Raw genomic sequence first — 288,358 nt, 5'->3', positions numbered from 1 at the left:
CTGCCAATGTCCCGGAAGAGTGACAGCAGCCAGAGGTGGACAGACTTTCTGGCCTCGAACAGAAAGCATTTTTGGCAAAACCATAATACCTATCATTGATCCGACTTCACTTTGAGCGTCCTGAGTTCTTCCTCAACGTCTACATATGTTTTTTTTTTCCAGAAAAATGAAAAAATAGCTTTGTTAGAGCGATCTACATCGCAGTTACATCTCCCTTCTTCAGAAATCTTCCTGCGTTTTTAATATGGGAGCCAATGAGGCTGTTGGTGCGTGTTGGTGGTGCATTTGTGCGTCCTACGCCCAAACTATAACTCTGACAGCTTTATCAGAGGATTGTGAGTGAGAAGACAAATTTTCCTACGTTTCTATGTATAAATTATTTCTGTAGAATGGAATTTGCGGCCTGGAGCGCAGTTTTCAAATTTATTTTTTGACAATTTTTTCTCTCCCTCTACACTCTGAGCGATGACATCACACATTGTGACACGAACATTCCGTGCAATACACACCCATTATAATCTCAGAATTTCTCCAAAAATTATCATAGTCATTGAACAGGGATTGATAAAAAACTATATGACCTATCGAAACGTGGATTAATACACCAATACACAAGACTTGTGTCTACTGTTTAAAGTTGAAATGGAGTCTCTAGGTGAAATTATGCCGGAGAAGTAGACGTTTAAAAATCTCCAATTATTGTTCTTTTTCGCTCATTTTTTTTCGGCCATCCCATTCATTTCAATGCAAAATTTTGGGCAGTTTTTCGCGACTTACATCACGAAAAATTCATATTTTGTAGAGAAAAGTCATAGCACACCGATCCCGATCAAACCGCACGTTTTGATATATAATGTGTCCTGCAACAAGTTGTAGGACTAGTAGCGGGACGAAATTGCGTCCGGAAGAGGAAGAAGAAAAAATCCACAGTATAACAATAGTGCCCTACAGCTATTGCTGTATGGGACCAGTGCTCGGGAGAAGCCCCTGGCTGCAGCCCGCAGTTCGGGGTGGAGCTCAACGGACGTTGAGCTGGGTGGAGTCAAACGTTGAGCTGGGTGGAGTCAAATGTAGAGCTGGAGGAGTATGTTAGATTTACTCAACGGCACCTCTTATTGATGACAGCCGCGAAGCACCGTTCGGTTGTTATTGTTGGCCGCATATAAACAAATAAGGAGCATATATATATATTTATATTTTTGTTTGTAATGACCCAAGTAAAGAAATGAGGACTATTAGTTTTATATGGAATCAGGGCCGGCTCTTGGCATAGGCGATATAGGCGGTCGCCTAGAGCGCCATCTGCTGGAGGGGCGCCGCCAGCATCCCTTGGCCTCGAGGGAATTTTTTTTTTTTTTTTTAAACAATAAAAATTTAGATAATTTTCTATGCCCAGTCGCCCTCCTTTGTGTGTTCTCTCTTGAAAATGATAAATATTAACAAATGAATAAACAATGATGTTCCTAAAATGTGCTGCTACTGCCTGAATCACATGACGGGTGCGCAGTGCGCGCCTAAGGTTCAAAGGGATCAGAGGTCAGGTCACAGACAGGTGGTGGTTTCGTTACCTATTTAACGTTACGTGATGAAAAGGCTGTCCAAGCCCTCGGGTGCGCAGAACAGAAAGAGAAGAAAGGAGGAAGAGAAGAGGAATTTGCAATATAAAGGTAACATTAGCTTGTACCATTTTTTTAAATTCTGCCGTTTTGTGTGTAGACGTTTTATTTATGCTAGCTCGCTAGCACATATTTCTGCTTGCTAGCTATATCGTGTTTAATGTGAAATGCGCGGTGCATCGGCGCTGTTTATGTTTGTGATGAGTTTTCATTAGTTTTCTACACAGTTATCATCTCTGCCTGTATGTCCCGTCTGATTTGGTATTTTATTTCAGTTTCATCACGTCATCATTATGTTTGGTCGAGTAGTAGCCTAAATTAATTTGACTGACACAGTTGCTGCTGCTGGTGCTTAGTTCTCCTACTGTCTTATCACGTTTGATATTGTGCTGAAATTCAGTAGCCAGGTGATGAAAATGCAAGCTGCAGGTTATTATTATTTTATTAAAGTATTATTTTTTTTTTATTTTTCTTCTTATTACTTGTTTTTGCTTGTAATGTAATACATTTACTCTGTCTGTCTAGATGCACTCAGAAAATATTTACAGTCACCTCAAACAGCTTCTGGAGAGGGGCTTTCAGATCACACATCCACAGAAACACCATTTCTGAAGCATGTAAGTTTATCCAATTGTTTGTGGTCTCTGACACACTACTATGTTATTGTTGTTACTGAATGGTACAACCTTGTTAGTAATGCCAGTAAATGTAATTTTTAGTCAATTAAAATTAAGTGATTTATTAAGTGAAATAGATTGACACAACAAACTTAATGCAGTGGTGTGACAGTATGGATGTACTCTGTTTAAATACAGCTACAAGTCAGGCATCATGCAGCAGCAGCGTCACGTCAACCACACCACCAACCTCTGCAAGTCAGCATGAAGCAGGTGAGTTCTGTAATTAAATGTTGCAGTCACATTACTGAACAATACAACTGTTATTCCTAATTTATACTTCAGATGTATTTATTGCCTGATGTCCTGTAATTTGTAAATCATTGTGTGACTTTACTAATACTGAAGGATTAATATCTATATTTGCATGTGTGTTTGATTTTCTTGCAGGTGAAGGGACAAGCACAGCGTGTACTGTTCCACAGCCTGAGGACACCCCAGGCCCGTCAACACATCCTGAAGTCCATGAAAAATCTCTCAGGGCAGCACCATTAGACCCTGCTGACTGGCCTTCCCTGTCTGATAAGGTGAGGGTAGAGTTAGTACACAGAGGGCCATATCAGCTAAAATCTGACTTTGAATTCCCGAAAAAAGAAGATGGGAGAAGTTGCCATCGCCACTACTTCCATAGACAGTTAATCAATGGAGAAAAGATCAAGAGAAGTTGGATGGTATATTCCATTAAAAACAACAGTTTATACTGCTTCTGTTGCAAGCTCTTCTCACAGAAAACATATAAACTAATCAGTGATGGACTAAACGACTGGAAAAATTGCAGTGATGTACTAAAAACTCATGAGAACAGTCCAGAACATTGGAAACACATGACCTCATGGAAGGAGCTTGAAACTCGTCTTGACAAGGACCAAACAATAGACAGAGTTGAGTTGGCACTAATAGAAGCTGAAAGGAGGCAGTGGCGTGAAGTCCTGACCAGGTTGGTGGCCATCATACAATCACTGGCAGAGCGAAATATTGCTCTCAGGGGAACCACAGAAAGACTTCATGAACCAGATAACGGAAACTTCCTGAAAGAAGTAGAGCTCATGGCCAAGTTTGACACAGTACTGAAGCAGCATGTTGCTGACGTGGAAACTAAATTTAGCCATACATCCTACTTAGGGAAAAATATTCAAAATGGCTCATCAGTTGCATTGGTGGAAAGATTGTTGAGGCAATGGTCAAAGAAATTCGACAGAACAAATACTTTTCAATAATTTTGGATTGCACCCCTGATTTGAGCCATAAAGAGCAACTATCTGTCATCATTCGTTATGTTGCAGTTGAGGACACCCCACACATAAAAGAGCATTTTATGGGGTTCCTTGAGGCAGACGAGTCCACAGGAGAAAGCCTTTCAACCCTCATTCTCAAGAGACTTGAAGAGCTCAGCATCCCATTTGAAGACTGTAGAGGGCAGTCTTATGATAATGGAGCAAATATGAAAGGGAAGAAGAAAGGAGTCCAGGCCAGGCTTCTTGAAAAAAACCCAAGGGCTCTATTTGTGCCATGTGGAGCACACACAGTGAATCTGGTGGTGGCTGATGCAGCAAAAAGCTCTGCAGATGCCACTTGCTACTTTGGCTACCTGCAGAAGCTGTTCACACTTTTTTCTGCCTCCACACAGAGATGGTCCATTTTAAAAAAACATGTGACCACAACCCTGAAATCCTGGTCAGATACCAGATGGGAGAGTCGAATCAACAGTGTAGAGGCTGTGAGATACCAGGCTGCAGAAGTCAGAGATGCACTCATAGAGGTGAGGGACAACACCACAGACCCAACTATGAAAATCGAGGCACAATCACTAGCTGAAGAGGTTGGATCTTACAGATTCTCAATCTGTACTGTGGTCTGGCATGACATCCTGACAAACATTCAACATGTCAGCAAATTATTGCAGTCAGAAACAATGCAAATGGATGTTGCAGTTGATCTTCTAAGGAAAACTGAAGCTTTCCTTGTGGGCTACAGAGACAGTGGATTTGCTTCAGCTCAAGCGTGTGCCAAGGAGATGTGTGACAAGATGAACGTAGAGGCTGTCCTTAAGCAGAAGAGAATACGAAAAACTAAGAGACAGTTCTCCTATGAGGTTCCTGACCAGGAAATGACAGACGCACTAAAGAAAATGGAAGTTTCCTTTTTCAATGTGGTGGTGGATGTCTCCATTGTCTCACTGCAGGAACGATTTCAGGCACTGGGTGAAGTTGAGAAGACATTTGGTGTTCTTGTCAACTTCCCTGACCTGCCCAATGAGGAACTAAGAAGACATTGTGAAACACTGAGCAACACCCTAACCTGTAATGGACAGTCAGACCTGGACTGGAAGGAACTGGCACAGGAGTTGCAGAGTTTCCCAGACATGGAAAAAGGAAAAATGACAACGTTTGAACTTCTCAGCTTCCTACAGGAGAAGAAACTGAAGGAATTTTACCCTAACATGTGGGTGGCACTGAGAATTGCTGTCACCATTCCTGTGACAGTGGCTGCTGCAGAGAGGAGCTTCTCCAAATTGAAGCTAATCAAAACCTACCTGAGATCCGCCATGTCTCAAGATCGGTTAAATGGACTTGCACTGATAAGCATCAACCGTGAAGTGTCTAGGCAGGTGTCATTTGATGATACCATAGATGCTTTTGCTGCAAGGAAGTCCAGACGTGTACAATTTTAGTTGAAGTGAAAGACACGCTGGAAAGAGTTACCTGAAAGTTTGCTGCTGTCAAATTAAACTGTTCTGTTTGGGTTTTTTTGGCTGCTGTCATTCAGTACTTCGGGGGGGCGCCGGAGAGTAATCTCGCCTAGGGCACTAAATTAGGTAGAGCCGGCCCTGTATGGAATGACTATTCAGCATTCACAAGTATAGTTAATTTTGACTGACATGACATAAGCAATGATATTATAAAACAGCAGAGTTGTATGAAAGCAATTAATGCATGTCCAAAAGCATTTATAATTTGTTGTAAGGAGAAACTGCTACTATGATGAGCACAAATGACTAAATGTTGAGGAGGTTGAACTAACTATTGTGCAAATGTTAATATTGATGTGAGAAATGCACCAAATGACAAATAAGGGAGTTTGAAGCGGCATTAAAACTTTAAAAAGCTGTTGTCATTCCCATTTTCATCATGACAAAATAGTTTGCATCCTTTTGAAGTCTAATGTCGAGTTTTTTTTGCCTTTAGTGAATTCTAGTAAAATATGGGTCATTGTTTATTTTGATAAATGTTAAAACTTTATCTATCCTAATTTATAATGCTATTATGATGTGTCATTTGTAACATTTTACTTGTACTAGAAAAATGCTGTCAGACACACTGACAAGGTGAATGTGCTTTGTACATCAGGTTATACCACTTACGTAAGAGATCAAAGACTGAGGTGAATTTAACATCATCTTTATTGAACTGAACACAATTAAAAATCAAAGATAACATATTTAAAAAATAACACAATTAAACAACATAACACACCAATAAATTCAAAAATCAAAGCAATACACAACACAGTACTGGCCTAGAAGCCCATGTAGATAAGTATCCAAAACATATGGAATACAATAATGATAAAGTATGAAAAAATATACTGTACATGTGATGTAATACAGAATATATGATGGGTATTTAAATATAATAATACTTTAAAAATATTAATATAAAGAATATTTATAAAATATTAAATATCGAGCCACATGCACACATTTACTTACAGTTACTTACAAGTGCATATCCATACAATTAAAAATATATATACAGACATTGGCCCTTTTAATATAATAATACAGAATATATTTTATATTATTTCATATTTGTTCATTATTATTTCATAATTAAACTGTCACATGCATCAAGGAAGTAGGCAGTCCTCTGGTGTTGCTGCTTCTCACACTGCATCCTCTGACAGAGTCGTATGGAGCTTCACAGGATTGACCAAATGTTTTCATCTACAAAATAAGATAGCATAAATGAAAAATCCAGTCATCACAAACCTTTTGGGCTGGCTAAATCATATTGAATCATTGTTGAATGAGGCCTGATCATTTCTGTATTATTGCTTCAATATGATCAGTGTATTCACTGATAGACAGCACAGGAATTAATACAGCCCCATATTCAGAAACATAACATATTCACCAGACAGTTTATGATTCACCATATCAGATCTTTTTAACAATATTTTTACTACACTTTTACCATACTTTAGACTGTTTATTTTGTTATAGCCTAAAGATCTCCTCATCTTTGTGTCTCACAGCAAACCTGTCTCCTACAAATTATGTTTGTCTATTAGTGTTTAATAATTAGCCTCAGTTGTGTGGTGATAAGGTAATCACTGCCTGGATTATGTTCAGAAACAACACTTTTTTGAGTGAATGAAACACTGATTTTCCTCATTATGTTAATAAATGTAATTTATAGGAGACAGTAGACACCTGAGACACACCCACACCTGGGCTAACGTTACACACACTATAGTTATCACACAGCATGATTAGCTGCTTTCTTAGCCTGCTCTAGTGATTTTATTAGCCCTTACTAACAGAGAAAAAGAGGATTGTGTAGATAAGCACACAAAGTATAAGCACTTACCATCAGTCATCTCTTTAACTAGGTCGCGTCTTTTCACGTCTCCTCCGGTGAACAGCAGCTAGCAGGCGCCGCCGTTGTGAAGTTTGCGCTCCACTTGTACTCCCGAGCTATCGCAGTCTCTTTAACATTGTCCTCGTTTAGATAACTACAGTCAGAGACATTGTATGCTACCATCGGCTCATCCATTAGCACAATATCTTCCTCCTCATCTTCCTCCAACTCACTCTCTCCGTCATTATCTTGGCTAACGTTAGCTGGACCGTCCGCGTCCTAGTCGGAGGTCCCGCTGTGTCTCTCTCTCTCTCTCTCTCATCACCTACCGGTGCGGTGAAATAGTCCATAATTAACTCTGTCCATTTGTCAACACATGTAGCACCTCTATCTCTGATTAAATTGAAAAGTTTTGCAATGTTCTCCTCACATTAATCCACCGGAGTTAAACGACTGAAGTACCACTGCTTTTGACTCCACCCAGCTCAACGTTTGACTCCACCCAGCTCAACGTCCGCTGAGCTCCGCCCCGAACTGCAGGCTGCAGCCGGGGTTACTTGGTGCTCGGTGCGATTGCCCCCTGGCCCTAATTACAGAAATATGCAGCGAATTTTTATGAAATAAAAGTACCTAAAGTTATAAACTCAAACAAGTTCAGTGAATATTTTACATTTGGAGCACGGACTTAGAAGTTTTTACAGCTTTTTGGTTGAAGGAGGTAAAAAAAATTTTAAAGTAAGTTTTAATTCCAAAAGAAGAGGAATTTCTCAGAGTCAGAAAGTGAAACGCTGACGTCCAACAGTTGCAACACAACAAACTGGTTTTGTTTGGCAGCAAAAAAAGTGAAAAAGAAGGAAATCAGTGGTGCTGTCCACAAAGTAGCGGATCATTAAACTCCCGGCGAGGTTTGAGTAATTACATTGTGATATATAAAGCCTAATATTGCTATTATTATGATGGAGATATATTATTCACCTCTTTACATTTACTAATAATGATGTCCTAGTCAGAGGAGTGTGTGGCAGCGCTGATTGGAAATGTTTCTATTCGGGCAGAACCGCTGGTGGAGGAGACGCTGACGCTCCGGTGTCTGAGCTGGATAACAGTAAACAGCAGAAGACAACAACATTAAATATCCTCGGCTGGTATTCTGTTTAAAGAATTTCACGATTGCAGGATGTATTTATTTTTGGATTATGTTTTAATGATAAATTATGTAGTCTAAACATGTTTTGCTTTGTCACTATTAAGAATCAAAACACCACAGAGTTTGATCAGCTCCAGGCATTGATACTATAGTCTAACCGTGTGTTCAGACCGGACGCGTAGCGAATTTTCGTGTCGCGTTACTCGCGCGAGTAGTTGAATTTACTCGCGTCACTCGCTCGAGTAAATAACTCGCGAATTTTCGCCCAAGTTGAATTTATTGAACTCACGCGAATTCGCGTTGTTTCATTCACGCCGCGACATTCGCGGCATTCACGTCGCACGAAACCCGCGATTCGCGCCGCCGGCAAAAATTTGCGTCTATTCGCGTGTTTGCATTGACTTTGTATGTAATCTTGTCGCGCGAAATATTCGCTACGCGTCCGGTCTGAACGCACCGTAAGATCAATTCTCCGACTCAGACGTTTGGACTTCACACTGACTCAAATTTGCGTACACGAGCTGAGAGCAGACGTGAGATCTGATCGTACCCTCCGCTCACGCCCAAATTGATAAATGCCAAGGCTTGCGTAGAAATCATTTTACGCCCACTTTACGCTCACTTTCTGACGTACGCTCGTTTGATAAATGAGGGCCAGTGTCTGTCAAGGATCATAATCCACAAGGAGCGCAAATCAGAATCACTCCTGCTGGGTGCACACCTGCCCAGGTGTCGCAACGCATCATCGGACGGCAATTTTTTTGGGCTACGCCATTGCTATAGTCAAGCCTGTGTGTTATCCCACCAAAAACATAATTATAGGTCGTGAGTACAGGCAGCGAAAAACAAGTGATATTGCCGAATTTCACCCACCACTGCAATGTGTCCGCCGCCATCTTGCTGACATAGTAGCGAATGTCGTGGCAATTCTGTGGATTGCACTAAGTTAATGGGTGAGCTGGCCAAACACGAAGCCCTCAAAACTCTGTTCATAAGCATATTATTGGATTATCATTACTGATTCATTAAAAGGCTGCAGGGGGGGCGAACGGGGTGAAAGCACACCTGATACAACAAATAAACTGAGTTCATCTGATTGAATGAGTGGAGAAACGTGTGCTTCTGCTTGTCTGCTTCTCTACTTTTAGGCTAATTCTAGCAACAATCAATCAGGTCACATGTTTTTAAAAGATTATGCAATTTGTTTTCATAATTGCATTTTGTCCCAGTGCAGACATTCACTGTGCACACTGAACCACTTGATTTAAGAGTTTGTAAATTGTATTAAAATGGACATAATCAACTTATAGAACAACTTTACTGGGTTGCAAAGTTGCATGTACATTGCATTATATTTCTCTGCTGACTGTTGGCTTAATTGGCTGGCTATGGTATAAATAGTAAAACATTTCTTGAATGCATAACTCCATGAGGGTCTACTATCTCAGCCATCTCAGCACTCCCAGTAAAGTGCATACTGTTAGGAGCCCATGTCCATTGTGGATATACAGGAAACCACACCCTGCTAATGAGCCAATGCTCTCATTCATTCAAGGACAAACAAACACACAATCAGCAGGGAATGCAGCTCACTGAAGTGTGCTGTGCATCCAGGTGTATCCATTGATCCCTGCTGAGTGTTTCAGAGAGAGAATTTCTCAGAACAGATGTTCTTTTAGTGTTCACGAGTCGAACAAAACGCATAGATTTAAATGTGCACCTTGCTCTCTTCTCGTATTGTTTCAGGGAAGGTTGAAGCTGAAGCTACACAAGACTTTCATGAAATACTGCATTCTTTCTTTCAAAGGAAAATTCAGGGGATTCTTGAGCTACACTATTTAATGGCTGAGCTGTTTTCTATTCTCTCATCTTGTCTCAAATGGAAAAAGCAAAGTGGCCTATTCATTTCCCTCCTATTCTAATCGGCTCTCATTGTTCCTTTCATTTCATGTTTAAGCAACAACCCCATCTAACTCCTTTGACCTCTGTACTGGATCTTAGCTGGTATTTATCACAGTGAATTCATTACACCTCTTGTATGCTGTATATTTGATGTAATATATTGGCTGTAATACATTTATTAGTACTGAGACCTGAATGTCAAAGATTAGGCTGTGAAAAAACAACAACTTCTCCAACATAAACGCCACAGTAAGTCGCGTGTCAGTACTACAAATTACGGCACATAGGTACATATCGCGGCTCGGGGTACAACGGCGTGTTCTAAAAATAGCACACACAGACGGTCTGCGGTTGTAAAAAGGCTGCAGTTACTGTGGATTTATGTTGTAAAACCACTGCCCCAGTACGCCCCAGTAAGGCGTTAAAAAAAGACGGTTTAAACTGTAAATAAATGTACATAAATGCAGGAAGTGATGTAATTACAAGGGTCACGTGACTACCGCAAGTTACGTTTAAAATCTCGATTGACATAACTCACACAAACAATGTAACTTAAGTTAAAAACGGTTTACTTTTTTTCCCACGTGGGATGCGAACCCCACTCTCCTGGGAGAAAGTACGCCATTTGTTCGACCTGTCCACACACCCTCCACGTGCCATTTTAAATTTGCTTTGCCTTTAATCGCTACTACGTTAGCAAGATGGCGGCAGAGACATTGCAGCAGTCGGTGAAATACGTCAACATGGCTTGTTTTTGCTGCCTGTACACACGACCTATATTGATGTTTTTGACGAGAGAAAAGACTGGAAAAAAAGTTTGCCTCCAGGCTTTACTTTATAGTGTTTTACTGTAATTGAATATTCTCTTATGAAATAATCTATGTTAAGAGGACATAGATCAGCTGGTGCAGGTGAGGATCAGATGATTCTCCCAGGATTGGTGTGTGGATTTCTCTTTAAATTTACGCTGCAGTTTGAATCCAAGTTATGATGACGCTCCGCCACACTCTAACACATTTTCGTGGGAGTTGAAGATTCTTCTGTTGAAAACCAATTAAAAAACACACTGTGGCCATACATATGAACTTGAGTGACACTTTGCCTCACTGCATAGCATAGCTTTTTCATGAAAAACAGTATTATCGATCTAAGGATAGCAGCCCAGTGTGTCAGTCTGTCAGATGTGTCTGTCTCTTCTTGGTTTAACAAGCCGGGAGGAATAAACTAAAATAGATCTGCTCATGATGAAAGACTATATCACCAAAGTTGAAAGTATGCCTCTTTTATGCACACTTAATTGGTGGAGTTCTACAGGAGAGTATCACATTTTTCTCAAGCTGGAGCTACAGAGTGTTTGTTAAATGGACAAAAACAATATAGTTTCAGTCTCTTCGTCGGATTTGTTGAAAGTGATAAAAAAATAAATTGTCAAGTTTATTCTTTTAGGGAAGATTGTTTTTTTATGCATCAGTCAAATTTTGAGACTTTGTGCTGCTTCCATAAGTCTTCATACTTGTGGAAAGAAAGCATCCAAATTGCAAATTGAGGTGTTTTATCACAATTTTTTTATTTGCGTCTGTGGAATTCTCCTAAATACACCAAAAGCTAGCATTGGATAATTCCTTATTGTCATATTTAAACATAACATTTCAGAAAACTTGTAAATGTGACACAAAGGGCTCCTGACCAAGTATCTATATGTCACCAGTTGGTAATGAGAATGGTCAGGAAGAGCATGTTAAAGCAGCTTAAGAGCTCTCACAACCCAACACTGTTTGGTTAGTCTGTTTGGTTTATTGGATCATATATAAAGTTAATGTAATAGTGTCTCTTACCAAGTGATTCAGATAGCAGAAGATATCTACCACAATAAAGCTAATCACTTCGCGTTTCCATGGTCAAATCAGTTTGTATAATTTAAAAATATTTCCATACATTGCTTTGTGAGCAATGTTTCTACACATACTGACATGCTAAATACATTTCAGGCCATTTTGTTGGATAAATTCATCCAGGCTTTTATGAGATATGGACAACAATGTGATCTGATACTGTTTAATTTCTAAATGTAGCATTTTTGTCAAGTAGCGATTGACAGCCAAGCGAAGTTTAAAAGGGCAGATTCCAACATGCGGTCGGAGGTAGGGTTGGTGGATGTGTCAAACAAGCGGCAAACTTTCACCCAGGAAATTGAGTTTGCGTCCCGTGTGAAAACAAAAGTAAACCATTTTAAACTGAAGTTACGCAAATCACATTTTTTAATGTAACTTAAGTTTTTTACATAACTTGCCGCAGTCACGTTACCCTTGTAACTACTTCACTTCAGACATTTACATCACATTTATTTATTGTTTAAACTGTCTTTTATAATGCCTAACCATTTTTTTTGCCCTAAACTTAGATCAGTGATTGATCCGTTGATATTTTGTTTGTTTTTATTTAGATCCCCATTAGCTTTTGCCAAGCAGCAACTATTCTTCCTGGGGTCTATCATATTTCAGTGTGACAAATACAATGTAGAATACACAGAATGATAACAGACATGACATACATTATATGAATACATAACATAAAACAAAAAAAACACACAGACAATACGTAATTACATTTCACATTGACATCACAAAACAAATACAAAACAAAACAACACAAAAGGACAACTGCATCAATTAAAGTTGATATTTGGATAATGACTTTTAAGTTGTTGTTTTTTAAAGCTATATAGATTTAATTGAGTAATATGATAAGGGAGTGCGTTCCACTGTTGCATTGCCCTATGTATAACTGTACATTGAATCATAGCATGCCTTGTTCTTCCCAATTATGTGCCCCTGAACTGAAAGACAAATTTCTATAAATAATAAGAGGTGATTTTGTTATTATGACATTCTTAATAAAAACCATCAGTGATGACAAAAATCTAGTTTTTACATCTAACCAACCGAATGATTTGTGCATTTTAATAACATTAGTTCTCCATCCACAAGAAAGAGCTACTCTTGCTGCTTTATTACCAACTACAACTTCCTTATATTACTCAATGAAGTAGTGGACCAGACAATAGAGCAGTAGTCTAAATTAGACAAAACCAAAGCCTGTATCACTTGCCTAACAAGTTGGTGCGTTAAATATTTAGCACGTCTTTCGATTATTGATATGGTGTTTCCCGTTTTAGTCACAACCTTTTTTATATGTTTATCCCATGATAATTTATTGTCAGTGATGACTCCTAGAAGTTTTACTTCGTCTAGTTGCTTTATCGCAGTTTTATTTATTGTGAGAATAAGCTTTGGTTCTGAACTTAAAAAATGATTTGTACCGATTATTATACAATTTGTTTTAGACACATTCAATATCAGTTTATTGTTATTGATCCAGTCCACCACCTTAGTCATCTAAATCATCAACTGTTGCTGCTTCTAAATATATAGTGGAGTTATCGGCATACATTGAGATATGAGCTTTGCTTAATACAAGAGGGAGGTCATTAGTAAATATGGAAAAAAAGAGTGGCCTGAGGCCCTCCATGCTTCTCATTTATGATATCAGAATAGCTTCCATTGAAGTACACAATTTGTTTTCCATTACTTAAATAGCTGTTGATCCAGAACAAAGCAGACTGAGTGAAACCATAACATTTCAGTTTTTTTAATATTAATTTTGTGTGCTTGCTTGCAAAAGCACACTAACTACTATTCACCGGGTCTATTTCTTATTTTGTGTGCTTGCTTGCAAAAGCACACTAATTGTTATTCCGTGGGCTTATTTTGTGTGCTTGCTTGCAAAAGCACACTAACTACTATTCACCGGGCTTATGTCTTTTTATTTTGTGTGCTTGCTTGCAAAAGCACACTAACTACTATTCACCGGGCTTATTCTTATTTTGTGTGCTTGCTTGCAAAAGCACACTAACTACTATTCACCGGGCTTATTTTGTGTGCTTGCTTGCAAAAGCACACTAACTACTCTTCACCGGGCTTATTTTTATTTTGTGTGCTTGCAAAAGCACACTAACTACTCTTCACCGGGCTTATTTTGTGTGCTTGCTTGCAAAAGCACACTAACTACTATTCACCGGGACTATTTTTATTATTTTGTGTGCTTGCTTGCAAAAGCACACTAACTACTATTCACCGGGCTTAATTTTATTTTGTGTGCTTGCTTGCAAAAGCACACTAACTACTATTCACCGGGCTTATTTTGTGTGCTTGCTTGCAAAAGCACACTAATTGTTATTCCGTGGGCTTATTTTGTGTGCTTGCTTGCAAAAGCACACTAACTACTATTCACCGGGCTTATTCTTCTTCCGTTTCTTCCGTGTCATTTTTCCGTCGACTACTCCTCCCAGAGTTTTGGTCGCACATACACAAAAAAGGTATCAAATCGACCGGCTCACCCATGACCAGTGTGCTATGACTTTTATAAGGGTTTCGACAAACGGTTTTCAAATTATTGGGAAAAAACACGTCAAAAAATCCCCCCAATGTAACCCTATGGAGGCTCTAGAGCGGTGATGTCATCAAACAGAGTGTAGAGGGAGAGAACGAATTGTCAAAAAATAAATTTGAAAACTGCGCTCCAGGCCGCAAATTTCACTCTACAGAAATAATTTATACATAGAAACGTAGGAAAATTTGTCCTCTCACTCACAATCCTCTGGTAAAGCTGTCAGAGTTATAGTTTTGGCGCAGGACGCACAGATGCTCAAACAAAATGCACCAACTGCCGCATCGGCTCCCATATTAAAAATGAAGGAAGATTTCTCAAAAAAAAAATTTAACCGTTTTTTAAAATCGCTCTAACAAAGCTATTTTTTCATTTTTCTTAAAAAAAAATATATGTAGATGTTCAGGAAGAACTCAGGACGCTCAAAGTGAAGTCGGATCAATCGGTTTGTATTATGGTTTTGCCGAAAATGCTTTCTGTTCGAGGCCAGAATTTCAAGTTTGTCCACCTCTGTCTGCGGAACTGTCTCCATCGTCAGTTAATTTCAGTTGATTGCTCTGCTCTGATTGGTCGACTCCACCTGGCCACGTGGTTGCTTAGCTACCAAAGCCCCCCCCCCCTCCTCCAACACAGATATTCTAACTGATAACTGTCAGTTTACTCTAAGTAAACAGACATGGCTTTCTTCATAAAACACGAGACCTTATAACTTGACCATACATTGTCCAATCTGCCTCAAACTTGTCATGCATGATGATGGTTCATCACTTTTCAGTTCTACATAACAATAATTCATAAATTCCTGCCCTTTTTATTAGCCACGCCCCCTTTTACTAACTAATGAACCGTTTGTCCTAGAAACTTGTATAAGATGTCCGATTACTCAGCATAGAGTCCCTGTTTAACTGGTGATTGATAACCCCGCCCCTTTTGATAAGACACGCCCATTTTACTAACTAGTGAACCGTTTGTCCTAGAGACTTGTATGAGGTGTGAGTGTACTCAGCAGAAAGTCCCTGTTTAATCCCTGCCCCTTTTGATAAGCCACGAGAGTCACGGTCCAGAGGCAAGCACACAATCAAAATTTCTTTAGGAATTTTCTAGTTTTGTGTGCTTGCTTGCAAAAGCACACTAACTACTATTCACCGGGACTATTTTTATTTTGTGTGCTTGCAAAAGCACACTAACTACTCTTCACCGGGCTTATTTTGTGTGCTTGCTTGCAAAAGCACACTAATTGTTATTCCGTGGGCTTATGTCTCTTTATTATTTTGTGTGCTTGCTTGCAAAAGCACACTAACTACTATTCACCGAGTTTATTCTTCTTTTTATTTTGTGTGCTTGCTTGCAAAAGCACACCAATTGTTATTCCGTGGGCTTATTTTGTGTGCTTGCTTGCAAAAGCACACTAACTACTATTCACCGGGACTATTTTTATTTTGTGTGCTTGCTTGCAAAAGCACACTAACTACTATTCACCGGGCTTATTAGTGCCACGGCTGAGCAGCGAGGCACTCATCCTCACTGCAAGCAGTGAGGATGAGTGCCTCGAGCGAAGCTCGAGGCATCTCTTATTATTGCTCATGTTTATTATTTATAGATTATTCTTCCGTAAAAACTTTGGCGCGTAACTAGTCTCGCAGCTTTGAGAAATCGCGAAAAGTAAAAACGTCAAAAGTTGCGCCCTAATCGGGAATCGTGTGGAATGACTTTTTTTAGCGATCGGCGCGTACGTTTTCGCACAACATGCACAAACGTGCACTTTTTGGCCCATCCGGAACGCATTGCGCCAACTTTGGGGCCTCACCATTTGCAAACCGTTGCTCGTAAAATTCCGAAGCGATTTAGAAAGTTGTAGGGCCTGAATTTAACTCTAGTCCTGTGAAATTTCAAAGCGATTGCACGTATAGTTTTCGCACGAAGTGCGAAAACATTTCCATTTTTCCAAACTAATGGGGAGGGAGATTTTCCCGTGTGTGTATTGCGCGGAATGTTCAGACTCTAGACTGGTGATGTCATCAAGCAGAGTGTAGAGGGAGAGAAGGAATTGTCAAAAAATAAATTTGAAAACTGCGCTCAAGGCCGCAAATTTCACTCTACAGTAATAATTTGTACATAGAAACGTAGGAAAATTTGTGGTCTCACTCACAATCCTCTGGTAAAGCTGTCAGAGTTATAGTTTGGGCGCAGGACACAGAGAAGTGCCACCAAAACGCATCAACTGCCCCATTGAGTCCCATATTAAAAACACACGAGGATTTTTGAAATAATCAGATTTTACCATTTTTTTAGATCGCTCTAACAAAGCTATTTTTTTCATTTTTCTTAAAAAAAAATATATGTAGACGTTCAGGAAGAACTCAGGACGCTCAAAGTGAAGTCGGATCAGTGATAGGTATTATGGTTTTGCCGAAAATGCTTTCTGTTCGAGGCCAGAATTTTCAGTTTGTCCACCTCTGGCTGCTCAGTGTGGCAGGACTGTCTCCACCTTCAGTTAATTTCAGTTGATTGCTCTGCTCTGATTGGTCGACTCCACCTGGCCACGTGGTTGCTTAGCTACCAAAGCCTCCCCCAACCTCCTGCCCCCCCCCCCCCCCCCCCTCCAACACAGACATTCTCACTGAACAGACATGGCGTTCTTTCATTAAACACGAGACCTTATAACTTGACCGTACATTGTCCAATCTGCTTCAAACTTGTCATGCATGATGATGGCTCATCACTGACCAGTTGTACATAACAATATTTCATAAATTCCCGCCGTTTTTGATTAGCCACGCCCCCTTTCTTAACTAATGAACCGTTTGTCCTAGAAACTTGTATGAGGTGTCAGATTACTCAGCATAGCGTCCCTGTCTAACTGTTGATTGACAACCCCGCCCCTTTTGATTAGCCACGCCCCTTTTACTAACTAATGAACCGTTTGTCCTAGAAACTTGTATGAGGTGTCTGCTAACTCAGGACAGAGCCCCTGTTTTACTGGTGATTGAAGCCACACCCCCTTTGAGTAGCCACGCCCCTTTTTACTAACTAGTGAACTGTTTGTCCTAAAACCTTGTATGAGGTGTCTGTGGACTCAGGACAGAGTCCCTGTTTGACTGGTGATTGAAGCCACGCCGCCTTTGAGTAGCCACGCCCCTTTTACTAACTAGTGAACCGTTTGTCCTACAGACTTGTATGAGGTGTCTGTGAACTCAAGACAGGGTCCCTGTTTAACTGCTGATTTAAACCACGAGAATCATCCGGCAGTAGTCCCGTGGCACTCCAAAATTTCCCTGGAATTTTGTTTCTAGTTAGTGCCACGGCTGAGCAGCGAGGCACTCATCTTCACTGCAAGCAGTGAGGATGAGTGCCTCGTGCGAAGCACGAGGCATCTCTTATTATTGCTCATGTTTAATATTAGTGCCACGGCTGAGCAACGAGGCACTCATCTTCACTGCAAGCAGTGAGGATGAGTGCCTCGTGCGAAGCACGAGGCATCTCTTATTATTGCTCATGTTTATTATTCTTTATAGATTATTCTTCCGTAAAAACTTTGGCGCGTAACTAGTCCCACAGCTTTGAGAAATCGCGAAAAGTAAAAACGTCAAAAGTTGCGCCCTAATCGGGAATCGTGTGGAATGACTTTTATTAGCGATCGGCGTGCACGTTTTCGCACAACGTGCACAAACGTGCACTTTTCGGCCCATCCGGAACGCATTGCGCAAAATTTGGGGCCTCACCATTCGCAAACCGTTGATCGTAAAATTCCGAACCGATTTAGAAAGTTGTAGGGCCTGAATTTAACTCTAGTCCTGTGAAATTTCAAAGTGATTGCACGTATAGTTTTCGCACGAAGTGCGAAAACATTTCCATTTTTCCAAACTAATGGGGATGGCGATTTTCCCATGTGTGTGTATTGCGCGGAATGTTCAGAGTCCAGAATGGTGATGTCATCAAGCAGAGTGTAGAGGGAGAGAAGGAATTGTCAAAAAATACATTTGAAAACTGCGCTCCAGGCCGCAAATTTCACTCTACAGTAATAATTTGTACATAGAAACGTAGGAAAATTTGTGGTCTCACTCACAATCCTCTGGTAAAGCTGTCAGAGTTTTAGTTTGGGCGCAGGACACAGAGAAGTGCCACCAAAACGCACCAACTGCCCCATTGTGTCTCATATTAAAAACACACGAGGATTTTTGAAATAATCAGATTTTACCGTTTTTTTTAGATCGCTCTAACTAAGCTATTTTTTCATTTTTCTTAAAAAAAAATATATGTAGACGCTCAGGAAGAACTCAGGACGCTCAAAGTGAAGTCGGATAAGTGATAGGTATTATGGTTTTGCCGAAAATGCTTTCTGTTCGAGGCCAGAATTTTCAGTTTGTCCACCTCTGGCTGTTCACTTTAGCAAAGCATTGTCAGTGACAGTTAGTTTCTGTTGATTGCTCTGCTCTGATTGGTCGACTCCACCTGGCCACGTGGTTGCTTAGCTACCAAAGCTCTCCCCCCCTCCCTATCCCCTCCTCCAACACAGACATTTTAACTGAAAACAGTTAACTCTTTTAACTTGACCATACATTGTCCAATCTGCCTCAAACTTGTCATACATGATGATGGCTCATCACTGATTGTCTACATAACAATATTTCATAAATTCCCGCCCTTTTTGACTAGCCACGCCCCCTTTTACTAACTAATGAACCGTTTGTCCTAGAGACTTGTATGAGGTGTCTGTGAACTCAGGACAGAGTACCTGTTTGACTGGTGATTGAAGCCACGCCCTCTTTGAGTAGCCACGCCCCTTTTTACTAACTAGTGAACCGTTTGTCCTACAGACTTGTATGAGGTGTCTATGTACTCAGGACAGACTCCCTGTTTAACTGGTGGTTGATTACCCCGCCCCTTTTGGGTAGCCACGCCCCTTTTAATAGCCACGCCCCTTTTTAATAACTACTGAACCGTTTGTCCTACAGACTTGTATGAGGTGTCTGTGTACTCAGGACAGAGTCCCTGTTTAACTGGTGGTTTATTACCCTGCCCCTTTTGAGTAGCCACGCCCCTTTTAGTAGCCACGCCCCTTTTTACTAACTAGTGAACCGTTTGTCCTACAGACTTGTATGAGGTATCTGTGTACTCAGGACAGAGTCCCTGTTTAACTGGTGGTTTATTACCCTGCCCCTTTTGAGTAGCCACGCCCCTTTTAGTAGCCACGCCCCTTTTTACTAACTAGTGAACCGTTTGTCCTACAGACTTGTATGAGGTGTTTGTGAACTCAGGACAGAGTCCCTGTTTAACTGCTGATTTAAGCAACAAGAATCATCCGGCAGTAGTCCCGTGGCACTCCAAAATTTCCCTGGAATTTTGTTTCTAGTTATTAGTGCCACGGCTGAGCAGCGAGGCACTCATCTTCACTGCAAGCAGTGAGGATGAGTGCCTCGTGCGAAGCACGAGGCATCTCTTATTATTGCTCATGTTTATTAGTGCCACGGCTGAGCAGCGAGGCACTCATCTTCACTGCAAGCAGTGAGGATGAGTGCCTCGTGCGAAGCACGAGGCATCTCTTATTATTGCTCATGTTTATTATTATTATTATTATTATTATTATTAGTGCCACGGCTGAGCAGCGAGGCACTCATCTTCACTGCAAGCAGTGAGGATGAGTGCCTCGTGCAAAGCACGAGGCATCTCTTATTATTGCTCATGTTTATTTTGTGTGCTTGCTTGCAAAAGCACACTAACTACTATTCACCGGGCTTATTTCTACTTCTTTTTATTATTATTCTTCCGTTTCTTCCGTGTCATTTTTCGGTCGACTACTCCTCCCAGAGTTTTGGTCGCACATACACAAAAAAGGTATCAAATCGACCGGCTCGCCCATGACAAGTGTGCTATGACTTTTATAAGGGTTTCGACAAACGGTTTTCAAATTATTGGGAAAAAACATGTCAAAAAATCCCCCCAATGTAACCCTATGGAGAGTCTAGAGTGGAGAAGTCATCAAACAGAGTGTAGAGGGAGAGAAAGAATTGTCAAAAAATAAATTTGAAAACTGCGCTGCAGGCCGCAAATTTCACTCTACAGAAATAATTTATACATAGAAACGTAGGAAAATTTGTCCTCTCACTCACAATCCTCTGGTAAAGCTGTCAGAGTTATAGTTTGGAAGCAGGACGCACAGATGCTCAAACAAAATGCACCAACTGCCGCATCGGCTCCCATATTAAAAATGAAGGAAGATTTCTCAAAAAAAAAAATTAACAGTTTTTTTAAATCGCTCTAACAAAGCTATTTTTTCATTTTTCTTAAAAAAAAACATATGGAGATCTTCAGGAAGAACTCAGGACGCTCAAAGTAAAGTCGGATCAATGATAGGTATTATGGTTTTGCCGAAAATGCTTTCTGTTCGAGGCCAGAATTTCAAGTTTGTCCACCTCTGTCTGCTCACTTTGATGGAACTGTCTCCATCGTCAGTTAATTTCAGTTGATTGCTCTGCTCTGATTGGTCGACTCCACCTGGCCACGTGGTTGCTTAGCTACCAAAGCCCCCCCCCCCTCCTCCAACACAGACATTCTAACTGATAACTGTCAGTTTACTCTAAGTAAACAGACATGGCTTTCTTCATAAAACACGAGACCTTATAACTTGACCATACATTGTCCAATCTGCCTCAAACTTGTCATGCATGATGATGGTTCATCACTGACCACTTATACATAACAATGTTTCATAAATTCCCGCCCTTTTTGATTAGCCACGCCCCCTTTCATAACTAATGAACCGTTTGTCCTAGAAACTTGTATAAGGTGTCAGATTACTCGGCATGAAGTCCCTGTTTAACTGGTGATTGATAACCCCGCCCCTTTTGATTAGCCACGCCCCCTTTCATAACTAATGAACCGTTTGTCCTAGAGACTTGTATGAGGTGTCTGTGAACTCAGGACAGAGTCCCTGTTTAACTGCTGATTCAAGCCACGCCCCCTTTGAGTGACCACGCCCCCTTTTACTAACTTGTGAACCGTTTGTCCTACAGACTTGTATGAGGTATCTGTGAACTCAGGACAGAGTCCCTGTTTGACTGTTGATTTGAGCCACGAGAATGATGGTCCAGAGGCAAGCACACAATCAAAATTTCTTTAGGAATTTTCTAGTTATTATTATTATAGATTATTCTTCCGTAAAAACTTTGGCGCGTAACTAGTCTCGCAGCTTTGAGAAATCGCGAAAAGTAAAAACGTCAAAAGTTGCGCCCTAATGGGGAATCGTGTGGAATGACTTTTATTAGCGATCGGCGCGCACGTTTTCGCACAGCGTGCACAAACGTGCACTTTTTGGCCCATCCGGAACGCATTGCGCAAACTTTGGGGCCTCACCATTCACAAACCGTTGCTCGTAAAATTCCGAACCGATTTAGAAAGTTGTAGGGCCTGAATTTAACTCTAGTCCTGTGAAATTTCAGAGCGATTGCACATATAGTTTTCGCACGAAGTGCGAAAACATTTCCATTTTTCCAAACTAATGGGGATGGCGATTTTCCCATGTGTGTGTATTGCACGGAATGTTCAGAGTCCAGAGCGGTGATGTCATCAAGCAGAGTGTAGAGGGAGAGAAGGAATTGTCAGAAAATAAATTTGAAAACTGCGCTCCAGGCCGCAAAATCCACCCTACAGAAATAATTTATACATAGAAACGTAGGAAAATTTGTTTTCTCACTCACAATCCTCTGGTAAAGCTGTCAGAGTTTTAGTTTGGGCGCAGGACACAGAGAAGTGCCACCAAAACGCAACAACAGCCCCATTGAGTCCCATATTAAAAACACACGAGGATTTTTGAAATAATCAGATTTTACCGTTTTTTTAGATCGCTCTAACAAAGCTATTTTTTCATTTTTCTTAAAAAAAAATATATGTAGATGTTCAGGAAGAACTCAGGACGCTCAAAGTGAAGTCATATCAGTGATAGGTATTATGGTTTTGCCGAAAATGCTTTCTGTTCGAGGCCAGAATTTTCAGTTGGTCCACCTCTGGCTGCTCACTTTAGCAAAGCATTGTCAGTGACAGTTAGTTTCTGTTGATTGCTCTGCTCTGATTGGTCGACTCCACCTGGCCACGTGGTTGCTTAGCTACCAAAGCCCCCCCCCCCCCCTCCCTCTCCCCTCCTCCAACACAGACATTTTAACTGAAAACAGTTAACTCTTTTAACTTGACCATACATTGTCCAATCTGCCTCAAACTTGTCATACATGATGATGGCTCATCACTGATTGTCTACATAACAATATTTCATAAATTCCCGCCCTTTTTGATTAGCCACGCCCCCTTTCTTAACTAATGAACCGTTTGTCCTAGAAATTTGTATGAGGTGTCAGATTACTCAGCATGGCGTCCCTGTTTAACTGGTGATTGATAACCCCGCCCCTTTTGGTAAGCCACGCCCCTTTTACTAACTAGTGAACCGTTTGTCCTACAGACTTGTATGAGGTGTCTGTGAACTCAGGACAGAGTCCCTGTTTGACTGGTGATTGAAGCCACGCCCCCTTTGAGTAGCCACGCCCCTTTTTAACTAACTAGTGAACCGTTTGTCCTACAGACTTGTATGAGGTGTCTGTGGACTCAGGACAGAGTCCCTGTTTAACTGCTGATTTAAACCACGAGAATCTTCCGGCAGTAGTCCCGTGGCACTCCAAAATTTCCCTGGAATTTTGTTTCTAGTTTTTATTCTTCCGTTTCTTCCGTGTCATTTTTCGGTCGACTACTCCTCCCACAGTTTTGGTCGCACATACACAAAAAAGGTATCAAATCGACCGGCTCGCCCATGACAAGTGTGCTATGACTTTTATAAGGATTTCGACAAACGGTTTTCAAATTATTGGGCAAAAACACGTCAAAAAATCCCCCCAATGTAACCCTATGGAGAGTCTAGAGCGGTGATGTCATCAAACAGAGTGTAGAGGGAGAGAACGAATTGTCAAAAAATAAATTTGAAAACTGCGCTCCAGACTGCAAATTTCACTCTACAGAAATAATTTATACATAGAAATGTAGGAAAATTAGTCTTCTCACTCACAATCCTCTGGTAAAGCTGTCAGAGTTATAGTTTTGGCGCAGGACGCACAGATGCACAAACAAAACACATCAACTGCCTCATTGGCTCCCATATTAAAAATGCAGGAAGATTTCTCCCCAAAATTTTTTTTACAGTTTTTTAAAATCGCTCTAACAAAGCTATTTTTTCATCTTTCTTAAAAAAAAACATATGTAGATGTTCAGGAAGAACTCAGGACGCTCAAAGTGAAGTCGGATCAATGATAGGTATTATGGTTTTGCCGAAAATGCTTTCTGTTCGAGGCCAGAATTTCAAGTTTGTCGACCTCTGTCTGCTCACTTTGATGGAACTGTCTCCATCGTCAGTTAATTTCAGTTGATTGCTCTGCTCTGATTGGTCGACTCCACCTGGCCACGTGGTTGCTTAGCTACCAAAGCCCCCCCCCTCCTCCAACACAGACATTCTAACTGATAACTGTCAGTTTACTCTAAGTAAACAGACATGGCTTTCTTCATAAAACACGAGACCTTATAACTTGACCATACATTGTCCAATCTGCCTCAAACTTGTCATGCATGATGATGGTTCATCACTTTTCAGTTCTACATAACAATAATTCATAAATTCCCGCCCTTTTTATTAGCCACGCCCCCTTTTACTAACTAATGAACCGTTTGTCCTAGAAACTTGTATAAGATGTCAGATTACTCAGCATAGAGTCCCTGTTTAACTGGTGATTGATAACCCCGCCCCTTTTGATAAGCCACGCCCATTTTACTAACTAGTGAACCGTTTGTCCTAGAGACTTGTATGAGGTGTGAGTGTACTCAGCAGAAAGTCCCTGTTTAATCCGTGCCCCTTTTGATAAGCCACGAGAGTCACGGTCCAGAGGCAAGCACACAATCAAAATTTCTTTAGGAATTTTCTAGTTTTGTGTGCTTGCTTGCAAAAGCACACTAATTGTTATTCCGTGGGCTTATGTCTCTTTAGTGCCACGGCTGAGCAGCGAGGCACTCATCTTCACTGCAAGCAGTGAGGATGAGTGCCTCGTGCGAAGCACGAGGCATCTCTTATTATTGCTCATGTTTATTAGTGCCACGGCTGAGCAGCGAGGCACTCATCTTCACTGCAAGCAGTGAGGATGAGTGCCTCGTGCGAAGCACGAGGCATCTCTTATTATTGCTCATGTTTATTAGTGCCACGGCTGAGCAGCGAGGCACTCATCTTCACTGCAAGCAGTGAGGATGAGTGCCTCGTGCGAAGCACGAGGCATCTCTTATTATTGCTCATGTTTATTTTGTGTGCTTGCTTGCAAAAGCACACTAATTGTTATTCCTCGGGCTTATTATTCTTCCGTTTCTTCCGTGTCATTTTTCGGTCGACTACTCCTCCCAGAGTTTTGGTCACACATACACAAAAAAGGTATCAAATCGACCGGCTCGCCCATGACAAGTGTGCTATGACTTTTATAAGGGTTTCGACAAACGGTTTTCAAATTATTGGGAAAAAACACGTCAAAAAATCCCCCCAATGTAACCCTATGGAGAGTCTAGAGTGGGGATGTCATCAAACAGAGTGTAGAGGGAGAGAACGAATTGTCCAAAAATAAATTTGAAAACTGCGCTCCAGGCCGCAAATTTCACTCTAAAGAAATAATTTATACATAGAAACGTAGGAAAATTTGTCCTCTCACTCACAATCCTCTGGTAAAGCTGTCAGAGTTATAGTTTAGGCGTGAGATGCAGAGATGCACCACCAAAACCCCAAAACAGCCTCATTGGCTCCCATATTAAAAACGCAGGATGATATCTCAAAAAAGGAGATGTAAGAGTTTTTTAAATTCGCTCTAACAAAGCTATTTTTTCATTTTTCTTAAAAAAAAATATATGTAGACATTGATGAAGAACTCAGGACGCTCAAAGTGAAGTCGGATCAATGATAGGTATTATGGTTTTGCCAAAAATGCTTTCTGTTCGAGGCCAGAATTTTCAGTTTGTCCACCTCTGTCTGCGGAACTCTCTCCAACAGCAGTTAATTTCAGTTGATTGCTCTGCTCTTATTGGTCGACTCCACCTGGCCACGTGGTTGCTTAGCTACCAAAGCCTCCCCCCTCCCCCCTCCTCCAACACAGACATTCTAACTGATAACTGTCAGTTTACTCTAAGTAAACAGACATGTTGTTCTTCATAAAACATGAGACCTTATAACTTGACCATACATTGTCCAATCTTCCTCAAACTTGTCAAGCATGATGATGGTTCATCACTGACCACTTATACATAACAATATTTCATAAATTCCCGCCCTTTTTGATTAGCCACGCCCCCTTTCATAACCAATTAACCGTTTGTCCTAGAAACTTGTATAAGGTGTCAGATTACTCGGCATAGAGTCCCTGTTTAACTGGTGATTGATAACCCCGCCCCTTTTTATTAGCCACGCCCCCTTTTACTAACTAGTGAACCGTTTGTCCTAGAAACTTGTACGAGGTGTCAGTGCACTCAGCAGAAAGTCCCTGTTTAATCCGTGCCCCTTTTGATAAGCCACGAGAGTCACGGTCCAGAGGCAAGCACACAATCAAAATTTCTTTAGAAATTTTCTAGTTATTATTATTATTATAGATTATTCTTCCGTAAAAACTTTGGCGCGTAACTAGTCTCGCAGCTTTGAGAAATCGCGAAAAGTAAAAACGTCAAAAGTTGCGCCCTAATCGGGAATCGTGTGGAATGACTTTTATTAGCGATCGGAGCGCACGTTTTCGCACAACGTGCACAAACGTGCACTTTTTGGCCCATCCGGAACGCATTGCGCCAACTTTGGGGCCTCACCATTCGCAAACCGTTGCTCGTAAAATTCCGAACCGATTTAGAAAGTTGTAGGGCCTGAATTTAACTCTAGTCCTGTGAAATTTCAAAGCGATTACACGTATAGTTTTCGCACGAAGTGCGAAAACATTTCCATTTTTCCAAACTAATGGGGAGGGCGATTTTCCCATGTGTGTGTATTGCGCGGAATGTTCAGAGTCTAGACTGGTGATGTCATCAAGCAGAGTGGAGAGGGAGAGAAGGAATTGTCAAAAAATAAATTTGAAAACTGCGCTCCAGGCCGCAAATTTCACTCTATAGAAATAATTTATACATAGAAACGGAGGAAAATTTGTCTTCTCCCTCACAATCCTCTGGTAAAGCTGTCAGAGTTATAGTTTGGGCGCAGGACACAGAGAAGTGCCACCAAAACGCATCAACTGCCCCATTGAGTCCCATATTAAAAACACACGAGGAATTAAAAAAAAATCTGATTTAACAGTTTTTTTAGATCGCTCTAACAAAGCTATTTTTTCATTTTTCTTAAAAAAAAATATATGTAGATGTTCAGGAAGAACTCAGGACGCTCAAAGTGAAGTCGGATAAGTGATAGGTATTATGGTTTTGCCAAAAATGCTTTCTGTTCGAGGCCAGAATTTTCAGTTTGTCCAACTCTGGCTGCTCACTTTAGCAAAGCATTGTCAGTGACAGTTAGTTTCTGTTGATTGCTCTGCTCTGATTGGTCGACTCCACCTGGCCACGTGGTTGCTAAGCTACCAAAGCCCCCCCCCCCCTCCTCCAACACAGACATTTTAACTGAAAACAGTTAACTCTTTTAACTTGACCATACATTGTCCAATCTGCCTCAAACTTGTCATACATGATGATAGCTCATCACTGATTGGCTACATAACAATATTTCATAAATTCCCGCCCCTTTTGATTAGCCACGCCCCCTTTTACTAACTAATGAACCGTTTGTCCTACAGACTTGTATGAGGTGTCTGTGAACTCAGGACAGAGTCCCTGATTAATTGCTGATTGAAGCCACGCCCCCATTGAGTAGCCACGCCCCCTTTTACTAACTTGTGAACTGTTTGTCCTACAGACTTGTATGAGGTGTATGTGAACTCAGGACAGAATCCCTGTTTAACTGGTGGTTTATTTCCCCGCCCCTTTTGAGTAGCCACGCCCCTTTTAGTAGCCACGCCCCCTTTTACTAACTAGTGAACCGTTTGTCCTACAGACTTGTATGAGGTGTCTGTAAACTCAGGACACAGTCCCTGTTTAACTGCTGATTTAAGCCACGAGAATCATCCGGCAATAGTCCCGTGGCACTCCAAAATTTCCCTGGAATTTTGTTTCTAGTTATAGATTATTCTTCCGTAAAAACTTTGGCGCGTAACTAGTCTCGCAGCTTTGAGAAATCGCGAAAAGTAAAAACGTCAAAAGTTGCGCCCTAATCGGGAATCGTGTGGAATGACTTTTATTAGCGATCGGCGCGCACGTTTTCGCACAACGTGCACAAACGTGCACTTTTCGGCCCATCCGGAACGCATTGCGCAAACTTTGGGGCCTCACCATTCGCAAACCGTTGCTCGTAAAATTCCGAACCGATTTAGAAAGTTGTAGGGCCTGAATTTAACTCTAGTCCTGTGAAATTTCAAAGCGATTGCACGTATAGTTTTCGCACGAAGTGCGAAAACATTTCCATTTTTCCAAACTAATGGGGAGGGCGATTTTCCCATGTGTGTGTATTGCGCGGAATGTTCAGAATCTAGACTGGTGATGTCATCAAGCAGAGTGGAGAGGGAGAGAAGGAACTGTCAAAAAATACATTTGAAAACTGCGCTCCAGGCCGCAAATTCCACTCTACAGAAATAATTTATACATAGAAACGGAGGAAAATTTGTCTTCTCACTCACAATCCTCTTGTAAACCTGTCAGAGTTATAGTTTGGGCGCAGGACACAGAGAAGTGCCACCAAAACGCATCAACTGCCCCATTGAGTCTCATATTAAAAACACGTGAGGATTTTTGAAAAAATCAGATGTAAGAGTTTTTTTAAATCGCTCTAACAAAGCTATTTTTTCATTTTTCTTAAAAAAAAATATATGTAGACGTTCAGGAAGAACTCAGGACGCTCAAAGTGAAGTCAGATTAGTGATAGGTGTTATGGTTTTGCCAAAAATGCTTTCTGTTCGAGGCCAGAATTTTCAGTTTGTCCACCTCTGGCTGCTCACTTTAGCAAAGCATTGTCAGTGACAGTTAGTTTCTGTTGATTGCTCTGCTCTTATTGGTCGACTCCACCTGGCCACGTGGTTGCTTAGCTACCAAAGCCCCCCCCCCCCCTCCCTCTCCCCTCCTCCAACACAGACATTTTAACTGAAAACAGTTAACTCTTTTAACTTGACCATACATTGTCCAATCTGCCTCAAACTTGTCATACATGATGATGGCTCATCACTGATTGTCTACATAACAATATTTCATAAATTCCCGCCCTTTTTGACTAGCCACGCCCCCTTTTACTAACTAATGAACCGTTTGTCCTAGAGACTTGTATGAGGTGTCTGTGAACTCAGGACAGAGTACCTGTTTGACTGGTGATTGAAGCCACGCCCTCTTTGAGTAGCCACGCCCCTTTTTACTAACTAGTGAACCGTTTGTCCTACAGACTTGTATGAGGTGTCTATGTACTCAGGACAGACTCCCTGTTTAACTGGTGGTTGATTAACCCGCCCCTTTTGGGTAGCCACGCCCCTTTTAATAGCCACGCCCCTTTTTAATAACTACGAAACCGTTTGTCCTACAGACTTGTATGAGGTGTCTGTGTACTCAGGACAGAGTCCCTGTTTAACTGGTGGTTTATTACCCTGCCCCTTTTGAGTAGCCACGCCCCTTTTAGTAGCCACGCCCCTTTTTACTAACTAGTGAACCGTTTGTCCTACAGACTTGTATGAGGTATCTGTGTACTCAGGACAGAGTCCCTGTTTAACTGGTGGTTTATTACCCTGCCCCTTTTGAGTAGCCACGCCCCTTTTAGTAGCCACGCCCCTTTTTACTTACTAGTGAACCGTTTGTCCTACAGACTTGTATGAGGTGTTTGTGAACTCAGGACAGAGTCCCTGTTTAACTGCTGATTTAAGCAACAAGAATCATCCGGCAGTAGTCCCGTGGCACTCCAAAATTTCCCTGGAATTTTGTTTCTAGTTAGTGCCACGGCTGAGCAGCGAGGCACTCATCTTCACTGCAAGCAGTGAGGATGAGTGCCTCGTGCGAAGCACGAGGCATCTCTTATTATTGCTCATGTTTATTATTATTATTATATATAGATTATTCTTCCGTAAAAACTTTGGCGCGTAACTAGTCCCACAGCTTTGAGAAATCGCAAAAAGTAAAAACGTCAAAAGTTGCGCCCTAATCGGGAATCGTGTGGAATGACTTTTATTAGCGATCGGCGTGCACGTTTTCGCACAACGTGCACAAACGTGCACTTTTCGGCCCATCCGGAACGCATTGCGCAAACTTTGGGGCCTCACCATTCGCAAACCGTTGCTCGTAAAATTCCGAACCGATCTAGAAAGTTGTAGGGCCTGAATTTAACTCTAGTCCTGTGAAATTTCAGAGCGATTGCACGTATAGTTTTCGCACGAAGTGCGAAAACATTTCCATTTTTCCAAACTAATGGGGAGGGCGATTTTCCCATGTGTGTGTATTGCGCGGAATGTTCAGAATCTAGACTGGTGATGTCATCAAGCAGAGTGTAGAGGCAGAGAAGGAGTTGTCACAAAATAAATTTGAAAACTGCACTCCAGGCCGCAAATTTCACTCTACAGAAATAATTTATACATAGAAACGGAGGAAAATTTGTGGTCTCACTCACAATCCTCTTGTAAACCTGTCAGAGTTATAGTTTGGGCGCAGGACACAGAGAAGTGCCACCAAAACACATCAACTGCCCCATTGAGTCCCATATTAAAAACACGTGAGGATTTTTGAAAAAATCAGATGTAAGAGGTTTTTTAAATCGCTCTAACAAAGCTATTTTTTCATTTTTCTTAAAAAAAAAATATATGTAGACGTTCAGGAAGAACTCAGGACGCTCAAAGTGAAGTCAGATTAGTGATAGGTGTTATGGTTTTGCCAAAAATGCTTTCTGTTCGAGGCCAGAATTTTCAGTTTGTCCACCTCTGGCTGCTCACTTTAGCAAAGCATTGTCAGTGACAGTTAGTTTCTGTTGATTGCTCTGCTCTGATTGGTCGACTCCACCTGGCCACGTGGTTGCTTAGCTACCAAAGCTCCCCCCCCCCCCCCCTCCCTCTCCCCTCCTCCAACACAGACATTTTAACTGAAAACAGTTAACTCTTTTAACTTGACCATACATTGTCCAATCTGCCTCAAACTTGTCATACATGATGATGGCTCATCACTGATTGTCTACATAACAATATTTCATAAATTCCCGCCCTTTTTGATTAGCCACGCCCCCTTTCATAACTAATGAACCGTTTGTCCTAGAAACTTGTATAAGGTGTCAGATTACTCAGCATAGAGTCCCTGTTTAACTGGTGATTGATAACCCCGCCCCTTTTGACTAGCCACGCCCCCTTTTACTAACTAATGAACCGTTTGTCCTAGAGACCTGTATGAGGTGTCTGTGAACTCAGGACAGAGTACCTGTTTGACTGGCGATTGAAGCCACGCCCTCTTTGAGTAGCCACGCCCCTTTTTACTAACTAGTGAACCGTTTGTCCTACAGACTTGTATGAGGTGTCTATGTACTCAGGACAGACTCCCTGTTTGACTGGTGATTGAAGCCACGCCCCCTTTGAGTAGCCACGCCCCTTTTTACTAACTAGTGAACCGTTTGTCCTACAGACTTGTATGAGGTGTCTGTGAACTCAGGACAGAGTCCCGGTTTAACTGCTGATTTAATCCACGAGAATCACCCGGCAGTAGTCCCGTGGCACTCCAAAATTTCCCTGGAATTTTGTTTCTAGTTATTCTTTATTATAGATTATTCTTCCGTAAAAACTTTGGCGCGTAACTAGTCTCACAGCTTTGAGAAATCGCGAAAAGTAAAAACGTCAAAAGTTGCGCCCTCATTGGGAATTGTGTGGAATGACTTTTATTAGCGATCGGCGCGCACGTTTTCGCACAACGTGCACAAACGTGCACTTTTTGGCCCATCCGGAACGCATTGCGCAAACTTTGAGGGCTCACCATTCGCAAACCGTTGCCCGTAAAATTCCGAACCGATTTAGAAAGTTGTAGGGCCTGAATTTAACTCTAGTCCTCTGAAATTTCAGAGCGATTGCACGTATAGTTTTCGCACGAAGTGCGAAAACATTTCCATTTTTCCAAACTAATGGGGACGGCGATTTTCCCATGTGTGTGTATTGCGCGGAATGTTCAGAATCTAGACTGGTGATGTCATCAAGCAGAGTGTAGAGGGAGAGAAGGAATTGTCAAAAAATAAATTTGAAAACTGCGCTCCAAGCCGCAAATTTCACTCTACAGAAATAATTTGTACATAGAAACGTAGGAAAATTTGTGGTCTCACTCACAATCCTCTGGTAAAGCTGTCAGAGTTTTAGTTTGGGCGCAGGACACAGAGAAGTGCCACCAAAACGCAACAACTGCCCCATTGAGTCCCATATTAAAAACACACGAGGATTTTTGAAATAATCAGATTTTACCGTTTTTTTAGATCGCTCTAACAAAGCTATTTTTTCATTTTTCTTAAAAAAAAATATATGTAGACGTTCAGGAAGAACTCAGGACGCTCAAAGTGAAGTCGGATCAGTGATAGGTATTATGGTTTTGCCGAAAATGCTTTCTGTTCGAGGCCAGAATTTTCAGTTTGTCCACCTCTGGCTGCTCACTTTAGCAAAGCATTGTCAGTGACAGTTAGTTTCTGTTGATTGCTCTGCTCTGATTGGTCCACTCCACCTGGCCACGTGGTTGCTTAGCTACCAAAGCTCCCCCCCCCTCCCTCTCCCCTCCTCCAACACAGACATTTTAACTGAAAACAGTTAACTCTTTTAACTTGACCATACATTGTCCAATCTGCCTCAAACTTGTCATACATGATGATGGCTCATCACTGATTGTCTACATAACAATATTTCATAAATTCCCGCCCCTTTTGATTAGCCACGCCCCCTTTCTTAACTAATGAACCGTTTGTCCTACAGATTTGTATGAGGTGTCTGTGAACTCAGGACAGAGTCCCTGTTTAACTGGTGATTGAAGCCACGCCCCCTTTGAGTAGCCACGCCCCTTTTTACTAACTAGTGACCCGTTTGTCCTACAGACTTGTATGAGGTGTCTGTGAACTCAGGACAGAGTCCCTGTTTAACTGGTGATTGAAGCCACGCCCCCTTTGAGTAGCCACGCCCCTTTTTACTAACTAGTGAACCGTTTGTTCTACAGACTTGTATGAGGTGTCTGTGAACTCAGGACAGAGTCCCTGTTTAACTGGTGATTGAAGCCACGAGAATCATCCGGCAGTAGTCCCGTGGCACTCCAAAATTTCCCTGGAATTTTGTTTCTAGTTAGTGCCACGGCTGAGCAGCGAGGCACTCATCTTCACTGCAAGCAGTGAGGATGAGTGCCTCGTGCGAGGCACGAGGCATCTCTTATTATTGCTCATGTTTATTATTATTATTATATATAGATTATTCTTCCGTAAAAACTTTGGCGCGTAACTAGTCTCGCAGCTTTGAGAAATCGCGAAAAGTAAAAACGTCAAAAGTTGCGCCCTAATTGGGAATCGTGTGGAATGACTTTTATTAGCGATCGGCGCGCACGTTTTCGCACAACGTGCACAAACGTGCACTTTTCGGCCCATCCGGAACGCATTGCGCCAACTTTGGGGCCTCACCATTCGCAAACCGTTGCTCGTAAAATTCCGAACCGATTTAGAAAGTTGTAGGGCCTGAATTTAACTCTAGTCCTGTGAAATTTCAAAGCGATTGCACGTATAGTTTTCGCACGAAGTGCGAAAACATTTCCATTTTTCCAAACTAATGGGGAGGGCGATTTTCCCATGTGTGTGTATTGCGCGGAATGTTCAGACTCTAGAGCGGTGATGTCATCAAGCAGAGTGGAGAGGGAGAGAAGGAATTGTCAAAAAATAAATTTGAAAACTGCGCTCCAGGCCGCAAATTCCACTCTACAGAAATAATTTATACATAGAAACGGAGGAAAATTTGTCTTCTCACTCACAATCCTCTGGTAAAGCTGTCAGAGTTTTAGTTTGGGCGCAGGACACAGAGAAGTGCCACCAAAACGCATCAACTGCCCCATTGAGTCCCATATTAAAAACACGTGAGGATTTTTGAAAAAATCAGATGTAAGAGTTTTTTTAAATCGCTCTAACAAAGCTATTTTTTCATTTTTCTTAAAAAAAAATACATGTAGACGTTCAGGAAGAACTCAGGACGCTCAAAGTGAAGTCAGATTAGTGATAGGTGTTATGGTTTTGCCAAAAATGCTTTCTGTTCGAGGCCAGAATTTTCAGTTAGTCCACCTCTGGCTGCTCACTTTAGCAAAGCATTGTCAGTGACAGTTAGTTTCTGTTGATTGCTCTGCTCTGATTGGTCGACTCCATCTGGCCACGTGGTTGCTTAGCTACCAAAGCCCCCCCCCCCCCTCCCTCTCCCCTCCTCCAACACAGACATTTTAACTGAAAACAGTTAACTCTTTTAACTTGACCATACATTGTCCAATCTGCCTCAAACTTGTCATACATGATGATGGCTCATCACTGATTGTCTACATAACAATATTTCATAAATTCCCGCCCTTTTTGATTAGCCACGCCCCCTTTCTTAACTAATGAACCGTTTGTCCTAGAAATTTGTATGAGGTGTCAGATTACTCAGCATGGCGTCCCTGTCTGTTGATTGATAACCCTGCCCCTTTTGATAAGCCACGCCCCTTTTACTAACTAGTGAACCGTTTGTCCTACAGACTTGTATGAGGTGTCTGTGGACTCAGGACAGAGTCCCTGTTTGACTGGTGATTGAAGCAACGCCCCCTTTGAGTAGCCACGCCCCTTTTTACGAACTAGTGAACCGTTTGTCCTACAGACTTGTATGAGGTGTCTGTGGACTCAGGACAGAGTCCCTGTTTGACTGGTGATTGAAGCCACGCCCCCTTTGAGTAGCCACGCCCCTTTTTACGAACTAGTGAACCGTTTGTCCTACAGACTTGTATGAGGTGTCTGTGGACTCAGGACAGAGTCCCTGTTTGACTGGTGATTGAAGCCACGCCCCCTTTGAGTAGCCACGCCCCTTTTTACTAACTAGTGAACCGTTTGTCCTACAGACTTGTATGAGGTGTCTGTGGACTCAGGACAGAGTCCCTGTTTGACTGGTGATTGAAGCCACGCCCCCTTTGAGTTGCCACGCCCCTTTTTACTAACTAGTGAACCGTTTGTCCTACAGACTTATATGAGGTGACTGTGAACTCAGGACAGAGTCCCTGTTTAACTGCTGATTTAAACCACGAGAATCATCCGGCAGTAGTCCCGTGGCACTCCAAAATTTCCCTGGAATTTTGTTTCTAGTTATTCTTTATTATAGATTATTCTTCCGTAAAAACTTTGGCGCGTAACTAGTCTCACAGCTTTGAGAAATCGCGAAAAGTAAAAACGTCAAAAGTTGCGCCCTCATTGGGAATCGTGTGGAATGACTTTTATTAGCGATCGGCGCGCACGTTTTCGCACAACGTGCACAAACGTGCACTTTTTGGCCCATCCGGAACGCATTGCGCAAACTTTGGGGGCTCACCATTCGCAAACCGTTGCCCGTAAAATTCCGAACCGATTTAGAAAGTTGTAGGGCCTGAATTTAACTCTAGTCCTCTGAAATTTCAGAGCGATTGCACGTATAGTTTTCGCACGAAGTGCGAAAACATTTCCATTTTTCCAAACTAATGGGGACGGCGATTTTCCCATGTGTGTGTATTGCGCGGAATGTTCAGAATCTAGACTGGTGATGTCATCAAGCAGAGTGTAGAGGGAGAGAAGGAATTGTCAAAAAATAAATTTGAAAACTGCGCTCCAGGCCGCAAATTTCACTCTACAGAAATAATTTGTACATAGAAACGTAGGAAAATTTGTGGTCTCACTCACAATCCTCTGGTAAAGCTGTCAGAGTTTTAGTTTGGGCGCAGGACACAGAGAAGTGCCACCAAAACGCAACAACTGCCCCATTGAGTCCCATATTAAAAACACACGAGGATTTTTGAAATAATCAGATTTTACCGTTTTTTTAGATCGCTCTAACAAAGCTATTTTTTCATTTTTCTTAAAAAAAAATATATGTAGACGTTCAGGAAGAACTCAGGACGCTCAAAGTGAAGTCGGATCAGTGATAGGTATTATGGTTTTGCCGAAAATGCTTTCTGTTCGAGGCCAGAATTTTCAGTTTGTCCACCTCTGGCTGCTCACTTTAGCAAAGCATTGTCAGTGACAGTTAGTTTCTGTTGATTGCTCTGCTCTGATTGGTCGACTCCACCTGGCCACGTGGTTGCTTAGCTACCAAAGCCCCCCCCCCCCTCCCTCTCCCCTCCTCCAACACAGACATTTTAACTGAAAACAGTTAACTCTTTTAACTTGACCATACATTGTCCAATCTGCCTCAAACTTGTAATACATGATGATGGCTCATCACTGATTGTCTACATAACAATATTTCATAAATTCCCGCCCCTTTTGATTAGCCACGCCCCCTTTCTTAACTAATGAACCGTTTGTCCTACAGACTTGTATAAGGTGTCAGATTACTCAGCATAGAGTCCCTGTTTAACTGGTGATTGATAACCCCGCCCCTTTTGACTAGCCACGCCCCCTTTTACTAACTAATGAACCGTTTGTCGTAGAGACCCCTATGAGGTGTCTGTGAACTCAGGACAGAGTACCTGTTTGACTGGTGATTGGAGCCACGCCCTCTTTGAGTAGCCACGCCCCTTTTTACTAACTAGTGAACCGTTTGTCCTACAGACTTGTATGAGGTGTCTATGTACTCAGGACAGACTCCCTGTTTAACTGGTGGTTGATTACCCCGCCCCTTTTGGGTAGCCACGCCCTTTTTAATAGCCACGCCCCTTTTTACTAACTACTGAACCGTTTGTCCTACAGACTTGTATGAGGTGTCTGTGTACTCAGGACAGAGTCCCTGTTTAACTGGTGGTTTATTACCCTGCCCCTTTTGAGTAGCCACGCCCCTTTTAGTAGCCACGCCCCTTTTTACTAACTAGTGAACCGTTTGTCCTACAGACTTGTATGAGGTATCTGTGTACTCAGGACAGAGTCCCTGTTTAACTGGTGGTTGATTACCCCGCCCCTTTTGGGTAGCCACGCCCCTTTTATTAGCCACGCCCCTTTTTACTAACTAGTGAACCGTTTGTCCTACAGACTTGTATGAGGTGTCTGTGTACTCAGGACAGAGTCCCTGTTTAACTGGTGGTTTATTACCCTGCCCCTTTTGAGTAGCCACGCCCCTTTTAGTAGCCACGCCCCTTTTTACTAACTAGTGAACCGTTTGTCCTACAGACTTATATGAGGTGTTTGTGAACTCAGGACAGAGTCCCTGTTTAACTGCTGATTTAAACCACGAGAATCATCCGGCAGTAGTCCCGTGGCACTCCAAAATTTCCCTGGAATTTTGTTTCTAGTTATTATTATTCTTTATTTATAGATTATTCTTCCGTAAAAACTTTGGCGCGTAACTAGTCCCACAGCTTTGAGAAATCGCGAAAAGTAAAAACGTCAAAAGTTGCGCCCTAATCGGGAATCGTGTGGAATGACTTTTATTAGCGATCGGCGCGCACGTTTTCGCACAACGTGCACAAACGTGCACTTTTCGGCCCATCCGGAACGCATTGCGCCAACTTTGGGGCCTCACCATTTGCAAACCGTTGCTCGTAAAATTCCGAACCGATTTAGAAAGTTGTAGGGCCTGAATTTAACTCTAGTCCTGTGAAATTTCAAAGTGATTGCACGTATAGTTTTCGCACGAAGTGCGAAAACATTTCATTTTTTCCAAACTAATGGGGAGGGAGATTTTCCCATGTGTGTGTATTGCGCGGAATGTTCAGACTCTAGAGCGGTGATGTCATCAAGCAGAGTGGAGAGGGAGAGAAGGAATTGTCAAAAAATACATTTGAAAACTGCGCTCCAGGCCGCAAATTCCACTCTACAGAAATAATTTATACATAGAAACGGAGGAAAATTTGTCTTCTCACTCACAATCCTCTGGTAAAGCTGTCAGAGTTATAGTTTGGGCGCAGGACACAGAGAAGTGCCACCAAAACGCATCAACTGCCCCATTGAGTCCCATATTAAAAACACGTGAGGATTTTTGAAAAAATCAGATGTAAGAGTTTTTTTAAATCGCTCTAACAAAGCTATTTTTTCATTTTTCTTAAAAAAAAATATATGTAGACGTTCAGGAAGAACTCAGGACGCTCAAAGTGAAGTCAGATTAGTGATAGGTGTTATGGTTTTGCCAAAAATGCTTTCTGTTCGAGGCCAGAATTTTCAGTTTGGCCACCTCTGGCTGCTCACTTTAGCAAAGCATTGTCAGTGACAGTTAGTTTCTGTTGATTGCTCTGCTCTGATTGGTCGACTCCACCTGGCCACGTGGTTGCTTAGCTACCAAAGCCCCCCCCCCCCTCCCTCTCCCCTCCTCCAACACAGACATTTTAACTGAAAACAGTTAACTCTTTTAACTTGACCATACATTGTCCAATCTGCCTCAAACTTGTCATACATGATGATGGCTCATCACTGATTGTCTACATAACAATATTTCATAAATTCCCGCCCTTTTTGATTAGCCACGCCCCCTTTCTTAACTAATGAACCGTTTGTCCTAGAAATTTGTGTGAGGTGTCAGATTACTCAGCATGGCGTCCCTGTCTAACTGTTGATTGACAACCCCGCCCCTTTCGATAAGCCACGCCCCTTTTACTAACTAGTGAACCGTTTGTCCTACAGACTTGTATGAGGTGTCTGTGAACTCAGGACAGAGTCCCTGTTTGACTGGTGATTGAAGCCACGCCCCCTTTGAGTAGCCACGCCCCTTTTTACTAACTAGTGAACCGTTTGTCCTACAGACTTGTATGAGGTGTCTGTGGACTCAGGACAGAGTCCCTGTTTGACTGGTGATTGAAGCCACGCCCCCTTTGAGTAGCCACGCCCCTTTTTACTAACTAGTGAACCGTTTGTCCTACAGACTTGTATGAGGTGTCTGTGGACTCAGGACAGAGTCCTTGTTTGACTGGTGATTGAAGCCACGCCCCCTTTGAGTAGCCAAGCCCCTTTTTACTAACTATTGAACCGTTTGTCCTACAGACTTGTATGAGGTGTCTGTGAACTCAGGACAGAGTCCCTGTTTAACTGCTGATTTAAACCACGAGAATCATCCGGCAGTAGTCCCGTGGCACTCCAAAATTTCCCTGGAATTTTGTTTCTAGTTCTTATTTTGTGTGCTTGCAAAAGCACACTAACTATTATTCACCGGGCTTATTTTGTGTGCTTGCTTGCAAAAGCACACTAACTACTATTCACCGTAACTATTTTTATTATTTTGTGTGCTTGCTTGCAAAAGCACACTAACTACTATTCACCGGGTCTATTCTTATTTTTATTCTTCCGTTTCTTCCGTGTTTTTTTCGGTCGACTACTCCTCCCAGAGTTTTGCTCGCACATACACAAAAAAGGTATCAAATCGACCGGCTCGCCCATGACAGGTGTGCTATGACTTTTATAAGGGTTTCGACAAACGGTTTTCAAATTATTGGGCAAAAACACGTCAAAAAATCCCCCCAATGTAACCCTATGGAGAGTCTAGAGCGGTGATGTCATCAAACAGAGTGTAGAGGGAGAGAAGGAATTGTCAAAAAATTAATTTGAAAACTGTGCTCCAGGCCGCAAATTTCACTCTACAGAAATAATTTATACATAGAAACATAGGAAAATTTGTCCTCTCACTCACAATCCTCTGGTAAAGCTGTCAGAGTTATAGTTTAGGCGTGAGATGCAGAGATGCACCACCAAAACCCAAAAACAGCCTCATTGGCTCCCATATTAAAAACGCAGGATGATATCTCAAAAAAGGAGATGTAAGAGTTTTTTGAATTCGCTCTAACAAAGCTATTTTTTCATTTTTCTTAAAAAAAAAAAGATGTAGACGTTGACGAAGAACTCAGGACGCTCAAAGTGAAGTCAGATCAATGATAGGTATTATGGTTTTGCCAAAAATGCTTTCTGTTCGAGGCCAGAATTTTCAGTTTGTCCACCTCTGTCTGTGGAATCTCTCCAACAGCAGTTAATTTCAGTTGATTGCTCTGCTCTTATTGGTCGACTCCACCTGGCCACGTGGTTGCTTAGCTACCAAAGCCCCCCCCCCCTCCCTCCTCCAACACAGACATTCTAACTGATAACTGTCAGTTTACTCTAAGTAAACAGACCTTATAACTTGACCATACATTGTCCAATCTTCCTCAATCTTGCCAAGCATGATGATGGTTCATCACTGACCACTTATACATAACAATGTTTCATAAATTCCCGCCCTTTTTGATTAGCCACGCCCCTTTCATAACTAATGAACCGTTTCTCCTAGATACTTGTATGAGGTGTCTGTGAACTCAGGACAGAGTCCCTGTTTAACTGCTGATTCAAGCCACGCCCCCTTTGAGTGACCACGCCCCCTTTTACTAACTTGTGAACCGTTTGTCCTACAGACTTGTATGAGGTGTCTGTGAACTCAGGACAGAGTCCCAGTTTGACTGTTGATTTAAGCCACGAGAATGACGGTCCAGAGGCAAGCACACAATCAAAATTTCTTTAGAAATTTTCTAGTTATTTTTAATCTTCCGTTTCTTCCGTGTCATTTTTCGGTCGACTACTCCTCCCAGAGTTTTTGCCGCACATACACAAAAAAGGTATCAAACCGACCGGCTCGCCCATGACAAGTGTGCTATGACTTTTCTAAGGGTTTCGACATACGGTTTTCAAATTATTGGGCAAAAACACGTCAAAAAATCCCCCCAATGTAACCCTATGGAGAGTCTAGAGTGGGGAAGTCATCAAACAGAGTGTAGAGGGAGAGAAAGAATTGTCAAAAAATAAATTTGAAAACTGCGCTCCAGGCCGCAAATTTCACTCTACAGAAATAATTTATACATAGAAACGTAGGAAAATTTGTCCTCTCACTCACAATCCTCTGGTAAAGCTGTCAGAGTTATAGTTTGGGCGCAGGACGCACAGATGCTCAAACAAAATGCACCAACTGCCGCATCGGCTCCCATATTAAAAATGAAGGAAGATTTCTCAAAAAAAAAATTTAACAGTTTTTTAAAATCGCTCTAACAAAGCTATTTTTTCATTTTTCTTAAAAAAAAACATATGGAGATGTTCAGGAAGAACTCAGGACGCTCAAAGTGAAGTCGGATCAATGATAGCTATTATGGTTTTGCCGAAAATGCTTTCTGTTCGAGGCCAGAATTTCAAGTTTGTCCACCTCTGTCTGCTCACTTTGATGGAACTGTCTCCATCGTCAGTTAATTTCAGTTGATTGCTCTGCTCTGATTGGTCGACTCCACCTGGCCACGTGGTTGCTTAGCTACCAAAGCCTCCCCCCTCCCCCCTCCCCTCCTCCAACACAGACATTCTAACTGATAACTGTCAGTTTACTCTAAGTAAACAGACATAGCTTTCTTCATAAAACACGAGACCTTATAACTTGACCATACATTGTCCAATCTGCCTCAAACTTGTCATGCATGATGATGGTTCATCACTTTTCAGTTCTACATAACAATAATTCATAAATTCCCGCCCTTTTTATTAGCCACGCCCCCTTTTACTAACTAATGAACCGTTTCTCCTAGAAACTTGTATAAGATGTCAGATTACTCAGCATAGAGTCCCTGTTTAACTGGTGATTGATAACCCCGCCCCTTTTGATAAGCCACGCCCATTTTACTAACTAGTGAACCGTTTGTCCTAGAGACTTGTACGAGGTGTCAGTGCACTCAGCAGAAAGTCCCTGTTTAATCCGTGCCCCTTTTGATAAGCCACGAGAGTCACGGTCCAGAGGCAAGCACACAATCAAAATTTCTTTAGGAATTTTCTAGTTCTTCTTCCGTTTCTTCCGTGTCATTTTTCGGTCGACTACTCCTCCCAGAGTTTTGGCCACACATACACAAAAAAGGTATCAAATCGACCGGCTCACCCATGACAAGGGTGCTATGACTTTTATAAGGGTTTCGACAAACGGTTTTCAAATTATTGGGCAAAAACACGTCAAAAAATCCCCCCAATGTAACCCTATGGAGAGCCCAGAGTGGTGATGTCACCAAACAGAGTGTAGAGGGAGAGAACGAATTGTCCAAAAATAAATTTGAAAACTGCGCTCCAGGCCGCAAATTTCACTCTACAGAAATAATTTATACATAGAAACGTAGGAAAATTTGTCCTCTCACTCACAATCCTCTGGTAAAGCTGTCAGAGTTATAGTTTAGGCGTGAGATGCAGAGATGCACCACCAAAACCCAAAAACAGCCTCATTGGCTCCCATATTAAAAACGCAGGATGATATCTCAAAAAAGGAGATGTAAGAGTTTTTTTAATTCGCTCTAACAAAGCTATTTTTTCATTTTTCTTTAAAAAAAATATATGTAGACGTTGAGGAAGAACTCAGGACGCTCAAAGTGAAGTCGGATCAATGATAGGTATTATGGTTTTGCCAAAAATGCTTTCTGTTCAAGGCCAGAATTTTCAGTTTGTCCACCTCTGTCTGCGGAACTTTCTCCAACAGCAGTTAATTTCAGTTGATTGCTCTGCTCTTATTGGTCGACTCCACCTGGCCACGTGGTTGCTTAGCTACCAAAGCCTCCCCCCTCCCCCCTCCAACACAGACATTCTAACTGATAACTGTTAGTTTACTCTAAGTAAACAGACCTAATAACTTGACCATACATTGTCCAACCTTCCTCAATCTTGCCAAGCATAATGATGGTTCATCACTGACCACTTATACATAACAATGTTTCATAAATTCCCGCCCTTTTTGATTAGCCACGCCCCCTTTCATAACTAATGAACCGTTTCTCCTAGATACTTGTATGAGGTGTCTGTGAACTCAGGACAGAGTCCCTGTTTAACTGCTGATTCAAGCCACGCCCCCTTTGAGTGACCACGCCCCCTTTTACTAACTTGTGAACCGTTTGTCCTACAGACTTGTATGAGGTGTCTGTGAACTCAGGACAGAGTCCCAGTTTGACTGTTGATTTGAGTCACGAGAATGATGGTCCAGAGGCAAGCACACAATCAAAATTTCTTTAGAAATTTTCTAGTTTTTAATCTTCCGTTTCTTCCGTGGTGTTTTTTCGGTCGACTACTCCTCCCAGAGTTTTGGTCACACATACACAAAAAAGGTATCAAATCGACCGGCTCGCCCATGACAAGTGTGCTATGACTTTTATAAGGGTTTCGACAAACGGTTTTCAAATTATTGGGAAAAAACACGTCAAAAAATCCCCCCAATGTAACCCTATGGAGAGTCTAGAGTGGTGATGTAATCAAACAGAGTGTAGAGGGAGAGAACGAATTGTCAAAAAATAAATTTGAAAACTGCGCTCCAGGTCGCAAATTTCACTCTACAGAAATAATTTATACATAGAAACGTAGGAAAATTTGTCCTCTCACTCACAATCCTCTGGTAAAGCTGTCAGAGTTATAGTTTTGGCGCAGGACGCACAGATGCACAAACAAAACGCACCAACTGCCTCATTGGTTCCCATGTTAAAAATGCAGGAAGATTTCTCCCCAAAAAAAATGTAACAGTTTTTTTTAAATCGCTCTAACAAAGCTATTTTTTCATCTTTCTTAAAAAAAAACATATGTAGATGTTCAGGAAGAACTCAGGACGCTCAAAGTGAAGTCGGATCAATGATAGGTATTATGGTTTTGCCAAAAATGCTTTCTGTTCGAGGCCAGAATTTTCAGTTTGTCCACCTCTGTCTGCGGAACTGTCTCCAACAGCCGTTAATTTCAGTTGATTGCTCTGCTCTTATTGGTCGACTCCACCGCCACGTGGTTGCTTAGCTACCAAAGCCCCCTCCCCCCCTCCAACACAGACATTCTAACTGATAACTGTCAGTTTACTCTAAGTGAACAGACTTCATAAAACACGAGACCTTATAACTTGACCATACATTGTCCAATCTGCCTCAAACTTGTCATGCATGATGATGGTTCATCACTTTTCAGTTCTACATAACAATAATTCATAAATTCCCGCCCTTTTTATTAGCCACACCCCCTTTTACTAACTAATGAACCGTTTGTCCTACAAACTTGTATAAGGTGTCAGATTACTCAGCATAGAGTCCCTGTTTAACTGGTGATTGATAACCCCGCCCCTTTTGATAAGCCACGCCCCTTTTACTAACTAGTGAACCGTTTGTCCTAGAGACTTGTATGAGGTGTCAGTGTACTCAGCAGAAAGTCCCTGTTTAATCCCCGCCCCTTTTGATAAGCCACGAGAGAGACGGTCCAGAGGCAAGCACACAATCAAAATTTCTTTAGAAATTTTCTAGTTATTCTTCCGTTTCTTCCGTGTCATTTTTCGGTCGACTACTCCTCCCAGAGTTTTGGTCGCACTTACACAAAAAAGGTATCAAATCGACCGGCTCGCCCATGACAAGTGTGCTATGACTTTTATAAGGGTTTCGACAAACGGTTTTCAAATTATTGGGAAAAAACACGTCAAAAAATCCCCCCAATGTAACCCTATGGAGAGTCTAGAGTGGGGAAGTCATCAAACAGAGTGTAGAGGGAGAGAAAGAATTGTCAAAAAATAAATTTGAAAACTGCGCTCCAGGCCGCAAATTTCACTCTACAGAAATAATTTATACATAGAAACGTAGGAAAATTTGTCCTCTCACTCACAATCCTCTGGTAAAGCTGTCAGAGTTATAGTTTGGGCGCAGGACGCACAGATGCTCAAACAAAATGCACCAACTGCCGCATCGGCTCCCATATTAAAAATGAAGGAAGATTTCTCAAAAAAAAAATTTAACAGTTTTTTAAAATCGCTCTAACAAAGCTATTTTTTCATTTTTCTTAAAAAAAACATATGGAGATGTTCAGGAAGAACTCAGGACGCTCAAAGTGAAGTCGGATCAATGATAGGTATTATGGTTTTGCCGAAAATGCTTTCTGTTCGAGGCCAGAATTTCAAGTTTGTCGACCTCTGTCTGCTCACTTTGATGGAACTGTCTCCATCGTCAGTTAATTTCAGTTGATTGCTCTGCTCTGATTGGTCGACTCCACCTGGCCACGTGGTTGCTTAGCTAACAAAGCCCCCCCCCTCCTCCAACACAGACATTCTAACTGATAACTGTCAGTTTACTCTAAGTAAACAGACATGGCTTTCTTCATAAAACACGAGACCTTATAACTTGACCATACATTGTCCAATCTGCCTCAAACTTGTCATGCATGATGATGGTTCATCACTTTTCAGTTCTACATAACAATAATTCATAAATTCCCGCCCTTTTTATTAGCCACGCCCCCTTTTACTAACTAATGAACCGTTTGTCCTAGAAACTTGTATAAGATGTCAGATTACTCAGCATAGAGTCCGTTTAACTGGTGATTGATAACCCCGCCCCTTTTGATAAGCCACGCCCATTTTACTAACTAGTGAACCGTTTGTCCTAGAGACTTGTATGAGGTGTGAGTGTACTCAGCAGAAAGTCCCTGTTTAATCCGTGCCCCTTTTGATAAGCCACGAGAGTCACGGTCCAGAGGCAAGCACACAATCAAAATTTCTTTAGGAATTTTCTAGTTTTGTGTGCTTGCTTGCAAAAGCACACTAACTACTATTCACCGGGTCTATTCTTATTTTTATTCTTCCGTTTCTTCCGTGTTTTTTTCGGTCGACTACTCCTCCCAGAGTTTTGCTCGCACATACACAAAAAAGGTATCAAATCGACCGGCTCGCCCATGACAGGTGTGCTATGACTTTTATAAGGGTTTCGACATACGGTTTTCAAATTATTGGGCAAAAACACGTCAAAAAATCCCCCCAATGTAACCCTATGGAGAGTCTAGAGTGGGGAAGTCATCAAACAGAGTGTAGAGGGAGAGAAAGAATTGTCAAAAAATAAATTTGAAAACTGCGCTCCAGGCCGCAAATTTCACTCTACAGAAATAATTTATACATAGAAACGTAGGAAAATTTGTCCTCTCACTCACAATCCTCTGGTAAAGCTGTCAGAGTTATAGTTTGGGCGCAGGACGCACAGATGCTCAAACAAAATGCACCAACTGCCGCATCGGCTCCCATATTAAAAATGAAGTAAGATTTCTCAAAAAAAAAATTTAACAGTTTTTTAAAATCGCTCTAACAAAGCTATTTTTTCATTTTTCTTAAAAAAAAACATATGGAGATGTTCAGGAAGAACTCAGGACGCTCAAAGTAAAGTCGGATCAATGATAGGTATTATGGTTTTGCCGAAAATGCTTTCTGTTCGAGGCCAGAATTTTCAGTTTGTCCACCTCTGGCTGCTCACTTTAGCAAAGCATTGTCAGTGACAGTTAGTTTCAGTTGATTGCTCTGCTCTGATTGGTCGACTCCACCTGGCCACGTGGTTGCTTAGCTACCAAAGCCCCCCCCTCCTCCAACACAGACATTCTAACTGATAACTGTCAGTTTACTCTAAGTAAACAGACATGGCTTTCTTCATAAAACACGAGACCTTATAACTTGACCATACATTGTCCAATCTGCCTCAAACTTGTCATGCATGATGATGGTTCATCACTTTTCAGTTCTACATAACAATAATTCATAAATTCCCGCCCTTTTTATTAGCCACGCCCCCTTTTACTAACTAATGAACCGTTTGTCCTAGAAACTTGTATAAGATGTCACATTACTCAGCATAGAGTCCCTGTTTAACTGGTGATTGATAACCCCGCCCCTTTTGATAAGCCACGCCCATTTTACTAACTAGTGAACCGTTTGTCCTAGAGACTTGTATGAGGTGTCAGTGCACTCAGCAGAAAGTCCCTGTTTAATCCGTGCCCCTTTTGATAAGCCACGAGAGTCACGGTCCAGAGGCAAGCACACAATCAAAATTTCTTTAGGAATTTTCTAGTTTTGTGTGCTTGCTTGCAAAAGCACACTAACTACTATTCACCGGGCTTATGTCTTATTATTATTCTTCCGTTTCTTCCGTGGTGTTTTTTCGGTCGACTACTCCTCCCAGAGTTTTGCTCGCACATACACAAAAAAGGTATCAAATCGACCGGCTCGCCCATGACAAGTGTGCTATGACTTTTATAAGGGTTCCGACAAACGGTTTTCAAATTATTGGGCAAAAACACGTCAAAAAATCCCCCCAATGTAACCCTATGGAGAGTCTAGAGTGGTGATGTCATCAAACAGAGTGTAGAGGGAGAGAACGAATTGTCAAAAAATAAATTTGAAAACTGCGCTCCAGGCCGCAAATTTCACTCTACAGAAATAATTTATACATAGAAACGTAGGAAAATTTGTCCTCTCACTCACAATCCTCTGGTAAAGCTGTCAGAGTTATAGTTTGGGCGCAGGACGTACAGATGCACAAACAAAACACATCAACTGCCTCATTGGCTCCCATATTAAAAATGCAGGAAGATTTCTCCCCAAATTTTTTTTTACAGTTTTTTAAAATCGCTCTAACAAAGCTATTTTTTCATCTTTCTTTAAAAAAAATATATGTAGACGTTCAGGAAGAACTCAGGACGCTCAAAGTGCAGTCGGATCAATGATGGTATTATGGTTTTGTCAAAAATGCTTTCTGTCCGAGGCCAGAAATTTCAGTTTTTCCACCTCTGGCCACTCTTCCGGAACATTCCGTTGATTGCTCTGCTCTGATTGGTCGACCCCACCTGGCCATCGGGTTGCTTAGCTACCAAAGCCTCCCCCAGCCCCCCCCCCCCCCCTCCTCCAACACAGACATTTTAACTGAAAACAGTTAACTCTAACTGTCACAGACATGGCATTTTTGAGACCTTATAACTTGACCATACATTGTCCAATCTGCCTCAAACTTGTTATGCATGATGATGGTTCATCACTGACCATTTCTACATAACAATATTTCATAAAGTCCCGCCCTTTTGATTAGCCACGCCCCCTTTCATAACCAATGAACCGTTTGTCCTAGAGACTTGTATGAGGTGTCTGTGAACTCAGGACAGAGTCCCTGTTCAACTGCTGATTGAAGCCACGCCCCCTTGAGTAGCCACGCCCCCTTTTACTAACTTTTGAACCGTTTGGCCTACAGACTTGGATGAGGTGTCTGTGAACTCAGGACAGAGCCCCTGTTTTACTGGTGATTTAAGCAATGGGAGTCACGGTGCAGAGGCAAGCACACAATCAAAATTTCTTTAGAAATTTTCTAGTTATTCTTCCGTTTCTTCCGTGGTGTTTTTTCGGTCGACTACTCCTCCCAGAGTTTTGGTCACACATATACAAAAAAGGTATCAAATCGACCGGCTCGCCCATGACAAGTGTGCTATGACTTTTATAAGGGTTTCGACAAACGGTTTTCAAATTATTGGGCAAAAACACGTCAAAAAATCCCCCCAATGTAACCCTATGGAGACTCTAGAGTGGTGATGTAATCAAACAGAGTGGAGAGGGAGAGAACGAATTGTCAAAAAATAAATTTGAAAACTGCGCTCCAGGCCGCAAATTTCACTCTACAGAAATAATTTATACATAGAAACGTAGGAAAATTTGTCCTCTCACTCACAATCCTCTGGTAAAGCTGTCAGAGTTATAGTTTTGGCGCAGGACGCACAGATGCACAAACAAAACGCACCAACTGCCTCATTGGCTCCCATATTAAAAACGCAGGAAAATTTCATAAAAAAGTAGATGTAAGTGTTTTTTTAAATCGCTCTAACAAAGCTATTTTTTCATTTTTCTTAAAAAAAAATATATGTAGACGTTGAGGAAGAACTCAGGACGCTCAAAGTGAAGTCAGATCAATGATAGGTATTATGGTTTTGCCAAAAATGCTTTCTGTTCGAGGCCAGAATTTTCAGTTTGTCCACCTCTGTCTGCCCCGGTGGCGGAACTGTCAGTTAATTTCAGTTGATTGCTCTGCTCTTATTGGTCGACTCCTCGGGCACCTGGTTGCTTAGCTACCAGAGCCCCCCCCCCTCCTACTCCAACACAGACATTCTAACTGATAACTGTCAGTTTACTCTAAGTGAACAAACATGGCGTTTTCTTCATAAAACATGAGACCTTATAACTTGACCATACATTGTCCAATCTGCCTCAAACTTGTCATGCATGATGATGGTTCATCACTTATCAGTTCTACGCAACAATAATTAATAAATTCCCGCCCTTTTTGATTAGCCACGCCCCCTTTTACTAACTAGTGAACCGTTTGTCCTAGAGACTTGTATGAGATGTCAGTGTACTCAGCAGAAAGTCCCTGTTTAATCCGTGCCCCTTTTGATAAGCCACGAGAGTCACAGTCCAGAGGCAAGCACACAATCAAAATTTCTTTAGAAATGTTCTAGTTTTTATTCTTCCGTTTCTTCCGTGGTGTTTTTTCGGTCGACTACTCCTCCCACAGTTTTGGCCGCACATACACAAAAAAGGTATCAAATCGACCGGCTCGCCCATGACAAGTGTGCTATGACTTTTATAAGGATTTCGACAAACGGTTTTCAAATTATTGGGCAAAAACACGTCAAAAAATCCCCCCAATGTAACCCTATGGAGAGTCTAGAGCGGTGATGTCATCAAACAGAGTGTAGAGGGAGAGAACGAATGGTCAAAAAATAAATTTGAAAACTGCGCTCCAGACTGCAAATTTCACTCTACAGAAATAATTTATACATAGAAATGTAGGAAAATTAGTCTTCTCACTCACAATCCTCTGGTAAAGCTGTCAGAGTTAGTATAGTTTTGGCGCAGGACGCACAGATGCACAAACAAAACACATCAACTGCCTCATTGGCTCCCATATTAAAAATGCAGGAAGATTTCTCCCCAAAATTTTTTTTACAGTTTTTTAAAATCGCTCTAACAAAGCTATTTTTTCATCTTTCTTAAAAAAAAATATATGTAGACGTTGAGGAAGAACTCAGGACGCTCAAAGTGAAGTCGGATCAATGATAGGTATTATGGTTTTGCCAAAAATGCTTTCTGTTCGAGGCCAGAATTTTCAGTTTGTCCACCTCTGTCTGCGGAACTCTCTCCAACAGCAGTTAATTTCAGTTGATTGCTCTGCTCTTATTGGTCGACTCCACCTGGCCACGTGGTTGCTTAGCTACCAAAGCCTCCCCCCTCCCCCCTCCCTCCTCCAACACAGACATTCTAACTGATAACTGTCAGTTTACTCTAAGTAAACAGACTTCATAAAACATGAGACCTTATAACTTGACCATACATTGTCCAATCTTCCTCAAACTTGTCAAGCATAATGATGGTTCATCACTGACCACTTATACATAACAATATTTCATAAATTCCCGCCCTTTTTGATTAGCCACGCCCCCTTTCATAACCAATTAACCGTTTGTCCTAGAAACTTGTATAAGGTGTCAGATTACTCGGCATAGAGTCCCTGTTTAACTGGTGATTGATAACCCCGCCCCTTTTTATTAGCCACGCCCCCTTTTACTAACTAGTGAACCGTTTGTCCTAGAGACTTGTACGAGGTGTCAGTGCACTCAGCAGAAAGTCCCTGTTTAATCCCTGCCCCTTTTGATAAGCCACGAGAGTCACGGTCCAGAGGCAAGCACACAATCAAAATTTCTTTAGAAATTTTCTAGTTAGTGCCACGGCTGAGCAGCGAGGCACTCATCTTCACTGCAAGCAGTGAGGATGAGTGCCTCGTGCGAAGCACGAGGCATCTCTTATTATTGCTCATGTTTATTATTTATTTATTTATTATAGATTATTCTTCCGTAAAAACTTTGGCGCGTAACTAGTCTCGCAGCTTTGAGAAATCGCGAAAAGTAAAAACGTCAAAAGTTGTGCCCTAATCGGGAATCGTGTGGAATGACTTTTATTAGCGATCGGAGCGCACGTTTTCGCACAACGTGCACAAACGTGCACTTTTTGGCCCATCCGGAACGCATTGCGCCAACTTTGGGGCCTCACCATTCGCAAACCGTTGCTCGTAAAATTCCGAACCGATTAGAAAGTTGTAGGGCCTGAATTTAACTCTAGTCCTGTGAAATTTCAAAGCGATTGCACGTATAGTTTTCGCACGAAGTGCGAAAACATTTCCATTTTTCCAAACTAATGGGGAGGGCGATTTTCCCATGTGTGTGTATTGCGCGGAATGTTCAGACTCTAGAGCGGTGATGTCATCAAGCAGAGTGTAGAGGGAGAGAAGGAATTGTCAAAAAATACATTTGAAAACTGCGCTCCAGGCCGCAAATTCCACTCTACAGAAATAATTTATACATAGAAACGGAGGAAAATTTGTCTTCTCACTCACAATCCTCTGGTAAAGCTGTCAGAGTTATAGTTTGGGCGCAGGACACAGAGAAGTGCCACCAAAACGCATCAACTGCCCCATTGAGTCCCATATTAAAAACACGTGAGGATTTTTGAAAAAATCAGATGTAAGAGTTTTTTTAAATCGCTCTAACAAAGCTATTTTTTCATTTTTCTTAAAAAAAAATATATGTAGACGTTCAGGAAGAACTCAGGACGCTCAAAGTGAACTCAGATTAGTGATAGGTGTTATGGTTTTGCCAAAAATGCTTTCTGTTCGAGGCCAGAATTTTCAGTTTGTCCACCTCTGGCTGCTCACTTTAGCAAAGCATTGTCAGTGACAGTTAGTTTCTGTTGATTGCTCTGCTCTGATTGGTCGACTCCACCTGGCCACGTGGTTGCTTAGCTACCAAAGCCGCCCCCCTCCTCCCACTCCCCCCCCCCCACTTCTCCAACACAGACATTCTCACTGAACAGAAATGACGTTCTTTCATTAAACACGAGACCTAATAACTTGACCATACATTGTCCAATATGCCTCAAACTTGTCATACATGATGATGGCTCATCACTGACAATTTCTACATATCAATATTTCATAAATTCCCGCCCTTTTTGATTAGCCACGCCCCCTTTCATAACTAATGAACCGTTTGTCCTAGAAACTTGTATAAGGTGTCAGATTACTCAGCATAGAGTCCCTGTTTAACTGGTGATTAATAACCCCGCCCCTTTTGATTAACCACGCCCCCTTTTACTAAATCGTGAACCGTTTGTCCTAGAGACTTGTATGAGGTGTCTGTGAATTCAGGACAGAGTCCCTGTTTAACTGCTGATTTAAAGCCACGCCCCTTTGGGTAGCCACGCCCCCTTTTACTAACTTGTGAACCGTTTGTCCTAGAGACTTGTATGAGGTGTCTGTGAACTCAGGACAGAGTCCCTGTTTAACTGCTGATTTAAACCACGAGAATCATCCGGCAGTAGTCCCGTGGCACTCCAAAATTTCCCTGGAATTTTGTTTCTAGTTATTCTTCCGTTTCTTCCGTGGTGTTTTTTCGGTCGACTACTCCTCCCAGAGTTTTGGTCACACATATACAAAAAAGGTATCAAATCGACCGGCTCGCCCATGACAAGTGTGCTATGACTTTTATAAGGGTTTCGACAAACGGTTTTCAAATTATTGGGCAAAAACACGTCAAAAAATCCCCCCAATGTAACCCTATGGAGACTCTAGAGTGGTGATGTAATCAAACAGAGTGGAGAGGGAGAGAACGAATTGTCAAAAAATAAATTTGAAAACTGCGCTCCAGGCCGCAAATTTCACTCTACAGAAATAATTTATACATAGAAACATAGGAAAATTTGTCCTCTCACTCACAATCCTCTGGTAAAGCTGTCAGAGTTATAGTTTTGGCGCAGGACACACAGATGCACAAACAAAACGCACCAACTGCCTCATTGGCTCCCATATTAAAAACGCAGGAAAATTTCATAAAAAAGTAGATGTAAGTGTTTTTTTAAATCGCTCTAACAAAGCTATTTTTTCATTTTTCTTAAAAAAAAATATATGTAGACGTTGAGGAAGAACTCAGGACGCTCAAAGTGAAGTCAGATCAATGATAGGTATTATGGTTTTGCCAAAAATGCTTTCTGTTCGAGGCCAGAATTTTCAGTTTGTCGACCATCTGTCTGCTAACTGTGACGGAATTGTCAGTTAATTTCAGTTTGATTGCTCTGCTCTTATTGGTCGACTCCACCTGGCCACCTGGTTGCTTAGCTACAAAAGCTTCCCCCCTCCCTCCTCCAACACAGACATTTTAACTGATAACTGTCAGTTTACTCTAAGTGAACAGACCTAATAACTTGACCATACATTGTCCAATCTTCCTCAAACTTGCCAAGCATGATGATGGTTCATCACTGACCACTTATACATAATAATGTTTCATAAATTCCCGCCCTTTTTGATTAGCCACGCCCCCTTTCATAACTAATGAACTGTTTGTCCTAGAAACTTGTATAAGGTGTCTGATTACTCGGCATGAAGTCCCTGTTTAACTGGTGATTGATAACCCCGCCCCTTTTGATTAGCCACGCCCCCTTTCATAACTTATGAACCGTTTGTCCTAGAGACTTGTATGAGGTGTCTGTGAACTCAGGACAGAGTCCCTGTTTAACTGCTGATTCAAGCCACGCCCCCTTTGAGTGACCACGCCCCCTTTTACTAACTAGTGAACCGTTTGTCCTAGAGACTTGTACGAGGTGTCAGTGCACTCAGCAGAAAGTCCCTGTTTAATCCCTGCCCCTTTTGATAAGCCATGAGAGTCACGGTCCAGAGGCAAGCACACAATCAAAATTTTTTTTGGAAATTTTCTAGTTTTTATTCTTCCGTTTCTTCCGTGTTTTTTTCGGTCGACTACTCCTCCCAGAGTTTTGGCCACACATACACAAAAGTGGTATCAAATCGACCGGCTCACCCATGACAAGTGTGCTATGACTTTTATAAGGGTTTCGACAAACGGTTTTCAAATTATTGGGCAAAGACAAGTGAAAAAATCCCCCCAATGTAACCCTATGGAGAGTCTAGAGCGGTGATGTCATCAAACAGAGTGAAGAGGGAGAGAACGATTTGTCAAAAAATACATTTGAAAACTGCGCTCCAGGCCGCAAATTTCACTCTACAGAAATAATTTATACATAGAAACGTAGGAAAATTTGTCCTCTCACTCACAATCCTCTGGTAAAGCTGTCAGAGTTATAGTTTAGGCGCAGGGCGCACAGATGCACAAACAAAACGCACCAACTGCCTCATTGGCTCCCATATTAAAAATGCAGGAAGATTTCTCCCCCAAAAAAATTTAACAGTTTTTTAAAATCGCTCTAACAAAGCTATTTTTTCATCTTTCTTAAAAAAAAACATATGTAGATGTTCAGGAAGAACCCAGGACGCTCAAAGTGAAGTCGGATCAATGATAGGTATTATGGTTTTGCCAAAAATGCTTTCTGTTCGAGGCCAGAATTTTCAGTTTGTCGACCTCTGTCTGCTCACTGTGACGGAACTGTCTCCAACAGCAGTTAATTTCAGTTGATTGCTCTGCTCTTATTGGTCGACTCCACCTGGCCACGTGGTTGCTTAGCTACCAAAGCCTCCCCCCTCCCTCCTCCAACACAGACATTCTAACTGATAACTGTCAGTTTACTCTAAGTGAACAGACCTAATAACTTGACCATACATTGTCCAATCTTCCTCAAACTTGCCAAGCATGATGATGGTTCATCACTGACCACTTATACATAACAATGTTTAATAAATTCCCGCCCTTTCTGATTAGCCACGCCCCCTTTCATAACTGATGAACCGTTTGTCCTAGAAACTTGTATAAAGTGTCAGATTACTCAGCATAGAGTCCCTGTTTAACTGGTGATTGATAACCCCGCCCCTTTTGATTAGCCACGCCCCCTTTCATAACTAATGAACCGTTTGTCCTATAGACTTGTATGAGGTGTCTGTGAACTCAGCAGAGTCCCTTTTTAACTGCTGATTCAAGCCACGCCCCTTTTGAGTGACCACGCCCCCTTTTACTAACTTTTGAACCGTTTGTCCTACAGACTTGTATGAGGTGTCTGTGAACTCAGGACAGAGTCCCTGTTTGACTGTTGATTTGAGCCACGAGAATGATGGTCCAGAGGCAAGCACACAATCAAAATTTCTTTAGAAATTTTCTAGTTTTTATTCTTCCGTTTCTTCCGTGTTTTTTTCGGTCGACTACTCCTCCCAGAGTTTTGGCCGCACATACACAAAAAAGGTATCAAATCGACCGGCTCGCCCATGACAGGTGTGCTATGACTTTTCTAAGGGTTTCGACAAACGGTTTTCAAATTATTGGGCAAAAACAAGTCAAAAAATCCCCCCAATGTAACCCTATGGAGAGTCTAGAGTGGTGATGTCATCAAACAGAGTGTAGAGGGAGGGAACGAATTGTCAAAAAATAAATTTGAAAACTGCGCTCCAGGCCGCAAATTTCACTCTACAGAAATAATTTATACATAGAAACGTAGGAAAAGTTGTCCTCTCACTCACAATCCTCTGGTAAAGCTGTCAGAGTTATAGTTTCGGCGCAGGACGCACAGATGCACAAACAAAACGCACCAACAGCCTCATTGGCTCCCATATTAAAAACGCAGGAAGATTTCATAAAAAAGTAGATGTAAGTGTTTTTTTAAATCGCTCTAACAAAGCTATTTTTTTCATTTTTCTTAAAAAAAATATATGTAGACGTTGAGGAAGAACTCAGGACGCTCAAAGTGAAGTCGGATCAATGATAGGTATTATGGTTTTGCCAAAAATGCTTTCTGTGCAAGGCCAGAATTTTCAGTTTGTCCACCTCTGTCTGCGGAACCGTCTCCAACAGCAGTTAATTTCAGTTGATTGCTCTGCTCTTATTGGTCGACTCCACCTGGCCATGTAGTTGCTTAGCTACCAAAGCCTCCCCCCTCTCCCCTCCCTCCTCCAACACAGACATTCTAACTGATAACTGTCAGTTTACTCTAAGTAAACAGACATGGTGTTTCTTCATAAAAAAATGAGACCTTATAACTTGACCATACATTGTCCAATCTTCCTCAAACTTGCCAAGCATGATGATGGTTCATCACTGACCACTTATACATAACAATGTTTCATAAATTCCCGCCCTTTTTGATTAGCCACGCCCCCTTTCATAAATAATGAACCGTTTCTCCTAGATACTTGTATGAGGTGTCTGTGAACTCTGCTGGTGTCTACTGGCTTAGTGAGAAAACCTCCCTTAGTACCAAGGTAAGATGGTGTAGGCTTAGTGTTTCCTTTTAATAAATTGTTCAAGGTTTTCCAGAAGTGTTTGCTATCATGTTTGATTTCATTAATTCTTTCTTCATAATACAATTTCTTTTTCTTCTTGTTAGTTTTGGTTACAAAGTTTCTTAGTTTACAATAAACTTGCCAGTCAGATTTAAGACCTGATGACATTTCTGACAATTTTGCTTGATCCCTTTCATTCATATATCCTTTTAGTTCTTCGTCCAACATTTCTAAGCCTAAACTTTCTTACTGGTGCATGATGGTTCACCACTGCCTACAGTATTCTATTGAAAGCTAAAAGTGCTTCCTCTGGATCTTGCATTGAGAACACCTCTGACCATTCAGCATTGTTCATATCTTTCTTATATTTGTCTGGATTGAAATGATTGAAAGATCTTTTCACCAGGCTTGGGAACTTTTGTTTTCCTTACGATAGCTACAACGTTATGGTCACTACAGCCTATGGGGACAGATATGGAGGCAGAACGAACCTCAGGTACATTAACATATATGTGATCAATACAAGTAGCAGCTCTGGTGCCATCACCCTTCAAACTTATTGTGGTGGGATTCTTTACAACCTGCAAGAAACTACAAGCAGCACATGTATCCATAAGTTTCATTTTCATTGGACAACAAGAGGAATTCCAGTCTACATTCATATCACCCAAAAAGTACACTTGATGATTAGTACTACTCACATGATCTAGCATATCACAAATTCTGTCTAAATAGCAGCTATTAGCATTAGGGGGCCTGTAACAGCATCCTAGTAATATTGGTTTAAGATGCGTCAGATGAATTTGTAACCAGAGTACTTCAGTATCAGATGTCATCAGGTCATCCCTAACTCGAGCAGGTATATGACTTTGAATATAACAAGCAACCCCTCCACCATGTGAATTCCTGTCTTTTCTAAAAATATTATATCCATTTATCATCAGTGATGAATCCTCAAATCTACCATCTAAATTAGTTTCTGACACTGCCAATATGTGTAAAGTATTTACAAACAGTACATCAGCAACTTCAGTCAATTTATTCCTGATACTGCATATGTTCAGGTGGACAATTCTAAGCCCTTACATAGGCAGCTTATCTTATTATATTGGAGAACTTGTTGGGTTTAGACACAACACTGGTAACACTCCCTGCAAGCATTTCCACAATCGTAAAGTGTCATGCCCAACGTTGATCAAATGACACATTTCAGAGATGGTAGGAATTGCATACAAAGCCAACAGCCCTTTTTTATGGGTGACATTTTGACATGTCCCAGCAGGACACAGTCTACTGGAAACCAGAAATCAGCTAACATGAACACAGGTGTCCGGTTAAATGAATAAGGGGCACAAAAAGTCAGTTTGTGTGATTTTTATACAGTAGTCTGTACTGAGTGTCCACATTTGCTGCTAATGTGTATAAAGCAGAAACTATGTCAAGACCATATTCTGATTATGTTCATGCAAATAAGCTCTTAAGATAGCATAAGCATAATGGAATGATCTGAATTTATTTAGGTTGTGTAAAACAGACATTAAAGAGGTCCTGAGAGAAATTTATGAATAGCTGTTATCGTTGTTATTTTCAGACAGAAAGCAGTGTTTCCCACACATCTCCGTGAATACTCGTAATTATTATGTGACATGATTATTATGAAATATGTTAATCAGTCATTCTTATGGCAATATTTTAGAGGGTCTGTAAATGGAGGATATTCCTGGTGTCTTCATCATGCATTGAGTATAATTTTATTATCCATATAATAATGATAAAAGTAAGGCCCATTCAAGAGATGTTGGCCTTAAAGATAAGGAAGGAAGTATGGTAAAGGAGTGAAATTTGTTAAAAACCTGACATTTTTAAATAGTGAATTTGAAATGATTTCTAATTGCCTCAATAAACCTTAAAGTGAGCAAGGCAAAGGCATAATAATGACTATTTTCCAGATAACACAAGGAGTTCTTTGTTCATACTGTGTAGATGCTGAAGAAAAGCCCTAAAATTGTTGCGTGCATGCAAACTCTGTAGAATGTTTAAACATTTAAATGATTTAAAAGCACTTGACTTGCCAGTCGCACTTAAGAGCTATATCATTAGTGGCAGGAAATATACTGAAGGCTAAACAATGAAATATACATGTTAAGGAAGACAAGAAGCAGTCCACACACCCAGTTTAGTAACTCAGAGTAAATGTGAGGAGCAAAAGGATCTATTCCTTCAGGATGAGAGAAAAGAGCAGAAACCAAAGACATTGTCGCCATTCATGTAGATCTTCACTCAACACAATTTGTTCCAGTAAATATTAATGTCATTAATAGACACTTTTTCTGTTGGTTAACATTTTCTTGTTGGTGGAGTTTAGATGGAAGCAGAATAATTCTCTGAACACAACCGATGTTGGCTTGACTTGTTTTTGTAACAATGGCTGAAGAAATAAGAAAGAATTCTCTGAATATGTACAGTAACTCGTGCTGCTAGTTATTCATTCATTCATTCTCCTTAACCGCTTATCTTAACCGAGAGGCGGGGTACACCCTGGACAGGTCATCATACTATCGCAGAGCAGACACGTAGAGACAGACAACCACGCTCTCTACAGGCAATTTAGAGTCACCAATTAAACCTAAGTGCATTTTTATGGACTGTGGGAGGAAGCCGGAGTACCCGGTGAGAACCCACGCTGACACGGGGAGAACATGCAAACTCCACAGAGAAGAGCTGCAGGCCGTAGTCGAACTGGCGGCGCCTACAAGAATGCTAACCACCAGTGTTTTTCAAACTTCTCATGTCAAAGGCATACCAAAGTGCGCCAAAATCTCAAGGCACACCTGTATTCATATCCGTGCAAAATAGCCTCCATAACGTGTATTATTACACTTCACTTGCCATGTCTCTACACTGTCAATCAATATGTGCTGTGTGTGAGTCTGAGTGTGTGAGTCTGAGTGTGTGCTTGTGTGCATGCGTGTCTATGTGCATGTGTGTGTACATACAGATGTGTATGTGGGGGAGGCAGGGGTGGGTTTTGTCGTTTTTGTTGTCTGTTTTTATCCTTATTTTTTGTAAAGCACTTTGTGTTACATTTCTATGTATGAAAAGCGCTATATAAATAAAGTTTGATTGATTTTGATTCACTTCACACACTTCACACATCACTGTGAATGGCCTCTTGCACATTCTAATGGCACTATTACATCATATACATTGATCCTTATCGTTGTATATTTTAATGAGTTTGCCTACATGATTGTAAACATGTATGTAATTATTAAGGAGAATAAGGCTTCTTGTATGTTTTTATATAAGGCATCATATTTTTACTTGTCTTAAATTATGTGGTGGATTCTGTTTGCACTTCAATGTGCTCTTATTTTGAAAGCTACATGTGTTTGGCGACAGGAAGTATGCTTCTTGTTAACAGTGATGTTCATAAACTTGTCTCGGGCACTCGTCAGAAATAAAGACAATAAACTCTTGCTATTGATATCTGTCGCATGAATCCAACATGATGAATTCAACATTAATTTAACCCATAAAGATGAACTTTATATTGTATGTTTTCACTTTCACTCACTCCCAGCCAGTCGGATGCGCTATTTCAGTGGCAGCAGCAGTTGTTTTCTTTCTTTCTGATACTGACAGATAGGCTCGTTTCTCTATCCCCATGCTGCTATTGATTTTAAGGGAAGAGGGGTATAACATATACAGGCTGTAGTGAATCGCAACTTGTAAATCACAACTATTTAATTCAAATTTAAAATAATATAGCAGCCGGTTGCATGGCCTTCAACTGGCGCACATGGAAAACTGAATAATATGTGCCCCACAGCAGCTACGCATACGGCGAAACTACTGGGGCTCCCTTTGAGCTTGAGTTTTAAAAATAGTTATTTTGAGGGTAGTATAGAATGTGTCTTTGTATGGGGAAATTAGTGCACACAAAGTAATAATGCAGGTGTTTGTATTGTTGTATACTGCATTAATAGTGTGTGGTTGTCACCAAATCCCAAGGCACGCCATTTGGCGTGCCTTGGGATTTGGTGCACTACACCACGCTGCACTACACCACCATGTAGTTAGTGGACCCCTACGCACTCTTACCCAAAAGACAAGTTATTTTTAACGAATCCTTTAGATCACTACCTGTAGACCTGCTTATTGATATAGATGGTTTTGCTGTAGTTGCCAAGTGTTGGCGATATCTGCCATGGAGTTGTCTGCCTTCTGTCGAATATAAGGGAAAAAGAAGGCACACCAAATCAGGATTGGTTTTGAATCCTTTCAAATTCCACAATTCTCTGACAAAAAAGTTTGAGTTGTGTTTTTGTCCATGCTCAATGACCATCCCTTTTAGCTTTTTTTTGTTTTGTTTTTCTTCTTCAGTCAATTCTTTTCTTTTTCTGTTGGCTGATCCTGCCCGAGTATCTGCCATAACTACAAAATACAACGTCAAAAATTGAAATTATCTTGAGAAAAATCTCCTCCTGCTTCTTTTTAACTAATTAACATACTTCTCATTGCCAAACTTTGCCTGGGAAAATCTAAACGGAGTCTCTTTGAGCCATGTGCCGTAGGTTGTTTCTGCTGATTTCGTGGGGAAATCAGACCTGGGGACAGGGATTAAGAATAACTTTAAACAAATAGCCAGTCATCTTGCTGATGGTCTCGTTTGCTTATCTAGGTCATATAGAAGCTTCAATATTAAACTGAGACTTTTTTAAACCAGTGAAAAAGCTCCTTGTAACTGCTTTATAATGAGCAAAGTACATTGTAAAGAGCATGTGAAGAGATATACAGACAGCAGGAGGAGGAGTGGAAGATCATGACAGAGAGCTGTGCTTAAGAGAAAGACAGGACAGGAAGACATCGGCTGAACAGACTCTGAGATAATTCTATTGTATTAGGCGAGATTCAAAGCAGATGTCTTGGTTCAGTCAGGGCCTGGCTAATAGGAAAATCTAATTCAAATCCTCCCTAGATTACATTATAAATTTACTCCAGGCCATAAAAAAGAACCTTTCAATTCGCAGGATGTGTTAGACAGTGGAGATAATGTCCGGATGAACCAAACCTTTTCCCAGAAATGCTAAAATAAAAAGCATGCCAGTTTATTGTAATGAATGCTCTAATATTGGTTTACTGGATTTAATTATATGTGAAAATGAAATTATTGTATTGCATAACCACACTACATTACACAAGGCTTGTTAAAAATGTTTTTCAGAATGACCAGTGCATTGACAGTATCACACAGACAAAAATCTGCACAAACAAGACGGAAGCAAAGAGTTAGTTCAATAACTATTGAATGGATATGTCCTGGCTATTGTTCAAACCAGTCTGCAGGCTGTGGGGATAAAAGGAAGCATTGATGGTGTTTGATCGCACTGAAGGTCATCTCATGTGGTCAGGATGTATCTGCCTCTTGCAAGACTCTGAAAGATCTCTAAGGACACTTTCACAACTCAAGTCTGTTTGTTTAGCCAGTGCAGAAATGTAAGCGGCCCAAATTAAAAAAAAAAAGCTTTGAAGAGGGGCGTGTACGAAGGTGGAGTGCTGGAAATCTACTCACAGTATAATTTCTTGTTGGTTGAAAAGTTGGCAGTGTAAAATGTAAACAAAGTAACATGGAACCGAGCGCAAACCGAGTACCTTTAATTATACCGGCCGTAATCTACTCTGGTGTTCCCACCAAACCAATTTGTAGAGAAACGCTCCACACACCAGTGCCTGTTGGGGCTCCGGGTTCCCATTGATTTTGAGACATTATTTCCGATGTGCTCTGACATGATCAGACACCTGTATAATCAGAGAAGGTGAGCCTTGATGCTCCTACCATGATCTGCTTCTACCACGAAGGTACATGTTAAGTTATTTCGAGCACATCTCGTTGTAGAGGTAGCCCACAATCCACTGCGTTTTGGTTCATGTCTTTCTTTAATTGGGTCAGATTCTGGTCGGATTTAGTTCTCAGTGGAATCCGACTGCACTAGGGACCGGTTGTTTTGGTCCGCACCAGGGTATGAATGGAGCTTTTACAAGCAACCGAAGAAACCATATCAAGGATTTAACTGCACCAGAGTTCGATTAAAATGGACTCAATTTTGGGTTGTGAAAGCGCCTTAAGACTTCCAGCTACTTTTTTGAAGTGATTTTTTTCTGGTTAAAGTAGTAACAAAAAAATAGTCTGGTTGTTTTTTAGTCTCTTCCAAAGCATCTTCTTCTTCTTCAACTTCTGTGTGGAGTTTGCATGTTCTCCCCGTGTCAGCGTGGGTTCTCACCGGGTACTCCAGCTTCCTCCCACAGTCCAAAAACATGCACTTAGGTTTAATTGGTGACTCTAAATTCCCCGTAGGATTTAATGAGAGCGTGATTGTCCATCTCAATGTGTCCCCAGCCTCTCGCCCAGTGTCAGCTGGACCCGATCGTGGATAAGTGGTTAACGATTATGAATGAATGAATGAATGAATGAATGAAAAAGTATTGGGTTTAGATTTGTCAGGTGGCCAAAAAGCATGACTTCAAATTACTGTGTACAGACAACAATTTGAGAACATGTAGTTTCTTTTTTTGCTAAATCTGGACATATTTTATTGTATGTTTTTTGTATTTCATTATATAAAAATCAGTTAGTACAGTATACTCTTGAAACCTGTGTAATCTATCACAGTGAACATCTAATCTCCAGACATTTTAATTAGGTTCGTATAATTATGTAAAGTAATGCAGACGTTTTGTATTTTACCAATCTAAAGTAATACTGAGAAATATTTATGTAGATGCATTGGTCACTGGGTTGGATTTACACAGGCGGTGTAGTGAAAGCAGCACTTTGGCATGGCAGCCTGGAAAATGCAACCACAAATTTGTAGCCAAGCCTTTGCTTAACTCAAGCATATTTTACTGATTTTTACATCGTGCCGAAGCGAATTAAAAGCCAATGGCTCAAAAACAAATGAAACCGTATAACAACCTGAAAACATCTGATCCTCTAATTGCATTTTGTTCTTAACTTCTAAGGAAGAAAGGGCCAAGTAAAGATGTTCCCAAATGGGCAAGAATCATCTTGAGGCATATGGTGATGCTTGTACTTGGTTTTTTGAAGTGAATGAGTTGAACAAAATCTCTGCCAGGGGTCAAAAAAGACTATTTGACCATGTGCTCATCTTTTCAAAGTCCCCTTAAGGCTTGAATTGATTTAATACAGCTCTCCTGACTCTACTTATTTTATTGACTTCTGAGGAGGTATCTGTAGAGTGTTTTCTGTCTTTGCAGATTATTTCCACTTTGCAATTTTTGTGTTGCATCTCTGGCTAAACCATACCTGGAAGTTAGTGATGTCACAGCAGGAGTAAGGAATATTGAAATCGTAATTACATTATGATATTATGATATGGAAAAAGGTTACTGTATTCTGTTACTATTGCAGAATAAAACAAGAGGTAAGTTTTTAGCAACATATTCAATAAAAATGAGGATTAACAGCTATTTTAAAATAGGTGGTGATGCTGGTGACCACGATGGTGTGTGGGTAAAAACCAGTGGTGGAAGAAGTATTCAGATCCTTTACTAAAGTAAAAGTACTAATACCACACAGTGAAATGACTCCACTACAAGTAAAAGTCCTGCATTCAAAACTTACTGATGTAAAAGTATCATCATTAAATTGTACTTAAAGTGTCAAAAGTAAAAGTACTTTTATGCAAAGTGGACCCATTCAGATTGTTTTAAATATTCAAAATATATAATTGGATTATTATTATTGATGCATTTATGTAAGCAGCGTTTTAAGTTTGTAAAGATAGGGTTCATTTGAACTCCTGAATATTCTGTTTGAGGTTTTTCCTTTTTTTCAATGTTAGATCACTTAGATCGTGTTTTTTATGTTAAATCTTGACCCGAAAAGTAACTAAAGCTGGCAGCTAAATGTATTGGAGTAAAAAGTCCAATATTTGCCTCAAAATGTAGTGGAGTAGAAGCATAATGGAAATACTCAGATAAAGTACAAGTATCTCAAAACTGTACTTAAGTACATTACTTATTTACATTCCACCATTGGTAAAAACACACCCTCCAATGCGCTTGTGGCAATTTTATTTTTGTACCCAGGTGAACATTCTGTAGTTTAGGTTAAGCCGGGTTTAACAATGTGTGTGTGAAAAGGGACTGAGTTATCCATGGGTCCCAAGGCTAAGATTATGCGAAAAGCCCTCATAGAAATCATGTATGGAAATGAGAATAAAACCCCACTACAGTGCAACAGGTTACTCCCATTTGTCAATTGCAGTTGATTTGCCCTTTAATAATTGAACGCATCATTGCTGTCCAAGAGCAGTAATGTGGTATACATCACTTTACAGTAATACTAACCAGTAACTGAAATGAAGGATGGCACATAACGTCAGTGTATATACAGTATATATGGTCTATGTATTGTATTGTCCTTATCAGGATGGAGAGACCACATGCTCAATGGCTTCTGTTCTAAGAAACTGAAACAAGCAGCTCAAGTGTCCACTTTATTCATCTTATTCTTGAAAGGCCTTTAATTTGCTAAGTACTCAGACAATTTACACTGCCAACTGCAATCAGCCACAGATTAAGGAAATTGCCCCTTGATGTTTAGATGGTTGTCTGGATACAGGTCCAACACACAGATGACACAGTTCAAATCTTTAAGGGCCAAAGAAGTTGCCTCCTTTCAACCAACCAACCAACCAATCACTTTATTTGTACAGCACTTTTCATACAACTATGTAACACAAAGTGCTTCACCAGCCTGTTCTCCTGTCAAAACGTCAATATAGGTTGCGTGTACATGCAGCAAAAAACGAGCTATGTCTCTGTATTTCAACGTCTGCTGTAGCGAGGGATGAAATGGCTAACGCTAACGTTAGTGATGTAGAACTTTGTCTTGTTATGTGACGTGTAAGCTAGCATTTGTCGCTGAACATTAACTGAAATAAACTATCCTAGTAGTCAATAATTCCAAATGCAAACCAGGTGGAGGTGTTGACAAACTAATTTTGCTATTGCAAGCTACTAGCTGACATTATTTAGCAAACATTAGACAGCAAATAAAAGTGCAAATCCACCCTCGGTTTACAATGTCTCAGCAAGCTCCTTATTCCTAATGTTAACTGTTATGCTAGCAGTCTCAGTGTGGGCTATGTTAGTCTGCTGGTAACATCCAATGAGTTGACTTTGTTTAAAATTGTCATTGTTGTTTTTGTTATGCAAGATATTGAAATGCACGAGAAGAGGATTCACTCCTTTTTTAGGCCACCCAGTTGTCATGTAAGTAACTGGTGAGGGGCCACAGCAGGCTATCTGACCTCTTTGTCCAACAAGGTGGACAGTCCGCACAAGTGCCATACGTGTTGTGCTGAACCTATATGAGCATGTATTGTGTTCTTTGAGTGAGATTGCCACAGGTAACTCAAATGCAGCAGGCAGGGCAGGGCTTGTAAATTTCAGCAGGGAAATGTTGTTCTTGGTCTTTTTCTTTCCTTAGAGATAACAGTCGAGTTGGTGATTCTCAATGTTTCCCTCCAGTGCAGGACACAGACTTAGGATGGCTTGCTTTCTGCTGTTGCCTGTATGAAAGACACAATCTGTTCACACCACAGCATCACAGATGTGTGAAATGTTAGGTCTAACTCGAATTAAATCTCCACATGTCCATAACCCACCTACATGCAGAGTTCTATAAAGTCTTGATATTTAGAGAACAATTTGAGCACAAAGGAATGAAAATGATCAGAACCCTGGAGCTCCTCTGGAAGTCCTCTGAACTGGAGAGGTACACTATGTTGTGCAAAAGTATCCAGAGCACAATCCAGAATACCTGAAGACAAAACTAGCAATGTTTCGAACCAAGTATTATTTCCAGTCCAGCAATGAGGTTGTTGGTATCCTTCAGGGCATGTGTCCGGAGGTCTGAGGCCTCTTTGATCAACTTGAAGACTTGTGAGATTGCTTATAGTTGTCCCAGTGTCATCAGCTGAAACTAAGAAAGGGATCAGTTGGTTCAAGAGGCTGAAGACATGGTGTTTAAGTAATGAAATACAGAGGGCAGTGTTTGAGATTTATTGTACCTACTCACAGCAGAAGAGAACTGCTTTATGCTGATTCCTACAGAGGAACAGTACAATCTAATACTAGAACTGGTTGTAATAACAATGCCAATTTGTTTAGTTAATTTATGATTATGATAACATTATCCTTGGGCAGGGATATGAAGGTAGATTGTTAGAATACGACTATTGCCTGGTAAATGGATTTAACCAAAGCAGGGTTATGGAAATGCATTCAGCAAATTTGTCAGGCCTCAAGCATATACCCACAATGCATTGTGGCAAGAAACACTTAATGTAAACATAACTTTTGTTTGTTTGCAAGGTAACTCCACTGGGCACCTTTAACAGCTAAATAGCCAGATATTTCCCTCAGGTGTTGGTGGAGAGCAAATATGTGTATGGGTAATTCAAAGTGTTCATAATTATGTCCATGGCATTGCTCGTAATGTGCCATTATCGCACATTATGACTGCTTATGTCTCGTAAATCAGACAGTTGGGATGATTGCAAGCCACAGGGAGACAGCAATCCACAGAAAGAGAGAGATTAAACGCAAAGAGCAGAACAGAGCTGAAATGGAGGCTGGAACCACCTCAGCACCCCAAGCCTCTATACTTTTCATTTCTCAACATGAGGTAGATGATTTGTAAAGTTTGACGGCCACAGGAAGATAAGATCTCCTATGGTGTTTGTGGTGGTTACAGTCTGCTACTGTGGGTGACCAATGCAAGCGTTAAAAGCCTATTCTTTCTTTTAAAATCCTACATATCGGCTCTTACAGTTGAGCAAAGCGTTCTAAAATTAGCCCTGATCCAAAGCTGTGCAGTTGCTATGAAGATCAAACTACACTTTTTAAATAACTGAACACATTTTTTTAAATCTGATATACACATAAAAGGAAGAAGTGGAAAGAGGATCATTGAAATATTTAATCTGCTCTATTCCTGTATGTCTGTTTTTATGCTTGCGTCAAGGTGCATAACAACACTACTAGTGCTAGAACTTCTTTAGGCCCTTAAGTTGTTACAGTTGACAAGCAAGCACTCCCTAGATGAAAAAAAAACATCAAGCAGCTTTCTCTTCGTCTCTAATCGGTTCATACGAGTTCCTGTGAGAAGCTGCCCTGTCAAGTTATGTTTAATAGACGACAACACAGCCTGCCTGTTGGACACGAGCACACAACTGTCTCTTTAATGCAGCCTTTCAAAGTTTCAACAATGCTGATGCTATCGTGACGAATTGCAAACATGCTAAAGTCTCGCTGTGACTCATCAAACTTCTATAGCTCTCCAACAAACTGCTGTGACTTATGTAGTGGCTTTTATTTCTCCATCCTCCAATATTTAAACTACAATAAGATCAAAATGCATTTAGAATAAGCTGTCTGTATATGAATTGAATCTGCCAATTCTCAGAGTGGCTATTGTTCCTGCTAATGCTAGCTACCCAGTTTGTTCCACCTATATGGATTTTTACCATTTACAGCAATAAAAAAAATCTAGCGAGAGCTTCCAATTACCAACAGCAGTCTCTCAAACAGTTTTTGGAACTCCTTCACCCTTTTCTGTTACCTGAAGAAAATATACGCTTTAATATTGAATCCAGTCTGTTTTCCAAAACACATTAATGATAGCTATTCTTGTTTCAGTCTTGTGTCATCCAAGCTTGCACTACAACCATTTGACAAACCAACAAACAGACCGGCCACAACACTTAAGAAATCATGGTGGCCAGAAACGTCTCTCAAGATGGGCATTGGGGCCATCCAAATAGGGATCCATCACCTGATCAAACACAAGAAAATGTCAGAAAATTATAAACAGAATTGTGCAACAACTAAATAAAAGTTATACCTATAAGGTCAGCCCACATAATCATACCCATGATTGAAGTCTTTGCCAGTACAGCTGTCTGTCTCCTGCATCATCCCCTCTTCTTCCTCTCTCCTGTTCAACAGAGATACAGAATGTCCCCAGTCTTGCAGGGTCATCCAAATTTTGGGACAGCTAAGTCATGTGTGAGCTAGGTTGATGGCCACCAGAATCGTTTATGCCCTTTATTAAGTCCTGGGTGACAGGGGCCTGGGAAAATAAGCACATAGACTAATGTGAAAATACTTTTTGTGGTGCCTATGTTTGTGCAAAATAACCAGGGTAAAACATAGCAGTTGAACTGAGTTATTTAAGTTACCTGCTCTTTGATTGCCAGGAACATGAAATCCTCCTTTTGGAAGAGCTTAGAGGGCGTGCCAAGCGAGGGAGCACATCAGCCTGCAGTTGAAGGGCGGCAATGAAACGATAGGTGGCATGGAATGAATACAGTTCCTTAGCAGTAGGACATTTGCAGGTCTCTACTTCATCTGCCAAGGCACGCAGTACAGCAATTATGTTCCTACTGTGGTTTTTTATTGCTTTATGTTGGGAGAGCCATTGTGTAGCATCCCTGGCTGAATGACAGTCGACTCTTATACTGCAGGTTCACAAGATTCAATTAAAAAAACGCAGCTCCATGAAAATAAAAATAATACATTCCTTGACCACCTTGTGAATTCACCGTAAGAGCTACAAGATGGGAAAACAATAGCAAACATTAGCAAATAAACACTTTTAGAATAGGTAAGACAACAAAATTAGCCACTAATGTATATAACAGCAGAGAATAAACTCCAACAAACTATGTGCCCCTGTCAGCCATTTTACCGTTCCACTATTTCGTGTCACTACCTTTTAAAATAAAAACACCCATTTCACACTGGATGGCACCATTTCAATATCAAATGTAATAAAATGAAAATACATACATTGAGCTTGTCAAAATAGGTGCAGCCCAAAAGATTAGCCAGTTGCAGCAATGCTGGATAGTTTTTGTGGTGGGCTATTTCATGGTTTATGAGCCAATACAAGCACTTGAATGCCCCCTCATGCTCCAGGACAACTGTGGGCTCAAACAATGCTAGGACAGTGTTGCATGAAATGACACGCATCATCAGCATTAAAGAGCCAAACATGTTATTGATCAAATCATTATAAATTACCATTTTTACCTGCTGTCAAACTTGACTGGCGCTGACAGGCTATTCTGTGATGCTCAGAAGCCGTGTATTTGTCAAGTTTGTCCTTTCTGTAGGACTGGCAGGGATACTCTATAAATCCCTGATTCATTCTCTATGTAATATCAATCTTTCTTCTATCTATCTATCTATCTATCTATCTATCTATCTAGTTTGGGTAATGCAACAAAGATTTCTCTACAACAGTGCTAACTTAGAAAATACTGTATTTCCAGCCATTGTGCTAAATTGCCATGGTTGACCTGATGATTCATATTGTTAATAGAAAAGTGTTTAAATGACCATGACTTCATGAGAAAAATAAACTTTTTTATTTTATTTCATGCTGGGAAAATGTTGTTTGTTGATGATTGCGCTTACAAAAGCTACAGACTGATGGATGGTTGGAAAATGTCCTCTCAGACCACTCTATCTCCATTGTAAAAACCAAATTAACTTTTTCACTCACATCTTTCTCTCTTCCATCTAACATCCTGCTGTCAAATGCCAAGGCCTTCAAAGACTGGCTTGTTTGTTCACTGAGCACCATCACTGTTGCTTGCCTCTACATACTACCTCACTGTTCTCCTCTTCAATACTTTCTCCGCTCTCCTTTGCCCAGCATTGCCCTCTATTCCTGTTTTCTCCTCTCCATCTGACCTGCATTCAAATTTTTCCATGCCATCCTTGATAGTGAAAATTAAGAAAATCAGCAAGCAAATGCAGAGAGAAATCACAAGAAAATCCAATGATTTTTGAATGAATGAATGAATGAATTTTGTTGAGGTAGCTCTGGCATTGTTTAAGACTCTGCAATGTCCTTTAAAAGATCTGACTGAGAGGCGTTTAATAAAGGATCTGACTACACGGTGTTTGTGTCAAGGCCGGGTTTGGTGGACTCAGGAGCAGGGAAGGAGGCAGAGGCAGAGGTCAGGTAACAAGAGTGTTTATTATAAATGGTGGTAGGGCAGGGAGACTGGCGTAGGCAGATGCAGGTGGGTAGGCAGTCAGGCAGGGAATGGGATCAGGCTGGAGGTGCAGGCTGGCGTCCGGGTGGAGGATGTTGCTGAGTGCAAAAAGGGAAAAACAGCCAGATCTCAAAAAGGCAGGACAAAAACTGGAATACAGGTCAGGTAATGTTTTAGAGAGCCAGAGACTAACTATGAGTAGAGTCTATAATCCAGCGCTGACTGATTGTTGCCCAGGATCTTAAATAGTGTTGCTGATGATCAGATGAGCAGCAGCTGAGAGGCCCCAGCTCCAGCACAGCAGACTCCCATCTGCAATCAGGCTTGCACCCACAGACTAGGGAGCAGGGGGAGGAGGCATGACAGTACCCCCCCCCTTACGGGCGCCCCACGGAACCGGTCAGGATGGAGACGACGGAAGTCACTGATGAGGGGAACCCTACATAGAGAGGCCGGGAGCTTCAGCCGGACAGCACAGGGGTTGACAACAGTCTCTATTTCATATGGCCCAACATACCGGGGAGCGAGCTTCCTAGACTCCACTTGGAGAGGCAGATCCTTGGAGAGGAGCCACACTCTCTGTCCTGGGATGTAGCTAGGAGCTGGGACACGGCGACGGTTTGCCTGGGCCTGTGTCCTGGACGAAGCATGGAGAAGCGCAGAATGGGCACGCTTCCAAGTGGCCCGGCAGCGACGCATATGGGTCTGGACAGATGGGACAGCAATCTCCTCCTCCTGGTCTGGGAACAGAGGGGGTTCATAACCAAGAGAACAGAGGAATGGAGACATACCAGAGGACGCGTTGGGCAACGTGTTATGGGCGTACTCCACCCAGGGCAGCCGAGTGCTCCAGGAGAGTGGCTCTGCTGAGGTGATGCAGCGGAGAGCAGCCTCCATCTCCTGATTGGCCCGCTCCGTCTGGCCATTGGACTGCGGATGGTATCCAGAAGACAGGCTGGCAGTCGCTCCCATGGCTGTACAGAAGGCTTTCCAAACCTGGGAAGTAAACTGCGGACCTCTATCGGAAACAATACCAGAGGGCAGACCATGGATGCGGAAGACATGCTGTACCACCAAGTCTGCAGTTTCACGTGCAGAGGGGAGTTTGGGCAGGGCAATGAAGTGTGCAGCTTTAGAGAAACGATCAATGATTGTGAGGACAACCGTATTACCTCCAGAAGTTTGGAGGTTCAGGTTCGGCAGGGACTTCTTCGGTTGAGAACTGGCGGGACAGGGCATTCGGCTTCACATTCCTGGAACCTGGACGGTAAGTGATAGTGAAGTTGAATCTACCCAAAAACAGGGCCCACCTGGCTTGACGAGCGTTCAGGCGTTTAGCCGTCTGGATGTATGAGAGGTTTTTATGGTCGGTCCACACTATGAACGGATGCTCTGCGCCCTCCAGCCAGTCCCGCCATTCCTCCAACGCCAAAACCACGGCCAGCAGCTCCCGATTTCCCACATCATAGTTCCTCTGTGGGGAGTCAAGTTTATGGGAGAAAAAGGCACATGGATGCAGCTTGTTATCCTTGGGTGAGCGTTGGGAAAGGACTGCACCTACCCCAGTGTCGGAAGCATCCACCTCAACCACGAACTGCAGTGACCGGTCAGGATGGATGAGGGTGGGAGAGGAGATGAACTGGCGCTTGAGCTCAGAGAAGGCTGCCTCGGCTTCTGGAGTCCAACGGAATGGAACTGTTGGAGAGGTGAGTGCAGATAGGGGGTCAGCTATGCTGCTGTAATTCTTCACGAACCTTCTGTAGAAGTTGGCGAAACCATTGAAGCGCTGAAGCTGCTTACGGGTGTTGGGAGTTGGCCAGTCAGCGACAGCAGAGAATTTTGATGGGTCCATACGGAGCTCACCTTCCGAAACGATGAAACCGAGAAAGGAGGTAGAGGTGGCATGAAACTCACATTTCTCGGCTTTGACGAACAACTTGTTCTCCAGCAGGCGCTGCAGCACAGTGCGGACATGGATCTGGTGTTCCTGGAGAGAGCGAGAGTAAATCAGGATATCATCCAGGTAAACAAACACAAACCGGCCAAGCATGTCACGAAGCACGTCATTAACTAAGGCCTGGAAGACTGCTGGGGCGTTGGTCAGGCCAAAAGGCATAACTAAATACTCAAAATGACCTAATGGGGTGTTGAAAGCAGTCTTCCATTCATCACCCTCTCTTATGCCCAGCAGATGGTAAGCATTGCGCAGGTCCAGGGTGGTGAAGACGGTGGCGCCTTGGAGAGGTACAAAAGCAGAGTCAATGAGAGGCAGGGGATATTTGTTCTTGACTGTGATGTTGTTAAGTCCTCTAAAGTCAATACATGGTCTCAGTGTGCCATCTTTCTTCCCCACAAAAAAAAATCCTGCACCTACCGGGGAGGACGACGGGCGGATGATCCCGGCCGCCAGAGACTCCTGTATGTAACTCTCCATTACTTGCTGTTCTGGACGGGAGAGGTTATACAGTTTGCTACTGGGAAGAGGAGCTCCAGGCAGAAGCTCAATAGCAGAGTCATACGGCCGGTGGGGGGGGGAGAGAAAGAGCCTGTTCCTTGCTGAAGACTGGGGCCAGGTCATGATAGGCTTCGGGGACAGATGACAGATCTACAGGTTCAATTACAGGGGGGTCAGATGTGGAGGTTAAAGCAGAGCGAAGACAGTGAGAGTGACAGTAAGGGCTCCAAGAGCGCGCTTTACCTGTGGCCCAATCAAATTGAGGATTATGGAGCCTTAACCAGGGGAACCCCAAGATCAGGGGAACATGAGGAGAGTCAATAACAAAAAAACTGATCATCTCCTGGTGATTACCAGATAGCTGCACAGACACAGGAGCTGTCTTGTGGTTGATAGTGGACAGCAGCATACCATTAAGGGCTTTGGTTTCCAGTGGAACATCAAGGGGCTCTGTCTTGATGCCCAACTGCTGGCAAATGGCACTGTCAATAAGGCTTACATCAGCCCCTGAGTCAAGTAGCGCGGTGAGGGGAAGGGACTGACCTCGCCACAGGAGGGCAGCATCGAGCAGGGGCCAGTCTGGGGGAGAAGGGCTGACTACACGGCTCGACAGTTTGAGCCTACATTGCTGTTCAAATCAATTAGTATGCACATTTTACAGACAGTATTGTGCCCTCAGACATGCTTTTTTGTTTTTCTTTATGGGAGGTGATATAAAGAAAAAACACACACACACACACACACACAGAGCTGAAGAAAAGCTGACACTGTCAACATTTTCCGTCTATGTCAAGGTAAAATTTCCATGGTCACACACACATCTCATTAACTGGTCAATGATGGGAAATAGAGTCCATATGTTGACACTGCCATCCTAAAAAGGATTTGAAACACTGATGGCTCTACATAACGGAGGAACAATGAATAATTAGACAGACAGTCTTGAGTTCATCTGATTGGCATGCTTCAGCTGCGCCAGAGCAAGCTGCAGTTTCTTTATTTGTAATTTGCGGCACCTGTTTGCAATTCCTACCATTTTAGCAATCAGGCAAGTCAATGTAAGAACAAACAAAACTCAACACCATACTCTGCAGTCAGCCTCGTCAGAAGTGGAACTTTAGGCTTATTTCGATCTTGCCGACATTACTGTCTTAAACAGGCTGTAGTGCGTGCTGTTAAGCTACAGATAAGATGCTAGAGCCCCTTTCATAGTGCGGTCCAGCAAATGTCCTGCTATATTGCCGGAAAGATCTATGCCGGCTTTTCGCCTTTGCGTTCATAGTGATCCCGCGAAGGTGAGATATTCGTGGCCTTGTCAGTGTAGTCTGACGATAGTGACGTGCAACAGAGCAGCAGCAGTGCTGCACAGTAGCACAGTGCTATAAGCTGCACAGTTAGTTCTGTAGCAGTACAGTGTGTATGTGCTGCAGCAGTATGTTCAGTTAGCGACCTCCGTTTGTTGACAACAAGCACCGCACTGTGCACAGTTAGCGATGCCAGTTTATTTAAAATCAGCGGCGGATACTTTGTGTACAGTTAGAATGCCGGTTTGTTAACAATAAGCGGTGGATGCTGTGCACAGTTAGCGACGGCAGACGCAGTGAACAGTGATTTGATGACTTCGCCCCGATGGCCCATTCATAGTGGTCCTGCTTCCAACAGTCCCACCAATTTTCCTCCTTTGTGACTACCTCTGGTGGCGGAAAATTGGTGGGATTGGTTCGCCTCTGGCGTAGTCATAGTGCAGCTGAGACATTACAGAGCCGTAAATGTCCTGGCATGAAATGGCACTATGAAAGGGGCTTAGGCGTGATTCCGTTAAAGTCATATCAAATTTTGAAGCGAAATTTTCGAATTAGCATGAAAGAAAATACGTATAAGGGTAGTTTCCATCAACTGGTTTAAATTGAATAAACATACTTTGGTCAGAAGATGGCAGTGTAATGTATTGCTGTTGGCTAATCCGTCTGTAAACAGTAGTAGAAGAAGAGATTTTGCAAGTAAGAAAACAGTAGAAGAAGAAGAGATTGAGCAAGAGAGAAAAAATAATAATAAAGCGGTTCGGAAACTTATAATTGTTCTTCCATATCAGTTTGTCTTGACCAGCAGAGCAGAAACAGCGGATCAGTCATGTGGGTTAAATATGTAAATATATACGTTTTTTTTTATTTTGGTGTTTCCTCAAGCTTTTCTCATGCAAATCTTCAAAATGCGCATTGAAATTTGTTGATGGAAACATGTAACTTTAGTGTTGCATGAGATGGCATGAGATGATTTGATTTGACTTCCAATGGGTGCTATCAGCGGGTGCCGACCAAAATGTCCCTTAGTTGTCTTACAACCCATCAGAGCAACAAAATGTGACCACCAACCAACTGGAGCAACGAAACGTGAAGCAGAACAACCGAGCCGGGTCTCCAACTTTTTCAAATTATGGGTACAACAGTTAGTAAAATGGGATAACAGAACATAATAGAATCTGAATTTATATTGGATCAGTGCTGCCTAGTTTGAAAATGTGATCTGAATTTCATAAGTTGTGATGGGTGTCAGTCATACTATCTAACCCGCTGATTGGCCCGACCAATCACAGCCGTTGGAAATCAGTCTGAATGAGAGAGTGACCAGACAGACTCATCTGCCAAAGCAAATACAAAGGAGCTTTACAGACTCATCTGGTTTACAGCAGGCATCTGTTTTAAGTGGCCATGCTCAGATAAGCTAATTTTACACTCCTAGCCCAGCACCAAACAACAGGCTAACACAGTTAGTGACCAGCTGGTGAACATAATGGAGCATTCAGGAGTCAAAAAACTAGATATTTCACCTAGGAGCTGGTGAAGATTAAAGCTACATGTATTGCTACTCTACTACTCTACTCTTTGAAAAGTAATTTTTCACCATTTGGAGCATCATACATTTCTATCCAATCCCATTAGTGTTGTAACTGTCTCAACAGGGGTCCTAATGCCAAGGTTAATCACAGCAAATCCCATTTCATGTCTTTTATTTATTCTATCAAAGGGATGACCTCATTTTAATTTAGAAAGGTGTGTCAGAACACACACTTACATTCTTAATGGTAATGTAGGTACAGTTTGTCACACAAGGGTACCACAAAGGTGGGAGAGACAAATAAAGTCTATATGGTCCACTTTGTTGGATTTTCTGGCAATAGGAACTGACATGAGTAAAGCCATATCAAGAAAACATGCAGATGTGAATAATTCCAAAAATTAAAGAGGAAATACATGTATCTTGATATATATCTACTTCTGGATCACATAGTCACAGAAAAGATATCTATTCATATCCATTTTAAAGGATACTGAAACATTTTACATTAGTTACGTTCAAAATACACATTATTTTTCTCAAACTGTCTGACTGAATTTATACCTGTATTCATAACCTGTCTCTTAAAACCCACCTCCTGAAAAAGGAGTTTGATTTGTTTAGCCAATGTCTCTGGGTCTTCCAAATCTGCGCTCTCTGCATCTCTACACCATCACTGGAACTGGGAAATAACAGTTACACCAATGTAGCCACACTTTCTCTCTCTCTATGTATACAGGCCCCCCAGAATTGCATAGTAAAAAATCTGAAAATCCACGGTGGATTTTTAGACTAGTTTATTTGCAAAAACGTTAAGCTTCCCTCCCTCATTGGTCCCCCACCATGCTTAGAAGCAGTGGGTGGCACATTTCTGCACCCGGGGAGCAATGGGGGACTTAGGTGCCTTGCTCAAGGACAGGTTTAGTCCGTGACCTGTCAGTCCTGACATTTTGAGCCGGCAACGCCCCGTTTACAGCCCGGATAACCTAACCTCTAGGCCATGGTCTGCCCCGATTTATTTGCAGGTATAACTAGACTGCTAACTTAGCTAGCTAGCTAACTTTGATAGCAGCCCACATGAATGTAGCCTGTCATCTAACTCAACTCAACTGAACTTAACTGAACTGAACTTTATTTGTAAAGCACTTTAAAAACAACCGACAGAAATTGGAGGAAGCATTGAGCATGAACATGACTGATGTTTACATAGCCAGACGAGCCCATCTCTACTTTGGGACTAAAATGCTCAATTCTGCTTCTGCAACGTTTTTCTGCAGCATGTTCTGGCTCTGGCTGCTCTGTAGTTTCAGCTCACAGTCTACCGGCAGTGTTGGTGTGTGTGTGTGTGTGTGTCTGTGAGAGAGTGTTGCTTGCTGCTTTGCTTCTCCAGCTCTCGCTTTCTGCAAGATTATTTATTTTTACGCCTTATTCCCCCCTCATGTCATTCAGCCACACACATCCACTGATTTTATGGGCAATAGACAAGCTGCTGCGGGTCTCTCGCCGGCTCCGCTGTCCCCCGGCTCGTAGCGAGATCACCGGCGTTACAGCAGCGAGCAGTAGCGAAGCTAGTTAGTAGATCAGGCTTTTGCCAAATCCTGTCGGAAGCTAGGCAAAAACGTCCTTTTTGGTGGTGATAACGTGTAAAGTCAAACATTGTCCTTCTTTTAAAATAAACTTTGGCTCTAAACTATCTAGAACACTGCCTACAGCTAGATCGAAAGAGAGCTTCGCGTCTGCTGCAGCCATGTTGGATCTGTAAGAAAACTACAAAACTACAAGCTTCCATCTGTCCAATAGTACACGTCATTGTCTTGCCGTCCCTCCCCGTTCTGTGATTGGATCCCTAAAACAGGGCTAAGAAACGGCCATAGAAACCAGACTGTCTTGCAGATCGAAATGAAAGTGAGCACGCAAGGCATTATAGGTATACCCAGGCTACTGTAATACTGTACTGTAAAGATGGTTTTCGACTAGGGGCTGGTGCCCGGCCGGTTCGGTTAGTGCTGGCCCGCAAGCCCGCCAGCGATAGCCCGCTAGCCTATATCCATCACATTGCAGTTAAACAAATCAAATAAATGAATGATACACGTTTTAGTTGGTCTTTCTGAAAGGCACCGAGTGGTCTTAGTCTTGCTAGCCTGCTAATGCTAGCACGTTATTGATCGCCGACTAATGCTGGCACGCTATTATCGCCCGCCAAAGTTAGCACGCTGGTGCTAGCCTATATCAATCACATTGCAGTTAAACAAATCAAATAAATGAATGATACATATTTTAGCGTTAGGGTTAGTCTGCAGTTTTATGGCTGAACAAGCAGGTAAACAGGCTATCAGTCAACTAAAGCACCAGGAGATAGTCCGATGGTTGCAGCAGAGCAAGGCAGCCCCCAAGAAGTCCTGATGGCTTGTTAAGAATACAGGCTGTGTGCAAAAAGTGTGTGGATACACATAATGATACTTTCTCAGTAGCTACACTTGCTTTTTGTTAAAGATGCTCTAAAGAGACATTTAACCCCAAAATCAATACTCAAAACCAATAAATAGGCCTACATATTTTTCCTGTTACCTGCAGTGCTATTCATCAATCTTCATTTTTTTGGTACGTTTTGGAGACGTCTGCCTACTATCCAATAAAATGGGATTATCTGGTACTTCACTTGTGGTGTTCAAAGTATTGAGGAAAGCCATGATGTGTACATGGTCATGTAGGAGTTACACTAAAAAGAAAATAGTTCCTGCATGAGTCTGCTCACAACCAGGTCTGTTGAATATCTTGAGTCACCGGGTCATGATTTCTGGAAAGAGACATTGCTGCTGGGTATTTTTTTTTTGGCACTTTGAACACCACAAACAGAGTGCTATCTTGTCCTATTTTATTCAACAAAAGGCAGAACTTCTCCATGTCCGATATCTCCAACACTCTGCAACTAATAGTATAACTAAAAGTAATATGTGAATCCCACTGGCCTCAGTAACCGGTCACAGCAACCTCAGTGTTAGAGTTTTAGTTATTGGAAGCTTTTTGTTCAAAGCACTGCCTTGGATTTAGGCACTGAAAGCCAGATATCTCCAGCAGTTGTAAAGAATCACTGAAGTCAGGGGAATTTAAAAAAGCAAAAACAGCACAGCATATATTAAGATCACCATTTTGAGTGACTGCAAATCAGAGCGATGAGCCCTTTAACCTCAGTTTGGGTTTTATATGTGAATACTGCTTTCTGAGAAGCCTTTAAGAACAGAGCGACCAGTGTGGAGGCTGAACAGATGCCCTCTGTTCCTCTGAGGCAGCTGGGCTGGCTCCGAGCCTGGCTGAATCCTCCCAAATAATGCTTAATCAAACTCACCCACATCCAAAAGACACACATATGCACCTCAGGTTGACACACACACACACACACACACAGACATACCGATGTGTCCATGTTCACACATAAATGCACAGGCTGACAGTCACACAAATAAACGAACAACAAACAAACATGCATGCATGTGTAGCAAGATGCGGAAACAGGGAAAAATGCGCCCACACACACTCCCACACAGACAGACACACACACACACACACACACACATCAAACTGCTGAACAGCACATGGTCTTAAACCAAAAGACAAAAGACTTGTATCATCATGCACTGCTTTTTCATGATGCACTGATATTTTAGACCTGCTGACCACCAAAGCTGACAGGATTACATAATCTGGCTCATAAGCAGATAACATCTTGGGAATCACTTCTGGGAAAGAGCAGTTTCATTGCACATAATTGGCCCAATCCTGTGTGTCAGTGTGGTGTATGTGTGTGTGTGTGTTGTCTTTCTGCTGATGTATTTAGTATTGAGAAAGCTCCCCATGACCCCTATTTGTTTGCAAAACATCAAAGGTTGATGGGTGTCACGGGGGAGCTGTCAATTGATCACTGAAAATAATACTTGAAACAGTGAAAAAATGAAGCGATTAAATTTAATCACCAAGACCTCCTCAGTTGACGAGCTTCATTCAGCGCTGCAGATGAATCATATCTCCTGTGATGACTCTTTTGTGGATTTGCTAAAGAGAGGTGGTGAATGCTAAATTCACATTTCACTGAAGCTATAATTACCAGACTGGAGGTTGTGGGACTTTTTTCATCCCTGACTAGTCTGCAGTCTTCTTCACAAACTGCAGGCAGCCCCAACAACCTCCACCAATAGGTTAACACATCCTCACCCCAACTCATATACCATTGTTTTTCCACATGTCATTGTTGTGACGGCCCAAGCCAATTTCCCATTGGACTGAAACCCTATTTGTCAGATAGCCCAATACGCCGACTGCAGCTGATGGAGTCCAGTGATTGCCAGCCAGTGGTGGAAGAAGTATTCAGATCCCTCACTTACAAGTACTAACTCCACATTGTGAAATTACTCCACTACAAGTAAAAGTCCTGCATTCAAACTTAATTAAGTAAAATACAAAAGTATCAGCATCAAAACGTACTTAAAGTATACATTGTTATCCAGAATGTCCTCACTCATATATATATATATATATATATATATATATTTAATAGATATATTTAAATTGAATACACATTGAATACACATAATATATTTAGACTCTCTCTCTCTCTCTCTCTCTCTCTCTCTATATATATATATATATATATATATATATATAGAGAGAGAGAGAGAGAGAGAGAGAGTCTAAATATATTATGTGTATTCAATGTGTATTCAATTTAAATTGATCATGTTTGTTTTTTAATGTTGAGTCTCGACCTGAAAAGTAACTAAAGCTGTCAGCTAAATGAAGCACATGAGAAAAGTACAATATTTGCCTCAAAATGTAATGGAGTAGAACTATGAAGTAACATAAAATGGAAATACTCAGGTAAAGTACAAGTACCTCAAAATTAGATTAAAGAGATTAAAAATATATTATTCAAGAGAGACCTGGCCAAGAAAGCAGCATAAAAAAGAGACAAGTTACAACATTACACGCAGTTATCACAAACATTAAATACAAATACAGCATCACAACAATACTGAGTGAATATCAGTAGCCAACTTATAAGGAGCAGTCAAACTGACTAAGGGAAGCCATTTCTTTGTCCTTGAAAATCAATTTTGTGATTGTGATCAGCTCAGACACTTTCAAGTCCTTTTGCAAATTATTCCATGATAAAGGGGCAGCGTAACTAAAAGCTTTCTTACCTAACTCAGTTCTTGCTCTTGGCACCAGCACCTGTACAACATGTTGAGAGCATATACCATATTGAATTTGGTTTTGACACATGTATGTACACAGGTATGAGGGGAGCAACCCAAGAATAGAGTTGTAGATAAAAACTAACCAATGAGAGAGCCTGCAAACATACAAAGACGAGATTTGAGACGTGGCATGCAGAGTACAAGTAATATGAGTAAATGTATTTAGTTACATTCCACCACTAATGCCAGCCTTACCACACTGAAGACTCCATTAGCATATTGCTCATTTTTAAAAATCTGGTTTTCTTGTTACACAGATGATGAGACCTTGCATGTCTCCTAAAGAAAGACTGTTCTTCTGTGAACTAAGTTAAAGAAACTGAAGAAAGATGTGCAGTAAACATGTTACTGTTTGACATCCTAAAACACTGCCAGTTAGCAGAATCGATTCTTCTTTGTGAAACATGAATTAATCAGAAGAATTGAGTGAATAGTGAAATGTGTTGGACAAGTTGTCCAAGGCTGAGTGATGGCTTGATGCATGACACTGCTGGTGTAGGGACTACTGGTCCGGGTCCCTGTGTGACACCTGTCAAAAAGTGCTTTTGCTCGACTGAACTGATAAAAAAATAAGAATTAATTAAGTTGTCATGGTTACATGGAGAGGTACAGAACTCGCCTTGGACCCTTGTCTGACCTTTACTAGTCTGAGATGAGTATTACATCAGTGAATTTATCTGCCAGTGTCAGCTAGACCCAGCAGTATTTGACCTCTGTACTCTTGATATCACATCATTTGAGTGAGCTAGAAAATTTCCCTGCAGCCACAATGAGGTATGTCATGAAAAATAAATCACTTCAATGGTTTGAAGTTGTCTACACAAAGTCAGAGACGTGACTGCTTTGCTTTTTTAAAGGATAGTGAAACAAGGCCTAAGAAATCCATTTGTGCCAACCATGTTATAATATTTTGTCAGGAAGGGGTTAAATAACCCTCCAAAGTTAGACAAAAAAAATTTCAAGGACAAAACTGGCATGGCCATTTGCAAAGGGTCATATGGCACAAAAGGGATAGAAGAAGAAATATATCACAGCTCAGTTGGTATAGTGGTCAATCCCTGACCATGGTAGCCTACATGTCAAAGTATCCTTGAGCAAGATACTGAACGCCAAATTGCTGCCGATACTGCGTTCATCGGTGTGTGAATGAATTCCCAATGGTGGCAGGTGGCACCAGTGTATGAATGTGTGTGTGAATGGGTGAATGAGCGTAGTCTGTAGTGTAAATCGCTTTGGATACAAGTGCACTCCATTTACCATATATATAGGGGGAGTGCAATTAATTATTGCAATTCCTCAAAAAAATTCTTGCTATGGCCCTTTAGGGGGTCTGGAGCTTTACATGGCTTAATTAGTTTTATTTCATGCTTGGCCTAGATGTGATATTAGTATCATCTGAGTGTTAAGTGTTGTGTCAGTTGTGTGATACACTTGACATGTTACTATGTCAGATATTGACTCTGCATGTGATTAATGCCGACTAACTCGTGCCACATTATTGTTCTGGTCATGTCCCAAGTTGCATGGATTCTGAAAATCAATTTTTGAGACCTTGTCCAAAGTGTGTGGGAAAGCAATTGAACCTTCTCCACTAATTGCATTGTTTGGTGTAGCTCCAGTAGAGGCACATCTAACTGGATGTGATATGATTATGGTGGCATTTAGTTTAGCTTGCTTGCCAGAAGACTCATTCTGTGTAAATGGAAGGAGGGCTCGCTCCCCCCAACACATGGACAATGGATTACAGAGGTTATGTATCATAATCATTTAGAAAAAATTCTATTCACCATCAGGGGCGCCACCAAAAATCGTTGTGACTGAGGTGACTATTTGAAATCTGTGTATGTATCTCACTTTTTAAACCTATAACATGTTTATGAGAAAGTGTTAAAAGATCTTTGTGTGGAAATGTCTGGCTGTATGTAAATCCATTGGAGGTCCAGGGGTGGGAGGAGGGGTGTGGGTACTGTTTAATGTTTAATATGTGTTTAATGTTATGGTAGCTTTTTCGGTTACTAAAATCTAAAATAAAAAGACATTGATCAAAAAAACATCATGTTATTATGTCATATTTTGTCATAACAGGATGTTTCTTGATGTTATTTAATGATATCTGTATGAAAAAAACAGACATGCCCACTTTATGCAAATTTTATACAGTTTGTGGCAGGAATCATGCAGTTTTTCTCAAGCGGTACAAATGTGCTATTTTCGGCTATTGTTTGAACACTTCTGCATACTGGGGTCCCTAAACAGTCACTGGAATGCAGACTCCCTCAGCAGCCTGTTCTCCCCTAAAAACGTCAGTAGAGGTCGTTTGTACAGGCAGCGAAAATCAAGCTATATCTCGTAAGCTACATAAAAAGTTGTTTACGTTTGTTTACACATGGGATATGAACCCTGTTCTCCTGGGTGATAATCCGCCTTTTGCTTTTGTTTTATTTTTCAGGGAAAATGTCATTATAAAAGAAAAAAAAATGTTCAGCTAATTTCACAACAATAAATTGCTCTCATTATGACAAATAACTAAGCAAATACTTAATGCCAATATGCTGTAAGTGGTAACCAATGCATCACCATTTATTTAATATATGAAATACAATAGACACAACTGATGATAAAGTAGAGTGGCAAAGAGCATGAAATCTAAACAAACTGAAGTTAAGCAACATTAATGCCAGATGTTACAAAAATGACATTTAACAGCTGGTTTACATCCTGGAGAAAAACATGAACATATGTGAATTGTGAGTATTACACATTGTTATTATTACACTATATACTTGCAGGTTTTGGGAGTAAATCTGATGCTCTGATTCCTTTTCTGGGACATTTTGACTCTGCATCCCTATTTCTCCCCTGCATTGTAAACTATAATCTGTATTTTATTTTATCAAAAAAGAGCAGTATTGATAGCTTTCTGGGTCAGTATCTGACGAAACACTCCTCCGCATGACTGTATATCGCTTATTCAAGGCCTTTATATTGTGTGGTTGTGCGTTTACTTTCTCTTTATACAGTATATATAAAAAAAAAAAATGTGTGTGTGTGTGTATAAAAGTCACTGTTTGAGCAGCATCTGAGTAGCAGTACAATATGTAACTGAAGAAGATATATTACCATATATTTACCTTTGCATTGTTTACAGTGGCGGAAAAAATATTCAGATCCCTTACTTAAGTAAAAGTACTAATACCACGCTGTCAAATTACTCCACTTCAAGTAAAAGTCCTGGATTCAAAACTTTTTTTTTTTCATTCATTACCATTAACCGCTTATCCGCAATCGGGTCGCGGGGATTCAAAACTTACTGAAGTAAAAGTACAAAAGTATCAGCATCAAAATGTACTTAAAGTATCAGAAGTAAAAGTACTCGTTATGCAGAATGGACCCACTGAGATTGTTTAATATGTTCTAAATATATTATTACATTATTTGTATTGATGCATTTATGTAAGCATTTTAATTTTGTCAGGGCTCATTTTAAGTACCTAATATACTGTTATGAGATATCATTTAAAAACAAATGTATAATCTAAGCTAAATGTAGTGGGTTAAAGTAAAAAGTACAATATTTGCCTCAAAATGTAGTGGAGTAGAAGTATAAAGTTACATAAAAGTACCTCAAAGTTGTCCTTAAGTACAGTACTTGAGTAAATGTACGTAGTTACATTCCACCACTGATTGTTTGTAACTCCTTTTTCGTTCAAGGTGAAAAGTTAACAGAAACCTTTGTGGGAAAAAGAACATCTTGAATGAAATACAATGAAATTCCATCTGTTGGAAAGCACCACAGAAAGTGGAATGGCATTTCTGGGCAAATACAACTGTTTCTTCAGTCTTTACTCAAAGATATTGGTTCTGTTTGCACACAAGAGACGTTTGAAGCTCTCTGCATTCATTCATTTGCCCAGTCACCAAAAGAAAAATGCTGCACCTTATCTTTTGAGTTCATTGTCAGTGAAATTTTTATCGTAAGTATTCCCAGTGTATTTTCTAGTAAGTATTTAACCATGTTTTCTTGTGTTTTTTCTAGTTTCTGGTTGTCTTTTCGTCCTGTCAGCCTGGCTGGTTTGTTCCAAGCCTCGAGCCCTCCCATTATGCTCCTCTGTGTTTGTGCTGCCTCTCTTGTGCCTTTGTGACAGTTTTTGCATTAAACCTCATCTGTGTTTTCTGTCTCTGCTTTGGGGTCTAAACCTTATCTGGCACGTAACAATTGCTAACCTTAACCATGTAGTTTTGTTGCGTTTACATAACCAATTGGTTTTGGGATAAATTTTTGGTAATTTTGTTTTCAGACACAGTTCTCTGTTAATTGTGGTTTCATATTCATTGTGATATATTTGGAAGGGATTGAATACTAAAGTTTCACTAAGTCACATTGTCACAATCATTTAATGGAAAGAGGTCAAAAGTATTTTTTATTTTTTAACTTTTTATCTGCAACATTAACCATGTGTTAAACTGCATCCCAGTGTATTGGTATATACACATACACATGAGAAAAAGAAAAAAATAACAGTTCTTACCAACTGCTTTTTTCCAGGCGGCAACCTTCGGGTCTGAACAGTGAGGCAAACCAGGAAGTGCCTTAAGCTGCATTACCAAAAAATCCAGCAGAGGATGCTGACGGTGGCTGCAAAAGTATGTCGGCCCATCCATTTCAATACAAAATGAGAAAAATTCTCACTTGATTTATTACCTCATAATTTTTTTAAGGACAACACTATGGTCTCATAGCTTGGCTTATGCCAGACTAGATCTATATATTCATTTTCATTTTTCCATAGAGGAGGCGTGGTTTATGATGATGTCCAGAGCCGTTTATTGGGCACTACAAATGTCAATCATAAGCGTCTGTACGTAGCTCTGAGCCAATTGTATCAATTATTAGACCACAACAAAAGGGGTCTTGCTAAACCCCATTAGCTTAGCCACGAACGGGGCTAGTTGGTAGATCAGGCTTTTTCCAAATCCTGTTGGAAGCAAGGCTAAAACATCCTTTTTGGTTGTGATAAAGGAGTGTAAAGCCAAACGTTGTTCTTCTATTAAAATAAACTTTAGCTCTAAACTATCTAGAACACTGTCTACAGCTAGAACGAAAGAGAGCTTCGCGTCTGCTGCAGCCATGTTGGATCTGTGTGCAAACTACAAGCTTCCGTCAAGCGTCCGTCTGCATCATCGTCTTGCCGTCCCTCCCTGTTCTGTAATTGAATACCAAAAGCAGGGCTAAGAATCGGTCATGGACACCATGCCGCCATGCAGTTCAAAACGAAATCCAGCATGCAAGGCAGCATGGGTATACCAAGGTTAGTGGTCTCAATCTCTAGTAAAAAATATTCTTCAAGACAATTTCATGTTAGTAGTGTACATAATGGCCCCATTCAGAAGAAAATAGAAGATAAAGAATTGAATGTTTTGGGGCGTGGCTAACTTTGATTGACAGGTCACTAACAAGGCGAGCCGTCATCAAGAGAGAAGCAGAGCAATGCGTATCCATGGCACTGTGTCAATAAAGTTATATATAATGTTATATAGACATAAAAAAGGACGTTTAGCAGCTAACTTTGACCCTTTCACATTGTATTTTCACTTAATGACAATTTATTTGAACGTTTTTTTTCATTAAAAATGTCTTGTTAAGCTTTTGGTTGGACTAACAGACACTCCAAGGAGTCGCTGTTCATTTTTGAGGTAAGTAACATACATTTTGTTTTTGTAGCCAAAATGAACATCCCAATTAATGCTCAAATTAATGCTACCATAAATTAAAAACCATAAACCTGCTCCCCGTATCGGAGGCAAGAGGGCGACACAAGATGGCGACGAGTGTAACGCTGAACTTGATGCTTCGTACGGGCAGTCCACAAACAAACTTTAATGAAATAATTATATTAGTCATTTGATTAATTGTTTATATTGAGGCAATGATCAGTGTGACTTTAAATAATGCTTTTAGGGGGAAAAGGTGCTTACAAAGTACCATACTCTCCTCATTGGTTCTTGGGTCCAGAAGTGTGAAGTGTGCAGATGTGAGATCCACTGTAGGATCCTCTTTCAGTTGCTTGACATGACTTTGATAATCACCTATTATCCACATATAAGGTATAATCTAATAAATACAAATGAAACATTGCATCACTGTCAAGATTTTTTTGTGTGCTTGGAGCTATTTGATACACTCAAAGGTCCTCTCCGAATACATCACAAGCACAGAAAGAGACAGAGAGATGGAAGCAGGGAGGCCTTTATTAGCTCCATCACCAGGGCTTTAATGTGACATTTATCTGCCGCTTTTGCCCTTCATTACCACCGTCAGTAAAGGTCAGCCTTTTGCATGTGGCCCTCTCAGGTGTTTGGGCCCCATATACTGTTTAAACATGTGCTTCCCAGGAGCACATGGGGATATGACTTCATTACTTGTGTCTACCTGGTGAGAGGAGTCGTCTTTGACTTTACTCATTAGGCAAAGGACAAAAAAAGGACTGAGGGTTTCATGACATTTAAGCACAGAGAGGTCTCTACTGGCTTCTACTCAGAAGACTTCTCAGTGAGGTGGGGGGGGGGGGGGGGGGGGGTTGGTAGAGGCAGAACTTCCTGTCTGTCTCTCTGCATCTCAGTGCATTGAGAAATAATTGAGCGCAGTGAGAGCCGAGCATTCATTCAAGGACCTTGACTGGCGCTGCTGAAGCCTGGAGGCTGAGTAGTGATTCAGCAGCACCGCGGACAGGAGATAGACGGAAAAAAGTAAGACAGAAAGAAAGGAGAGAAGAGAAGGAAGGGGAGAGAGGAGAGCGTGACTTGCGCGCAGGACTGAAGCCGTTGTTTCATTGCTGAACAACAAAAACATGCGATGGATGATATTTTTGACCGATGAAAACTTCTCTTCCCTCAGCTAAGACCTTCTACTTTTACTCAAAATTCACCTAAACTCCAGTAAATTCGGATTTCACCGGATGCGTCGGACATATCCAGGGGTGTAGCCGCGGTGCTTCTGGTGCGTCTTTGCGCTCGTAGAGGCTGTGAGCGAGCGTGTGTGCGTGTGTGAGAGAGAGGTGGTGGTGGTGGAGGATCAGCCGGAGTGGCCGACCAGTCAGGAGGATGCTGGAGGGCAATGCCTGCAGAAAGAGAGGATGAGATTTGTCGAAAGGCGCTGGAACTGCTCTCCGACTTGTGCTCCAAGGGAGAGGTGCAGGACGACCACTGCCTGGATTTCATTTACTACTTCAGGGACCTGGCCAGACCACGTTACACGGACTCAGGTTAGGCTCCACGATCTTGTCTCTGAGAGTTTCAAGTAGAGTTTTATTATGAGAAAAGTATAAGAAATATGCGGTTTTATGGTCAAATTCACACTGTAACAAATTGCTGTAAGAAAACAGCCAAATTGTGACAGTAACATACTGTTTTCCATTAAAAAGTTATTATACTGTAGAAAACAATGCATTCTGGGCAATATTTATAGGTAGCTTGCCGGTTCCCATAAAATATATGATATATGATATTTTCTAAGTCTCTTCTTGTACACATTTTTAATGGCTGTATTTTATTTAACTAATTCATTCAGTATATGGTTTATTAAAATTACTGGGGTTACAGTGAAGACAGCGCTTAATTCATAGTAATTGGCTTTCAGACAGTAATATGCTCTATTTACAAAAAATGACTGCTTTGTATACTGCAACGATATTGCAACTAGCTTCAGCACTATACTGTGTTTTAGTCTACTGTAAAAATCAATGAAATGCAGTATTTTACTGTAATTCAGTATGTGGTTTTATCACAGTACCATAGTGTAAAGTAGATAACAGTAAGGGAACTGTAAAATTAACAGTAGAATGCTGGCAACCCTGCTGCCAGTATTTTACTGTTAATTTACAAGACAATTGTTTACAGTGCATGGTTTGATTTCATCATGAGCTCCAGGGGGCTGATCAAAATTATTTTCTATTTTTAGCAGACTTTAATCTCAAATAGACAAGTTCTATTTCATGTACTGCTTCTCTCCAAACTGGCATTAAAGAGAAGATAAAGAAAAGAGAGATATAAGAAAATGGGAAATATTTTCTTAAATCACATATTCTGTCTTCAAATGCAGCGTATCTTCTTACTTTGTAATCTGAGTCCTTAATTTGTAGATTTAATGGGTGTGTGCACTCATGTTTGTGCCTGGTAGTATAGTAACCTGCCAATATAAAGTAGACACACACCGCACTGTCTTTCACTATATTTCCAAGAGTGTGATCTGTGAACTTGTTGCTTGCATCCATTAACACCAGCAGGATCTACACAGGATTTCACACCTAAACAGTACATGTGCATTTGTTTGTACAGCATCCATCCTCCTCCTCAAACGGACTTAACTGTGTGAGCGTTGCTTTGGTTTCTTTTTTACTCTGGTGGGATGGAGCGATGGAGATGGGAGTGAGAGAGAGAGCGAGAGAGAGAGAGAGAGAGAGAGAGAGAGAGAGAAGAAAGCCCCACCCGATATTCCCCATAGCTCCCAGCACTTTGCAGACATGCGTCTAGCAAACAACGAGGTCCAGTGATCTAATCCAGTTATTTTAGACTCCCAGGATGGAGCACTTGGCTGGAATTTATTCATATCAGTATTGGCATTACAAACAACATTCTGATCAGTTAGGAGGAGACCAACACATTCTGGCACACTTTGAAACTTTAAAAAGGCTCAATTTGTGTTATAAATAATTGCATTACATTTACACTGCAAAAATCCTCCAAACTGTGGGTATATTTTTGAGATATCACTTAGGGATCGTCCCTAAATAGCAGAACATTTTTGTTTCATTCTTGAGGGAGGATCCCACAAATCCAGTTATCTCTACTCTATTGTAATAAAATGTTCACTACAGTGCATGTGCATATGTGTGTGTGTGTGTGTGTGTGTGTGTGTGTGTGTGTGTGTGCGAGTGAGAGAGGGAGCGAGAGAGAGAGAGAGAGACAGAAAGAGAGAGAGTGTATGTGTGTGTGTGTGCGCGCGTGTGTGTATGTGTGTGTGTGTGTGTGTGTGTGTGTGTGTGTGTGTGTGTGTGAGTGTGTTTTAGGGTGCATGTACATATCAGAGCATGTTGGTCTGATTATATTTCATATGCATATGTGTATACTATAAGTCTATGTATGCTAAAGTAGGCATGTTTTTCATTAATTTCGTATGTGTGTTTACATGTATGTTACTTTTTGTTAATAACAGCTGTGGTGAGGCCGCTGCCTTTAAACATGCTACAATTCATCATTAAACATGTATGATGAAGAGGAAGTTCAAGCTACCAGAGTGGTTCCCCTGAGGAGCTATGACCCACTTCCTCTTGTATTAGCCTGTTCAAACTGCACACACACACACACACACACACACACACACAGACATACCGATGTGTCCATGTTCACACATAAATGCACAGGCTGACAGTCACACAAATAAATGAACAACAAACAAACATGCATGCATGTGTAGCAAGATGCGGAAACAGATTTGATCCACAACAAACAACTATCCCTCTCAATGGAGAGCAGGGGACTGGAGCCCAGCTACTGTAATACTGGAAGTTTAAGGAGGGTATTTTTTGCAACAGTTTCAAAAAGGCTCCATCCAAACAAGTGGTTTCAAGCTCAGAAAACATAACCACATGAGGCATCAGTTTTTCTACTTCACATCAGGCACATAATGGCACTGCATGAGACCAAGATGTGACCAAAAATGTATTAATCAGTGTGCGGCCATTTAAAGTGCAAATGCAAATACATCCTGCATTAAATTTATAGAAGTTGTATTTTGGCATGTAGTAAGTGCTATAGTTATTTGCTTCTGTTTCTTATTTTAATGATCAGATGCAAAAGAAAAATGGGTTTATTTGGGGTGGACACAAGGGATATATGTATGGCCCACTGAATATTTAGGACGCATGCTTTGTCTCACACAATAAAAACATGGAAGTAGCAAATAACCGGTGGAATATGATTCGTTTGCTGCAACAGTGCCTCCGGTAAAGTAGGGCGCAGTATGAAACCTCAAAGGCAATGGTTCTATTCAGCCAATAAACGGAAAAAAGAAGCGATTGAGGCGCAAAGTGCAAAGTGAGCTGGCTGCTGCTGATACAGTGTTGAAGCTAAAGCTCTGCCCAGACTTGAAACTAGCAAATTTGCAACCAGTGCAAATCAGCCCCTGCTGGCTTACTCCACTGGTGGGGCACCCAAGAGGGAAATTTTGTCAGACTGGTCTTCCCTCAAAAACAATCCCATAGCAAAATACAACCCAAATTTAAGTATGAGACTGCCCTCCCCCGCCCTCTAGCGGCCGTAGAATTTCTAAATGATGGTGAGGCAGTGTATAAAGATGTCACGACCGAACTATGGACCCAAACCCAAATGCACAACTCTTCAGACCAAAGTTTCAAAATAAAGTTTTATGAAAGAAAACAAAAATCACTCTTTACAGAGGCTAAACTAGGAATAAGGAAACTAACAGAAAATCACTCTTGCAAGGCTGTACTAGGAAAACAAACAGAAAAGCACTCTAGAAAACAACGTAACAAAGCAACAAGACCTGACAATGACATGGAGTAAGCGCTGGTTCTCTCATATGGGACAAGAAGAACTGGCACAGAACAAAGGGAGACATGGACTTGTAACCAATCTCAGCTGCTACTATCAGTGGTGTAGCGGCACTCTGTTTGGTCTTCCTTCTTAACTGCGCCAGTTCTATAGTCAGTCGATAAAAACACTCTTTTTCCACGCGAGCGACGAGACATCGCAACTTCTTTGTCTTTTAAAATGTTTACTTAAAAACAACAAAGTAAATTACAGGTCTGACGCACGGTCAAAAGACTGTGTTGCTTCCACCATGTTCTGACTAAAAACGAAACTTAAGATACACAGTCAGTTACCATAGTTACCACTATATAGTGACATCACAATGTAAAATTTAAAGGCATAGAAACATTTTGCATTGAGTGTAAGAGTAAAGAATAAACACAACCAACAGGGTAAGGTTTTACGTAGTATTCTTTTGTATTGAATACAAATTTTTTTAAAGGTAGAAAAATATTAAATGAATAAAAATGGATGAGTATCAATAAACACTTCAGGTGTCAACAACAATTCACAAAAATTGAATCCCAAAATCACAAAGTTAATGACAAAGTTACAGTTCTGTTTTGTTTTTGTTTGGATGGCTCGCCACCTCAACTAAGTTCCCTTCCACCTTACAGTATAAGAAGAATCTCAGTAGAGGAAATTTCCACACAGAAAAAGACCCGGCCAGAGGTTCAACCACGACACACACACAATCTCCAGCAAAACACAGGTTCACAGGGCAATACAGCTTCACAGGACTCTCATCAATCCAGGCTACAGCTCTCTCTCTTCTTGATAAAAAGGGGGAATCTCGCTCTCCACGGCAGAGAAAAATATTAACAAAGAAGTCTGAATATCCTGCTCTCTTGGTCAAAAACATTAACACATGCAGGAAAAAGGTAGCATGCAGCCGCCTTCGCGTCGGTCCGGCAGAGAGAAAGAGGAAAAACCAAAACACAGCAGCACATAGGCCCTGACAGCGCCTGATTGGCTACACTACATTATGTGAACTCCTCATGTCACTGGATCTTGTACACGTTCAGAAAGGCATATTCACCACACTTGAAATGAAATAAAAATACTCTTTCAAACAGAGAGAAATAAACATGTATATTATATATAAGTAATATTATTTATCTATTTATTGACATATTTAAGATTTTAATCCTAAATCCTATTTATTCCTTCTGCCACATAAAAATATTAATTAATTAATTTATTTACTTATTTCACTAATAGACTGATGAACTGGTTTAATGCCTAGTAACCTGGGTTACAGACTGTATATACACACAAGGTAAGAGCACAGGTAGAAACAATCAGGGCGGAGACAGGTAATCATAAAGGCTGTAAAAAAGACAAAGAGAGAAAGTAAAACAAATGGAAAAATGGACACAGACAGGAAGTGGAACCAAAATAAAAAAGGAAATCACAAGACAACATAGACATGAGACGGAACTGAATGAATTAACACATTTTTCTGGACAAGACAAAAGAACAGAACTCACATTGTTGGCGGGGGCGAACGGACGGTTTTCGTGTCCCATGTAAAAACAAAAGTAAACAATGTGATTTAAACATCACTGAACTTCCTTGCGTCATGTTTTTTTTAGTCTACTTCTGGCATTTACATGCATTTATTTACTGTTTAAAATGTGTTTTATAATGCCTAACCACAAAGTTATTTGCCCTAAACCTAGATCAGTGCTTTTGTAGCCTAAATTCAACAGAACTGCAGCCTTTTTACAACCGCGTACCATACGTGTATGTATAATGACGTGTGCGCTGTTTTTAGAATGCCCTGCTCTGAACCACAAAGGTCTTTATGAGTGGTATTGACAAACAACCTTTTCTTTCATTCAAGTTGGAGATGTTCATGCTTTTGTAGACGTATTTATTTGTTTTCAAAAAGCACTAAGACTTAACTCTGAATGCTACATATGAACTTGTTTAAGTTGTGAATATAGACTGTAAGCATTTCTCCACTGATTAAGCATTTTGATACTTTCACAGTATTCATATAGCACCGATACCTGCTTTATAATCAGGAAATGGAAATCTCACTTTTTACAAATTGTGACCTCTAGGGAACCACCGCAAAATCTATTAATAATCACGGTGTGAGAACTCTTGTACAGATACTGTTAGTGTTTGGTGAGCTATTAACCATAAAAAACATAAAAATAACTTTAATAGTACTAGTTTTCCTGAAATACAGTCCAAAACAGCAACAGACCGAACGTTGTTCAAATCAGAGAGTGGAAGCTCTAATTTGTACCCTAAACTATCAGAAACTACAGTGTAACTTTGTCTCAAATCACCTATGCGCTCTGGAGAACCCATTCTGTGCCCGTTATAGTGCCTTTGTGAAAAATGTGTTCCTCAGAATAAAAATGTTCTCCTGTATCTCCATTTTTAGTGCACAGCCTGCTCCTCAGTTGACTTCCATGATGGCAGCAGCTGTGGGTGCTAGATTGGTGATGCAATTGCAAAGCCTTTTTTTGGCCTCATTTGTAATCTCAACCTTCTACATGTGAGACAAACAGGCTTTCAGAGGATTCTTTAATATGAAATGCATAAATGCGTTAAAATATGTGTTTTCATACATGTCCATTTCCAAAGTTAGGTTGATTTTTTTTCAAGAGCTGCTAAACATCCCCTAGTTTATGCTGCTGGAATGCAAATTTATTGCAAACCTTTCTCTATTTGCACCAGTGTGTTTATCCAGGTGTTTTCTAACTATGCCTCCTCAGTGCTTTCTGACAAAACCATTTTTACTCTATTTCAGTGCTATGTCAAACTAACTGTTTCTGAATATGGCTTACAGTGCTCTTACTGTGTTACTCGCTTTTATAATTCAGAGACACTTGATTATCTCTGGGATTCCTGAGTCTTTCACAGAACAGAAAAGAGGTGACGATTGGAGGACTCTTAGGGTGCTTTTACAACCCCACAACCCGTTTGATTAGTCAAGATCAGAGTGAAATTGATACATTTGGTTTTGTATTTAGTCTGGTTTGCTTTCACAGTACAGAAATGTAAGCGGACAAAATAAAATAAAAAGATTTGAATAGGGGCGTGTAGGAAGGTGGAGGGCTGGAAATCTACTCACACTATTATTTCTTATTGGTTGAAAAGTTGGCAGTGAAAAATGTAAACAAAGAAACATGGAACCAAGCGCAAACCGAGTACCTTTAATTATACCGGCTGTAATCTGCTCTGGTGTTCCGACCAAACTAATTTGGAGAGAAACGCTCAGAACGAGTGACTTATGAGGCTCTGGGTTGTCAATAATGTTGATCCAACGTTTCCAACGTGCTGCGATCAGACAGCTGTATAATCGGAGAAGGCGAGCCTTGATGCTTCTACCATGGTCTGCTTCTACGACGGAGGTAAATATTAAGTTATCTCAAGGAATATGTTGATGATTCTGCAATGACAAATTGCTTTAGCTCAGTGATTGCTGGAGTACGACTGTACCGTTCACAAGCAACCAAACAAACCCTAACAAGGATTTAACCGCACCAGAGTTTGATTAAAATGACCCTTTGTAGGCCCACCATGTGCCTACCAATTTTAAGCATTTTAGCTAGTTTATTTGGCAGGATTGGGCTGCAGCCGTAGGCTGTATAAAAGAAGTGGACACATGCATCCTGCCATACTCACTGGTGTGTGGACTACCAATGTGAAGCCTCTAGGTTTTCATTTTTGCCATTGCCTTTATGTTTTTTGGTGCCTGAGGTAATCGTATTTGGATCAGAGGGTTAGGGTTAGGGTTAGCAGGTAGCATTTTTTAGGCGACCAAAATGTTACAATTAACTATCATTAAAATTAAAACACACTGTGAAAGGGTCAAAGTTTGGTGAGGAGAACATGCACAACACCCAAACCCAACAACACCATTTACTATTAATTGGACGATAATTTACGAAATAGACATAATTCTCTATTGAAAAAAATTTGAAATTAGCAAGTAATACCATAAACTCAAGGAAAACTAGGAAAATGAGTAAGTGAGTGAGGTAATGCATCAAATTAGAAGTAGGCTAATTTTCTCATAGAATTGTATACGGTCATAAATCCTTTTGCAAGTTTCCCCCTGCTGGCCATTTAAAAGAATTAAGGAGGGCAACCTCTAAATTTGTGTGTCTCTTCCAACTTTTCATATCTACTAGCTAGTGATTCACTTAATTGTCTTGCACCAATAAAACTTAGAGAGTTTTTCAGCAAGTAAAACTATAATTGTGTGAACAAATCGCTATATCTAATCAAAAGCAACAGGAAGTCAATCACAAAGTGTAACATAACTCACACCAATTACCTATTCTGTGTCATATATTAGCAAGCGAACATTAGTTTTGTTTGCTCATTTAACTGCGCAACAGTCAGGGTGTAATTATTCAGTAACAACTAATTTTTAAATAAGTAGTTAGGTAGTCATTTTAAGATGCATAAAACTCCACGAGGTAAGCAGACACTCTCAATTTACTGTAACAAGGCTAAGTTTCAATCTAAGAAGAGCTGATGCAGATGGGATTTTACGATATCATAAGATCATGTAGAGAATTACATAACCACATGATTGCAAATTGATCTTGTCGGGCTTCAAGTCATGCATTTGTGTCCACACAGCCAGTTGTTTGATGGTTCATGCAATCACATGCCAAGTATAAAGTTAGGTGCATCTCTTAGTTTTTTCCCCCATATCACAGAAGAAAATTACATTTCCACCTCTTTGTCCACCTGTCATGTTCAGACCTGTAGCTGACAGCATGCAGCCGCATATTGTGGCATGTTGTTTGGAACCAGACAACAACGTCTATTTCTGAATGGCAATAATGTTATAAGTTAAAATGCAGAAATTACTTTCGTTTCTTGGTCTCCAAGATGAGAGACTGATTAAATGTTGGGGGAGATAGGTTAGGTTTCATTACACCCTTGATTGCATTTTTCAGGTATTGTTGCCAGGCAACATAACGTTATTGGATATTTGGATTAGAAATCTTTGAGCCTCTGGTGATATTCTTGAATGAGCTCAATAAAGTTAATGGTTCTTGTCTTCTCTTCTCTCCTCTTAATATGAAATATACCTACCCACAGCCCTCATTTGAATCCCCTACTTACAACTTCATACCTCCTGGTGCTATCCATGCCCAACTATCCAAGTTTGGCACTGTAAAAGTCGTTTCCAGGGCATTATCCCCATGCTTCCTCTTAAAACCACACTCCCATGCCCTTTCACCTCAGCTATTGTCTCATATTGACCCACTGCTGACTTGGCCGTTGTATTGAACTGTACTCAGTGCTTTTCTCCCACGAGGATATACATCAAAGGTTAATGAGATGGCTATAGGCAGAGGCCTTATCTAGTTGCAGGCATCGGAGAACAACATTGGTCATAATCATAGCTTTTCTTTACTTAATCTGCTCCTAATCATTGTATTAACCTAAAGGTTATATCATTTTGTAGATATGAAAATAGATTATTTCCAGGAATGTGGTGTCAAAATGTTTTTTTTCCCTATGATATATGTGTTGTTTTAGCTAAGTGGTGTTTTATATTGGACCAAGCAGCACTTTCATTTTTTTCTTCTGGGTATATGATCACAGCTCATCATAACACTACAACCTTACTATGATTATTAAAACCTTTTTGTGGCTTTTTCTGCGGTTAGGTCTTGTGACCAGCTGATGTCAGTAAACGTTCACGATATATCATAGAGGGTGGGTCTGTTATATTAACGTAACTAGGGTCTAAGCATTTATTTTCCTTATTTATAGTCAATGGTAAGTGGCAACACGATTGTACAATGTTGGCACTGGTAGTTGTTTTCTTTTAGCATGGCAGAATAACAGCATGGGTTTACAGCAATACTAGCTGCTCCCTTTCTTTGAGCTGAATGCTAACATGCTAACAACGAAATAGCTTAGCTTGTAATGCTAATGCTAACATGCTAATATTAGCTAATTAGTACCAAACACAAAGTAGGCTACAGCTGAGGCTAACTGGAATGTCGGATTGGTATTTAATTAAACTATTGGACAAATTAAAAAGTTGACTTTTCGTCAGTGCTACAGTAGATGAGTGCTACAGTGGATGAAGAGTTAAGGGATTACCAAATGGCAATCCATTCAGCAGCTGTTAATTCAGTTTGGACCACAATTGTAGATTGACCGATTTACAACTTCAATCCCTAGAACCACGAAAATCAATAAAAGCTGCCTTTTCATGTCTTTGTGAATGATGTTCTCAGTCATTTGTGGAAGAAGTTTGTGGAAAAATGAGAAATCAGAATGAATCAGCCATTCAACTATGATGTTTACACCAATACAGTTAATTGAGGGTTATTATCTGTGTAGGTGTGTTGGATTGTAAACAGGAAATAACTGCCATCATTGTGAGTATCTTGCGTATGTGAACTGAACAGAGGGTGTGCTGGATGGGCCTATAATGAACCTACCTCAAAGGCACAGGGACCTCTATAACCACTTATCACCACTAATGCTTGCCACCACCGAGATGATACTGTACTGAAATAACAAAATAAAAGCGACAATAACAAAGGCTGACGAGTATGTCTGCTAAATGCCTGAAGTCAGTAGTTATAGTGTTTATTATGACATATAGAGTTTATAAAAGAGAAACAGAGAGGCTTTGTGTGGCAGTTTGTGTTTACACAGCACAGTATCCTAAAGAAGTCATCAGAATGATGGAAATGAGAATAAAGTTGTTCCACCTTCAAGGTCAATCCATCTTTAGAAATAGATTTTAAAAAATCACTGATGCTTATCTGCAGGATTTCAATGTAGGTGTGACTGGCATGCTTGCAATACATTGGTTGGACAAGTGCAGTGCCCATTCTAAATGTAACTGTCATCTACTCACCCAAATAACTTCAAACTAGTTGCATCCCCGAGCAGTGCAAGAGTATGCCAGTCATTTGCTAAGAGCTACCCATTTGAGACCACTGTATTTCTTGGACCGAAAATGTTTATTCTTAAAATTACGTTGCTGATGCTTGAAATGTTTGACTGCCACAATGCAAAATCTCTGGTCCCTCTGGTCTGTCTTACCTCATCTGTTCTTGAATGTACTATAGCAAGCGACAAAAAAATGAGCCCTACCACCCAGCACGCCATTGGGCACTGTAACAGTTAATAGGAGTCCCCTGTCAATTCACTACACAGTGTGTACATAACGCACTGCTCAGAAATATGTCCAACCAGAGTGAAGAGTGAAGTAGATAAGACAGAGACTCTTCCGATTTTGGTTGGATAATCAGTCTCTGCTTCTATGCAGGTATGAGGTTGTTCAGGTGTGTTCAAAGATATTCATACCTCTCTCCTGTAGTAAAATTAATCTTGTGTGGTAAACACATTTCTGTTAATGCCAATTACGCATGAAAGTTCAGAATAATGACTCTGAATAACTTATTCGTCTTGTTGTCTATTAACAGTACTCATTAATACTCCACATGAGCCATTGCAGTGGTGATATCATTTGCTGTTATGGCATTTACCTCTCAATGCATCACTTTCAAACCTTCGCTGAGCTCTGGATAGATGGTTCAGAAGTCTTTCTGTAGTTCAATGGAAAGTCTTCCTTTAGATCAACGCATCAAATTCAAATCTCTAATGCTGGCCTACAAAGTTGTCTCCGGTAGTGCTCCTACCTACCTGAACGCCCTGATTCAGACATATGCTACCTCACGCCCGTTGCGCTCTTCCAATGAACGGCGCCTGGCTCTACCCCCCGTTGGTCCAAGGCAATCCGGACTCTTTGCACTTCTTGTTCCCCGCTGGTGGAACACACTACCAGTTCCTACCAGAGCAGGGGCGTCCCTCTCTACCTTTAAAAAACTCCTGAAGACCCATCTCTTCAGAGAACATCTTCTCTCCTAGCTCCACACGATAATTTTACTCCTCAAAGAATTGCCACTAGCACTTATGATGCACTAATAGCTCTTATTGCACTATACCTTGATTGTTTGCTTTTACTCTTCCTGTAAGTCGCTTTGGATAAAAGCGTCTGCTAAATGACTAAATGTAAATGTAAATGTAAATCAACTGGCAACTTGGCATCACATTGGCTGTAGCCCTTTGGTATCATCATAGTGACTTTATTAGTGACTGAGCTGGGATTGACTCATTATGGCCCAGGAATTACCCTGAATTTTTACCTCTTTGACCTTTATGACCTGTTTATACTCTTAAGGCAGTCTTCCACAGAGCCAGTTGGACTGTGAGCAGTAGTGCGGCATCTGTCAGCTTGCAGACCAACAGGATGCTCCCCATCATTGCGTAGATTGCTGCTTATTGCTTCCATTTACAGTAATTAAAGTTGCCATGTGTATCTTGATGAGACATTGGAAAGCTGAGAGAAAGATACAGTCAATAATCGCTTTCTTGCTTAATGTCTAGTTTAGTGTGTGAAGAAGATTTCACAACTAATTAATTTTGTACAGTTAAAAAAAAAACAACTCAGGTTCTTTGCCTGGTAAATACAGTTCAGTTGACCCTGGTGTGAACCAAACCAAGACCATGAGAAAAGCTGGGTCTTGGTGTGAAGGCAAACAAACAAACCACATGATTTAATGATAGCAGATTTTCAACTTTATCATGGATTTATAGCATATTCATTCAAAATAAATCCATCTGCTGATCATGAAATCTGTTCAGGAAACGATCCTATAGACCTAATTGATCTGTACATGCCCATGCATTGAGCCTATTTATGCAAATTATTTGGTAACCATGGTAACACCTCAGCATGGGGCTTTTCCTTGAATAATAGGTCAAAAGCTGTTAAAACTGCTGTGCTTGTATATGATTCCCCAAATCATTACTGAACCAAATTCCTCCTTTTTGTCCTATCGGTACCTGTTAGTCATGCTGCATAACATAGTCAATTTGAAGCCTAATTACACAAATAATCCTTATAATCCCTTATTTCTTTGTGAGCTCTTTTTGACACCAGAGAACACACCTGAAGTGATGCATTTACTTCTGTCAGTTACTGCAGTTTGATCGCCCAACATGGAGGAGGACAATCATCGTTGTGAAGATGTCACTTCATGTTTACTCGTCTTGGTTTGTTGGTCCGTTTCAACCATTCTTGACTGGCGACATGAAGTTTTGAATTGACTGTTTTTTATATGTATGTTGGAATACAGCATTTCTTAAAGTCTTTGCATTTCCACTCCTGATGATAAATGAAGGAGGCTACATGGTCGTGTCGTGGTTAGCTGTGTTTGCATGTTCTCCCCGTGTCATCGTGGGTTCTCTCCGGGTCCGACGGCTTCTTCCCACAGTCCAGAAACATGCAGCTTAGGTTTAATTGTTGACTCCAGACTAACTCATTTTACAGGAGTACTGCCTGGAGTACTACTAACTTGAAATTCTTATTGGCACAAGCAGAAAATTTAGGGGCACACCTTAAATCGACCTGCTACGCAATTATTCACATTTACTATATAAGGCCTACCAATGAATGCTTCAGTAATGAATAAACAGCTACTTTCAGAAAATTAAATACAAATAAATTAAATTAAATTACATTTTACATTCAGGATGGTTTTAGAAAAGGACAAATAAAATGTTAACAAAAGGGATGTGTGACCTTCCTGTCATCATTACAAAAAATACATAACAAATACATAAACTCTTTAACATGAGCTAAGTTTTTATACGTAGGGTTCATCTTCACGCTGTGAAACATCTTCACGCTGTGAAACTGCACATGACTCCTACAACTGGTCTGTACTTGTAAATTGTGTTTGTGAGAAGAGAACATTCAGGGTACAAGAAAATTGGAGAAATTACCCACTTTAGAAAAAAATCTCAGTTTCCAGATCTCCACACCCACCCACTTGCAATGAAATTGTTATGAAATTGAAGCTGCACTAGTCTGACTCACTGGACGTAGAATGTTGGGATAAGCATGCCAATGGCGGTCTATTTCTCCTGTCTCACAGTGGAACCATTGCTGTATCCCATGCAGCTGATGAAAGGATGTAAATAATACCAAAGACGGTCCAATCAAACTCTCTCTGCAATTAATTTAGGTTGTGGCTAACACATCAACATCAGGTTACATCTGCTCTTTATAAGGGTAGTGTGCCTGGGGTAACACCACCTGTTGTTCACAAGAAGAGCAACCCCCCTTATTTCTTCTTACCCCTCCTCCCAAAGTCCCAAGAAACAACTAAGAGATCCATCAACAAGTTCTCCAACCTAAAAGTGGTCGTGTGTCAGCAAAAATAATAAAAAAGGGCACCTGGTGTATGTGGTGGGGCACCAGCACCACTGAACCCTGGAGGAGACTTTGTCACATTTTATCTAAGTTTTTATACGTAGGGTTCATCTTCACGCTGTTCTTCCTTAAGAGTTCAATATGCCCCTTAAATTTCTGAAAGGAAGTTCTTCCCTAGCAATAAAATATGCAGTATTAAATTTTGCTATTATTTCTGCCTCATCTGCAGACTGAATCATTGCTTTCTTGCCGGCATTACATTACATTTAGTCATTTAGCAGACGCTTTTATCCAAAGCGACTTATGGGAAGAATAAAAGCAAACAATCAAGGTAGAGTGCAATAAGAGTTATTAGTGCATCAATAATTGCTAGTGACAATTATTTAAGGAGTAGAATTATTGTGTGGTGCTAGGAAAGAAGATGCTCTCTGAAGAGCTGGGTCTTCAGGAGTCTTTTAAAGGTAGAGAGGGACGCCCCTGCTCTGGTAGGAATTGGTAGTGCGTTCCACCTACGGGGAACAAGAAATGCAAAGAGTCTGGATTGCCTTGTACCAACGGGGGGTAGAGCCAGGCGCCGTTCATTGGAAGAGCGCAGCGGTCATGAGGTAGCATATGTCTGAATCAGGGTGTTCAGGTAGGTAGGAGCAGTACCGGAGACAACTTTGTAGGCAGCATTAGAGATTTGAATTTGATGCAGGCTGCAACAGGTAGCCAGTGGAGCTCAATGAGCAGTGGTGTGACATGTGACCTTTTTGGCTGGTTGTAGACCAGGCGCGCCGCCGCGTTCTGGATCATCTGAAGCGGTTTTATTGTGCAGGCTGGCTGGCCTGTCAGGAGGACGAAGGCTGTGGGAAGGGGCGATATGCTTTCGTTGGTGTAACGATCTCAGCATATTTTGTGTTTTAAACTGGTGTTGTGTTTAATCAGTGTATTGTGTTTGAATTGTGCAGTACTTGTTGCCTCGGCAAACGTAGTGTTGCCGGCATGTTTTGGCCCATATTCGACAACAAAAGATGCAGTTCATGTGTTATTTATTTTGCAATACCGAAGCCGGTTTAATTCCTTCAGCCATTCCTCTCGAAAACAGGCTTTTTCCGCCACAACTCTTTTCCTTATCTGCTTCACTGTCGTCAACCTCGGCAGGTGGCTGCGTTAGGGGCTCTGGCCTTGCTACAGGAGCAGCCGTATTTTGAAAAAAATCATATATTGTTCTTTTCGGCATCATGAAAAGAAAAGAAAAACCTTGGCAAATTTCCTGGTCTTGCTAGTGTCCTTAGTAAAAAATGACTCGCACTGTCTCAAAAACTGGTCGCAGTCTGGTGCCCTGCTGTAGGTGTGAAGGGTTGTCTGTCTCTATGTGTCAGCCCTGTGATAGTCTGGCGACCTGTCCAGTGTGTACCCAGCCTCTCTCCCAATGTCAGCTGGGCTCAGCTCCAGCCAACTGCGACCCGAGTTTGGATAATCGGTTAAGGATTTCCAAAGTTGGGAAGGCGTATTCTATTTCATAGTATTTGTATTTTATTGCTCAAAGCATTTAAAATTCTTGTTGATAGCTGTTTCCAGTGTTATATGGTATGGTATGAAGAGCAGAAATATGATAGGAAAACTCATGCCGTTTCAAGAATTAGCATGACAACAATGAGCAAAGGAAACTGATAATGTCAGCCATTGTAAACTAATTTGATGATTTTCATGATTGCAGCATAAATGCCCTATTCTGCAGTGTTGCTAGAAATTAAGTTGTGTATCTGCCCTGTAATTCGTATCCATTCTTACAATGCCAGAAGCCAGAAAGTTTCTGTAATCCTGCTGACAAACAGACAAAATGCACCGGAAATATATAACTTATTTCCAGCAGAATGTGTTTGACTGCTTGGTTAAACAATTCTAAACCTGTAGACACTTTGAATACAGAATAAAGATTGCGCACAGATGGACACACACACACACACACACACACACACACACACACACACACACACACACACACACACATCCTTGCTCCTGACAGGAGACAAATGTGATGGAGTGCATTTCACAAAAACACACATGCTAAATTACCCATGCAGAACTGGCATGAACATTGAAGCTTCATAGTGCTGTTGGGTCTGTTTCTGCTTCATTTGCTACCTATTCTGAAGTTACAATACAAAGCAGCCCTTCCACAGCATTGCTGGTTAATCGGCCATCCTAGAGCATGGTCTTGATTCACACAATGCCTCATCAAAGGGAGATTTAGTCCAAATCAATAAAAGCAGCCATCTGTGTATCTGTTCACTTTGGGGTTTAAGCTTGATTCAATTCAAAGGCAGGAGAACGCCTCTGCCAAATCTTCCATCAGGAAAATCCATTCACAGTGTAAAAATCTAACTCTAACTCTTTTCCACTGGTGTGACATTTTCTCTTCCTGGCAAAGTGGCTTCGACCTTAAATGTGTCACTTTTATCCCGTATTTCCTTTGCAACAATTGATTGTTGGGGACATTTGGGAGAATGTGTCTAATTGGTGTTAAAAGCGAGATGCTGCAATGGTGTTGTCATACCTGACCTTATTTTAGTCAAACTTGAAACCTGTTATCAATGCAGAATAGATACTTTTCTTATAGGCTGCTCCCCTGAGTTACTAGTGCTGTGCCTGTTAAGCTTTCCATCAGCGTTGTCAGGTGATCGTATCATAGAAATTATCGTATGCAAGACCTAACCACAAGAACAAATAGATATGATATAAAAGTGAATGAGAGAGAGATATCTGCCGTTTTTATAAAAAGTGTGGGGCTAGTGCTTGCTCCGGTGTTTCCTCTAGGATTTTTTTCAGCAGCGGGGCTAAAGGGTTATTAAATATCAATCAGCAATTTAGAAAGTATAAAAAATGACACTTGACTGCAAACCAAGCTTTAGAACCAGTGTTTCCCCTGATTTTCTGAGACTATGACGGGCGGACCTGAACAAAGTAGGGGGGTCCGAGGACATTTTTTTTGCCCTAAAAGCCTAAATTTGGTGCCTCTCACACATTGTAATGGCACTACTGTCAATGACCACATAAAGTTTACCTGGGGACTTCAAGTCAAATGTAATCATTGTAATAATATAAATCCTGTCTGTTTGTCAAGTAGAAATTCCAGAGCACATAACCTACCATACTTTACCAAACACAGAGGTCATGTCTTAATGTTAGTCCCATGTGAATTGGCATTCGACTTTGATGTAAGCCAATACCTCTGTAAGTATTTATACTGGCACCAGTTATTCCTTTATGCATATTCACATAAACCCAAGCAACCCCACCACAGACAATTACACTAATCAAACCCTCTCTAACCTTTTTTAATTATAATTGTCGACTTCCTTTAGCTTATTGATTATTGGAGCTCCTGAATCCAATTAACTGCCACCAGCTGCACAGGGTTTAGGCCTTGGCGCCTTGATTGCACCCTGGGACTTGAAAAGCAGAGACACCCTGTGGCTTTAGAAAAGGCTCTTACAAAAGGTAATTGAATGAAGCCACAGGCTGTTTGTTTGATTTAATTTGAAAAGCCAAACTTATCAATGTAGGAGAAACAGTGTTTACAATATATGTGTGTGTGTATATATATGTATTGCCTCAAATATTTCAAAAGGAAGGCAGTTTGAATGGAAAGTGCTACGTTTCATTTAGATACAGAGAAGCTGAATTCTGCGTGTGAATTATTCCTATTTTTCATGTACCAAATGCATTAAGTATTTGGCACATTAAAGAGCACAGTTAAAACAAGTTGCATGCTCTCTATCTGTGTCAGTTGAGAACACAAGCCCTCCACTGTGTTGGGACACATACTGTATATCATCACTCTACTGCTTTCAATTTATCCCAGCTGGTGCCCAGTGCATATAGCTGCACAAAGCGGGTTGGCTGTGTTCTGCCTGCCTCATTTCACAAATCATAGCGCTGACTGTGCTCTAATAGCACAGAGTTTTGCAAACATATTCAGAGTATATTACAGTGTAACAAAACTTAACAACATATGTTATATATAATATCATTTATTGCCAGAAAAATTCAAGTAAATAAAAGCAAGTGTGCATTAAATGCTTTGACCAACAAGATCTGCAACTTATACGACAGAACAGACCATTTGTCAGTTCCACCCATAACGACACTTATGAGCGTTTGGGGGCTCACGGCACTGCTTGAGTTCTAAAAATAGCACACAAATCATTAAAAATACATGTTATGGTTCGCATTTGTAAAAAGGCTGCAATCTGATCTAGGTTTATGGCAAAAAACTTCCTGGGAAAGCGTTATAAAAGACAGTTTAAACATAAATCTACGGAAATGCCAGAAGTGAAGTAGTTACAAAGTTGACGTGAGCCACGGAAGTTACGTAAAAAGTAATTTCCTTTTAATTTCACATGGGAAACAAACCCTGTTCACCTGGGTGAAGGTCTGCTGGTTGTTCGACCCATCCTCCTGCCCGATTGTGATATCCACTGTTTAAACCCTGCAATGCCATTAATCACTACTACTACATCAGCAAGATGGCAGCGGAGGACAGTCTAAAATGTAAAAGTGAGTCGTATTGTTGTGCTTTTAGAAACACCTTATATTGATGTTTTTGAAGGGGGACCAGTCTGCTTTGACTGCATTGATTACCTCTGAATGTTGAAAAGTCATTAGGCCTCATGCAAGAACATTTAGGTATTTTGTGACTCAGAATCACTTCAAAGTAATGAACTATACAATCCATTAGTGAAAACTGCACATGACTCCTACAACTGGTCTGTACTTGTAAATTGTGTTTGTGAGAAGAGAACATTCAGGGTACAAGAAAATTGGAGAAATTACCCACTTTAGAAAAAAATCTCAGTTTCCAGATCTCCACACCCACCCACTTGCAATGAAATTGTTATGAAATTGAAGCTGCACTATTCTGACTCACTGGACGTAGAATGTTGGGATAAGCATGCCAATGGCGGTCTATTTCTCCTGTCTCACAGTGGAACCATTGCTGTATCCCATGCAGCTGATGAAAGGATGTAAATAATACCAAAGACGGTCCAATCAAACTCTCTCTGCAATTAATTTAGGTTGTGGCTAACACATCAACATCAGGTTACATCTGCTCTTTATAAGGGTAGTGTGCCTGGGGTAACACCACCTGTTGTTCACAAGAAGAGCAACCCCCCTTATTTCTTCTTACCCCTCCTCCCAAAGTCCCAAGAAACAACTAAGAGATCCATCAACAAGTTCTCCAACCTAAACGACAAAAGTGGTCGTGTGTCAGCAAAAATAATAAAAAAGGGCACCTGGTGTATGTGGTGGGGCACCAGCACCACTGAACCCTGGAGGAGACTTTGTCACATTTTATCTAACACAGGGGCATCTAAGGGAGCCTTTTCATCACATTTTTTTGGAATCCCAAAGTCCACCAGTGCAGACTGAGAGTTTAAATATACATTGAATCACAGCGCAGGACTGTTGCTGTCTGTGGCTTTAGATGTTCAGCTGCACTCTATTCATTGATGTCACAACAGGTCTTCTGGCTCTGACAGCTGATCGAAGCTGTGACATGAAATCACAGTGGCCAAAGGTGCAACAGGAATGAAAACATCAATTAAAGTGACATAAAATAGATCCTGAGAACCTTGCGCCCATGTTCACAGCCACCTGCTTTGTTGGACAAGCCATGGATATGTGTTTCTATGGAGACCAATCAGCACTGTAATCACAACATCTTGTGCAAATTAAATATATGTTCTGTACTTGACTTGATGTAGGTGCACATCTGTGGCTTATCTAACATTGGTTGCATTGGCACCATTTATGTTTCTACAGGTGGTTGTCATGTCACCCAAACACCGAAGGAATCAGCCCCTATGATTGGTTGAATAGCATAAATATGAGCAGGGAGCTGAAATAATATACAGTGGCTTTAGAAAGTATTCAGACCCCTTTACATTCTGCACACTTTCTTGAGCTATGGAATTTTAAATGTATTTATATTTTTTTTGCAAAAAGGGTAGAATATATTGAATTCAAATTTTTGGCAATAAAGTCTGCTTTTTTAAAATGTGCAAAAATAAATTATTAACAAATACATTTTTTTTTATGTACAATGTAAAGCCATAAACTAAGTTCAAAAATCAAAAACTGACGGGGTCTGCAATATGTGTAATTAGGAGCTTCTTACTGTGATTACTTGATTGATTGCTGTTCTAACGCAACAATTTCTTTATGCAGGGCAACTATATAAAATCCAGGTTTTACTTATTCAGTTGTGAAAAGGGAGCCTTCTACTTTTATAGGACAAATAACTGATCACACACATGAGCAGGAAATCCTGTTTGCACTACCTTTTGTTTAATGGACATCTGACACTGAGAAGGTTATTATAAAAGTCTCCAAAAGTTACTTCAAAAATAAATAATAGAAATTAAGTTAATTTAATAATTAAGTGTAAAAAAAAAAAAAGGTTCTATATCTAGGTAAATTCCTTTCTGATTTAATTTTTAACACTATCTGGGGTCAAGGTAACTTTTATTATTTATCATTAAAACTGCTCTATGGTTTTTGTATGATGGTAAAAATTGCTGCCATATTTTTTTATTTTAATTGATATTTTATGACTTTACAGAATTATCTCTATTATAAAATCCCACCACTGGAAGCTCCACATATGGGTACATTTCTATTTAAGTCAAGTGGGCTGCTGCTTCTGTCTGGAGAATCACATGAAATTGGGCTAGAATGGGTTATGTAATATGAATTGTTGATCAATACTTGATGGAAGAATTGTATTAAATTAATATCATTAAATTAGGGGTGTGCCATATCGTATCGTTCACGATAATACCGGTATATTTTTTTTATGGGTAAAAAAATGCATATCACGATATTGGCAACATGCCCTACTTCTTGACAAAGTGGCGTAAGGATTTCCTATTAATTACCTAGACCTTGGCGGCCCGCCAGAGTCTCTTGTGCTGCTCTAACGTCACATTTCAAGCTACTGAAAGTATATCTACACTATTCATAACATAAAGTTATTTTGCGTTGTGTCTCTGCTCAGCAGAGTGTCTGTCACCCGTCAGTCAGTCAAAACCCCGACCCTCCTCTCTGTCCTCCTCCGAGACATGCGCACGCATTCACACACGCGCACTGAATATACGGAGCTGCCCTCCCACTGCGCTTCAAAACAAGCACCTACCTATCTGTAATGTATCAGTCCCGTCACCTCTCTCTCTCTCTCTCTCTGTGCGTCTGCGGGTGCGTGAGCCGATCTAAGTACTATCAACCTGTCCTGTCAGAGGTCCAAACGGTCCAAACACACTGTTGCATTGTGCCGTTCGTTAGCCGCGAGCTAACATTAGCTAACAATTAAAGTTGTTTTAATCACAAAAAGCTACTATTACTTCCTGTCGCTTCACAAATGCAGCTTTCAAAATAAGAGCACAGAATCCACCACAGAAATTACAAGAAGACTGTCAAAATAAGATGCCTTAAATAAAACATAGAAGAACCTTTATTCTCCTTTACAATAATTAATTAAAATAGGCAATGATGTGTTTGTGAGGTGTTTGCTCACATTTAGCTCTCAAAGTGGACGAGATTGATCACATTGTACTATAAAATGTACAAAATTTTCTCCCAGGGGGCCCCGGACTACGGAGCCCCCCAGGGGACACGGGAAAAAAAAAAAGATGGGTGAAAAAAAAAAAAAATGATGGGTGAAAAAAAAAAAAGGACGGACTTTTGCGAGATCCCGAGTTACTTTTGCGAGATCCCGAGATAGTTTTGCGAGATCCCGAGTTAGTTTTGCGAGATCCCGAGATACTTTTGCGAGATCCCGAGATACTTTTGCGAGATCCCGAGATACTGATGAAAGAAGAGGAGCAATGGAGGAGCGATATTCGCCTATTTTCCGGCCTTCTAACTGGAATAGCGTCACGAAAACCGCACCAATTTGCCCCAGGATGGTTTTATTTTGTACAGAAAACTAAGACTGACATTTCACAGGCTTGATCAACTCCCCAAAATCAGCGAGTCTGGCGAAAGATTAAAGTAACCGGGCCGAATATATGTCCTAGTGCCCAACGGCAGCCAGAGTGCTTAGGGACCGTCGCAAAAGTGCAACGTCTTTCTTTTCTATTTTTAATAACTCACTGGAAATTCATCTAATAAACATCAAACGACTTCTGATGTGTTCATGAACTCACTGTGGACTTCCCACACCCTTTATTTTCAATACACACCTTTTCAATTCCTTTTATTCAGTGTGTACAATATTTAAGCCTTTTATTTTGTAATAGCTCTCTTGTTTTTATAGATAGCCTATCAACACCAAACCACTTCTGATGTGTTCATGAATTCATTGTGGATTCCCCACATCCTTTATTGTCGTAAAACAAACACTTTAAATTTCAGATACCATTCCTTCCAGTGTGTCACCAATCATAAGACATCTGTAAGACAATGAATAAAAATGTAATTTACGTATTTAATTACTGTGCAGCCCAATTTATATATGACTATGTTCAACAAAAGACAAAGACTGCTCTTAGTATTTTAACTCCTCACTATTGCTTGCTATAGTTGTTCTCGATTTTCTGTTTTGGAAAGCATCACGAGCTGATGGTCAAGTACAGATGCATACTTGTGGCTGTAGTAATCATATTTTTGCTTATTCACTTTGCTTTAACAGCTTGCAATTAATGCTAAACTACCTGAAAGGTTGTATGTGTCATGCTTGAATGACAATTTGCATGCTTGACCTGAATTAACAGCAGCAATTTTGAAGAAAAAGAACAGTGAAGTCAAAATAAAAAATGAGAAATGTAAAGAAATGAATGATGTCTAAGAATCTTGTAAGGGTTTTAAAGGAAAGCAAGAAGCTGTGGAAGCTTCATAGTGAGTTCATGAACACATCAGAAGTGTTTTGAAGTCGATATGTAGAAAAACAAGTGAGTTATTAAAAAATAAAAGCCTTAAGTATGAATAGAATATACACGCTTATTGCTCCTTATATCTAAACAACTTGTAAAGGTTTTGCTTGAAACTAAAGGGTTGTGACTGATTCAAACAGCTATCAAATAAGAAAGGCCTTATATATGAAAGAACTATACACACATATTACTTGTGCCTTTAAAAAAGGGGGTTTATTGAAAATAAAGGGTTGTGGGAAATCCACAATGAGTTCATGAACACATCAGAAGTGGTTTAGTGTTGATATCTATAAAATCAAGTGAGCTATTACAAAAGAAAAGCCTAAGATGTGAAATAATTATATATACTGATTACTTATGCCTTTTAAAAAAATTGAAAGAGTTTTTAATGACAATAAAGGATGTGGGGAATCCACAATGAATTCATGAACACATCAGAAGTGGTTTGGTGTTGATAGGCTATCTATAAAAACAAGAGAGCTATTACAAAATAAAAGGCTTAAATATTGTACACACTGAATAAAAGGAATTGAAAAGGTGTGTATTGAAAATAAAGGGTGTGGGAACTCCACAGTGAGTTCATGAACACATCAGAAGTCGTTTGGTGTTTATTAGATGAATTTCCAGTGAGTTATTAAAAATAGAAAAGAAAGACGTTGCACTTTTGCGACGGTCCCTAAGCACTCTGGCTGCCGTTGGGCACTAGGACATATATTCGGCCCGGTTACTTTAATCTTTCGCCAGACTCGCTGATTTTGGGGAGTTGATCAAGCCTGTGAAATGTCAGTCTTAGTTTTCTGTACAAAATAAAACCATCCTGGGGCAAATTGGTGCGGTTTTCGTGACGCTATTCCAGTTAGAAGGCCGGAAAATAGGCGAATATCGCTCCTCCATTGCTCCTCTTCTTTCGTCAGTATCTCGGGATCTCGCAAAAGTATCTCGGGATCTCGCAAAAGTATCTCGGGATCTCGCAAAACTAACTCGGGATCTCGCAAAACTATCTCGGGATCTCGCAAAAGTAACTCGGGATCTCGCAAAAGTCCGTCCTTTTTTTTTTTTTTCACCCATCATTTTTTTTTTTTTTTCACCCATCTTTTTTTTCCCCCCGTGTCCCCTGGGGGGCTCCGTACCGGACCCCCTAGAAGGTTATTTTTTATTATTATTCGCTAATACTCGAGTAAGTAATTTTTTTTGTATTTGGCAACTGTTGGGATTTGCAATTTACACTACATTTAGATTTATGATTGATTTTGATTTTGTTGTACAATTTTTATTTATTTATATGGACTAAAAAATAATTTTCTATATATTTTTCAGTATTTTTGATATCGTCAAGAATATCGTTATCGCGATAATACTCTGAAATATCGTGATAATCTTTTAGGGCCATATCGCCCACCCCTACATTAAATAAATTTAAGTAGAATGTTTAGACATTTTCATGAAAGGTAATAAAAACTATCAGGTTTTTTTTTTTAGATAGTATGCAATATGGAGGGTTAATGCATATAAGTGAGTCTAGTTGGTGAGAAAACAAAACCCAGAGATAGTATAAAAAGAATACAGAAGTTATAATAAATATGCATAATTCTCTTCATTCAGTTTCTAAGTGAATCTGGGTCCTCTGTAGTTTTATAATAGGGACTGGAAAATGATTTTCCTTTGAACTCAAGGACTGGACTCTAATTGCATCCATAAATGAACTCATACACATCTCTCTGCTGTCCCATTGAGAGATGCTCTCAGCTCTCTCAGCAGGAGAGACAAATAATCAAGGAAAACACTTCCAAAAAAAAAAAAAAAAAGACACCTAACAGCTGTTAAAACTTGGAGGATATTTGTGAGCCACCTTGGACATTGCTCAAAGTATCCCTGATATTGTCAGTGTATCATGGAGTCTGCATCATAGCAAACAAGGACACTCAGTCCAATGGCTTAAAAAAGCTTCAGACATGCTTTCTCTCTGTTGAGTCTGATTCAGGATGACTAGCAACAAAGAAAAAGAGAACTGGAAGAAAGCGGCGGTTGAGAAAGATACAGCGAGCAGAATCCTCTCTCTCTGTAACTCTTTTACTCTCAGGGATTAAGAATAGGAAAGGCATCTTCCTGCATAGCTAGCTAGCTACCTAGCTTTTAAAAAAAGTACAATATAGAGAGCAAACAACGTCACATATTTTTGTAGGCCAACCTGGCCTAGCATCTCGATGGGGTCTATTGAGAATTCCCCTATGGGATTTTTGCATTGGATTTTGGATCACTGCAGAAAATAAGCTCTGGGACAAACAAGTTTCCGTTGCTGACGCATTTATGCAGCTGACTGAAGTAAAAAGCCGATGATATATACTTGAATGTCACTACCATTATGTTTCAGATGGTCTCCGACAAGCTGGCAAATTCGTAGCCTAATACATTTTTTTTAACATAATTAACAATCTAGAAGAGTTTGCATGAGCACTGAAAAACAGGACTAGAGGCTGTGAGGCGGACTAGTGAGAGAGTTCCCGTCCGTGTCCGTTGTGATGACGTTAGATGTCCCCGACATCTACTGTAGTCTCATTTAGCCACTTGTTAGCGAATGCCTTTTAAGGACACGTAAAAACTCCAAAATTCACAAGTGAGGGTGTTTACTAACATATTTTTTGACGTACAACAAAACAAAAGTGAACATCTCTTCAGCTTGTGTTAACCACATACCTTATTTCAGGCATCTAACCAAAAAAACAATTCAAAATCTGCATTGAGTTTGAGAGGTTAGACCCCATGGCGCTGAAATGCTAACTTACTTCCGGGTTCAAGAACTGATTGCTGTGGTACGTATAGTAAAAATACTTTCGTCCTGACTGGAACTCCACCTTGTGTGTTTAAAATAACTTTTAGACTTTCTTTAGAGAGGGCACGTTCTGTATGCAGGAAGAGCAATGTGAAAGCAGACTGGATGAGGCAGTGACAGCACAATGAATTTCATGTAGAGAATTGTTTCCGGTTTTAATGATTTGAATTTGATCGTATGCACTTTATAACATCCTGGGTCACATGCATCCAATGAATCTTTTGAAATTTACTTTTGTTTTTTTCTTGAACTTTAGCCTATATTGAGAAAATGTGATAGTTTTTCCTTCTCATTTAGCATTCTGAATAAACACAGTCTGTCCTCCCTGGGGAGCCAGGTTTGTCTGTGCCAGCGTTTTTCACAGGCAAAGCTGTGTTCACTGTTCACTGAGTCTGAGTCCTTCTCTCTCTCTCTCTCTCTCTTCCATCTCTAGATGTATCGGTGAGCCTGTTGTCCCTGCTGGTGACCACCTGTGGTTTGGCTCTCTTCAGTGTCTCCCTCTTTGTTTCATGGAAGTTATGCTGGGTGCCACTGAGTGGTCGCTTCCTCCCAGATGTTCTCAAGGGGGCGCACTTCCTGGGAGGAGACCAACAGCCCGTCCTCACAGAGGTAAGGAGGAGAAGCTCAGATTCAATCAACATCTTTAATTTCCTAATGTAAACTGAGCAAAGATAAAAGTATAATCCATACTATTTAAAATTGTTATATGTTTTCTTTCCGAATGGGGACCGTCACAAACTAATTCAACAACAGCTTCCACCTGATACCACCTCCATCTCTTTTGTACGAATCATAATTTTTAACACCCAGTTTGAGAGCTATCGCATGGCTATCATATGGATTACAAGGGTCCTGCTCTAGTAGGTTCAGGAGGCTACTGTCAGCTTATGAAATGGGCTGCTATATTAACAACCACAGTGTACCCATTTCAGCTCCACTCATTAAGTCCAGCAGATTGCCAGTCCAAAAGGCACAATCAATATCTAAATGGCATGGTGAGCTAGACTATAGGTCGTAGAGGCCACTTTTTATAGCCATTATTGCGAAGTGAAAAGTGAAGCCAATGCAGAAGTGCCTTTGACATGTATTTTTTCTAATGGCCAGCAGGAGGTGAAAGTCCAATTGCAAAATTACCTATTTATCGTTTAATTTATTATCTCAGTAAACATTCTCCAAATTAGTTTTTGATCTCAATCACAAGTTTGAACTCTTTTTCAACACAGCATGATGGTTATTTTGTAAATGATGGTCCCATGTAGTGTAAAATTAGATGATAAAGCAAGGTATGCTTTAGGGTGGGGCTACCTTGACAGGTTGACACGTTGCTACCCCAGTACACTGTGTCTATTGGTCTTCGAACTTTTACCCTTTCAGAGTGTCTTTGACTTGATCAAATGTAACTGGAACATTCTGGTCACTTAAAAATGTCTTGTTCAGTGTTTGGTTGGACTGAAAGACACTCTATTGAGATGGCTGTTTGTTCGCCCCTAGCTAACCAAGCGAGCTAACTAGAAATGGCGTTAGCTGATGAAAGTGTCGTCTCGGCTCCCAATCTGTGCTGCGCATGCGTTGGTTACAAAAACACAATATGTCCACAAACCAGTTGCTGACATCACAGTGACTTTGTCCATCATATTTACACAGTATGTGACTATTGCATAAATATGCAATAGTCACATACTGTGTAAATATGATGCATTGCTGTAACTTTCACAGAAGCTGAGCGCCTTATAGCATTAGCCAGAAAAGCAGAATATAGCAACCCTGTCAAAATTATATTTGACTTTTTTTTGTTATGTTGTTAGTTTTTTTCAACTCCTCAAGACACCCAACCCAGTTTCCCATCCTAAATTAGAATTTTTTTAAGGATGTAACTGTAAACTGAGGTGTCACTGTAAACACTGTCTGCTTTATAGGTGGACGGGGAGGAAAGGGAGTACAGCGAGGATGGCTGTGTGAAGGAGCCTTCAGGACCCCTCTCGGCTGTGATTGTCCCAGAGTCAGGCCTAAAGATAAGCCACACGTCACCCGACATCCCACTGGAGGCCCAGACCAAGGTGGAGAAAAACCAGGTCCACACTCTGGCAAGGGACAGGGTCCAGAGACAGATTACTGAGCCTACCTCATCTGTACGGTAGGTACACGTTCATCCACAAAGCAACTGTTCAACTTTTCCTTTTTGTCAGATTAAACACAAACTCACACAGTTACACAGCCACAGAGACCTAGATCTCTGAGTTCAGAGAATCCTTTTCACAAAGCTGACAGCATATAAAACATCAGGCTTAAGGAAACACAACACGCTTCAGCTGTTGCCTCACAGCAACAAAGACTCAACAAAGAAGTATAGTCAGTCAAAATGGTTTGAATGTTAATATGGGTCTAACTCCACTTTGTTACAGGCACAACTCCATCCGTCGTCAGATGAACTTGTCCAATCCAGATTTCAACCCTGCTCAGTTCCAGCGCCAAGAGTCACTGTCTGGTTTGGGCCGAATCAAACCAGAACTCTACAAGCAGCGATCGCTGGACGCTGAAGATGGTCGTCGCACCGACAGCTGTGGGCGTCTCCTGTTCGTCCTGAAGTTTGACTTTGACCTGGAGCAGCTGATCGTGAAGATCCACAAGGCCCAGGACCTTCCCGCCAAGGACTTCTCAGGGACCTCTGATCCTTACGTCAAGATCTACCTGCTGCCTGACCGCAAAACCAAGCACCAGACCAAGGTGCATCGCAAGACACTCAAACCAGTGTTTGATGAGGTGTTTCTGTTTCCTGTGGCGTACACCGAGCTGACGAGCCGTAAACTGCACTTCAGCGTCTACGACTTTGACAGGTTCTCTCGCCATGACTTGATTGGTCAAGTGGTGGTGGACAACTTCCTGGATCTTGCCGACTTTCCCCGGGAGACAAAACTGTGCCGGGAAATACAATATGTAACCTCGGTGAGATACCAACTTTTATCCATTTCCTTAAATTTTATCACTGTATCTTCTTTTACTCCTTTGCATCATTGATCCTACATTTCTAAGTAAATATTTCCATTTGTTACCTAGGTACCATGGTAGGTTTTCAAAAAGTAAGCAACTGACTAAAATGTTGCAGCATGTTTGCAGTTGCATACATGTGTAGTTCTATTAGACCAGCAGTATCAATGCCAGTTTAAATCCCATGTCCTTTCTTCAGTTTGGCCAGAATCTGCTGAAACAATAAAAAAAAACACTGTAAAATGCTGTCTTAACAGGGGGAAGGGGATATATCAATCAACTTGTATCTAATTTCCCCTCCAAGTGGAACTCATCTGTGGTTTCAAGAGGCAGAGACATAGAAATATACTTAGACACTGTTAATGTTTAATGAAAGCAGTAGGAAACACTTGGGGGTAGTGACCCAGATCTACACTGACATACGACTGGGGTTGGTTTGACAGAGATACAGCGACACTGTCTATACTCCATTATTCACTTGGATAAATCTACATCATTGTTGCACTGAGTAACTCAGTAAGAAAGTTAGATCCTCCTGTGAGGGAATTCCTCATAGTTCTTCAGTCTTATAGAGTCAGGATGTGAGTGAGTCTGGTGTGTTTGGGATCTTCTTTTCCGGTTTTCGGAAAGGGTCAGTGGACACTATGATGAGTTTATAAGCATGGTCTGTAACGAGTATTGTGTGAACCCAAATGCAGTACAAACAAGGCCCAGAAACGAAGGTCAGTTAATGGTTTTATTAACTGCAATCCGGCAAACACACAGTTCAATGGCTTGGCAGGTGGCTTGGTCAGGACGGGCAAAAGTTCATAAACCAGAAGGCAGGCAGTCCAGGCAAACAATCCGAAGGGGGGCAGGCAGAACTCGTAGTCAGGAACAAAGGGTAGAGGTAATTTACCAGGCGGCAGGCAGAACAGGCAGGTCGAAGTCAGGCAGGGTCTGAACCGGGAAGACAGGCAGATGAACGCTGGAAAGTCTCGCATGGCAAAGAACAATCTGGCACTGAGTGAGTGTGAGGCTGGAGAATATATACTGAGCAGGCAGGAGGGGCTGATTGGTGAGTGAGGGCAGGTGTGTGATTAGTGAGTGTGAGCAGGTGTGTGTGATCAGTGAGTGGAAGCAGGTGTGTGATCAGTGACTGAGAGTGGGTGTGGTAATCAGTCAATGGGTGTGGTGAGAGTAGAGCAGTGGAAAATTACTGAGTCCATGGGGAAAGGCTGGAGCAGACTATGACATGGTCACAATAATCAGCTTATAGAATGACAAAATAATTAGAATTCATGTAAAAATTGTATAGTTGACGGGTGCTATGAGCAAGATTTCCTTCTCAATATTCAACTGATAACATTTTCATCAAGTGTAGCTAATGAGATACCACTCAACAGGGATAAAAATCCACCTAAGATGAACTCAGACTATTCTGTTTATTCGGACAAGATAGTTAACATTGTAACTATTTTGTCAACCGTACACAGTAACAGTCTTTTATAAAGCTGGCACACACTGAAAAAGAGTGTAATGGAAATTGGTTAAAGGAGGGGGCTTGGTAGCAGCAGTATATATGCTTCCTGAATGCAGGTTAAGGCTCTATATGCTTCTCTGAACAGGGGGATTAACCTACCTAAAAATAGGTCCAGATTTAAATTAAAGATGGAAATCAGGAACAACTTTACTGATCCAAATCACTTCAGTCCCTTTTTCATCAAGCTATCATGTGTCTGTTCACGACAAGTTTAAAAGCTCAGTCACCTACTATTTAAAAATTGTCAGATTATGATTGTGTATGTGGCTCTTGCTGTCTTTTAAGGAAGTAATGTATAAACTTTTGAGAGGAGCTCAGCTGCTAAAAACTACTGATTCAGTCAGTGCCAATGGTTTAGTTAGAAGATTAGTAGAAGGTTTATTCATACACGAACAGTTCTGAGTAAAAACTGTGTCAATCTCTTATGTTACAATTTTTATGTAATTTTCTGCGCTTAGGGGTTCTCTGACTTTAGCCTATAATGCAGTGCCCTGTTATGGGCAACTAAAGTACTGTTACGGTTTGGTTCATAACTAGCGCAGGACGCAGAGAAATCTGATGCAAGCAAAAGAAAATTTATTTACAACAAGAAACAAGAATACTCAAAGCCGCCACAAAGGCGGACAACAAAAGCGAGCCTGGGACAACAGGAGGTCCTGAACGGGTGAGAAAAACTGATGGTTAGAGTTACGCATCAAAACAACTGACAAACTTGTCACAGAGAGTGGCTGCAGCACAATTTACGGATCACGACATGGAATGGTCTGGCACTGGAGCACTGGAACCACAGGGTTTAAGTATGGCAGGTAATGAATGATGAGTGGAGACAGCTAAGTGCCTGGCTCAGGTGCCCTGATGAGCGAAGGCGGGGAATAACTTGGAGGAGTCAAACGCGCACACACACACACACACACACACACACACCCACACACACACACACACACACACACACACAAACACACACACAGGCACACCCACAGACAGAAAGACATAAGGGAAATTACTGGACAGACTGGGATCCTAACAAGTACAGTCCTAAGTAAGGATGTGAATAATGAATCGATGATCGATAAGAACTTGGTCCATCATGTGGAATTTTGAATCGATCTGTGTATTTTTTAGTTTTAATTTGATCTATTACTGTGTATCAGTACTCACTGAACTGAAACACGGTCGGGCGTTCAGTTCTGCGGCAGTACGTGAATAAGCCAGTGAGCTGAGAATTAAGTTGGATAAAGCTACAGTTTGCAAACTGAAAGTTGCAATAACAATTATAAAACACACAGAAATACAAGAGTATTAATTTGAGCAAAACTAGCTTACTGTATCAAACCTTGCTAGCATGAATACTGTTTAATTTGATCCAAAACTTATTTAAACACAAAACACACTTAAATATGCAAGATTACTGTGAAAATAAACCTCATGCCTCTTCAGGGGCAAAACATAAAACATTGAACTCCTTGATGTTATCGTTACAGTATCACCTCACTTGCGTTAGTTTGACGCTCGACAGGATCAAGTCTCTTTTTGTCCTTTTAAAATAAAAGCATAGATTATGAAACAGGCTTTGGCATAGTACTGTATATATATCTTTTATTTCACCCATGTACACATGTTTTTTACATACTGGAGTATGTATAAAAACATAGTGATCAATCGATTAATTGATCGTTACTGTTATAGATAATCAAGTTGGTAGGTTACTTCCTAGCCTTAAGTCCTAAGTATTTCAACTCAGGTCACAGATACGCTTCTATTTCAAATAATATAGCCTTCTACCCAGGCCAGGTACTGGCTCACCTTACGCTTTATATACAGAACCACATCTTGAATGTGGATTCTGACACTGCCAAAACATGTATTATGTACCTTAATACTGTGCCAAAAACATAGGGAAAAGCATGATGAGATGGGCATTATTTGCGTTATGTTTTAACCATTACCACTCACACCCCTTTTACCTTAACAGCTGCTAAGGTCCGTAACCTGCCAGCTAACCTGTTAGCTGATTTTTAGTGTTTTGGTATATTCATCTACTCAGACACCTCTACCACATCCAAGCATTAGTCCATTGTGTACAGATCAAGGTTAATAACCTCTACAAGGATACTTAACTTTGACTAGACTCAGCAGAAATCATTGCAGTTGTTCACAAAAACATGCAACCTTGTCCATAAACAACTCTGTATGCAGCTATTTAAATAACAGCAAAGAGCTGACAACACATTTTCCAATACAAAATAAAAACATGAGTGTTTGAGTGTATCACTTAAAGTCAATAGGGGGGTTCTTATTCAGTTATGTGTCTCTAAAGCATCATCATGAAGATTTACTTCCTCACAGGAACCATCTCCACCTTTGGTTGTGTGTTTATGTGTTATTTTGTACTAATAGTATAGTAGATTTAACACTTTGCTGTGTTCTTTTGCATTTATTATTCAGCCTTGGAAGAGACTAATTCCCTTGTGTCTAACCGAGATTTTCAGCTTGGTTTGTTTGTCAGCAGAATTATGGAATAACTACTGGCCTGATTTTCCTGAAACTGAAGGGTGTAGGCTAAACTCAGGAAGAACCTAACAAGTGTTGGAGGAGATACAAATCACGGGGCAAAATATTTTTCATTTATGTAAACATTGACAGATAGGGTATGTCCGTGGCCTTTCTAGTCAAAACATAACCCTTAATATAATAAAAAAGAAAGGATGCTCAAGTGAGTCAAGAATAAAGATACATGGTTCAGCTAAATATTGAGGCTGTAAACTATTTACATAAAGAATAAGGTCAGCTCTCTCGAATGCTAATTTAATGAATGTTCCTCGTGCTTTCTCTTTGTTGAATTGCTTTGACGGAGGAATGAAAATAACAGTCCTTGTCCTTGCTAAAAGAGCTTCTGTCCCAGTGAGGGCAGTACATTTTTCATTTCAACCACAGTAACTGTTGTTGCTGGGGTGGTGTTATTTCCCAGTGGGCCTACTAAGATGTACATTTGGTATATACAGTCTAAAATGTGATGATTGGTTCTGTGCTCCTTCTACCTAAATGGTCACCAAGAAGCTCCTAATGGTATCAATAATAAATTAGCTTTAATATATGTCCTTTGTACCTTCACAATTTCAAAATAAAGCTGTAGTTCATTTTATTACCTCCCCCTAATCATTACAACGTGAAGATACTGCTTTCAATAGATAGGCATTTCTTAATTTATATTTATAGATATTTACAAAACTATAAGCACATCTTTGAATATCTTCCTGTCACTTCTTTTGCAAAGAAACCCATGATAATTGTTAAAAGGACTAGAATATCACTGAATGGGACAGGGCATTATGCAGGGTTTAAGAAATACAGAGGCCCCAACACCCACCCCTGTTCAAAATCGATTTCCCTGCATTGTAAGATGTTTGGGGCAAAAAATGTTTGTGTGTGTGTGTGTGTGTGTGTGTGTGTGTGTGTGTGTGTGTGTGTAGGAGATCAGCCCTGAAACAAAGAGCAGAGGAGGCTGCAGTGTGAAATAAACAACACCAAAACGAAGAAAAGTTCAATTTAAAAAAACCTGTTAATGTCAGAGCTTGTCAATAATACAATAATAATTTTGACAATTTTAATAATTTTGACATGTTGAATACAGAGTACCAAGTAGTTTAAAACCATCATACAAATGTATTGCAGTAAAAATAATGCCTTTCTGTCCACCCCTGTCAAAGAACTATCTGTCGACAAGATCATTCACTTCAACACTCACTTAAACCCACACAAGCAAAGATGGCGATCAGAAAAGAAAGTCAGTAATCTTCAAATCTACATATCAGAAAAAAAAATACCAAATTCCAGCTTGATGGCATCATTGGTGGGGACAACCATTCAAGCGTTTCAGGAACCTACCCCTTGTGCCTGAAGTGTGACCATGAATCAGCCTGGATTTTGGGATAGACTTTCAAACTTAAATTGACAACACAGCTGCTCCTCATCATGTAATTAAGTTCAAAGCCAGAAAATGATTGTTAGTTAGGTCAACACTCCAGCAGCTCTGACCCTTGTGGGATAATACTTCCAACTCTCAACACACACACACACACACACATGCGCGCGCGGTTTAACAAATATTGTTTTAACACTTTCCAGCATTCTCAGCTAAATAAGGTCAGTATAAATGGGTTAGAACCTCCTCTGAGGCATCCAACTTGTGAACTATAGCTGTCCTGTCTCCTGTGTTCAAGGAGTCCACTTCTAAATATAATACCTTATTAATCATCCATTTACCCAACACCCTGCAATCAGTATCAGTAAGCTCGCCTCCGACGAATTGCTGCATCCAAAATGTGATAGAGGTAATTACAGATCCTTCTCTGTATCTCTACATATCCTGTACATTTGGTGGAAAGACTCCTGTAAGTTTATTAGAGCTGTCAGGGCAGCTTGAAGGTCCGACGCATGGAAATAACGCCGGGATTCCACTGGATGCGTAACGACTCCGACAGGGGTCTGTCCGCAACGGCTGCGTATCTACGCAGTCCGTCAACACCAACCGGATCCGTCTGTGTCGGAGCTGTTGCGGACAGCAGAGTCCCGAGGACGCACGAGATCTCGCAAATTCACGCCTAATCAATTGATATAACTGGAAGATAATCAACATCTCCTCGTTAATGACTGGAGACAAATCCAGCGACTCCGTCTTAACGAGCGCTAACGAGGTCGGCCGGCTTGTTAACGAGCCGGCCGACCTCGTTAGCGAACCCGAGGTATTTTATTTTGAAAATATACCGGTGTTTTATTTTGTGTCTGTGCAAGATTTCCTGTCCCGAACGATCTGTTCTGTGCTGAATTTATGCGTCGTGCTCCGTCGTCCGACAAAAATAGAAGCTCTGCGCAAGTGTTGCGAGGGCTGTCGGATGGCCATGCGTCGTCGGACTCATTACGCAGTGGATCTGCAGTCGGTGGAATCTCACACATTGATTATAATGGGTGCGTAACGGCTCCGACGACGGATCTGCAGCCGTTACGCATCCAGTGGAATCCAGGCGTCATCCCACGTTTGTTTATTTCCCTGTACTGGAGCATGTATGTGACGTAAACACATACGTGACGTGAGCAGATCTGAGCAGAGTTTTGCGTCTTGTCAGTGTAGGCGGACACGCTACGGCGGAGCGTATTTAACTTTTCCACTTTGGAAGGTGGTTTCAGATTTTTGCGTCTGCCGTAGCCCCCAAAACGCCGTCACCGTTTAAACGAAAGGCACTTCCGATAAAATATTTTGTCGTTTTTACCCGCAAGCGTCTTCGTGTAAACGGGGCCATAGTTAACCTAAAAAATGATAAGGAATTTGAACTAATTGAAATACATACACATATACTTTTTTCTGTTCCAATTGTATGTACTTTTAAAGGGACTTACTCTTATCAACATAGGAGTGGACAAATCAATATTAATGCAAATGTATGTAGATTTGTTGTTGGAAATCAATTAACACCACAGTAGTTCGAAGGCAACATATGTATTCACAGAACTGGAGTTATAGTCAGTAACTATTACTTTGAACTGCTGGTGGTCTAACTAATGTTCCGCCGCCCCAAGGCAACTGTGATTGTGTTCGTGTGAAGTTTACCTTTGATATAATAGTGGTTACTTCATGCAAACCCTCATTCCCGACAATGTCAATTATCTTGCCACAAGCTAGTTGTTTCAGGCCTGTCTACATTTGCTATGTGCTTGGCTAGAATAGGGTATTTAAGACTAGATTTACCACGGTGCAGTGGTGGAATGTAACTCAAGTACTGTACTTAAGTACAAGTTTGAGGTACTTGTACTTTACCTGAGTATTTCCACATTCAAATATTGTATTTTTTACTCCACTACATTTAGCTGACAGCTTAACATAAAAACATGATCAATTTAAAGTGATTACACATGTTTATAAATTAAACCACATAATAGTATAAAGTAAGCATTTATGTAAGCAGTAAAACGCTGCTTACATAAATGCACCAGAAATAATAATCTAGTAATTTATATAGAACATATAAAACAATCTGAGTGGGCCCATTCTGCATAACGAGTACTTTTACTTTTGAAACTGTAAGAACATCTTGATGCTGATACTTACATACTTTTACTTAAGTAAGTTTTGAATGCCGGACTTCTACTTTTAGTGGAGTCATTTCACAGTGTGGTACTAATACTTTTACTGAAGTAAAGGATTTGAATACTTCTTCCACCACTGGCTAGAATAGGTTATCAAAGTAGTTGTTTTTGTTGTCAGACCCACCATTCCAACAATACTAAAATATATTTTACAAATCTGCTGGCAAATTTGGGCGTTCCAAGGGTTAATAAGTCAAAACATTTAGAGACATCAAAACAAATTTCCCATAACCACATAATTATTGTGTTAACTTTGGTAGCCTTAAAAATATGTAGTTTGACATAGTGAGTTACATGATGTGATGATTAGATCATGCTAATACTAGTTGGCTTTGGTGTCTATTGAATTTAAGTAAAGCTGCCTCTTACAGTCAGAAAAAGTTGTTTCTCTGATTTTGTTTCTCTCTGTGAAATTTAATGCAAAACACCAAAACCAGTCTATGCATTTACATGCACAGATACATCAAATGACTGACCAAAGCTCTAGATGTGCTACTTAAATTATGATCACATGGATATAGACCACAACTTGGCTACGATATCAGACTAAGTTATTTACAGTATGTGATTACAGTTTGTGTTGCTTTGATCTGATTTGTGCTTGCACCTGTGTGTGAGTGTCTGTGGTTTTGCATCTGTAAGGGAGATCTAAAGAAATATGATGTTTCAAATCTCTCTCTCTCTCTCTCTCTCTCTCCCTCTCACTGTCCCCACCAGAACTAGGCTACCTCCCTTGGGATAACAAGGAGGGACCCTACGCTGGTCCAGTCTGCGTGCATTAATCATGGCTCCTGGCACAGAGAGAGTCTCTAGCCGTTCCTCGCCATATGCACTGGACATATATTTCTGAGCTGAATGCTCATAGAAATTAAATTAGAATTATATTTATAGAAAAATAAATTGTTCCTGTGTCGGTCACTCCAGCACTGACACAGTCTTCTTGTGGATTACTTTTAGATATTTTGATTAGTGTTTACAGTTTTGAAATCCCTTTTGTGAGTTTTTAAAAAACTCCTACCTTAAGCTACCCATGTCTAGACTCTTCTTCCGTGTGGACTTATGTTGAAACCACACCTTACACACACCATTACTTACTGAAACAGTAGTCCGGATCACCAGATGTAGACTGTTGGCATAAGCCTGCCAATGGCCACCTCTCCTCCCCTTCCACTATCTCCGCTATCTATTTTGGAGGAGTACCAGTGTTGCACCCTCAGCTTGACACCTCCTAAGACAGTTGTTGGTGTAAAAAAAACGTGCTAAAAAAACTGCTAGCAGTGGTGGAATATAACTTAGGTACTTGTACTTTACTTGAGTATTTCCATTTTATGTAACTTTATACTTCTACTTCACTACATTTTAGGAAAATATTGTACTTTTTACTCGAGTACATTTAGCTGCCAGCTTTAGTAAATTTTCAGGTCGAGATTTAACATAAAAAACATGATCAAGTGATTTGACATTTTTTAAATGAAACCTCATAGCAATATATTAAGTAATTAAAATGAGCCTTACCTTGAGTGAATTCAAACACTGCTTACATAAATGCATCACTAATAATAATCCAATAATATATTTGGAATATATAAAACAATCTGAGTGGCTCCATTCTGCAAAACAAGTACTTTTACTTTTGATACTTTAATTACATTTTGATGCTGATACTTTTGCACTTTTACTTCAGTAAGTTTTGAATGCAGGACTTTTACTTGTAGTGGAGTAATTTCACGGTGTGGTATAATTACTTATTATTATTTTTTACAAAAGTAAGGGATCTGAATACTTCTTCCTTCACCGCCTGCTAGAGACCTTTTTCTCGTACTGACAAAGTGCTCTTGAGATAAGTCTGGCTATACAAGATGACAAAAACATTAAATACTTGCCTGGAAACAACATGTCCCTTTGCCGGCTCAGGAACCAAACCTAACTTAAAACCTTGCTTAAAAAGACCCATGATGCTTCTGTGGCATTTAAAAGACAGGACAAATGATTACGTTATATAAATGGGATCATAGTTCTTATTTTCATAGACAAAGGCCTTATAGAGTAGGTCTGTCTAAGTTCCCTTAGAAGCTCCACAAAAAGGCCTATTCACATGAGCAATTCAAACAGCTATATTTTCAGGCAAAATTAATTCACTTTAATGAAATTGCCACAATTATTGGATTTAATTTTTCATTTTTTATGTTAAATATTTCCACTATTGACCAATAAGAAAGTGTTTGACAGAGTGCTTGTGGGAAAAGTTCAACATGTAGGAAGCTATCGTACCTATTATAACTGTAACTGTCTTCCATCGGACACCGTTCAATGTTTTTATCCCTGATCGGACACATCTGCAATTACATGTCTAATTACAATATGAAAGTAACTCACTTGGGCTACACTCAGCTTTCGTGTTGGTAACGATGATTGTTTTTTATGTGGCTTACCCAGAAACAACCAATTTCCCCTAAAAAAAATCATCAGCCCCCATTGTTGTACAGTGAAGAGATCCAGGTGTCCAATTTGGGATTCAGATAGCACACAGCTGATTCGCCAGCGTTAGCGTCCTTTTGCTGACTCTGGTAAACCCAAGGCTAATGTACATGGTTATAAGGGTATACAGTTTCAAAAGATAAGAAGTAAGCCTCTAGTTTCACACCACTTAATTAATTGGAAACATAACATGATCATTTATAATCGTAATTAATGTGAATTTTGATAGAATGTTAGCCAAAAGTTGTCCGATGTAGGATACAGTGATGCTAGTTGAGTATTCATTTTTAATTATCCCTCCACTGTAGGAGTATAAACTGCTCTGCAAAAGAACAATATTAAACAGACAGGAATGAGAATAACACAAATATGTGTTTTTAATAAGCTGTGTGAGCTTATTGTCCTGGAGCAACAAATTTGATAAGCTGGCAAATGACAGTTAGCAGCTAGCAAGCTTGTTAGCTCAGGGAGCTTTTTGTTGAATAAAACTACTAAATATACAATCCAAAACACAAAGCACAAAGACAAAGGCCAGAAAATAATGTTATTGATAAGCACTATCTTGGCTTGCTTAGCAGTTAGCTTCGAGTGGCTACAGTAGTTTAACTAGCCTTGCGAGTAGTTACTGTAGCACATCACCAAGAGTACAGGATAACATATTTTACATGGAAACATGGATGAACATCAAGATGTCAATTAGCTTTTACACTAACTTTGCAGCTAAGGTGTATTTTAAAGTCGATTTTATTTGTATTTCCGGGTTTAACCACTATTTTGAAGCATTTTTATTTCATGTCTTCTACAGATAGTGGGAAGTTGGCTTTATGAGTCCTTGGAGAGTTAGTGGTTGTTTGTATTTTTGAACTCATAGTGAAAATAAAGCAGCATAATCAGAGGAAACTCCCCAGACTCACTGCTGAAATGCCCAGTCCTTGTTATGAACCTCCCAGTAATCCATGCCTAAATGTGCAATCGATCAACAGACCACTTAAATGCATCGTGTCCTGAGATGTTAACATTTGTATATATTGAATATATGCCAATGGATGGTTCCCTCGTGTATTGCTCTATCGGTGTAGTATTTAGTGATTCTGGAGCGTCAAGAGTCTTCCTCACTTTTCTGCTGGGTAGGTTCAATTAGCTATTGGACATCTATCACATTATTACATGCATACTGTATGTCTTCTTTCTCCTCCGCTGTGTATTATTCAGAGACAAAGAAGACATTGAAGAGCTCAGAGACACTGTAGCTCCTACAGTCCCAGTCGATACTATTGACTGCAGTCTGGGTGGCCTGTAATTAGGGCCTTGATAAATGGGGTCAGTATGTGAATATACAGTGTGTGTGTATGCGTGTGGTTAATTCAGTAAAGGAGGTTCCTATTTCGCAACAATGACAAATGGTACCATATAACAAGCACTTCCCATGTGCCCGTAGGGATTAAGTGAGAAATATGATTCCCTAGATGCTTATGGTCAACTGAGTCAGTAAACTACTGGAAATATTACAGAGGCAACCATTAAACACACAGCATTTTCTTTAGTCTTTGGTATGATAAGCCTCAGTTTCTCTGCCATTACTCCATCATGTTTCTATTTTCTATGCACTTTATAACTTTATTTTTATTTCACTTTCTTGCCAAGAGTCATGCCTATGTTCTAAGTAGGCCACTGTGTGAGCTAGAGCCAGGAGGCGATTTGCTTAACATAAATACTGGAAGCAAGGAAAAAGGGGTAAACTCACCTCCAACTCTCACTTTCATTTTTGATCTTTAAAAATAACCAAGCCAGGTGTTTACATCTTCCCCCAGTCTTTATTCTCACCTAACTGCCTTCTGGCTTCATATTTAGTGCACATGCATGAGAGTGGTGTCTTCTAGTCTAAGGGAAAAACTGCTGCTTGTGATGGAGACAGTTCAAAACAAATGTGCTCGGGGGGAAACCCTTCAAGCACATTATCAAGTGGATAGCCAACGTTAGATGTTATTTACCAGTCTTAAAGCAGTTTGAGTGAGTTGAGCATCAAATCTCCTCTCTTTATACGCCAAGAGCTGTCTCCAGTGGTGGAAAGTCACACCAATGTTTACTCTTTTTCTGCTTCTTTTATTTTTTTTGCTTTCTTGTCTTTGCCACCTAATGTGTTTTCTCACCGGGAGCAGGTGATTGACATGACAAGTCCTCAGGGCAGCTTTACTTCTTGGTCCTCTCATGTTGGACTGACTATAGGCCCTTTTCACAGCGGCCATTTTAACAGGTAAACACAGGTGTAATTAATAATAATTGTTAATGCTGGCTGTGACACACTGAATCACACTTGTGTTTACCTTGCTATGACAGACTAGACAGGCATGTGATACATGGTTAGCATGCTAATTTCAGCCTGTTCTCCCGCCAAAAACATCAATACAGGTCATGTGTACAGGCAGCAAAAAAACAGCGATATTGACGTATTTCACCGACCGCTGCAATGCGTCCGTCGCCATCTTGCTGATGTAGTAGCAATTGACGGCGAAGCGAATTTAAAAGGACAGATTTCCATCTATGGTTGGAGGTTGGGGTGGTGAATGGGTTGAACAAAACAAAAGCAAGCCATTTCTGACCAAAGTTACGTTGTTTACAGAAGTTACGTGAATCTTGTTTATGAACATAACTTACTTTTTTTGCGTAATTTGTGGCTGTCACGTGACCCTTGTAAGTACTTCACTTCTGGCATTTACGTACATTTATTTACTGTTTAAACTGTTTAAACACCTTACCAGGAAGATTTTTGCTCTCGGCCTAGGTCACTGGTTTTACAACATAAATCCAGCCTTTTTTACAATGTACATATGTGCTGTGAAACGCAAGCAGCAATATGTACCTGCATGTCGTAATGAGTGGTGCTGACAGATGACTTCTTCTGCCGTTTAGGTTGGAGAACTTGTTGCTTATTTCAGTAGATATCTCAGCAGCACAATACATTGATGTCTTTGACATAATGTAAAAGCTATTATCTCTTTACATTCTGTTCATAATGTTTATTTTTTCAAATGTTTTAAACTGAATTGTCTTTAAAAGTCAACATGACTTTTCCATCTACCTTACCTATCTCCCACCATACAGCACTGTGCAAAACCTTGAAATTTTCATTTTTTTCATTTCAAGTTGTCTATGACATTCCCAATTGACTTTCAATCATGGGGTTAGGGTTTATCATTGTGTCAGAGCATTAGGGTAATTATGTTTCTGACTTAATGAAGTGCTCTATGCAGGATCAGTGAGAACTTGTTGGAAGACAACTTTTGACATACAACCCAATCCTTTCTTGGCTACTTTGGTACCAGTTGTGGAATGTAATTAATTACATTTACTGAAGTACTGTACTTCAGTAAAATGTTTAGGTACTTGTACTTTACTTGAGTATTTCCATTTTATGTAACTTTATACTTCTACTCCACAACATTTTGAGGTAAATTTAAATAAATATTTAACATAAAAAACATGATCAATTTAAAGTGGTTCGACATTTTTGTTGAAATTCAAGCCCATAACAGTATTTTAAGAAGATAACATGAATTATTATTGTAGTTTTTACTCAACTACATTTAGCTGCCAGCTTTAGTTACTTTTCAGATCAAAATTTAACATAAAAAACATGATCACATTAAAGCGAAGGGACATTTTTTTATTTAACCTCATAGCAGTATATTTAGTGGTTAAAATAAGCCCTATCTTGACAAAATTCAAGTGCTGCTTAAATAAATGCATCAAAAATAATAATTCAATAATATATTTGGAATATATAAAACAATCTGAGTGGGTCCATTCTGCATAAAGAGTACTCTTACTTTTGATGTACATTTTGATGCTGATACTTGTAGTTTTACTTCAGTAAGTTTTGAATGCAGGACTTTTACTTGCAGTGGAGTAATTTCACAGTGTGGTATTGATACTTTTACTTTAGTAAGGGATCTGAATACTTTTTTCACCACTGTGTGCATGTTTGTATATAATATATAAAACAATAGATGCACAGTTAGTTAATTGATGAGACTTTGAATTTTTCTTTGAAAGCAGCAACAAATTCAGTCTCACGTCTTTTTGTAGCACACACAGTTTTGTGTGTAATTGTCTCACTATTCTTTACTGCGAGTTATGAAGGATCATTAAGCCTAACCTGATTCTGCCAGTGGGTATTCATCTATACAGCTAAAGTTCAGCCTGGGCAGTGATTTATTTACTTCCACCATGTTCAGCCAGGCAGATATATTATGATGTTGATTGGCCCTCGTGTAACAGAATCTCCGATGTTTAAGTGAGCTGAACAAACTCTCATGCCTGTCCTTACACTCTAGTACTGACTGTGTTCATTTGGGTACTTCTGTTATTCAAACTCCATTATTAAAATAGTTGTTTCATAATATTACAGCATTTCTCTAACAACTAAGTACAGTTTTATTTAGAACATAGACCCCACTGTACATTGCATAGATCTGCAGACGTTATGCACACGTTACATTACAGCAAAGGGTGTGTGCATGTGTATATATATATGTAATAACATGAGACAACTTACATCTAATTTATCCTCTTGTCCAATCACCAACAGTATCAAGCTTTCTGCTCTCAGCATATCCACCATTACTCTCTCTCTCTCTCTGTTGCTGTTCAACGTAATATTTTGAACAGCTTAGCATGCTAATTTTACACACAGTGTCATCAACACGTTTGTTTGACTAGTTATGTACTAGTAGTGATAATACTAGTTGACAGGAACCTGTTAAATCTGGTTTGGGTCTCATCTAACATAGCTAGACAATCCTTAGTTAGCTCATGTTTGCTAGCTAGCGGCTTACCTCGGAGCAGACAATTGTCAGAAAAATGTGTGTCTTTCGATCTTCAAGATAGGAAGTTGGGAGTTGGGTCTCCCACACTGTTTAATACACAGCCAGCAACGCTCCTCTTGTTTTTTAAATTTGGGAAAAGGGAAAAAAACCCAACTCATCCTGCTAAACTCTTAGGATACCTGGTGTCAGACCGTTTCACTATTTTGCTCAGAGCAGGAGCAATCGGGGGAGGAGTTTTGCAAACGGTCAATTTTCTTCCACTGTTCTCTTACTGGAGCTGCACCCTGCTGGCCATTGAAAAGAATGCAGGTATAAGGCACTTCTGCATTGGCTTCACTTTTCAGGCCTGGAAGTGGCTGCTTGGAAAGACACTTTCCCAAACTGTCTGCCATGGTCTAATTTGTTAAAGGTATCACTTAATTTCATAGTTACGCATGTTAAAGATAAGACATTCTTCATAAGCCACAGGAATACACATACACATACAAAAAAGAAAGAGGAGGAACGATTGAGAAAGAGAGGAGAGAGATTATTAAAGACACAGCAAGAGAGAGGCTTGTAGATAAAGCCTCGCTGCTCCTGAGGGTGGAAGGTGCTAGTATTATAATTGGAGAAGATGGACTGTCCACACTCTCTCTGTTCTTTATTGGAGTGCTTTAAAGCACCATTCTAATTTCATTGAGCGAGCACAAGTGACCATAATCCTGACCGCAGGCTTGATTTGAGGGCTCAGAAGAGAAGTGAGCGGCACTCAACAGTCTGAAACCTTAAGTGTGTGATGGGAGGAGGATATCACATTATCTGCCAAGAGCTGAAGGCTTTGCCACCGTTTGTGGGAGTGCCTGCTTGTTTGTGAATGTCAGTGTGTGGTTTCTTGTACTTGTGCCAAAAACATATTTATGTTACACCTTGAAGGGCCTCATAAGCCGTACATCATTAACCCTTAAGGCTCAAAGTCCCGCTGATGATGCAGTGTCAGAGGTGGATTCTGCCTCAACAGCTCCTGTGATGAATCAGCTCATCACACAGTTAGTATGTCACCAATCCCCTGAATAACTCTGTGTGTGTATGTGAATGTGTGTATGCAAATGTGTGTTTGTGCTGTGTTTGTGTTTGTGTGCATATGTTTGAGCATATGTGTGTTTTCCCGCTTGCAGATGTTGACATCGAGATGAATTAACTCATTTTGTTAAATTTAATTTTCAGTGAGCAAAAGACCCAGAGCAGTACCACCCTAGTGTGTGTGTGTGTGAGTGTGTGTGTGTGTGTGTGTGAGTGTGGCTTCCCAAACTCCAATAAGTCTTAATCAGCATCAGAAGCAACACATATTGATCTCTAAGTAATACAATGATTTTCCAGTATAACCAGTGCATTTGACCTTTACCTCTGCTTTCTATCTAATTGGTCGCGTCTGACAAAGACAAAGTGGAAAATCACTAATATCTTGTGTATTAATCAATGACTGGTCCGAATGCATTAAGACACGTTCGATAGTTGTGTTTTCTTACTTGGCCACTGTGTCGGTTTCAGCATAAAGCAGCTGAAGAGTAGACAGAAAGAGTTTTTGTTATACTAGAAGAGCTATAATTTAATTTAATGACCTGTATTCACAGAGCTGTAACTGTTGAAACCAGCTCGCATTTAAAATGCCTTGTGTTGTGATTAAGTATCCAAAATTTAGTTAAAATTTTCCCTTTTCACTGTGTATTTTTGATTGTCTAACAGGGAGCTCTTTGTCCGCGCAATGTGTGTGAGAAAGCGTAAAACTAGAAATGAGAGTTTCCCACGTAAGCAACCTTGTGAGAGCTTGTGTCTCATAAACGCACCACTCACTTTCACACCATCACACGTTATTTTCAGATGTGTTAATTGGGAATAGAGCTTGGCATGTGCATGACTGTGGATAAGTTGTGAAAACAGGGATGTTCTCACAGGAAGACAAGAGTAGTTCAACCTGACGGCAGAGCCCACAAATTAAAATGATTGAGCAATGCAACAAATACAATTTAAATGCTCAACACATGACATTCCTGTAATACAAAACATGGTGATTAATGATGCGTCATCCCGTTGCTGATTTAACTTAAAAGCATAGCATGTTTTTTTTCTCCAGGATGTGTCACTGGCATGATCCTTATCTGAGGTGTAAAGACTTGGGTAACATATTATAATGTGCCTTCTGTTGAATCTACCCATTGAACAATTCATGTTGAAAGAATTTGACTTAATCATTACTACAACGCAACTAAAGCTTATGTGATTTAAGCACTTAACCTTAATCCTTAGCCAAGTTATCAAGCTTGAAATTGCAAATCCATGTATTATCCTTCTTGATAACTGGCAAGCTAAGGGCTTGATTCTTAATGTGAGTCTGTCTGTTTGGATTTTCTCGAGCTGTGTTGCCAACATCTGTTTTAGCTTGTGTAGTAGGCTAGTTAATATTTTTCATAGCGTCCCTTCCTGACATTTCATCGGGATCCAATATGTAAATCCTTTCAGCCAGTTTTTCAATTGAAAACTGTACAAAGACTACATATTATATGTTCAAACCCATAAACTTTTGTTTTTACTTTTGTTTTTTACGTTTTACTTTGTCCGAATCTGTGTTGTTCTTGTTCTGTAACATTATCTCCAACATTATCACCGTCTTTCTCAGAGACTGACATCTGGTGGTGCATGCCAGCACTACAATACATCACCATCAGTTTAATGATAATGAAAACATTCTCATTTTAAAATACCTTGGTATAGATAAGATAAAATTAGATTACATTAGATTAGATTTTCCTTTATTAGTCCCACAATGGGGAAATTTTCAGTGTAACAGCAGCAAAAAGTTTACAGCAAAAATATAAAAAAGTATAAATAAAATAACAAGAAATAGAAACAAGCAATATTTACAAGAAATATAAAAGTATTGACAATTAAGACAATAAGAAATAGAAAAAGTATTTATATTACTATTAACACTCAATAATATACAATCGGGAAAAATGTAGACAGCTGAAAATTGCAGTATTACAGAAGAACATTTTTTGTGTTGCACAGTGTACAGTGTACATGATTGATGTATTGAAGGTGTTGATATTGCACAGTTTATGTACATTAAAGTGCAGTTATTGTTTTGGTGTGTGTGGTCTACTGGGAGCAGTGCTGGTTGTACAGTCTGACTGCTGCAGGAAGGAATGAACTGATATATCCCATAATACAGTGATACGTTTGAACCTATTGTGTAGTGGTATAAAGTTAATGAGTTTAATTTGTCATTCTGACCACAAGTAGTGTAATGGAGCAATGTTTTTGCAAGCGGGTCCATGAGCTTTTGGTATCTCACACACACATGCAAGTATGCTCATTTATGTGCACAAAAGCGCAGCCATGCAATGCCGTTACAGGGTATTCCACTGATCTACAGCTTTTGGGCTAGGGTTATGTGCCAAGAATTGTAGTAGTGCTGTCACTCATTATTTCTGCACCGCTGGCCACCTATGCTGCAACTGCAGAATCCCATGCAGCCCAAACACTTTCACCATCGACCACCATGCAAAAACAGCATAATTTCTTGTCTTTTACATTTTTATAATAATGAAATGGATAACAATACTAATATAAAAATGTAATATCTTTCTTTGCAGGACAATGTGGACCTAGGAGAGCTGATGTTCTCATTGTGCTATCTCCCCACGGCTGGCAGGCTCACCATCACCATGATCAAAGCCAGAAATCTCAAAGCCATGGACATCACTGGAGCATCAGGTGGGTGCTGACTGCCAAAGCAATGTTTCTACTGAAAGGTGAAGTAGTGAAATATACACAAAAGGTATTCAAGTCCCTTATTGTTGTGAGTCAATGTTATATTACTTGAATGGCTTCCCATGCAGTGATGTTTTAGCATTCTTATTGAACTAGCCACATGTTACTTTTCTTCAGATCCATATGTGAAAGTGTCCCTGATGTGTGAAGGCCGGAGGCTAAAGAAGAGGAAGACATCGACCAAGCGGAACACTCTGAACCCGGTGTACAATGAAGCCATTGTGTTTGATGTTCCTCCTGAGAACATCGACCAGATCAGCCTTCTCATAGCTGTCATGGACTATGATCGGTAAGAAAGTTATCTCCATACAATGCCCTTTTAGGGGGGAAACAATGGTGAGGCAACAACTACATCCATCCACTTTTATTGCCAAAGGCTTTGGACATGTATTGTATTCCCACTCTCAACACCACATACCTTCTGAGCCTAAAACCGTAGAATAATGACAACGAGCAGCAACCAAGATTTTTTATGTCATGCATTCTGTTAGAATTATAATGACTTAGAAGTTAAGGCTAATACACACTCCGCAAGAACAGAGAAATTTGTTCTCTCTCCAAGGGCTGCAGAACAGAATAGGCGTGTTTCCACTGAGTACTTTTTGGAAATCGGCTTAGTGTTTTGGCTATGCCCACTTATTAGTTCCCCTCGGCTTCTGTTTCCATACAGGTACTTTTGTAGCGGATAACCAAGGAGTTCAAATGTGGTGTACATAGTTCTGCAACACCTTCGTAATTATTCAGCGACAATTTTAACCATGACGTCAGTGACGCAACGCTGACAACAGACTGACGCGACATGTCCAAACAGTCGAGACATCAACATGGAAGGAGAGGAGATGGTGTTACTGTTTATCATGTTTGTACGCCTAGTCTTGGAGTGCACCAGACAAGGATGTGAGCCATTGATGAGGAGGTTGAAGTAAACAAAAGTAAATGGACTGGTAAATGGACTGCACTTATATAGCGCTTTTATCCAAAGCGCTTTACATTACAGACTGCGCCCATTCACCCGTTCACACACACATTCATACTAGTGGCCGAGGGTACCAGGGCACACTGGTGCCACCTGCCACCATTGGGAATTCATTCACACATGCGATCGATCTACCAACTGAGCCACAGCCGCCCCATGAAAGACATGTTATGTTGTGGTTGTGTCGAGTTCTAATCACGTCATTACCCACTAGATACTTGACCACTATTGACCTGAGCCGCTAACCGGTGAAGTTGGGCTTATCTTTGGCGGATCCTCTCTCCCAAGCCACACCCATAGCGGCTCACTAGAGAGAAAAGTACCTAATGGAAAAGCGTCTATTGATGTCATTTTGTTCTTGCAGCCCTGGGAGAGAGAACAAGTCTTTTCTTGACACATCATCTGGGCAGAAGGTTTTTTCTTGTGGGATGTCCAAGAACTATTGTGTGACTGGTCACAAACTTGAATCTGAACGAGACGTGTGCTGAAGTGGGAGGGCCCTCATCTGCAGTAGAGTTTCTCGTGAAATATGAAATGTCCTGGCCAGAAATAACTTTTTTTTGTTCTTGCCACATCAAGAACAAGAATACATTTTTCTGTTCCTGTCTATGTAAAGGGCTTTACTCAGTACGACTAAAATTTGTTTTCTGCCCAAATAACCTGTCACCTCTACCTACATATATGTGTTTCCTCTACAGTACAATAACTAATTCTCCATGTGTGGATCTTTTTGTCTTGCAGGGTCGGACATAATGAAGTGATCGGGGTATGCAGGGTGGGCAATGAGGCAGAGACCTTGGGGCGAGACCACTGGAGTGAGATGCTGACATACCCACGGAAACCCATTGCACACTGGCACCCACTCATAGAGGTATGGAACCAGAAATTCCTGCCAATGTTTTAAATTGGGGTTTCTCTTCTTTAAGTAATATTCATTTTCATGCAACAATAGGGTTGCCAACTCCCCGAAAAATAAATAAGGGACACTTCATTGGCAGGGCCAACCGACCCGATTGCCTTCACCCATTCTGGCGTGGTGAAATTTTTTAGCCCCTTTTTTGTAAGTAAAATGATTTTTTAACAATTTGACTCGAACCTGAATTGAATTAGATGCATATTTTTGTGTGACATGAATACATGGAAAACGAATGATTATCCAGCAATTCACTTTAACACAAAATAACAATTAGGCCCTGTTTTTCAAAGATGTAGTGGAGTTTGCTGATAACAATTTGATTCACTCCTTTTGTTGGCTTTTAAAATGCAGCATGTATGCAATTGAATGGCCATTTTGGAAGATTATAGCATTCCATAATTCCAAATTGGTTCAGTAAAAAGGCATTAAATTCATGTCATGAACACATGGGGACCTGGTCTTCAAGAATGCACTGGAGTTTGCTGATAACAAATTGATGTATTTATTTTATTGGAGCAGCATGAATACAATTGAATGGCTATTTTGGAGTCATGCAGCTGACAAACGGGCCGTAAAGTGCAATGTAATTGTGCACTAAAATTTAAAGTGCGGATGGCGTGACCGCTGTACTGGAAGCATGTTGTTTCAGATCAGTCAGTCCACCATGGGCTACGGAAAAAGAGCGCCGGCACAACGTGCAGTGTGCTTTATAGATGTTATCACACACTTTTTCCACCCAGGTGCTTCCTTTTACACTCAAAAAATTTTGACCATTGTCTACTTAAAAAAATTAAGGCAACAAAGTGACACTTAATATAATTGAATAGATTTTAATTCCTTCAACTTTGATTAAAAACTATTGATTTAATTAAGTAAATTTAAACAAAAATATTAAATACAAAATAATAAAATCATTGGTTGAAATATTTTGGATTTACTAATAATATGGCAAAGGTTGAGTAAATCCAAATCAATTTTACAGGGAAAACTAATTAATATTTACTAAATATCTGAGAAAAGGTAATTTGGATTTACCAAATATCTGTGAAAAAGTGATTTACATTTACTAATTAATTAAATGGAATTAATTCATATTTAGTAATTATCTGGATGAAATTGATTTCTATTTACTAAATATCTGGATGGAATTGATTTATACTTACTATTTTTATGGGTTAAATTGAGGCTATCCTTCTAAATATCTGGATAAGAATAATTTGGATTCAATGAATGAAATAAGTTGTGTCAACTTATAATTGGTACCACATGACATGAAATCTATGTAATATTATTAATTGTCACTTTGTTGCCATAATATTTTTATGTTGAATTTACTTAATACCATGCCTTCTTGTTGCAAAAAGTTACTGGAGGTCAGTTAACAAATTACCATATGTAGGAAAACAGCACATAAACATTTATTTGTGTAATTTTGTCTACACATACATTTTCACAAACAAAGAAACAGAGAGAAATGCTGTAAAAAAAACCAAAAAAAACCAGTGTGTACAATAGGGATGTGTATGCTGGCTTATGTATTTTGATAGTTGAGAGAGATCTACCCATTCCTCCTAAGTACAGAATGACCTATGACCTGGCAGTTTTCAGACTACAAAAAAAAAAAAATACATTTTTCTTTTAATATGAAAACTGAAATGGTTAAGGCCAATATGGTTTAAACTGTCAACATAAGTCAAAAGATCGCTATGTTAACAGATACTTCACTTGGTTTGGTTCTTTACTAACTTAAAGGGATAGTTAGTCATTTTTGAAAATTGGCTCATTGCCATAATCCCTATAGTCATAACAGTAGGTTTGTTAATTTTATTTGTCGGTGCAAGCTATGTTTAGACCGGTGGAGAGCAGCCGGGAGCTGCTCAGAGCTACGCTACGGAGGCTAATGGAATTTCTTGGTTTCCCTCATCAAGTACACAACCAAAAAACTCCAAAACCCTGTGGTGGACAAGTTGTGACCTGCACATTGACCTGGCTATGAGATAATAATGGAACGTTACGAGACAGAGCTGTTTTAGAGGTAAATACAGAGACTGCTTGCTGAACAACTGTCCCGAAGACAACGCGCATCAGCTGTTTTGCACAAATTTACCTCTAAAACGGCTCTGTCTCGTAACATTCCATTATTATGTCATAGCGTGGTGAATGTGCAGGTCACAACTTGTCCACCACAGCGTTTTGGAGATTTTTGGTTGTGCACTTGATGAGGGAAACCAAGAAATTCCATTAGCCTCCGTAGCGTAGCTCTGAGCAGCTCCTGGCTGCTCTCCGCCGTTCCAAACATAGCTTGCACTGACAAATAAAGGAAACAAACCTACTGTTATGACTATAGGGATTATGGCAATGAGCCAATTTTCAAAAATGTTGAGCTATCCCTTTAAGTGGCACTCAAAGCATGAATTTGTGCAAATTCAAATACCCCTATTAAAGCATACAACATATGTATCCCTGGTGTACACAACAGAATCACAGCAGCAAGTCCCTTAAATGAGTATGTTGGGGTTTTTTTTTCTGAACACACCTGAAGAGTAATTAACTGCAGTACTGAAACTCAGACAATGCCTCTAAGTGTGACAGTGACTTAACAATTCCTACAAAAGACCCACAATCTGTGAAACTTCAACAACTACATCAGAAAAAACAGATGATGTATATTTCCAAAAAATATCTTTCCAGAATGGCATGAACAGTGTGGCCTGTAAGCAGAGTCATACAGTATTTCTGGAGAAAAAGGCACTTGCTGTTTGAGGCAGGCCAATTGTACAGTTAACTTCCTCAGTGTCAAATCAGAATAACTTGGGCTCACAACTAACAGAGGCACAAAACAGAGGTAAAGCCCCAGCAGAATATTGTCCATCTTCATAATGGAGCAGTGAGGTGGTGTTGCAAGAAAAAACAGAAGAACCATGGAAAACCCAAAGGAGTGTCTGGTTTTGCCCCTGTGGACTGTGTCACTGGCGTACATACAGTATGACCTAAGGTGGTGGCTGAGTGTTAGTCCATCAAGGAGCTTTGTGTCAAAACACAACTCTCACTGTCCTGGTAATAATGCAACATCATCATTTGCTTATTACTTCTGGCTTCCAAGCTACAAAAGCACTTACTTGTGCCAGTTTAAAGTCCAACGTATAACCACCTTCAAATGAGTATGGATAACATATTTATGATTTGAACAAGATTTAAACACTTAACTGCAGCACATAATTACTGAGCATTCTAGAGTAGGGTCCCTTTAAGGTCACTTTCTTAAGCCTGTAGCTTGCTCTTGAGGCTGTTCACTTTTGGGGAAAGCTTTGAACAATCCAGTTCAAGGAAGAGTTTCTGAAAGGCTTCAAAAGTGTACCTGAGCTCCTTGGGATATGCGAGATTCACTGCATACGTCAAACCAATGAGCATGGCACAAGCCCTTGGAAAGTTACCCAGAGCGGTCAGGACCTTTGTTCCGTCTATCACGATTCCGATGTCCTCTGTACCTTCTGACAGACTGGTCTGGATGCTGTAGATTTTCATCTCTTGTACAGCAAGGTCTTGTGCCACACTGCCTTCATCTGCATCCTATCATAACAAGAACATTTTGTATTTTAGACTGTACAGCTAAAGGAAATAGAGAGAGAGAGAGGCCTTTCAACTTACATCATACTCTTTAAAGAGCTGGTCGGCAGGTTCCCCAAAGTACAGCATCAGACACCGGATGACAATGTCTCTGGTTATGTTAATGGTAGGATTGCTAGGAGCCTGAAATAACATAAATTAATATTACACAAGGTCATGGTTCAGTTTTTAATGCGAGTATGCTTAAACTTGTGTTATTTTGAAAGAAAGAGACCACTTTCAATGATCCTGTATGTGCTGTGTGAGTGGCCAGTTTTATGAAACACTTCCTGTCTTAACTAAGGTTTTCAGAGGACCAACTATGACTCCAGAAAGTCACTGGTCTGGGAAAAAGAAACTTCCATAAAACCAAAACACTAGCTGCTTCCCTGTTTATATGTTTTATGATAAGATATGCTGCTGGGTGCACCTTCAAACCACAGTAGAGGAAGAGAAGCAATACAATTTTAACTCAATTTCAATTCATGGAGAGACTGCCAAAGTAGGCCTTTTCCCAAAATGTTGATGTTAAAGCAGCTAGAAAATAGGGATGAGTGGCAGCTGGTGTTTAAATAGACAGATGTGTACATTTATACAGAAAATAAACTAATACAGTATGTGTAAACCACTAAAAAAAATCTGTGTATAAAAATTAAAACATTTTGCATGAGCTAATTGAATGATCACAGTCTTATAGACAGTCACATGTTAACATGTCCTCCTGCAGATTTATTAAAAATTTAAATTAAAAAACATAATATGGCCAAACATAGGATACCTTAAGTAGGATAGTCTGCAACCTCAATCCCATGGTCCGCCCTTTATAGTTTAAAACCATGTATGACTCGCCGCTACCCCCCCCCCCCCACACACACACACACACTCAGCTAAAACACCGCCGCTACCCCCCTCCCCCCTCCACCAACAAACACACACCGCCGCTCCCCCCCCCCCCCCCCCCCCCCGGTCCCCCCTCCACCAACAAACACACACCGCTAACACACCGCCGCTGCCACCCCCCACCAACAAACACACACCGCTAGAAGCCGCCGCTACACCGCCTAACGGTACCGCCAAAAGTAATATAGCCGGTAAATACTGCTTCTTACTGTTACTGGAGTATCCTAGAGTATCTACCAGATAACACTCACCTGAACACCTCAGGACAACTTTGTTTGCCGCTAATTAAGGCCGGGTAGGGGAGTAGGCTAGCCTACACTCCGCCGACTTCCATCACATGGAGATTAAACTTGCCAGTAAAGTAGCCTACTGCCGGTAAAGTTGTTAGGTAACTCGCGGTATCCCAAATTAATGTCCAGCTGCTTGGCAAAGTGTCTATAAAGAGTTGCTGAAGGCTCTTACCTTGGTAAAGCCTGATTTCCACCGGGCGCGTTACTGCAGCGTAACGTCAGCGTCGCGTATGACGTTGCAAATAGGTAACACTCTAATCAATGAGAGTATTTCCACCGGGCGCGTAGCGTAACGTTACTGCAGCGTCGCGTCAGCGTCTCTACGCGAGCATTAGGTAGGACTTCTATTTCTCCGCGAGACGCTGCCAACTCGCGTGAATCTCAACAGAGCAGATCGCACCAGACAGGAAGTCCGACTCAGAATCAGCGTAAAACACTTCCGCCCCTTTCAAAATAAAACACAATACGCAGTTCATGCAGCCTAAAACTACTTCACATCAACATTATGTTATGACCGGGGCACCAGATCGGCAATCAATCAATCAAAGGGTCTGATTGTTGAAGTGGAACATCATACAATCATTTATGACATAACATATTGTTTTTATAAGGATAGCTGGTCAGATCAACATATCTTTCACCTCAGAGAAGCAAAGTAAGTTGTTTTTTGTTGTTGTTGTTTACTTTATACACACAGTTTATCCATAGACTGTATAAATAGAGTTTAAAGTTTATCACGGGATCTTGCGGTCTCCCGCATGGTCAGGATTATCGCGTGATCTCGTTATCTCGCGTGTATACGGCCGGCTCGCTAAGCTGACGTGCTGCTGCTGTAACGCGCCCGGTGTGAATTGACAGACGCAGCAAAAACGCTGTGGAGACGTGCTGCTGCTGTAACGCGTCCGGTGGAAATCCCCAGTAACAGTCGCCAACGGCTGTAGCAGCGTCCGACATCACCCTCTGTGTGACGCAAATCTTGGGCGGAAGTGTACGGCGATTGAAACCAACTAGTCCACATTGAGTAAAATGTATTAATTATTCGACATTGTTGACTGTACTGATAAAATATAATTAAATTGTACTCATTGATTTTTAGCTGATATTAGGCAAACAAAAATGAGTAGAATGCAATTGATAAGTAATTCCAATGTGGTAAAATCAACATAATAATATACCAAACTGCATTTAGACATTTTTTTCATGTATATTTTACTAGTATTATTTTGTAAATATTAATTAGGCCCAGTCCCAGTTTTTACAGTGTACCCATTCTTCAGTATTTTTGCATCCTTTTCTGTTTTTTTCTCGGAGGGGTACTAGACACATTGCTGCTCGAAGGTGTAGCGCCCCGTAAAGCAGTGTCGGCGTCTGTGTCACTGTCACCTACGCATGCTGCTTTGTTGTCTTCTGCTATCTTCTCCTCGACCAATGGGATGAGCGTATTCTGTATCGTCATACTCGTTTGTGAATATGCTGTCAGTTCATTGGTCACAGAGCAGGACGGGGCCTGGGAAGTTTACCGTAAGTTTACATATAAAGCGCCCTGTTATTAAATTTCCATTGGCATTTACTGACTATTTTTTGACTGTCACAATAATATGGGACAAAGTGCGTGCCTTTTCACCTCAATACGGGACGGGTGCTTTTGTTTCTAAATACGGGACGATTCCGTTTTTCAAGGCACGGTTGGCAACCCTATGCAACAATCTAGAAATCTACATCACATTTTTATGACGCTATACTAAATACTAAATGTAACATTCTACTAAGCTCACAAAGACAATGCTAACCTGCTAATGTTTAGCAGGTGTAGTATTTGCCATGTTCAATATCTTAGTTTAGCATAAGGGCTGGCACTGTGCGGGGATTCGAGCAGGGTCTGTATCATGCCTGAACAGGAACGGACTGTATTCAGCAGCCTGTACAGACATTATGACTGAGGTGAAGAGACCAAAGAGGGTGTTACAGAGGGAAATAAGAAGAGAAAAATGAGACAGTGAAGCGGCCAGACAACAGTAAATCTTGGACTGCCTTTGCAAAATTAAAGGCTGCAAGATAGACCCTCAGCTGGTCTTCTTGGACGAACGTTAGAAAGATTAACTGGCTTGCTATGTCTTGTGTTGTTGCACTAGCTTGATGTTTGGTTGTGTTAGCAAAGTTATTGTCTAGTTTTTGATCATACCCGATGTATGAGTACAGCTGTGCATATTTACCCATGGAAGTATGTAAGTCAATGGCGGGGTTGGGGGGGTTGACAAATTCATGCTACATTTGCTAATTAACACAAGGTAGTCTACTGTTAAAATTACAATTCTGCAATTCTAGTAATTAAGCAGACGCTTTTATCCAAAGCGACGTACATTTGAGAATTCGTTGAAACAGATAAGGTAAGGTAAAATTTTAATGTCCCAGAGGGGCAATTTGGTTTACAGACAGTAGTAACAGAACCAAATACAAGTACAACATACACACAAGTGCAATACTGCCCTACAAAGCAAAAAGGCAGTAACTACGCAGAGTGCAGAACTGAGAAAAATGACTTTTAAGTTATCCTGTAATCCAGCCGTTTAGTTACTGTACAAACGACTACCATTTTTCTCCAAAACGACATACATTTGAGATAAGATGTTTTGTCACATAACAAAGGATGCCTTGAAAGTCATGAAAATGATAATAACTCATTTTTGACCAAAAATGTAGTTACTGACTTTTTGCTTTGTAGGGCAGAATAGTGCACACAACATAATTCCCAATTATTGCTTCATTGCTTGTGAAGAGCGGCACCAGCAGATGGGGCGAAAGAGAACCTGTACCTATTGGTGCTGCATTTAGGGAGACCAAACCTTTGCCAAACAAGCAACGATGAAGTCAAAAGACAACACATGAGTAAGTGCCATGTGTTAAGTTTGAGTCCAATAGAACATAGGTGCTATTAGGTAAATTATTATTTGTGTAAAAAAAATTGCTGATGGGGATGTCACTTATTTAGCATGTATTTTGTCATAAAATGAAGTATTGGTCAAATTAAGAAATGCTAGCTCTGTCAAGGACGTAGCACAGAAGGCAGGACTCAAATGCACGACAGAGATCAAACGTGGTCGGTACACAGGCAAAGGCATCGAAAACAAGAGGCAAAAAGGCAGAACCGAAAAGGGAATCAAGGTTTCAAAAACGACAAGGCTATGGTTGTGAGAAATTCTGGAACGTGAGCTTGATCTAATGGGGAGTTATGGGAAACAGGTGTGGGAGAGACAATCAGGGATCGGGTGCACACAAACGAGGAGGGGGGGCGGGGCAGACAGGACCCTGAAACAGAGACGGGGTGAGTGATAACAAAACAAAACAGGAAACACAAGACATGGAACATGAAGGCAAAATAAAATACTTACGGACAGTGGAAGCAGGACAGGTATTTTGTCATAAAATTAAGTATTGGTCAAATTAATTCGTTCAAAACCTAGTTTCAGGCTTACATGTCAACACCCCACGACAGTTACAAACATACCCACAGCCTCAAATGTTGTTCTGAGGAGCTGCAGCATTAATTCCATGAATAAACCAAAACCAACACTATTTCTTTACTACTTAAAGAAGTTGCCAGCAGATCTGTCAGGACCGGTGACCAGAACTCAGACGCAGACCAGAGATCAGAGAGATATGGATAATTTATTTGGATTTTTCACAAAGGAAAAACAGGTCGAAGAGGGGGCGCTGGGAATTCAGGAGCGGGTTCGGATCCAGAGCTCTCGGCTGGCTGGTGAGCTGGGCTGGGAGCAGGTTGAGGCACGATGGTCTGAGGCGAGGCAGAGAAAACAAGGTTAGGAACAGGCACAAAAACAGAGTTACTACTAAGTTGCTGGTGAGTCTCATACAAACTGATTCGACGATCCGGCGGGGACTGGAAGGCTGGTCTGGTCTTTTATAGGAGTGTTGATTGTGGAATGAGAAACCGGAGTGCAGGACTGATGAGATGCGTTGCAGGTGTGTAGGCTGGAGCTGCCGAGACCACGCCCCCCAGCAGTAATGCATGCCACAGACAAGTCACAACCGGGGGTTGTGACAGTACCCCCCTCCTCCACGAGCGCCCCTAGGCGGTCCACCAGGCTTCTCAGGGTGGTCGCGGTGAAAGGTCTGGACGAGAGCGGCATCCAAAATCTGCCGCTTGGGAACCCAGCTCCGCTCCTCAGGTCCATAACCCTCCCAGTCAATCAGGTACTGAAGGCCACGACCCCGGCGGCGGGAGTCCAGAATCTGGCGCACCGTGAATGCCGGCTGGCCATCAATGAGCCGGGCGGGTGGAGGGGCCGGAGGAGGAGGGAGCAGAGGACTGATAAGGACAGGCTTGAGTTGGGAAACATGAAAGGCTGGATGGACCCTGAGAGTGTGGGGCAGCTGGAGACGGACGGTCACAGGAGTAATAATCTTCTCTATGACAAATGGGCCAATGTATCTGGGTGACAGTTTCTTATTGACAGCTTTCAATGGAAGATCTTTAGTTGATAGCCATACCTTGTCCCCAACTGAATAGGTGGGGGCAGGGGTGCGATGACGGTTAGCATGGCGTTGATACTGGGCTGAGGTTCTCAGCAGGGCAGCTCGGGCTCGGTGCCAGGTCCGATGACACCTCCGGATGTAGGCCTGGACCGAAGGAACTACCAGTTCCCTCTCCTGAGAGGGAAACAGTGGAGGTTGAAACCCATAAACACATTGAAATGGTGACAGACCTGTGGCTGATGTGGGCAGGGTGTTGTGGGCATACTCCACCCATGGGAGTTGAGATGACCAGGAAGTGGGGTTGGAGGATGCCAAACAGCGCAGGGTGGACTCCAGCTTCTGGTTAGCCCTCTCAGCTTGACCGTTAGCCTGGGGATGGAATCCTGAGGTCAGGCTTACGGTGGCACCAATGGCACGGCAGAAAGACTTCCAAACGCCCGAGGTGAATTGTGGACCTCTGTCTGAGACAATGTCCAAGGGCAGTCCATGAACGGTGAACACCACAGACACCAGAAGCTCAGCTGTTTCCTTGGCTGTGGGCAGTTTAGGCAGAGGCAGGTAACGGGCAAATTTACTGAAGCGGTCCACAACAGTGAGTACAACAGTCATACCTCTAGAGGGTGGCAGTCCGGAGACAAAATCCAGAGACAGATGAGACCAAGGACGACGTGGTATGGGAAGCAGCTGTAGGAACCCAGGCGATGGTCTGTTGGAGCGCTTATTCTGAGCACAGATGGGACAGGCAGAAACGAAGGTCTGAACATCACTCCTCATGTCTGGCCACCAGAACCGCCTGCGCAGGAACGCCAGAGTGCGGGTAACACCTGGATGGCACGAGAGTCTGGAGGAATGGCCCCACTGTAACACGGATGGTCTGACGGAGAGAGGTACAAACAGACAGCCCGGGGGGCCATTACCTGGGTCTGGCTGGTGTTGCAGAGCAGTCCTCACCTCCTTCTCAATCTCCCAGGTGGCTGCTCCAATAATACAGGCCCTGGGCACGATGGTGTCAGGCTCTGCGGCTGCCTCCTCCCTCTCAAACACTCGAGACAGTGCATCGGGCTTCACGTTTCTAGACCCGGGCCTGTAGGTCAGGACAAAATTAAAACGACCAAAAAACAGAGCCCACCTGGCTTGACGAGGGTTTAGGCGCTTAGCTGCGTGGATGTATTCAAGGTTCTTATGGTCAGTCCAAACCACGAACGGCTGCTCTGCCCCCTCCAGCCAGTGTCGCCACTCTTCGAGTGCCAATTTGACCGCCAGCAGTTCCCGGTTCCCGACATCGTAGTTCCTCTCTGTGGGGGATAAGCGATGAGACAAAAAGGCACAGGGGTGAAGCTTGTTATCCTCTGGGGACCGCTGGGACAGGACGGCACCAACTCCTACGTCCGAGGCATCCACCTCAACCACAAACTGCCGGGCTGAATCAGGCTGAGTGAGGATAGGAGCTGAGGTGAACCTCTTCTTCAGCTCCAAAAAGGCCCCTTCAGCCTCAGAAGCCCAGAGAAAAGATCTAGCCGGGGAGGTAAGTGCGGTTAAGGGTGCAGCAATACGGCTGTAATTTCTGATGAATCTCCTATAGAAGTTAGCAAAGCCCAAAAACCTCTGAAGCTGCTTCCTACTTTCAGGCCTTGGCCAATCCATGACCGCTCTCACCTTCTCAGGATCCATCCTCACCTGGCCCTGGGCAATGATGTGGCCGAGAAAGGTTACAGTGGTGGCGTGGAACTCACACTTCTCAGCCTTGACAAATAAGCGGTTCTCCAGCAGCCGTTGGAGGACCTGGTGGACATGCTGGATGTGTTCTGCTTGGTTTTGAGAGAAAATGAGAATGTCATCAAGGTAAACGAACACAAATCTGCCTAGCATATCTCTCAGCACATCATTGACCAGACATTGAAAAACTGCAGGTGCATTGGTTAGACCAAAGGGCATGACCAGGTACTCAAAATGCCCCAGAGGAGTGTTAAAGGCAGTCTTCCATTCATCTCCCTCACGGATCCGGACTAGATGATAGGCATTACGTAGGTCTAGCTTGGAAAAAACTGTAGCTCCCTGGAGCGATTCGAAAGCAGTGTTCATGAGAGGGAGTGGATACTTGTTTTTAACTGTAATGTCGTTCAAACCTCTGAAATCGATGCATGGCCTGAGAGTCCCATCCTTCTTGCCCACAAAGAAAAAACCGGCTCCCAGAGGTGAAGAGGAGGGACGGATGATCCCAGCCGCCAGCGAGCTGTTAATGTACTCCTCCATAGCCGCCCGTTCAGGCCTGGAGATGTTATACAGGCGGCTTCGGGGATATGTGGACCCAGGTAGCAGGTTGATAGCGCAGTCGTATGGTCGGTGCGGGGGTAGAGAGAGTGCCTGTTGTTTGCAAAACACCTCAGAAATCCCATGGTACTCGGCTGGGACTAGAGACAGGTCCAATGGAACTGGTTCGGGTTTCTGGTGGGATACAGAGGAAGGCAGAGCAGATCGCAAACAACTGGCAAGACAGGCTGGGCTCCAGTTACTTATCTTGGCTGTGGTCCAGTCAATGTTAGGATTATGTATGGTTAGCCAGGAATGTCCCAAAACCAGAGGTATAAACGGAGAGTTGATTACATAAAAAGATATGTGCTCGAAATGGTTACCTGACAGCTGGAGCTGGACGGGGCAGGTTCGGGTGGTGACTCGAGCCAGAAGTCTCCCGTCGAGGGTGTTAGCTTCCAGAGGCTCCTCCAGTTGGTCTGTGGGCAGCCCCAGCTGTTTAACCAACGTAGTGTCCAAAAAACTCTCGTCGGCTCCGGAATCAATAAGCGCTAGGAGTTCTAGCGTCTGGTCCTTCCAGCTGATGGTGGCATGTAACTGGGTACGGGGTCGGGAAGACAAAGGTATGTTAGCCCGGCTCGCTAGGATGCTTCCCCGGGCTAGCGAGCCCTCCGGTTTAACGGTCTGCTAGGACAGGTGGCGAGGTAGTGGCCAGGTCCTCCGCAGTAGAGACAGGTGTTGTTGGCTCTTCTTCGTTCCCGTTCCTCCGCGCTGAGCTGGTTCCGTCCCAGCTGCATGGGTTCACCCTCGGCATACTCCTCTCGCGGTCCGGGTCTCTGAGGCGGAACAACGCTGGCAGCAGGGCGAGAGCTTGCTGGAGCTGGGGAATGCTCCCTCCGACGAGACGTGACGTCACCACCAGGATTCCGCCGCTTCTCTCTTCGCCGCTCACGGCTACGATTGTCTATCCGGATGGATAAAGAGATTAATTCATCCAAGTCCTCGGATTCAGGATGGGACACTAGCTCATCCTTTAACTGTTCGGATAGTCCGTTAACAAAAACAGCCTGTAGAGACGGACCATTCCACCCACTCTCTGCTGCCAGGGTCCGGAACTCAATGGCATATTCGGCCACGCTCCGAAACCCTTGGCGGAGAGAGAAAAGCCTCATGGAAGCGTCTTTACCTTGGACTGGGTGATCAAAAACCTTCGACATCTCCGTGGTAAAAGCAGCATAGGTGGTGGTGAACTGATCCTGCCTCCTCCAGTGAACCGAAGCCCATTCCAGCGCCGCTCCCCGCAGCAGTCCAATCAGGTAAGCGATACGAGCCTTCTCCGTAGCGTATGTAAGGGGCTGGAGATCAAAAACAAGACAACACTGCATTAGAAATGTTCTACATTGTCCCAGATTCCCGTCGTACCTCTCCGGCGGGGAGACCCACGGCTCTCTGCCGGGGTTAGCTGTGGTAGGTGCCGCTGTGACCGGTACTGGAGAGGGGTCTTGTAGTGCGCCCTGGAGGTTCGCCATGCGGATCGACAGGTCACGGAGTCCGACCCTTATCTCCTGAAGCGCGGCACTGTGCTGGTCCAGTATTACACCCTGAGTGGAGACGGCGTGACGGACGGGCTCTAGGTCTGCTGAGTCCATACTGGCCGGATCGTTCTGTCAGGACCGGTGACCAGAACTCAGACGCAGACCAGAGATCAGAGAGATATGGATAATTTATTTGGATTTTTCACAAAGGAAAAACAGGTCGAAGAGGGGGCGCTGGGAATTCAGGAGCGGGTTCGGATCCAGAGCTCTCGGCTGGCTGGTGAGCTGGGCTGGGAGCAGGTTGAGGCACGATGGTCTGAGGCGAGGCAGAGAAAACAAGGTTAGGAACAGGCACAAAAACAGAGTTACTACTAAGTTGCTGGTGAGTCTCATACAAACTGATTCGACGATCCGGCGGGGACTGGAAGGCTGGTCTGGTCTTTTATAGGAGTGTTGATTGTGGAATGAGAACCGGAGTGCAGGACTGATGAGATGCGTTGCAGGTGTGTAGGCTGGAGCTGCCGAGACCACGCCCCCCAGCAGTAATGCATGCCACAGACAAGTCACAATCGGGGGTTGTGACAAGATCCCTGAGAAGCCTGTGCAATAAAGCAGTGGTATCAGCAACAACAACAACAACAACAACAACAACAACAACAACAACAACCATGCATTGATAAGGTAGATCAGCCAATTGATCAGCAATCCCAACGGACTGCTGATCCTAAATGTCCATGGGGAAGGTCCAACTCAACCAATGTCACTCACTTTGACCAATGGGGTAACTACATCACTCAGTTACTTAGTGACAGACTTTGTGTTTATAGGGCTGGCTGGTGTGCCTTAATCAGAATGATTACAATTGATCCTGAGTGGAACCTGAACATCTCAACCAAATTAATGGCAAGCCATTCATTTAGACATTTGAAAGACCGATAGCTGGTGGGTTTCGAGCTTCGGTAATGAACAAGGTCATTAGGATGCTTCCTCCCCAAAAAAGTGAATTAACCATTTTAATTAATAAAATTTTTCTGAAAAAACATATGATTCAAATCAGAAAAACCTTCAGCAATGCAAATGAAGAGACTCTAAACGAGTACATTTTCATGTTGACATGTTTATTTAATTTTGAACTACAGTTAAAAAATGAAAGAGAGACACAGAGAGGTGGCTACATTCATTGAGCTGTTTCTATTTTCTGAATTTCCTCCCACACTCATTAAAAAAACAGAGCATGCTAAAACAGACGCTGGACTGATTCATGTAAATTCATGTTGAGTTGTCAAAGCTAAATCTATTGGTATTCAGCCGAAGGAGTCAGAAGATAAAACGCTTTATAATGAATTGCTGGCCGGGTGAATGTAATGCCTATCATAAGCTGTGACACGCATTAACATCTGACAGCATATGTGTCTTCTCTCTTGAAGAATTGAAAAAAAAAATCACTTCATCTTTATTAAGAAGAAGTATTGGCATGTGTAACATTCCTTAGTTAATGATATGGACACTGGCTAGCTTGTTAGCTGTAACCATGAGTCGCCATGAGGACTGTTCGCTTAAACCCTCTCTAGACATCATTATTTTTTACAAGAGGAGGTCTGACGATGCTCATTATGAGAGTGGCTAAGGACCCCAGGAATATTATTCCATCTCTAATGAACATTTTCATCTAAATTCAGGCCAACAAGGGTATAATGAGCATCTATTTCGATTATTCTACCATTTAGATGACTTGCTTAAGCTGTGTGCTGCTTTCCCCAAGTCAAACTAATGCTTTACACTGATGGCTGCTGCGATTATTTAATTTTGCAGAGAAATTTAAGCTCCCTGGCGGGAAAAAAACAAATTAAAAAAATAACTTAGTTTCCAAGTCCATTTACAGATTTCAGTACTTTACAAGATTTCTTAGCAACATTTATAGAATTAGCATTTTTAGTTATTTTGATAGACAATGGAGACCCTGAAGGAGAATGCAGGGATCAGGAACTTGAAGAATTACTTTTGTGTTTAAAGTTGGTGCAGAAAAAACTGATAACAGAACAAAACGAAGGATCCAACAACAGTGTTTCCTGTAGGATTTTTCCGTTGTCTGGTGTGTGTGTGTGTGTAAATATCAATCAGCAATTTAGAAAATATAAAAAATGACACTCAACTGCAAAACTTTTGTCTTAAAAGTCTAAATTTGGTGGATTCTCACACATTCAATGCCACTATTCCATCTTAATCATTGCATATTTTAATGAATTATTGTGAAGGGTTCTTCTATGTATTATTTAAGACATCATATTCTTCTTGTAAATTCTATGCTGGACTCTGCTAACCCATTCCAAGTTTATTTTGAAAGCTACATGTGTTTGCTTTTATTTTGAAGGCGGGTCCAACACGTTCTTAACGTAACGCTTGGTAAATACATGCACTGTGAAAACAAATGGAGGCTGACTGGCTGCAGTGTGCTTTGTTCTCTTCCAGTAACGTTAGCTTGCATCTGCTCTGACAGGCAGTCTAACCTCACTCAAAAACTCCAGTGATGCTAACAGAGTGCTTGCGCTGTTATGATTGTCATGACATCTCAGGTGTTTGACAGCAGTGTTCCATCCACTCATCACCGCGGCGAGAGAGCGGGAGACTGTTCGGCATAACCTCTTGCTGTGGTCACTGCTACAGAATTAAAAAAATAAAACAATCCCCTATTCTGAAGTAGCGGCAGGCCCAATTTAGCAGCAAAAACCAAAACTCATCCTGAATTCAAGTGGTGTCTTATGATCTGAAAAACCCTAAAAAAGAATGGACGATGTGTCTCTACTTCTTCTCACTATACAAAAGTGAAGCCAAAATATCCTGTATATGGCTGCTGCACTGGTGACGTCTGCACAGTGACAAAAAGTTGTATTGAGTTCCTGCCAATAAACAATAATTCAGGAAGAAAATTTATGGTGAAAGTAAATGTTTAGTCTATGTTAAGAAACTTTTTATTAATAAATGCATTGCATATCCATTTTTTTTGCTTGAATGTTATCTGTAATATGGTATAAGGATAGAACAGTTAGTTGCTGTGTATAAAGAGTAACCTAGATTAGATTAGATAGAAAAGATATTTATTAGCATCATCTAATAGGTCAGGGAAAGCAATAATAATGGTTTTAGGGAATTTATGTGTTGTTTAAACCCTTTGAAGAAGTGTTGTTGTATTTTATTGGTCAAAGTGTCCATGTTGTTTCCACATTAACACATGAACACACTGAAGTCAGAAGTATGACTTCTCAGGACAGGGAATCGTGCAGGGTCATTTTTTTTATTACTGCAGTGAAATATATATATATATATATATATATATATATATATATATATATATATATATATATATATATATAGTCATGTTTTTGTGAAATTGTAAGGAATTGTTAATATGTCATATTTCTTAAAGGTAGTTTGGTGTAATATTCTCACATATATATATATATTCTCAATTCAGCATCAATATAATCCATACATCTGCATTTGCTTAAAATATTCACTCGCTAACAGCGCAGAGGCTTTGGTGGATCAGCTGAATTGTGAGACTTGTTCACATTCTTGCATCTTCCCAGAGTGTAAGTCATGTTTACTACTGGTTACCTATTTGGTTTGAGCAACAGGAAATTAAAAATTCAACCATATTGTGTGTTTCAGTTAGGGTTGTGCAAGCAATTAGAGCTCATTTTATACCATTAAATCCACAACGTTATCTTATTCAGTTGCATCCTGACACCAGGATTCTTTCCCCACTTGTCCCAGTTGAACACTCGGTGTCACTGTTACTGAGCTGTGCATCAAGCTGCAGAAGCAAATGAAGCGTAGCTGTCACACTGTGTCTAGAGGAGTTGCAGTACTGGTGGGAGGTCAGCGACCCTGATATTGCCAACACTGGCGAAGCTAGAAGAGCTCTCTTGCTGTCTCTTGAGCCATTTGTATAGCACTTAAACACACACACACACACACACACACACACACACACACACACACACACAAGTTCTCTCCAGTAGCTGTGTCCTCTCTGAGGCCATTAGCAGCGGCACTGGACTACAGCAGCAGGGTCTGAGATCCAGACTAATGGCTTATTTGTGTTTCTTTAAAAGATCCACACTGATGTCCCATTGGAACCTGGCTCGATAGGTCACACATGCAAACACACACACACCAACACACAAATATGTATATAAAGTACCAGACCATACTTACCGACAGAAAAAAAGGGCTTATACTTAAGGTATATATGTTGTTTTGGGATTACTTTTAGTGGCTGTAGTTATTATGGCAGGAGCAAAGGAGGATGTCAGGTGATTTGGACTTTCACCCAGGGGACCACTGTTCATGTTCCCATAAAAGTAGAGGATGCAGTCACTGTGTTGTCACCCATCTGTTTGTGGACTCAAATTTGGCATTTTGGCTGTCCCCAACTTGGTTTACGGCCTTTTCCATGTTGGGTTTTTTTGTAAATTAGATCACTGGTTCTAGCTAGCTAGCTTGGTTAGCAAGGGGTAATTGTAATTGAAAATAAACAGCTGACTCCTTAATGTCCACCTGAACACTGAACAAGATATTTCTAGGTGACCAAAATGTAAAAGTGAGCTTTGATTGGTCAAAGTTGTAAGCGGTGTATTTTACTCTGAAGACTTGGAAGTAATGATTGAGAACGAGAAGAATTTACTGAGGTAATAAATACATTGAAGTAGGGTCATTTTTCTGTTGACTTTCATTCAAACAGTCTTCTTTCTGCAACTATTCAGGTTTAAGGCACTTTTACATCGGCTTAAGTTTTTAGGCCCAGAAGTTGCCGTCGTATACGTAACCATGTAACATACGTACTTACATATGTAACAAAAATACTTATTTTAACCCTAACCATTATCTTTTCTTCCCTCCTAACTAGGTTTTTTTTTAAGTACCACATGTTTAAAACTGCAACCAATAGGCAATGGAGCTGTCATATACATAGTTTTGAGAGTCATTTGTAAACAACTTTGTCAGGACCTGGATAGGGAATCAAGATCAGATTTGAATAACTTGCAGTGATTTGGTTTTATTATAAAAACTGGACAGTCCAGAAGGTAAAAACAGAGTCCAGGTACAGGCAAGATTCTTTAACAGACAGCTATAGGCAAAAACAGATCATCCAAACATGACAGGATTAAAAAAAAAAACAGGCAGGATACAAAACCGAACAAAAAGTTTCACTCTAATATAAACTTTAACTAAACTCTAGTCTCAATCACATGAAAGTCAGGCAACATGCAGTACACACTCTGTGACAATCTGACAAACTGAAGAGACATGGTATAAATACTCAAACTGATTGGCACAAATGAGAGACAGGTGGGGTGGTCCGTAGCGTAGTGGTTTACACAGGCGCCCCATGTATAGAGGCTACAGTCCTCGCTGCGGTGGAGCCGGGTTCAAATCTGGCCTGAGCTCCCTTTACCGCATGTCCTCCCCTCTGTCACCCCCTTTCTATCTGTCTCTCACTTTCAATAAAGCATGTAAAAATGCCAAAAAAATAATCTTTAAAAAAAACAAAAACAAATGAGAGACAGGTGAACAGAGAAAATGGCAGGAAAAGAACAAAGGCAGGAAGTACCAAACAAGAACATGGGCGAGGCCCCATGCACTAAATCACATGGCTGTATAAACAAAAACAAAGTTCATAACTGTCATAGTTGTCAGGTAGGGGGAGACAACACTAATTATCCAAGTGTCAATCAATCCTGACAAACGCGCTTTTATCCAAAGCACTTTACACTACACACTACGCTCATTCACCCATTCATACTGGTGGCCGAGGCTACCAGGGCACACTAGTGCCACCTGCCACCATTGGGAATTCATTCACACACTGATGAACGCGGGAGCAATTTGGGGTTCAGTATCTTGCTCTTCGACATGTAGCTGCCATGGTCGGGGATCGAACCACCAACCTTCTGGTTACTGGACACTCTACCAACTGAACCATAGCCACCCCACATAAAAAATATTGGATTATTGCCAACTTACAATCACAAACATACATACATGCACACACGAACACATGCACACTCACGATTCTCTTATCTACTTTAGGCTGTTATGGCTTTTCTGAAACGTTGGAGTAAGCTTCTCTGACCCCCTGACCATATTCTGAGAGCATTAATAATTCATCAGCATGATCTCTTCAGTGAGGGCTGTAAACACACACACACACACACACACACACACAGAAAGCAAAGACCAACAACAACAAAATACTCGAGAATTCCCCGGAGTCATTTCAAGTCAGTCCTGATGCTATTTAGCGGAATGCAAAGGAAATGAAGACGGCAGACAGCTCAGTTGCCTCCACTTTGTCACATGAATGAGTGGCAGAATAAGAGAAAGCACCCTGCAGGGACCGCTCTCACGAAGCAAACCAACGATGAGCTTATATCCCTGGTTTTCCCTCAGGCTCAAACATATCGCAGTGGAAACACGCTCGCTCAATTCAGATCAGATCAAAATCACAAATCAACTCTTAGAAAACAATGATTTTTAGTTTAATTTAAAAAAAACTATTAATTAAAAATCATTTCAAACATAGCTGATTGTACTGATTGAACTGTTGGCCATTTAGCCATTTTCCATGGTTTTCTTGATTTTGGTTATTAACAAGAAAACCATGGAAAATGGCTAGATATCAGCTCTTAAATTAAACTCTTATGAGCTATTTTGTTGTTATCATTATATTCGTCCAAACAAATGTACCTTTAGTTGTACCAGGCATTAAAATGAACAAGAAATTGAAGAAAACAATGGTCTACTATTTTTTTCCATGACTGTATGTAAGGTATACTTTCTTGGCTACTTCTGTGTATCATGGATGATGGAGGAAATTAGCATATTTATCTAAGTCCTTTGTGTGTGAAAGCTATTGATTAATGTCTATAATGGGGATTGTTTTCTTTTTGTTTGTTAGCTGTTTTTGTTGTGTTTTGTTTTTCCTCTTTTCTATGTACACTGTCTTGTTTCATCATGTGATGGGTTGGGGAAAAGGGAAAAGTGAGAATATGTCACCTCTAGGACTGTAATGTAATAATAAAAAAGAAGATAGCTCAGTTTCATCAAGTGTCCCAGTATAGCCTGTCAGTGTGCCAGCTTGAACAGTAGTAGAGCGATGGAACTGGCTCACCTAAACAAATTAAAGTTGTTACTACCTTCGCCAAGGGGGTCGTTTTGTGCTTTTTTGCTTTTTTTGTCTGTTCCCAAACAATATAACAGAAAAGATACCGGCCCAACTGTCATTGTCAATCACAGAGTGGATTGATAAATTCCTGGATAGGGATTTTCCTGCAGTTACAGCAGCCCCTAATAATCATTAAATATAACAGAAAGTCACTGAACAGTTTCAGTGGTGGAATGTAACTAAGTACATTTACTCAAGTACTGTACTTAAGTACAATTTTAAGATACGTGTACTTTACTTGAGTATTTCTGTTTTGTGTAACTTTATACTATGTTGTACTTTTTACTCCACTACATTAAGCTGCCAGCTTTAGTTACTTTCAGGTCGAGATTTAACATAAACATGAAAAATGAAAAGTGATTAGACATTTGTTGAAATTTAACCCCATAACAGTATGTTAAGAAGATGAAATGAGCCCTACCTTGAGAAAATTAAATGCTGCTTACAAATGTGCATCAATGATGGTCAATGATGGACTTTTCCTTGTAGTGAAGTGATTTCACAGTGTGGTATTAGGACTTTTACTTAAGTGAGGGATCTGAATACTTTGTCCACCACTGAACAGTTTCCGTCTGACAATCATACAATAATATTTCTGTTAATAGAAACACACACTATACACTAACTTTACACAGCCTTGCCAGCCCCCTCAAAGTAGTTGCAATAGATGATGACCTATTAAATTACATTTGTCTAGTTACAAAACAAATTTTGTTCCATTAAAGAGTTAGTTTACCAACAGCCTGCAGGCGGGCCATCTGAATTATTGCTGTTGAGGACATTTCTTTAGTCTTGATCTCACTGTATAAAATGAGCCGCTGTGACCGCTGAGATAATCACAGCCTCATGAAACTTTACAGAGCTTTCAGAGGGTGTGCAGCTTTCATAGGTATATTGACAATACGTGCTCGTCATCCAGTCGCTGAAAATACAGAAATCTCCAAAATGACCGAAGATATAAACCCAAATCACAGCATGGATTTTTCTATGCTGTTTCAAAGGTCTTGGCACATTGATAATATAATATTCTGGAGGGTTTTTTGATCATTTTTATCCATGAAATAAATTGTATAATTCAGCATCAAATGGGTGTAACAAATGGTATCAACCCAAGTTGTTGCTACAACTTTTGGGACATAGTTGAAAATGGAAATTGACTTTAAAAGGAGAAATTATAATGTTCTGAACCCTCATACACCTTAATAGGTTTAATTAATTAATTGATTGATGAAGTCATGTTTATCAGATATTTTTGACCAGAACAACTTGACACACATTGCTGAGCTGCATCTCAAAATAATCCTCAGAATTACAGTTTTCACTTCTTTGTGGCATTTATTGTTGACTTGCTATCTCCCTTAACCCTCCTGTTATGTTTTTTTCTTCAGGAACACCAATACCTGGGGCATGTTTAATTATTCAAAAGTGTCAAATTTAACACTTTTTTATATTTCATAAATAACTCCATTACCAAACATTTCAATCAATATTTAGTGCAATAGTGTTCTTAACCTCTCACAGATCATGGTTCAATGAGGATAATTGACTCGTTTTCATAAAAAATGCATGTTAGAACTTTTTTATGCACATTGGAAAGATCAAGATATAAAATACAAGAGTTTTACATTACATTGATTTTTAAAAAATATATTTTTTTAATTTTTTTTAAATGATTTTTTAAACTTTAAAATGGGCCAATTTGACCCACAACATAAGAGGAGGGTTAAACATATTGTACAAATATATACAGATACAAATGTTCCTCCATTAATCAAAGAGATTTGCTCTCATATTTGAACAATTTTGATTCAAATTGAATAAACCTTTAATTTTGTTTCACTTCTGTTTGCATTTAACCTGATTGTCTTTCTCTCCCTCCCTCTTTTTTTTATTTCTTCTCTCCTCTCTTTGATGTGGTCCAGTGGGTCGGACAGGGAGCGACGGTGAGTGGAAGCCAAGGAGGATCCACCAATTCCCTGAAGACACCACCATCGCCATGACAACATACATACACACACACAAACACACACACACACACACACACACACTAAAAACACCCATACACTTTCCCAAACACAGACACACACAGAGCCTCAAGGTGGTAGAAGGATAGAAGACAGACCTGCAGATTGTCCTACTGAAATGTTGAAGCATACAGTACGAGGTGTGACTAACAAGCAAGTAGAATAGTAGCGTCAGCTAAAAGCCGTGACTCAAAGTGCTGTGTCATTAGATTGCACGAGGCTTTAGTGTGCTAAGACTGCTGCAAAAGCTAAACCCCACTTCTTACTTCCTCTTGTGTCTTCACAACCAAAAATCACTTAACTACATTCCAACTGAACTTTGTCATTTTTAGTTGTTACTGACAGTATAAACAGGTTGAGATTATCTAGCAGGTTGAGCTTTTTTTCTTTCTTTTTATTTTTTTTTAACAAATATCAGTTTGTGGACCAAACTCATTAATTTTTATGCCGATGTGTGAAGCTGTAACTTGTGATTTGTGTGAGTGATCAGCTATCTTAGATGCAGTAAGAGTTAAACAACTAAAGTTACAGAATTATTAGCGACAGAAAGGGCATTACTTTTCAGATCAGTGACGTTTCAGCTCTTTTAAACTGTTTAGCTGTTGTGTTGGACATTCAAACTTGTCATACATTGCTAAAGTGCTGCCTGAACTCTGTGGCAGCCAGAACAGACGCAAACAAAAGGACAGTTTCTTAGTGTAAGCCTTAGTTTTACCTCTATGGGGAACTTTCTCACAGAACACTTCCTGCAAAGATGTGGAGAGGATTTGCTCCCAAGAATGTGTAAAGCAGCCGAGAGTGGACACAAAGTGTTTTATTACTGCATGTTAAATTGTCTTTGTTACAGGGTGTAGTCAAAATAAAGGAAACACAGATGGCAGTGGTGGCAGTGAACGTGGGACGTTTTCTACCAATCAAAGTAGGACTGCTAATGATTCTTAGTGATAGTCTTGGCTTGGAGTTAAAGGATAAATCTGCTTTATTGAATACAATGTTTAATGATGACAATAATAATGTCAATATGACATAACTGTTAAATTTAGTGTCCAACCAACCAGTGATCAACCTTTTCTATATTATTGATTTTAAAGTCGATATAGAGGCTAATTAGTCATTGGGCAACTTAGCATTTCCTAAAAAGCCTTCTTCCTTCATAATCTTTTAAAAGAAAGCCACCAAATAGGGTAGAGATAATATTTTTAATCAAACATGCAGTTTTGGAACATTTAAATAGGGTAAATAAAAACACATAAATATTGACTTTGACTCAAAACTGTAAGTGTTTTATACAAGTTGAAAAAGTGGTATAGCTATTAAAACCTTGAGTGTTGCACTCGATAAGGAAAGGTTGTATATAACTGTCACAATGTATAGAAGTTCCGGGGGTATCTATGAGGGGCCGTATAGGCCATAGTCGTTCTTCCCTCTCACATACACAATTATACCTCTCACATTTACAAAAAATAACTTTGAGACATTTTATTGTGCATGTGAGAGGTAAAATTGTGTATGTGAGACATATTTCTTGTGTACGTGAAAGGTAAAATTATGTTTGTGAGAGGTAAAACTGTGAATGTGAGAGGTGGAATTGTGAATGTGAGAGGTTTTTTTTTGTGTATGCGAGAGGTGAAATTGTGAATGTCAGAGTTATTTTTTGTGTATGTGAGAGATAAGATTGTGAATGTGAGAGAAATGATGTATGTTAGAGGTTAAAATTGTGAATGTGAGAGGGATTTTTTGTGTAGAAGAATGAATTATGGCCTTTATGGCTCCTCATAGATATCATTGAATGGTTACTCTAGAGATTTATTGGAACAATTAATATGCAAGAAGTTCCATCTACAATATCAAGGTGGAAAAAAATCACCTTCCTACTTGGGCTTCTAACAGCTCCTGCACCCGGGTGATCAATATTTCCGGCATTGGCCAACACTTCCTGCCAACAACTTTTTAACATTAACAAAGGTAAATGTAATTTGTTACCACAAACATCTTGTTTTACACATTATTATGATAATTTTAAGATTTTATTCACCAACTTAAGAGACCCAGAAGCTGGTCCACTCCTTTGAGCTCTGCTTTTGGTCTCCACCTTACCTAAAATCTGTTGACCGACTCTAGCATGTCAGGTTAATGAGCAGTGGATCCAATGAGCACCACCATGGGACCAGCATTGTTTGTTCTTACTTCACTCCACTCCACTGAAATGCCAGCAAATTGGCAGAGCTACACATCAGTGTTGGGAAAAAGTGAATCACCCTCACCCGGAAATTGTCTAGTGTGGAGGCAATGTCAGACTGAACATGGAAAGGGAGTGTTACAAATTTACAGTTCTGTCTGACATCAGGCAAGAATGGATAGATGCTAGATTTTTCTGACGTTTGCTGCTGGGCAGGTATCGTAGAGCGGCTTTATCAGAGCTTTTTTTTACTGAAAAGAGCTGGCTGCTGCTGAACATGACTTTGTCATTAGGAGGAGCTTTTAGGGCCCCTGAGGACCTCAAGAGAAAAGGTCAAAAACTGTCTAATCTGTTGTCTTGTAAACAGTTTATAGACCAGCTTCTTGGTTTAACTTTGACCTACAGTACTTGCCCCCATACAGTTTCCCTGCAGAAGGCATTATCACAAACGTTAACTCCAAATAAAGTGGTTTAGATATTCTGGATAAATAGTTGGCTTATTTACAAATACTTGTCTGTTATTTTCTGCCCCATCTGACTTCTTAGCAATTGTTGACATGTTTCTAGATCTTGGCAAGTACTCTGGTTGTCATAGCTGAAAGAACTGATGGACAAATCCAAGAAATTAAAACCAAATTTGAACAGAATGATGATTGCAGATGCACTCTTTGGAAAGCCTTGTTTCATGGCTAACATTACCAAACCAGTGGGTAAAGATTTGGTGGGGGTTTTGTCATCAAAAAACCAAGACCATCACTTAGAATGATTTTGTCAATACTTTCCTTTGCCATTAAATAGATGACTGGATTGTCTCAACTGCAATGGGACTTAATGTTATTCATTTAGACCACACCCTGCTGTTGTTTTAATAATCCAGTGTTCAGATTAATGCCAGTATTGTTTATGTCTTTGTGTTGGACACTGTCACAGATAACAATGATGTTTTCTTCTGTGTTTGTAGGTACAGTGCATGCATCATTTTTCTGTGAGTCATTTTTAAATCTCTCTTCTGTTGTGAGATACTAATCGAATTATAAACACAAGATGTATTAAGGCAGACTGTGTAAATTGTCCATTCAGATGTTATTAATAAATATTTCTATATATATAGCATTGATTGTTTTATGGGAAGTGTGAGATATGAGTGAATGTTTGAGAGAGAAGGAATGAGATAGATAGATATAAACAAACACACAGATCCCTCCTCAGGCCTTTTTCTGCCACCTCACACCTGTGCTGTGAGCCCTCCCAACAGACCGCTGTGATTGAAAGATCCATGAAGAGCTTCTGACAACATACACACTTTCTGTGACACACAAACACATTTAGTGAGTCCAGCACGAATATGGGACCCCATGGGGGCTGAGATGCTGAAAGGTGAAACATCCACGTGTCTGTGAGTGTGTGTGTGGATGATGGTATTTGGATTTTCCCCAGTCACATATAGTCCATGTGCCAGAGCCCAAAATGGAACTTTTCAGTACCACTTAAGGTGGCAAAACTTAAACATTCACCTAATCATTTTTGAAAATGTCCATGTCTGTAAATTATATTTTGGTATGATCAGTGGTGGAATTTAACTAAGAACATTTAGTAAGTAAATGTAAGTACTGTAATTAAATTGTACTACTACACTACATTTTGAGGCAAATGTTGTACTTTTTACTCCACTGCATTTAGCTGACAGCTTTAGTTACTTTTCCGGTTTAAGATTTAACATGAAAACATGATAAACGTAAAATAATTAGACTTTTTTTTTTTTTTTAATTTGAACCACATTACAGTATATTAAGTAGTTAAAATACACAATTAAAATGCTGCTTACATGAATGCATCATTCAAAATACTAATTACATAATAATTATATATTTGGAATATATAAAACAATCAGAGTGTGGTATTCTGCATAATAATAACTTTTACTTTTGATTCTTTAAGTACATTTTGTTGTGGATACATTTGTCCTTTACTTCAGTAAGTTTTGAATGCAGGACTTTTACTTGTAGTGGAGTAATTTTGCAGTGTAGTATTAGTACTTTTACTTAAGAAACAGATCTGAATACTTTTTCCACAGCTGAGTCACAGTATCCATCTCATGAAGGGAACCACTCACTAAATTGAATTTCAATGCTTTATAATATTGTGTTTGGTATCATTTTAAAAATTTTAAAAAGTTTCTTGGGAATCTTTCTGACAAATATTGAGGTCACTTTAGCTCTTCACAGTGGTGACACACATTTTTCCAAAATTTTAACCTAAATATATTTTTTTCTTTTAGCCCAATGACATCTAGGAACACCACTATGAAGGGAACCTGCTTTCCACAATAACCCAAGGTGAGTTTAATATTTTTCAGTGTGGAGTTGACTATTAGTTCCTCTTTCCAGCGCTACTCTGACTTAAGCTGCTGCCTGCTCCACTTGGGGACTGCTTCCTATTTTCACCTCAGGTTTTCCAGCTTATTGGCTACTTCAATAAGGCCAACATTTCCCAGCAGGCCCAGCTGCTTCAGATCAAAGGAAGCTTGTTGGATGTTTGAGTAGCTTCTGAAATCCCCTCCCCCTATATTTTTCAAACATCATCATTTGTATAGCTGCATTTGACAACTGCTAACAGCTTCGCTGCCAGATCACCTATGTTGAAAGCCTCACTTATAGTCATGAGCTTTGGTACTGACCAAAGGAAGAAGAGAAGCAAAAGGATGGATGGAGGGATGGATGGATGGGTGGGTAGGTGGGTGGATGGATGGATGGATGGATGGACAGACGGACAGATGGATGGATTGGTGGGTGGATAGTGGATGGATGGATGGATGGATGGATGGGTGATGGTGGATGGATGGACAGACAGACAGATGGATGGATTGCTGGGTGGATAATGGATGGATGGATGGTGGATGGATTGATTAATGGATGACTGACTAATAAAACATGGAAATAACTGATTGATTGAGTGATTTTCAAAATTATTTTGAGATTACCCACCAAAATCTGCTTACATCCAGAATATCTGTGTGAGATGTCAGTGTGGGAAGGTACGCCATCTGTACAGCTAGCCTGGCTAACACCAGACAAATCTAAAATGAGATTTGGTCTGGAAACCAACCATTCATTTCTCTGTAGAGGAGGTGTGGTTTACGATCCTCCGGAGCCGTTTATTGGGCACTAAGAATGTCTATCAAAAGCGTCTGTAGGTAGCTCTTAGCCAATCGTATCAGTTATACCAGATGACGTAGTAGAGCAACAGAAATGGATGTTTGTTGTGTGTGTGTCTGTGAGAGAGTGTTGTTTGCTGCTTTGCTTCTCCAGTTCTCGCTTTCTGCAAGATTTATTTTCACGCTTTATTATCCCTTATGTCATTCAGCCACACACATCCACTGATTTTATGGGCATTAAACAAGCTGCTGCGGGTCTCTCGGCGGCTCCGCTGACCCCTGGCTCGTAGCCAGATCACTGGCGAGACCACGGCACTAATCACCGGCGCTACCGGTGATCTCGCTACGAGCTGGGGGACAGCGGAGCCGCCGAGAGACCTTTCGCCTTTCAACTTTCGCTCTAAACTATTTAAAACACCATCTACAGCTAAAGAGAGTTTCGCGTCTGCAGCAGCCATGTTGGATCCGTAAGAAAACCACAAGCTTCCAAGTGCCGAGTAGTCCGCGTCATCGTCTTGCCGTCCCTCCCCGCTCTGTGATTGGATCCCTAAAACAGGGCTAAGAAACTGCCTTGGTTTCCAGACCGCCTGGAGGTTCGAAATTAAATTTGAGCGCGCAAGGCAGTATGGGTATACCCAGGCTACTATACAGCTATGACAGTTTTAAATATGATGGAATTATATTCTATGAAAAAGTTTCTCTGCTGCTCTTCAGTCAACATTTCTACAACACTCATAACTTTACTATTTCTGCTGGCACCTTATTATGATATTTTATTACATTACAAGATGGAGATTCATGTCACACTCATCAAATCACTTAGTGATGCTGGGTGCCCTGTGTGGCAATATCCGCACTTGTTATATTTCTATGCTGTTTTTGTCCTTTAATTTTTCATCAGTCTGTAGTTGTACTATGTATCCTCTTGTGGTTTAATAACATATGTAAAACTTGTTTTCAGGTAACTACCACTATTTTACAGAAACATTTGTTAAGCATGCTCCCAGTTTGCATTTCATTTAAAATTTTAAAGGGTATGAGCTGAGCTACTGGGTTTTTTTTAAAGATTGCTAAGTGTTCTGTATAATTGTGCCATATTGTTAACCAAACTATCCGAAACCTGGATTATCACACTGGTTGTTCCCTGCTGTTGAAGTTGTATAATGTTCTGTTTATTTATTATCTGTGTGCCTTTTGAGCAACCTCAGGGAACAGGTTTATATTTCTGAGAACTCACATAAATGAAAGTAGCCCATGGTTTTCCTCTGTGTTTTCTGTGGTTGCCATGGTCACTTGGTGATCCGTAGCAGCAGGTTGAAAAAAGTATCATTGACTCACATGGCAGTAGCAAAAAGACATGTGAGTTCACCAGAACAGCAGCTGTCCTCTCTCTCCTTGCTGCCTCCACTGGCCTCTGTGGCTGCTGCTGTGATCACACCGATTACAAAGGCAATGGCAATCACTCAGTAATATTAATAACAATAATAATACATTAATTCATATAGGACTTGTGATAGAATTAGTGCTAAACAAAAATATAAAAACAAGAAAAGAATGTAGAAAAAAAAGTAAATAGTAGATAAAAGTAGAATCAATACAATAATGACAAGCGAGATATGCATTATTAAAACAATAGCAAATAAATGCAATGCAATCCTGAAAAGGTGCTTTTTTAAGAGAGATTTAAAAGAATTACCAGAGCTAACCTGCCTGATATCCTCCAGCAGCTTTATCCAGAGACGTGGGCTGTGACTCCAGTGTCTCAGTCCAATAGGAAGGTTTCTAACTGAGTGAAATGACCTCTAAATGCCAAGAAAAGGAGCTTCAAAGCTTCCTTTTTTTATCTCTTTTAAAGGAGACTATTCTGTCCCACAACACACCATTAGGCTTTTCATAATCAGCTATTTAACCAAAACACAGAAGCCTGTCTTTCAAGTACAACTGATATGAGACATTTTAAGCCAAATTTTGTTTTAAATTCAAATTGTTTTAAATTGTAATTGTGCTTGAGTAGATTTGTCTATTGTTTCTTTTATTTCAGTTCCAACATTGGCAGTAAAGTAATTTTGTTTACCGGGTTGTCAACATTTACAGCAGCAAATTCTACAGACAGTGAAATAATAAAAAGCAGCAGTTAAAACAGTAAGAAAAAAAAAGAAGAAGAAAAAGAAGCTAAATAAAGGGGCACCTAATTCACAATACTGCACATAGAAAAATTTATATTGCGCAGTTCCATATGAGACCAGTCAACCCACAAAAACAACCCTGTTTGTACAAGCAGCAAAATACGACTCAATTTGCATTTCAGACTGTCCTGCCCTGCTCTTTAGCGGACATAGCAATTATGCATGACAGGGATGCGGAGTATAAATGGTGGAAGTCACACTTGGGATGGGAAGGAGGGGGTGGCGGATTGGTCAAACAGTAGTGTTGGGAAGTTCGAGTTAATTTAATCAAAAACAATCTACTCGATGAACGAGTCGACCCTGCAGCTGAACCTCTACAGCTGTCACATGACAAATGAGTGGGAGACTCAAACCTGAGGACGCAAAGTTGAGTTCTGAAAGGGCCATGGGGGCTACTGCCGGTGTGTGTACACTATGATGAGATTCTTCAGAGAATTCAAACTAAGCCCTTTAACCTCAAAATATGTGTGTGTGTGTGTGTGTGTGTGTGTGTGTGTAATTAAAATCACATAAAGTTACCTGTGTGTGTGTGTGTGTGTGTGTGTGTAATTAAAATCACATAAAGTTATCTGTGTGTGTGTGTGTGTGTGTAGCAAAAATCGCATAAAGTTACCTGTGTGTGTGTGTGTGTGTGTAATTAAAATCACATAAAGTTACCTGTGTGCGCGTGTATGAAGCATGTGTATGCATGTGTGAGGAGTGTGCGCACTTTAGTGCATGTGTGTGTGTGTGTATCTGTAACTGTCATCACATCAAAGATCAAAGGCAATCAGATCAAAGCAATCAACAGAATTAACTGCAGCTGCTAATGTTCCTAAAGAGTGACAGCAGAGGTGGACAGACTCGAATTTCTGGCCTCGAACAGAAAGCATTTTTGGCAAAACCATAATAATACCTATCATTGATCCAACTTCACTTTGAGCGTCCCGAGTTCTTCCTAAACGTCTGCATATGATTTTTTTAAAAGAAAAATTAAAAAATAGCTTTGTTAGAGCGATCTAAAAAAACTGTTCCATCTTCCTTTTTTCCGAAATCTTCCTGCGTTTTTAATATGGGACCCAATGAGGCTGTTGGTGGTGTTGGTCGTACGCCCAAACTATAACTGTGACAGCTTTAACAGAGGATTGTGAGTGAGAAGACAAATTTTCCTACATTTCTATGCATAAATTATTTCTGTAGAGGGGAATTTGCAGCCTGGAGCGCAGTTTTCAAATTTATTTTTCAAACAATTTTTTCTTTCCCTCTACACTCTGGCGATGATGTCACACACTGTGACACGAACATTCCGTGCAATACACACCCATTATAATCTCAGAATTTCTCCAAAAATGATCATGGTCATTGAACAGGGATTGGTAAAAAACTATATGACCTATCGAAACGTGGATTAATACACCGATACACAAGACTTGTGTCTACTGTTTAAAGTTTAAATGGAGTCTCTAGGTGAAATTATGCCGGAGAAGTAGACGTTTAAAAACTTCATTTTCTGTAGAGAAAAGTAATAGCACACTGATCCTGATCAAACCGCACGTTTTGATATATAATTTGTCCTGCAACTCTTCAAGTTGTAGGACTAGTGGCGGGACGAAATTGTGTCCGGAAGAGGAATGAGAAAAAATCCACAGTATAACAGTACTAGCACTGGTCCCATACAGCTATTGCTGTATGGGACCAGTGCTCGGTGCGATTGCCCTGAGGCCCTAATGAATCATTTAGACTACTCATTACTCCCCAGTCATAAAAGATTAGTTCAAAGTGAATGAAATGTTCACGAACAACACTATCAACAAACCATGGACTTGGACACTGGTTTGTGTCCCATGTGAAAACAAAAGTAAGAGATGTGATTCATCATGGAACATAATGGAACTTCCCTGCCTCAAGTTTTGTGCATCAGGTTTTTACATAATTATGTAATTTCTGGTATTCGCTTAAGCCTGATTTCCACCGTGCGCGTTACAGCCACGTTACAGCAGCGCCGCGGTCGCCATTGCAAATAGGTATCACTCTAATCAATGAGAGCATTTCCACCGGGCGCGCTGCGGAACATTACAGCAACGTCTCAGCCGCGGCTCTCCGCGAGCATTAGATAGGACTTCAAATTTTTGGAAATCCCCAGTTAGTCCTCATAACTACTTCACTTCCAGGATTTTTGTACATGTATTTACTGTTTAAACTGTCTTTTAAAACACGTTAGCGGGAAGTTTTATCGCCCTAAACCTAGAGAAGTGGTTTTGTAGCCTAAATTAAACCTTTTTTTTACCCTAAACCTAGAGAAGTGGTTTTGTAGCCTAAATTAAACCTTTTTTGAAAGTGTGTGCTATTTTTAGAACGCTCCGCTCTGTACCATGAACAGCAAAGCGATCATATCAATCAATCAATCAAATCAAACAAAATTACTTTAATTATCCCCGAGGGGAAATTCAGATAGTCTGGTAGAAGAAGCTGTTTTCTAAGACGGCATGAAACAACTTGCCAACTAGCCTTTTGTAATCCATCTTCTGATCATTTTAGTTTCTCAACGGCAAACTCATGCCAATAAATCCGCCTACTGGTGCATCAATATGTTGAGTACTGTGGTTCTGTTTTCCAAAGGCCTTCTTCACATTTTTTCTTGACCTCATGATGTTTTCTAAAGAGGTCAAGGAAAAGAGGTTTTTCATTCCCAGTTTCAGTCTTCTTTGATATTCAGCCTTGAATTACTAATAGACCTCTGTTGGAGGATCTCAAGCTGCATTCAGGCCCCTATGGGGTTAATAAGTCAGTGATATAATTTGAAATCTTTAAAAGCAATCATTAAAAAGAAACACCTTAATGTTGCAGTGAAGTGGCCTATTACAGCCGAAACATTACATTGTTCCTCTAAAGTTTCTTGTTTTTTTTGCAGCAGCTTATTGAGGAATAATTCCAACTGACAAAAATACAATAGAGCCTGTGGCAAAGCATGCTCAACCTTTCCTCAGACATTTTTGGGCTTTAGATGTTTTAGGAGACTCATCTTGCTCTGAGCGCCCACAGCAACCATCACAGGAAGATCACAAAATATCCAAAGAGCAACTCACCAAAAGAGCTCTGCAGCAGCTTTCTGCAAATCACCTTCGAGAGCTCAAGAGGTATAAATTAGGTGGACAATCTGGCACCTATGCAGCCTGAAGGCGTTTCACTGCTGGTTTGTGTCTTGAGAGCCTGTTGATGAGTTGAATTACATCCAAGATGCACTTTGTCTTCACTAATGCCCCTTAATTTTTAAACAGGGGCCCAGATTCCTCTGTGATCTGTGTGACTGATGATGTCACCATCAGCATAAATACTGTCTCAGCATTCTGTCTCGTTTGCTTTATCTATAGCAGTCTCATCATGGAGGCACTTTTCAGTTCCCCTGGTGCCTTTGTACACTCTGAAATTGAAGTGTCATCCCATTGTATTTGTAACACAGCCTCAGACAGAATATTATCCCAAACATCACTCAGACTCAACATCGGTGCTGCTTTATAGTCTCACTGTTGGCTCAGCTATCTCCCGCCTCGAGACTCTTGTTCCTGTCCCCCCCTGTATTGTCATACTTTCAACCACAAGACAACAAGGGAAATCTTGTTGAATGGCTTCATATACTTTTTCTTTTCATTTTGCTTCACAGATTTGACAAGGGTATTCGACAGGGGTAAAATAACATCCAGTGTGAGGGTTACTGCAGGTCGGACAGCAAAGTGCCTCTTCAGCACGTCTCTTACAGGTCATGAAGACAAAAGCTTTTTTGGGCAGGACCCATTGCTGCTCGATCTTCAAATCAAATCAAATCTTCTGATACCACTTTTCAGCCTACACAAACCCAAGTTCTTTGCTGGCCTGGTGCTGGTTGAACTGTGAACCTTCTCAGTACCTGTTTGCTTATGATAGCTAATGATAATGCTAGCGTGCTGATGCTAGCGTTCTGATGCTAGACCATATCAATTACATTGCAGTTCAACAAATTAAATAAAATGAATGACGTTTTAGTTTCTCCTGTTGGTCAGACAATCTCACCCCGAGCCCTTGATGCGGTTCATGGTTTAAGACCAGCAAAGAATTTGTGCTGCTCTGGAACCAGTTTTTCTGGCTGAGAGCCGGTTCTTTGATAGTCGAAAGAGGGGTATGAAAGGCCAACAAGGCCTTCAAGTTAACTTTGATGCAAAGAAAACACACAGTGCACCGTGGTAGCGACCTGTCAATCATACAGTACCCTGCCCTAAAACCTACCCTGCTTTATCGTAGCCTGGCTAACACCAGACTAATCTCAAATGAGATCTAGTCTGGCAACCAGCCATTCATTTCTCCGTAGAGGAGGTGTGGTTTACGATCCTCCGGAGCAGTTTATTGGGCACTAAGAATGTCTATCAAAAGCGTCTGTAGGTAGCTCTTAGCCAATTGTATCAGTTATACCAGATCACGTATGTAGAGCGACAGAAATGGATGTTTGTTGTGTGTGTGTGTGAGAGAGTGTTGCTTGCTGCTTTGCTTCTCCAGTTCTCGCTTTCTGCAAGATTATTTATTTTCACGCTTTATTCCCCCTCATGTCATTCAGCCACACACATCCACTGATTTTATGGGCAATAAACAAGCTGCTGCCGGTCTCTCGGAGGCTCCGTAACGCCGGTGATCTCGCTACGAGCCGGGGGACAGCGGAGCCGCCGAGAGACCTTTCGCCTTTCAACTTTCGCTCTAAACTATTTAAAACACCGTCTACAGCTAAAGAGAGTTTTGCGTCTGCTGCAGCCATGTTGGATCCGTAAGAAAACTACAAAACTACAAGCTTCCAAGTGCCGAGTAGTACGCGTCATCGTCTTTCCGTCCCTCCCCGCTCTGTGATTGGATCCCTAAAACAGGGCTAAGAAACCTCCCTGGTTGCCAGACTGCCTGGAGGTTCGAAATGAAATTTTTACTGAGGTCACTTGGGGGTTTTCCACTCGGTATAGACGTCGCAAAAATAAATACCACAAAGGCTGTACATGCTCTTACACAGGCATCTGCAGTGAGATCAAAACATTTTCCTTTGTGGTCATGTAGCATCTGCACTACTGTCTTATCAAATTCAATAAATTGGACGAAGCACTCAAGGCGGTTCAAATGTCCCTTTCATTGTCATACTGCAGATATCTTAGCAACAGAACATCTTGTTCTGTGCAGGAAATAATGTATGTGTGGTAATGATACAAAGAACTGAACAGAAAGGCAATCGGTGACCTTTATCTCTCAGTTTCAATAAGTATGCACATGGACTATGATGTGACATTGTGTAATGTGCTTCAAAAACTCAAATCAGCTATGCTTTTATGGATTATGTTTATAACAGTATTATATTTCCCTCAAAAATGGTCAAATATACTGAGACAAGAGAGCATGTTTTCTGTTCGTGAGCATTTGTTAGGCCTCTGTTCGGCCTGTCAAGCTTTCCCTTTGTAACACAGGGTCTATGCAGTGATAATGATGACAGATTTACCACTCAGATTTGTGGCAATAGTCGTTTTGTCAGCTGAAATAACAACTGCCACGTAGGGGGTGTTTGGTTTGCTGCGCGTCAAAGGTAGGCTAGAAGTTCAAGTTTGCAAAACAACATTGTGATTATTACGTGATTAAAAGTGCAGAATCCCAATTTGACTTGAAACTTTGAGAGTGACCTCACCAGAAAAAGGACAGTATTTGCATTCAATGTACTCTCATCCCATCTCTGTTGTAACCTTAGCATCTGATATTGATGCACAAGGCAACCTTTTGCGTCAGTTTGGAACCAGTCAGGAATACTGTGTCACTTTCCTCTAGTTACATGCTTAGTGGCTTTCAAAAAAACTTCTCTCTTCACAAGAAATTGTTTACTTCCTGCACTGGATGCAGTCACGCCAACTCCAAATAAGAACACTGATTTCTGGTTTCGCACAGGACAGAACCATAGACTGTATAAATAATGGACGTAGTCACCGTGATGTCACCCATTGGTTTGTGGACTGCCCGTTTGAGTTCAGCTTTCCACTCGTTGCCATCTTGTTTTAGCAAATGGGGAGCAGACCATATTTTGACTGTGGAGGAGCGAGAGGTTTCAGACGACACTGACTACACGCCTCTCTACACCGGCAACTTTGACTGAGAGAAACCACTGCTAATTCATGTTAGCATTAACTGTAGAATTAATTGGGATTCCGACTCCTTGGAGTGTCTGTTAGTCCAACCAAACACTGAACAAGACATTTTTAATGAACAAAAAGTTCAAATAAACTGTCATTAAGTGAAAACACAGTGTGAAAGTCTCAAAGTTATAACAATACATTACATTACATTACATGTCATTTAGCAGACGCTTTTGTCCAAAGCGACTTACAATAAGTGCATTCAACCTTAAGGTACTAGACATAGACCACAGGAATCAAGTAAGTACATAACTTTAAGAGCTAACTGTCATCGCTACAGGAGTGCTATATGTTAAAGAAGAAAAGAAGAAGAAGAGCAATTTTTTTTTTTTTTTAAATATATATATGTGTTAGGTGACCATGGCTTAACCGAGGTATTGTTGGAAGAGGAAGGTCTTCAGCCTGCGGCGGAAGATGTACAGACTGTCTGAGGTCCTGATGTCGGTGGGGAGCTCGTTCCACCATTTGGTAGCCAAGACAGAGAAAAGTCTGGAGGTGGTTCTGAGGGAAGTTGACCCACGCAGGGTGGGAGTCGTCAGCTGTTTGGCTGATGCAGAGCGGAGAGGACGGGCAGGGGTGTAGGGTTTGACAAGGTCCTGGATGTAAGTAGGACCTGAACCGTTAGCAGCAGAGTACGCCAGAGCTAGAGTCTTGAAGCGTATCCGCGCAGCCACCGGTAGCCAGTGGAGGGAGTGGAGGAGGGGTGTTGTGTGTGAAAATTTGGGAAGATTGAAGACCAATCGAGCAGCTGCATTCTGGATGAGTTGCAGAGGTCGGATGGCTTTGGCAGGCTGACCTGCCATGAGGGAGTCGCAGTAGTCCAGGCGTGAGATGTCCAGTGCCTGGACCAGGACCTGAGCTGCCTTCTGAGTGAGAATAAGATGGTAAGATGGTCCTTTTTTATAGGACCACATAACTTTATTGACATGTTGCCGTGGATACGCATTGTTCTGCTTCTCTCCTGATGACGGTTCACCTTGTTAGTGACCTGTCAATCAAAGGTAGCCACGCCCCAAATAATACAATTCTTTATTCTCTATTTTCTTCTAAATGTGGCCATTATTTACACTATTAACATCAAATTGTCTTGAAGAAGATTTTTTACTAGCGATTAAGACCATAGTGTTGTCCTAAAAAAAAATTATGAGGTAATAAATCAAGTGAGAAGTTTTCTCATTTTGTATTGAAATGAATGGACACAAATACTTCTGCAACCTTTGTCAGCACCCCAGCAAAGACCTTTGCGCTATTTATATAAATGATAGGAAATAATAGCTCACGTTCAATCTCCAACACTCAAACCTTTTCCGAAACTTTCAAATTTGACATTTAGTTCAATCTAACACATCATCATTTCCAAACGCTCCACTTGCCAGTGGAATTGATCACCTTACACCACTGACATCAACGAGTGTCAGAACTCTTTTCTATTATAGACCCTGCTACACCATCATCCCTTATATATCCCTTAAAATAAAGACAGAATGGGAAACAGAATTACTCACTCTGACACATCACGGAAAAAGGCATTGAAGGAAATAAAATCTTGCTCTTCACGTGCAAAACTCTTACAGTAAATCCAAATTATATACACTGATGTTACCGATTGCAGTGAAAGGTGCTCTCAGTCTCCCTGTAATCTTACTCACATGTTTTGGTTATGTTCACGCCTGGCTGACTATTTGAATAATTTCTTTAAAGTTGTCTCAGGGGTATTAGGGCTAATGATAAAATCTACCCCAGTGATCGCCACGTTTGGCATTCTAGGTAAAGGCATGTCTCTAAATATCATGTCTCAATGAAACACGCAAATGTACAATGCCTGAAATCATGGTCAACAACTCTTTAATATCAAAGAAGGAACAGAGTTTTTACAAAATAATGTAAATTAATTAAAAATATATGAGGTAAAGAAAAGCATTGCATGATGTTCATACTACTACATGCACCAACTTAAAATATATTTTCTCCAATGTGCAATATCTGTGAAAATGCAAAGTACTTTCAGGGATGTCTTTCTATCTTTAATCTGTCTTCATTAACTATGTGTCTGTATCTTGAGCTGCTGTGAAAACTAAATTTCCCCACTGCGGGATAAATAAAATCACATCTTATCTTATTTTAAAAAGAAAAATAAATAATGGCTCATACTAGGATGAATGAATATTGATACTATTTTGCCCTATGTAACTTAATTCTGCTGCTTGTTCTGTCCAGGAATGTCTTAGAGACAGATTTCAATTCTGACAGACCTCTGTAGTCTAGTGTAATAAATCTTTGCTCTCGCTTCAGCTCTCTGGTCTTCCTGCTCGCCCTGGAGACCTTTGCTCTGAAACACCAAAGACCTTTCCTCTTTAAGTTGACATCTTAACACCTGGAACTATATTCTTACATGAACTACAAATGTATCTCCTTTAATGTATGAACATGTCGGAGTTTAATTGAGAGAGGGGGCTGCAGAGAAGTATTTGGATGCCCTCATTATAAATGCTGTCAGTTACAGTTTAGTCTTGTTGTTAATTGTGCTTATGCAGACGTGTTGGTGTTAGCTATGGCTTAATTTGAATACACTCCCACACACTGTTGCTTTGTGCTGTTTATCTCCCCATTCCCATTTTAACAGATCACTAAGCATACCACATTCAACCTGTTTAATTCATTCAGTCAAGAATTTACCATAAAGTGGAACGAACCTGAAGCAGCAAACTCAACTCTGTCAACATTTAATTGCTTAAGAGACTCTTTTGTTCAAAATCTTTGAATACACATAAAACACTGGCTGTGTCTAATTACTGTTTTTTGTTTTTTGCTTTTCAAAGCGTGTTTATGTAATTCTCTATTACACCCTGAAAAATAAAGGTTCAGGTGAGAAACCAAAAGGGATTCTTCATGTTGATGCTTTAGGGGAACATTTTTTAGGCTCTGCAAGGAACCTTTACCTATACATACAGAACTTCACCATGAAAAATACAATGAGAATATATCTGACATTACGGTACACTTTTGCTGTATGGTGAAAGGTGATGTAAAGTGAAATGTAGAAAAAGTGAAAGTGAAAATTGTAATTTAGACAGAATAATCCAGTGCTTGCGACATTTCTGTGTTAATTTTACCAAAATGTTTTTTTTTTTTAAAGATTTTTTTTGGGCATTTTATAGCTTTATTGACAGTAGAGATGTTAGAGCGAAAGGAGGAGACAGAGGGGAAGACACGTGGGAAAGGGCTCCGAGCCGGACTCGAACCCGGGCCGCCCGCTCACGAGGACTGGGCCTCCGTGGTATGCGCTCTACCAGGAGTGCCACAATTTTTAATTTGATAGTTTTACTGTTTCATGATTTATGGTAATTCAATGTGACTACTAGCCTGGGTATACCCATACTGCCTTGCGCGCTCGAATTTCATTTCCAACCTCCATTCAGTCTGGCAACCAGGGAGGTTTCTTAGCCCAGTTTTAGGGATCCAATCACCTAGCGGGGAGGGACGGCAAGACGATGACGCGTACTACTCGGCAATTGGAAGCTTGTAGTTTTCTTACGGATCCAACATGGCTGCTGCAGACGCGAAACTCTCTTTAGCTGTAGATGGTGTTTTAAATAGTTTAGAGCGAAAGTTGAAAGGCGAAAGGTCTCTCGGCGGCTCCGCTGTCCCCCGGCTTGTAGCGAGATCACCGGAGACCCACAGCAGCTTGTTTATTGCCCATAAAATCAGTGGATGTGTGTGGCTGAATGACATGAGGGGGAATAAAGCGTGAAAATAAATAATCTTGCAGAAAGCAAGAACTGGAGAAGCAAAGCAGCAAGCAACACTCTCTCTCTCTCTCTCTCTCTCACACACACACACACACACACACACACAACAAACATCCATTTCTGTTGCTCTACATACGTCATCTGGTATAACTGATACGATTGGCTAAGAGCTACCAACAGACGCTTTTGATAGACATTCTAAGCGCCCAATAAACGGCTCCAGAGGATCGTAAACCACACCTCCTCTACGGAGAAATGAATGGCTGGTTGCCAGACTAGATCTCATTTGAGATTAGTCTGGTGTTAGCCAGGCTATGTGACTACTACGGTGATATACAATTTTAGATTGTATGTTCTATTTCTGTTGCAATTTGCCAGCGTTTTACTGGAATTTCTACAAACATTTTTTTTACAGTGTACGTTTGAGAGGGAAAAAATTATCCTTTAAGAATTTAAGAATAAATTATTTGAAGGACTAATAGATAAAAAGGTTCCTTGCAGAACCTCTATGATATCACCAAGAAAAAACACTTTCGGTTCTACCTTTAACCTTTATTCAATTCAATTAGGTGCTTTAGAAAACAATACAGATTCTTGGACATAATTCCCCCAGGAGCCCTTGCTGGTTCCATCAGAAACCTTTCATTAAAGGTTCTTTGAATACTGTATCAACGATTGTTTTTTTTTTTTTTTTAGTCAGTCAGTCAATAGTCACTTTTGACACTATAATTGAAAGCACAGAAAGTGCTGCAAAGTGTGACTTAAAGAACTAATTTTCGGTCTCAGATACCCAAAGAATGGTTCCTAAAAGCGTTCTCACCGGGTCCTCCGGCTTCCACCTACTGTCCAAAAACATGCACTTAGGTTTAATTGGTGACACTAAATTGCCCGTAGGTGTGAATGAGAGAGCTGATGTCTGTCTCTATGTGTCAGCCCTATGATAGTCGAATATTAAGCGATTAAGGATAAAGAATGAATGAATGAATGACACTGTTAAGGAGGGAGGGAACACATGAATGAGTCTGTATTTTCTATTAGGGAGCTCATTACCAGAGGATAGGGAAATGTTGCCCCATTTTCACCGTCTAAATGGAGACACTGGTTCTTCCCCCTTTCGCTCTCTCTCTCTGTGTGTGTGTGTGTGTGTGTGTGTGTAACAAGGAAAAGGAGAGAGTTGGGGGTGGTAGTGAGACCATCCCACCAGTAAAAAGCACTTAGTTGAAACAGTAGAAAATGAAATCACTTAGACTGCAACCGCAGTCAAACTTCAACTACGATGCACACAAACATGCACACACACACGCACACACACACACACACACACACACACACACACACACACACACACAGTAATTGCTCAGGCATGCTAATGGTACCACTATGGAGATCTATTCTCCTCTTCCTGTCACTGAGCAGTGAGTTACTGACTTGTTTGTGATCTCTGAGTGGAAAAAACGGCACAAACATCCGTGGGTTGCTCTTATATAACATACAGTAACACAAATGTGTATTGTTACTGAACATAAACTGAATGCATGGAAATACGGACATTCAAGAGGTGAGCAACATTATAATTTATTCATTAATAATAATTTTTTCATGGATGTCTTAACACCTACAGTAAAAGGCACCGAGAGGCCCTTGTGTGTATTTTTAGAACATGCCATGAAAAGCGTTGAGGATAGTTTGACTTATGTAGATGAGATCATGAATTTTTCACATCTGCTTCCAAATCAGAGCGCTGCTCTAGACTTTGAGCTCCCGATTGCTTTCAGCTGTCCACCAGAGCTCGCAAAGTTAACTAGATGAGGCTGAATCCACAGGGAGGAGCTGAACCCTGATAGTGTGCATGCTGGGAAGGAACCCCTGGATGAAATAGGGACTATGAAAACCTCTCCACAGGAAGCAGCACCAGGGGGAGCTGCATATTTACATGCATGTGCTGCATGTGCATGTACAGACTGGCTGTTTGAACACAGTCTTCTCTGGGGAATTACATGTTATTCAATCTGCATCTTATAACCTGGTTAGTAATTGCTTGGAAGCTGTGCATGGTAACAAATGCTGCGTGGCTTTAACAGCTGCTAGATTTATGTCCCACTGCCATAGGAGGGTACTACTTAAAAGTATTCACATACATTACATATATTTGTAATCTTGGTTGCTGGTGTTAATTATTGGTGATTTTTCATTATATATATATATATATATATATATGTACATATAATCTATTATTCATATCCAGCTGAAGCGACAGTGGTACACAGATGTAGAAGACCAGAAAACACTGACCAATCAAAATCAAAGCAGACTGGGCTTTATCGGTCCACTTTAAAGAACTAACAAGGAATCACTAGCCTCTTTTGTTGTGCCGTTTCATGCCGGGACATTTATGGCTCTGTAACGTCAACCCTGCACTATGAAAACGCCAGAAGCGAGATGCCGGGATCAAGTGATCCCACCAATTTTCCGCCTCCGGAGGTAGTCACAGAGGCGGAAAATTGGTGGGACTGTTGGAAATGGGACCAGTAACGGCCATCCCAACAAGGTGAAATATTTAAATCTTCGGCATCGAATCACTGTCTAGCACGAGCACAACAACTGCGGCTGCCGTCGCCAACTGTACACAGCATGCACCACTTACTGTAAACAAACCGGCATGCTAACTGTGCAGAGTGTCGAGTGCTCGTTGTAAACAAACGGAGGTCACTAACTGAATACATACAGCTGCAGCATAAACACACTGTACTGCTACACAGCTAACTGTGCAGCTTATTAGCACTGTGCTACTGTGCAGAACTGCTGCAGCTCTGTTGCATGTCATGATTGTCTCCCCAACCTCGTTCCGCGATGCCAGACTGCACTATGAATGGAAACGAATATCACACCTTCGCAGGATCACTATGAACATTCTAAGGCGAAAACATCTTTCCGGCAATATAGCGGGACATTTTGCGGGACCGCACTATGAAAGGGCATATTATATCATACTATACTAGAATCTTTAGCTATGCCAGCAGAATGCCTCTTGTGATGTCTGAGATATCTCAGCAACTATCACATGGATTATTATATAGTTTATGTATGTTTGTTTGACTCATCCACTTCCCCTATGTAAGAGGCAGTTCATAGAAAGACTGGACCCGAACGCAGACAGATGGTAGTAAAAAACAAAAAAAATATATTTTTTTGTCTCAAAGACTATCTAGGAATCTCTTAGGAGGGAACACTGAAAAAAGGTTAACACATGGGAAAAAAATCTAAGACGGGGAGATAAATCAGAGGAGCCACGACCGAGAATACCATCGGAGAGGATAACGTAACCCGTACACTCTTTGTATTATGTTTGTTACTGTAAGCATTGATATAACAGTCAATGGAAAGCCCAGTGCAAAAGTACACTGCAAAAAAGGGGTGTCCAAAATCAAGATAAAAACACTAAATCTGTGGGAAATTATCTTGCTGCATGGACAGATAATTTCACTTGACAAGATTTCTTGAATTAAGATTGTTAAATCTAGAAATAAGCATGTTGAACACTTAAAATAAGAAATTAACTCTTAAAACAAGATACATTATCTAACACTTGTGAATCTATTTTTTTTTAGCTTGGTAAGAAACAAATCATTTGCAGTGTACATGCTAAACGCTGCCCTGTATGACGGTGTCACACTGCGATGGCCATGACAGAGCGTTTGGTACCAACCATGTCATTATATCATGTCAGGAAGGGGACAACGTGCCAAAGTCTATTTTAGCAAGGACATGGCAATTTTCAAAGAGGGCCTCTGACCTCTGAGCTCAAGATATCTGAATAAAAATGGACTCTTTTATGACAAAAACCACATAGTTTTTCTCATGCATTATTTTTGCCTATTGCAAATGACTATTTCTGCACACTGAAGTCACTAAACAGCCTGTGAATTGCATAAATTGGATATGACTGGAGATCTTATGGATTCAGTGAGCCCACTTTTATTAATGTGTGAGGATGTCACTATATAAAATGAACTGCTGTGACATCCAGGATAATCACAGCTTCATTAAACTTTACACTCATGAACTAGAGAACTAGCTATGGCATACAGCTTTTAGAAGATGTACGGCTTCCCCAGGCTTTTTTAAACAAGAGAGTTTGTCAGCAGTTTACAGAACAGAATTGCTTGTCATCAAATTTCAGAAAATACAGAAATCTCCAAAGTTTGAAACCAGCATGGATATTTCTATGTTGTTCTTAAGGTCAGAAAAAGTATTGAGTAATATTCTGAAGGTTTCTTTTTTTTTTTTTTTTTTACTTTTTTTTCCCACTCTCCAATAAAAAAAGCTTTTTCAGGCCCACAATTGTGTACCAAATTACATCAACCCAAACATTACTTCAACAACTCATGGGACATAGTTGAAATGGACTTCTGAAACCTTATACACCTTAATGGGGTTTAAATAAGTTTAAATAATTAATTAATTAAATTTTTTTTTATTAGAGATTTATGACCAGAACAACTTGACACAGTGCTGAGCTGCATCTAAAAAAACATTGATGTAGCTTATTGTTGACCTGCTATCTCCCCCTTAAAATCCACTGCCCATTTCCTCCAATTCTCAATAAAAGGGGGCAGAATGATAGGGGGTTAAAGTAGATCGGACAGGTCATAGTCTATGCACAGTCTGCAAAATAAAGCCAGTATTTGCAGTGGTGCTAATGTGGCATAGCAGATATGTGCATTTCTTTCAGAACACATTGTTTTGTTTTATTCCATTGTCTGATATGCTGGCAGGAAAATATGAGCAACTCAATTAATGTGAGTAATATAAACTCATGAAATGTGCAGTCAGTAATATTCTAGTCTCTTTACACATAATGGCCATCATATTTTGAGTGGGTGCTCACAAGAGTGTTGAATAAGCTGCATCAGCTTGCATAACCTCAAATGTTTACATTCTATTTTTAAGTTTGTGTTCTATTTTCTTTTTTGCTGTATCATCTCACTTTGTGAATGTCCCTATTCACCAACATCAACACACAAGACTGTTCTTATCATAAGCAAAACAGGGAGACATCATAGGCCAGCAGACTGACATGGGATGGAATCAAAGCACAGGATGGGTGACAATGTGAAATGTTGTTATACTGCTGCAGAACACTCCTCCACCTCTCCATTTATCTTTCCCTCCATTACCTCTTGTCAGGACCTTTGGTATTGTCATGTCCAGTGTAGTTCTCAGGGTGCAGAAGTGGGAGGAGAGGGTCAAAGAGGTGAGAGCTTCATCCAAACGAGGGAGCACTAGTTAAGATATAAATGAAGATAAATGTCAGAAGTGCACCATAACACTGAATAATGTAAATGAATATTGATATGTGAGAGTTATAAATCAGCAGATTACTTGAATTTGGTTTTTAGAGAATTGTCATGATTATATGGACTGAGTGGTTAATTTTGCAGTTTTATACAATGTTTCCATTATTTGAACTATGAACATCAAATTGTCTTGAAGAAGATTTTTTAATAGCGATTGAGACCATAATGTTGTCCTGAGTAATAAATCAATAAATCAAGAAGTTTTCTCATTAGGGACTGAGCACTGAAGGTGAGAGGACCCTATTGTAATTGGTCCGTCTATTATTATTATTTCGACAAATGAATCGCCTTTTTTATGCCTTTATCATATTCACCAAACATATTCACCAAACTCGCACCAAAATTCAATCGTGTCAAAAATTTACATATTTTATAGGTTTCAGAAATGGGTGTGGCAAAATGACCTACTAGCACCCCCTAGAATGCAGCCCCTCACACAAGTTTGTTGTAGTGACACGAAATTTGGTACACACATGTATCATGGGAAGACGCACCAAAAAGTCTCAAGAAGCCATACCCAAAAATGTACAGGAAGTCGGCCATCTTGGATTGAATATTAGTGGGGCGGATTAGCTGAACAATCGTTCATTTTGTGATAAAAGCATCAAATTTGGTACACTCATTGCTGAATACATGTTAAATGAATCTGTATATTGGGCCATCGCAAAAAAAAATTCTGATGGCTGTGATGGTGGTTACTGGCGTGGAATGCTTTGCCTACCCTACAGCTGCTGTTTCATGTTTTCAGCACCACAAATATAATTTAGAGACATGTTAAAGTGACAAAAGCTTTATTACAGTCTAATAGAAAAGAACATTAACTTCGTATAACATTTTATTAGATCTTGATATTCCCATTCACAGGCTACGGCCTCCTCTTTGGCTTGTATTCTTCTGTTAGTGGAGCGGCTAAGTGATATAATCTTTCAGTTTATGATACAAGCGTGAAAATTGGCATGAACACTCTCCATGGGTCACTTGACAAAGAAATTGTCTGAGACATTTAAAATTTTAAGATGGCGGCCATTTTTCAAGATGGCCGACACCCAAGTGGAGCAGTTAAGTGATATAATGGTTTATTTGGTGATACAAGCATACAAATTGGCATGAGCAGTCTCTGTTGGTCACTTGACAATAACCCACCCACAGTTACTTGAAATTCCAAGATGGCGGCCATTTTTCAAGATGGCCGACACCTTAGTGGAGCAATTGACCTATGGCTAAGCCACACCCCCAAACGCGATGAGCCAATCACAGTGCGCATAGCTAACTCAATACACTCGGACATTCTCTGCTTCCACATCCATTGAAATGCATTGGAGTTAGTCAGTTTTCAGTCGTTTTTATGTGTTTTTTTGTTGAGATTTTAAGTTTAAAATGGTCAAACGGTGTGCATGGGGTACATGCAACTCTGACACAAGGTATAGCCCAATAATATGGGAGCAGTAACCCGGTTCCCTATGGCAGTGATTCCCAACCACTGTTCCGCGGCACACAAGTGTGCCGTAAGAAATCAATATCTATCAATATCAAATCCAGCGACTCCGTCTTAACGAGCGCTAACGAGGTCGGCCGGCTCGTTAACAAGAGCCTCTTTTTAACGAGCCGGCCGACCTCGTTAGCGGCAGTTAGCTACAGTTAGCTCTGTAGCAGTACAGTGTGTATGTTCTGCTGCTGCAGGAGGTGTTCACTTAGCGATCTCTGTTTGTTTACAACAAGCACCGGAATGAGCGGTGTCAGTGGGGTGAAAAGACGAGTGAAAACCTCTAACCTGTTAATGAAGGCCCTTTTGGTGACTTCGAGATGATATTTCATTTTTCTGTCTCCAAAAGTGATTAATTGCCTCCTGTGAAATTTCTCTGACTGTCACAGCTGCCATAGCGCCCTTCACCGAATGTTGACAGTTTGTCCGAGTGAGTGGAGGGGGCGGGGCTTAGCCATAGGTCAATTGAATGATATAATGGTTTATTTGGTGATACAAGCATAAAAATTGGCATGAGCAGTCTCCATGGGTCACTTAACAAAAAAATTGTCCGAGACATTTGAAATTGTAAGATGGCGGCCATTTTTCAAGATGGCTGACACCTTAGTGGCGCAATTCAATTATATAATGGTTTATTTGGTGATACAAGCATAAAAATTGGCATGAGCAGTATCTGTAGGTCACTTGACAATAAGCAACGGACAGTTACTTGAAATTCCAAGATAGCGGCCATTTTTCAAGATGGCCGACACCTTAGTGGAGCAGTTAAGTGATACAATGGTTTATTGGATGATATACGCATAAAAACTGGCATGAGCAGTATCTGTGGGTCAATTGACAATAAGCCAGCCACAGCTACTGGAAATTTCAAGGCAGCAATTCTTTTTTTCAGGATGACTGCCGCCTGCCATGTGGACCTTTCAATTTCTTATGAATTTCCTCATAGAAATGTATTGGGTTCCTCAAGAGAGGTTGTTTGACTGTGCTTTGTCTGACTCCTTGTCCAGTTTGGTAAAACCTGACAGGAGTTCCCTCCCACCGGCGTAGCTCTCCGGGTTCACCGAGGTACACAGGCTCCCTTACCATGAGGGCTTTTTTAAATACTTTTTTAAACTACTTTTTTTTATAACTAACCATTACTACTGCCATTAAACATGCCAAATAAATACTCAGGGGTGGGGAAACACAGTTGTGGTGCTGAACGGACAGTGCTCCAAAATATTAATTAAGCAATGGTTAATACTGAATGGCAATAATGACAGATCCAGAGGCAACAGCAGCTCTGGCTGACACGGAACCATGACAAACAGTATCTGAAACTATACTAGGGAACTAAACTGAAAATGTGAAAGCAATGTTACAAAGTAAAAACTGAACATGTCACAGTAATAGGCTGGTGACAAAATAGAACATAATGCGCCGATGTGGCGAGGGGAAGCCGAGCCATAGGCCTACACTTGAAAACACAAAGGACAACAAGGAATAACACTGGCAAAAGAAACAAGCAAATAAGTTCTAGCAGGGGCAACTGAGTCCATATCTGTAGCACTTACACTTTCCAGTACAAGCCTTGGTGCACCCACATTTTGTCAACTCCCAACAACTCTCCGCAATAGGTGGAAGCGGAGTCCAGAAGACTTTCCACTTCTTGTCCTGTTTACCCATCCCCAGTCGGACGGGCTCGGCATTTGTGGATGTCTCTCTTCAATGCCTGTCCCCACTCATATCCAGCCTCATAAGAAGTCTGGGATCTTCTTGACCTCTTGACATGGATATCTTTGGTATCTTTAGTGTCTTTAGCAGCAGTAGATGCTCTCTTTTGGGCCCTTTCCAGCTGTGTGTTGTTGAACATAAGTTTACAGCTTGAATGATATTTTGCTCTGTTTCTTGTCAATGTGCTTTCTATGCCATCACCTTCATCTAGTCGGGTTGGACTACGTAAGATAGGCAGAGCATTTATTTTATGAAATAATGGAACATTTCTTGCAATGGTATTATAACCAGTATGATCTTGGTGTCCTGCTGTTTGTTTTCTCAACTGTTATGATGGCTTCTGCAATGTCTGCAGCAAATTCAAAGGCAGAGGCTGAGGGTTTATCCTTTTACCACCTTTTAATAAGCACTTTGATGTATGGGATACAATTAAGTTCATGCCTTAACCCTACACTTAGTCCAATCGTTCATCCAATGCCATTTTTACCCTGTACGATCTGTACACCACCCGGTTAACTCAAACTACTCAGAGAGTTGTCGTCTCTTCTTTGACCAACTTTACAATTGGCTGACACTGAACCCCACTCTAAGTTTAACAGCAGTCATATATCACCAGTGTGCCCTGGTAGTGCAGATACTTACTCTTGTCTAATCTGTCTATGATCAACAAATCAACACAACTGTATTATGATGTTTTAAAACTTGTTTTCCAGAATAATCTAAATCCCAATACATTTCTATGAGAAAATTGATCTTTTGAGGATCCAGGGGGCGGCCATCTTGAAAATAGAAATTTCAAGTGGCTGGGAGTGTTTTTTTGTCAACCCAAGTAACTGTGGGTGGCTTATTGTCAAGTGACCCAAGGAGACTGCTCATGCCAATTTTTATGCTTGTATCACCAAATAAACCATTATATCACTTAACTGCTCCACTTGGGTGTCGGCCATCTTGAAAAATGGCCGCCATCTTGGAATTTCAAGTAACTGTGGGTGGGCTACTGTCAAGTGACCCACAGATACTGCTCATGCCAATTTGTATGCTTGTATCACCAAATAAACCATTATATCATTCAATTGCTCCACTAAGGTGTCGGCCATCTTGAAAAATGGCCGCCATCTTGGAATTTGCAATGGCCTAATATACAGATTTGTTTGAAACAGATCCACCAACACATCCACCAAATTGTGTGCTTCTATCACAAAATAAACAATTCTTGTGATTTATTGAGCTAATCTGCCCCACAGGGGATGCACATTTTTGGGGGGTGCTACCCACACGCTTAGCCCTGTTGCTCATTCCATGAATGCACTATCCTTACAAGCTGTACCTCGTTGTAAAGGTGACTAATCAGGCTTTCCAAAAATATACAATTCATCACCAGTTGGTATTATTAAAAGGGCAGTTTTTATTCATCATTGATTTATTCGTATAACAAATGCCTGCCACGGCCACTAGGGGGCGCTTTTGAGGTGGCCCAATATCCAGATTTATTTGAAACATATTCACCAACACATCTACCAAATTTCATGCTTTTATCACAAAGTGAACGATTGGTGTAAAATATTGAGCTAATCCGCCCCACTATATGGAGTTTTCGCCATTTCCACGCCGCATACTTTAACGAACTCCTCCTACAGATTTCACCCAATTGCCTTCACTGCCTTCACAACTTGGACAGTAGGCCTTTGGGATCAAAAGTTGTATAAATATTTACCGACGGTCACACTATGTGGGCGTGGCATGGCGCCAAAATATGGCGTCTCGCCATAATACACGAGAGCGTTATAACTTTTCCATACTTTGTCCCATCTGCTCCAAAATTCTCATGCTTCATCAGAGTCCAGCCCTTAACACTTCTAAATCATAATATTTCATAAAGCCCCACCCCTTATGCTATATCCACGCCCCCTTTCATTAAATGACCACATATCATATTTTAACGAACTCCTCCTACAGATTTAACTTGATTGACTTCAAAGTTGGACAGTACCACCACAAGGCCTTTGGGATCTAAAGTTATCAAAAGCTTTACTGACCGTCACATTATGTGGGCGTGGCATGGCGGCAAATTATTCCATCTCGCCACAACACACGAGACCGTATAACTTGACCATACATTGTCCAATCTGTCCCAAATTTCTTATATGTGATGAGGGTCCAGCCCTGAACACACCCACATATCAATATTGACACTCAGTCATATAATTAGCCCTAGCAGTAGGCTTCACGTAGAGACACGAAATTTGGTACACACATGAATCATGTGGAGACGCACCAAAAAGCCTCTTGGACCCATACCTCAAACCTAACTGAAAGTCTGCCATCTTGGTTTGAATTTCCCACAATTCATCGTTCTTTCCCATTTCCACCTCGCATACTTTAACGAACATCCTCCGACAGATTTCACCCCATGGACTTCAAACTTGGTCAGTATCACAAGGCTTTGTACTTTGGGATCAAAAGTTATTGAAAGCTTTACCGACTGTCACACTATGTGGGCGTGGCATGGCGGCAAAATATGGAGTCTTGCCACAAAACTACACATCCTTATAACTTTTACATACTTTGTCCCATCTGGTCCAAACTTCTCATGCTTCATCAGAGTCTAGCCCTTAACACTTCTAAATAACAATATTTCATAAAGCCCCGCCCCTTATGCTATATCCACGCCCCCTTTCATTAAATGACCACATTTCATATTTTAATTAACTCCTCCTACAGATTTAACCTGATTGACTTCTAAGTTGGTCAATACCATTACAAGCCCTTTGGGAACATAACATATCAACACCTTGACTGACCTTCGAATATGTGGGCGTGGCATGCCGGCAAAATATGTCATCTCGCCATAATACACCAGACTCTATAACTTGACCATACATTGTCCAATCTGTCCCAAATTTCCCACACCTGATGAGGGTCCAGCCCTGACCACACTCACATGTCATTATTGACACACAGTCATAGCGCCCCCCGCTGGCTACAGGAAGTAACATGTTTTACACAGACACGCCATTTGGGACGCATAGGGACTAAGCCCGCAGCGCCGTGCCCCACGTGGCCTCCTCCGACGGCTCCACTCTGCTCGGTCCCATTCAGTCCTGCTTGCAGGCCTAGTTTTGGATTGAAATGGATGGACCCAAATGCTTCTGCAACCGCCATCAGCGCCCCCTGCTAGAATTTCCAGTGTAATGCAGCTTAAGGCATTTCCTGGTTTGCCTCACTGCTCAGACCCAGAGGTTGCTTGGTCATACCTCAGGCTAATGCATACTCTGCAAGAATCGATAAATTTGTTCGTTTTCTCGAGGCGGCAAGAACAAGAATTAAATTAGTTCTTGCTAGGACATTTCATACTTCATGAGAAACTCAAGTGCAGAACTCAAATTTCTAACCAATCACACAATAATTGTCGGACAACACACATGAAAAAAATTCTGCCCAGATAATATGTATGTGGTGTACACCGCGTTCCAAATTATTTCGCAAATTGTATTTAAGTGTCATAAAGATTACATGTTTTGTTTTTCAATTAAACTCATGGATGGTATTGTGTCTCAGGGCTCTTTGGATCACTGAAATCAATCTCAGACACCTGTGATAATTAGTTTGCCAGGTAAGCCCAATTAAGGAAAAACTACTTAAGAAGGGCGTTCCACATTATTAAGCAGATGACCATTTCCAAGCAATATGGGAAAGAAAAAGGATCTCTCTGCTGCCGAAAAGCGTGGAATAGTTCAATGCCTTGGACAAGGTATGAAAACCTTAGATATTTCACGAAAACTTAATCGTGATCATCCTACTGTAAAGAGATTTGTGGCTGATTCAGAGCACACATGGGTTCGTGCAGATAAAGGCACAATGAGGAAGGTTTCTGCCAGACAAAAACATCGGATTAAGAGAACAGCTGCTAAAATGCCATTACAAAGTAGCAAAAAGATATTTGAAGCTGCTGGTGCCTCTGGAGTCCCACGAACATCAAGGTGTAGGATCCTCCAGAGGCTTGCTGTTATGCGTTATTCTATCAGTTACTCTATTCGGCCACCCCTAACCAATGCTCACAAGCAGAAACGGCTGCAGTGGGCCCAGAAATACATGAAAACGAATTGTCAAACAGTCTTGTTCACTGATGAGTGCCGTGCAACCCTGGATGGTCCAGATGGATGGAGTGGTGGATGGTTGGTGGACGGCCACCATGTCCCAACAAGGCTGCGACGTCAGCAAGGAGGTGGCGAGGCATGTTTTGGGCCAGAATCATGGGGAGAGAGCTGGTCGGCCCCTTTAGGGTCACTGAAGGTGTGAAAATGACTTCTGTAAAGTATGTGGAGTTTCTGACTGACCACTTTCTCCCATGGTACAAAAAGAAGAACCGAGCTTTCAGTAACAAAATCATCTTCATGCATGACAATGCACCATCTCATGCTGCAAGGAATACCTCTGCATCATTGGCTGCTATGGGCATAAAAGGAGAGAAACGCATGGTGTGGCCCCCATCCTCCCCTGACCTCAACCCTATTGAGAACCTTTGGAGCATCCTCAAGCAGAAGATCTATGAGGGTGGGAGGCAGTTCACATCCAAACAGCAGCTCTGGGAGGCTATTCTGACATCCTGCAAAGAAATTCAAGCAGAAACTCTCCAAACACTCACAAGGTCAATGGATGCAAGAATTGTGAAGCTGCTATCAAATAAGGGCTCCTATGTTAAAATGTAACTTGACCTGTTAAGATGATTTTGATTGAAATAGCTTTTTTTTCAGTAAATATGACCTCCGAATGCTGGAAAATCCAAAAATGAGCAGTTTCAGTTCTTAAAAACCTATAAAATGTTATAAAACTCTGTCGTGCGTAATAATGTGGAACAGTGCATTTAAAGTTTTTTATTTTTGAAAAAATACTGTTATCATTGGGAGGTTTGTCCAATCACATTAGAATTAATTAAACTAACGGTTGATGACTTAAATTATGCTGACTGTCATTTGCATCGACTATTTAGGAAAATCGGAGAAAAAACTCAGTTGCATAATAATTTGGAACACAGTGTATGTATCAGCCTTTACCTGATGTACCATTCTGACAGAAAGAATGGCAGCAATTATTCCAGCATACACACTGTCACACACCTGTGCAGAACTAAAGTATGCCCAGTGTGCCCACACAGGTGTTTTCACTTATGTTGCCTAATTAGAGGTCTTTTCAGGACTGAGTACACCTGTGAGCTCAATCACTAGAACATCTCAGGCATTTTTTTTTGTTTGTCTCTTAATTCAGCACCTTCACTACATTTAATTCACTTTACAACAAAGCTGCAGTTTGATTGCATACATTTTTAGTACTGTATACCTTTGGTAGTTACTGTAAACTGCCCATTAATATGAAAAACTTCTGGGTCACATGCCAAATTGCCAGGTACACTCACCGGTCTACTGGTAGACCTGTGCAACTGCTTGTTAACACAAATATCTCATCAGTCAATCACATGTCAGCAACTCAAGGCATGTACGCATTTAGACATGGTGAAGACGAGCTGCTGAAGTTCACAGAGAGCATCAGAATGGGGAAGAAAGGTGATTTAATTGACTTTGATTGGGCATAGTTGTTGGTCTGAATATTTCACAAACTGCTGATCTAGTGGGATTTTCACACACAACCATATCTAGGGTTTACAGAGAACTATCCGTAAAAGAGAAAATATCCAGTGATACTTGATGCCTGGTAATGCCAGAGGTCAGAGGAGAATTGCCTGGTTGGAGATGATAGAAAAACAACACTAAATAACCACCTGTTAGTACCAAGGTATGCAGAAAACCATCTCTGAACGAACAATACGTCCAACCTTGCAGCAGAAGACCACACTGCCACTTTAATAGGTACACGTTGCTAGCTAATAAAAAGGCCGGTGCGTATGTGTCACAGTTTCACAATTTGTCATAGGAAAGGACGTTTCCAACAGGACACAAGCACTGATCTGTTGGGTGAAAGTCCTGTGTTTGCTTGACCTATCCACTCCCAATCACACTATAGGGACCTATACAGTCTTTACACTACTAATAGTTATGAATTTCAGTACTTTTTCTAGCAAAACTGACATGAGAACAGCCTGATTTGTGGAAGGGATGGGCTGTGTTTACAGACTGCATTCCCCTCACACATGCATGTATGGGAATACTGATAATGCACTAACATGTGCAGTTACTGCTATCTTATAGCCCCCTCTCACCTCTCTGTGGGGGGTGTTGATCCCTGGCATCATTTTCCTTGATATGGCCCTTTGTATTCCCTGCAAAAGTCCTGGTAGTGCAGTTTAGTATGCAGAGGCTGCGTGGCATTAGCCCCAGGGCCACAGGAACGTGAAGGAATTATGGTAATGGAGGATGGAGAGACAGACTCAGAGGACGTATATAACACTCAACTCATTATCAGCGTTTTACAGACGGAATATTAGAATAGCGTCTACCAGTTAGGAAGAGGATATGGATAATTCTGATGATACCTGACTAAAACTCAGGGGATCACCAGGGTGAAATATGGGTTTGATGGTCCCTAGTGGATGATCTGTCTCTATCCATTGTCATCTTTGTGTTTAGATGACTTACCCAAAAATAATGGCCTGGCTTCCATGAAATGTTCTGCTTAAATCAGTAGTCACTTCAAGGAAATATTGATGACATCAATGTTAATCTCATCCCTGTGTGTTGAGTATGGAGCTGGAGCCAGGAGTGATTAGCCTAGCTTACCTTACCGTAGAGACTGATTACTGGGGAAAACAGATACTCTGGCTCTGCCACAAAATGTGCGTAGAAGGCACAACCCAGCATTTTAGCACGGTTTAGAGTCTAACCTCTCAAACTCAATGAGGATTTTGAATGGTTTGGTGGTTAGATGCCTGAAATAAGGTATGTGGTTAACACATGATGAACACGAGAGATTTTCACGTCTTGTTGTACAAGATAAAATACGTTGTGAATTTTTGAGTCACGTGTCCATAAAAAGGGGGTTGCTAACAAGTGGCTAAATGAGACTACAGTGGTTGTCGGGGACAATAAGTCCACCTCACAGCCTCTAGTCATGGTTTTCAGTGCTCTTGCAAACTCTTGTTTTAAATTATGTTGATTGGTAATTAGGTAATTAATTAGGTAATTAAAAACCTGTGTTTGCCACAGAGTTTATTTTCTAATAAGCTAATGCTAATTCTCAATAACCATAGTGATGCTACTTCTGGTTTGGCCTACGAAAATATGTCATTTCCTTTGCTCTCTATTGATCTGTTGAAAGAGAACAGATAAGAAGTAAAATGGTGGAAAATCTACACATCTCTTTTCTTACTAGATACTTCTGTTGAAATATTACTGCAATACAAGTGAAAATTCTCAAATTCAAAGTGCTGGAGCACTTGCTTTACAGGTACGTTAGTATTTCAAAGTACTTTTTTTTTTAATGCCAGTGTATTGTTGTATTGCTGCCATAGTAAATTTACAGAAGCTACTGACACTGAAACAAACAACAGAATCCATTGACTTACTTGTAGAAAATGTAGAACAAAAAGTTTGACCAACTATAACATAACAATTGCAACTACTACAAGCACAGGCAACTTTTTGGAAAATGTTTATCTGGAATTAAGCAACCACAACATTTGCATGGAAATATAAGAATAAATATACTTGTGTTCAGATGAAACCAACCAACCAAAGTGTGTCTTACAAGGAATTGCCAAAAAAAATTGCAGGAATTATGTCAAATAAATCATCCTGCTACTCACTTCAAAAGCTAGCTTGTCATTGGTCACTGACGTGCTGACGTGCTAAAGTGAGCGTATTGTGTCACGTCCGGTGTTTCTGTGTGTGCTCGTAGTGTAGTGCTGTGCTTGTTTGCTGCTTTTGCTAAATACAGTTAACTCTGTTAAACGCTACACACTATAACGGATACCTGTCCGCTTCATTTATACATACGCTAGTTTTACTTAAGCACCCGTATCTATCTGCTCCTTGTAGCGACTTGTCGCTAATCTTATCTGTCTGATACTACTCAGTTGTGTTAGCTACCTAGCCTAGCTGCTAACCATGTCTTCTCCCCCTCACTCTCCTGCTCTCTCTTGCCCGGTGTGTCAAATGTTTAGTTACTGCTTAGCCTCCTTTAATGATAATGGTACTTGTAATAAGTGTAGTGCTTTAGCTGTGTTGGAGGCGAGGCTTAGTGAACTAGAAGTGCGGCTCCGCACCATGGAAACTAATTCGGTAAAGTTAACTGCAGCAGTTAGCCAGTCGCCCTTAGCTGGTGCGAGCCAACATAGTGCAGCTAGCCGTTCCCCGACACCTCCCGAGCGGCCGGACGGCTGGGTGAATGTCCGAAGGGGGAATAGTCAGAAGCCGAGGCCCACGATGGTTAACCACCAACCGCTTCACGTCTCCAACAGATTCTCCCCACTCAGTAACACACCTACTGAGAAGCCAACTCTGATCATTGGCGACTCCGTTCTTCGGAACGTGAAGTTAGCGAAACCAGGCACCATAGTTAAGTGCATCCCGGGGGCCAGAGCGGGCGACATTGAATCCTTTTTGAAACTGCTGGCTAAGGATAAACGTAAATACAGTAAAGTTGTTATTCACGTCGGCAGTAATGACACCCGGTTACGTCAATCGGAGGTCACAAAAATTAATGTGGAATCGGTTTGTGCATATGCCAAAACAATGTCGGACTCCGTAGTTTTCTCTGGTCCCCTGCCAAATTTGACCAGCGATGATATGTGTAGCCGCATTTCATCGCTCCAGCGCTGGTTGTCGAGGTGGTGTCCAGCAAACAACGTGGGCTTCGTTAATCATTGGCAAACTTTCTGGAGGAGACCTGGTCTTATTAGGAGAGATGGTGTTCATCCCACTTTGGATGAGCCGCTCTCATATCTAGCAACCTGACCAAGTTTATTAGCGGTCCAAACCCGTGACAAATCAGAGTTGAGACCAGGAGGCAGAGTCGCACTGTAAAACACTTCTCTGCCTTTCCCTTTGAGCAGTCATCCACCCAAAATCCCATAGAGACTGTGTCTGTCTACCGTCCTCCCAAAGTTAAGTTATTTAAACCAGGTTCTAACAGAAGAGGAGTTACCCAAAATAACCTAATAAAAATTGAAACTTCAACTGCAAATAAACAAAAACCCAAAATAATTAAATGTGGACTCTTAAACATTAGATCCTTATCATCTAAAGCTTTATTAGTAAATGAGTTAATATCAGATTGCAATATTGACTTACTTTGTCTAACTGAAACCTGGCTGCGTGATGAAGAATATGTCAGCCTAAATGAATCTACTCCTCCTAGTCATATTAATACTCATATCCCTCGTGGCACAGGCCGAGGAGGAGGAGTTGCAGCGATATATGAGTCAAACCTTCTAATTACCCCAAAACCTAAATTAAACTATAACTCATTTGAAAGCCTTGTTCTCAGTCTTTCACACCCAACCTGGAAAAACCAACAGCCAATCCTATTTGTCATAGTTTACCGGCCTCCCGGTCCATATTCAGAATTTTTATCACAATTCTCTGAGTTTTTATCAAGCCTAGTACTAATTACAGATATGTGTATGCATATGTATGCAACGTCATGTTGACGTTGATAATGATAGCCTTAGTACTGCTTTTATCTCCTTACTAGAATCGATTGGCTTTAATCAGAAAGTTCATGAAGCCACTCACTCTTTTAACCACACCCTCGACCTTGTGTTGACGTATGGGATTGAAATTGAACATTTAATAGTTTTCCCACAAAATCCTGTGTTATCAGACCATTATTTAATAACTTTTGAAGTCCTGTTATTGGACTACTCGCTAATAAGCAAGAGTTTCTACACTAGATGTCTATCTGATAGTGCTGTAGCTAAGTTCAAGGAAGTGATTCCACCGGTCTTTAACTCTTTGTCGTGCTCCAACATAATAGAGGACTATGTTAACTTCAGTCCCTCACTAATTGATAACTTTGTCGACAGTACTGCAGATTCACTGCGAACAACGCTAGATTTTATTGCCCCACTAAAAAAGAAAATAATAAAACAGAAAAAGTTAACTCCATGGTACAATTCTCAAACCCGTGAACTGAAGCAAATTTCACGAAAGCTCGAAAGGAAATGGCGTTCAACTAAGCTGGATGAATTTCTTTTAACCTGGCAGGACAGTCTTAAAACATATAAGAAAATCCTCCGTAAAGCCAGATCAGCCTATTATTCGTCATTAATTGAGAAAAATAAGAACAACCCAAGATTCCTTTTCAGCACTGTAGCCAGGCTGACAGAGAGTCACAGCTCTATTGAACCATGTATTGCTATTGCACTCACTAGTAATGATTTTATGAGCTTTTTCAATGAGAAAATTATAACTATTAGAAATAAAATTCACTACCTCCTGCCATTAACTGGTACTGAGGCATCCTTAAACCCTGGAGCCTTAGAAACGGGTACAAACCCTGATAAATATTTAGATCGCTTCGCTCCCATCACTTTCCAACAACTAACCTCAATGATTTCCTCATCGAAACCGTCAACCTGTCTCCTAGACCCCATACCAACAAGGCTGCTTAAAGAGGTTCTACCTTTAACGGGTACTTCTTTCTTAGATGCAATCAACTTGTCATTATTAACAGGCTACGTGCCACAATCATTTAAAGTAGCTGTAATTAAACCTCTTCTGAAAAAGGCTAATTTAGATCCTGGCGTTTTAGCAAACTATAGACCAATATCTAACCTCCCCTCCATCTCTAAGATCCTGGAGAAAGCAGTCGCAAATCAACTTTGTGATTTTCTTCAACACAATAGTCTATATGAGGACTTCCAGTCAGGATTTAGAACTCATCATAGCACAGAAACAGCATTGGTAAAAATTACAAATGACCTTTTAATTTCTTCTGATAATGGACTTGTCTCAGTCCTTGTCTTACTAGATCTGAGTGCTGCATTTGATACAATTGACCATCGTATCCTATTACAGAGACTGGAACATGTAATTGGCATTAGAGGAACGGCACTGGGCTGGTTTAAATCGTACTTATTAGACCGTTTCCAGTTTGTTCATGTGAATAATGAATCCTCCGTGCGCACTGATGTTAACCACGGTGTTCCACAGGGTTCTGTGCTTGGACCAATTTTATTCACCCTTTATATGCTCCCTCTAGGTAATATAATTAGAAAACATTCAATTAACTTTCATTGTTATGCTGATGACACTCAGTTATATATATCAATCAAGCCAGGTGAAACTGATCAGCTAGCCAAACTAAATGCATGCCTTAATGACATAAAAACCTGGATGGTCCACAACTTCCTAATGTTAAACTCGGAAAAAACAGAAGTGATTGTACTGGGACCCGAACACCTCCGAAACTCATTATCTAAAGACTTAATTAGCATCGATGGCATTACCCTGGCCTCCGATACCACCATAAGGAATCTCGGAGTTATCTTTGATCAGGATCTGTCATTTAACTCCCATATAAAACAAACTTCAAGGACTGCATTTTTTCACCTATGTAATATTACAAAAATTAGACACATCCTGTCTCAAAAGGATGCAGAAAAATTAGTTCATGCTTTTGTTACTTCAAGGTTAGATTACTGTAATTCCTTACTGTCAGGCTGCTCCAATAAATCCCTTAAAACTCTTCAGTTAGTCCAAAATGCTGCGGCTCGTGTACTAACAAGAACCAAGAAAAGAGATCATATTTCTCCTGTTCTAGCTTCGCTGCACTGGCTCCCTGTAAAATCCAGAATTGAGTTCAAAATCCTTCTTCTTACTTACAAAGCTCTAAATGGTCAGGCACCATCATATCTTAAAGACCTCATAATGCCATATTACCCTTCTAGAGCACTACGTTCCCAAAATTCTATGTTACTTGTGGTTCCTAAAGTCCTTAAAACTAGATTGGGAGCCAGAGCCTTCAGTTATCAAGCTCCTCTCTTGTGGAATCATCTCCCAGTCTCAGTTCGGAAGGCAGACACCCTCTCTTTATTCAAGAGTAAACTTAAAACTTTCCTCTTTGACAAAGCCTATAGTTAGGGCTGGCCGAGGCCTGCCTTGGACCAGCCCCTAGTTATGCCGCTATAGGCCCAATGTGTCAGGGGACACGATACACCGGGGCCCTCTTTCTCTCTGTCCCAATAATACATGACACAAGCTTTTATTTTCCCAGAATACTCGCACTTTTCTCTGCTCTCTCTTCTCCTGCTGGTCTCACTGCTGTGGATCTGGTTCGGCCCCAGATGGGAATGTTCCTCTCCTGGTCCACTCTACACTCACCATCACTACTGGCCAATGGTGCCCCCCCCCCCCCCAAGAACTCCTGCTCCTCTCTCTCTCTCTCTCTCTCTCTCTCCCTCTCTCTCTATTGCCCCCCCCCCCCCTCTATCTACTCTACTCTACTCTGTTGACCTGCCCTGTACAACGACATCTATTGCACGTCTGTCCGTCCTGGGAGATGGATCCCTCCTCTGTCGCTCTCCCTGAGGTTTCTTCTTCTTTTTCCCTTGCTAAAAGGGTTTTTTAAAGGAGTTTTTCCCTGGCCGATGTGAGGGTCTAAGGACAGAGGGTGTCGTACCATGTACAGTCTGTAAAGCCCTTTGAGGCAAATTTGTGATTTGTGATTTTGGGCTATATAAATAAAATTGATTTGATTTGATTTGATTTAGAGTGACTGTAGTTTCTAAACCATCTGAAATTATTATTGTTATTCTCCTTGAGACTTTTAGCACCACTTGGTGGTGTAAATTCAAATGTTTCTGTAGCAGGAATAAAACTGAACACTGTTCGCACTTAAACCACTGAGGTACCCATTACTCTGTTTTATACACTTCAGAGTAAATTTTTTTGACATTCCATTCAAATTTTACTTACCTGCACTGACATTTTCATATAATTCTGTAATACATTTTGAATGGAGCTTCTTTAAAATCTTGCTGAAAAAAGTGCTGCTGGTTCCAAGTCTGTTGGGTTAGAAATGTTAAATTATTGAATATCTGAACTGCTGCAGGAAGCACATGCTCATAAACTTTTTAGTCTCAGAGGTTGTAATGAAACGGACTGCAACCATTGTCATGACAACTGTCACAAAGTGCCTCTGCCTGATATTCAGTTTGATGTTGAAAGTGTGCCTAATTGTTGCTCTCACCCACAAACCAACTGCTGCAAAACATCATTCAATATTGATCATTAGCAGATAAAAAGCTATTGTACTTCATCCAGCATTTATTATTCATCAGCATCCTTTACCCATGATATGTGGGCTGACTTCATAACACTTAATGTCTCATTGTATTGCTCAGCTCACTTAAACAGGCAGCCAGAATTTCAGTGCAGAGAGGCAACATCTAAGGTTGAGTTCAACAAGTTCATGAGATTTAAAAGTGAACAAAATAGAACTCTAATGTTCAGGGATGGAAAAAGGACTAACATGGCATAGTCTAGTAAAGGAACTGTCACTTTAAAGTAAATAGGATGTAAGTTAACATCTCTTTTAATTTGACATATCAACAGCATGCTGTTGTAAAGGAGACTTAAAACTATCAATTGAGACCATAAAGATGTTAGAAAATGTTTACTGAAGAAATACATCAAGTGAGAAGTATGATAATTATAGCATAGACTTAAAATCTTACTTCTTTGATATCAACCAGTGAAGTTGCCCCCTGCTGGTCATTAGAAAAAAATGCAGGTTTAAGACACTTTTGCATTGCATTCAATTTTAGCTTTTTAGTTTTATTTCATTTTATTGTTAAAAACAGCATTAATTCCTCACAAACCTTGCAGAAGTGCCTATTTTAATGCAGAAATTGCTGCTGGATGATCAACCATGAGCAATTAATTAAAGGGATAGTTCCCTTTAATTGTATAAAATACTTGCCAATCTCAAATCTATTCTACGATCAGAACCAGCCAGACCTCCGCCGCCGGAGCTCAGCAAGTAAACTAATAGTTTTGCATCCACTACACTATTGGTAGGTATTTCATACAACTTAATGTCAAAAATCAGGCTACAAGGTGGTGTAATGTTCTCACCGTGTCAGTGTGGGTTCTCATCAGATCCTCCGACTTCCTTGCACAGTCCAAGAGCATGCACTTAGGTTTAATTGCTGACTCTAAGAGCATATGAGAGTGTGATTGGTTTTCTCTATGTGTCAGCACCGCGATGGTCTGGAGACCTGTTCAGGGTTTTCCCCGCCTCTCGCCCAATGTCAGCTGGGATCTGCTCCAGCCCCCCGCGACCCGTGTGCGGGAAATCAGTTAAGAATAATGAATGAATGTCCAAAATCCTGAACTATCCCTTTAAGGCTTTATTAAGATTATATACAGCTGTATCCAATTTAATGCTGAATGCAGGTTTCATACAGCATGCAGTTGCCAGGTGCGACCGCTGTCCTACTTCTTCCACCTCTGACACTGGACAGGTGAATGTACACATTGAGAACGCCCATCAGTGTCACCTTATTGGAGTTCTGCCCTCCTGTGGCCACTGACACTGCTGCAGCTTCTTCTTTGCTGCAGCTGCTGATGCATCTTCTTTCTGATGTGCACAAAAAGTTTTACCGTAACAACAGTAAATGTAATACTTTACTTCCATCCCTGCTAAACCTTTTGCCTTTTGATTTGAAACTTATTAAGTATTACAGTATTACAGTCACTTACAGACACTTTGTGGAGTGTGGATCCAGTTGCACTATGGGACATGTAGGATCCAGTGTTCTGGGGCTTAAGTTTATACTTGGGCATGAAACTCAGGATATTTCAGCCTCTGCTCTTCTGATTTTGGCAAAAAAAAATGTATGTCACTTGCAAACCATTTAACTTAATTGAAGTGCAAATTGATATATGATCATATATGTCATAATGGATTAATAATCATCTTGTATTGCAGTTTTATCCTTCCTGTATTTAACTGGTGGACAAAAAGTTCAATTAAACAGAGCTGAAAAAACAATGCATGTCAGAGACAAAAAAGAAAAGAGGAAAAAAATGATGGAAATTATCAGCTTGATTATTGTACAAAGACACAATGTTGGAGTTTGTTTATTTGGACTTGTCAATGTGGCTCCCAGTATCATCCTGACCAGAGTGTTACATTCTTCTATCTCCATCTAGTGGACTGATATTGTAAGTACATTACACAACCTTTCAGGCTTCAGGCTGAAATAACCATGCAATCATACTTTTTTATCAAACAAAAATGAATAACAAAATGCCACTGAACAGGTGTGCTACACAATAATCTGCATTTGGATCATTTTATTATCCCTTAGACACTGTGTTTTGTGGCTTTACTTCCTCTTGTTTTAGGTGCCACAGACCCTAATGCTGTATGTGTAAAATGATTAAATTAATAACTGCAAAACAACACATTTCCCTTCTTTTTAAAATATTTTCTTTTAATCCAACCTTAACACCTAACATATCCCAATGTCTCCATCTTCTGAAACATAAAAATCCCTTTATAGGCAAATTTGATAAAAAGTCCTAACGTTTGAAGGTGATAAACCAATCTTAAGTATAGAAGGGGCCCAAACAGAACATTAGGGCTGAACAAAAACAGTCAAATGACGTCGTAATTTTCACATTTACATTTTTATTGTAAAGGTGGTTTCTTCGAAAATAGTCACGTGATACAGAGGCAAAGAAATAAAGGAAGAGGCCTGAAAAGAGAAGGCAACAAAGTCAAGAAAACATCTACAGAAAATAAAACTTTGGTGGTGACATTCTTATTAAAACGGAAAAAAAACTAAAACTTCTGCAAAGTAATAACACAATGAAATGTGCAAATAAACGCAATATATGAAAATAAAGTGTGTTGTAACCAAGGCCCCAGTAACGGTTTGCTGCATGTTGAGCTGTCCTACAGTTTTCATACCGTAGGAACGTCTACAATGTTTCCATACAACCACTTCTGCAGCCGCAACTCGTCTCCGTCCAATTAGTGTTTCCAGGAACCAACAAAGGCAGATACAGTCATTTAGCTATCCGATTTAAGACAATGTCTATGGCAGAGAAAGCATTATGTCCAACCAATCATAATTATCTATGCACATGCTAAATTAAGCTTTTCTGAGTGTGAGCTATCGCAGGTTTAATGCTACATCAGCTGAAACAACAGATAAACAGCAGTACAGTATATAAAGACTAATTTAAACAGTATAAAACATCTCCATTTCAACGTATCTGTGTATTAGGGAAAGTGGTTTTTAGTACTTACATAGTAGTGTCATTTATAAGTGTTGATCAGATAGTGGATATACAGTACATCCATCAGTTTTTAGAGACTTCCTGTATCAGCATCTATGTCTTGCAAAAAAGAAAGAAAGAAAAAAGTAATCCAACATCTTGTTTACACGTTTTCTCAGTTGTAGACAGTTGGCAAATTAGGGCTGAAAGTTACTCCATGGTTTAAAAGAATTACTTCCATGGATTTCCAATAAAATATTCTGTAATGTCATAGTTAGCCCAGCTAACGGCTAACGGCGCTAACCCGGCTGCAGAGCGACTACCGTGAGTGCAGCCTCATGTGTTTCACGGAGACGTGGCTGAATGAACTTTCACCTGACTCCCACGTCACCCTGGACGGCTTTCAGCTCGTGCGGGCGGACAGAAAAGCCTCAGAGTGTGGTAAGAAGAAAGGAGGGGGGCTTGCTATGTTTGTTAACGAGAGATGGTGTCACCCGGGACATATCAGCGTAAAGGAGCAACGCTGCACCAAAGACATTGAGCTGCTAGCTGTTAGCATTCGGCCTTACTTCCTCCCGCGAGAACTAAGCAGTGTTCTCGCGATAACTGTTTACATCCCCCCCACGGCCGATGCTACCGCAGCTACAGATATGATCCACACTGTCGTCTCTCAGCTACAGACCCGGCACCCCCAAGCCCTCATCCTCATCTCTGGGGACTTCAACCATGCCTCCTTGTCCTCTGCTCTCCCCACCTTTACTCAGTATGTGAAATGCCACACCAGGGACAATAAAACGTTGAACCTAATGCATGCAAACATCAAGAATGCATACACCTCATCCCCCCTCCCCCCACTGGGTCGCTCAGATCACAACCTTGTCCACCTCATCTCAGACTACACCCCCATGGTGGCTAGGCAGCCACCTGAGAAGAAGTCTGTGAAGGAGTGGTCTGAGGAGACCAGTGCGAGGCTCAGGGACTGTTTTGAAACAACGGACTGGGAAGCACTCTGCAGCCCCCACGGTGACGACATTGACAGTATGACCCACTGCATTACGGCTTATATCAACTTTTGTGTGGAGAACACTGTGCCCTGCAAGCTGGTATGGTGTTTTCCCAACAACAAACCCTGGGTGACCTCCGAGATAAAGGCCCTGCTGAACGAGAAGAAGAGGGTCTTTAGATCGGGGGATAAAGAGGAGCTGCGCAGAGTCCAGAAGGAACTACGGCTGAAGATCAGGAGGGGGAAGACCTGCTACAGGAGGAAGCTAGAGGAGCGGCTGGAGCAGAACAACACCAGGGACGTCTGGAGAGGACTACAGAACATCTCGGGCCATGGGAGAGGTGTGGCCCCCCTGATACTCTTGTCACCTTCCACCCCCGTACCCTCCCCTGGGTCATCCTCCACCCATGTCTCCCTAACAGCTGATCAGGTGAGGTGGGAACTAAAGAAGATCAAGGCAAAGACGGCCTCTGGCCCGGACGGCATCAGCCCCAAACTGCTGAAGGACTGTGCAGACCAGCTCTCTGGGGTGGTCATGCATTTGTTCAACCTGAGCCTGAGTCTGGAGAAAGTCCCGGCCCTGTGGAAGACTTCCTGTGTGGTCCCTGTACCAAAGACTGCGCACCCCAGGGAGCCTAACCACTTCAGGCCTGTTGCCCTGACTTCCCACCTTGGAGAGGATTATATTGAGACATCTGCAACCCCTAGTGAGCACACTGATGGACCCCCTGCAGTTTGCTTACCAGCCTGGTATAGGGGTGGACGATGCAGTGATCTACCTGATGCACAGATCACTGTCGCATCTGGAGAACAATGGCAGCACTGTGAGGGTCATCTTCTTTGGCTTCTCCAGTGCTTTCAACACCATCCAACCATCACTGCTGAGGATGAAGATGGAGGGAGCGGGAGTGGACCAACATCTTGCTGCATGGACAACAGACTACCTCACCAACAGACCGCAGTATGTGAAGCTACAGCACTGTGTGTCTGATGTGGTGCTGTGCAGCACAGGTGCCCCTCAGGGTACGGTGCTCTCTCCCTTCCTTTTCACCTTCTATACCTCTGACTTCACACACAACTCCACAAACTGCCACATCCAGAAGTTTTCCGATGACACAGCCATTGTTGGTTGTGTCTCGGAGGGGAACGATCTGGAGTACAGGACGGTCATCAAGGACTTCGTCAGCTGGTGTGAGACCAACCAGCTCCAGCTGAACACCAGCAAGACGAAGGAGATGGTGATCGACTTCCGGAGGAAAAAGACACACTTTACTCCGTTGAACATCCAGGGTTTGGACATTGAGGTAGTGGAAAACTACAAATTCCTGGGTGTTCACCTCAATAACAGACTGGACTGGACTGACAACACCCACGCCCTGTACAAGAAGGACCAGAGTCGTCTCTACCTGCTGAGGAGACTGAGGTCCTTCGGCGTCTGCAGGGTCCTTCTCAAGACCTTTTACGACTCTGTGGTGGCTTCCGCTATTTTTTACGCGGTGGTCTGCTGGAGAGGGGGCTGCACGGACAGGGACAGGAACAGACTGAACAAACTGATCAGAAGAGCGAGCTCTGTCCTGAACTGTCCACTGGACTCCATAGAGGAGGTGGGTGAGAGGAGGATGTTAGCCAAGCTGGCATCCATCATGGACAACCCCTCTCACCCCCTGCATGACACTGTGGGGTCTCTGAGCAGCTCCTTCAGCAGCAGACTGTTACTCCCACGGTGTAAGAAGGAACGCTTCCGCAGGTCATTCATTCCAGCTGCCATAAGACTGTACAACACCTGCACAATCTGAACATTTTGCATATAATCTGCACTCTGCACATTCTCCACTTAATTTGCACTAAGTTGTATATAGTATATTATTATTATTATTATTTTGTATATTTTGTATATTGTTAAATGTCTTTTCTTAGATTGTTTTTTATCTTATCTTAACATTGTGTGATTTTCTGCAGCTGTAACAAAGAAATTTCCCCGCTGTGGGATTAATAAAGTCAAATCTAATCTAATCTTAATGAGGTAATAGACCAAAAACTAAACTTGGAAGTAAAATTTTTTTATTTTTTTTATCTGTGGAGGGAGAGACCGGCTGTGAAGTGGCATCTTGGTAGAAGTTTTTAGAGGTGGGGGGGAAAAAATCGATAAAGCATAGTATCCCGATATTTTGCGTGGTGATATTATATCAATTAGTATTGATAATAAGTATTGATATTTACCATCAGTATTTTCGTTGTTTTTGTTTTTTTCCGGAGGCTGCAATGGGCTCACTTTTAGTAATATACTACTTAGGAATATACTACTGGTATGATACTGGTATCATATGAAACTAGATCTAAGGAATCTATAGGCACCATGTATGTCAGGATATCATGTCGTGAAGTTGACTGGAACCCGTATGTGACTGTCGCGATGCTATATAGCCGTATCGAAGTTATTCAGAGCAGGATGTGTCAGGATATTGTGACGGAAAGGGTTTTTTTTTTTTAATGTTTCATGGTGATTTTCAAAGTGGTCATGTGACCGCTGACGTCATGCTTTTTCAATGAAAATATTTACACACAGGTGCATCTCAATGAATTAGAATATCATAGAAAAGTTTATTCAAGTGGAATAACACATTATATAGATAAATTACACACAGAATGAAAAATGTCATGTCTTAATTAATTCAAATTATTCTAATTATAATGATTATGGCTTACATTTAATGAAGACCTAAAATTCAGTGTCTCAAAAGACCAATTTTAAAAATTATGTTTAATATGGAAATGTTGACCTCTGAAAAGTATGTCCATCTATATGCACTCAATACTTGGTTGGGGCTATTTGACTTGAACTACTGGCAATGGACTTTTCCATGATATTCTAATTTATTGAGATGCACCTGTATATGGCTGCCTCCCAATTCAGAACTGAAAATTTTCTCTTAATTTTCTCTTGACTGAAATTAATTTTGTGGACACAAAATGCAGTTGAACAGTTAAACCGCAATATATTGTATCACAATACTCATCATATCACAAAATGCTGATAAATCACAATAATATGGTATAGTGTCAGGCTAAAATCGTATTGTGGGGCCTCTGCTGATTCACACCTCTAGTGTTTTTATTGTGGGTGCTTTATTTGAGTGTTTCAATTTTCTGATATTTTTCTCAAAAGTAATTTAACTTTATTTTAGTTTCATAAGAGTAGTGATTGCGTAATTTCTCCTCAAAATTCAGGATAAGCACAGCCAAGGTTTAAAACTAATCATTTTTTTCTGCAGCCTGTGAATCTATGAAAGCTTGAGGTCTTCTGTTTACCTTGCACTGCAGCTTGCAAAATATTGATGCGAGAATCGTGGGATCACAAGATACAAAATGCATCTTGCTCAGACTTTAAGTAATGTGTTTGTGTCTGGGAAGCCAGTTGTCGCCCAATCAGAACGCTGTGAGGAGCTGCTGGCAGCTGCTGGCAGCTACAGGTGTGGTTTTGGTGTGTGTGACGACTCGTAATGACACAAGGTGACATTCAAAGCGGTAATTAACAGATGGTTCATCCAATCACCTCCCAGCGTCTGCCCTTTTCTGAATACTTTCCACTGATGGCTTCTCAGGTTCTGTGTAACAAACCTTCTGGTGTTTCAGGAGGTTAGAGGTCTTATTCGTCAGAGTGGAAAAAATATTGGGGGTGACAACAAATGCAAGGTTGTAACAAGTAGCTTTTTTGGGTTGTTACTGTAATAATATTTCTGAAATGTATTAGTGATTCATTATGCTGCTAGTTACTGTGGGCACTAATAGTAGTAACTTGTCACTATTTATACTCCACTACAGACCTTATGTGTATAAATATAGCTTCTGTATCCTGAAACTCAAATGTAGCTCCTGGGGGTTATGTCAACAAGGGAAGCAACTTTTGTTCTCTATTTTTGTCCTTAAGAGAGTGCTTCTCCCCGAGATTGTAACTGTTCTATGTGCGTGCTTATGTTCTGTGTGAGTCAGGGAACAAAAGTCTCTTGTGCGCCATAAATGCCAAATAAGTGCCCGCAGTCCAGCTCTACAAGATGTTCATACTGCTATGTTAGCTGGGTATATGGTAAATCACCTACCACAGGGGTGGTTTATATAAGTGTAAACACACCAGTACACATCTGGGAGCCTCCATCCTACACAGCTAATAAGTTTAAGAGTCGTACACCTACGACACTAGGATGGTATTATCAGTAATGTGTGGGGATGGCAGTTTTCTTCATTTTCTTGTTCATTCTAATGCCTGGTACAACTAAAGGTACATTTGTTTGGACAAATATCATGATAACAACAAAAATAGCTCGTGAGAGTTTAATTTAAGAGCTGATATCTAGACATTTTCAATGGTTTTCTTTGTAATAACCAGAATCATTATCAAGAAAACCATGGAAAATGGCTTGATATCAGCTCTAATATTAAACTCTTAAACTCTTATGAGCTATTTTTGTTGTTACCATCAGGAAACAAGAAATTGAAGAAAACAATGGACTAATAATCTTCCATGAATGTAAAGTACAGAGCAGACGCAGAAATCCTGGGTTTCCATTTTTTCAAAAAGAAAATTGGAGCAGATATTGGAAAGAATTAAATTCAAGAATCTTAAGCCCAATCCTAATTCATACCCTAGATAGAGAAAGAAAAGGGGTATCAATGGCAAAGCTACTTTCTTTCTTTTTCTTTTTTAGGACACAGACATTACTCTCTAATACTTCAATTGATTTCTAAAGTAAATGTCAGCCCTAAATGCCTACAATGGCTTGACTAAACAGCACATTATCATCTTATCCTTTAATCAAATCAAATCAAATCAATTTTATTTATATAGCCCAAAATCACAAATCACAGATTTGCCTCAAAGGGCTTCACAGACTGTACATGGTACGACATCCTCTGTCCTTAGACCCTCACATCGGCCATGGAAAAACTCCTTAAAAAACCCTTTTAGCAGGGGAAAAAAGAAGAAGAAACCTCAGGGAGAGCGACAGAGGAGGGATCCATCTCCCAGGACGGACAGACGTGCAATAGACGTCGTTGTACAGGGCAGATCAACAGAGTAGAATAGAGTAGATAGAGGTTGGGGGGGGGGGGGGGGGGGGGGGGGGGAGGGAGAGGGAGAGGGAGAGGGAGAGAGAGAGAGAGGAGCAGGAGTTCTGGGAGGGGCACAGCAGCAGGTGATGAAGCGCCACCATTCGCCAGTAGTGATGGGAGTGGATCCACAGCAGTGAGACCAGCAAGAGTGATGGAGCAGGACCACAGCTACACACCCTGTGAAGAGAGAGCAGAGAAAAGTGCGAGTACTCTGGAGGCGGAGGAACTGAAGGCTCTGGCTCCCAATCTAGTTTTAAGGACTTTAGGAACCACAAGTAACATAGAATTTTGGGAACGTAGTGCTCTAGAAGGGTAATATGGCATTATGAGGTCTTTAAGATATGATGGTGCCTGACCATTTAGAGCTTTGTAAGTAAGAAGAAGGATTTTGAACTCAATTCTGGATTTTACAGGGAGCCAGTGCAGCGAAGCTAGAACAGGAGAAATATGATCTCTTTTCTTGGTTCTTGTTAGTACACGAGCCGCAGCATTTTGGACTAACTGAAGAGTTTTAAGGGATTTATTGGAGCAGCCTGACAGTAAGGAATTACAGTAATCTAACCTTGAAGTAACAAAAGCATGAACTAATTTTTCTGCATCCTTTTGAGACAGGATGTGTCTAATTTTTGTAATATTACATAGGTGAAAAAATGCAGTCCTTGAAGTTTGTTTTATATGGGAGTTAAATGACAGATCCTGATCAAAGATAACTCCGAGATTCCTTATGGTGGTATCGGAGGCCAGGGTAATGCCATCGATGCTAATTAAGTCTTTAGATAATGAGTTTCGGAGGTGTTCGGGTCCCAGTACAATCACTTCTGTTTTTTCCGAGTTTAACATTAGGAAGTTGTGGACCATCCAGGTTTTTATGTCATTAAGGCATGCATTTAGTTTGGCTAGCTGATCAGTTTCACCTGGCTTGATTGATATATATAACTGAGTGTCATCAGCATAACAATGAAAGTTAATTGAATGTTTTCTAATTATATTACCTAGAGGGAGCATATAAAGGGTGAATAAAATTGGTCCAAGCACAGAACCCTGTGGAACACCGTGGTTAACATCAGTGCGCACGGAGGATTCATTATTCACATGAACAAACTGGAAACGGTCTAATAAGTACGATTTAAACCAGCCCAGTGCCGTTCCTCTAATGCCAATTACATGTTCCAGTCTCTGTAATAGGATACGATGGTCAATTGTATCAAATGCAGCACTCAGATCTAGTAAGACAAGGACTGAGACAAGTCCATTATCAGAAGAAATTAAAAGGTCATTTGTAATTTTTACCAATGCTGTTTCTGTGCTATGATGAGTTCTAAATCCTGACTGGAAGTCCTCATATAGACTATTGTGTTGAAGAAAATCACAAAGTTGATTTGCGACTGCTTTCTCCAGGATCTTAGAGATGGAGGGGAGGTTAGATATTGGTCTATAGTTTGCTAAAACGCCAGGATCTAAATTAGCCTTTTTCAGAAGAGGTTTAATTACAGCTACTTTAAATGATTGTGGCACGTAGCCTGTTAATAATGACAAGTTGATTGCATCTAAGAAAGAAGTACCCGTTAAAGGTAGAACCTCTTTAAGCAGCCTTGTTGGTATGGGGTCTAGGAGACAGGTTGACGGTTTCGATGAGGAAATCATTGAGGTTAGTTGTTGGAAAGTGATGGGAGCGAAGCGATCTAAATATTTATCAGGGTTTGTACCCGTTTCTAAGGCTCCAGGGTTTAAGGATGCCTCAGTACCAGTTAATGGCAGGAGGTAGTGAATTTTATTTCTAATAGTTATAATTTTCTCATTGAAAAAGCTCATAAAATCATTACTAGTGAGTGCAATAGGAATACATGGTTCAATAGAGCTGTGACTCTCTGTCAGCCTGGCTACAGTGCTGAAAAGGAATCTTGGGTTGTTCTTATTTTTCTCAATTAATGACGAATAATAGGCTGATCTGGCTTTACGGAGGATTTTCTTATATGTTTTAAGACTGTCCTGCCAGGTTAAAAGAAATTCATCCAGCTTAGTTGAACGCCATTTCCTTTCGAGCTTTCGTGAAATTTGCTTCAGTTCACGGGTTTGAGAATTGTACCATGGAGTTAACTTTTTCTGTTTTATTATTTTCTTTTTTAGTGGGGCAATAAAATCTAGCGTTGTTCGCAGTGAATCTGCAGTACTGTCGACAAAGTTATCAATTAGTGAGGGACTGAAGTTAACATAGTCCTCTATTATGTTGGAGCACGACAAAGAGTTAAAGACCGGTGGAATCACTTCCTTGAACTTAGCTACAGCACTATCAGATAGACATCTAGTGTAGAAACTCTTGCTTATTAGCGAGTAGTCCAATAACAGGACTTCAAAAGTTATTAAATAATGGTCTGATAACACAGGATTTTGTGGGAAAACTATTAAATGTTCAATTTCAATCCCATACGTCAACACAAGGTCGAGGGTGTGGTTAAAAGAGTGAGTGGCTTCATGAACTTTCTGATTAAAGCCAATCGATTCTAGTAAGGAAATAAAAGCAGTACTAAGGCTATCATTATCAACGTCAACATGACGTTGCATACATATGCATACACATATCTGTAATTAGTACTAGGCTTGATAAAAACTCAGAGAATTGTGATAAAAATTCTGAATATGGACCGGGAGGCCGGTAAACTATGACAAATAGGATTGGCTGTTGGTTTTTCCAGGTTGGGTGTGAAAGACTGAGAACAAGGCTTTCAAATGAGTTATAGTTTAATTTAGGTTTTGGGGTAATTAGAAGGTTTGACTCATATATCGCTGCAACTCCTCCTCCTCGGCCTGTGCCACGAGGGATATGAGTATTAATATGACTAGGAGGAGTAGATTCATTTAGGCTGACATATTCTTCATCACGCAGCCAGGTTTCAGTTAGACAAAGTAAGTCAATATTGCAATCTGATATTAACTCATTTACTAATAAAGCTTTAGATGATAAGGATCTAATGTTAAAAAGTCCACATTTAATTATTTTGGGTTTTTGTTTATTTGCAGTTGAAGTTTCAATTTTTATCAGGTTATTTTGGGTAACTCCTCTTCTGATAGAACCTGGTTTAAATAACTTATCTTTGGGAGGACGGGGGAAAGACACAGTCTCTATCGGGTTTTGGGTGGATGACTGATGAGGGAAAGGCAGAGAAGTGTTTTACACTGCGACTCTGCCTCCTGGTCTCAACTCTGACTTGTCACGGGTTTGGACCGCTAATAAACTTGGTCAGGTTGCTAGATATGAGAGCGGCTCCATCCAAAGTGGGATGAACACCATCTCCCCTAATAAGACCAGGTCTCCTCCAGAAAGTTTGCCAATGATTAACGAAGCTCACGTTGTTTGCTGGACACCACCTCGACAACCAGCGCTGGAGCGATGAAATGCGGCTACACATATCATCGCTGGTCAAATTTGGCAGGGGACCAGAGAAAACTACGGAGTCCGACATTGTTTTGGCATATGCACACACCGATTCCACATTAATTTTTGTGACCTCCTATTGACGTAACCGGGTGTCATTACTGCCGACGTGAATAACCACTTTACTGTCTTTACGTTTATCCTTAGCCAGCAGTTTCAAAAAGGATTCAATGTCACCCGCTCTGGCCCCCGGGATGCACTTAACTATGGTGCCTGGTTTCGCTAACTTCACGTTCCGAAGAATGGAGTCGCCAATGATCAGAGTTGGCTTCTCAGTAGGTGTGTTACTGAGTGGGGAGAATTTATTGGAGACGTGAAGTGGTTGGTGGTTAACCATCGTGGGCCTCGGCTTCTGACTATTCCCCCTTCGGACATTCACCCAGCCGTCCGGCCGCTCGGGAGGTGTCGGGGAACGGCTAGCTACGCTATGTCGGCTCGCACCAGCTAAGGGCGACTGGCTAACTGCTGCAGTTAACTTTACCGAATTGGTTTCCATGGTGCGGAGCAGCACTTCTAGTTCACTAAGCCTCGCCTCCAACACAGCTAAAGCACTTTATTACAAGTACCATTATCATTAAAGGAGGCTAAGCAGTAACTAAACATTTGACCCACCGGGCAAGAGAGAGCAGGAGAGTGAGGGGGAGAAGACATGGTTAGCAGCTAGGCTAAGTAGCTAACACAACTGAGTAGTATCAGACAGATAAGATTAGCGACAAAGTCGCTACAAGGAGCAGATAGATACAGGTGCTTAAGTAAAACTAGCGTATGTATAAATGAAGCGGACAGGTATCCGTTATAATGTGTAACTTTTAACAGAGTTAACTGTATTTAGCAAGAGCAGCAAACAAGCACAGCACTACACTACGAGCACACACAGAAACACCGGAAGTGACACAATACGCTCACCTTAGCACGTCAGCACGTAGACCTCCTAGACATCATACCTAGGGTGCTTCCCATGTCGTCTATTTCGCATCCCTGCATCCCTCACTTGCGCCGTTCACTTGCGTCTTAGTCCCGCCCACCGGGGATGCATGGAGAGACGCAAGTGAGGGAAGCGAGGAGAGGAGAAACGATTTAAGAGACATGAGACGTCCTTCCCTCCGGAGCATCACGTGAAGCGACGTCCGTTTCTAATGACGGCGGCAGCAGATCACAGCTGGATCAGCTGTCAGTCGCTTTAACAGCTGGAGACATGCACTAATAATAATAATAATAATAATAAGTGTTTTCTCTGTTTAACAAACACCTGCACATGAATAACAACCTCCATTGTGTATTTATACTGTGAACTGTGTCCAGCTCAGGGGCACGGGAATGCCTTCATATTATTTATTTATTATTATTTGCTTCTGTATATATTAGGACGACTATTAGGGCCAAGTATGAAAAAAAAACCGACCCAGGGGAGGGGGATAATACTGGTCCATGCCTCACTGGGTCCGTCCGGTGCCACACACATACACACACAGACAAACACACACACACACACACACACACACACACACACACTTCAAAAGGCACACGCTTCATGGCACGCGTAAAGACGCATCACATGAGAATGTCCGTGAAGGCTGGGAACAATAAACCTGCTGCTGTGAAATAAGTTTAGACGAACGTTACACTGTAACTGTCAACAAGAAGCAGAGGAGGTCTGAAAGAGAGCGCTCCGTGTGAACGCGAGGAGGAGGGAGCGTCAGTCGGATCACTCTGATAAAACACCTTAAACAGAGCGAGTGATGGAGAAGAAGAGACATCCCGCAGGTAGAAAGGAATGAAATGTGGTGATGTCGTAACATCACCTCATGTTATCTGTTTTTAATCATGCCATGGTGGCTGGGTCCCTCTCCCCTGGGTTCCTATTTATTTTTTTCATATATGGCCCTAATACGTCGTCGTAGTAGACGATCCTGGTGATACATTAATTATTTAATATCCCAGAACATGATTGTGTCCGCTGAACACCGGCCAATATTTTATTAGGTTATATGATGAAGGTCAAATGTAAATTATGTCACTCAGTAATGATCAGCCTCGCGTGGGACTGATGAAAATGACAAACGATGTAAAAGTGTTTCTTGCTGACGGACAGACTCTCATACTCTCTACTGTTTGTTTGTTTTTTGTTTTTTTTGTGAACAACTTTTTATTGCTTTTTAAAGACAGAACAAGTACAGCAGTCCGACAAAATCGAAAGTACATTACAATAAAATTGAAATTAATAATAATAATAATAATAATAATAATGAAATTAATAGAAAATAATAATAATAATAATAAAAAATAATAATAATAAATAAAAATAAATAAATTAAAAAAAAAAAAAAAAAAAAGGACCAGGCGACGACCCCCCACCCCCCCAACTTGGATCTCTATAAAACTCTTACAGGACATGAGAGACCATGTTCAAGTAAAGCAAATAAAAATATTAATTACAGCAATTCCTTGATCTTATCTGCCATTGTTTGCCATGCTAGAATAGTACCAGCTCCAGCACCGTGCATTCTTGCCACTGAAAGCTCCATATTTATTATGTCAATGCATGTGTTAATCCAATGGGATTTCTTAACTGTATGTGGAGGTTTCCAGCGTAAAGCCAGCATCTTTTTGGCAGCAGTGATGCCCGTGAGGAGAAGACGTCTTTTCCAGCATGTCAATTGTAATGAGGTGGTATCATTCAGGAGTAGCACAATGGGAGAACATGGTACAGTGACTTCCAGTACATTAGACAAAGTAGAACAAACCTCACCCCAAAAAAGTTTCACATCCTTGCATTCCCAGTATATATGTATATATGAGTCTATAAGTCCATCTGAGCAAAGGGTGCAAATTGGAGATGACAAACGTTTCATGAGAAAGTTTCTTCTTGGGGTGAGGTAAGTCCTGTGGATATAATTGAAATGGATCTGTTGATGGTTTGGGTTTTTAGAAGCCAAGACAATCGAGGACCAAATCTTTTCCCAGTTCAATGAATCACCTCCGATGTAGTGCTTCATTTCATTAGACCACACATGAACAATAGGAAGGGTTTTATAAGAGGCATCCCGGATAAGGGAATAAATTTGGGAAACCAAACCTCTTTTCCGTCCTCTATTGTACAGAATAGAGTGCAAAGGGTGAGCAGTAAGAGGAGAATTCCATGGCACTCCATATGCTTTCATAGATGATCGTAATTGAAAGTACAGAAATAAAGATGTTCCAGGTAATTGGTAAGACAGTCTCAAATCATTAAAACCACGAAGCCCATTCTCATTATATACATCAGCCAAAACATGGATACCCCCAGAGCTCCAGTCCGGAGATGCAAATGGGACCCCCCCAGTAAGTAGGGAATAATTATTAAAGAGTGGACTATTCATGTGCCATTTGCATGTATTCTTAGATTCCTTTTCAGCAATAACCCATGTTGATAAGAGGAAACTCATTATAGGGCCAAGTCGCAGCTTAGCTCGTTTCAAAGGGACAGTTGAGTAAATCAGATCCTCTAGTCTGTGTGGGGATGCTAGGCTCTTTTCTATAGGTTTCCAACATGGATCAGAATTGGGGTTAAGCCAATCTGTGAGTGGTCTCAATACAAATGACCAAAAATAGTATTTGAAGTTGGGCACGGAAAGACCACCCTCTGCTTTATCTCGTTGAAGTGTAGTTAACTTCACCCGTGGCCGTTTCCCTCCCCAGATAAACTTAGAGACCAAAGCATGTACTTTTTTCCAGTAATCAATTGGGGGTGGTAAGGGCAACATCGAAGAAAAGAAATTTATGCATGGTAAAATATCCATTTTAATAATTGAAACACAAGCTTGTATTGATTTTGGCAAGGTAGACCATCTATTAAGATCCGCCTCAATTTTATTATAGATGCCCTGAAAATTCTTATTGGCAATATTAGCTAAAGAAGGAAAAATGTCCACCCCTAAGTATTTAAATTGTTTGACCACTGGGATGTGCCGAGGTAATGAGCTCAGGTTCACTTTAGAGTTTAAAGGGAGTAGCACAGATTTTGTCCAATTGATTTTATAACCGGACAGAGAGCTAAAATCGTGAAAAGTATTCAAAATATGCGGTAATGATGAGGCTGCTCTATCGAAATATAATAATATGTCATCAGCATATAGCGATATGGAGTGTGTGGTGTTGTTAAAAGTGATGGGGGATATATTTGGGTGTTGACGAATTTTCTGTGCAAGGGGCTCTAATGACAAAATAAAAAGAAAGGGGCTTAACGGGCATCCTTGTCGGCACGAGCATGATAAATTAAACTTATTTGATATGATGCCATTTGTGTTAATCATTGCAGAAGGGTTATCGTATAGTAATTTAGTTAATTTAATAAAAGTTGAACCCAATTTAAAGCGCTGTAGAACCATCCACAAGTATTCCCATTCTAGCCTATCAAAGGCTTTTTCAGCGTCAAGGCTCAATATTGCACATGGAGAGGGAATATCCTTGGCAGCATGAATTACATGAAGCAGACGCCGTACATTATCGGAAGCAAGTCTTGATTTCACAAAGCCTGTTTGGTCACTGTTGATTAATGTGGCTATGTGCGGTTCTATTCGGGAGGCTAGTATACGGGCAAATATTTTTATTTCTGCATTGAGGATAGACAGTGGTCTATAGTTCCCACATTTCGTGGTGTCCTTATTGGGTTTGGGCAGTACAGCTATCAAGGCGGCATTCATGTCATTGAAAAAGGAACCAACTTCAACAGCTTTATGAATCATGGCTAAAAAATATTGGCCCAGCTCTTCCCAAAAAGTGAGATAAAACTCTGGGGGTATCCCATCCCATCCCGGAGACTTGCCTGTTTTCATACCAGCTACAGCACCTCTCAACTCAGTCAGAGTGATTGGATCCCCCAGGCACCGTGCATCTTCTTGCTCAAGTGTGGGAAGCTCTAAATCTTGTAAAAAGGTTTCACATTTAGTTTTATCTAATGAAATGTCAGATTTGTATAGCTCTGCATAATATTTTTGGAATGCAGTATTAATTTCTGTGGGAGCAGTCAACAATTTTTGGTTTGAACTAATAGCTGTAATGTTAGAATATTTTTCACATTTTTGCAGACTAAGAGAAAGCAGGTGACTTGGCCTCGAGCCATTAAAATAATAGTTCCTTCTAGTCCTATGAATTTGAAATTCATCTCGTAATCTCAAAATATTGTTCAATCTCATTCTGACTGCGTTGATTTTCTTTTTATTGTCCTCTGTGGCGCCATCACCCTGCTGAGCCTGTTCAAGCCTCTGTAATTCATTTTCTAGTGAATTAATTTTGCCCAGTCTTGTTCGATTGAGATAAGATGCGAAGGAAATAGTTGTATTTCTCACAAACCCTTTAATTGCGCCCCATAAGACTCGAGGGTCATCTACTGAGTTAGCATTCTCTGAAATAAATGTTTTAAAATGATTTCTGAAATGGTCACAATAATCATTGTTTTTAAGTAATGTGGTGTTAAAGCGCCATCTTGTGGCCTTAGTTGGAGTCTTGGCAAGTGTAAGCTGTGCTGTGATAACACAATGGTCAGATAAAGAGTTAGGATAAATCTCAGCTGAATGAATTTCAGTGTATAAAGTTGCCGAAGCCAGTAAATGATCTATCCTTGAATAGGTCTTGTGTCTGTACGAATAAAAACTATATTGTCTTGAGGAAGGGTTTATAGCTCTGTATAGATCTGTTAGACTAAAATCGTCAACTAAACCTTGGAAGGCTGTTGTTGAAGGAGGGATATGTTGAGATGGTGCACTAGATCTATCAAGTAAGGGATCAAGGACAGCGTTCATGTCAGCACCAATAATAACTGAAAAGTCCTGCAGGTCATATAAAGTCTTGCTTATTGTGCCAAAGAACTCTGGACTAAAATAGTTTGTGGCATATATACATAGAAACGCTATCCTCTGACCATATATGTTTGTTTTAATGTAAGTAATTCGACCATCCTCACTTTCATAGCTTCCAATTATTGTTAAGGATAGGTTACGTCTCAATACCACCAGGGCACCACGGCTCTTGGAGTTGAAAGTAGCTGCAGCTGAAGTATAGTAATAGCGGTTCGACAAGCGTTGTTTATCAGAGTGTTTAAGATGTGACTCTTGAATGAAGGCCACGTCTATCTTGTGTCTTTTAAGCCAATCAAGACACATCGAGCGCTTAATTGGGGCATTTAAACCATTTATATTCCAGCTAGCTATATGTAACATAGACATTATTGCGGATAAGGCTGTGCAAAGTTTTGTGTTCCTGTATATGAGTTATAGTCAGAAATGTGGAGATCCAAATATTCAACCCGATGTCGCCAAAAAAAAGGAAGAAAAAAGGAAAAATACGAACATGCATCTAACACTATAACATATAACAAGGTGGCAGTAGCCACAAACAAAACACCCACTATATGGGCACCTGAACTGAGAAAGCTGGCTATCATACCATCACGAAAGCCCGCCCCTCCTACCCCCTTACAATATTCTGTATAACCAGTCAGATGTCATAAAAAGAAAAACAGCTGATATTGGTCATATACAAATTGAGAATTAACCATCAAAGTTAAGAGTATCAAGAATATCAAACTCTACTGCAAAACTGTAATAATTTCTATAACGCCTGTTGGAACTTAAATCACTAAAATAAGCATTATAATAAACCAACAAAGAACAGTATCCCTCATTTTAGCAGGAAACATAGTCACAGTAACTTCAAGTATGCACTAATGTGTGTAATTATAGCTGCATGGGAAATTACTTTGCTTCAGTGTTATTTAAGAATACCAGTACATTAGATTCATTCGTCAGTCCGCCGACCGGGTTTGAGCGCCGAGGAAGTCTTCAGCCTCTGCCTGGGCCTCAAAGAGGTGCACTTCTGATCCGCGGGACAGCTTTAGTTTGGCCGGGTAAATCAGGAACGGAATGAAACCGAGTTTCCTCGCTGTCTCCATCGCTTGAGAAAATGAGCGGCGCCGTTTAATGGTGTAGTTACTGTAGTCCGCTGCAAAGCGGATCTCTTTGCCGCCGACCTCAATCCGAGAGCCTCTGGCTGCCTTCAGGATGCGGTCCCGGTCTGTGTAACGTAGCATCTTGCAGATCAGGGTGCGGGATCCAGTGTTGCGCTCTGGTCCTATACGATGAGCCCGCATCACCTCCATCTTCCTACCGGTGAGAGCTGGGAACCATGATGTGAGCGAGGATGAAACAAATTCCGCCGCGTCGCCGCTTTCAGCTTTTTCTGGCAGGTTGATAATGCGAACATTATCCCTGCGGGATCTGTCCTCTAGCTCCGCCAAGTTTGCTTCAAGTTTGCAACATTTAGTTTGGAGAGACTGCTCGGATTTAGCCAGCTGTGTGGAGAGCCCATTGTGGTCTGCTTTCAGCTTCTTTATTTCATTTGAGTTCCTCGTTACCTCTGTTTTTATGTTGTCCAGCTGTTGTTCAAATTTCGCAAACTGTTTCTCAATAAAGGATTGCTGGTCTTTCATTGCGGAAGTTAGCATGGAGGATACAGCTAGCTTAAATGTCTCAAGCTTTTCATCGTCGTCTTTCAGAGGGTCAAATCCAGTTTTGCTTCTCAAACCTTCAGCCATCGTATACACGGGAGTTACGGAAGCTCCGGGCAAGGAGTTGTTAAGTTAACGATGCGAGAGAGATGGGTAATATGTAATAGTTAGAAGGGGGAGGACAAGAGCAATCGCGCTACGCAGCCATCTTGTCTGCAGGTCACGTGCGTCCACCTCACTGTTTGTTTTTTTGTTTTTTTTACTTTAATATATATATATATATATATATTATATCCATAATAAATCTGTACGGTGGAAAAAACAGATCACGAAAAGGAAAAAAAGGAAAAAGGAAAAAAAACTTCTAGAGCGATCTTTCTCTTAATTTATTATAAATGTAGAAATATGTTTGTGGTGTTTTTGTTGTTCAGAGTCACAATAAAACAGATTTTAATTCGCATGGTGAATCATATACATAAAATATAAAACTTGTGGTGACACACTTTAGTTTAATCTGTGATCTGTCTTCACTCCGGTATCAAACTACAGCGATGTTGATGTATAACATCAGTCCGATCAGCTGCTGCGTCTATTCAACGAGTCAGGGGGCGGGGCCACCGCTAAAAGACTTCCGCATAGGATTCTCTCGTGTATCCTCGCTTGTGCCTCCTCCGACATGCCTCCTCTATCCTCTATCCTCCGATCACAAATAAGAGCTTTGGGACGGTCTTAAAGATGGCGCCCGCGAAAGAACTTCCGGTTCAAGCGAGGATAGAGGATAGAGGAGGCGAACATTAAGAGCTTTGGCATGCACCCCTAGTCCTCCTAGGTTAGTCCTCCTTTGTTCTCACTTCCCCTCTACATCCTGTTTCCAAAGTGTCAAACTAGCCCATCATGTCACCCTCAGCTCGCTGTTCACAAAAACTTTCCACCCTCATCTTCGTCAAATAAACCCATATTTTCACAACTCATGTATTGAACCTACCACTCCCCTCCCCTCCTCTGTAGCTTATCAATGCCCCCCAGCAGGGATGAACGTTACAGGCACGGATCTCCTTCCAGTCCTTACACTGTAAAAAAGGATCTGATCAATTAGTCATAATAACTTATTTCTACAATTTACTTCCACTTAACATAATTAATTATTCATTTTTAACTCAACTTTATGAGTTATCATCATTAAAACTCAGGTTTTCAAGTCACTTCAGTTAGATGTAAATTTCAATGTGTCAGCTTAACTTAGCACAGTGAGTTACAATATTTATACCGGATCTCTTTCAAACATTTGAAACGGTGTGCCGGCAATAGTACTGCGCAGTGCAAATAGTCCAGGAAATTTGGTCGTAAAACTAAGGGGCAGAGCTTACGGGGGGGCTGGGAGGGCGGTACTCCCAGAGGGAAGGGGAGCCCTTCCCTCGCCCCGGGCACCATACCGGACCAGTTAGAAAGGGGAGGCAATCCTCTCCCCCGGCCTGGGCCCAGGGGGAAACATATAATCAACCAATCAGAAGGGCTCATTAAAATACCCTAATCACCCGAGTCAAGATGAGATTATTTACCATCTCAACGTGTGGAAGCTGCCATAATCATTGAAATAAATGAAGCCCCATTTTATTCCAATATGGAAACAGCACCTCCCGCAGGTGGCTTTGAGTAAATTAATGTTAACAACTACCGGATGTGTAGGATGTGTGGGCTTGTATAGGTTGTGCCCAGTCAGGATGAGTCATGGTTGGGAAAAAAACTTTACAAGGACTGACTTTAGTCATGTAGTTAAGTGTTAAACATTTGATAAAATCTTGTGCTGCATCATGACTGGCTTCATTTTCACTCTCACAGTTAACATTACTACATGCAAATTTACAAGTGGAAGGCCGATATTGGCGCCAAATGTATTCTGGGTAAAAACATCATCAACCGCCCACTTGTCAACAGAGTACAAGCTAGATGGATCATTTACGACTAAGCTAAACATGAGTGGCAGTTCATATAAACATAAAAGTGGAGCGACAAAGCGCAAAGAAAAGGAAAAAAGAGAGCAAGGAAATGTTAAATTAAAAAAACTGGACACATATTTTGTTCGTCCTCCTGGAGATGAACCTGACGTTGTTAGTGATTCAGGTCCGCCAATACTGACAGCCCAGTCAGGGAGCCAGATTTACAGGTAGCAATTCTAACAATCACTATACAATGTTAGTTTTTGTTTTGTTTTATTCATTGTAAAGCGTCCTTGGGTTTGTGAAAGGCGCTATATAAATCACACCTATTATTATTATTATTATTATTATTATTATTATTATTATTAATAGACTGTTGATATGGTTGTTGGTATTGTAGTAGCCCAGCCGCCTAGCTATCCCCTTCTTTCTCTCTCGGCTGTATAGCGGTGATGTTAGGGACTCAGCAGTTGCTAGCTGCTCCAGGGTAGAGCCAGACCTGGTAGAGCAGCCCCCCTCCTCACCCACGCTGGACACTGGAAATGAAAGCAGCAGGTCTCCTCCTCACGCTACAGGTGACACGCAGACAGCGGATGATGAAAACCCTCCCCCTCCTCTGGAGGGTTTGCCGACTGATCCGGCCAATTTTCCAGAAAACATCCAGGACGCCAACATTAAAAGATATATCCTTAAGATGGGCCCATGCAGACCCAGAGGTTCATTTCCCACCGATAACGACAATCGGTGTTTTTTGGAAAGTTATTACACCTCTACCACTAAAGTTGGGATGAAACTTCCCCGCAGCTGGATGTGCTATTCCCCCAAATTAGACTGCTGTTACTGTGAGCCTTGCTGGCTTTTTGCAAACCGAAATGCCCCATATTACAACAATGCATGGGTAAACGGAATAAAAGATTGGAAACATCTTTCCACCAAAATTGAGAAGCATGAATCCACACAAATACATCTTGGTGCATGCATCGTCTATGAGCAGTGGAAACTCAATGGCACAATAGACGCCGAAATGGAGAGGAATGTGCGTAACGCAGCCTTGTTTTGGAGACAGGTCGTGGAGCGCATTGTAAATGTAACTCTTACTCTGGCTTCATGCAACCTGGCATTCAGGGGGCACAGGGAGGTTATAGGTAAGGGAAATGCTGGCAACTTTTTGTCAATAATCGGATTATTAGCTCGCTACGACCCTGTTTTGAAAGAGCTAATCAACCGACCAGAAGGGTCAGTGAAATACCTAAGTCACCTGATTCAAGAGGAGATTATTTTCATATTATGTTAAGGTGTGAAAGCTGACATAGTTAATGAAATAAACAAAGCCCCGTTTATTCTATTACAGTTTTTCACAACCGCTATGACCCGTTTGTCAGAACCTTAAAAACTTTTTCAAAACTGTTAACGCACATCACACTTGATACACTCAATTCCCCAAACAGTTAATTTCATGGTCAAAATCACCCAGTGTAACTAAACACAGACACACACTTCCAAAATACAATAATACACTACAGTTTTTCACAACCGCTATGACCCGTTTGTCAGAACCTTAAAAACTTTTTCAAAACTGTTAACTCACATCACACCTGATACACACAATCCCCCAAACAGTTAATTTCATGGTCAAAATCACCCAGTGTAACTAAACACAGACACACACTTCCAAAATACAATACAGTTTTTCACAACCGCTATGACCCGTTGTTCAATACTTTTACCGCTTTTTCAAAACTCTTCACACATTTACCACAACATCAGCCTGTGTGGGCGATACAATTAACACAATTCTTCTTCTTTTGACACAAAATACACACATTTTACACATTTAAAATTAGTTTTAACTCCTTTTACACACAAGCTCAATCAAGACCAAAACAGTAGACGTTAACTGGTGAATTTTCAATTGCTTTCACACAGTTTGTCAAAACAGAAAACCTCATGTTCAAAACTAATGAATTGAAGATTACATTAATCACAGCTTCTGCTCCTTTTTCTTTTTGTCTATTTGGCAATACAGTAATGAATGACAGCTGATTTTTTTTTACCTCTTTACTCTACTGTAAGTCATTTTAATTTGCAATACAGTAAAGTGTTTACTGCAAATCCTGTCATTCACTATCTTCTTCTTTCATACGTAAACATTCTGCAAAGCTGCTCTGACACGGCTCGTTCACTTTCTGTACTGAGTGTTGTACAAAAAAGGACCAAAATTCATGGCCAACAAATGAAAAATGAAGAACATCATCACAAACATTGTCTCTATGGAGGCTATTTTGTCTATTTTTGAATCATTTTCATGTCTTTTCATGTCTTTGTAAGTCATTTTGTGTCTTTTTTAGTCATTCAGTCCAACATAAAATGTGATTTTGAATCTTTTTTTACTTTCAAAACACTATCATGCTCAATAAAGAATTTTACAGTAAATGTTGCAAATGTGAACAAAGGTCGCAAATACAACATATACGTAAGAGGGTTCCATCCAGTTCTATCATTTGATACTAAATCTATTTGAGCTTGTCTCCAGATTTACTTGGTATATCATCATCAAACTGAAACTGGCCTCATGGAGTTTACAGCCAGAACTTTAGAGGTAAATTTACAGTAGGGCTCCACGCTGCTTTGTTTTCTAGTCTGGATGATGAAGATGTCATGCTTTGGAGCTTTTGGAGACTCCAGAGGGTTAATTTACATGTATGATCAATACAATAATCTGTTGATTGTAAAAGAAAAAGGAAAAAAAGTAGATAAGAAACATGCAAAGTGATTCGGTTTTGTGTTCTTCCATCAGTTGTCAGTGTTTTTTATGACACGGTGCTGTGACTGACTAAATGTTTCTGTTGGAAGACAACATGTGTCAGTGTTTTGGTAGATTTGGTCAACTGTGTTAGTGTATTATTGTATTTTGGAAGTGTGTGTCTGTGTTTAGTTACACTGGGTGATTTTGACCATGAAATTAACTGTTTGGGGGATTGAGTGTATCAAGTGTGATGTGCGTTAACAGTTTTGAAAAAGTTTTTAAGGTTCTGACAAACGGGTCATAGCGGTTGTGAAAAACTGTAATACACTAACACAGTTCACCAAATCTACCAATCAGTCACAGCACCGTGTCATAAAAAACACTGACAACTGATGGAAGAACACAAACCGAATCACTTTGCATGTTTCTTATCTACTTTTTTTCCTTTTTCTTTTACAATCAATAGATTATTGTATTGATCATACATGTAAATTAACCCTCTGGAGTCTCCAAAAGCTCCAAAGCATGACTTCTTCATCATCCAGACTAGAAAACAAAGCAGCGTGGAGCCCTACTGTAAATTTACCTCTAAAGTTCTGGCTGTAAACTCCATGAGGCCAGTTTCAGTTTGATGATGATATACCAAGTAAATCTGGAGACAAGCTCAAATATGTTTAGTATAAAATGATAGAACTGGATGGAACCCTCTTACGTATATGTTGTATTTGCGACCTTTGTTCACATTTGCAACATTTACTGTAAAATTCTTTATTGAGCATGATAGTGTTTTGAAAGTAAAAAAAGATTCAAAATCACATTTTATGTTGGACTGAATGACTAAAAAAGACACAAAATGACTTACAAAGACATGAAGAGACATGAAAATGATTCAAAAATGGACAAAATAGCCTCCATAGAGACAATGTTTGTGATGATGTTCTTCATTTTTCATTTGTTGGCCATGAATTTTGGTCCTTTTTTGTACAACACTCAGTACAGAAAGTGAACGAGCCGTGTCAGAGCAGCTTTGCAGAATGTTTGTTATGTTTAGAAGATAGTGAATGACAGGATTTGCAGTAAACACTTTACTGTATTGCAAATTAAAATGACTTACAGTAGAGTAAAGAGGTAAAAAAAAATCAGCTGTCATTCATTACTGTATTGCCAAATAGACAAAAAGAAAAAGGAGCAGAAGCTGTGATTAATGTAATCTTCAATTCATTAGTTTTGAACATGAGGTTTTCTGTTTTGACAAACTGTGTGAAAGCAATTGAAAATTCACCAGTTAACATCTACTGTTTTGGTCTTGATTGAGCTTGTGTGTAAAAGGAGTTAAAACTAATTTTAAATGTGTAAAATGTGTGTGTTTTGTGTCAAAAGAAGAAGAATTGTGTTAATTGTATCGCCCACACAGGCTGATGTTGTTCAATACTTTTACCGCTTTTTCAAAACTCTTCACCCAGTTACCACAACGGGTCATAGCGGTTGTGAAAAACTGTAACACAGTTGACCAAATCTACCAAAACACTGACACACGTTGTCTTCCAACAGAAACATTTAGTCAATCACAGCACCGTGTCATAAAAAACACTGACAACTGATGGAATAACACAAACTCAATCACTTTGCATGTGTCAAATCGACTTTTTTCCTTTTTCTTTTACAATCAACAGATTATTGTATTGATCATACATGTAAATTAACCCTCTGGAGTCACCAAAAGCTCCAAAGCATGACTTCTTCATCATCCAGACTAGAAAACAAAGCAGCGTGGAGCCCTACTGTAAATTTACCTCTAAAGTTCTGACTGTAAACTCCATGAGGCCAGTTTCAGTTTGATGATGATATACCAAGTAAATCTGGAGACAAGCTCAAATAGATTTAGTGTAAAATGATAGAACTGGATGGAACCCTCTTACGTATATGTTGTATTTGCGACCTTTGTTCACATTTGCAACATTTACTGTAAAATTCTTTATTGAGCATTATAGTGTTTTGAAAGTAAAAAAAGATTCAAAATCACATTTTATGTTGGACTGAATGACTAAAAAAGACACAAAATGACTTACAAAGACATGAAAAGACATGAAAATGATTCAAAAATGGACAAAATAACCTCCATTGAGACAATATTTGTGATGATGTTCTTCATTTTTCATTTGTTGGCCACGAATTTTGGCCCTTTTTTGTACAACACTCAGTACAGAAAGTGAACGAGCCATGTCAGAGCAGCTTTGCAGAATGTTTATGAAAGAAGAAGATAGTGAGTGACAGGATTTGCAGTAAACACTTTACTGTATTGCAAATGAAAATGACTTACAGTAAAGTAAAAAGGGAAAAAAATCAGCTGTCATTCATTACTGTATTGCCAAATAGACAAAAAGAAAAAGGAGCAGAAGCTGATCAATGTAATCTTCAATTCATTTGTTTTGAACATGAGGTTTTCTGTTTTGACAAACCGTGTGAAAGCAATTGAAAATTCACCAATTAACATCTACTGTTTTGGTCTTGATTGAGCTTGTGTGTAAAAGGAGTTAAAACTAATTTTAAATGTGTAAAATGTGTGTATTTTGTGTCAAAAGAAGAAGAATTGTGTTAATTGTATCGTCCACACAGGCTGATGTTGTGGTAACTGTGTGAAGAGTTTTGAAAAAGCGTTAAAAGTATTGAACAACGGGTCATAGCGGTTGTAAAAAACTGTATCATGGACACAACGCAAGATGTGTCAAAGATAGACCAGCTGAGCCAGGTTTACCGCTGCGTAACTGTTGTCAAGAATGACATGGATATTGCAACAGATATACTGATCAATGAAGTGTTTTGGGTTTTGAAGCGACTGTGGGCTCATCAGCGTCAGAGCTTGAAAACAAAATCCTGGGCTCTATAGAGAAGAACGGAATACATTTGTCAAAATGCCGTGGACAGGGCTATGATGGGGCCGCGAATATGAGTGGTGTGTATTCAGGCGTACAGGCAAGAATAACAGAGAAGGAGCCCCTTGCCCGTTATGTTCATTGTGCTGCTCATAATCTCAACCTAGCTCTCAATGACTCTGTTAAAAACGTCCCTGGAGTGAAGCAGTTCTATGACACTGTAGAGATGCTCTACAACTTTTTTGGTCACAGTATCAAACGATGGGCGCTCCTCAGTGAGTTAATGACGCCAGAGAGCAGAAATGTCACATTAAAACGCCTCTGTCCCACTCGCTGGTTTTCTCGACATGATGCGCTTTTTCCGTTACGGCACAGATATGGAGACATTATAAGAGCCCTCGACAAAATATCCCTGACCAGTGACAAAAAAGATGAGCGTGGTGAAGCAAGTGTGCTCAAGAATGCCATAAGCAAGTTTTCTTTCATATTTTTGGTCAACATGCAAACCAAGATTCTGGAATGTATAAACGCTGCCTCACAGTTATTGCAAGCTAAGTACCCTGACATCTACTCTACTGCAAAACGCCATCAGTGTTTTGATGGAGTATAGGGAACAATTTGATGAGGTCAAGTCTGCCACTCTTGCTCTAGCTACGAAATGGGGAAGTCAAACGCAGTTTGAAACAATCAGGGCCAGAAAAGTTAAGCGTCACTTTGATGAACTTTCTGAAGACAGTCGCCTCTCTGACGCAGAGAGCGCCTTTCGGGTGAACGTTTTTAATGCCTGTCTTGATATCATCATCCAGCAACTGTCCCAAAGATTCACCAGCTTAAATTGAACTGTGAACATATTTGAGGCAATTCACCCCAACACACTGCTCCAAGCACGAGATGAGGAGTTACACCAAGCTGCCCGGCGGCTTAGTGAGCACTACAGTCGGGACATCGCCCCAAGCTTCCCTGGCCAGCTGCTCTCTTTTAGAACCTCTTTCAGGGACCAAATACCAAAGCAAAAGTCTGTTGTGGATCTGGCAAAAATTGCCATTGTCAACCACCCAGCAGTAACTTCTGCATTCAGTGAGGTTTGCACCGCCCTCCTTTATTTTTGACTCTTCCCGTCACTGTTGCAACCTCTGAGCGCTCATTCTCCAAGTTAAAACGGAGGAGCACGATGGGACAGGAGAGACTGAGTGGACTTGCCATGTTGTCCATAGAGAACGACAGAGCAAAGAAAATGGACATACAGCGCATCGTGGACGAGTTCGCGGAGCACAAGGCTCATTATATGCCCTTCAAATAGTGGCGAGTATAGGCCTATACTGTACATAGTTAATTTAAGTTTGTATGTGAACATGTGGGCCACTGTGCCAATTTTCAAACTGTTCACCATTACAGTCAGTAAGACTGCCAATTTTACTAAACTTTATAGCTAATAATAATAATTATATATAGTAGATGGATGTTGTGAATTTTTCACTGTCAGTGTTAAAGTTTGACTAGTGTATTAAAACCTGTGACAGCCAACTGGCTAACAAAAATATCATAAACTCACTGTTGAGTATCTTTTTAAAACAGATTTTAAAGTTTGATTGTATGTCCTTCTCTGCTTTGCACATGTAGTACGAGTCTAGAGCTGCTTTGAAAGAACTCTAATAATTAAAGAATTATATTTGTGTTATAATTAATTGAAATAGTTAAAGTGGGTGTCAGAATGATGTGGTCTCTATCCGTGGTGCTGAACTGCTTTGAATTTGTGTTGTTTTATTATTAGGGGCCAGGTAGCTTAATGTTTTTGTCGTTCTCTCGGTTTGTTATACTTCATGTCCGTTTGAGTAACATAACCGTGTGTCAAAAATGTGGTCATGCTTGTAAGCCCCGCTGTTGTGAGCATGAGCATGTTGTAAAGCGATGTTATTGTTGTAACTGCTGCCACCAATGTAACCGAGTGTATGGACGCCTATACAGACTATAGAATAAGAACACGGAGGCTCCGCTGTTGAACAGGACGTGCGCTCCCTTATTACTATTCTTCACTTCTCGTTTTTTCGTCAATTGCAGCACACAAAAACATACAATTCCGCTCCACCCCTCCAAAATAAACCCCCCACATATACACTGTAAATGCTAAACCGGAAGAAACATAAATTGACTCTAAGCTGTCTGCCCAAAAAATAAGTTACATTATCATGAGCTTTATTGGGTTTAAAGGGCCTGGTCATGTGCCCCGCCCCCGGCCCGGCACTGATTTGTTCCGCTGCTGGTAAAACTAATGAAGAATTGAGAAGACTGTCATAAGATTATTGTAACATTACAACAACCGCCTTTGCTGCTATTTCCCATGAAAAGAAGAGGAGAAAGATCGGTATTAGTGGATAGTGGATTTCGGTTCACTAAAGATACCCGGCGGAAGGATTTTACGACGTTACTTGGCGTCTTTTTTCGGTTGAGGACGTAAGGAGCAGGTGAAACAAGTTGAGTTATACATTTATTAAACTTTTAAAATGCCTACTTTGTAAATTAATTGGAAAGATATAAATTGCTCTTACTTTAACATTTCTGAATGAGATAGTTTACTGCAGCTTGTTAATGAAAATGTGGAGGTGTTAACGCTACAGTATTATAAATACTTTTTACTTTTATTAAGAAGAAATATAAGCAGTTAGCTAATTCCCCTCCAAGCACATTTATGGCGGGTGGTGAACGTTTTGTGTAGTATTGTGTTTGTAGCTGCGTTAGCACCTTCAATTAGCTCTGTTAATGTCAGGAATTAGCCGTAGCCCGTGAAATGCACGCGCGGCGTCGTGACAGGAATTAGCTCGGCCTGTACAATGTCTGTGTGTGCGTGTGTGTGTGTGAGAGAGAGAGAGGCACGTTGTGACCTATGGTTGTGACAGGAATTAGCCGTGGCCCAGGCGATGCATGCGTCGCGTCAGAAATTAGCCGTGGCCCAGGTGATGTGTGTGTGTGTGTGTGCGCGCGCGCATGCGTGTGCCGTCACTTCAGAAATTAGCCGTAGCCCCGGTGATGTGTCTGTGATTGTGTGTGTGAGAGAGTGTGTGTTGCTAGCAAGCTCCTCCAGAGAAACCGAGAGGATGTTAAACATAAACTAAACCGCCTGGAGTTTTTTTTTTAAGGGACGTAATCCACACAGACATGTATTTCATAATCAGCTCGAGCTAAAACTGATTTTAAAAACATTTTTTGTCTGATATATTTGATTTTTGACTGATATATATATATATTCTTTTTTTTATTTATTTATTTTTTTATTTTTTATTTCAACAAATCTGAAACACATTCTACTTTTACAATATAAAGTTTATAATGTTTAATCTGAAATGTGTAAATTCAATTAAATGTTGGCTGCCTGCAGTCTAGTCAAGGAAAAGTTTGGTTGAATCCTGTTTTGTGATTGAAAATGACTGAATAGTTTGTATAACAAATATTTATACTTAAAATTCTTTTGTTTTTCTCTCTATCTTTTCAGGTGACTGGTCAACAATGCTGCTTCGAGTCATCATATCAGAGCATGAAATCAGACGTCTTTCAATTGAAGACATTCCCACAAGTGTTGAAGAGCTGTACCAGCTGTTGCGAACAAACCATGGCCTGAGAGGTGGATTCATTTTGCAGTTTGAAGATCCTGATTTCAACAATCAGTTGTGCAATCTGACAGACATCAAAGACCTTCCTGTGGAGCGAGCAACATTAAAAGTATTGTTCCCAGCTGATGACGTCTCAGATTCTACATTGGACACAAGCAGCTTGCCATCTGTTAGTGGGGATTCTGTTGAATGGCCTGACCCCTTCCCAATACCACAGTTCTCGCATGATGTGGAGCTCCAGCTGCAAGAAGCAAATTGTCGGTATGCTAAGGATGGATCTGCGATGGTGATTCCTAAAGGTATAAAGACTGATATCCTTGACACACTTGCAGACAGTATGTCGAAGATTAGTGCTTATCCTCAGAGGGATCACTATGAGAGTGTAGCCAAGGCACTTGTGGAGAAGCATCCCAGTCTGAAGGAGCCAGGGTCTGAAAAGGAATGGTACTCCTGGTTTCATAGCCTGAAATTTAAGCTTGGCAACTATCGTCAAAAGTTAAGTGCAGCAGGATGCCCCGAGGTGGTAATAAACAAAAGAAAAGGAGGAAAAGCAAAGGGAAGACATGTAAAGAAGTCAAAGAAGGGTGAGGTCAACTACTGCCCAGATCCACCTGAAGGACAGAGTCCTGAAACCATTGAGGAAAAGTGTAAACTGTTGGAGGTTGAAATGCTGAAAAAGGACCCTGATCACAAGCTGGTAGAAGATTTGATGGTTGCAACATTTTCTCAGCGCAGAAAAGAGATTATTGGAGATCAGCCATTCATCACAGACGTCATTTCCAGATGGCCAGCTCTGTTCCATGAGAGACAGGTAGTCAGTCACAATTCCTCATCATAAAACATTCCACAAAGGGACAGAAAGCGTGTTGTCAGATACTGTACTGTGTCCTATTCAGAAATATGTTTGACTGATATTTTTTATCTGTCTGTGTCTCTCCTCAGATCAGGGCAGAATTCAAGAGAATTGTCACCACAGACCTTCTGGAATCTTTTCTCGATGGGCTTGATGGGCTGGTCCCAAGACTGCTGGAGGTATACAAAGCAGCAACTAAGTCTGGAAAGAAGCAGTCACTCAAAGACATTTTGAACTGCCTTGAGAAAGATGTAAGTGGAGCTGATGAGTATACAATTAGGCACCATTTATTATGTTTGCTAGAATATTTTCATCTTGCTGCATGTTCCTTTGTCTTGTAGGACACAAATGAGAGGAGAAGGACAGCTGCTTTGCTTGGACTGCCACACTACATATCAGGCGAAGATCCATCAGACGTCATCAGGATGTGTGATGTAAGACCATAACTATCTGTAATGCAATTATTTTAATTCTTTGTTGATGCTTTTTTAATAATCTCGCTACATTATTGGAAGTTGCATCATATGTCAGGTTTGGTTGTTTTTGATTTTTCTTTCTTGTTGAATCTCACTTTCTTCAGGAGAACAATTTATACATTCTAACACATTAAAAATAAAATTTTTGATACCTCTGCCATTACGAGATTGAGAGAGGGGCCATTTAAAGGGTTGAACTCTTCAGAATGAATTAATATTTGGTGTTCTGTTGGTGGTGTTTGATATGATCAGGACTGATGTTGGTTCAGTACTTGACTCACAGTTATTTCTGCTTTTTAAGGCTCATGTTGAGACTCTGGATGAAGCCATGAAGGGGATGTGCCTTGGCCTCCTGATTGGCTATGAAGGTCCTCAACAGGATGCCTTTCCACCTGAGGTCTTCAATGTGGCAGTTGTGGTCGAGGAGAGCATTGTGCTTCACAACATTAAAGACGTGCCAAGCAGCTTTGCCATGCTTATGGGCATCATCTACTGTGTGAATCTTGAGTATCCAGAAGCCATGAAGTATTCCTTTGAGTTTCTTCAGAGAGTGGTGATGAAGATCAAACCGGACCAAGCCTCTGCCCGGGTACACGGATTAAGAAACAGAATCCTGAGGTACAAACTGTAACTTGTCTACTTTTCCTACTTTATGTTCTCATATGGAAACAGTCCTGTCAAGAATGTTGCTGATTGTTCTATATACACTGTATTGTGCATTGATGTTTTGTACTGATGGTCTCAACGGTTCAATACAGACTTTCGGTGTTGTTTTTAAGGTGAATATGCAAACTTCCTAGACTGGACAAAACTGCTTCAAATGTATCTGTTGAATGGACACTGGAGTCTCATGTGTTTCCTCCTTTTTTTTAGCATTTGGGTTGCAGAATCAGAATTTAACTGCTCTTTCTTTTTTTTTAAACACATAAGAACTTCAACTTAAGTAAAAAAGCACAGTCTAAGGATTTTGACTGTTCTCTGCTTTTTATTTATGACATTCTATATGTGAATGAATGTCAAATGCACTTTTTTTGCAAACAAAAAAAATCAGCACAGGACTTAAACTGTTCCACTTCACTGTTCTTTTGAATGTTAAATATGCTGTTGAAAATGTGTGTCTGTCATCTACTCAAAGGAGATGGAGGCTGTAAGTTGACAATTGTTCAAATAAATATTTTTTGAACAAATGAGTTCTAAGTTTAAGTGTGATCTTTAAGGAAACTGGTGAACCTGCCATTATTAGTTGAGGTAAGATTTAAAGTTAAAAACATTAGTCTACTTAATTTGAAAACTTAAGTTGATTTGCTGCCTTAAAAACATGAGTAGAAATGACTTTAAAATGTAAGTGGTATGAATGTAGTTTGTTATCTTGACTTGAAAATGTGACTTTCTTTGACAAGAGAATGCAAGTTTTCTTCATTAGGCAATGTAATATAGTTAGTTGTTCTAACTCAGAGTATCAAGTTTACAACAAATGGTCATTAATTAAACTAGTCAATAACTTAACTTTGTGAGTTGATATTGTATGGAATTGTAAGTTCCTTTGACAAGAGAAAGTAAGTTTTCTTGAATGTATAATTTAATATAGTTAGTTGTTTAAACTCAGAGTATCAAGTTTAAATAATAAATTATCATTAATTAAACTACTTGTCTTACTTTACTTTATGAGTTGAAATCAAACTTGTCTTTGTTGGGTTTACTCATGTTTTTAAGGCAGCAACTCAACTTAAGTTTTTAAGTTAAACCACCCTAATAATTTTTACAGGGTACAGCTGCCCATCTGAGCGCCATTAGCTCTTTTCTTCACCGAAATGAAACTTTCCTGGATCCCCCCTCCGCATGGCTTGTACAGTCCGTCCAGCTGGTCCACGGCTGCATCCTGCAACCTGTTGGAACAGACAAACAGTAGCATCTCAATCCTCATGTAGCAGCTTTCACGGTAATTAGAGCAGAGCAGATTATCCCCACTAACCCGGCTGCTCCTCGACTGCTGCATCTCTTCCCTGTTGACCCCGTCTCCTTCTCTTTCCCCCTCCTGCACCCCCACCTCGACCTCCCCTCTCCTCCTTCGTTTTCGTCCGGCACTTCCTGATCTTGCACTTCTTCCTCTGGATGGTCTCAGGACAAGCGCTGCCCCCGAACTGCGGCTCCAGTTTGATCATACGGGTCAGAATGGTGTGTCCTTTACCGCAGGACTTGTTGCACTCGGACCACTCAGAGACCATGCAGTCCACAGCTGGAGGGGAGAACAGATGGAGGAGAGAAAAAGGGAATGCAAAAAAAAAGGGCCAGTTGAGAAGAGGCAGATCATTAAATGTGATGATTGATAAAGTCACATTTACCAGTCTGGGTGCACATTTTGCTCACTCACGCAACATAACTAAATTAATCTTTTTTGTGCAGGGCAAGGCAAGTTCATTTATATAGCACCTTTCAACAACAAGGCCATTCAAAGTGCTTTACACAAAACATTGAAAGCATTTAAAATTACATATTAAATTACATTCAAATAGAAAAATCTAAGACTGAAAACGAGCAGATAAAATATTTAGGGAAAAAAATATAAAAGTATATTCAAATACGAAATTTTAAAATTGAAAGCGAGCTGATAAAATATATTTTTTAAATATCAAATATCAAAGGAATAGAAGTTACAGTGCACTAAAGTTAGTGGCAAACAGAAAAATGTTCAGTCTTGATTTAAAAGAGCTGAGAGTTGCAGCAGCCTCTCTCCATGTTTAGTTCTGACTCTGGGAACACGGAGCAGAGCTGTCCCTGATTATCTGAGAGTTCTGGATTGTTCGTAGCTAAGCAGAAGATCAGAAATGTATTTCGGCCCTAAACCATTCAGTGCTTTGTAGACCAACAATAATATTTTGAAATCAATTCTTTGATAGATAGGAAGCCAGTGTAAGGACCTCAGAACTGGAGTAATATGATCTACTTTTTTGGTCTTGGTCAGGGCAAGAGCCTGAAACTTTTACGCCTACAGTGGACATGCTTTTAACCTGGAACTGCAGCAGGTTATGTCCATTGTCATTTCCAATAAAGTTTATCTAAAGTCCAATCAAATTTTGAAGCAACATTTTAAAATGCAGCATTAAAGAAAATGCAAATTAAGGACCTTTCCATCAACTGATTTAGAGCAAATACACAAAGCTGCATAAATGTACTTTTGTCAGCAGATGGCAGTGTAATGCATTGCTGTAATCTGCTAATCTGTCAGTAAACAGTAGAAGAAGAAGAGATTGCGCAAGAGAGAAACAAAAGAAAAGATGCTAATCGGACAACTTTGGCCATCCACTAGAAGAAATATGTCTTCAGGAATTAGATTCAGTTGGGCAACTTATAATTGTTCTTTCATGTCAGAGCAGAAAAAGCTGATCAGTCATGTGAGTTAAATGTTCACTATGTCAGAAAAATAGAAAAATAGCTTCCATTTCATTAAGCGCATTAACTATTTTTCGAAAAAGACCTAGAGACCTCAACTGAAGCAAATGATGCCTAATTTCTTGAGATGGGAATCCATTTTTTTTTATACTTTTGACTTTATATACCATATACAATGTATTAATCCTGCCAATGTTTGGTATCTTTTTCTTCTCGCACAACGTAATTAAATCAGCTGACAATATTTCTTTAAACTGACTTTGACATACTGAATCAGCATGTTTTGGAGCTGAACTCCAGGCCTTTCATTGCTAAATAGTACAACAAACAGCTGATAGCTTGACAGTTGTTGTCAGTATTTGTGTGACAACAATAGCCAAGGGAACAAATCATGAGAGCCATTGAATATGACCAGGAAAATATATTTTTTTAGTTTATTCCGTCACGACACGTATATAGCACAAATGGTCAATGTTAACGAAAGTCTAAATTAATCTGTGCATCCCTCTCATTATACTCTGATTTGCGGGATCACTATGAACGCCCTAAGGCGAACAGCTGGCATAGATCTTTCCAAGAAATAGCAGGGATGAAAGGGGTTCATGCTTTCTGTCGCTTGTGACTACTCGCTCCTTCGCCGGCTTTTAGAAATGGCGCTTCTTGTTGTGGCGTCGAGTACTACATCACATCCTGCTTAGCATTCTATCCAATCAGCAACCAGGCTTTTTTCAGTGGAAAAAAATGTCTCTGCTCTGCGACAGGGCCAAAAAGAGTCCGGTCAAAAGACCGCTCAGGACGGCTCATATTCAAATTAGGGGCATTTCGGCGAGTGAGACCCACCTCATTACGGGTATTGGACTGTCATGGAAACACCCCTATTCTCTTTGTAATTTACTGTTCTCTGTTGACGTACTTTGTAAGCTGCTGTTTTTAAAAGGTGCTGTATAAATAAAGTCATTATTATTATTATTATTATTATTATTATTATTATTATTATTATTAATATAATAAAATAGCAATTTAGATAGACATAGAATTGCACTTCACTTACTACACCTGTAGATGTGAACATAACTAATATATGAGGCACAACTCATTAGAGAGTATGTTGATTTGGATACATCATGAAAGACAATTTATTATAGTAGAAAACTTGAAAAAACTTGATTTGCTTCATAAGCTAATTTAAATTTCCTGACAGAATCAAACACATAGTCACAAACTCACACAGCAATACATTTCAAAAAAGACTCACAGCATTCATCGTTGACGACACACTTCTCCGTCTCCCCAGTTTGGAGCTGGCAGAGCGAGCCGTCCTCGGGATACTGTTTGACATATCGCTCTCTGGACCTTATCCCCATCCCGCAGGACACACTGCAGGCTGACCAGCTGATCCACTCAGACATCATGCACGTTGATGTCTCTGTCCACCAGGAAAAAGGAGCAACAGATGCTATAAGAAGAACATCCTGACAGTTTATATATTTATGTGTTTTATTTGTCTTTGCTCCCCCCTGCTAAATGTCTAGCAAAGAAAAGTCCAGTGGTGGAAAAAGTATTCAGAGCCCCTACTGAAGTAAAAGTACTAATACCACACTGTGAAATGACTAGAGTAAAAGTCCTGCATTCAAAACTTACTTCAGTAACAGAACAAAGTATCTGCACCAAAAATATATTTATGTAAGAAGCATTTTATTGTCCAGGTAGGCCTAATTTTAGATATTTAATATACTTCCATGTGGTTTGATGAATAATTTAATTTGAATTGATGATAATGGAGCTGCATGTTGCAACAGCCAGCCAATGGAGCCTACCTATAAGCGATCTCAAATAACTGTAATTGGATGCTCTGAAAAAACAATGGCCAACCTTACGTAACTTTTTTACTTCTACTCCGTTACATTTTTAAGAAAATATTTTACTTTTTACTCCACTACATTTAGGTGACAGCTTTAGTTACTTTATAGGTCGAGATTTAACATAAAAGATGACAAATTTAAAGTGACTAGCCTCAGTATAGTATGTAAATTAAATGAGCTCTGTCTTTACAAAATTAAAACACTTCTTACATAAAACCATCAATATAACTAAAGTCACTAGAAAATTTCCCCAGGGGAAATTCTGAAAGGGCCTACTGCCAGTGTGTACACTATGATGATATTCTTCAGAGATTTCAAACTATGCCCTTTAACCTCAAAATGTGTGTGTGTGTGTGTGTGTGTGTGTGTGTGTGTGTGTGTGTGTGTGTGTAATTAAAATCACATAAAGTTACCTGTGTGTGTGTGTGTGTGTGTGTGTGTGTGTGTGATTGCTTTGATCTGATTGCCTTTGATCTTTGATGTGATTACAGTTACAGATACACACATACACATGCGCGTAAATGCGCACACTCCTCACACATGCATACACATGCTTCAAAAACACACGCACACACACACACGCACACACACACACACACACAGACACACACACACACACACACAGGTTACTTTATGCGATTTTCGCTACACACACACACACACACACACACACACACACACAAATACACTTACTCTCTCACACACACACACACACACACACGATGCCTGCCTGAACTAGCTCGCAGGCATCGCTCCATTTCAGTCAGACAACTCACGTGATGCAAAATGTGTTTATTGGACAATAAACATAGATTAGATTTGGCGTCTAGGCTCCGACTTATCACTCCTCAGCAGTTACATGAGGTATTGAGGAGTGATGCAATAAATCCCCCAAAAACCAAAAGATTCAGAGCCTAGCGCTGATGTTCTATGTGAGGACCCGGCACCGCCGCCGTGAGGCCATTCCTCAAGAGCACATCGGCTGCAAGAGGAATATGCTATCTAGTGCAACTGCTATGTGTGACCTGGCACCGCGCCGTGAGGCCATTCCTCAAGAGCACAGCGGCTGCAAGAGGAGTATGCTAACTAGTGCAACTGCTATGTGTGACCTGGCACCGCGCCGTGAGGCCATTCCTCAAGAGCACAGCGGCTGCAAGAGGAATATGCTAACTAGTGCAACTGCTATGTGTGACCTGGCACCGCGCCGTGAGGCCATTCCTCAAGAGCACTGCGGCTGCAAGAGGAATAAGCTATCTATTGGGACTGCTATGTGTTGGCCCGGCACCAGCCACCATGAGGCCATCCCAAAGAGCACAGCGGCTGCAAGGGGAATATGCTATCTAGTGCAACTGCTATGTGTGGCCTGGCACCAGCCGCCATGAGGCCATTCCCAAAGAGCACAGCGGCTGCAAGGGGAATATGCTATCTAGTGCAACTGCTATGTGTGGCCTGGCAACCGCCGCCGTTAGGCCATTCCCCAAGCACTCAGCGGCTACGAGGGGAATATGCTACCTACTGGAATCATTAGGCCATCTGGCAAAATATTAATGGTGAAAGCAGAGTCCTGAAATTCAAAACAGCACATGCACAAACTATGAGATCAATGATCCAGCAAACCACCTGATGCGGTAATGAAATTAGGCGGGGATTAGCTGCAAATATCTATTCTTTGAATATGACCAGGTTGCAGGAAGTCAAGAGCTTTTGAGCATGCAGGCTCTCATTCTTGTTAAACCTGAAATGTCGTTAGTACACTGAGGATCAACATCTGCCCATGATTTTTAATGTGGAGATGGGCAGATGATGCTGCAGATGTAGCTGCCATTCTTAAAGAATGAGGAATGTATCGTTCTGGAGGTATGCCACAGTTCAGGCATAGACTGTGCAGCTTCGAAGAGAACCAGGATCTTGTCGGAGGTTTGGTCCACCAGTGATGAACAGAGGTGCTGAAGGATCCGTCGAGAAGTGAAGACTCAGGTATTCATCATGGAAGAAAAGGACAGAAGGTAAAATTAGTTTCTTGCAAGGATAATGTGAGTTGAATGAATTTGATCTAGTAGTATAGTTGCCACGCCTTAGAAACCCAGAGAGCCATTAGAAAAATGTATTCTAGCATTGAATATCATATAGTAAAACGACATTCCTTTGACCTTGACATCAACCTATGCACCATTGAAATAGATAACAGCTGTCTTGGTCATTGCCTGAGGATGCACCTTTTAAAGCCTTTGAGAAGCAGCTGAAGTGAGGGATTCCCAAGAATGCTCTGGGAGGCTGGGTTTTGGCATCTTATATGGTACTGAAACCCTGCTAGCATGCTATGCTACTTGCACTTGCAGATGGCACGATCCTAATAAAAATACAATGAATGCCAAGCTACAGAGATCTTTATAGGTACAGGACTAAGGAGGAGACTGGCACAGAAAGAAGAAAGAAATACAAGGCTGAATCATGAGCTCTAATGGTGCTTTTGGTTAAACCAAGTCTCATATATTTGGTGCAGAACATGAAATCCTTCAGAGGTTGGATTTGCTTAATCGAGAGTCAGCTGATAGAATGGAGGGCATGGCATGATGGAGGGCTTGGCCTTGAGGCATATAGTTTTGAACTTCATAGCATCAACTACATTATTTCCATGACCAGAGATAAAAGTAGCTCACAATATGAAGATATTAAAAGTGAATGACGATGTTAAAGATCGCATGAGACTGTTTAATGGGTATTAAGAGCGAACCTTATTGATTATTTCCACTGTAGGAGCACTGTTGCAGAATTCTATGATTGCTTTCTTGTACCTATACTACCCCACAATAAATGTGCGATGGAGATATGGTATGCTCATAAAGAGCCTTGGATTTAAGTGGTTACTGTCAATGTTCCGGGACATTAGCAGGTGTCAGTTAATTCCGTTGATTGCTTTGATCTGATTGCCTTTGATCTTTGATGTGATTACAGTTACAGATACACACACACACACACATGCACGTAAGCGTGCACATTCCCCACATATGCATACACATGCTTCAAACACACGGACACACACAGACGCGCGAGCGCGCACACACACACACACACACACACACACACACAGATAACTTTATGTGATTTGAATTACACACACACACACACACACACACACACACACACTTTTTGAGGTTAAAGGGCATAGTTATCTGAAGAATCTCATCATAGTGTACACACACCGGCAGTAGCCCCCATGGTATGGAGTAAGATCGCTGTCAAAAAGATGTGTCCATGTTATAAGCATTCGTATTTGTAATGATAAACATTTGTGTGTAAATAAAAAAGTTGTACCCAAAATTCTGCTGTCACACACATGAGTCTGATAAATTATTAGGGTTAGGATTGTTTTTATGTGAGTATGAATCTAAAAGCTGTGAGTGCAAAGTCTTGTGAATACAACTCTAATTTCTACGACTACGAGTCTTCACTGTGAACACGAATTCAAGTTTGTGAGTACGAGTCGAAAAACTGTTGAAATGACGTCACAGGCAGGTCACAGGCAGGTCACAGGGGAAAGCAATCGAACCCCGAAAAATGCGCCGAAGGATGGCTGACAACATGGACACCGTCATTGATTTGATAAATACTTTCTCTATTGCCTCCGGACTTTGTTTAAACTTAAAGAAGTGTGAACTGCTTGCTCTTAAATCATGTAATATCTCTTCCATGTGTAATATACCTATAAAAGACACTATCACTTACTTAGGTATTGTCATTACTAAAGATAAGGAAGCCAGATGCGACTTAAACTCTATTATTGACAAAACTCAAAAGAAATTAAATCAATGGCTGCAGAGAGATTTGTCATTGAAAGGCAGAATATTACTAACCAAAGCTGAAGGTCTTTCCCGTCTTACATATGCTGCTTTATCTCTTGATGTTAATAAAAAGATCTCAAAAAACATTGATAAGATGCTATTTAACTTTGTATGGCGAAACAAAACCCATTATATTAGAAAATCAGTAATAATGAATACATATGATAAGGGCGGTCTTAATTTTTTAGATTTTCACACTCTGAATAATACATTCAAAATTAACTGGCTTAAACAATTCATTAAGAACCCCTCTTCAATCTGGAACTTCATACCAAACTTTATTTTCTCTAAATTAGGAGGCCTTAATTTCCTCTTATTTTGTAATTACAATATTGAAAAAATCCCCCTGAAATTATCCAACTTTCACAAACAGATGCTTCTTTCCTGGTCATTAATCTACAAACATAACTTTTCCCCGCATAGATACTATATATGGAACAATAAAGACGGCCGCGTTTCCCAGATTCGCTCTTAGCGCTTAAGAAGCTCTTAAGCGCTAAGAGCGTCTTAGGGACGCTCTTAAGAGCGCTGTGAAAGAAGGAAGTGTTTCCCAGAGTCGTTCTTAGCTTAAGAAGATCTTTCACTAAGAAGGAAGTCTAAGATCGCCCAGACCCACTCTTAACAGCCTTCTTAGCGACCAAACGCTCAGTGCAGCCGCATCAGGGAAAGTTATATCGGACACAAAGGAATACTAAAACCCTGCGTAATGATGAATGTGCGCTCATAACTGCAGAACACTGACGCAAGAAAAATAATAGCATAAGAAGAAAAATAACGATATAAAAATAAAGAATTGCCCATGTGTTCCTGTAGCTACATAAATAAAATAAATCATCATTACTATCACTCCTTACGTTTTCACACACATTCGGCATCTGCATATGAGTTTACAGTAGCTATAAAAACATAAAAAACCCTGTGGTATTTCACAGATATGAGGGAAACTGACAGGTGTAATTGAACTCAGCTGGAACCTCATCAAGAGGGTCTCCACCTGCAAGTCTATATAAAGGCATTGCCGAAGTCCACGCGTGTGAGACACCATGGCTGCAATGCAGCATATTCTCGCTGCGAACCAACAGCGTCGCCGTGCGCGAAGCCAGACGGTTTATATAAACGCTTATGTGCGTCAGCACTTCTCCCCACTCGACGTGCTGTCGGACCGGGCTGTCCAGTCCAAGTACCGGCTTCCTCGTGAGGAGATCCACCGCCTCGTCACGCTCGTGTCACCCAGGCGGCAATCTCCGTGCCTGAGCATGGAAGCCACCAGGAAGTGCATAAAGCCTGCAATTCACCGAAAATTCCAATAGGGGGTGCTAAGTTTGGCTGCAAAAGAAATCTGCCCATTCATTTCAGTGCTAAATTTGAAAACTTCTCACTTGATTTATTACCTCAGAAAAAATTTTCAGGGAAAACATTATGGTCTCAATCGCTAGTAAAAAATCTTCTTCAAGACAATTTGATGTCAATAGTTCTAATAATGGCCCCATTTAGAAGAAAATAGAAGATAAAGAATCGTATGATATGGGGCGTTTCTAGCTTTGATTGACAGGTCACTAACAAGGCGAGCCGTCACCAGGAGAGAAGCGGAGCGTATCCACAGCAACGTGTCAATAAAGTTATATATAACGTTATATAGATAGAAAAGAGGACGTTTAGCGGTTTGGTCTCATAACTTTGACCCTTTCACACTATATTTTCACTTAATGACAGTTTATTTGAAAGTTTTGTTCAGTAAAATGTCTTGTTCAGCGTTTGGTTGGACTAACAGACACTCCAAGGAGTCGCTGCTCAGTTTTCTGAGGTAAGAAAGATACATTTTGTTTTTGTTTTTTTGCTAGCCAAAACTAACAACCCAGTTAATGCTCCAGTTAATGCTAACATGAATTAGCAGCGGCTTCTCTCAGTCGGGTTGCCGGTGTAGAGATGCATGTAGTCAGTGTCGTCAGATCCCTCGCGCTCCGCCACAGTCCAATTATGGTCTGCTCCGCGTATCGGAAACATGATGGCGACGCAAGATGGCGACGAGTGTAACGCTGAACTCGAGGCTTCCAACGGGCAGTCCACAAACCAATGGGTGACGTCACTGTGACTACGTCCATTATTTATATACAGTCTATGGTGTCACCACACATCCAGAGGGCAACCCCAATTTTGCCCTCAGCCCGGAGGTGCAGCTCCTGGCCGCGCTGCGTTTTTACGCAGTGGGGAGCTTCCTGGAGGTGGTGGGGGACGGCACCGGCCTCAGCAAGGCATCGGTTTCACGGAGTGTGGCAGCCGTGACACCGATCCTCCTGCGCCAATTGCCTGCCAAATGCGGTTTTTTAATGTTATATCTTTTTTCCCCCTTGCTCCCCCAAATAACACCTCGCGGTGCTGCCAGACCTCGTCCCCTAATGTGGCCATCTCCTCTGCAGTAAACGAGGGTGACCTCTTGCTGCGTTTGCTGCCTGCTTTCTCCATTCTCATGTGTGTGCGTATCCACAGTGGGGTATATATGCGTTAATGGCTTGATTACTACTCGGATACACCTGTTAGCTGTGATCACACACACACACACACACACACACACACACACACACACGTAGCCTTGCATCGACTGATTTATATTTCAGCACCACGGTGGTGGACAGCTCCCACTAAGAGCTTCTTAAGAAGCTTCTTTGGCGGGATCTTAAGAAGGCAGTAAAGAACGCATCTGGGAAACACCCCTATCTTAGCGCTCCTTCTAAGCCGAACCCTTCTTAAGAGCCTTCTTAAGTCCTTAAGAACGAGCGAATCTGGGAAACGCGGCCATTATATATAGAAACAAATCCTTATTTTACCCCTATTGGTTTACTCACAATATACTCCTAGTTCATCAGTTATTTAACTCAAATGGTACCTTACTTACATATCAGGAATTTGTCATAAAATATAGAATCCCAATTCCTATTAATGAATATAATATTGTTATCAATGCTATCCCTCTAGGTGTAATTATGTTATTTAGATGCACTTTAACACAAAATCCGACTATTTTGCCCCTTGATCCATCCAAACATGAAATTGGCCAAATTTGTTTCTCTTCTACACGCAACAATAACCGAAAAATACGTTCACTGTTTCAGAAAGAAGTTGTATCAACCCCCTACATCATTGCTTATTGGAATAATTTTATTGATAGCCTTAATTGGGAGAAGATTTGGAATTTGCCAGCAAAATATATAGTCAACAATAAGATCAAAGAAATTTCTTTTAAAATAATTCATAGAATCTACCCCACTAAAATTTTTCTTCAACGTTTTAAAAAAGATTTAGATTTGAATTGCTTTTTTTGTGAAGGACACCCTGAAAGTATTTTTCAATTATTTTGGTCTTGCCCTTTTTCGTCTAAGTTCTGGAAAGATATTTGTAACTTCCTTTTTTTTTCAATTGAACCTAATTTGTCCCTTTGTTTTGAAAATATACTGTTTGGTTTCACTGACTTCCCATACACAAAAAAAAATCAATATTACATTATAAATCTAATTATACTATTGGCAAAATATCACATACATAAATCTCGATACACAAAAAAAACCCCTCTTTTCTATATTTATAAGTGAAACCAAGCAGTATATTAATTCTATTAAAGACTCTACTAATTTGAAAGCTGCTAAAACTCTGAATATTTGTAATTTTTATAATATTTTTGTATGACAACCTCTTTATGATTTATTGAAACCCCCTGGCGACATTCTGATGTATTTTTTGTATTACACCCAACTGCCTTAATAAAGTTTATTTAAAAAAAAAAAAAAAAACATGGACACCGTCGGGGAAGCATCATCATCATCATCACAGGTAAAGTAAATAACACATCCAACATTTATTTATTTTTATTTAGTTGTTTATTTCATGAAATTGTACTGTTTTAAATAATATGAAGTTTATGGACGTTAAGACATTCTGCTTTAGCTTACAAGCTAACCACATGTCAGTTACTGCTTGTGTAACCAAACAATAGAATTAGTCAGAGTCCTGACAGCAGTTTACTATCAATCCAGAATTTATTTATTATATACGTGTATATCTGAGATCACACACACAAGTGTGGTTTGCATCGGTCCAGACTAGTAATATTAATTAATAATTTAATAATTGATATTTGTTGTATTAACTTGCATGCTAATGATTGGCATACATTATTTTGCTATAAATACAAAATTATTTTTTATGTCTGTCCAGCCTATGTGGGATAGAGTACTGTATGTTGGTAAATGACTATGTTAACAGTGGCATTTAGCCTAATGCATGCGTTCCCTCGTTTGATTCTCCGGTCGTTAGCTTGTAAGCTAAAGCAGAATGTCTTAACGTCCATAAACTTCATATTATTTAAAACAGTACAATTTCATGAAATAAACAACTAAATAAAAATAAATAAATGTTGGATGTGTTATTTACTTTACCTGTGATGATGATGATGATGCTTCCCCGACTGTGTCCATGTTGTCAGCCATCCTTCGGCGCATTTTTCGGGGTTCGATTGCTTTTCCCTGTGACCTGCCTGTGACCTGCCTGTGACGTCATTTCAACAGTTTTTCGACTCGTACCCACAAACTTGAATTCGTGTTCACAGTGAAGACTCGTAGTCGTAGAAATTAGAGTTGTATTCACAAGACTTTGCACTCACAGCTTTTAGATTCATACTCACATAAAAACAATCCTAACCCTAATAATTTATCAGACTCATGTGTGTGACAGCAGAATTTTGGGTACAACTTTTTTATTTACACACAAATGTTTATCATTACAAATACGAATGCTTATAACATGGACACATCTTTTTGACAGCGATCTTACTCCATACCATGGCCCTTTCAGAATTTCCCCAGAGGAAATTTTCTAGTTATGTTTGATGTTTGTTTGTGACTAGTTTCGTTTTTTAACTATGTTATTTAATGTGTTAAAGTTCTTATTTATTATTGTTTTATTTATTTATTTATTTACTAATTTTGGTTGGTTTTGTGATTTTATTGTTGTTGTTCTTTTTCTTTTCTTTTTTTTTTTACTGTGTTTGTCAATTGGTGATTTATGTTGTGTTTTGTTTAAATTAATTTCTTTTAAAAATGAGGTGTATTTTGCTTAAAATAGCAAAATGATCTGCCAATGGAACAAGAAAATTTGGCTTGTCAAGACTTTCCAAAACAAGTAAAAAATATCTAATATCCTTCTCATTTTTTTCTGAAGCATTATTAGATATTTCTAGATCTGTTCCTGGATTTTCTAGATTTTTTCTAGGTGAGCTTCTAGATTTTGCTAGATCCTTTTAATTTTTCTAAAAAAAATTAGATATTCCTAGACTTTTTTCTAGATTTTTTCCCTAATTCTTCTGTGAGTTTTTCTAGATTCTAGATTGATTATTTTTTAGATTTTTCTTGATCCTTCTCTAGATTTCCTAAAGTATTTCTAGATATTTCTAGATATTTTTCTAGATTTTGTAGATTATTTTTCTAGAATCTAGAAATGCTTTAGAAAAATCTAGAGAAGGATCACGAAAAATCTAGAAACATCTAGAAACATCTAGAAAAGATTTTGAAAAATTAAATTTTTATAGATCCTTTTCATTTTTCAATTTTTTTGTAGAATCTAGAATGCTTTAGAAAAATCTAGAGAAAGATCAAGAAAAATCTAGAAAATAATCTAGGAATATCTAGAAAAGATTTTGAAAAATCCAAAGGATCTATAAAAATCTGTGAAATGATCTAAAAATACTTCATTAAAAATAGAAAAAAATCCAGAAATAGATTTTAAAAATCTAGAATATGATCTAGAAAACGAATATCTAGAAAATCCAGAAAAAGATCTAGAAATATCGCGAAATGCTTTTGAAAAACCTAGAGAAGGATTAATAAAAATCTAGAAAATAATCAAGAAAAATCTAGAAAAGCTCTAGATCCCTAGGTTTTTTTCAATCTCACTTTCTAGAGTTTTCTAGATCCTTCTTTAAGTTTTTCTAAAGCTTTTCTAGATATTTCTAGACTTTTTTCAATTTGTTTCCTAGTTTTTCCTAGAGTTTTTCTAGATTTTTCTTGATTATTTTCTAGATTTTTCTTGAATCCTTCTCTAGATTTTTCAAAAGCATTTCTAGATATTTCTAGATCTTTTCTGGATCTTCTAGATTTTTTTTCTAGAATCTAGAATGCTTTAGAAATATCTAGAGAAAGATCAAGAAAAATCTAGAAAATCTAGAAAGATCTAGAAAGATTTCGAAAAATTCAAAGGATCAAGAAAAATCTAGAAAATGATCTAAAATGCTCTTGTAAAGACTAGGAAAAAAATCCAGAAAAAGATTTTTAAAAAATCTAGAATATGATCTAGAAAACAAATATCTAGAAAATTCATAAAAAGATCTGGAAATATATCTAGAATTGCTTTAAAAAAACTCTAGAGAAGGATTAAGAAAAATCTAGAAAATATTTCAAAAAATTAAAAGGATCTAGAAAAATCTAGAAAATAATCTAGTAATGCTATTGTAAAAACTAGGAAAAAAATCCAGAAAATTATTTAAAAAAAATCTAGAATATGATCTAGAAAACAAATATCTAGAAAATCCAGAAAAAGATCTAGAAATATCTAGAAATGCTTTAGAAAAATCTAGAGAAAGATCAAGAAAAATCTAGAAAATAATCTAGAAATGCTCTTGTAAAGACTAGGAAAAAATCCAGAAAAAGATTTTTAAAAATCTAGAATATGATCTAGAAAACAAATATCTAGAAAATTCATAAAAAGATCTGGAAATATCTAGACCTTTTCTGGATTTTCTAGATTTTTTTCTAGAATCTAGAATGCTTTAGAAAAATCTAGAGAAAGATCAAGAAAAATCTAGAAAATAATCTAGAAAGATCTAGAAAGATTTCAAAAAATTCAAAGGATCAAGAAAAATCTAGAAAATGATCTAGAAATGCTCTTGTAAAGACTAGGAAAAAATCCAGAAAAAGATTTTTAAAAGTCTAGAATATGATCTAGAAAACAAATATCTAGAAAATTCATAAAAAGATCTGGAAATATATCTAGAAATGCTTTTAAAAAACTCTAGAGAAGGATTAAGAAAAATCTAGAAAATAATCAAGAAAAATCTAGAAAAGCTCTAGATCTCTAGGTTTTTTTCAATGTCACTTTCTAGAGTTTTCTAGATCCTTCTTTAAGTTTTTCTAAAGCTTTTCTAGATATTTCTAGACTTTTTTCAATTTGTTTCCTAGTTTTTCCTAGAGTTTTTCTAGATTTTTCTTGATTATTTTCTAGATTTTTCTTGAATCCTTCTCTAGATTTTTCAAAAGCATTTCTAGATATTTCTAGATCTTTTCTGGATCTTCTAGATTTTTTTTCTAGAATCTAGAATGCTTTAGAAATATCTAGAGAAAGATCAAGAAAAATCTAGAAAATCTAGAAAGATCTAGAAAGATTTCGAAAAATTCAAAGGATCAAGGAAAATCTAGAAAATGATCTAAAATGCTCTTGTAAAGACTAGGAAAAAAATCCAGAAAAAGATTTTTAAAAAATCTAGAATATGATCTAGAAAACAAATATCTAGAAAATTCATAAAAAGATCTGGAAATATATCTAGAATTGCTTTAAAAAACTCTAGAGAAGGATTAAGAAAAATCTAGAAAATATTTCAAAAAATTAAAAGGATCTAGAAAAATCTAGAAAATAATCTAGTAATGCTATTGTAAAAACTAGGAAAAAAATCCAGAAAATTATTTAAAAAAAATCTAGAATATGATCTAGAAAACAAATATCTAGAAAATCCAGAAAAAGATCTAGAAATATCTAGAAATGCTTTAGAAAAATCTAGAGAAAGATCAAGAAAAATCTAGAAAATAATCTAGAAATGCTCTTGTAAAGACTAGGAAAAAATCCAGAAAAAGATTTTTAAAAATCTAGAATATGATCTAGAAAACAAATATCTAGAAAATTCATAAAAACATCTGGAAATATCTAGACCTTTTCTGGATTTTCTAGATTTTTTTCTAGAATCTAGAATGCTTTAGAAAAATCTAGAGAAAGATCAAGAAAAATCTAGAAAATAATCTAGAAAGATCTAGAAAGATTTCAAAAAATTCAAAGGATCAAGAAAAATCTAGAAAATGATCTAGAAATGCTCTTGTAAAGACTAGGAAAAAATCCAGAAAAAGATTTTTAAAAGTCTAGAATATGATCTAGAAAACAAATATCTAGAAAATTCATAAAAAGATCTGGAAATATATCTAGAAATGCTTTTAAAAAACTCTAGAGAAGGATTAAGAAAAATCTAGAAAATAATCAAGAAAAATCTAGAAAAGCTCTAGATCTCTAGGTTTTTTTCAATGTCACTTTCTAGAGTTTTCTAGATCCTTCTTTAAGTTTTTCTAAAGCTTTTCTAGATATTTCTAGACTTTTTTCAATTTGTTTCCTAGTTTTTCCTAGAGTTTTTCTAGATTTTTCTTGATTATTTTCTAGATTTTTCTTGAATCCTTCTCTAGATTTTTCAAAAGCATTTCTAGATATTTCTAGATCTTTTCTGGATCTTCTAGATTTTTTTTCTAGAATCTAGAATGCTTTAGAAATATCTAGAGAAAGATCAAGAAAAATCTAGAAAATAATCTAGAAAGATTTCGAAAAATTCAAAGGATCAAGAAAAATCTAGAAAATGATCTAAAAATGCTCTTGTAAAGACTAGGAAAAAAATCCAGAAAAAGATTTTTTAAAAATCTAGAATATGATCTAGAAAACAAAGATCTAGAAAATTCATAAAAAGATCTGGAAATATATCTAGAATTGCTTTAAAAAAACTCTAGAGAAGGATTAAGAAAAATCTAGAAAATAATCAAGAAAAATCTAGAAAAGCTCTAGATCTCTAGGTTTTTTTCAATGTCACTTTCTAGAGTTTTCTAGATCCTTCTTTAAGTTTTTCTAAAGCTTTTCTAGATATTTCTAGACTTTTTTTCAATTTGTTTCCTAGTTTTTCCTAGAGTTTTTCTAGATTGTTCTTGATTATTTCCTAGATTTTTCTTGATCCTTCTCTAGATTTTTTGAAAGCATTTCTAGATATTTCTAGATCTTTTCTGGATCTTCTAGATTTTTTTTCTAGAATCTAGAATGCTTTAGAAATATCTAGAGAAAGATCAAGAAAAATCTAGAAAATAATCTAGAAAGATTTCGAAAAATTCAAAGGATCAAGAAAAATCTAGAAAATGATCTAAAAATGCTCTTGTAAAGACTAGGAAAAAAATCCAGAAAAAGATTTTTTAAAAATCTAGAATATGATCTAGAAAACAAAGATCTAGAAAATTCATAAAAAGATCTGGAAATATATCTAGAATTGCTTTAAAAAACTCTAGAGAAGGATTAAGAAAAATCTAGAAAAGATTTCAAAAATTAAAAGGATCTAGACAAATCTAGAAAATAATCTAGTAATGCTATTGTAAAAACTAGGAAAAAAATCCAGAAAATTATTTTTTAAAAATCTAGAATACAATCTAGAAAACAAACATCTAGAAAATCCAGAAAAAGATCTAGAAATATCTAGAAATGCTTTAGAAAAATCTAGAGAAAGATCAAGAAAAATCTAGAAAATAATCTAGAAATGCTCTTGTAAAGACTAGGAAAAAATCCAGAAAAAGATTTTTAAAAATCTAGAATATGATCTAGAAAACAAATATCTAGAAAATTCATAAAAATTTCTGGATCTAGATCTTTATTATAAATAATAAATAATAAAGATCTAGAAAGATTTCAAAAAATTCAAAGGATCAAGAAAAATCTAGAAAATGATCTAGAAATGCTCTTGTAAAGACTAGGAAAAAATCCAGAAAAAGATTTTTAAAAATCTAGAATATGATCTAGAAAACAAATATCTAGAAAATTCATAAAAAGATCTGGAAATATATCTAGAAAATGCTTTTAAAAAAACTCTAGAGAAGGATTAAGAAAAATCTAGAAAATAATCAAGAAAAATCTAGAAAAGCTCTAGGTTTCTAGATCTAGAGTTTTCTAGATCCTTCTTGAAGTTTTTCTAAAGCTTTTCTAGATATTTCTAGACTTTTTAGGGACCGAGCACTGAAAGTGCTATTGTAATTGGTCCGTCTATCATTATTATTCTTTGTCTTCCGGAAAATGAATAGCCTTTTTGGGGCCTTCATCATATTCAAAAACTCTCCATTTTTGGAATATCCATACATCTCCGCTGAAATGTACGTATTCTAGTGGTCCCGGGAATGGGCGTGGCAAAATGACTCAACAGCGCCCCCTCGAAAATCAAGAAAATTAAGCCCTCAGCACAGGAATGTTGTACTGACACGAAATTTTCTATGCACGTCTATCATGGGAAGCCGCTCTGAAATGTAAAAAGAACCCATACCCTAAAACGTACACGAAGCCCGCCATTTGCCATCAAACATGCCATTTCCTGCTGTTTTTACCCATTTCCACCCCGCATACTCTAACAAACTCCTCTGCAGATTTAACCCAATTGACTTCAAACTTGGTCAGTACCATCACATTTACTGACTGTCACACTATGTGGCCGTGGAATGGTGCCAAATATGCCATCTCGCCACTATACACAACATCGTTATAACATTTCCATACTTTGTCCCATCTGGTCCAAACTTCTAATACTTCATCAGAGTCTAGGCCTTAACACTTCTACATAACAATATTTCTTAAAGCCCCGCCCCTTATGCTTTATCCACGCCCCCTTTTACAAAATTACCACATTGCATACTTTAACCAATTCCTCCTACAGATTTCATCCCATTGACTTCAAAGTTGGTCATTGCCATCACAAGGCCTTGGTGGACAAACCTTATCAACAACTTTACTCACCCTTGCACTATGTGGCCGTGACATGGCGACTACATATTGCACCTCGCCATATAACAATACGACAATGTATGGTCAAGTTATCCAGTCTGCTGTTAGATGGCGAGATGCCATATTTTGCCGCCATGCAACTTTTGATCCCAAAGGCTGGTACTGAACAAGTTTGAAGTAAATTGGGTGAAATCTGTAGGAGGAGTTTGTTAATGTATGCGACGTGGAAATGGGTAAAAAGGACAGGAAATGCCATTTTCGATCCTAGATGGTTGACTTCCTGTACGTTTTAGGCTATGGGTCCAAGAGGCTTTTTGGCTCCACATGAATCACGTGTGTACCAAATTTCGCGTCTCTATGTGAAACCTACTGCTGGGGCTAGGTCTACAAGATGTTACTTCCTGTTGTCAGCGGGGGGCCCTAAGACTGTGTGTCAATATTGACATGTGGGTGTGTTCCGGGCTGGACCCTAATCACGTGTGTGAAATTTGGGACAGATTGGACAATGTATGGTCAATTATCCAGTCTGGTGTTAGATGGCGAGACGCCATATTTTGCCACCATGCCACGCCCACATATTGTGAAGGTCAGTAAAGGTGTTGATAAATTGTGTTCCCCAAGGCCTTAGGATGGTACTGACCAAGTTTAAAGTCAATGGGATTGAATCTGATGGAAGAGGTATGTAAAGTAGGGCTTTATGAAATATTATGATGTAGAAGTGTTAAGGGCTGGACTCTGATGAAGCATGACAATTTTGGACCAGATCGGACAAAGTATGGAAAAGTTATAACAATCTTGTGTTTTATAGCGAGACGCCATATTATGAAAATGGGCAAAAACAGCAGGAAATGGCATTGTTGATGCAAAATGGCTGACTACCTGTACGTTTGAAGGTATGGGTTCTTGAGACTTTTTAGTACGTCTTCCCATGATACATGTATCTACCAAATTTTGTGCGTGGGGGGCTGAATTTTTTTGACTTTCAAGGGGGCGCTGTGGGCTCAGTCCCTATGTGTACCAAATGGCGTGTCTCATACAGACGGCAGTCTCCATGCCTGAGCATGGAGGCCACCAGGAAGTGCATAAAGCCTGCAATTCACCGAAAATTCCAGTAGGGGGTGCTAAGTTTGGCTGCAAAAGAAATCTGCCCATTCATTTCAGTGCTAAATTTGAAAACTTCTCACTTGATTTATTACCTCAGAAAAAATTTTCAGGGACAACATTATGGTCTCAATCGCTAGTAAAAAATCTTCTTCAAGACAATTTGATGTCAATAGTTCTAATAATGGCCCCATTTAGAAGAAAATAGAAGATAAAGAATCATATGATTTGGGGCGGGGCTACCTTTGATTGACAGGTCACTGACGAGGCGAGCCGTCATCAGGAGAGAAGCAGAGCAATGCGTACCCACGGCAACGTGTCAATAAAGTTATATATAACGTTATATAGATAGAAAAGAGGACGTTTACCGGTTTGGTCTCATAACTTTGACCCTTTCACTGTATTTTCACTTAAAGACAGTTTATTTGAACGTTTTGTTCAGTAAAAATGTCTTGTTCAGTGTTTGGTTGGACTAACAGACACTCCAAGGAGTCGCTGCTCAGTTTTCTGAGGTAAGAAAGATATATTTTGTTTTTTTGCTAGCCAAAACTAACATCCCAGTTAATGCTCCAATTAATGCTAACATGAATTAGCAGCGGCTTCTCTCAGTCGGGTTGCTGATGTAGAGAGGCTGTAGTCAGTGTCGTCAGATCCCTCGCGCTCCGCCACAGTCCAATTATGGTCTGCTCCGCGTATCGGAAACAAGATGGCGACGCAAGATGGCGACGAGTATAACACTCGTCAACGGGCAATCCACAAACCAATGGGTGATGTCACGGTGACTACGTTCATTATTTATATACAGTCTATGGTCTCATACCACTGTGCTCGGGGTAGGTGTAAAACATGTTATTTCCTGTTGCCAGCAGGGGGTGCTATGACTGTTTGTCACTACTGACACGTGGGTGTGTTCTGGACTGGACCCTAATCACTTGTGTGAAATTTGGGACAGATTGGACAATGTATGGTCAAGTTATACATGTCTGGTGTTAGATGGCAAACTCCATATTTTGCCGCCATGCCACGCCCACATACTGTGAAGGTCAGTAAAGGTGTTTATAAATTGTGTTCCCCAAGGCCCTTTGATGGTACTGACCAAGTTTGAAGGCAACGGGATTAAATCTCTTGGAGGAGTTATGTAAAGTATGCAACATGGTCATTTGATGAAAGGGGGCGTGGATAAAGCATAAGGGGCAGGGCTTTATGAAATATTGTTATTTACAAGTGTTAAGGGCTCTGATGAAGCATGACAAGTTTGGATCAGATCAGACAAAGAATGGAAAAGTTATAACGATCTCGTGTTTTATGGCGAGATGCCATATTTTGCCGCCATGCCACGCCCACATAGTGTGACCGCCGGTAAAGCTTTCGATAACTTTCGATCCCAAAGGCCTTGGGATGGTACTGACCAAGTTTTAAGTTGATCGGGTAAAATCTGTTGGAGGAGTTTGTTAAAGTATGCGAGCTAGAAATGGCAGAAAACGCTGAATAGTGCGATATTTAAACCAAGATGGCACACTTCCTGTTGGGTTTGAGGTATGGCTCCAAGAGGCTGTTTGGTGCGTCTCCACATGATTCATATGTGTACCAAATTTTGTGTCTCTACGTGAAACCTACTGCTCGGGCTAGGCGTAAAACATGTGACTTGCTGTTGCCAGCGGGGGGCGCTATGACTGTGTGTCAATATTGACACGTGGGTGTGTTCAGGGCTGGCCCCTCATCACGTGTGAGAAATTTGGGACAGATTGGACAATGTATGGTGAAGTTATCCAGTCTGGTGTTAGATGGCGAGACGACATATTTTGCCGCCATGCCACGCCCACATATTGTGAAGGTCAGTAAAGGTGTTGATAAGTTGTGTTCCCCAAAGCCTTGTGATGGTACTGACCAAGTTTGAAGTCAATGGGATTAAATCTGTTGGAGAAGTTATGTAAAGTATGCAACGTGGTCATTTTATGAAAGGGGGCGTGGATAAAGCATAAGGGGCGGGGCTTTATGAAAAAATTGTTATGTAGAAGTGTTAAGGGCTGTACTCTGATGAAGCATGAGAAGTTTGGAGCAGATGGAACAAAGAATGGAAAAGTTATAACGATCTCGTGTTTTATGGCGAGACGCCATATTTTGCCGCCATGCCACGCCCACATATTGTGAAGGTCAGTAAAGGTGTTGATAAGTTGTGTTCCCCAAAACCTTGTGATGGTACTGACCAAGTTTGAAGTCAATGGGATTAAATCCGTTGGAGAAGTTATGTAAAGTATGCAACGTGGTCATTTTATGAAAGGGGGCGTGGATAAAACATAAGGGGCGGGGCTTTATGAAAAAATTGTTATGTAGAAGTGTTAAGGGCTGTACTCTGATGAAGCATGAGAAGTTTGGAGCAGATGGGACAAAGAATGGAAAAGTTATAACGATCTCGTGTTTTATGGCGAGACGCCATATTTTGGAGCCATGCCACGCCCACATAGTGTGACTGTCGGTAAAGATTTGAATAACTTTTGATCCCAAAGGCCTTGTGATGGTACTGACCAAGTTTGAAGTAAAGTAACCCTAGCCCTAACCCTAGGGCTAGGGTTACTTAACCCTAAGGGTTAGGGTTATCAACTTATCAACACCTTTACTGACCTTCACACTATGTGGGTGTGGCATGGCGGCAAAATATGGCGTCTCGTTATAAAACACGAGATCGTTATAACTTCTCCATTCTTTGTCCAATCTGCTCCAAACTTCTCATGCTTCATCAGAGTCCAGCCCTTAACACTTCTAAATCATAAAAATTCATAAAGCCCCGCCCCTTACACTATATCCATGCCCACTTTCATTAAATGACCACATTTCATATTTTTATGAACTCCTCCTACAGATTTAACCTGATTGACTTCAAAGTTGGTCAGTACGATCACAAGGCCTTTGGGATCAAAAGTTATTCAAATCTTTACCGACAGTCACACTATGTGGGCGTGGCATGGCGCCAAAATATGGCATCTCGCCATAAAACACGAGATCGTTATAACTTCTCCATTCTTTGTCCGATCTGCTCCAAACTTCTCATGCTTCATCAGAGTCCAGCCCTTAACACATCTAAATCATAATAATTCTTAAAGCCCCGCCCTTTATGCTATATCCACGCCCACTTTCATTAAATGACCACATTTCATATTTTAATGAACTCCTCTTACAGATTTAACCTGATGAACGTCAAAGTTGGTCAGTACCATCACAAGGCCTTTGGGATCAAAAGTTATCAAAAGCTTTACTGACCGTCACACTATGTGGGCGTGGCATGGCGGCAAATTATGCTGTCTCGCCACAACACACGAGACCGTATAACCATACATTGTCCAATCTGTGCCAAATTTCTCATATGTGATGAGGGTCCAGCCCTGAACACACCCACATACCCACACACAGTCATAGCGCCCCCCGCTGGCTACGGGAAGTAACATGTTTTACACAGACACGCCATTTGGGACGCATAGGGACTGAGCCCACAGCGCCACGCCCGACGTGGCCTCCTCCGAGGGCTCCACTCTGCTCGGTCCCGTTCAGTCCTGCTTGCAGGCCTAGTTTTCAATTTGTTTCCTAGTTTTTCCTAGAGCTTTTCTAGATTTTTCTTGATCCTTCTCTAGATTTTTTGAAAGCATTTCTAGACATTTCTAGATCTTTTCGAATCATTGACTTTCGATCATTTCGAAAAATTCAAAGGATCTAGAAAAATCTAGAAAATGATCTAGAAATGCTCTTGTAAAAACTAGGGAAAAAAATCCAGAAAATGATTTTTAAAAAATGTAGAATATGATCTACAAAACAAATATCTAGAAAATCCAGAAAAAGATCTAGAAATATCTAGAAATGCTTTTGAAAAATCTAGAGAAAGATTAAGAAAAATCTAGAAAATAACCAAGAAAAATCCACAAAAGCTCTAGATCTCTAGGTTTTTTTTCAATCTCACTTTCTAGAGTTTTCTAGATCCTTCTCGAAGTTTTTCTTAAGCTTTTCTAGATATTTTTAGACATTTTTTCAATTTGTTTCCTAGTTTTTCCTAGAGCTTTTCTCGATTTTTCTTGATTATTTTCTAGATTTTTCTTGATCCTTCTCTAGATTTTTTGAAAGCATTTCTAGATATTTCTAGATCTTCTGGATTTTCTAGATTTTTCTCTAGAATCTAGAAATGCTTTAGAAAAATTTAGAGAAAGATAAAAAAAATCTAGAAAAAAACCTAGAAATATCTAGAAAGATTTTTTAAAAATTAAAAGGGTCTAGAAAAATCTAGAAAATGATCTAGAAATGCTCTTGTAAAAACTAGGAAAAAAATCCAGAAAAAGATTTTTTTTAAATCTAGAATGTGATCTAGAAACCAAATATATAGAAAATCCATAAAAAGATCTAGAAATATCTAGAAATGCTTTCGAAAACTCTAGAGAAGGATTAAGAAAAATCTAGAAAAGATTTAAAAAAACTAAAAGGATCTAGAAAAATCTAGAAAATGATCTAGAAATGCTCTTGTAAAAACTAGGGAAAAAAATCCAGAAAAAGTTTTTTTAAAATATCTAGAATATGATCTAGAAAACAAATATCTAGAACATCCAGAAAAGGATCTAGAAATATCTAGAAATGCGTTTGAAAAATCTAGAGAAAGATTAAGAAAAATCTAGAAAATAATCAAGAAAAATCTAGAAAAGCTCTAGATTTTTTTTCAATATCACCTAGGTTGTCCTTCTCTAAATTTTTCTAAAGCTTTTCTAGATATTTCTAGACTTTTTTCTCAATTTATTTTCTAGTGTGCAGAGGGAGAGAAAAAATTGTCAAAAAGGGGTGCAAATTCCACTCTACAGAAATAATTTATACATAGAAACGTAGGAAAATTTGTCTTCTCACTCACAATCTTCTTGTAAAGCTGTCAGAGTTATAGTTTGGGCGTAGGACGCACAGACACGCCACCAACACACACCAACAGCCTCATTGGCTCCCATATTAAAAACGCAGGAAGATGGGGGGGATCCTCTTTTTTGCCGCATTGCGTCCTTCGGTGTCGTAAACTCTGAAGGCGAGTCTTCTGAATCAGGTATATATTAGGGCGTGACATTTAAATGACGCTCGCTTCGAGCCGCCACATTTATCAACAGCCGATCATTTTTACGCTGTGATTGGAGAGATACGATCTTTTGATAAATCCCACGTGAACCCTGTCGAATGACGAAATATACACTCAGATCTGTGCTGGTTTCTACGCTCGCTTGATAAATGAGGGCCACTGTGTTTGGGCAACTCATCAGGCGTAAAGTTGACGGGGGACATCAGTCCTCGTCCCTTATTGAAGTCTTGGATTCATGTGATAAAGATGTTTTCCCCAACATGAACGGTTTACTGCGTATTCTGTTGTCACTGCCTGTCACAAGTTGCTCTGTGGAGCGCCTGTTTTCGGTTGTGAACAGGATTAAATCCACCAGCAGAGCTACAATGCTCACAGAGAGACTTAACAGCATTTCGTTGCTCATGTTTGAAAAACAGCTCGCGGAGAGACTGGACTCCGATGAAATAATAAATGCCTTCAAGGCCAAGCCACGCCATCTTGCCCTGTAAATTCAGAGCACTGGTGAGCGCAACATCGTTGTGTCCTTTACTCTGCTGCTCAATGCCCAATGTGTTCAGATGATTCAATAGTGTTTTTGATCACACGTAATGTGGATACGTTATGGCTCCGTGCATGAGTATGTGCATGAATGTTATATTTCACTTTGTTCATCTCATTGGGCACGCAATGTCTGTGTGTGTGTTGTGTTTTTGTGGTGTGCTTTTTCTATTATTTTGTTATGCTGGGCTTACACCAAACGATTTCCACAGTCCCAGACCAAAAACAGAAAGTCTTTAGTAAATCTAGGAGTTTTACTGGAGTCACAGTGCGCTCCTGTCATCTCCATCGTTAAGTTTAAGGTAGTAATCTGCTCTGTTTCATATCAGTCTTTTCCTAGTCTTGGGTTTGGGTCGCAAGTCTCAGTGATGTAATACAATCAACAACCAATATATGAGCGGGGAAAAGGTCCCTGGTTCCAGACCGGCCAGTAAAACCACTTCCACAGGAAAAAGGAACATCACAATAATGATAGTAAGCTCAGTCCAAATACAAATATAGTGATGTCATATATTTATGGCCACAAGCGGGATTTTGGGGGCATTAATGTATGATTAACTAAATGAGAGTTGAAAGAGCTGATAAATATAAATATTCAATTAAACACATAATTAAATAGGGCATAAATGTATATCATGAAAAACAGAAACCCTTTTTCAGTTTTGTGAGGGGCATTTTGTGGCGTCTATTCTTCTTTTTATTGTTTTTGTTTTTTTTCAACACAAACCACTGCACACACTAGAGCAGCTGGAGCCAAAAGCTGCTTCTCCTCCATTTAGTAAATTTTTACTGAGAGCATGATGAGGGAAAAAAAATGCATGGTAGGTAAAAAATGCTAAAATAAGTCTTTGTAGAATCTCAGTGTGAGACTAGGCTGTGACTAAAAACTCTAAACACTTGTCTTTAGATGTGAGCAGGTGTGAGCTGAAAGTCTTCCAGGAGTCTTTTCCAAATCTTTTCAAAGTCTTCTGGTGTATAGGTAGTATTATCAATTTATTTGAGAGCACGTCACAAGTGAATGTTTAGACCTGCTGTAAACTAACTAACTAACTGACTATTACTGAAGAGAATGTGTGGATATGTTGTTGTTGTTTTAATAATGTTGTATTCCAGAGACACATTCTTTTGAATGTTTGTGGAGGTGTAATACTCTGTTGAAAATAAATTTGATCAGAACCATGGCGGCTGAGATGTTCCGCACCGAGGACAGCCACAACGAGGACGTCCTGGATCAGGTGGAGCAGAGCCTCCTGGGAGTCCATGGCCCGCAGCCAAAGCAGTGCAGTGAAGGCCAGCCATTTGAGCTCTACCCCATCTTCATGGGTGGACTCCTGCATTATGGGAATCGTGTCCTTCTCCAGCAGCTTGGCTGTAGCATTCAGAGCACCACTGTGGCCCAGATCACACAGGCCCTGAGGAAGTATCTAGTCAGCGGTAACATATCTGTTCTTTTCAGTCTTGCTCATAGAGTATGCTTTTTATTCATGTTTGAAGAAGTTGAACTTAACTAAACAACTGATTTTGTATTGAAATAATTTGATATTAGTCTGTTAAGGATAACTTAAAACATCTTGAATACCCTATAAAGCCAAGTATTTGATACACAAGTTTTTAAGACCTCTAAATCAGTGTGATATTGTTATTCCTAAAAAAAACGTGATGGATACCATTATTCATAGTGTTGAAAATGTATCAATTTCGATACAGCAAGCATTAACAATAACTTATTTGAAAATTTGTCAATTGTCCTTTTATATGCATTAAATAAAGCGACATACAGTCTTTTTCTCATTTAAGTAGACTAAGGGTTTAACTGATATAATTAGATATATTTAGTGTAAAATTGAGATATCTCAAACAATTCAAAGAATCTTTTTTTGTGTGTATGTATTTTTAGATGGCATAAAATTGAGTATTGCAGATTTGTAGAAGATAAACAAACTGAGCAACAAATTGTACAAAAATACCAGATGTAGCAAAAAATATTTGCTGGTTCCACTGGTAGATTGTTGCATGAAAACTTCATATCAGTAGATGTATGAATGTTGTGTTATATGGAAAAAAAGGTTTTTGTATGTTTGAGGAAAATTTTAAAAGGAAAGTCAAAGTTTTAATTGGTTTAAAATGTTTTTGTTAGTTCAAGAAAACAAACTGCTTCACCATCCGCCTCAAAGACATTCGTATGACGCCACTCAAATGCTTTGTACTGAGTTCTGTGCTCTCGTGCACTTCTGCAAGGTAAAGTATGGACTGTGCTCTAACTGCCACCTGTTCAGTCTGTAAGGTTTACTTGGTTTGTTTTGCTTGTCAATGTATTTTAAGTGAAATTGTAAGCTTGGCCATATTTACTGCTGGAAAATCTCAAGCAGCCATGACTGAGCCCTGGTTGATAATAATAATACAAATAAATGTTCACTTATCCAATATAATCAGGTTTTACCATTTACCTATCACAACAACTAAATGTAATTTCTGAAATGTGTAATGACATATTGTCAATCTATAGCATTGCAATATTTTGCATGACAATATAAATAATGGATAGATTCATGGGTACCTGGTATTGATATTTTATTATATAAATTATTAATATTGCAAATACAAATGAGGCTTTCAGGCTGGAGAACAATAGGTTTAGTGGGGCGGATTAGCTGAACAATCGTTCACTTTGTGATAAAAGCATGAAATTTGGTAGATGTGTTGGTGAATATGTTTCAAACAAATCTGGATATTGGGCCACCTCAAAAGCGCCCCCTAGTGGCCGTGGCAGGCATTTGTTATACAAATAAATCAATGATGAATAAAAACTGCCCTTTTAATAATACCAACTGGTGATGAATTGTATATTGCTGGAAAGCCTGATTAGTCACCTTTACAATGAGGTACAGCTTGTAAGGATCGTGCATTCATGGAATGAGCAACGGGGCTAAACGTGTGGGTAGCACCCCCCAAAAATGTGCATCCCCTGTGGGGCGGATTAGCTCAATAAATCACAAGAATTGTTTATTTTGCGATAGAAGCACACAATTTGGTGGATGTGTTGGTGGATATGTTTCAAACAAATCTGTATATTGGGCCATCGCAAATTCGCCCCCTAGTGGCCATAGCAGTCATTTTCTTCGTTAAAATTACAAAAAATATTTAAATTATTTCTTAAAATATTTAAAAAATGTAAACTAAATATACGAACGTAAATTAAAAAATGTAAATACACATATTAAATTAACAAAAATCCAGTTAGACACTCTTTCAGTTATTTTTCCTGCCCCACCACAATCGGGCTAGCCATCGAGCTAGCTAGCAAATGAGCTAGCTAGCATTTGCTTCCTGGGACAAGCAGTGCAGTGCACTGTCCATCAAGGTATGTCTAAATATTTTATTTCACCTGTTATAATTATGAATAAAATATGCTATGAACATCATAAAGGCTAAAGAGAAAAACAATCATCATGGGCCTTGGCGGAAAAGCAAATTAGCAAGATAGCAAAAATAGGTACTTAAGCTAGCTAGTTAGCTTGGAACATGTATCAGTGGCTGTTGGGTGTGAAAGCTTAATAAGACACTGTTAAATTATGTACTGTGGAATGTGGACATCCCTCTCTGCACACACACACACACACACACACACACACAGGCACACACACACACTATATGTAATGTCTCCTTTGCCCATGTGGTTCTTTTTTTCTTTTTTTTCAATGTATTTTATAACTCCATCACAGTTAGTCAGGCGGCTTAGGACCAGATTTGAGAAGAAAGGGGACACGCCGGACAAAAGCACTAAAATTTTTCCACATGCTCTCTATCACCAAAGGTTTCAACTCCTACCAGTTTCAACTGGTAGGAGCCACTTCATCAAGATTGCAGATCGGAGATGGCAGCCATATAAGCCATAAGCCATAAGTCTATGAGAACCAATATATCTTCCAAGCCACTTAGAAGGTCAATCTTGGTGTCAAAATATACATTTTCTGGGTCAAAGAATCATTTAAAGCTATTGTGAATATCACTGGATGACTCACTGTAAATAATTTGTTGATCAAGAACTGACATGAGATGAAAGCGTACCCTTGATTTTTTTGAGCAGTGTACATGGCAGCTAATCCACACTCTCCCGTGAACATTGATTCCAAACAGTTTCAACTCAGGACACCCTGCTGCAACTTGAAGCGAGTTGCCCAGTCTGAGTGAAAATGAACATATCTATTTGATCAAATAATCTTCTAGTGATATTCTCAATAGCTTTAAATGATTCCTGGACCCAGAAAATGTATATTTTGACACCAAGATAGACCTTGTAAGTGGCTTGGAAGATATAGCATTTCTCATAGACTTTATATGGCTGCCATCACCGCAATCTTGATGAAGGGGCTCCTACTAAAAATTGAAACCTATAATGATAGAGAGTATGTGGAAAAAATGTGGTGCTCTTGTCCGGCGTGTCCCCTTTATTTGGCTAAGCCGCCTGACTAAGTCACACACCTCAGTACAAGGATTTTGCCAGTAAGAGTAACCTGCTACAAGTAACCCTAGTAGAATTTTTAAAATGTATGATTTTTTTCTCTGTCTAAATGTGTTTTGTTTTTATTGTTGCAGGTCATACAATATTGAAAATTATTTTTTCTTTTTAAGGAGCAACAGAAGAATACAAGCCAAAGAGGAGGCCGTAGCCTGTGAATGGGAATATCAAGACCTAATAAAATGTTATACAAAGTTAATGTTCTTTTCTATTAGACTGTAATAAAGCTTTTGTCACTTTAACATGTCTCTAAATTATATTTGTGGTGCTGAAAACATGAAACAGCAGCTGAAGGGTAGGCAAAGCATTCCACGCCAATAACCACCGGTGGCCATTTTTAAAAATGGCCGCTTTTAAATGGCCATTTTTAAAAATGGCCGCCACAGACATCAGATTTTTTTTTGCGATGGCCCAATATCCAGATTCATTAAACATGTATTCAGCAATGAGTGTACCAAATTTGATGCTTTTATCACAAAATGAACGATTGTTCAACTAATCTGCCCCACTACACAGGGGATGCACATTTTTGGGGGGTGCTACCCACACGTTTAGCCCCGTTGCTCATTCCATGAATGCACGATCCTTACAAGCTGTACCTCGTTGTAAAGGTGACTAATCAGGCTTTCCAACAATATACAATTCATCACCAGTTGGTATTATTAAAAGCGCAGTTTTTATTCATCATTGATTTATTCGTATAACAAATGCCTGCCACGGCCACTAGGGGGCGCTTTTGAGGTGGCCCAATATCCAGATTTGTTCGAAACATATTCACCAACACATCTACCAAATTTCATGCTTTTATCACAAAGTGAACGATTGTTGTAAAATATTGAGCTAATCCGCCCCACTAGTTAAATGTTTTTTTAGTCTTAGCTTTCAGATGGTGTACAACACTTCTATTTTATGGCATCTACTGCTGACTGCTATCCCCTCCTAAAGATACCCTGTCCCCTAACTGAAACTATAGAGTAGAGTAGAGGAAACGAAGAAAGGAAACGAAGAAATAAGGAAAGGAAACGAGGAAAGGAAATGAGGAAATAAGGAAAGGAAACGAGGAAAGGAAACAAGGAAATAAGGAAAGGAAACAAGGAAACGAGGAAATAAGGAAAGGAAACGAGGAAAGGAAATAAGGAAAGGAAACAAGGAAACGAGGAAAGGAAACAAGGAAAGGAAACGAGGAAAGGAAACGAGGAAATAAGGAAAGGAAACGAGGAAAGGAAATAAGGAAAGGAAACGAGGAAAGGAAATAAGGAAAGGAAACAAGGAAACGAGGAAAGGAAACAAGGAAAGGAAACGAGGAAAGGAAATAAGGAAAGGAAACGAGGAAATAAGGAAAGGAAACGAGGAAAGGAAATAAGGAAAGGAAACAAGGAAACGAGGAAAGGAAACAAGGAAAGGAAACGAGGAAAGGAAACGAGGAAATAAGGAAAGGAAACGAGGAAAGGAAATAAGGAAAGGAAACGAGGAAAGGAAATAAGGAAAGGAAACAAGGAAACGAGGAAAGGAAACAAGGAAAGGAAACGAGGAAAGGAAATAAGGAAAGGAAACGAGGAAATAAGGAAAGGAAAAAAGAGAGGAAACGAGGAAAGGAAACAAAGAGAGGAGAGTAAACAAGGAGAGGAGGATGAGTAGTGCATAAAAATATATAAGTGTTTTTCCTACTGTCCTAGAGTAGAGTAGGGTAGAGGAGAGGAAACAAGGAGAGGAGAAGAAAAGAAGGAGAGGAGAAGAGAAAGTCCATAAAAATATCTTAAGTGTTTTTCCTACTGTCCTAGAGTAGAGTAGGGTAGAGGAGAGGAAACAAGGAGAGGAGAAGAAAAGAAGGAGAGGAGGAGAGAAAGTGCATAGAAAATGTCTTAAGTGTCTTAAATGTTTGTGGAGGTGTAATACTCTGTTGAAAATAAATTTGGCACAGAGAGAGAGTGCGTGGCAGAGAGGGGACACACAGAGACAGCCATACTGAGCACACAGGAGCAACATGTAAATTCAAGGTGGTCCATATGGACAGAATCCTCTCCCACAATATAAATAAATTCATGCTGTGATACTTATATACTGTGACATGGTGCCAAGAATCAGTCCTGCTCACTGCAACACTGCCTCTAAATAAAGAGTAATTCAGCACTAGTTTGATCAATGATATGCACAGCTTAAGTTCAGTAGGTACAGCGGGTCACAGTTTTGCTGCTTCATTACATAGACTGTATAAATAATGGACACAGTCACCGTGACATCACCCATTGGTTTGTGGCCCGTTGGAAGCATCGAGTTCATCGTTACACTCGTCGCCATCTTGTTCCCGATACGGGGAGCAGACCATATTTGGACTGTGGAGGAGAGGGATCTGACGACACTGACTACACGCCTCTCTAAACCTCAACCTGACTGAGAGAAGTCGCTGCTAATTCATGTTAGCATTAACTGGAGCATTAACTGGGATGTTCATTTTGGCTAGCAAAAAACAAAAACCTGTATGTTACTTACCTCAGAAAAATGAACAGCGACTCCTTGGAGTGGCTGTTAGTCCAACCACTGACCAACCTTTTTAATATTTATATAACGTTACATATAACTTTAATGACATGTTGCCGTGGATACACATTGTTCTGCTTCTCTCCTGATGACGGCTCACCTTGTTAGTGACCTGCCAACTAAAGGTAGCCATGCCCCAAATCACATGATTATTTATCTAATTTTCTTCTAAATGACGCAATTATTTGAACTATGAACATCAAATTGTCTTGAAGAAGATTTTTTACTAGCGATTAAGACCATAGTGTTGTCCTGAAAAAAAAATTCTGAGGTAATAAATCAAGTGAGAAGTTTTCTCATTTTGCATTGAAATAAATGGACAGAAATGTTTTTGCAGCCACACTTAGTGCCAACTGCTGGAATTTTCGGTAGAATGCAGCTTAAGGCACTTCCTGGTTGGCCTCCCTGCTCAGACCCAGAGGTTGCCGCCTGCTTCATTACCCAGATCTGCCTGACCACGTACTGAAATGTTGTTGATCATGTGAATAAAGTTAACCGTTCTCCTGTCATTACAACTGTATGGATTTCAACAACTGAAAAAATGGCTTAAAACTCATCTGATGTAGTTGCAGGGGAACTCAGGCTAAATTTCTCTTTGAATCGGGTAGCAATGTATCTATGGAAGTAAATCTGTGTCATCGGAGTTTGAAATAGATTTTCAGTTTGAGAGCATAATTTGTCTTTCTCATGCTCAGATTTGTTCTCCTCATGCTCACATTTTGCGCTCGCACTCAGATTTCTGCTGCTTTCTTTCAAAATGTGTGCATGCACTTAAAAATCACATGCTTGTGCTCACATTTCTTCTTCCTGGACACAAACATTTCGCTCGCACTCAAATATGTCCTGTGTGCACTCAAATCTAAAGTCTACGCGCTCAGATCTCAACTCTGCGCTCTCAAAACTTTTGTGCTCGCACCCAGAACACGCACGTCCTCTCAGGTTGAGGTGTCTGCTCAGACTGAACGATGTCCCGCCCTGCGCTTAAAATAGTGTGTTTCACCAGCCAATAGGGAGACAGCTAGATTGTGGCCCCGTCTTGGGTGCGTTCCCTCGCCTTTTTGAGCGCTCCGTAGGGGCGGGTATATGGTCTGTTTGTAAAACTGCTTCTCTCTTAAAATACACCAATTTACCATATTAGCCAGCTATTTGAATCGTCACCTATTTAAGACGCAGCATATTTATGTAGAATTAATCTTAAGTAGTCCTAAAAAGAGTTATCGTAGTTTAGATTATATATATATATATTTTTTTTTTAATTATTATTATTATTATTATTTATATATAGATTTTTTTTTCACTAGTATAGTGGTGTCATGATAGTCTAGTGGTGAAGTACACTCTCAACTGTTGCATTTTAAACCATGGGACGCCGGTTCGTATCCCGTCCGCCGCATTCTTGCTGCATGTCTTATTATGATTTAAAATTTAAATTGATAAATTAATGTAACAGTAATACATTCCTCGTAACCAGCTGATTCTCTTGTTGAAGCGTTTAACAAGAGATGATGGGTAAATAGACTTGGCGACGTGATTAAAAAGGTATAATGAATACAGTTTTTCACAACCGCTATGACCCGTTTGTCAGAACCTTAAAAACTTTTTCAAAACTGTTAACGCACATCACACCTGATACACACAATTCCCCAAACAGTTACAGTTTTTCACAACCGCTATGACCCGTTTGTCAGAACCTTAAAAACTTTTTCAAAACTGTTAACGCACATCACACCTGATACACTCAATTCCCCAAACAGTTAATTTCATGGTCAAAATCACCCAGTGTAACTAAACACAGACACACACTTCCAAAATACAATAATACACTAACACAGTTGACCAAATCTACCAAAACACTGACACAAGTTGTCTTCCAACAGAAACATTTAGTCAGTCACAGCACCGTGTCATAAAAAACACTGACAACTGATGGAAGAACACAAACCGAATCACTTTGCATGTTTCTTATCTACTTTTTTTCCTTTTTCTTTTACAATCAACAGATTATTGTATTTATCACACATTTAAATTAACCCTGTGGAGTCTCCAAAAGCACCAAATCATGACTTCTTCATGACATCCAGACTAGAAAACAAAGCAGCGTGGAGCCCTACTGTAAATTTACCTCTAAAGTTCTGGCTGTAAACTCCATGATGCCAGTTTCAGTTTGATGATGATATACCAAGTAAAACTGGAGACAAGCTCAAATAGATTTACAGTTTTTCACAACCGCTATGACCCGTTTGTCAGAACCTTAAAAACTTTTTCAAAACTGTTAACGCACATCACACTTGATACACTCAATTCCCCAAACAGTTAATTTCATGGTCAAAATCACCCAGTGTAACTAAACACAGACACACACTTCCAAAATACAATAATACACTAACACAGTTGACCAAATCTACCAAAACACTGACACACGTTGTCTTCCAACAGAAACATTTAGTCAGTCACAGCACAGTGTCATAAAAAACACTGACAACTGATGGAAGAACACAAACCGAATCACTTTGCATGTTTCTTATCTACTTTTTTTCCTTTTTCTTTTACAATCAACAGATTATTGTATTGATCATACATGTAAATTAACCCTCTGGAGTCTCCAAAAGCTCCAAAGCATGACTTCTTCATCATCCAGACTAGAAAACAAAGCAGCGTGGAGCCCTACTGTACATTTACCTCTAAAGTTCTGGCTGTAAACTCCATGAGGCCAGTTTCAGCTTGATGATGATATACCAAGTAAATCTGGAGACAAGCTCAAATAGATTTAGTATCAAATGATAGAACTGGATGGAACCCTCTTACGTATATGTTGTATTTGCGACCTTTGTTCACATTTGCAACATTTACTGTAAAATTCTTTATTGAGCATGATAGTGTTTTGAAAGTAAAAAAAGATTCAAAATCACATTTTATGTTGGACTGAATGACTAAAAAAGACACAAAATGACTTACAAAGACATGAAAAGACATGAAAATGATTCAAAAATGGACAAAATAGCCTCCATAGAGACAATGTTTGTGATGATGTTCTTCATTTTTCATTTGTTGGCCATGAATTTTGGTCCTTTTTTGTACAACACTCAGTACAGAAAGTGAACGAGCCGTGTCAGAGCAGCTTTGCAGAATGTTTACGTATGAAAGAAGAAGATAGTGAATGACAGGATTTGCAGTAAACACTTTACTGTATTGCAAATTAAAATGACTTACAGTAGAGTAAAGAGGTAAAAAAAAATCAGCTGTCATTCATTACTGTATTGCCAAATAGACAAAAAGAAAAAGGAGCAGAAGCTGTGATCAATGTAATCTTCAATCCATTAGTTTTGAACATGAGGTTTTCTGTTTTGACAAACCGTGTGAAAGCAATTGAAAATTCACCAGTTAACATCTACTGTTTTGATCTTGATTGAGCTTGTGTGTAAAAGGAGTTAAAACTCATTTTAAATGTGTAAAATGTGTGTATTTTGTGTCAAAAGAAGAAGAATTGTGTTAATTGTATCGCCCACACAGGCTGATGTTGTGGTAACTGTGTGAAGAGTTTTGAAAAAGCGGTAAAAGTATTGAACAACGGGTCATAGCGGTTGTGAAAAACTGTAGTATAAAATGATAGAACTGGATGGAACCCTCTTACAGTATATGTTAGATTTGCAACCTTTGTTCACATTTGCAACATTTACAATTCTTTATTGAGCATGATAGTGTTTTGAAAGGAAAAAAAAGATTCAAAATCACATTTTATGTTGGACTAAAGGACTAAAAAAAGACACAAAATGACTTACAAAGACATGAAAGTGATTCAAAAATAGACAAAATAGCCCAAGACTCCAGATAATGTTTGTGATGATGTTCTTCATTTTTCATTTGTTGGGCATGAATTTTGTTCCTTTCTTTTGTACAACACTCAGTACAGAAAGTGAACAAGCCTATCAGAGCAGCTTTGCAGAATGTTTATGAAAGAAGAAGATAGTGAGTGACAGGATTTGCAGTAAACACTTTACTGTATTGCAAATGAAAATGACTTACAGTAGAGTAAAGAGGTGAAAAAATCAGCTGTCATTCATTACTGTATTGTCAAATACACAAAAAGAAAAAGGAGCAGAAGCTGTGATCAATGTAATCTTCAATCCATTAGTTTTGAACATGAGGTTTTCTGTTTTGACAAACTGTGTGAAAGCAATTGAAAATTCACCAGTTAACATCTACTGTTTTGGTCTTGATTGAGCTTGTGTGTAAAAGGAGTTAAAACTAATTTTAAATGTGTAAAATGTGTGTATTTTGTGTCAAAAGAAGAAGAATTGTGTTAATTGTATCGCCCACACAGGCTGATGTTGTGGTAACTGTGTGAAGAGTTTTGAAAAAGCGTTAAAAGTATGCAACAACGGGTCATAGCGGTTGTAAAAAACTGTATTGTACTTTCGTTGTACATGTTACAATGAAGGCCCGCTATATATGTTGATAAGTACGACTGTCAAAATGGTTACTGTACTGTTATTGAAACTACTGAATATGATCGATGTGTTTTGAGTTGTAGCAACATTTAGCAATGAACTTACTTGAGGTCTTTGGCCATCCATTTCGTCTCCCACCATTCGCGGACGCGCTCCGAATCCTGCTCAAAGTCTTCTTCATTTTACACATTTAAAATTAGTTTTAACTCCTTTTACACACAAGCTCAATCAAGACCAAAACAGTAAATGTTAACTGATGAATTTTCAATTGCTTTCACACAGTTTGTCAAAACAGAAAACCTCATGTTCAAAACTAATGGATTGAAGATTACATTGATCAGCTTCTGCTCCTTTTTCTTTTTGTGTATTTGACAATAGGCTACAGTAATGAATGACAGCTGATTTTTTCCCCTCTTTACTCTACTGTAAGTCATTTTCATTTGCAATACAGTAAAGTGTTTACTGCAAATCCTGTCATTTACTGTCTTCTTCTTTATAAAGTGTTGTACAAAAGAAAGGAGCAAAATTCATGCCCAACAAATGAAAAATGAAGAACATCATCACAAACATTGGCCGCGTTTCCCAGATTCGCTCTTAGCGCTTAAGAAGCTCTTAAGCGCTAAGAGCGTCTTAGGGACGCTCTTAAGAGCGCTGTGAAAGAAGGAAGTGTTTCCCAGAGTCGTTCTTAGCTTAAGAAGATCTTTCACTAAGAAGGAAGTGTAAGATCGCCCTGACCCACTCTCAACAGCCTTCTTAGCGACCAAACGCTCAGTGCAGCCGCATCAGGGAAAGTTATATCGGACACAAAGGAATACTAAAACCCTGCGTAATGATGAATGTGCGCTCATAGCTGCAGAACATTGACGCAAGAAAAATAATAGCATAAGAAGAAAAATAACGATATAAAAAGAAAGAAGCCCATGTGTTCCTGTAGCTACATAAATAAAATAAATCATCATTACTATGACTCTTTACGTTTTCACACACATCCGGCATCTGCATATGAGTTTACAGTAGCTATAAAAACATCAACAACCCTGTGGTATTTCACAGATATGAGGGAAACTGACAGGTGTAATTGAACTTAGCTCATCAAGAGGGTCTCCACCTGCAAGTCTATATAACAGTTTTTCACAACCGCTATGACCCGTTGTTCAATACTTTTACCGCTTTTTCAAAACTCTTCACACAGTTACCACAACATCAGCCTGTGTGGGCTATACAATTAACACAATTCTTCTTCTTTTGACACAAAATACACACATTTTACACGTTTAAAATTAGTTTTAAGTCCTTTTACACACAAGCTCAATCAAGACCAAAACAGTAGATGTTAACTGGTGAATTTTCAGTTGCTTTCACAAGGTTTGTCAAAACAGAAAACCTCATGTTCAAAACTAATGGATAGAAGATTACATTGATCACAGCTTCTACTCCTTTTTCTTTTTGTCTATTTGACAATACAGTAATGAATGACAGCTAAATGCAGATTTTTTTTGTTTACTGCAAATCCTATCATTTACTGTATTCTTCTTTATAAACATTCTGCAAAGCTGCTCTGACATGGCTCGTTCACTGTCTGTACTGAGTGTTGTACAAAAAAGGGACAAAATTCATGGCCAACAAATGAAAAATGAAGAACATAATCACAAACATTATCTGGAGTCTTGCGCAATTTTGTCTATTTTTGAATCCTTTTCATGTCTTTTCATGTCTTTGTAAGTCATTTTGTGTCTTTTTTTGGTCATTTTGTGTCTTTTTTTGGTCATTTTGTGTCTTTTTTAGTCCTTTAGTCCAACATAAAATGTGATTTTGAATCTTTTTTTTTCCTTTCAAAACACTATCATGCTCAATAAAGAATTGTAAATGTTTCAAATGTGAACAAAGGTGTCAAATCTAACATATACTGTAAGAGGGTTCCATCCAGTTCTATCATTTTATACTAAATCTATTTGAGCTTGTCTCCAGTTTTACTTGGTATATCATCATCAAACTGAAACTGGCCTCATGGAGTTTACAGCTAGAACTTTAGAGGTAAATTTACAGTAGGGCTCCACGCTGCTTTGTTTTCTAGTCTGGATGTGATGAAGAAGTCTGGATTTGGTGCTTTTGGAGACTCCAGAGGGTTAATTTACATGTATGATCAATACAATAATCTGTTGATTGTAAAAGAAAAAGGAAAAAAAGTAGATAAGAAACATGCAAAGTGATTCGGTTTGTGTTCTTCCATCAGTTGTCAGTGTTTTTTATGACACTGTGCTGTGACTGACTAAATGTTTCTGTTGGAAGACAACTTGTGTCAGTGTTCTGGTAGATGTGGTGAACTGTGTTAGTGTATTATTGTATTTTGGAAGTGTGTGTCTGTGTTTAGTTACACTGGGTGATTTTGACCATGAAATTAATTGTTTGGGGAATTGAGTGTATCAGGTGTGATATGCGTTAACAGTTTTGAAAAAGTTTTTTAGGTTCTGACAAACGGGTCATAGCGGTTGTGAAAAACTGTAAGGCGTTGCCGAAGTCCACGCATGTGAGACACCATGGCTGCAATACAGCATATTCTCGCTGCGAACCAACAGCGTCGCCGTGCGCGAAGCCAGACGGTTTATATAAACGCTTATGTGCGTCAGCACTTCTCCCCACTCGACGTGCTGTCGGACCGGGCTGTCCAGTCGTTGGAGGAGATCCACCGCCTCGTCACGCTCGTGTCACCACACATCCAGAGGGCAACCCGCTGCAATTTTGCCCCCAGCCCGGAGGTGCAACTCCTGGCCGCGCTGCGTTTTTACGCAGTGGGGAGCTTCCTGGAGGTGGTGGGGGACGGCACCGGCCTCAGCAAGGCACCGGTTTCACGGAGTGTGGCAGCCGTGACACCGATCCTCCTGCGCCATGCCCGGAGACACATCAGGATGCCCACCACGCGGGACGAGGTCCGCCAGTGGGGTATATATGCGTTAATGGCTTGATTACTACTCGGATACACCTGTTAGCTGTGATCACACACACACACACACACACACACACACACACACACACACGTAGCCTTATTGCACAGGTGTGTGGGGTGACTTAAGCGCTGATAAAGTGGTGGGTGATCGATTTGCCTGGCATCGATTGATTTATATTTCAGCACCACGGCGGTGGACAGCTCCCACTAAGAGCTTCTTAAGAAGCTTCTTTGGCGGGATCTTAAGAAGGCAGTTAAGAACGCATCTGGGAAACACCCCTATCTTAGCGCTCCTTCTTAGCCGAACCCTTCTTAAGAGCCTTCTTAAGTCCTTAAGAACGAGCGAATCTGGGAAACGCGGCCATTGTCTCTATGGAGTCTTGGGCTATTTTGTCTATTTTTGAATCCTTTTCATGTCTTTTCATGTCTTTGTAAGTCATTTTGTGTCTTTTTTTTGGGGTCATTTTGTGTCTTTTTTAGTCCTTTAGTCCAACATAAAATGTTATTTTGAATCTTTTTTTTCTCCTTTCAAAACACTATCATGCTCAATAAAGAATTTTAAATGTGTCAAATGTGACCAAAGGTGTCAAATCTAACATATAAGAGGGTTCCATCCAGTTCTATCATTTGATACTAAATCTATTTGAGCTTGTCTCCAGTTTTACTTGGTATATCATCATCAAACTGAAACTGGCCTCATGGAGTTTACAGCCAGAACTTCAGAGGTAAATTTACAGTAGGGCTCCACGCTGCTTTGTTTTCTAGTCTGGATGATGAAGAAGTCTGGATTTGGAGCTTTTGGAGACTCCAGAGGGTTAATTTACATGTATGATATACCTGTAAATTAACCCCAACACAATAATGTGTTGATTGTAAAAGAAAAAGGAAAAAAGTCGATTTGACACATGCAAAGTGATTGAGTTTGTGTTACAGTTTTTCACAACCGCTATGACCCGTTGTTCAATACTTTTACCGCTTTTTCAAAACTCTTCATACAGTTACCACAACATCAGCCTGTGTGGACGAAACAATTAACACAATTCTGCTTCTTTTGACACAAAATACACACATTTTACACACTTAAAATTAGTTTTACCTCCTTTTACACACAAGCTCAATCAAGACCAAAACAGTAGATGTTAACTGGTGAATTTTCAATTGTTTTCACACAGTCTGTCAAAACAGAAAACCTCATGTTCAAAACTAATAGATTGAAGATTACATTGATCACAGCTTCTGCTCCTTTTTCTTTTTGTGTATTTGACAATACAGTAGTGAATGACAGCTGATTTTTTTTTTTACCTCTTTACTCTACTGTAAGTCATTTTCATTTGCAATACAGTAAAGTGTTTACTGCAAATCCTGTCATTGGCCGCGTTTCCCAGATTCGCTCGTTCTTAAGGACTTAAGAAGGCTCTTAAGAAGGGTTCGGCTAAGAAGGAGCGCTAAGATAGGGGTGTTTCCCAGATGCGTTCTTACAGTTTTTCACAACCGCTATGACTCGTTGTTCAATACTTTTAACGCTTTTTCAAAACTCTTCACACAGTTACCACAACATCAGCCTGTGTGGACGATACAATTAACACAATTCTTCTTCTTTTGACACAAAATACACACATTTTACACATTTAAAATTAGTTTTAACTCTTTTTACACACAAGCTCAATCAAGACCAAAACAGTAGGTGTTAACTGGTGAATTTTCAATTGCTTTCACACAGTTTGTCAAAACAGAAAACCTCATGTTCAAAACTAATGAATTGAAGATTATATTGATCACAGCTTCTGCTCCTTTTTCTTTTTGTCTATTTGGCAATACAGTAATGAATGACAGCTGATTTTTTTTTACCTCTTTACTTTACTGTAAGTCATTTTCATTTGCAATACAGTAAAGTGTTTACTGCAAATCCTGTCACTCACTATCTTCTTCTTTCATAAACATTCTGCAAAGCTGCTCTGATAGGCTCGTTCACTTTCTGTACTGAGTGTTGTACAAAAGAAAGGAACAAAATTCATGCCCAACAAATGAAAAATGAAGAACATCATCGCAAACATTATCTGGAGTCTTGGGCTATTTTGTCTATTTTTGAATCACTTTCATGTCTTTGTAAGTCATTTTGTGTCTTTTTTTTGTGTCATTTTGTGTCTTTTTTTAGTCCTTTAGTCCAACATAAAATGTGATTTTGAATCTTTTTTTTCCTTTCAAAACACTATCATGCTCAATAAAGAATTGTAAATGTTGCAAATGTGAACAAAGGTTGCAAATCTAACATATACTGTAAGAGGGTTCCATCCAGTTCTATCATTTTATACTAAATCTATTTGAGCTTGTCTCCAGTTTTACTTGGTATATCATCATCAAACTGAAACTGGCCTCATGGAGTTTACAGCCAGAACTTTAGAGGTAAATTTACAGTAGGGCTCCACGCTGCTTTGTTTTCTAGTCTGGATGTCATGAAGAAGTCATGATTTGGTGCTTTTGGAGACTCCACAGGGTTAATTTACAGTTTTTCACAACCGCTATGACCCGTTTGTCAGAACCTTAAAAACTTTTTCAAAACTGTTAACGCACATCACACCTGATACACACAATCCCCCAAACAGTTAATTTCATGGTCAAAATCACCCAGTGTAACTAAACACAGACACACACTTCCAAAATACAATAATACACTAACACAGTTCACCAAATCTACCAAAACACTGACACACGTTGTCTTCCAACAGAAACATTTAGTCAGTCACAGCACAGTGTCATAAAAAACACTGACAACTGATGGAAGAACACAAACCGAATCACTTTGCATGTTTCTTATCTACTTTTTTTCCTTTTTCTTTTACAATCAACAGATTATTGTATTGATCATACATGTAAATTAACCCTCTGGAGTCTCCAAAAGCTCCAAAGCATGACTTCTTCATCATCCAGACTAGAAAACAAAGCAGCGTGGAGCCCTACTGTAAATTTACCTCTAAAGTTCTGGCTGTAAACTCCATGAGGCCAGTTTCAGTTTGATGATGATATACCAAGTAAATCTGGAGACAAGCTCAAATATATTTAGTATAAAATGATAGAACTGGATGGAACCCTCTTACGTATATGTTGTATTTGCGACCTTTGTTCACATTTGCAACATTTACTGTAAAATTCTTTATTGAGCATGATAGTGTTTTGAAAGTAAAAAAAGATTCAAAATCACATTTTATGTTGGACTGAATGACTAAAAAAGACACAAAATGACTTACAAAGACATGAAAAGACATGAAAATGATTCAAAAATGGACAAAATAGCCTCCATAGAGACAATGTTTATGATGATGTTCTTCATTTTTCATTTGTTGGCCATGAATTTTGGTCCTTTTTTGTACAACACTCAGTACAGAAAGTGAACGAGCCATGTCAGAGCAGCTTTGCAGAATGTTTACGTATGAAAGAAGAAGATAGTGAATGACAGGATTTGCAGTAAACACTTTACTGTATTGCAAATTAAAATGACTTACAGTAGAGTAAAGAGGTAAAAAAAATCAGCTGTCATTCATTACTGTATTGCCAAATAGACAAAAAGAAAAAGGAGCAGAAGCTGATCAATGTAATCTTCAATTCATTAGTTTTGAACATGAGGTTTTCTGTTTTGACAAACTGTGTGAAAGCAATTGAAAATTCACCAGTTAACATCTACTGTTTTGGTCTTGATTGAGCTTGTGTGTAAAAGGAGTTAAAACTCATTTTAAATGTGTAAAATGTGTGTATTTTGTGTCAAAAGAAGAAGAATTGTGTAAATTGTATCGCCCACACAGGCTGATGTTGTGGTAACTGTGTGAAGAGTTTTGAAAAAGCGGTAAAAGTATTGAACAACGGGTCATAGCGGTTGTGAAAAACTGTAAATGTGTGATCAATACAATAATCTGTTGATTGTAAAAGAAAAAGGAAAAAAAGTAGATAAGAAACATGCAAAGTGATTCGGTTTGTGTTCTTCCATCAGTTGTCAGTGTTTTTTATGACACGGTGCTGTGACTGACTAAATGTTTCTGTTGGAAGACAACTTGTGTCAGTGTTTTGGTAGATTTGGTCAACTGTGTTAGTGTATTATTGTATTTTGGAAGTGTGTGTCTGTGTTTAGTTACACTGGGTGATTTTGACCATTAAATTAACTGTTTGGGGAATTGAGTGTATCAGGTGTGATGTGCGTTAACAGTTTTGAAAAAGTTTTTAAGGTTCTGACAAACGGGTCATAGCGGTTGTGAAAAACTGTAACTGCCTTCTTAAGATCCCGCCAAAGAAGCTTCTTAAGAAGCTCTTAGTGGGAGCTGTCCACCGCCGTGGTGCTGAAATATAAATCAATCGATGCCAGGCAAATCGATCACCCACCACTTTATCAGCGCTTAAGTCACCCCACACACCTGTGCAATAAGGCTACGTGTGTGTGTGTGTGTGTGTGTGTGTGTGTGTGTGTGTGTGTGATCACAGCTAACAGGTGTATCCGAGTAGTAATCAAGCCATTAACGCATATATACCCCACTGGCGGACCTCGTCCCGCGTGGTGGGCATCCTGATGTGTCTCCGGGCATGGCGCAGGAGGATCGGTGTCACGGCTGCCACACTCCGTGAAACCGGTGCCTTGCTGAGGCCGGTGCCGTCCCCCACCACCTCCAGGAAGCTCCCCACTGCGTAAAAACGCAGCGCGGCCAGGAGTTGCACCTCCGGGCTGGGGGCAAAATTGCTTTCTGTACTGAGTGTTGTACAAAAAAGGGACAAAATTCATGGCCAACAAATGAAAAATGAAGAACATCATCACAAACATTGTCTCTAACAAGTCTTGGGCTATTTTGTCCATTTTTTAATCATTTTCATGTCTTTGTAAGTCATTTTGTGTCTTTTTCAGTCCTTCAGTCCAACATACTGTAAAATGTGATTTTGAATCTTTTTTTACTTTCAAAACACTATCATGCTCAATAAAGAATTTTACAGTAAATGTTGGAAATGTGAACAAAGGTCGCAAATCTAACATATAAGAGGGTTCCATCCAGTTCTATCATTTTATACTAAATATATTTGAGCTTGTCTCCAGTTTTACTTGGTATATCATCATCAAACTGAAACTGGCCTCATGGAGTTTACAGCCAAAACTTTAGAGGTAAATTTACAGTAGGGCTCCAAGCTGCTTTGTTTTCTAGTCTGGATGATGAAGATGTCATGCTTTGGAGCTTTTGGAGACTCCAGAGGGTTAATTTACATGTATGATCAATACAATAATCTGTTGATTGTAAAAGAAAAAGGAAAAAAGTTGATTTGACACACGCAAAGTGATTGAGTTTGTGTTCCATCAGTTGTCAGTTTTTTATGACACGGTGCTGTGACTGACTAAATGTTTGTGTTGAAGACAACTTGTGTCAGTGTTTTGGTAGATTTGGTGAATTGTGTTAGTGTATTATTGTATTTTGGAAGTTAGTGTCTGTGTTTAGTTACACTGGGTGATTTTGAGCATGAAATTAACTGTTTGGAAAAGTGTGTGTATCAGGTGTGATGTGCGTTAACAGTTTTGAAAAAGGTTTTAAGGTTCTGACAAACGGGTCATAGCGGTTGTGAAAAACTGTATTCCATCAGTTGTCAGTGTTTTTTATGACACTGTGCTGTGACTGACTAAATGTTTCTGTTGAAGACAACGTGTGTCAGTGTTTTGGTAGATTTGGTGAATTGTGTTAGTGTATTACAGTTTTTCACAACCGCTATGACCCGTTTGTCAGAACCTTAAAAACTTTTTCAAAACTGTTAACGCACATCACACTTGATACACTCAATCCCCCAAACAGTTAATTTCATGGTCAAAATCACCCAGTGTAACTAAACACAGACACACACTTCCAAAATACAATAATACACTAACACAGTTGACCAAATCTACCAAAACACTGACACACGTTGTCTTCCAACAGAAACATTTAGTCAGTCACAGCACCGTGTCATAAAAAACACTGACAACTGATGGAAGAACACAAAACCGAATCACTTTGCATGTTTCTTATCTACTTTTTTTCCTTTTTCTTTTACAATCAACAGATTATTGTATTGATCATACATGTAAATTAACCCTCTGGAGTCACCAAAAGCTCCAAATCATGACTTCTTCATCATCCAGACTAGAAAACAAAGCAGCGTGGAGCCCTACTGTAAATTTACCTCTAAAGTTCTGGCTGTAAACTCTATGAGGCCAGTTTCAGTTTGATGATGATATACCAAGTAAATCTGGAGACAAGCTCAAATAGATTTAGTATAAAATGATAGAACTGGATGGAACCCTCTTATGTGTTGTATTTGCGACCTTTGTTCACATTTGCAACATTTGCTGTAAAATTCTTTATTGAGCATGATAGTGTTTTGAAAGTAAAAAAAGATTCAAAATCACATTTTATGTTGGACTGAATGACTAAAAAAGACACAAAATGACTTACAAAGACATGAAAAGACATGAAAATGATTCAAAAATGGACAAAATAGCCTCCATAGAGACAATGTTTATGATGATGTTCTTCATTTTTCATTTGTTGGCCATGAATTTTGGTCCTTTTTTGTACAACACTCAGTACAGAAAGTGAACGAGCCGTGTCAGAGCAGCTTTGCAGAATGTTTACGTATGAAAGAAGAAGATAGTGAATGACAGGATTTGCAGTAAACACTTTACTGTATTGCAAATTAAAATGACTTACAGTAAAGTAAAGAGGGGAAAAATCAGCTGTCATACATTACTGTATTGCCAAATAGACAAAAAGAAAAAGGAGCAGAAGCTGTGATCAATGTAATCTTCAATTCATTAGTTTTGAACATGAGGTTTTCTGTTTTGACAAACTGTGTGAAAGCAATTGAAAATTCACCAGTTAACGTCTACTGTTTTGGTCTTGATTGAGCTTGTGTGTAAAAGGAGTTAAAACTAATTTTAAATGTGTAAAATGTGTGTATTTTGTGTCAAAAGAAGAAGAATTGTGTTAATTGTATCGCCCACACAGGCTGATGTTGTGGTAACTGTGTGAAGAGTTTTGAAAAAGCGGTAAAAGTATTGAACAACGGGTCATAGCGGTTGTGAAAAACTGTATTGTATTTTGGAAGTGTGTGTTTGTGTTTAGTTACACTGTGTGATTTTGAGCTGAAATTAACTGTTTGGAAAAGTGTGTGTATCAAGTGTGATGTGCGTTAACAGTTTTGAAAAAGTTTTTAAGGTTATTTTGGAAGTGTGTGTCTGTGTTTAACTAAACACAGACACACACTTCCAAAATACAATACACTGCGTGATTTTGAGCATGAAATTAACTGTTTGGAAAAGTGTGTGTATCAGATGTGATGTGTGTTAACAGTTTTTAAGGTTCTGACAAATGGGTCATAACGGTTGTAAAAAACTGTATGAAAGAAGAAGACAGTAAATGACAGGATTTGCAGTGAACACTTGATGAAAATGACTTGCAGTAGAGTAAAGAGGGGAAAAATAGCTGTCATTCATTACTGTATTGTCAAATACACAAAAAGAAAAATGAGCAGAAGCTGTGATCAATGTAGTAATCTTCAATCCATTAGTTTTGAACATGAGGTTTTCTGTTATGACAAACCGTTTTTCCTTTTTCTTTTACAATCAACAGATTATTGCATTGATCATATGTAAATTAACCCTCTGGAGTCTCCAAAAGCTCCAAATCATGACTTCTTCATCATCCAGACTAGAAAACAAAGCAGCGTGGAGCCCTACTGTAAATTTACCTCTAAAGTTCTGGCTGTAAACTCCATGAGGCCAGTTTCAGTTTGATGATGATATACCAAGTAAAACTGGAGACAAGCTCAAATATGTTTAGTATAAAATGATAGAACTGGATGGAACCCTCTTATATGTTAGATTTGCAACCTCTGTTAACATTTACAAGATTTCAAATTCTTTATTGAGAATGATAGTCTTTTGAAAGTAAAAAAGATTCGAAATGACCAAAAAAAGACACAAAATGTTTAAAAAAATACAAAAAAAGACACAAAATGACTAAAAAAAGACACAAATTGACCAAAATGAGAAGACAAAATGATTAAAAAAAAAAAGACACAAAATAACTTACAAAGACATGAAAAGACATGAAAAAGATTTAAAAAATAGATAAAATAGCCCAAGACTCCATAGAGATAATGTTTGTGATGATGTTCTTCATTTTTCAATTGTTGGGCATGAATTTTGTTCTTTCTTTTGTACAACACTCAGTACGAAAAGTGAACGAGCCATGTCAGAGCAGCTTTGCAGAATGTTTATGAAAGAAGAAGACCGTACTGTAAATGACAGGATTTGCAGGAAACGCTTTACTGTATTGCAAATGAAAATGACTTACAGTAGAGTAAAGAGGGGGGGAGGGGGGGATCAGCATTTAGCTGTATTGTCAAATACACAAAAAGAAAAAGGAGCAGAAGCTGTGATCAAATTAATCTTCAATCCATTAGTTTTGAACATGAGGTTTTCTGTTTTGACAAACTGTGTGAAAACAATAGAAAATTCACCAGTTAACATCTACTGTTTTGGTCTTGATTGAGCTTGTGTGTAAAAGGAGTTAAAACTAGTTTTAAACATGTAAAATGTGTGTATTTTGTGTCAAAAGAAGAAGAATTGTGTTAATTGTATCACCCACACAGGCTGATGTTGTGGTAACTGTGTGAAGAGTTTTGAAAAAGCGTTAAAATATTGAACAACGGGTAATGGCGGTTGTGAAAAACTGTATTGTACTTTCGTTGTACATGTTACAATGAAGGCCCGCTATATATGTTGATAAGTACGACTGTCAAAATGGTTACTGTACTGTTATTGAAACTACTGAATATGATCGATGTGTTTTGAGTTGTAGCAACATTTAGCAATGAACTTAATTGAGGTCTTTGGCCATCCATTTCGTCTCCCACCATTCGCTGACGCGCTCCGAATCCTGCTCAAAGTCTTCTTCTTGTGAAAGCATTACCAACATTAGCCTAATTATGCGCCCCCTGGCTTTGACTGCGTAAATAGCACGGTGATACACTGCATTACACGCACCAATGTTATTCATTATACCTTTTCAATCACGTAGCCAAGTCTATTTACCCATCATCTCTTGTTAAACGTTTCAATAAGATAATCAGCTGGTTACGAGGATTGTATTACTGTTACATTAATTTATCAATTTAAATTTTAAATCATAATAAGACATGCAGCAAGAATGCGGCGGACGGGATGCGAACCGGCGTCCCATGGTTTAAAATGCAACAGTTGAGAGTGTACTTCACCACTAGACTATCATGACACCACTATACTAGTGAAAAAAAATCTATATATAAATAATAATAATAATAATAATAATAAAAAAAAATATATATATAATCTAAACTACGATAACTCTTTTTAGGACTACTTAAGATTAATTCTACATAAATATGCTGCGTCTTAAATAGGTGACGATTCAAATAGCTGGCTAATATGGTAAATTGGTGTATTTTAAGAGAGAAGCAGTTTTACAAACAGACCATATACCCGCCCCTACGGAGCGCTCAAAAAGGCGAGGGAACGCACCCAAGACGGGGCCACAATCTAGCTGTCTCCCTATTGGCTGGTGAAACACACTATTTTAAGCGCAGGGCGGGACATCGTTCAGTCTGAGCAGACACCTCAACCTGAGAGGACGTGCGTGTTCTGGGTGCGAGCACAAAAGTTTTGAGAGCGCAGAGTTGAGATCTGAGCGCGTAGACTTTAGATTTGAGCGCGCACAGGACATATTTGAGTGCGAGCGAAATGTTTGTGTCCAAGAAGAAGAAATGTGAGCACAAGCATGTGATTTTTAAGTGCATGTACACATTTTGAAAGAAAGCAGCAGAAATCTGAGTGCGAGCGCAAAATGTGAGCATGAGGAGAACAAATCTGAGCACGAGAAAGACAAATAATGCTCTCAAACTGAAAATCTATTTCAAACTCCGATGACACAGATTTACTTCCATATGTATCATGATGTAAATTGTATAGCAACAATATCTGTTGGCCAATTTCTATTGTGTCACGTAACCCGATCCTTGAAGGATTTAAACAAATATGTAATCATTTGACTCACCCACATACACTCTCATGCAGGCTTGTCTGACAGTGCTATGTTCAATGTCTTTGTGCACACACACACACACACACACACACACTTGAGGAACTGAGGCAGCAGCCTGTCCTCTCAGGGTGCTATCCAGTGGATGCCTTCCAAAATGTCCTAATCTCCTAAAGACATAGTTCACTCTAAAGAAGTCTGCTGATGTTTCCAAAAGAATCAATCAACTGAAGCAGAATCCAGCACCATGCACTGTCAATATTAATCAGGTTTAATGAGAAGGATAATGAGAGGGTGAGAGTATGAAGACGCTATGTTAACACTATGCCCGATGTGGAAATGAGAATTTCACTATATTGCACATTCATCAGCTGCCATTTTGTATTTGTGTTATTTTGGATTTTTATTGCCTCAGCCTGTCACTAACCCAAGCCCCCAGGAAGAGCGTCTGGCGTTGATGTTAATTTGACATAACAGCTAAACAGTGGAATTACAATTCCGGGTTGCATCACGTGATGCCACTGGGCCAAGAAAGAGTTTTTCCCTGTAGACTTACATTAGGGAAGAAACGTCCGTCACTCAGAGGATAATCCTTTCATCAACTACCAAGTACGAACACTTAAATATTTAATTTTTTAAATCATTAAGTTTTAAAAGTTCTAAATCTAATTTTAAGTCTAATTCTAATCAAGAATTATTTTCTTTATATCATGAATGTGCATCAAAGTGTGGCCATCGCTGTGTGTGCTCCTATAGTTCTGCCAAATATTTGCCGGCTTCCTGTTAGCTATAATAATGGATTTAAAGTAAAAAGAAAGTAGCTACTGGCTGTCCTAAAAGTCGCTAGATGATGTCATAGCCTAATTTGCTAGCTTTTAAAAAAAAAAAAAAGTTGTTAAAGGGGTCTGAAAAGTCGATAAATATACCGACAAAGTCCCTTAGTTGGCAACACTGCACTCGTGTGCATGCTGTATTAGTAGGTAGTTATTGTAAAACTTTTTCGGCATGACCCCCTGCCTCCAACACTATATCCAGTATCCAGTTTATACATGCATTAACCTGTTAGTATATTGTGTTAGCCCCTGATAAATGGCAGGGGAGCATGAACATATAATGATGGTACTGTATCTACATTCTGTATGCACTGATGAAGGTCTGAGACCAACAGAGGGTCAAAAAAACACATGGAAATAATGCAGTCACAGCACAAACAGAGTGACAGGGAACCTGCAGAGGCTCCATCTGATACCTACCTTCTGTCGAATCTCTTCTTCCATCTTAATGGGGGAACCGAACTCAGCGACCTAAAGAAACACCCTCACTGGCGTAGCCTCCATACTCCCATAGCACGTAGCTTCTGGAGTGAGACGCACCAATCAGAGCAGACCAGTGGTTGGCTCGTCCTGGACGACATGAGCATGACAAGTTGTACTCTGATAAGAATGAAGAAGGGAGAGATACTAGCTGATTGAATGTATAGTTAACTTGGTGCCTGACATACTTTATCAATGTTTTCAGATTGGCATGATTAACTGGCTAGTCAGTTTTTTATCTTTGGCTGAGAGCAATTCAAGTTTTTTTTGTTTTGTTTCTGTTTTTTTTTGTGTGTGTGACTATTTCAAGAATGGAGGCAGTAACTTAGTGGAGGTTTCTAGGCAATAGTGGAAACTAGAGGAAATCATGGCCAGAAGATAGTCCCGCACATATCCTCACATTAAACAGCAACTTGCTTAGGCTGCTAGATTATGGCAAAAATCATAATCATGATTATTTTGGTCAATATAGAAATCATGATTATTTAACAAGATGACTTATTGACTTGAGAAACATTATGCAATTGTAAAATTTTTTATTTGTCTTTCTTGAATTTAAAATGATTCAGTTAAAAAACAAATGAATGTATAAAACAAAATAAGATCATTAACATATAAGTAAGTCAAAACAAGTCATTGCGAAACAGAAAGCGACCTAATAATCGTTTATATTGACTATTTATTTTCATGATTGTTGGGAGCCACAACTGAAATCAAAAACACAATTTAATTTATTGGAGGACATCAAATGTCATTTCACCGGACACAAGGAGGAACTCTCTCACTAGTCCACCTCACAGTCTCTAGTCGTGTTTTTCAGTGCTCTTGCAAACTCTTGTAGATTGTAAATTATGTTTACTGTATTGTAAATTATTAGGCTATGGATTCGCTAGCTTGTCAAAACAGCTGGTTCGCTTGTCGGAGACCAACTAAAGCGCAACAGTAGTGACATAGAAGTCATGGGACCGTGGTGTAGTATAGCATAATGTTAGCTTTTTACTTTTGTCAGCTGCATTCAAACATCATAAAAGTGGTGTTTACAGTTTTTCACAACCGCTATGACCCGTTTGTCAGAACCTTAAAAACTTTTTCAAAACTGTTAACGCACATCACACCTGATACACTCAATTCCCCAAACAGTTAATTTCATGGTCATAATCACCCAGTGTAACTAAACACAGACACACACTTCCAAAATACAATAATACACTACAGTTTTTTACAACCGCTATGACCCGTTTGTCAGAACCTTAAAAACTTTTTCAAAACTGTTAACGCACAGCACACCTGATACACACAATTCCCCAAACAGTTACAGTTTTTCACAACCGCTATGACCCGTTGTTCAATACTTTTAACGCTTTTTCAAAACTCTTCACACAGTTACCACAACATCAGCCTGTGTGGGCGATACAATTAACACAATTCTTCTTCTTTTGACACAAAATACACACATTTTACACATTTAAAATTAGTTTTAACTCCTTTTACACACAAGCTCAATCAAGACCAAAACAGTAAATGTTAACTGGTGAATTTTCAATTGTTTTCACACGGTTTGTCAAAACAGAAAACCTCATGTTCAAAACTAATGGATTGAAGATTACATTGATCACAGCTTCTGCTCCTTTTTCTTTTTGTCTATTTGACAATACAGTAATGAATGACAGCTGATTTTTTTCCCTCTTTACTGTAAGTCATTTTCATTTGCAATACAGTAAAGTGTTTACTGCAAATCCTGTCATTTACTGTATTCTTCTTTCATAAACATTCTGCAAAGCTGCTCTGACACGGCTCGTTCACTTTTTGTACTTTTTGAGTGTTGTACAAAAAAGGGACAAAATTCATGGCCAACAAATGAAAAATGAAGAACATCATCATAAACATTGTCTCTATGGAGTCTTGGGCTATTTTGTCCATTTTTTGAATCATTTTCATGTCTTTTCATGTCTTTGTAAGTCATTTTGTGTCTTTTTTAGTCCTTCAGTCCAACATAAAATGTGATTTTTAATCTTTTTTTACTTTCAAAACACTATAATGCTCAATAAAGAATTTTACAGTAAATGTTGCAAATGTGAACAAAGGTCGCAAATACAACATATACGTAAGAGGGTTCCATCCAGCTCTATAATTTTATACTAAATATATTTGAGCTTGTCTCCAGATTTACTTGGTATATCATCATCAAACTGAAACTGGCCTCATGGAGTTTACAGCCAGAACTTTAGAGGTAAATTTACAGTAGGGCTCCACGCTGCTTTGTTTTCTAGTCTGGATGATGAAGAAGTCATGCTTTGGAGCTTTTGGAGACTCCAGAGGGTTAATTTACATGTATGATCAATACAATAATCTGTTGATTGTAAAAGAAAAAGGAAAAAAAGTAGATAGGAAACATGCAAAGTGATTCGGTTTGTGTTCTTCCATCAGTTGTCAGTGTTTTTTATGACACGGTGCTGTGACTGACTAAATGTTTCTGTTGGAAGACAACGTGTGTCAGTGTTTTGGTAGATTTGGTGAACTGTGTTAGTGTATTATTGTATTTTGGAAGTGTGTCTGTGTTTAGTTACACTGGGTGATTTTGACCATGAAATTAACTGTTTGGGGGATTGTGTGTATCAGGTGTGATGTGCGTTAACAGTTTTGAAAAAGTTTTTAAGGTTCTGACAAACGGGTCATAGCGGTTGTGAAAAACTGTAACATCTACTGTTTTTTTTTTTTTTTAAACGTGTAAAATGTGTGTATTTTGTGTCAAAAGAAGAAGAATTGTGTTAATTGTATCGCCCACACAGGCTGATGTTGTGGTAACTGTGTGTAGAGTTTTGAAAAAGCGGTAAAAGTATTGAACAACGGGTCATATCAGTTGTGAAAAACTGTAATTGTAGAGATTATCCTGCTGAACAAAACGCGTAAGCATCAGAAACATGTGTTTGCCACAGAGCTTGTTTTCTGCAATGATCCAAAATCCAATGCAAAAATCCTGTAGGCTAATCCTCAATAGACCCCATTGTGATGCTACTTCCGGGGTTGGCCTCCAAAAATACATCATTTTGTTTGGGTCAGAAGGCGTGATCAATGATTAAAACACACATGGAGGGAGCATGACTTCATTGTCTGGTCAGGACAAATAGAGCTCAGCCAGTGTGCAAGCTTTGACACAATTGCACACCTGCGTAAATTACCAGATAAATGACTACAATTTGGACCCAGTGAGAATGTCACAAAATTACATCCCTGGAATAAACTGGTATTTAAATGACAAATTAGCCTAAAATGGAAGAGGAAGAAAATAACATTATAATTATTACTATTATTATTTTTATTACTACTACTACTACTACTACTACTACTACTACTACTACTTATTTCATATACATATATTAAACATGATATACTTGACAATACTAACGATTGAATGCAAAAAATGCAGAGGAGCAGCAGCTGAAGGTGTTTTCATTTACAGGTCAAGTCCTCCCTCTGCTGGTGGAAAATGTGTATCGCCTCTTCAGAAACCTTTTTTAAACTCGATAAAAGAGGTTATGAAGTCATGTAAGAGGCATATAAAATGAAATGGTATGAAGAATAAAATGATATAGAATAAATAAAAACATAATGCATGGTGAAATGAGGCAAGATGATTGTGATGAAGTCTATTGAAGCCCCGGGAAAAGAATGGAATGAAGGAAGAAAGCAGGCCGGCTCCATGCTTCTTCTTCTTCTTCTTCTTCTTCTTCTTCTTTTATTTCCAGGGGACATTTCCACAGGCTGAGGCCTGCAGAGAGGCCCTCTGGTCTGGCTGCGCTGTGGGAGAGATGAAATACAAAATGTGCACTCTCATTACAGAGTGAGATAGAGATGTGATGTGTCTGGCTGCCTGAGGAGGAGGAGGGTGTGGGAATAACAAAGCAGGACAAAAACAAATGAATAAATACAAACAAAGGAAGAAAAAAATAAACACCTCCAGGATTACCAGGGGGGCGTTGGGGGCAGCTGAGGCCGAGATTGAGGCAGACTGACGCCGGGAAACTCTGTTGCAGTCACCGTTTGCCTAAGTGAGTCTTGAAATGCAATACAGCTTTCCGCCCAGCAGAGGGCACAAACGGCCCGCATGTAAACACCTGTTTGCCTGCATGGCAGTTCTTAAACTCCATAAAAGAGGTGATACAGTAGCATGAGAGGCATATAAAGTCAAATACTATGAAGAATGGGATAATATAGAATACATGAAACTTAATACATGATGAAGTCTATTGTGGAATGGAATGGAATGACATGGAATGAAGGAAAGAAACAGGTTCCAGGCTTTCTTCAGGGGAGATTGCTCCAGACTGTGTCGCCGAAATAAGGCTGTTTTGGCCACAAGCAGTCATGTTTTAACACTGTAAGACCCAAATATCATTTTCACTCTTTTCTTGTGATTTCAACTCATTCTGAGCAGGAAACATGCATTTAGACTCATATTCAATCCCTGTAGTGATTTATTGATTCAACATCATTAGTATCAAGGATTGGCTGAAATTGTTCTTCTCTCGCCGAAATAAGGCTGTTTTGGCCACCAGCAGTCATGTTTTAACACTGTAAGACCCAAATATCATTTTGACTCTTTTCTTGTGATTTCAACTCATTTCAGCAGGAAACATGCATTTAGACTCATATTCAATCCCTGTAGTGATTTATTGATTCATCATCATTAGTATCAAGGATTGGCTGAAATTGTTCTTTTCTCGCCGAAATAAGGCTGTTTTGGCCACCAGCAGTCATGTTTTAACACTGTAAGATCCAAATATCATTTTGACTCTTTTCTTGTGATTTCAACTCATTCTCAGCAGGAAACATGCATTTAGACTCATATTCAATCCCTGTAGTGATTTATTGATTCATCATCATTAGTATCAAGGATTGGCTGAAATTGTTCTTCTCTCGCCGAAATAAGGCTGTTTTGGCCACCAGCAGTCATGTTTTAACACTGTAAGACCCAAATATCATTTTCACTCTTTTCTTGTGATTTCAACTCATTCTCAGCAGGAAACATGCATTTCGACTCATATTCAATCACTGTAGTGATTTATTGATTCATCATAATTAGTATCAAGGATTGGCTGAAATTGTTCTTCTCTCACCGAAATAAGGCTGTTTTAGCCACCAGCAGTCATGTTTTAACACTGTAAGACCCAAATATCATTTTGACTCTTTTCTTGTGATTTCAACTCATTCTCAGCAGGAAACATGCATTTAGACTCATATTCAATCCCTGTAGTGATTTATTGATTCATCATCATTAGTATCAAGGATTGGCTGAAATTGTTCTTCTCTCGCCGAAATAAGGCTGTTTTGGCCACCAGCAGTCATGTTTTAACACTGTAAGACCCAAATATCATTTTCACTCTTTTCTTG

At 40.1% G+C, this 288,358-nt stretch overlaps 2 protein-coding genes and 1 pseudogene across 2 annotated transcripts; 2 read left to right on the top strand and 1 right to left on the bottom strand.

The window, feature by feature from the left end:
- Positions 1 to 86,941: 86,941 nt before the first annotated feature.
- syt9b (synaptotagmin IXb) lies at positions 86,942 to 161,959 on the top strand. Its single transcript, XM_059334885.1, has 8 exons — positions 86,942 to 87,497; positions 113,259 to 113,434; positions 114,742 to 114,959; positions 115,228 to 115,768; positions 134,413 to 134,533; positions 134,708 to 134,879; positions 136,308 to 136,437; positions 158,708 to 161,959. Exons 1-8 carry the CDS (start codon positions 87,350 to 87,352, stop codon positions 158,783 to 158,785), a joined length of 1,584 nt encoding a protein of 527 aa, XP_059190868.1. The 5' UTR covers positions 86,942 to 87,349; the 3' UTR covers positions 158,786 to 161,959.
- A 1,310-nt stretch (positions 161,960 to 163,269) lies between these two features.
- Positions 163,270 to 231,669, top strand: LOC131973083 (uncharacterized). The gene is made up of 5 exons (XM_059334931.1): positions 163,270 to 163,324; positions 229,044 to 229,972; positions 230,104 to 230,265; positions 230,356 to 230,448; positions 230,792 to 231,669. Exons 2-5 carry the CDS (start codon positions 229,058 to 229,060, stop codon positions 231,119 to 231,121), a joined length of 1,500 nt encoding a protein of 499 aa, XP_059190914.1. The 5' UTR covers positions 163,270 to 163,324; positions 229,044 to 229,057; the 3' UTR covers positions 231,122 to 231,669.
- A 580-nt stretch (positions 231,670 to 232,249) lies between these two features.
- LOC131973082 (spondin-1-like) lies at positions 232,250 to 235,289 on the bottom strand (annotated as a pseudogene).
- Between the last annotated feature and the right edge of the window lie 53,069 nt (positions 235,290 to 288,358).

The sequence above is a fragment of the Centropristis striata genome, chromosome 6 (genome assembly GCF_030273125.1).
Source record: "Centropristis striata isolate RG_2023a ecotype Rhode Island chromosome 6, C.striata_1.0, whole genome shotgun sequence".
Classification (NCBI taxonomy): Eukaryota; Metazoa; Chordata; class Actinopteri; order Perciformes; family Serranidae; genus Centropristis; species Centropristis striata.
This window is presented reverse-complemented; position numbering and strand designations above follow the sequence as displayed.

Excerpts from the sequence above, each read along its gene's own strand:
- syt9b (XM_059334885.1), top strand. The coding sequence starts at position 87,350 with ATGCCTGCAGAAAGAGAGGATGAGATTTGTCGAAAGGCGCTGGAACTG. Across the intron at positions 134,534-134,707 it reads GGACATCACTGGAGCATCAG|ATCCATATGTGAAAGTGTCC; the intron begins GTGGGTGCTGAC and ends ACTTTTCTTCAG. Across the intron at positions 136,438-158,707 it reads ACTGGCACCCACTCATAGAG|TGGGTCGGACAGGGAGCGAC; the intron begins GTATGGAACCAG and ends GATGTGGTCCAG.
- LOC131973083 (XM_059334931.1), top strand. The coding sequence starts at position 229,058 with ATGCTGCTTCGAGTCATCATATCAGAGCATGAAATCAGACGTCTTTCA. Across the intron at positions 229,973-230,103 it reads CTCTGTTCCATGAGAGACAG|ATCAGGGCAGAATTCAAGAG; the intron begins GTAGTCAGTCAC and ends GTCTCTCCTCAG. Across the intron at positions 230,449-230,791 it reads ACGTCATCAGGATGTGTGAT|GCTCATGTTGAGACTCTGGA; the intron begins GTAAGACCATAA and ends CTGCTTTTTAAG.